At 44.9% G+C, this 287,702-nt stretch overlaps 3 protein-coding genes across 17 annotated transcripts; all 3 read left to right on the plus strand.

Moving 5' to 3' along the window:
- Positions 1 to 33,819: 33,819 nt before the first annotated feature.
- On the plus strand, positions 33,820 to 90,867 carry RFT1 (RFT1 homolog). 9 transcript variants are annotated; one of them, XR_009565764.1, is made up of 15 exons: positions 33,820 to 33,933; positions 37,250 to 37,335; positions 39,226 to 39,342; positions 40,489 to 40,678; positions 41,255 to 41,356; positions 44,981 to 45,118; positions 51,948 to 52,026; positions 56,058 to 56,108; positions 56,827 to 56,957; positions 58,081 to 58,225; positions 63,834 to 63,939; positions 68,851 to 69,100; positions 69,429 to 69,712; positions 78,546 to 87,926; positions 89,935 to 90,867. XR_009565764.1 is itself a non-coding variant. In XM_030867425.2 (13 exons), exons 1-13 carry the CDS (start codon positions 33,871 to 33,873, stop codon positions 69,594 to 69,596), a joined length of 1,626 nt encoding a protein of 541 aa, XP_030723285.2. In that variant the 5' UTR covers positions 33,820 to 33,870; the 3' UTR covers positions 69,597 to 71,185. The 9 variants fall into 9 exon arrangements, 1 of the variants encoding a protein (XP_030723285.2); XR_004041859.3 differs by adding an exon at positions 76,276 to 76,424 and having other exon boundaries at positions 78,546 to 90,865; XR_009565762.2 differs by having other exon boundaries at positions 78,546 to 78,665; positions 79,669 to 90,864.
- Positions 90,868 to 99,570: 8,703 nt separating this feature from the next.
- On the plus strand, positions 99,571 to 232,438 carry SFMBT1 (Scm like with four mbt domains 1). 7 transcript variants are annotated; one of them, XR_009565891.1, is made up of 25 exons: positions 100,124 to 100,355; positions 170,635 to 170,789; positions 176,046 to 176,092; positions 177,299 to 177,359; positions 179,986 to 180,080; positions 190,732 to 190,972; positions 194,564 to 194,704; positions 197,474 to 197,562; positions 200,745 to 200,991; positions 201,694 to 201,788; positions 202,297 to 202,398; positions 204,291 to 204,441; positions 206,850 to 206,932; positions 209,285 to 209,411; positions 210,473 to 210,586; positions 212,575 to 212,617; positions 214,808 to 214,872; positions 217,092 to 217,231; positions 217,982 to 218,091; positions 219,167 to 219,342; positions 223,476 to 223,654; positions 223,835 to 224,080; positions 224,944 to 225,072; positions 226,188 to 226,483; positions 231,825 to 232,438. XR_009565891.1 is itself a non-coding variant. In XM_060308327.1 (24 exons), the coding sequence occupies exons 2-24, from the start codon at positions 170,762 to 170,764 to the stop codon at positions 226,326 to 226,328; spliced, it is 2,850 nt and encodes a 949-aa protein (XP_060164310.1). In that variant the 5' UTR covers positions 99,571 to 99,696; positions 170,635 to 170,761; the 3' UTR covers positions 226,329 to 227,727. The 7 variants fall into 7 exon arrangements, 6 of the variants coding, with proteins under 6 accessions (XP_060164310.1, XP_060164308.1, XP_060164311.1 ...); XM_060308327.1 differs by lacking the exons at positions 100,124 to 100,355; positions 231,825 to 232,438 and adding an exon at positions 99,571 to 99,696 and having other exon boundaries at positions 226,188 to 227,727; XM_060308325.1 differs by lacking the exon at positions 231,825 to 232,438 and having other exon boundaries at positions 226,188 to 227,727.
- A 1,502-nt stretch (positions 232,439 to 233,940) lies between these two features.
- STIMATE (STIM activating enhancer) lies at positions 233,941 to 284,729 on the plus strand. Its single transcript, XM_030867420.3, has 8 exons — positions 233,941 to 234,207; positions 269,876 to 269,924; positions 271,984 to 272,079; positions 275,509 to 275,630; positions 280,696 to 280,808; positions 281,846 to 281,923; positions 282,673 to 282,822; positions 284,590 to 284,729. Exons 1-8 carry the CDS (start codon positions 234,048 to 234,050, stop codon positions 284,704 to 284,706), a joined length of 885 nt encoding a protein of 294 aa, XP_030723280.1. The 5' UTR covers positions 233,941 to 234,047; the 3' UTR covers positions 284,707 to 284,729.
- Positions 284,730 to 287,702: the final 2,973 nt, after the last annotated feature.

The following is a 287,702-nucleotide window of genomic DNA, read 5'->3' on the forward strand; positions in this document are numbered from 1 at the left end:
GGGAGGCTCCTGATCTTCCTTTCCAGACTTAGAACTTGGTTGTCTGACATAACTCATTCATTCATTTCATTCACTGGGTATCCTCTGGGCCTCAAGTCTGGGGAAAGAGTAAGGCGCAAGGAATCCATTCCCTTGCCCCCAAAGATCAGAAAACCAAACCAATGACTCCATACTCCAAAGAAACGTCACTTTTCAGAGGAAAAGAAGAGGGTTCCAGTTCCAGGCCTACCTCCTGGGGGACCACCTAGAGGACAGTCTGCACAGCTCTTCCCAGCTGAGACCTAAGGGATGAAAATGGGAGGCAATCCCTGAGGAAGCCTGACCTGATCAAGGGGCCCACAGCTAACACAGGCCATGGCCAGGACATTAGTCTTCTCAAAGAGCAGGTGGCTGCAGCTGTTAGAGTGGAGTGGGCTTGTGGGGGAAATGCATGGACAGAGTGGCTGCAGGCAAAGAGACGGGCTGGACAGGGGCAGAGGTGCTGCCATGTTGTTCAGGTGGGAGGACCCTAGGTTGGGGAAGATGGGTGGGAAGAAGGGGCCACACCAAGTGGGTTACAGGGCTGTGGGGGTGGGAGGAAGGGGTGTCCAATGAGACCTCCAGGGATGGAGAGCCTGGCAGAGATGTGAATCCTGAAACTGTTTTAAGTGTGTGTCGGTGGGGGTGGCGGGGGTGGTCTGGACTGGAAAGAGAAAAACTACAATGATTCTTCCCACAAATGGGAGGCTGGGGTCGGGGGCGGGCGGCTGCTACTCTACATTCCAGAAGGAGGACCTAGTTTGAAAACTGGTTATTGTCTAGGTTCCCAGCACTGGTGCCTGTCCCCTACCCCACTGGGGGAGGCTCTATCCACCAAACTGAACCTTCAGGTCACACTGGACTATCATTTGGGAAATAGGGCTTATGCCCTACTCCTCACAACTAGTCTTTTGTACACACTGTTCCCTGGGACTGAATGCCATTTCCCACCCATCCCCAAATCTCTACCTCTCTTTGTTGTGTCCATTCAAATGCCACTCCTCTGTGATGCCCAGCTGTGAATCCATGGCACTTCCCTGAGCTAAGGGACTCCATTCATTAGTGTGATTTGTGTCCTCACAAATCACACTACCCCCACCCCATGGCTTCCGTGGGGTTGGGCTGGAGGAAAGGGGAGCAAGGTGAGCTTTAGGTGACTTTTGCTCACCTGGGATCAAGTTTCCCTCCTGGCTCCTCCCTCCAGGTCCACAGAGGCCAACCTAGCCTCTCCCTCAACATCAACAATAGGCCCAGCCTGTGCCAGGGATCACTGGAGGGAGGGCAATGGAGGGCTGCCTCTTGGGGAGCTCCAGGGCCAGCCACCAGACCTTTGCTCCCACACCCCGAGGTTCACCTTGGAAAATGGAAAAGAAGAATAATCTCTATCACTGATGGAGCTTCCCCGGTGCCAGGTCCTGTGCTGGGTACTGGATGTGTGCAATCTGATCAGTCCTCAAGGCACTTTAAGGTGAAGGCCACTATTAGGGCCACTTACGGTGATGAGCAAACTGAGTCTCAAGGAGAGATGAAGCCACTTGCCCAAGGATTCACAGCTAGTAAATGGCAGAGGTGGGATTCAAACCAAGGTCCACCTGGCTCCAAAGTCCAGGGGTTCTCAGTCTCAGCACTACTGACCCTTGGGTCAGATGATCCTTTGTTGTGGGGGCTGTTCTGTGCATTGGAGGATGTTTAGCAGCATCCCTCGCCTCCACCCACTGGATGCCAGTAGCTCCCCTCCCTTAAGTCGTGACAGATAAAAATGTCTCCAAAAAGGGAACCCTCCTACACGGTTGGTGGGAATGTAAATTGGTGCAGCCACTATGGAAAACAGTATGGAGGTTCCTCAAAAAAACTAAAAATAGAGTTGCTATATGAGGCAGCAATCCCATTCCTGGGCATATACCCAGACAAAACTATAAATCGAAAAGATACAAGCACCCCTATGTTCATAGCAGCACTATTCACAATAGCCAAGACATGGAAACAACCTAAATGTCCATCGACAGATGAATGCATAAAGAAGATGTGGTACATATATACAATGAAATACTACTCAGCCATAAAAAAGAATGAAATAATGCCATTTGCAGCAACATGGATGGACGTAGAGATGATCATATTAAGTCAGAAAGAGAAAGACAAGTACCATATCACTTATATGTGGAATCTAAAATGTGGCACAAATGAACCTATCTACAAAAGAGAAACACAGACATAGAGAACAGATTTGTGGTTGCCGAGGGGGAGGGAGGTGGGGGAGGAATGGATTGGGAGTTTGGGATTAGCAGGTACAAACTATTATATATAGGATGGATAAACAACAAGGTCCTACTGTATAGCACAGGAAACCATATTCAATATCCTGTGAAAAACCATAATGGAAACGAATATGATAAAGAATGTATAGGGCTTCCCTGGTGGTGCAGTGGTTGAGAGTCCGCCTGCCGATGCGGGCGACGCGGGTTCATGCCCCGGTCTGGGAGGATCCCACATGCCGCAGAGCGGCTGGGCCCATGAGCCATGGCCACTGAGCCTGTGCGTCTGGAGCCTGTGCTCTGCAACGGGAGAGGCCACAACAGTGAGAGGCCCACGTACCTCAAAAAAAAAAAAAGAATGTATATATATAAATATAAAAATATATGTATAACTGAATCACTTTGCTGTACAGTCAAAATTAACACAACATTGTAAATCAACTATCCTTCAGTAAAATAAATTTTTAAAAAAATGTCTCCAGACACAGTCAAATGCCCCCTAGGGGGCAAAACCACCCCTTGTGAGAGTGAGAACCACTACTTTAGAGCAGGACTGGTGTTGCAGGAACAAGAAGGATTTAAATTAGACACCAGGAAGCACTTTCCTGGCCCTCAGGATTATGCAGACTCATGAACTCAGGGGCTGTGGGCACACACTAGCTTCAGCCAATCTTTCTCCTATGGAGATTCCAAGGGGAGGCGAGATGTCCCCAGAGAAGGGCAAGGGGCTGAGGCTGTGCAGGCCACACTGTGGCCAATGCAGAGAAAGGATGCAGGTGGGCTTCCCTCTAGAGACAGGTCCTGGGACCAGGGGACCCAGGGAGAACAGGCTTGTGTGGGGTCCAGGGAATCCAGGCCAAGCTCGGATGGAGCCACTCTGCATGTCGGAGTTGCCCTTTGGCGCCACACTGGGTGGGCCAGGGCACAGTCCAGGTGAGCTTGCTTCTGTGCCTCCACAACCCGACTGGTACTGACCTTAGAAGGGCCTGCTGAGGCTTGGGAGCAAGTCTTGGCTGTGTCACATGCTAACTGTATGACCCTGGGCGGGTGACCACACCTCTCTGATCCTGAATTCTCACCTGTGAAATGGGCTGATGACAAACCATGTTGGTGGTTACGTGTTGGGTGAGATGATGTGTGTGCAGTTTCAGCCAGGGTGGGCACCTGGTGAGGCTAAGCTCACACTGGCCAGGGGCACAGGTAAGGTCACTTTGCCAAGTCACAGGCTGTCGGCCTCGGAAGAGCCCTTGTTAGCCTTTCACGATATGGGGCATAAATCCCCATGCAGGGCTGGGTCCACAGCAGCCACCTGGAAGTGGTGCTTTCCCTTTTCCCCTATCCAGGTTTGCAGTGAAGGAAACAGGCCCAGCAGAGTTAGCACTGAGCAGTCTCCAGACTCCTACCCCGGGCATCCACCCAGGGCTGTCCCCCTGCAGGCTCCCTGGAGGGTTAGTCCAGAGGATCGCCAGCCTGACCCCTGCAGCTTCCACCCCACCCAGAGGCCATTAACCCTGGGGGCCCTCACACCCCTCCACAGGAAGGCCAGGACTCAGCCAAGCAACCTGGAAAAGGCCTGGACCTCCCTCCATCTCTGGGGCCCACCCACCTGAGGGGGCAGGATGGGGTCCCCCACTTGATCCCTGCCAAGAGTTGGTCCTTGTTCCGGCCTCTCTTCCTATGCTGCCTCTCTGTTTCTGCTTCTCTGTATCACCATCCCTGTCCCTGAAGCTTTGGCTGCCATCACCATCCCCATCACATCCAGAGCACTGGCCTGACCAAGGGAGAGTGGGCTCATGTTTCTGGAGCAGAAGGCCTAGGCCAGCAGGGATGGTGCTCCTGGGCAACTGCTGGGGATGGCAGAGCCTGGATGGGTCCTGTTGGGGGTAGCGCATGCAGGTGAGAAGGGCACTTGGAACATGGTCCAACCTGCGGCCATGCCTCAGGTCACCAAGATGACCATGGGCAGGGATTTCCGCCTCAGGCACTGGGTAAGCAACAAGTAAGGGAAGTGGCCTTGGGGGTAGTACCAAATGGTAGGGAAGTGCCAGGTCAGGGGCCTGAACAGGCCAAGTTTACATCCTGGCTCCACCCTGGACCTGTGTCGTAACTGTGCCTCACCTTCCTCATCTGTGGAATGGAGAAGAGAACAGTAATATTGGCCTGGTGGGTGGTTGAGAGGATGGAAGAGATCAAGATTGTGGGGCACTAGGGGCAGAGCTCAATCCATGCTGGTGTTAACTACCAAAGAGTTGGTGAGGCCGGCTAATGGTCCACAAGTTCTGTCCTCAAAACATCTTTGGGTGAAACTTGAGAAATACTTGTGGTAGACAAGGGGAAGGTGCTTTCTGGGAGTTCAGGGCACAGGGCTTTCCCCGAGCTCTCACAGAGCAGGCAGCCCCTGGACTACCCCAGTCCTGCACTGACCACCGCACAGCCCCTGCTCTTGAGTCCCCTCTTCGGGCTCCTCTACTCCTCTGCCCACCAAAGGGGTGTGGATGGGCATTGGTGTTGTCAGGGGCAGTCACGGACTAGCAGCTATCCCCTGGCACAAAGACCCAGGTGACCCCCCAGCTCTCCAGCATCACCCCTACTCCCCCATCACCCGCACACAGCAGCACGCCCTCTGCTAAGATCTGCCAGGTTTTACACTAGGCTCTGACACCTGCGGAGTCGGAGGGGCTCTGTCACCCACAGGGCGGGGAGGGCCGCCGGCCTCAGCAGCTCCCTCGCCCGCTCACCTGCCTCAGTCTCCCTCCGCAGCGGGCAGCTCACCGTGCCCAGCTTGGCCGGTGGGAAACGGGGGACGGCGGGTAGGGGCGGCCTCGCCCCCCAGCAGCGGCTGCGGCGCATACGCCCCCGCAGGCACGTCTCCCGCGTTCCGGGTCCAGCCTAGCCTACCTAGCCCCGGGGAGACCTTTCCGAACGGCGGGCGGAGGCGTCCGCCTCTCCTCGTGACTCAGGCCCGGCTATAAATGACCCGGCTGTATTCCCGGGTCGCGCCGTCACCTGGAGGCTGGAGTGGCCCCGCCTCCTGGACCCGGGCGCTGGGCGGTGTCTTCTCCTTGCCCTTCGCTGCTGGCTCCGTCCAAGAGTCAGGGAGACTTGAGCACGCCCGTTTCATGGATGGCGCAACCTAGAGCCTGGGCGAGAGTGTCGTCCAAGGCACCAAAGCCTGACCTCTGGGTGGGAGGACTGGGGCTGGGGGGTGGCAGGTGGTGAGAGATGGGGAGGGAGACTCACAGAAACCTAGAAAAGTAATGAAGTAATGACACACATTGGCTGTTCTGATGAAAACCAGAGCAAATAAGGAAAATAATGACAAGTTTACAGAGAAAAGTAGAGATTTCTCATAATTGCACGGGTAATTTCATCTCCTCAGACAGACCTACCCTCCACACTGTTGTTGTATCTTAGAAATTGTCCTACTGGAAGGCACAATCCGGGCAGGCTTTCTGGAGGAGGTGACTGTGAGGAGGTGACAGAGCAGTCTGGGGCTCAGGACCCCTTAATCATTTTACCCTAGGGCCAGGATGAGGGATCCTAGGTTCCTGACCCAGCCTTCACCCAGGGTTTGCCAAAGACTCTTGGCCGGGCTGTGAGCAGGGGCAGTGAGCAGTGCCTGGAGAGAGAAGTGGTTGGGCCAGTTGGACCAGCAAAGCCTGAGCAAGGTACTTGCGCAGCCAGCACCCTCCATCCTGGGTGTGCTCATGCTGTGCTTTGCTCTTGAAGATGCCATTCGATCAAGCTCTTAGCCGTCTAACAAGGCCCCATGCAAAAGGTCCTCCTCTAGGGAGACTTCCAGATTCCTGTCTCTAACTAAAGAGGTCCTCTGCTTCCTATGAGCCCTCCCCTCAGTTCTAACCCACTCCCACCCCCTCTGTCCAGGGCCTCTCCTGAGGCACCAACCACATGGTGCAGACACTCCAGAGTAGAAAGAACTAGCATGCAGCTTCCACACTAACTCACTGTGTGACCTTGAGCAAATGCCAGCCATCTCTGAGCCTCAGTTTCCTCATCTGTAAAATCCCCAGCCCTTGAGGCTGCTCTGAGGATGGATTGAAATGCTGGCTGCAGAGGGCCCAGCCCTATGCCCAGCACTAGAAACAGTCAGCTGGGCTGTTCATGTCCATCTCCCCGAGGCTGCGAGCTCCCTTGGCAGACATACACCTCCTCCTCAGTGCCCAGCAGCCTGTGGTGGGCAGAGACAGAGGTTGCCAGGTGAGGAGCCTCCCCAGGGAGCTGAGTCTCACCCTTAGGCTACTTGCCCACCCCACCACCTTCATGTGCCTGGGCCTTGCCTCTGCCCACAGGATTCTGCAGGAACGGACTGTGGCCATCTTGGCCACAGCAGCTAGGCCTGTGGCCAGGCTGCTGGGCAGGCCTGGGCAGCAGGAATGGTGAGCCCTGGGAGCCAGAAACACAGCCAGTTCACAGGCCAGCCCCTCAGGGCCTGTGCGCACCAGGCAGTCATCCCAGGGCAATAGAGGGAAGAGTGGCAAGGCTGGAATTTCTGGATGGGGGTGGCATTTGGGTCAAAGGCTGGGATATATAATCTAAGTCCTCAGGTGGGGCCCATGTGGGACCCTTTACACCCTCACTCTAGGCCAGTGGGGTGAGAGCTCCAGCTAGCTGCATCCAGCTGTACCAGGTTTCCCCAGGTGGGCACTGGAACTGGGGCCTCCGCTTCAGGCCGCAGGCCTAGGATCACAGGGAGATTTGGGAGCCTTGCAAAGAAGATGAACTAGACTTTCAACTTGGCCTCAGGTTTCACAACCTGGAAGCCTGGGAAGTTCATGCTGATGTCTGCTGTAGCTCTACTGTGTTGCAGAGCAACCATGCTGGTCTGTCCTTTGGGGTGGGAAGGTAGCTTTCTTGTGTGTGGGGCCACTCTTTGCCTCGGGAGCAGCTCTCTGGAGGGAAAGCAGAAAGGATGAGGAGGGAACTTGGGGAAGTGTGAGTGGGTTTTAGTGCTGGGCAATAGGGGTTGTGGTGGGAGTGTTCTGTGAAATCTGGCTTTGGGTTCTTGTGTGTGCACCTAGGTGCCGGCTGGTGTGCACGTGTGGGGGGCTGGGAGGTGGGGATGGAGAGAAGCTGGTGGCAGTGATGCCCAGTGTTCCCTCCTGTTCCTCAAGCCCCCTCCTTCCACACCACCCACATGAAGCCGCCGAAATCTAGAGGAGAAGACTCCAAGGAAGCCTCTGCTGCCCACCAGGCTCTTGGGAAGCCAGGCTGTGGCCAGACCTCAGCCTGTGTGGGGTGGGGGTGGTGCATGGCATAGCTGTGCCACAGGGGACGAGAAATGAACTTTTCTTCCCTCAGGCAGAAGCTTTGCTCCGAGAGGCGGGGAAGGGACAAAGGATTCCCAGCCCCCGAGGTGGATCCAAGTGGGCCTGCGCTGGGCAGCCTCCTGCCCTTTCCCCACCTCTCAACCTCCACCCCCCACAATGTCGCCACCCCAGCCAGGCCCCGGGTCACTATGGAAGTGTGTACAGGTCTTTGTCCCCTTGGTGCCTCAGTACCCCCATTCTTTGTATTTCAGCTGCACTGCACAGCATGTGGGATCTTAGTTCCCTGACCAGGGATCGAACCCACCCTCCCTGCACTGGAAGCACAGAGTCTTAACCACTGGACGGCCAGGGAAGTCCCTCAGTCTCCCCATTCTGACTTCTCCATTCTTTTGCCCCCACTGCCGCCGCCCTGGGCCACCAGTGCCTCTTGTCTGGCCACCTGCAGTCTTCTGTATTCAGGACCCCAGCTCCGCGCCCCCAACAATTCTTTTTTCTCACAGGAGACACACACCCCTCCTGAAGAGTCCAGGACTGCTCAGTCCCAGCCCCGAAGTGACCATGGGTCTCTCGGGATAAAGGACAAAGTCTCGACATGACTGTCAGGCCCAGCCTGGTTCAGCCCTGCCTCCCTGGCCCCTGTCAAGCACCCCAGCTCCTGTGAGAGAAATTTCTTTCAGTTCCTACCAGACAATCTCCTGGAGTTTCTCACCTCCAGGCCTTTGCCCATGCTCTTCCCTTTGCAAGGTGCACCATGCCTAGCTAACTCTTTCTCAGTCTTCATATAGCATCTTGCTTAGTTACCACCTCTTCCAGGAAGCCTCCCCTAGCCCCTGTACCAGGTTAGGCAGAGCTCAGACATCAGGGCAGTGTGCCCTCTCTCCCTGGGGAACACCACCACTGGGGGGTTGGGGGATTGTCCTTCCACCTCCCCACCCAGGCCTGCCCAGCTTCCAAGCCCCAGCGCAATGCTTTACCTCAGCCCCCAGGTGTCTGAAGAAGAGAGAACAGGGTGACCAGCAGGAAGTAAGGGGACAACCGGGGGAGGGGGGGCGGTGGTTCTCAGGATGACTCCTACAGCTCCGGCCCACCTGCCCTACAGGGCCTCCCCTGGGAGTTGGTACCACCAACTGATCCTCCAGATTTGCCCAGGGCTTCCAGGGCTTGGGGGACTTGGTCTCTCAGCTGAGCCCCAGCTCAAAGGGAACCCTAGCAGCTGAGGATGGGCCCGGCATCCTGGGTCATGTCTGATGGGAGGTAGGCATGAAGTGAAGCTTCTGGAGAAGGACAAACCTCTGGGCTGGGGTGGGCCTGAGCACACACAAGTAAGCGAGTTTGTGTCAGGGGTGGGGATTGTAGCAGAATGCAGCTAGAAACAGGCCCCCGATGGGCATGCCTGAAGAGGTGCCTGGCAAGCACTGTGAAGCTGGAGCCTCACCCTGCGGTGCCTCTGACTTGCTTCAGAATCCCAGGAGTCCCCTCTGCCCCTCCAGGCCTTGATAGCTCCAGCTATACAAGAGAGGCGACAGGATGGGACGTATTAAGTTATCACTAGGATGATACTGGCCCCTGCCAAGGACAGGCTGAGCAGTTCAAAACAGCCTCTCGTTTAGTGCTTGGGGCAGCTCCAGTTTACAGGTGAGGAAACTGAGGCTCAGAAGGGTGAGGTCACCACCCAAGGCCACTCGGCAGGTCAGGAAGAGGCGGGCCCCCAGGTCTGTGTGAGGTCGCAGCCTCCAGCCTTTTCACAGGAGGACCTGGTGGCTTCAGAGGCAGAGGCTCCTAGTAGTTAAACTTGGTCTCTGGGTTCCCCTCCCAGCTCAGCCCTCACTGGCTGTGTGACCTCGGGCAGGTAGCTCAGCTTCTCTGAAACACAACGAATGATGATAAGAGCCCTAGCTCTCCGTGGCCACAAGGATTAATTGACCCAGTGAGGGTAAGGAGGAGGCCACTGCCTTCCCTATCCCATCTCTCCCTCCTCCCCAAGTCCGCATGAGGACATGCTGGGAGCACGGACAGGAGTGGGCCACTCTGAGGGTTGCAGGCATCAGGTTCAGCAGTTCCACCCGGATACCTTCTTCTCTTTACCCCTTGGCTAGGAACCTTCCCCAGGCACCATGGCGAGCCCCCCAATTGCCATCTAATTGCCTCCACCTGGGTAGAGCAGGCATTCTGATCCCATCCCACAGAGGAGGAAACTGAGGCTCGGGTAAACCCCCACCCAAGGCCACACAGGTTGTTAGAGGAGAATGAGGCAGGAGCCCAAAGCCTGGCTTGTCCATGTGTCCTGCAGAGAGTCCCTGCCCCTTCCTTAGACAAAGGCAGGATGCTGTGGTGGGGACCGGCTCTGCTGCCCTCCAGTTGGTTCTGACAGGGGCATTGTCAGGACAATTCCTCGGGAAACTGGAACGGAGCAGATGTTCTGCCTGGCTTAGGCCAGGCCCAGATGGCAGCGTGGACTTTGGCCAGTGTCCCCACCAGAGGAGGGGATGGAGTCCAGCATGATTTGGGAGGCCGGGCATCTGTTTTCCTCTGCCTGGCAGGGATGCTGGGCTGGAGCAGCCGCCTGCCTGGGTGACTGCCCTCCAGTGTCCTCTCTTCCCTTCCACGTGCCTGCGGGGTTCCCAGCCCACAGTGTAGCCCAAGCCCCTGAGCCTGAGCCTCCTGAAAAGGGCCTGTCCTTATAGGTTGTGTTGAAGGACAGTGGCCGAGCTCAGGAGGCCCAAGCCTGAGACCAGGAGTCCCCTGGCCATTGGGGGTGGGCTTCTTGCTGCGAGTTCAGCCACTCAGTTGTGTGACCTTGGGCAAGTCACCTCCCCTGTCTGGCTTCAACTCCCTTATCTCTGAATGGGGTTGTTTATAGCCCCTCAGAGGCTCAGGGAATGTAGACAGAAGAGGGTCTAGCCCTGTGTCTAGATCAGAGTGAACTCCCAATAGATTACTGCTATTTTTGTTATATGATTTAATTTTGATATTATCAGGGTGCATTTAAGGATGGGATGGGAAGCTTACATGGCCAGAATCCCTCTGCATAAAACCTAAGGCTCTTAGAAGCTTAATGCAAAACATCTCATCTAACTCCCCATCAAATGGATGGGAGACTAAGGTCCCAAGAGGCAAAGTGACTTGCCCAGGTAACCAGCACAGACTCCAACAGAGCCAAGAATAGAACATAATTCATTGTTCTTTCCCTCCTGCCATCATTTAGCAAACACCAACTGTGTGCCAGACCCTGTATTAGAGCTGAGGAAGCAAGGACAGCTCCACCACAGGGTGCCCCTGGCCTGGGCCAGAAAGACAAGGAGGAATTCCTTCTCGGGCAGTGGTGAGGGGGCAGAGAAATCACTCACAGTCGGAGCAAAGACTACATCCAAGGCCAATCCTAGGAAGAGCGAGGTGAGCCTGTGGGGCTGGAGCATGAGGTGCACAGGGTACCTCAGGGATCAGTGGGGGATTCACATTCTCAGGGGCCTTGGATTCCATGCAAAGGCCTGGGTCTGTGTTTGGGCCTGTGCTGAAGATAATGGGAAATGAAGCCTTGGGAAAGGGGTTTTCCAGGCAGAAACTGGAAGCGATAAGGCTGGGAAGACAGGCATTCTAGGCAGAGGAAAGGGCAAGGGCCTGGAGGCAGGCTCGGCTGCAACAAGCCTCTTTAAATGAGTGGGTAAGTGTGGCATGGCCTTTATCATTCATGCTGCCCGGGTCTGTGCGTCCAATAGGGCAGGGATCAGAGTGCCCTGCCACATGCTACTGATGGCACCTGCAGTGCAGGGGTGGAGACACAGCTGATGCAAAGACCTCCACCCACCCACCCCCATGCCCAGCTCCCCCCACCCCCCCACCCCCCCACCCCACCCCCCAAGGCCAGCAGCGCCTGAAGCTGATTACAGCCTGCTCCCTGAGCACAAGGTTTGCCGACATGAAAGGGCACATATGGGTGTAGGTCCAGGGAGATTTCTCTAATCTTTGCCCTTCTGACCTTTGCTCTGTGAGCTCACAGTGCGCAGCCCTGAAGGATGGGCTGCTGGGTCTCCGACCAACAGACTCATGGGTGAGGGTGTGGCTGTGTGTAGGGGGTTCCTGAGTCACCTCCAACCCCCTTCCTTTCGTTTACTGTTGGTTCTGGAACCTTTACCTATGGGTCTCTGGGCTCCCTGGTGTCATCATTCTACCACGTGACCTTCCTGGTGCCTGTAGGATTGAGCTTTAAACTGTGCATGTCTTTGTTCCTTTGCTAGCTGCAGGGTCACACCCCTTGAGGGCCATGTCCTCTCGTCCAGATCACTCCCCATGCCACCACACACATGGCCGCCACCCTGTGAGGGTCAGGCATACTGTAGGCTGTTAGCAAAGACTGGCTTTCCCGGGGCAGCACCCCATGCCCAAGCAGTGCTCAGCAGCATCCGTTCACTTCACGTTTGTTGGCCCCCTCTGGGCCCTGGGCCTCCACGGGCAAAGGGCCACGGGCAAAGGGCCAAGCTGCTTCCCCATGGAAGTCAGGCTGTCTGGGATTGGCCTGAGCCTCTGGGGCTCCCTGTCCTGTACCCTCCTGCAGCTCTGGCAGGCCCTGCCCTGGAAGCTCCTCTTTGGATCCAGAGACATTCCAGCCCTGCCCTGGGGAGAAAGATGCAGTAGGCGGGGATGTGCCCAGAAGAATTAGGAGCAGCAATGCATGATGAAACAGCTCGGGGCAGACCTGCCTGTGCTGCTGCCCATAGCACTCAGACACAGGATCCTCTCCCTGACCTGGAGGCTGACCCCTTGAGTCCCCACCTCTTGCTGCTTTAAGATGGGGAAGTTTGGGGTGGGAAGTCACCATTACTTCCTCCATCATCACCCTGCAATTGTTGACATGGTTGAGTGTACAAGGACGCGTCTGTGCATAAATTCTTGTGTGTGAGAGGCCTGGAGTGGGGGCAGCAGTGTGGGAGAGCAGGAAGGTGCGAGAGCAGGAAGGTGCAAGTGCACACGGCGGTGAGAGGAAGGCCAGGCTCCAGCCAGCAAGGGTGCATGACCTCCAGAGACGGCTCAGGCTCAGGGTTTGCCCTTGAGGCACCCTCATTCCCAGCCACCTCAATGCCAGCATCTGCCCTCCTAAGACCAAGGCCTGGGCACCTGAGGGGAGGAGGGGAAGGGGACAGTGGGGAGGAGGACGAGGATGGAACGTCCACTGTGGGTCCTCTGGAGCCTCCTCATTCTGGCCTCACACTGTGTCCAAGAGGCCCTGGAGTACTCTCCAATCAGCTCTCCTGGCTGCCAAGGGTCCCCAGAGCAGCCTTTGCCCCCAGGGCCTGGGCAGAGGTGGGTCCGTGGAGACTGTGGGGTCCTGAACTCTTGGATCCTGCACTCAGAGGTCAGCTTCCTTGGAAGGGCCTCCTCCCCAAAGAGCTCAATCTTTATCTGTGTCTGGCAGTGGTCAGCCGGTGTGGGGAAGCCCAAAGGCACTGACTGGGCATCAGAATAAAACTTCACAATTGCTGCCCCCGCCCAGTGCCACAGAGCTCTGCCAGAAGGTAATTATAGGTGGCCTAGGATGGCTGGCTCTGCTCATAGCCCAGAGCGCAGCAGGCCCAGGGGCCTCAGGGCTGCAGGGAACCCCTGCCCACCCCATTTTGCTCTGCCCCAGGCCTTCAGGTTCAAAACATTCCAAGTCCCCAGCTCCAGGGCCCTCCACCAACCTTGATGCCTACCAATCTTGGAAGAGGTCCCCTGGGGGTCCAGGTGGAATCAGGACTCTACAGAGGATGTGGTGAACATGAACTTGGTCTCAGAATCTTAGAATCATAATAAGAACAATAATTCCAGCCCCTGCATATCAAGTACTCACTACCTACCAGGGCCTGAACTAATAACAATGTTTATTAACTCACAATCTTTCCACAAAGCCCTTACGACGTGGGGACCATCATTAGCCTCATTTTACAGGAGAGGAAACTGAGACCCAGGGATGCTAAATGACACGCCGATTCTCACACAGCCAGGACGTGGCCAAACTGAGCCTTACATCCCAGACTGCTCTGAATTCCAGGCCAGAGTTCATAGCCACTAGGCCAGTCTACCCCTAAAGCCACAGAAACAGGGATGGGGGTAGGGGGCACAGTTGGAAACTGGCCTGGGTGGAGTCAGACGAGCGATGGGTGTGGAGGTATTGGCAGCTAGCAGGGGAGGGACAGAGCTCCCCTTTCAGAGGCTTGTTCCCCAGCTGTGAAGGCTTGTGCAGACCTTTCTGTGTGGCCTCACGGGGTGGGTATCCAAGGGGCAGTGAGAGGCTGGGGGAACAAGGGTAGGTGCACACAGTCTGACTGCCCCACTGTCAGCCTTCTCGGTCCTGCCCAGGTTCTCCCAGACGAGAGGGAGCATCCTGCCCGGCCCCACCTGCTCTGGCCCCCACAGTATTCTTCCCTCACGACCTGGGAAGCTATGTGAGGACAGGGGCTCACACAGGAGCTGCACCTGGGACCCCTATGTGCCCCTTGCACTGCCCTGGGCCCAGTGGGGATGCCTGAGTCTGCCGGGCATAGAAGGCTTGGGTCCGGCCTCCTGCAGCACAAGCCTCCACCTCCTGGGTCCTTGCCAAGATTTATCTCTGGAATTTGCCTTGGAAAACTCCTGGTTCCTGCTGACTAGTGAGGGCAGAGCTGTGCCTGGGTTCAGGATCTCAGTCCACACTGTCCAGAAGTTCTCATGGGCATCTAACTTCTCATTTGCTGTCTGTCATTCTTTCCCATTCTCTTCTCCCTTTTTCCTTTCTGGTTCTTGCAGATACAATAGTAAAGAGGCCGTGGGTTCATAGCTCCATCTCCATGAATGACTAACTCCAAATGACTTCTGCGCTGACCTTGTTAGTAATCAACAATGAACCCACAGACTTTTATTGGGTCCCTACTCTGTGCTGAGAGTTGAGGAAAGGTGAAAGGAGGGGCTGACAAATTCTGAAGTAGGCTACTGTGCCCCCCTCTGTGCTGGTGGCCAATATTGCTAATCGATCACAGCACTTCTAACTGAGCCCGGAGGGGTACAACTCAGAATCCTTTTCAACAGAGCTGCAGGGAGCCATTGACAATCAGCCGCAAGTGACACATCAGTTGAAACCCATTTACCCTCCATCTCTTCTGCAGCCCACCTCCTGCCAAGGATTGAGGCCAGGGTCAGGCCAGGGCTTCTTGTGCAAAGCTGTCCTTGTCCTGTCCCACCTCACACTGCCTGTGCCCTGATTTCTTTGTCCTCGTTCTCAGCGCCTGACACAGGATGGGGAGAGGGTAGACAGGATCATCTGTCTTTGTGTCTCAGGTTCCTCTGAGGCTCTGATGGCCTGGTTAGGGACTTGGCCCCAAAGTAATGCAGTGCCTTTGGATGGAAGGCATCTGGGCCACTGCATCCAAGCATCTTTCAAAGCTGTCTCCGTCTGGGACCCAAGACCCTCCCCAGACACATATCTTCTCAGAGATGCTCTGGGGCCTGGGGGTCATAAGTCCCCTCACCTAGTCTCCTGCTCCCGAGGTGCTCACTGTGCATTCCTTCCCAGGTCGGCAACAAGATCCTGACTGCTGCCTTGCCTTTGGTAGGCATTCACACACGTGGATTAGCATCCACTGGGTGCCAGAGCCTATGGCAAGGGTCAAGGACCCCCCAGCAGAAACTGCGGGTCCCTGATTCAAGGAGCTTGAGGTCTGTAGGAGAAAGAGACGTGTTCCTGGATGGGTGATTGAGAAAGCACTAAACTCAGGATCAGACAGGTGAGAAGTCAATCCCAGCACTGCCACTAAGCCTCAGTTTTCTTGCCTGTAAAATAAGGATAATTGTAATAAGAAACACAATAACACCTGCTTCACAGACTTATTTAAAGGTTAAACAAGATAACTTATGCCATCCTGTAACATTATTTGTTGAGCATCTACTATATGCCAAGATTTGCCCTCAGTTCCAGGGATATGATCGCTCTCTTGGAGCTGACAGAGAAAGCAGATAAGTCACTAGGAAATGACCACATCCTGTGAGCAGAGCCCACATGGGGGAAGCCTAGGCACTGTGAGAGCCAGAAGAACTCCTGACTCCACCCATGAAATCAAAGAAGGCTTCCTGGAGGAGGTGACTCCTGAAGGAGGAGGATGAATTAGCCAGGCTTAGGGAGAAAGGTGTTCCAGGCAGAGGGAGCAGCATGAGCAAAGGCTAGGCAGTGAAGATGGTGTATATGAAAGGGCCCAGCACTGGGCCTCAGCACTTGTTTAAAAAATACAAGGCAGGAGAGTGGCCCAGACAGACTGGCCTGGGTGCTGGATGTGGGGCAGATGAACTGGGTCAGGTACGTCCGGGGAGCTGCATTATTTACTGTCCCATCTATAAAATATTTACACAGGCTTCCTGATGATTTATGGTGTTTGTTTTCCTACCTCGGGGCTCCTGGCAGGTAAACCATGTGCCCTGCAGCTCACTCTTGGGAGGAGTCCCGGGGCACCGATGCCAAGCACCTAACTGGGCCAGGAGGAGGGCTCTGGTCCATCAGGCCAGGCCATTCAGCAGCTCTAAGCTCTTCTAATGAGGTGTGAGCCCCGCAGACCTGAAGTCCCCACCCCAGAATCCCCAAGGCAGAGTCAGGAATCCAGGGTGACAAAGGTCCAGGCTATGGGGAGAGGCAGACCCAGACAGTGACCCAGTGCTCCCTGGCTGCATGGTCTTAGACGAGGTGCCAGACCTCTCTCATCTTGTCTTCTCCCCTGTAAAATGGGGTTCATGGTGGTATAGTGTTCTGAGGAGTAGATTGAGATCACATAGCACAGGGTGTCATCTCAGTGACAGGAAGCTTGACACTCTATACATGTTACATTAAATGTCTGCTAAGTGTAATATTAGGACAACCTGTCAACTGGAGCACACCTCATGGAAGAGCACAACTCTTATAAGTGTTTTATGTGGGAAGTGGGTGCCTTTTAATTTGCTTGGGTTGAGAGCCAAGAGCCTGCGGAAACCTTAGAAGGGCTTGACCTCAGCCTCCCACAGAAGGAGACCTGCTGTCCCCTCTGCTCGGCACCTCTCTCAGAGTCTTTTTAGAAATCTTTCTTATAATCTCTCTAAAACGGGCCCAGTTTCCTGTCCATTTCTGGAAAGGAAAAAAGGAGAAACCCCAGATAGAGGGAGGGAGGTGGGGCGGAGGGCTCGAGTGGACCTCTGCCCAGGTCAGGTGGTGTCTCCTGCTGCTCTGAGGGGGAAGAGCCCTCAGCCGGCGAAGGTGGAGCTGGGGTGGGAGGTCCAGACCCATGACTGATGGGCTGGCAGGCTCATGAAGACTGGACTACAGGGAAAAGCGGACACAGGGCTGGGTGCCCCCAGCCTGAGACAGCAGGATGGGCAGGTATGGTGAGGTCAGCAGATTCCTGAAAGGAGCTTCTGGAGAATCATGGCCTGGATGTGGATGAGAAATCGGCCCACATACCCAGGGTCTTCTTCCAGGGCCCACCTGGACCAGCTTGACCAACCTCTCCATTGAGCAGATGGCCACACTAAGGGCAGAGGGAGTAGGGATCCGCAGGCCACGCACGACAGGAATTGCGACCAGAACCCAGGGAAATCCAGCCCTTGCTCTATGAGTCACAGATCCATAGACTTTCAGAGACCAAGTATCCTCAGGCACCATCAAATCCGACCCCTGCCACAGTAGACAGAGGAGAATGTGCCTATCCTGGGCCTACTTACCGCAAATCATTCCTCACCCTTCCCCTGCTCTGATCCTCGTCTATAGCAGAGGGGTCAACCTCTTCAGGGTGCATTCCTCATACTTCTGTGGCTTGGTTTAGCCTGTTGGGGGCACTGGGGGAAAGGTGGAAGGAGACAGGAAGAGAAATGCTTTAGGCAATGTTTCTAGCAGTGCCTGCCTCTCTTCTGCGGCCTCAGATCCCCTGGAGAGGCCCAATGAGGTTCTAGCTTCTTCTGGATACCCAAGTATCAGTCAGTAATACTTTAGTAAGAATCAACTGATGAATTTCCTTAAGTTCACTACATTCCCAGACAGCTCTCCACACAGCAGAAGGAAGCTGGCACAGAGTGAGGGTGAGGAAGGCAGATCTCCAAAGGGAGAGGGGGCTGAGGAAGCAGAGGATGGGTGCCACAGGCAAGCCCTTTGATCCTGGACAAGTGGCCTTACCTCTGTGGACTTCAGGGTCCAACAGGAAAAGAGAAGCCACTTGAGGTGTTTCAAATAGAGGGAACTGAATGTAGGGAATCCATTACACAGGTGATGGAAAAGTAGAGAAGCTATGGGGAAAGGCAAAGCAGCCCAGAGAGTAGCACCAGCAGGAAGCCACCACTGCCTCCAGGCTAAAGGGACAGAGGAGGAGAAAGTGGTGTGCATGTGCCACCCCTGGAGATCCCCTCCCCAGAGCCCAGCAGCCTGGTGGATTTTCCCCACCTTGTTTCTCAACCGGGTGTTTTGGGCAGCAACTTCCCCATTGAGCACATACTTCCTTCCCTCAGCTGCAGCTCTGGGACACAGCCGTCTGGAAAACCTGTGGCCTCCTCTGCCCGGCTCATCTGGGAACTGGAGCGGCTGGGCCTGTGCATCACCCCCACAATTCCCAGAGGGAGAGCCAGGGGCTGCTGCCCAAACCAGGGACTGGGGGAGAGAGCTGAGGACTGAGGCCCTCTAAGCAAGGCTCCAGAAACCCAGGAAGTTGAAATCTCTACCCCACCGTCTAGACTCCAAACAGCACCACCCCCTAAGGGTCTCAAGGCCAGTGCTAACCAAGGGACCCACAAATCTTTACTGTGCACCTACTGTGTGCCAGGCACCATTACATCACCTTGGTTTTACCTGACTCCAGGTATTATCATATAACCCCACTTTATAGATGGGGAAATCAAGGTTCTAAGGGGCTAAGTCATTTGTTCAGGCTCCCTACACTAAGACGCTCTATACCGCAGAGCCCTGAGGTATAGACATGGAGAACCCTTGGCATTCACCTTTTCAACATAGAGGTTTCAAGGGCTTGAGAGTGACCACAAAGGCTGGGGATTTTCTGTCATTGGTAGCATTGCCGAGGCGTGAATTTGAACCCTGCATAGGTAAGGCTGGTGGTGGGAGAGAGTCACTGACTTTGAGGCTTAAACAGAGTAAAGCAGGCTAAGCATTTCACCAGCACCCCGTGTGAAGGCATGGGGGCTATTAGGCTCTGGGGTCAAGTTACCCCCACCTCCATCCCTTTACCTCCTCAGCTGTTAGATGAGATACATAATCCTGACCTTAAAGGGTTCTTGTGAAGACGACAATCACGTATGTAAAGGTTCCAAAGTTTCTGGCACATATAGGGGCTGTTAGGACAAGGACGTTGATCTTGGCCTTTTCAAACGGTGACATAATTTAGGGCTCTGTGGTAGGTTGTGAGGCCTGAATTGGTAGGAGCTCCAAGGGCAGGCAGTGTGATCCTGGGGGGCAGGGTGGCCAGGAAGGTCCAGGTCAGTGAGATGCGAAGGGCAAGCAGGCAGGAGGCACCAGGGTGTGTGCTCAGGGCCTCTGGTCTTTGGGGTCACAGAGGCCTGAGTGCAAATGGCAGCTCTGCCCCTTCCTGGTTGTGTGACCTTGTGCATGTTACTTCAGTGGGGCCTCACTTTCCTCATCTGTAAACTGGGGTGACATCACTGCCCATTTCCTAAGGTGTGTTGAGGAGGTTAAATGCAATAATACACCTGAAGCCCCTGGTATACGCCTGGCACATGCGAAGAGCTTAACAAACGTCAGTAGTTACCGTTAGTTAACATCAGTGGTTACTATTATTTTCATGAGGGTTGGACCAGCATTTCAGGACATGAGTGGAGGTGATGGTTCCTCTATGGCCCCAGCAGTGATTCCTGGGCCCCAGCAGCCTTCGGAACGACTTGCTTCTCATCTCTGGCCTTCTCTGAGGGAGGATTCCTCTAGTCCCCAGGGAGGAGGTTTTTCTCCATCATTTCCCATCAGAATTGGATTAGGGAGAGTTAGACTCTGTGCCTCTCGGGATTTGGGGTCTGACTCATACCCTGACTCTCTTGTTTATCAACTGTAGATGGAGCCTACGCGCCCAAGCAAAGGCTAGACTGGGGAGGGAAATGGACAGTGATTAAAAACTGAGCGAGGTCCTGCCAAGAGGAGTTCACGGTCTAGGGCGCAAGGCAGACCAGACTGGCTGAGGTACAGGCTGTGATACACGTGGCAGTCAATCCTCTTAGATTCACGGTATTTTCTGAGCAGCTGGTGCAGAATTCTCATCCTCCTCAACCAGGTTACCTTCTCTGGCATTCGAACATTGGCAGTACCCTTTCTCTTACCTGTGCTCATGTGCCTGCCGTTCCGGCAGGCCAAGGTGTTTTTCCAGCGTCAAGCCTGGGAAAGGACTGTCACAGGCTTCCAGATGATTAGCCCATCTTTGATCAGCTTCCGGATCGGCTGACGGGATTTGGCATTGGTAATCTCATTAGTCTCATTGGGGTCCAACCAGACCTTCTTTTTGCCACAGTGGAGGACACTGAAGCCAAGCCTTTTCTGAAGCCTGAGCATACTCATGCCTGCGGCCGCAGCAGCAAAAGAGTGACCTGCCATTTTTGATTCCACTTTGCTTTCCCCGAACCATGTCCCAGACACCGAGCCTGCCCAAGGGATGTGTGTGTGTGTGTGTGTGTGTGTGTGTGTGTGTAAATGACCTAAAGTTCCCCACCACACTAGAAAAAAATTAAAATGCTATTTCTCCCTTACTGCCCCCTGCCCCAGAATAGACAGCTCACTTGTCGTGGGACTCAACTTCCTCAGACCTCATCAGAGACACACTCAACTTTACATTTTCAAGGAGATTCTTGACCATTTATCCTCTGATAGACACCCAAAGGTTGAGTCCTCCTTTTCCCATTCCAGGTCCCAGGTTTGTGGGCAGATTGCTCGTGGGCTCCATCCACTTCAGGCTTGAAGTGGCAAAGGGGAAACAATTTCAAGGGCATAAGCCATATTGCCCCCTGCTTCATGACACTGCTCTTCTAACCTATGAACTGAAGTTAGCTGTGAGGACCTGAATTGACCCAGGCTGCTCCAGTGCTCTTCCTGCCTCCGACATCTCTCTTCTGGTTCTGCCTACACCCTTTTCCCAGCAACCTTAGTCAAGGTCTGAGAAAGCCTGGTGTAGTAGAAAGAGCCCTATTGTCTTGAGTTCCAAGCTCTTCTTTGCCATTTAACAGCATGTGATCGTGGGAAAATCATTTACGATAAGCCTCAATTTTCCCTGTCTTTGAAATGGAAATAATAATAGGTGCCATGCCTGAAGGGTTAAGAAACACTCAGGACACCAAGTAAAACAGCCTCTTTCATTAATTGCTAGTGAGTACAAAGTGGGAGCACAAAGTGTTCCTTTTTAAAAAAAAAATTTTAATTTTATTGGCATATAGTTGATTCACAATGTTGTGTACAAAGTGTTCTTTAACAGGTGAATGGTTAAACTGTGGTACATCCATATCATGAAATAAATAAAAGAAACAAACTACTGATACATTCAAAAACTTGGATGGATTTCCAGAGAATTATGCTGAGTGAAAAAATCCAATTCTAAAAAGTTCCATAGTGTCTATGACTCCATTTTTCGAAAGAAAAAATTTTAGAAGTGGAGGATAGATTAGTGGTTGCCAAGGGTTAAGAAGGGGGTGATGTAGGCGTGATTATAAAAGAGCAACATGAAGAGCCCTTGTGGTGTTGGAACTGTTCAGTATCTTGACTGTAGTGGCAGATGTAAGAATTTACACAGGTAACAAAATTGCATAGAACTTAATATACACACATACACGGGTAAAACTGGGGCAATATGACCAAGACTGGTGGATTGAACTAATGTCAATATTCTGGTTGTGATGTCATACTATCGTTTCACAAAATGTTACTACTGGGTAAAAGTGGGCAAAATGTACAAGGGATCTCTCTGTATTATTTCTTACAACTGCATGTGAATCTACAATTACCTCAATTTTTTAAAAAGGATATGATAGATTATTAATGTTTCTGCTGGGTTTAGGAGAAAGAAGGGGCTGCCCTTGTGTTTCCACTGCAGAATTCCAAAGAGGAAGATTGAAAAATATTACTCTCAAAAAAAAAAAAAAAGAATTGGACTAGGGGAGTGGTCGAGGCTTCCTGGACTGTGGCACTTGTGACAGCTCCACCTGCCCCTAGAAGGTCACTTAGAAAATAGGTCTGGAGACCCAGCTGTGAGGAGCTGGCTACCCTACCCTGGTCTCAGCTCCGATGTCACGCTGCAGAGGCCCTCCCTGACCACTCTGTTGAAGTAGGCCTCAGGATCGCATCACCCTACTTTTCTGACTTCAAAGCACTTTTCAGGATGTGGAATTATCTTATCAACTTGGCTATTGGTTTACAGTCTACCTTTCCACCCCTGGAGGAAAGCTTCTTGCAGCAGGGTCCTGGTCTGTATCTTAGAGACCAGTTTGATGTGTAGCTCTCAACAGGTACACAGTAAACATTTGCTGGATGAATGGACCACAGAGGCAGAAGGTGTGTCTTGGTGGAGGCACAAGAAGACCACTGGACAGAGAGGCGAAGGCCTGAGTCACAAGCCCAGCTCTGCCCCCACCAGCTGTGTGGCCCTGGGCTCCAGTCTCCCCATATGTACCATGAAGTCTTTGGGGAGAGGGGCTCCAAGTCCCTTTGGTTTCTGACATTCTGTGCCTCTGTGAGGTCCACAGAGCAGCAACTCTAGGAAGTCCTATTGGCCCCCAGGTAACAGGCAGTCCCCATGACAAATGCAGCCGGGTCTATTCTGAAATATGTTCTTGAACTATCTGTGTCTGGGCTTTGAGTGACTAAGCCCAGAGAATTCTACCTTCCCTTGGGGCCACCACCATTAGTAAGTGACCTGGGGCACCGACCACAAGCATGTGCATATGCACAAACCGGCCTGCAAGGCAGAAATAGAGACACAGATGTAGAGAACAAACGTATGGACACCAAGGGGGGAAAGTGGCGGGGGTGGTGGTGGTGGTGGGATGAACTGGGAGATTTGGATTGACGTGTATATGCTAATATGTATAAAACGGATAACTAATAAAAACCTGCTGTATAAAAAATAAATAAACAAAAACCCCCATACACACAGACACCCTATCACACCTGCTTGTACACACTCACATATACTTGCTCACATGTTCACACCACACGACACAGGTGAACACTCATGCACGTGTACTCACATTTTCTCAGACACACTCACACACACAGATGCTTACACAATCACACATACACTCTGGTATGAACACATACAGGCAGTCACACACATTTGCACTCCTACACGCTCACACTCATTTGTACACTGTCATATGCACTCACTTGTACTCGCTCACACTTGCACGTAGACTCGCAATGCTAACATACTCACGTATGTGCTTGCACGTGCTCACAGACTTCGCCTGACACACAGATGCACTCAGACACTCAACCTGCATCCACACACTCACACACATTCACACATACCCACTCCCATACCCACGTTTACTATCACACATGCTCAGTCACGCTTAAAGTCAGTCACGCACACATGCACACACACACGCACACATACACATGCACACACTCACACACACGCACACACTCACACACACGCACACATACCATTCTGTTGTACAAGCCCAACCCCCACCCGTCTGCAGCTTGCCCCTCCAGAACCGCCCAGGCCTGGCCCCATCTGATGGCTGCTCTTTGCTCTCTTTTCCCTCTTGGTTCGATTTACTTTTCTTAGCCACAATGAGCATATTTGGAGAAGGATCTATTTTCACCCTATCTGGAAACGTACTTCCTTTCAGCCATGAGCTCGGCAGACCAGTGAGAAGGCGCCTGGCTGCCGTGGCACGGGCTGGGAGGGGTGAGGCGAAGCCGGGATGGAGACCAGAAAGTCCCAGAGGCCAGACAGCTTCCTAGGATGGTCTGGCTGCCCCTCCTGGGGCTGCTGCCTCTGAAATTCTTTTTTGGGTACCCCTGAAATCAGGACAGCTCCTTCCCATAGAGGTAGCTGTGACTGGGAGAGTCTGGCCTGCCTCTTTGATCCTTTCATATGATGTGGGGGTTCCACTGGCTCCTTATCACCTCTCTTTTCTAGGAGGGAGTCGAGCATTTGTAGATCATCTCGTCCCTCTCAGTTTTCAGATGACAAAAAAGTAACATGAGTTATATCGCGTGAACATTTCCTCTGTCCCAACCTGTGTAAACCCCTTTGCATGCATCATTTCATTTCAGCTTCAGAAGCACCTCAAGAGATTGTGTTGTTAGTCTCCTATTTCACAGATGAGAAAACTGAGGCTCAGAGACATCAAGGGACATGCCTAAAGCACACAGCCGTGTGGGGCAGAGTAGGCTCCTTCTGTCTTCCTATTGCTCAGGCTCCAGCAGCCTCACTATCCCTACCACTCACCCTGCAGAGCTGCCTGGAGATGACCAGGGATTGTGTGGGGTCCCTGGCTGGGTGGCCATGGGTTTAAATTGGGATTCCCTGAGGGTGCTTACCCAGAGGGTACCTCCTCTGTTGGTGACCTGGGTGGCTGCCACGTATCAGTAACACCGGTGTCAGGTGTGGCAGGGCAGCCTGTGGGCAAGGCAGGCCCCTGGGAGGGTGCATGGCACAGCCTCTGAAACCCGAGGCTCTTGTCCAGTCTGTGCCTCCTCCCCTCTTGGATCAGAGTCCCTTCTATCACACACATGCTCCAGTGTGACAGCCCTGGGAGGCAGAGCAAGGCAAGCCTTCATGCCCCAAGCAGAGTCCATGGCTCTGAGTGCCCCTTCCCATCCCAGTAAGTCAGCACACAGGAGATGCTCAGTAAATGTTAGCTAAAATAAAAAGAATTTTTAAATGGCAAAGGATTTGAAGAGACATGTCTCCAAAAAAGATATACAAATAGCCAATAAGCACATGAAAAGATGCTCAACATCCTTGGTCATTACACAAATGCAAATCAAAACCACAATGAGATATCACTTCACACCCGTGAGGATGGCTGTGATCAAAAACAGGGACAATAATATGTATTGGTGAGGATGTGAAGAAATTGGAACCCTCATACACTGCCAGTGGGAATGTAAAATACTACAGCCACCGTGGAAAACAGGGTTGCCACAAGACCCCAGCAATCCCGCTCCTAGCTACATAACCAAGAGAACTGAAAACATGTCCACACAAATATCTGTACACAAATGTTCATAGCAGCATTACTCATAATAACAAAAAGTGGAAAGAACTCAAATGTTCATCAGCTAATGAATGGATAAACAAAATGTGATATACCCATAAAATGGAATATTATTCAGCCATAAAAAGGAATGAAGCAATGATACCTGCAACAACATGGATGACTCTACAAAACATTAATGCTAAGTGAAAGATTCTGGATGCAAAATACCCCATTCTGTATGATTCCATTTATAGGAAACGTCCAGAATAGGCAAATACAAAGAGACACAAAGTAGATTAGTCATTGCCAGGAGCTGAGGAGAAGGGGAAAAGGGAATGGTCTGCTAATGAGTATGGAGTTTCTTTTGGGAGTGATGAAAATGTTCTGGAATTAGACAGTGGTGATGGTTGGAGAACGCCATCCAAGCGTGAATATGCTAACACCCACTGAACTGTTCACCTTATTTTTTAATTTTTTAATATTATAATGTTTTATTTTATTTTGTTATTATTTTTAAAATTTGTATTGAAATAGAGTTCATTTACAATTAAATTGTACACTTTAAAAGGGGTGAATTTTATGGTACAGAATTATGAAAATAAGTTATATATTTTAAAACATTTAAATGAGCCTGGGACTTCCCTGGCAGTTCAGTGGTCAAGACTCCATGCTTCCACTGAAGGGGGCATGGGTTCAATCCCTGGTTGGGGAACTGAGATCTCACATGCTGTGCGACATGGGCCCCCAAAAAAATTAATTTAAAAAATGAGTGTAAGAAAAAAAGAGTCAAAATAATTTCTATGGGGGTGGAGGATGGAGGTCCAAATATTAAATGGTTTTCCAAGGTCACAGGGAGAAACGATGTCAGCTCTATTGATGCAAATACAATGAAAATAACACTAATAGCTCCTATCTGTTGAGCATGCTCAGTCTATATGCCTGGCAGTATGGAAGCCTCTGCATGCATTATCTCATTTAACTCTCACCATAACCCATGTGGCAGGTATTATTATTATCCCCATTTTACAGATGAGGAAACAGAGGCTTGGAGAAACGAAGTGTGTTACCTAAAAGACATTTGAACTTAGATCAGTCCATCTCCAAATGGTTGAGGAAAATGATTCTGTGAGACCTATTTTTTAAAAAATTGTTATTGCCTGTTTTGGTTTTTACATGACACTTGCGTCCTCAATGCAAGAAAAAACACACAAATGCAAGTTGGTGGTGCTGCTGCCGCTGACAGGCTGTCAGGTCCAGGAAGGGCCTGCCCTGGTACCCGACTCTACTCTGGTCCCCAGGCTCGATCCCCACCTTCTTCAGGAGCAGGTGCTGGCAAGTAGCCTTCGAGAAAACAGGCCCAGGAGAGCCTGGGGGCAACTCTCCATGCTGGACTGTTTTTCCATAGGGCAGCAAACACACCATGTGCTCAGGCTTGTGGCCTCCACTGGCTCTGGCCCAAATTCTTTGGGGTTTTGGATAAACAAAGTCTGCCCCATTTCACCTCTATGTGACCTTTCTATGTGTGTAGCCCTGGGTCCCAAGAGCCAGGCCCCAGGGACAGCCCCTTCCTAGCTAGCATGTGAGAAGAAGCCCTGGGTGTTTATGCCAGGTCCAGGCCAGGGGTGGGAATGTGCCAGGAGCGGGAATGTGCCAGGGGCGTTTCCTCCCTGGGAGTGTTGTGAATTGCTGAGAAGAAGCTTGCAGAAAATGGAAAAGGGGGGCCTTTGAGGTCTGACAGTCTGAGCTCAATCCCAGCTCTGCTACCTATTGGCTGGGTAACCCTGAGCAAGTCACTTTACTTTTCTAAGCTTCAGTTTCTTCATATGTAAAATAGGGATAACAACTCAGATGATTATTATATAACTATTATAAGCCCACCATATAAAATTTTGTTTTAAATAGATTTATTTACTTATTTATTTACTTTTGGTTGCGTTAGGTCTTCATTGCTGCATGCGGGCTTTCTCTAGTTGCGGCGAGTGGGGGCTACTCTCCACTGCAGTGCGTGGTCTTCTCATTGCAGTGGCTTCTCTTGTTGGGGAGCATGGGCTCTAGGCGTGCAGGCTTCAGTAGTTGTGGCACGCGGGCTCTAGAGCACAGGCTCAGTAGTTGTGGCGCACAGGCTTAGCTGCTCCGCGGCATGTGGGATCTCCCCAGACCAGGGCTGGAACCCATGTCCCCTGCATTGGCAGGCAGATTCTTAACCACTGCACCACCAGGGAAGTCCCCTCGCCATGTAAGATTGATGAGAGGGTTAATTGAGGTGATGCATGAAAAGTGGAGGCCTGACTCACAATGTTAACCATTTTTACACTTATGGGGGCCATGGACCCAGAATCAGAAAGTCCAAAGGCTGACTCCCTGAAGTAGCCTACATATGTGTATACCTGCGTGCACACACACCTTCATGTCCCCACACGTTCACTGGCTGCGTGCACTGCACGTGACCTTACATTCACATTTTCACATCCGTGCTCATACATAAACGCACAAGCATGTATGCATTCACGTGCATGCTCACACACTCCCACACACAGACTTTGTCTGTCTGAAGGCAGATCCTCGCAAACAGACTGGCACACACATACAGATGCACGCTCACCTCCCCCCATGCATGTGAACACATGTGCCTGAATTTGTATTCATTCACACATGCATGTCCACATCCATGAACTTGCTGTTCTTCTCAGGGCTGCCAGCCCGGCACTGGCCACAGACCAGTGAGGGAGGACCTCCTGCACTCCAGGGCAGTCAAAGGCACTTCCTGGGTCCTCCAATGGGCTCGGCAAGTTTCCTCCTCTGTGTTCTCTCTGCCCGCATGTTCCTCTGTCTGACCAAGTCCTCTTTCCCTTCAAGGTGCAGCTCAAAAACAGCCCCTGAGGGAAAGCTTCCCTGATGCCCCCGCCAGAGAGCTCTGACCCCAGCCCTGAGCTTCCCTTGCCTGTTTTTTTCCACCTCAGCCTGCCTGGTATCACAGTCGTGTTCTCTTGGAGAGGGACCCTGAGCTCTGAGAGGGCAGCAATTGTGACTCGTTCACCCTTATGTTCCTTCCTAATGCCCAGCACAGGGTGGTGGCTCTGGAATAGACATTGTGTTGATATGAACCAGGCTGATGAGTGGACATTGCAGTTTACTCTCTTATCTCTGCACAAATCAAAGCCCACAGGAGCCAGCAAGGCCAGGGCCCTGTGGCTGCTCACCCCCAACCCCTGGGCAGACCCTGGGACCCAGGGGCTGCACTGTGCACCCTTCCTGATATGAAATTTCCCCAAGGCCCTCCCGCAGGCACCGCCTCCAGTCCCCGCTGCCCTGACCACTGAACTGTAGCCCAATCCTGAGAGCAAGACCCTTTGATGGCTGGATGGGCCTGGGGGCAGATCTCAGGACTCAGTTTGCTTGCTTTAAGCAGACGGAATTTTCCAGCCCACTGAAGGAGGCAGATTTTCCAAGGTGCCTGAAGATCTGCCCTCAGGCTGTGCTTCTCAGAGCTTGGTCCACTGTATCAGAACCACCCAGAGTGCAGGTTAATGCATATTCCTAAGCCCACCCCAGCCTTCCTGAATCAGAACTGCTGAAGTGGAGCCAAAAAATCAGCACTAACAATAAACAACCTGGTTTAGTCCTAGTTAAGGGTCTGAGAGTCACACCGCCCGGTGCAAATTCTGGCACCGTCATTTGCTAGCCCTTAGGCAAGTCCCTTAACCCCACTAAGCCTCAGTCTCCTGGTCTGTAAAATGGGGATAATAATGGTGCCTACGTTGTGGGGCTGCTGTGGGAGATCATGAAAGTGAAGTGTGCAGCATAGTGCCTACACGGGCTCAGCAAATGTGGACTACTAATAGCACAGCCAAATTCTCATGCCCGGGGACTTCTGAGTAAGGGACAGAGTCTTGAGTTTCTCTTGCAGGGAGGGCATTGGTGGAGGTACTCTGGGCACCAGGAAGCCTTGGCAGGGCAGAGCTAGTGGCTGGTGTATAGGACCATGCCCAGTTCTTCTGCCTCCAGCCAGCTGAGGTCTAACGTCTCGCTTCCCATATCTTCCATCCTGCCTCCCCACCCACCAGCCACCTCCCTCCCTGCCCTGATGCCCCAGGAGTCTAACTGTCTTGGCAACAGCCCTGGCACTCCCTCCCGCTTTGTAATAAAATAGCCAGCTCAGGTCAGCTTTCCCTGGCAGGGAGGCTACCTGCCATGGAGAGCAGGGGGCAGAGGGGGGTGAAGCCCAGAGAAGCAGCTCCTTCTGTGACCACCAGTGATAGTCTAGTGTTCTCCCAGGGGTCACTTGCTCTCCAAACCAGGCAACCACCAGGAAAGAACTCTCTTATCATCATTATCATCATTAATCATTTTGTATCTTGCCATGGGCTAATAAAACTCTTCCACCCTTAAAAAATTTTTTAAACTGAACTTAAAATTTCATTTATGTATGCATTCATTCATTCAATATTGAAATGTCCACTGCTTGTCAGGCACCGGGGCTCAATGGTGATCACCAGGATTGGCAAACTTTTTCTTTAAAAGGCCAGACAGTAAATATTTTCAGTTTTCCAGGCTAAACTACTCTGCTATTCTAGTAAGACAGTAGCTATAGACAACAAGTAAACAAATGGATGGATGTGGTTGTGTTCCAATAAAACTTTATTTGTGGGGAGGGGCAAGATAGGGGTAGAGATTAAGAGGTATAAACTACTATGTATAAAATAAATAAGCTACAAGGATATATTAGAAAACAGGGAATATAGCCAATATTTTATAATAATTGTAAGTGGAATATAACTTTTAAAAATTGTGAATCTGGGCTTCCCTGGTGGCACAGTGGTTGTGGGTACGCCTGCTGATGCAGGGGACGCGGATTTGTGACCTGGTCCGGGAGGATCCCACATGCCGCGGAGCGGCTGGGCCCGTGAGCCATGGCCGCTGAGGCTGCGCGTCCGGAGCCTGTGCTCCGCGGCAGGAGAGGCCACGGCAGTGAGAGGCCCGCGTACCGCAAAAAAAAATAATTAAAAAAAAATGGTGAATCACTATGTTGTACACCTGAAACTTAACATAATATTGTACATCAACTGTACTTCAATTTAAAAAAATAATAATTTGAAAATACAGTGGAAATGTACAGTATGATTCCAATTATCTTTTATAAAATCTATTTATTTAATTTATTTATTTTTGGCTGTGTTGGGTCTTTGCTGCGTGCAGGCTTTCTCTAGTTACGGTGAGCGGGGGCTACTCTCCACTGCAGTGCGCGGGCTTCTCAGTGCGGTGGCTTCTCTTGTTGTGGACCGTGGGCTCTAGGCGCGTGGTCCTCCGTAGTTGTGGCATGCGGGCTCAGTAGTTGTGGCTCGCGGGCTCAGTTGCTCCACGACATGTGGGATCTTCCCGGACCAGGGCTCAAACCCATGTCCCCTGTATTGGCAGGTGGATTCTTAATCACTGCATCACCAGGGAAGCCGCGATTCCAATTTTCTAATTAAAAAAAACCTTTACTGTGGACCCTGAAATCTGAATTTCATGTAATTTTCATGTGTCATGAAATAGACTTCTTTTGATTTTTTTCCCAACCTTTTAAAATTATAAAAATTATCCTTAGGGCTTCCCTGGTGGTGCAGTGGTTGAGGGTCCGCCTGCCGATGCGGGGGGCGCGGGTTTGTGCCCGGTCTGGGGGGATCCCGCATGCTGCGGAGCAGCTGGGCCCGTGGGCCATGGCCGCTGGACCTGCATGTCCGGAGCCTGTGCTCCGCAGCGGGAGAGGCCACAGCAGTGAGAGGCCCGCGTACAGCAAAAAAAAAAAAAATTATCCTTAGCTTGCAGGTGGTTTAAAACAGGCAATAGCAAAAAAAAAAAAAAAAAAAAAAAACAGGCAATAGCCAGTGGGTCACAGCTCACCAGCCCTGTGCTTAGCCCTCCACACAGGAGTGTGCCAGGCCCTGTTGGTGTCAATACCTCTAACAGAGGCAAGGCCTTTGGAGAGGCTCAGCACAGAGGCGGGGGACAACTTCAAGCCCACTGCAGCTCAACCTCTGCAGCTCTCCTGGAGTCCTCATCTGTAATACCTACCTCATGAGTTGTTGAGAGGATGAAGAGGTTAGTACATGCATGTGCAGTGCTCACACAAGCACCTAACATGGAGTCAGTGGTCGGTGCTCACTGATTCTCATTACAGTTCCTTCTTTCCCACACACCCCTGCACCCAGCACGGCTCTGGGCACAAAGTGTCTGCTCAATCTCTCCTTGCTAAATCCTACCCTCCAGAATGAGAGAAAAGGGCCCCTGACTCCCTGCCCAGAAGCCCGTTAGGGTCTGTACCCTGGACTCCTGGGAGGCTTTGCACTTTGGACTTAGCTTGGAGCATTTCCCTTTGGCTTCTTTGCCCCCAGTGAAACGATTCCCTAGTCACTCCCAGACCAGTCCACCTGGATGCCTAGGGTTAGAGTATGTTGACGTGAATAGCTCTTGGGGACTTCCCTGGTGGTCCAGTGGTTGAGACCCTGTGATTCCAATGCAGAAGCATGGGTTCAATCCCTGATCAGGAAACTAAGACCCCACATGTCATGCAGAGCGGACAAAAAGAAAAAAAAAGGTTGGTTGCGCTCCAAGCAGTAGCTGTGGAGGAGGCAGCTGCTTGGCTGGGATAAAGGGAGCCAGAGCCCACCTCACCTGCCAGCCCAAGGTCCACGGGGGCAGGCAGGCAGCCCAGGTCAAGGCCTTGGGCATCTCGGCCCACAGGCTGAATACCTCGACCCTCCAGCATTTTGCTCTCCTCTCCAAGTGGTTGCCTAATTTGCTCTGCCTTCCGGAACAGCACCCCTCCCTCCCCATCTAAAAGTCTCTATTACCTTATCTTATTTCATTCTTTCATAGCACTTATCCCTATGTAAAATTTTATTATTTATTTACTAGGGTTTTTTTTTTTTCAATCTTCCTCCCACTAGAATTTAAGCTCCTGAAGGGCCAGACTTTTGTCTACTATATTCCTTACGACTGCCATCACAGGGCAGATAATATCCCCTATTTAATAGCTGAGCGTATAGAGGTCACCTGGTTAGTGAGTAGCAGAATAAGGATTCAGGGCCAGGTCTGTCTGACAGTCAAAAGCTTACATTCTGAGCCCCTGCCATAAGACAGAGCTTGATTAATCTGGCAAGATGGGAGTGGGGGATGTGCATAGGCCTTGAACCCCATAGTCTGTTTTCAGCAGTAATAGCAGCAATAACAAGTCAGGAAGCATTCATGGGTGTCCTGGGGACTTTCTCTGCCACTGCTGCAGGAGGCAAAGCCAATGGACTTCATTCCTGCCTTATCAGAACTCATGGGATGTTTAGACATAGCCTAGTCTCTTCACTGCAAAGCAGACTGTGCTAAGAGCTATAAAGGGTTACAAAGTGCTTTACAGGTGCTGTCTTTTTTTTTTTAAATAAATTTATTTATTTGTTTTTATTTTTGGCTCTGTTGGGTCTTCGTTGCTGTGTGCAGGCTTTCTCCAGTTGCGGCGAGCAGGGGCTACTCTTCACTGCAGTGCGCAGGTCGCTCACTGTCATGGCTTCTCTTGTTGCAGAGCACAGGTTCTAGGCACACGGGCTTCAGTAGTTGTGGCAGGCGGGCTCAGTAGTTGTGGCTTAGTTGCTCCACGGCATGTGAGATCCTCCCAGGCCAGGGATCGAACCCGTGTCCCCTGCATTGGCAGGTGGATTCCTAACCACTGCACCACCAGGGAAGCCCTACAGGTGCTGCCTTAATCTGCTTAGGCTGCTGTAATAGAATACCATACGCTGGGTGGCTTAAACAACAGGAATTTATTTCTTGCAGTCCTGAAGGCTGGGAAGTCCAAGATAAAGTGGCCGATTCAGTTCTTGTTGAGAGCCTTCTTCCTGGTTTGCAGCCAGCTGCCTTCTTACTGTATCCTCACATGGCAGGGAGAGAGTTCATCTCTCTCGTCTCTTCTTGTAAGGTCACTAACCCCATTCTTGAGGGCTCCACTCTCGTGACCTAATTACCTCCCAAAGGTCCCACCTCCAATTACCACCACATTGGAAATTAGGGCTTCAACATATGAATTTGGGGAGGACACGAACGTTCAGTCCATAGCAGGTGCTGTTATACTCACAAGTCAGAACACTGGGGCCTGGGAGGGTAGGCAGTGCCATTTGGAAAGGAAGGCACTTTGGGCAGAGATGGCAGCAGAGCAAAGGCCAATTTGGGCCTGTTTGAGGAAATGTAAGGGATCCAAATGGCGAGAGCCTAGAATGTGCTGTGAAAGGGCAGTGAGAGTGTGAAAGGTGGTTGAAAGGTAGGTTGGGGTCAAATCACCAAGTGCCTAAAAGAGACAGATGGGGCTTCCTATGGCCCGTATAGCAGATGATAGGAGCATGGACAGAACAACAGCTGACTATGTCGGGCACTTTACATTTTATGAAGCTCTTTCCTACCATTCTTCTGCTCTGTCCTCACAATTGGTGGCATGCAGACAAGGGAGGCAAGTTTAGGATCAGGAGCCTGGGGTCCACTCCACCCAGGTACAAGTTATGTATACATGAACAAGTCACTTCACGTCTCCACGTCTCACTTTACTCATCTCTGACAACAGGTCCCAATTTTCAACACTTGAGAAAGGATTACACAAAACCACACATATGAAGATGCTGTATTTAACTTCTGGTCCTCAGTTCTTTCGTTGTAAAATTGGGACAATCCTGCCTAGTCTAATTCTGGGGACCGCGTCCGTGATTTTGTAAGCGAAGGCCAAATGGCAAAAATCTTATTACGGAGGTCAGTGAATAGTTTGTTCCTTTAGACAGATGAGGCCAGGGAAGTGAGTGTTTCTTGGTTGGTGGCCTGGGTGCCTCAGAGAAGGGGCTTTGGCTACTTTAATAGAGCCTCTTAGTATGGTCACAGTATTTAACTCATTTGGAACAGGGAGGCATACGCACACAAACCACACGTTCTCTCAAACGGGAAAGGCGATGCGGCGCAACCACGCTGACTCATCCGAAGCCGGTCCACTTAAAGGGCCAGATCTTCCCGTGTCCCGCCTCCGCCCTACAAAATCGCCAATCAGCGAACGAGCCGCTCCGTGACGCTATCTTCTTGCGACAAAGCCGGCCGTCTGAGGCGTTTACTGGTGACGGATCCCGGGCGCAGAGGCTATGAGCCCCCGGGAGGTGCTGGGCCAGGCGGCTCGGCTGGCCTCCTCTGGTCTCCTCCTGCAGGTACTCTGCCGGGCCGTTCCCCAGCCGGGACTTACGGGGAGGTGGCCCTGGGGCCCTTGAGAGCCCATCCCGGGGCAGACCCAGCCCTGGCGTGGACCCCGCTACTACTGAGGGCTTCCGCGAGAGGCGGTGGCGGCGGCGGCCGAGAGGGGACACCTGGGCCCGGAGCTGGGAGCCTGCGTCCAGAATCCTGGCTGGGAGACTGCAAACAAACCACTTTCCTTTTGAGCTTTATTTATCCCATATGGCAGTAGGGGAAGGTTAGATCAGGTGGCAGGGGTGCCTCTGGTGCTCTAGAATCTCACATATTTTTAAGGCAAGGGTTTATTTTTTCCATGTCCCACTCCTTACCCTCAAACACTTTTTCAAACTCTGACTCGCACTGAGTTCAGAGAGACAATATGGCATGGCGAAGAACAGGGACCTGGGCTCAGACAGGCCTGGACTGGAATCTTGGTTCTACCATGTCCTTGTTGCATGACCCAGGACAAGTGACTTCACCTGCTAAGCCTCAGCTCCTCCTCAGAAAATGGGGGTAGTAAGAGTACCTAGCTCATAAGGTTGCTGTGAAGCTAGGTTGGGGTTATTCGGATAATTGCACTTAACAGTAGTATGCTCTGGCTCTTAGTATGCACTCTTCCTTAAGGCAGTGTGACCTTGGACAAGTCACTTTCCCTTCTTGGCCCAAATTTTCACGTCAGATATGGTGCATGCCAGTTGATCCAAATGGTATTGTAAAGATTCTTTTAACCCTAGAACCTGGTCATTCTAAGTCATGTGGCTCAGTTTCTTTGTGTCCCGCTCTTGACCCGTTCAACCTTTCCTCACAAAAGTCCTGAATCTACCTTTCCCCTTGTTTTAGAGAGGCAGCATTTCACATAGAGGTTAGGAGAAAGCACCAGGCAGACTAGGGCTCAAGTTTAGGCCTTGCCACTTGCTAGATGCCTGCACTTGGGGAAAATCTCTTGACTTCTACAATCATCAGTTTCCTCATCTTAAATGAGAACAATAATGCAATCTCATAATGTCATTAGGGAGATTAGGTGAAATGCCTAAGTGCCTGGCATAAGTACTTAATAAATGTTAGCTAGTTTTATTATGGTAATATGAATTTTGAAAATGGTCACTGTAGGGGTGAAATGAGCCAATCTATGTAAGGCATGTAGAAGAATTCCTTGCACAAGATATGCACTTAATAAACATTAGCTAGTCATCTAACGCTAAATTAGGTGAACCCTAAGTTACTTAATTGTGTTTTTTTTTCTATTTCACAACATTAATAACTGTTTGAATTTAGTGCTTTAGCCACAGTGTTGATTGTTCAACCTTTGATGATACCTTACTACTGAGATTAGCTTCATTAAAAGAAAACAAGTCATAGCAGAAAACACACTAGACTAGGAGTCGGGTGGCCTTACCCATAAGGTCATGCTGGGTCATTTGCTTGCCATGTGGGCAAATCCCTTTGCTCCGAGTTTACTTGCTTCCCATGCATTCACCAGGTTGCTTTTAGGGGTCAGGTAATTAACAGAAGTGAAAGGGCTTTTTTTTTTTTAAACTGTTAAGTCCTTTACAAAGTTAAATGAAGACTGTGTTGCTAATAAGGGCCACTATACGGAGCAAATACTGGGGAGTGTGAGCAACCTCATAGCTTCATTAGCTCAAACCTTTATTCAAACCAATTAGGAGATATGGATATAGCCTAAGACATTAAGTTTCTTATTGATAACTTTGAAGTTAACATAAATGTGTGCATGTGGGTTTTTTTTAAATAGCTATACTCTTTAGGTTTCTTGGAGTGTTTTAATTTGTTTCTTGTGTGCTTTCTCAAATTACAATGCAGACACTTGAGGTAGCTTTGCAATTACATTGTGTTCTGAAAGAATTTAAGAGCTTATTCTCTGTAACTCTGAGCCAGCCATAGTGTATTAATGCCTTTCATTTGTATGCATTTTTCAAAAATGCTTTCACTTCCACGATGTTTTTTGATCCTTGTCATCAACTCTCTGTGATAGGTAGCCTCACTTGACAGGGATGAAAACTGAGGCTTACAGAATTTAGAAGATGATGGGTTTAGCTAAATGGTGAGTTGAGACTCTCAGCTGAGTACTTTTTCCGTTAAGAGCTGCATGAATTGGCTTCAAATCTCTAAAATTGAATACAGAATTTGGTGTCTACGTACCCGCATGTTTCTAAGGAGAGGCTACCAAGCTTTCATCAGACTTTGAAAAGATCACCTTTGACTCCATAAAGGTTAACACTGTGATACCTTGGCTTTGGAGACCTTGCTGCTCTGTGACACTTCAGGGACAGTGTTAGACTGCAATCTCCCTTTTTGGTCATACCTTCCCCCGGAAATTTTCAGACCACTGTGGTCCATTGGCATAGTTTGATTGAATTTTCCAGATTGCAACTGTTCACGTGTAGCTCTGAGAGTGCTTGACACAGAAGTGATCTGTCATTTGCTCTGGAGTGCCCTTGAGTTACATCTGTGTTGCTGCCAGGATGCAGAGGGGGTGTCACTTAGTGAGGCTTGCACCCCAGCCATCATCCCCATTTGGCAGCCTCACTTAATTGCAACCTGTTTTTCTCTGTCTCATGGGAAGAATTCTTTGTTCAGGTGGTTTTCTTGAATTCACAGGCTTGAAAGTCTCAGGATATATCCTTTTCAAAAGGTGATAGCTGGACTCTGTTTTCCTTTCCCCTCTATTTTATAGTATCTTATTGCAGTTGTTTGAAAGGTATTTCAGTTCCTCTCTGGAAAGTGGCAAATATTCAGTAAATAAACATAGCCTTTTCTGTTTTCTAATTGAGAAACCGAAGTTCAAAGAGATTAAATGTCATTGTCGGATCCTTAGATATAACTAGGCAAAGAAGGAGAAGTTAGATTCCGTGATTCCTGGTAAATCTGCTATATTCTGCAGACTCCCACTTGCTAAGTGTGTGCTCTTTCTAAACAGGCTGGAGGGAGGGCCAGTGTGAAGCACTAACTAGAATTCCCTTTCTGCTCCCTAGAATTCCATTTCTGCTTTCTGCCTGACTGAACTTGAAGAAATTCAGTGAATCTGTCAGGGCCTCCCTCTTCTAATCAGTAAATTAGGGAGACTTCCACATGCCTTCTTGGGCTCTTTGACCATTGCATGAGAGTGCCGAGAGACCCCAAGGAATGAGATTTCAGAAGCAGTTAAAGAGAAACTCTCTGGCGAAGCTGCTGTGTGTCGTTACATTAAGAAGAGCAGCCATCTTGTGTTCTTTTCAGCAAAGTAAACCTTCCCAATATAATTTATTCTTATCTATTTTTTTTCTTTTTCTGTAGGTGTTGTTTCGATTGATCACCTTTGTCTTAAATGCATTTATTCTTCGCTTCCTGTCAAAGGAAATCGTTGGCATAGTGAATGTCAGGTAAGAAGGGGTGTACCCTGGCATTGTCCACAACTCACATCCCTAGTCGGGTTTTCTTCAAATTCTGTACCTGTGTGTCACCCTTGGATTTTAGAAGCATGGACCTTTACCAGAAGCAGAGTGTTTCAGCAGTGGGCTGAAGAGAAGCATTAGGCGATGTTGCTTTTAATGGACCCATGGTGTGTTTTCCATTAGCAGCCTCCAAATACACATTTCTCTGCCCGCTGTTCCGCTGTGCCTTAGAACCCAGGAGAGGAGTGGGAGTAATTCACTGCAAACTCCAACTCAGGTATAATCCTGTGTTCTCGTCCTGCTGACAGCAAAGGAAGCAGGAATTCTGCACATCGTGAGGATGTGCTTTGTAATTGCAGGGCTGGAACAGCCCCTTCCTTCCCTCCTCGGTGAATTTTATAATTGGAAAGTGGCAGTGGGATGAGAGCTGTGTCCTTGTCATTAGTTCCTTGGAAGCTCTTAGAAAGCCAACTTGCTTTGTCTTTTAGATTCTGTTTCTTCTACTCTCCTCCTGTCTGTTTAAGGACACCCACACATATTCTGTCTTCACAAATGACACAAAAGTATATGAAGTGATGTGAGTGCTCAGTATAGCTCAGCTTCCCAGGTGTGTCTTCATGTCCTAGTAAACAAAACATTATGTTCCAGACAGCATTTCACATCTAATATTTACCGAACATACGCTCTTGGCTCTGTTCTCAGAGCTTAGAGAAGGGTCTCAAACTTTGATGGGCAAAGGAATCATCTGGAGAGCTTTGCAATTGGTAGGACTGAGGAGGTGCCCGGGAATCTGCACTTTGACAAGTTTTTCAGGTGATTTTGAAATAGGGACCATACTTTAAGAAATGCTCTTTTTGGAACTTCCCTGGTGGCGCAGTGGTTAAGAATTCGCCTGCCAATGCAGGGGACACGGGTTCTATCCCTGGTCTGGGAAGATCCCACGTGCCACGGAGCAACAAAGCCCATGTGCCACAACTACTGAGCCTGCACTCTAGAGCCTGCAAGCCACAAGTACTGAGCCCACGTACCACAACTGCTGAAGCCCACCCGCCCTGGAGCCTGTGCTCCACAGCAAGAGAAGCCCCTGCAATGAGAAGCCCGCGCACCACAACGAAGAGTAGCCCCAGCTGCCACAATTAGAGAAAGCCTACACGCAGCAACGGAGACCCAACACAGCCAAAAATAAATAAATAAATAAATTTATTAAAAAAAAAAAAGAAACGTTCTTGTAAAAGCAGGAAGGAAGAGGGCCAAGGCCTCTCAGGTACTCAGACTTTAAAGCAGTTTGGGCCTCTCCCAGATTTGCAGATCCCTGCATTGACAGCCCTTGTCTGGCCTGTCCACCTGCTTAACATATAGTTCAGTCTCATTGGGACAGAAGCACTGGGTCACAGAATGGTCCCTGGACAACCTCAGGTACCTTAGCCCTGGGCCATCCTCATTCTAGCTATTGATTCTCTACTCAATAGAGCCTCAGCTTCTTTCATAGGGGTCATTAGGTCACCAGTCTCAGGGTGGCCAAGAGGCCCTCTTGCTGTGTGTGGTCATATCTTGTCCTTTTTTCCTCCTTATGGTCAGAGCCACACCTCTGTATAGGTACAAAGGCTGCAGTCTTTGGGGGCCTCTGTGGCAGTTTCTGTCCTAGGCATAACTCTTATAGGCACACACTCATATGTCCCTTGTTTGGTTCCTAACTCTCCTATTGTATGGATCAGATTAGCTGGGGAGGGGGCTTCTGTAAGAAACCATTGCCCCCCACCAATCACCACCAGTGATTTATGACCAAGACTTTTCCTCCTCCCGATTGCTAGCAAAATCCCAGAAGTTGTCTCTGTGAAAAAACTAGACATCATGTTGATTGCTGCTTTTCCTTTACAGGCTAACACTGCTTTACTCTACCACCATCTTCCTGGCCAGAGAGGCCTTCCGCAGAGCATGTCTGAGTGGCAGCACCCAGCGGGACTGGAGCCAGACCCTCAACCTCCTGTGGCTAACGTGAGTTGTGCTTTGGCCAGAGACGGTTTCATGGAGGCAAGCGTGATAAGTGTGAGAAATTAAACAGCAACACTTGCCTAAAGCTGAATAGTTTCCAGCTTGGGTTTTGCAGTGGGCTTCTGGGCCCTTGGCGTGGGACAGGAAGGGGAGAACATCTGTGTGAAGTAGCATCCCTGGCTGTTTTCTCTCCGGATGGCCAGGAGCCAGGAGGAAGCTCCGGGTAGGGGTTTCTGTGCCACGTTTCTAACCCCACTCCTACCCTCTTTGGAGGCTGTTTCTGCTATTTTGATTCCCACTGGGCCTGTGCCATCTTTTTTATTCCTAACCTTTTTCCTTAGAGTGTTTTCTGCGCTTTTAACAGCCACTTATTATTTTTTGAAAGCCTTTTAAGGGTTTCTTTGTATCTCTCCTCAATTTTGTTATGTTGATTTCAGTTCTGAGCCTTTTAGAATATTCTTGAGGACCAAGTACATCAGCTAAAAATTGTAATGGCTTTTCTGCAGTTTGATCCCTGCCAGGAGGGCTAGTGATTAAAATGCTTTCCCAGTCCTGCCCTTGCATAACTCCTTATTACCTCATGGAGATGACTGTCATAAGGACCGGTAGGTGTTTATTTTATTAGAGGAATGACTGTTAGCGACCCAGTCATATTGAAGTGCTCTCTGGTCACACCTAAAGGGATACTGTGCACTGGACTACCAGTTATTTGAGGTACAAGGACCAGCTGTATACCGTCCTTCAGTTATTCTAGTGCAAACAGCAGGCACTTCTGGGAGTTTTACTTACGAGTCATTGTAACACAGTGGATAGGAGTGCAGGCTTTGGAGTTAGATCAGGATTGGGTCCTACTTCTGCCCTGAATAGCTGTCTGTGACCTTGGCCAAATTACCCAATGCTTGTCAGCCTTAGTTTCCTCATCTTTTAAATGGGGGTAATGACAGAGTATCATTGTGAGGAGTCAGTGAGATAAAGGGGGTGAATCATATGCCTGGCATGTAGTAAGTGCCTGAATAAGTGGTAGCTATTTTTTTTTTTTTGGTAGCTATTTTTATTATGACTATATTTCTTTTCTGTTCAATGTTACTATTTTAATATATTTTTATTTTTATATTTAGCATATTAAGAGACATTTTTTCCGTTTTCTAGAGTCCCTTTGGGTGTGTTTTGGTCCGTGTTCCTGGGGTGGGCCTGGCTACAGTTGCTCGCAGTGCCCGATCCTGACGTCATCCCCCACTATGGAACTGGAGTGGTGTTGTTTGGGTTCTCGGCAGTGGTGGAACTTCTGGGAGAGCCCTTCTGGGTCTTGGCACAAGCACATATGTTTGTCAAGCTTAAGGTCAGTGTGCCTTCTGCTGTGAATGAGAAATGAGAAGAATAGGAGAAAGAGTGGTGTTTAAAAAATGCTTTTATAGGAGAGAATGGTCTTTTCAGATTTGCATCTAAAAAAATATTTGGAAAAAGGTAACATCATCAGTTCAGTTCATTCACTTGAGATTTGTCAGATGAGTTTGGTTGAAGTTTACCTCTGCTACACTATTAATGAAGAACAGGTTTTGTTAATAGCGAAGTTATTAGTGTAAATAAGAATTTAAAAGGACGTTTTTCAGATTTTTCTAGTGATTCTATTTAGTTGTATGCGGATATTAGCTTTTCATCTTTTAAAATATATTATTTGATACATACAAAAGAATATAGTGTGTAACATATATGTAAATCTTAAAGCATGATAATATACTGAAGGTCCATGAACCTACCACCCAACCTAAGAAGTAGAATATTATTAATACTGTGTCCAACCATATGCCCCACCCCTACCACCAGGGTAACCACTATCCCAGATTTTCTGGGATTCCTTTGCATCTTTAGTTTTTAATAATGTTCGTAAAGTATACCCTTTACCATGAGTTTGCAGGTGATTGCTGAGAGCCTGTCAGTAATCCTCAAGAGCATCCTGACAGCTTTTCTCGTGGTGTGTTTGCCTCACTGGGGACTGTATATTTTCTCTTTGGCCCAGGTAAGAGTTATGACTTTTAACTTTTGTATAATCTGTTTCTCCATCTGTTTTTTACTTCCTGTTTCTGTTACTCAGTGATTTACATTTACACTATTCATGCATGTGGAGAAGGCTGGAAGCTCTAGAAAGGTGGTCTTGGCACTGCTTCTCCTCTGGCTGCCATGTCCATCCTGCTGCATACACTGACACCACTGGTGTTTGTGGGGACCTGGTGAGGGCCACATCCGGCCTTGTTGTCAGACATAAAAACTCCTTTAGACATTCTGTGGGCAAGCCCAGCCCATATCCAACTGATCTTTGATTGTCTGACAATCCTATGGAGGAGAGAAAAAGCAGTAAGGGGGTGGAGTGGGAATCAAATTACATGTGTGTTATTTTCCCTGGATTTCAATCAATTGTTTTCAGAATAGCAGGAAACTCTGCCAAGCCTGTTTTAAACTTAGATTGAAATCTCTCATAATTCAGAGGGTGTGAATCTAGTCATAGGAGGTACGTTTTCATTTTTAGCAATTTTGGCTTCAATTCCATCTCATTTTCTAGTTCTAGTTCATATTTCTAGTTCTATTAAAAATGTAACTACAGTACTAATGCTAATTTAAAAACTGAAAAAGATCATATAGTTATCAGACCATCTCATAGTACAAACTACTTTGTAATTTTTCTTAATGTATTGGAAGACAAGTTAAAATTCTTAGTAATGTTTTATGTGAAAATGTTTCCCATGTCCTAGGCAAAAAGTACAAATATTTCTGCGAAACATAGAAGAGCTAGATTTAAAATTATAGATTAAGAATGAGGGGCTTCCCTGGTGGCGCAGTGGTTGAGAGTCCGCCTGCCAATGCAGGGGACACGGGTTCATGCCCCGGTCCGGGAAGATCCCACATGCCGTGGAGCGGCTGGGCCCGTGAGCCATGGCCGCTGAGCCCGCATGTCCGGAGCCTGTGCTCCGCAACGGGAGAGGCCACAACAGTGAGAGGCCCGCGTACCGCAAAAAAAAAAAAAAAAGAATGAGAATTGCTTCCTAAAAGTAGCTTGCTACAATTGCATATTTTAGAGACGTTATCTCTGATTATTTTTGCCATGTTTTATTAGATCTAGAACTACAGTTCTCAACATTCATCATTGTTTGTGATGGACTCTCCCTAATAGGATAGGAGGGCAGTAGAGATGCCCAGTTATTGGTTGACTCTTCTTGGGAAAGTTACTTGCATTATGACTTTCTCATTGTCATGGTTCCCACCCAGGATACGTCATAGATCATAGGTCAGCTAGGCCAATTATGAGTTTATTGACATCCTTATTATAAGATTTCTGAGAGCACTTCTCTGGTATGTTCTCTGTCAGTCTCTGTGGGAGAGGTCTAAGAGCCAACAGCACCTCATATCAGCAGGTGAGCCCCACCTATGTTGCTGGGATTCCCCTTTCTCCAACCTGCCTCCAGGTTCCTCCTTGAACTGGCCCCTCTCCCCATGGCATCATAGCTCAAATAAAAGAGTCACTGTAGAATATATAAAGAAATCTTACAACTCAACAACAAAAAGACAAACCATCCCAAAAGTGGGTCAAGGACTTGAATAGACATTTTTCCAAAGAAGATACACAAATAAATAGCCAATAAGCACATGAAAAGATGCTCAACATCATTAGTCATTAGGCAAATGTAAATCAAAACCGCAATGAGATACCACCTTACAGCAGTTAGGATGGCAAGTATCAAAAAGATAGAAAATAACAAACACTGGTGAAGATATGGAGAAATTGGAACACTCATACATTGCTGGTGGGAATGTAATATGGTGCAGCTGCTGTGGAAAACAATTTGGCAGTTCCTCAAAAAGTTAAATGTAGAAGTGCCATATGATCCAGCAATTCCACTCCTAGGTATATACCCAAAAGAACTGAAGATGGGTGTTCAAACAAAATTTTGTACATGGATGTTCATAGTAATACTATTCACAATAGCCAAAAGGTGGAAACAACCCAAATGTTCATCAGTTGATGAATGGATAAACACAATGTGGTATATCTATACAATAGAATATTATTCAGCATAAAAATGAAATACTGATACGTGCTACAACATGGATGAACCTTGAAAACATGATACTAAGTGAAAGAAGCCAGACACAAAAGGCCGCCTATTATATGTTTCCATTAATATGTAATGTCCAGAATAGGTGAGTCTGTAGAGACAGAAAGCAGATTAGTGGTTGCCAGGGGCTGGGGGAATGGAGAGGGACTGCTTAATGGGTCCAGAATTGCCTTTTGGAGTAATGAAAAATGTTCTGGAATTAGATAATGGTGGTTATTGTACAACATTGTGAATGTAGTAAAAGCCACTGCCATTATATGCTTTAAAATGGTTAAAATGGTCAATTTATGTGAATATTTCCTCTATTAGAAAAAGGGGAAGGGATCATGTAGTTAGGATACTCTGTAAAGAGGTTGTTGCTCTTCCCCAGGCTCTGGTCAGCAGGAAGATGGAGAGAGGCAGGGAAGGGGGCTAGAAAAGCGTGCTTGTTACAGAGGATGTTGGCATCAGGTGGTGTGGCTACCCACAGCACTGCTTGTGTCTTAAAGGGTTTGAGGCGTGAAAGAAGGAGAGTAGATGGCGAGTCTGTCCTCAGGCATGGATGGGCATGGAGAGCAGAGGAGCCTACACCTGCTAAACCCAGACTCCTCTTAGTGCGTTTACTAAAGGAGCAGGCTTGGTGTTTCCAGATTGAAAGTGGGGCCTGGAGGTCCCAGTACTTCTTAAGCTAGTGTGCACTGTTCTCAGGGGCAGAGGGGATAAGGGAGCTTACGAAAAGGGGCTCTTTCGTTTTTTTTTTTTTCCCTGCGATGCCACGCAGCTTGTGGCATCTTATTGTAGTTCCCTGACCAGGGGTCGAACCTGGGTGCCCGGCATTGGAAGTGCAGAGTCCTGACCACTGGACTGCTAGGGAATTCCTGAAAAGGGTCTCTTTGGATACTCCTCCCCAACCTGCAGACAAAACCCCAGGCTGCTGCTCATGGCCAGAAGACATCTTTTTGTCCTAGATGGGAAGAGGAAGGGGTGGAGCCTCTTAGCACCCTGTCCCTCCCCATCCTGTAGTAGCTCTTGCCCTACCCATGCACTAGGCAGAAAGGAGAGCCAGCAGCTCAATTCTGCTTTTTAATCATAGTGTCACAGGTTTCTGGGGTTCATGGAAAACCCCCAGCCCTAGATGATGGACAAGTCCCTGGATACTAGCACAGCCGGAACACATGGATTCTCAAGGTGTACTGTCTAGCTGGGAGAGCCATCCCTTTGTCCAAATACGAATCTTCGGAGAACGTATCTGACATTGCTGTGGTGGTTGTCCTAGTGGATGTCTGTCATGGAACTTATGTTCTGCCTGCCTGGAAGAACTTCTGTTCTCCCAGTCAGGTGAAGTGTGACACTTTCCCTAGAGATGCTGCAGTGGAGCTGGGTCATACTCAGTAGTGCTGTTTTCCAGAGGGTGAGACATTGCTCCATAGAAAGTACAGTTAATTAAGACAGTTCTATTTCTTGACTGGCCTTTGAGGTCAGATCTATAGTTGTATCTTAATTATGCTTACATTAAAACAGTGTAATTTAAACCCATTATTTTCTTTTTTCAGCTTTTCTATACTGCAGTTCTGGTGCTCTGCTATGTTATTTATTTCACAAAGTTACTGGGCTCCCCAGAATCAGCCAAGCAACAAGTTCTTCCTGTCTCCAGAATGACAGATCTGTTACCCACTATTACGAGAAGTAGAGTAAGTAATGTATTTTGTCTGTTATCATTTTAATCACAGATGCTAGTTATCCTTGAGGGAAAGAAATGACAACTTTATTGCTTATTGTTAATATAATAAAGATAATTTGATAACTCATGTCTATGGAGTGCTTGTTATGTGCTCAGCCAGGGTTTCTAAATCTTGTCACTATTGACAGTTTGGGCCAGATAATTTTTGTTGTGGGAGCTGTCCTTTGCATTGTAGGATGTTTAGCAGCGTTCTTGATCTTTACCCACTAGATACCAGGAGGTACCACCCCCAAGTTGTAACAACCAAAAATATCTCCAGACACTGTGGAGTGTCCCCTGGGGGACAGAATTGCCCCCAGTTGAAAATCACTCTGCCAGCCCCTGTGCTGGATGATTTACATACCTTATTTAATGCTTATAACAACTCTTTGGGGATGACATTATTACTTCTATTTTAGCGTTGAGGAACTGAGGCTTAGCAACTAAATTACCTGCCCAAGGTGAGGGTCAGAGTGAGGACAGGAGCTGGAGTGGCGTGAATCCCAGCAGAGCACAGGGCTCTCACCACTGTGCTCACTCTCTCTGTTCTGCTGCGTCTCTTGGTTTTTCCCGGGACTGACCTCCAGCACAGATAGTCTGGAGGGTGCTGACAAAGCAGGGAGGGGCCCTGCAGAGTTCCTTCGCCTAGTGTCAGGCTGCTCTCTCAGGTGATCCGCTTCCCCACGTAGACCACTGAGGATTCCAGAGGCTGATGTGTGAGAGCAACTTTCAGTCCATTTGACTTTTATCTCCTGACTCTGGTGGGGTCAGTGCTAGTGTCTCTAGCCCAGGAGCCGTGCATGTGATGTCTTACCACGTCGCCTCTGCACAGATGCTCTGTGACCTGCTCCATCTGGGCTGATGCACTTTCCCTTTTTCTCGTACTTATTTGCTTGCTGGATGTGGTGCACTTAGTTGAGGGAAGGCTTCAGCTGGACTTCTCCTTATAGCTCTTTTGTGATTACTTGAAAATGTAATAAAGTATTTGGGACTTAAGTCTCAGAACTTAAGGAATCTTGTTATGCAGCTTTTCAAGAAAAATGAGAAATTATGTAGCAAAGCCAGATATGTTCTTATTTGTTATATGAGAGTTCTCCATTCTGATCAACTAGATCTTACCTTTAACCTAAATCAACATGACAATTTTTGGATACCATGGTGCCTTATCTGCAGGCTTAACAGATCAGGACTCCAGATCACTTCTCTTGCCTGGAGCTTCTGCTCCCTGCCCACAGAGCGGGTCTGAGAGTGCAGAAAATCCCCCTCCCTGAGCGCTCCCCAGGGCCCACCTGTACCAAGCCTGGCCAGCTTTTCATACTGGACCAGCGCCTGCACCCAGCAGTATTTTGGAAAGGAGCGTTTTTACTGTTAATACAGGCAAAGATAGAGAGGGTAAGGAAAAGAGTCTGACAAGTGTGTACTTAACCCTGTGACGGGCTCAGAACTCCAACCTTCAGTTTCCTTATCTGTCAAATGGGCATAATAAGAATACCTCCCTCCTAAGGTGGTTGTGAGAGCCAGATGAGATGGGGCATATAAGGTGCTTAACACTGTGGCCTGGCATGAGTGCACATCCATAAGTGACAGCGCATACCATCATCAGCATCCCACTGCTGCTCTGAGAGCAGGAGTAGCTCCACTCGAGCATCCTAGCCAGGCAGACGCTGATGACATTGCTGAGAGCTCAGCGGTTTCATCTGGCAATCTGTCCCGAAAGTACCCATGCTCATGTTGTCAGGACAGAAGTCTTGACCTTAAGAAGGTTGGGTGTACCTGTCACACATGATGGTGGCAGCGTTCCTGCTGACAGAACACAGCCCCTGCTGGGTGTTCTCTGGGATACAGACACGTAGGAAGGTGACTTCTTAGCCTCAGGGAGCTTCCTGTGCATTTGGGAGGCAGTAGATACAGATCTGAAGCCTGCAGGACTCTCTCCAGACCTCAGGGTCCTCACTTTTAAGGTGAGATTGTTGGTCTACACAACCTCTGAGGCCCCTCTTAAAGACTTACAGAATTCTGTGAAAGTATTTGAACTTTGACAAAGAGCCGTTATAACTGCCATTGACTGCACACTTACTCTGTGCCCGGCCTTAGGCTAAGTACTGTACTTGGACTTCTGTCCTTAATCCTCTTAGTAATCCTATGAGGTAAATACTATTGTCTCCCATTTTACAGGTGAGAAAACTGAGGTTCAGAGACATTAGGTGATGAACCCCAAATCACACAGCTGGCTTTGGACCCACTTCTCTCTAACTTCTGTCTATGGAAAAACTTTAGTCTGTGTGTTTAAATCTCTATGCTATGAAGTCTTCCAAAAGAAATTGGCTTATTGCCCAAAGTAATTATTTATTTACTTAAAGATTGGGAGATTCCAGGTAGAACAATTCATTATTCAAGTTTACTTTTTTAAAGAGAAAAGAAACGAGACAAATCTGAATGCAGTGGATGACTACACCAGCAACATGCCTAACTTGACTCTCCAGAACAGCTTTCTGCCCTGGGGGCTCCCTTCTACGAAACTGGTCAAAAAATTGCATTCACAATCAACTTGACCAAATTGGGAGATTTCTTGCCTCCTCTTATAGAATTCCATCTTCTTTTTTTTTTAATTAATTAATTTTTGGCTGCATTGGGTCTTTGTTGTTGTGTGTGGGCTTTCTCTAGTTGCGGTTAGCGGGGGCTACTCTTCATTGTGGTGCGGTGGCTTCTCTTGTTGCGGAGCACGGGCTCTAGGCGCACTTGCTTCAGTAGTCGTGGCTCACAGGCTCTAGAGCACAGGCTCAGTAGTTGTGGCACGTGGGCTTAGTTAATCTGCGACATGTGGGATCTTCCCGGACAAGGGCTCAAAACCGCGTCCCCTGCATTGGCAGGTGGATTCTTAACCACTGTGCTACCAGGGAAATCCAGAATTCTATCTTCTTTAATGTTACTTATTTAGTCTTAAAATAATGACATCTCAAATAACGGCTGCCTTTTACATCTTTTCTATTCTTTGACACTTCTGAGGGATTTAATATGAGAGATCAGCTAGCATGCAAGTAAAGCTGAGGAATTTAACATAGCAAGCATGTACTAAGCAGTATCCTGTCTTAAGCACTGTACCAGGTGCCCTGAGTGAGGTCCCTGTGCTCATAACTTGCACTGTGGTGGGGAGATAACATGTGTACTCTGCTAACTACACTGTGTGTCTAGCGTTAACAAGATAGAAGCACAGAGAAAGAACTGATGAATTCCATCTGCAAGCATCAAGGAAGGCTTCATGGAGGAAGCTGCTTTTGAGCCAGGCCTTGACGCCTGAGCGGGCAGAGGTGAATGTGCACCTGTGGTAGAAATGAGCATTCGTGGCTGTAGGAAGGAAGAACATTTGCTCAGGGCCTGTTATGTGCCCATCACCGTGTTGGAATTGGGATTGCAGAGATGACTGGGTCCTTAGGTTGGTTGGACAGCTGGGGAGGGGAGAGGTGAGGAAGCAAAAGGGGGAAGGAGGTGACGGCGTGCTGGTCTAGAGCCAGGTAGTAATGGCCTCAGTGCTGCCAAGTGCAATTCAAGGGCAGTGGAGCCTAATGAAAGGTTTTTGAACAGTACCATGGTCTAATTGCTTGTGTTGAGAAACTTACCATCTGTTACAAATTTATCATGTCTAGTTTTCTCTCATTCAATGCTCATACCAGCTCCAGGAGATAGGACTTCTTATCCCTCTTTGTAGGTGAGAAAACTGAGGCTTAGCAAAGTTAAGTATTTTGCCCATGGCCTTCGTAGTCCGTAAGTCAGGAGCTGTAGGGAATTCCCTGGAGGTCCAGTGGTTAGGACTCTGCGCTTCCACTGCAGGGGGCACGGGTTTGATCCCTGGTTGGGGAACTAAGATCCCACATGCTGCCGTGGCCCAGCCAAAAAGAAAAAAGAAAAAAAAGGGTAAGGAATGGCACTTCCCCAGTCTCACCCCTGGGTCCAGTGGGTGAGACTCCATGCTCCCAATGCAGGGGACCTGGGTTCAATCCCTGGTTGGGGAACTAGATCTCACATGCATGCCGCAACTCAGAAGCAGCCCTCATGCCACAACGAAGATCCCTTGTGCTGCAGCTAAGACCCAGCGCAGCCAAAATAAACAACAACAACAAAAAGTGAGGAGCTGTAGTTTGAGCCCCAGTCTCTGAGCTTGAATCCAAAGCCTGAACCCTACCATGAGGAGAGAAAAGGTTGGAAGAGGCAGTGGCAATCATCTATCACTTTTCAAGTGATGAGGACAGTGGAGGGTGGGTGGAAGTGGGAGCATGGACGAAACCAGGGCAGTCGATAGCCCTGGAGCGAGAGGGAGAGGAAAGAGTGCTGTGTGGGGTGTGGAGGTGATGGAGGGCAGGGAACAGGACCGTGGCCCTGGTGACTCTTGTCAGTGTGGTTAAAGATGCAGCTGGTTGGACCATTCTGAGTCAGAAGAGTTTGGGAAGTGGAAGAGTGACTCAGGTTAAAGCACAATGAGCCCCTGAGTTCTGATTCCAGACCTTCTCCAGAGGTACTGCACATCACCTTTCCCCACCTGTACCTCAGTTTCTCCATCAGTACCGGGAGGCAGTGGAATGGCTTGTTGGTCACGGGATTCTGGAGAAATTCACAGCCTGTAGACCAGCTCAGCAATACCAACCTAGCTCTTGGGGAAGAGGCCTCTTTTGACCTTCCGAAGTGGCAAATCCATTCAGAACAGAATGGTAAAAGCCCGAAGAGTGCTTCTTTTTTCCACCACTTAGCAGGTGCCTCTGAGAAGAAACCCAATCTCTGATCAGACTTCCTGCCTCTGTGTCCTTAATGAGCATTTTGGAGTTAGTAAGCAGTGTGGCTGTTCCTTCCAAACCATGGGTCCATTTAAATTGAAGGCATTAGGAGAAAGGAATGCTCAAGTATAAGCTTGAAGATCAGATGCACTGTCATGATTTCACTCTCCTAAAGAACTTTTTATTTTTATTTTTTAAAGAGCTCAGCCACCTTTCCAAATCAATTCACAGCCTAACAGCAAGTAGGCTTCACAAAAGCCTTGTGGGCCCACTGTAACTGTTCATTTCCTTTGAAAAGAGCACAGTTACTGCTTTGCAGATCACACCCCTCGCTCCCTCCAGAGGACCACCTGGCATGGAGGGGGCAGAGTGTGAGAGAGAGAAGGTGCTGTACCCAGGCTCCCCTGAAGCCAACTATGGGCGGGATCAGTGTACGAGGATGACATGGTCCACAGTGTCCCCTAGTGGTGTAGGGCGGTCTGGCGCTCTTTGTTCTGGGGAAAGGAAATGCCTAGTTTCTTTCTCACTGAGGAAAATTTCCTCCTGGACTAGAGCTACCCCTGGCATTTGGCTCCAGGTCCAATGATGCACTGAAGTCAGTGTGGTTTGGCAGGATTCAGAACTGTCCTCCAAATATGGAAGAAAGGTTCTGAAACCAAAGGGTGAGGAGATTTGAGGACTGGAAATGACTCTTGCTTTCAAAGGGTACTCTAGACTGGCCCTGTCCTAAATGGTAATGTGGACAGGGCAGTGTGGCTACAGAGCGTTTGGAATTGAGATGAGCTGTAAGTGCACTCAATACACACTGGATTTCAAAGAATTAATATAAAAAATATGAAATGCTTCTAGTATTTTCATGTTGCAATGATAATATTTGGGGTCAAATCAAATATATTAAAATGAATTTTACCTGTTTCTTTTCACTATTCACTGTAGGCTGCTAGAAAATTAAAAATCATATATATGGCATGCATTATATTTCTACACAGATGGGCTTTGTGCCAAGAGCAGGGGCCCATGTGACTGGGACAGGTTCTACACCTGCCTTTGGGCCAGCTTCCATAGCTAAAATCGACCTTTTAGAGAGGTGGGGTGGGCTTGGCCTTGAGATTCACCCCTTTCCTCCTAAATAGCCCCCTGAAATCCCACCTTTCAAAAGTCATCAACTGAGTTAATAAGAACTTTCCAAAATGCAGGTACCCTGAGAATAAGGACCTAACACCTAAACTGAATATTCTGGAGTCCCAGGATGCCTTCATGTTTGAGGAGAGGCCCCTAGAAGGAACTGGAAGTAGAAAAAAAGAAGTCATGTCCAGCTAGCTTGCCCCTCTCCTGCATTTTGTGGTCAGCTGTCTGGATTTGAGGCTACCTGTCTCTTACAGGTTGACCTCTGCCCTTCCTAAGCATTTGCTTCCTTCTTACCCTCCTTGTCCCTAGGAAATGGGCAGTTTGTTGCTCCCCCTGAGAGTTTGAGAAGAGCCATATCAGAAGTTTGTTTTTTGTTTTTGTTTTCCTTTTCTCTGTCGTTCCAATTCTATGTGGTTTAACTGACCTGGAAGGCCTTACTTTCTTTTGAAATATACAAGCCAAGCTCATATGCTTTCTGTAAAGAGACCCTGGCTGGCTAAATAAAGCACTAAGACGTACATTGAGCAGAACTTGTCCTGCAGCTTGGCATGCTTCAGACGTCTTTTAAGGGAAGAACTGACTGTGAGCTGTGTGTGTTCCATGTGGTCAGCTTACTCTCTGGGCAGCAGCAAGGGGACAGCACATTTCTTTAGGGGTCTCAGTGAATGAATCTTGGGCAGGGCCCACAGGGAGGCTCTTCCACCCAGAGACTTTGTCTTCACATTTAGGAATGTAAGTTCTTTGCCAGGATTCGTTGGATGTTTTCTGTGTGCTTAGCAGTAAATGAAAAATTAGTGGGGACTATCCAAATTGGTATTTAGAGACCAAACTGAGTTTCAGTAGTATTACTGTATTCTTAGACTTGGAATACCTGGAGTTTTTGTTTTATTTTGTTTTTTCTTCTAGGCTTTTGTAAATTGGGAAGAGGCTAAATTGACTTGGAGTTTCTTCAAACAGTCTTTCTTGAAACAGATTTTGACAGAAGGTAAGTAAAAGGTCTCTCTGAGCAGTCAGGAAACCGAAGTATCAGCCAGGGGATTCCATAGAACTGATGATTGCCTAGATGCAGACCACCTGCTGCCTAGAGCCCCCAGGGCAGAGGACCCTCAGAAATGGGAGTTTTTTAAACAAGGAGAGGGAAACTAACATTTATTTAATTTGATACTTCAGTTGTCTAATTTAAATCTCCCCACAGCCTTGTAAGAAAGATATTGGCCCCATTTATTATGGATGAGGAAACTGAGGGTCAGTGAGGTTACATAACTTCTGCAAGAATGAGGAGCAATTTAATTTGAATCCAAGTCTAACTCCAGAACCCATGTTAACAGCGTTTAAACAAATGTATTATAAAAATATTATATCAATTACAGAAAGTTTGGAAAATACAGAAAACTATCTGTAATCTCATTTTCCTAACTTTTTATACACTTCTTTTTCTGCACTTTTTAAGACCATGTTTTTCTCATTTTATTTTCTTTAACAATAAAATTCACCTGTGGGATAGTTTGGTCAGCCTTCCAACTTCTCGGGACTTTCCAGTTTAACAGTGACAGAGCTCTGAAGCAGAGGGCAAACCAGGAGCTGAAAGTATATGTAATTTTTCTATATATACGTATGGTTTATTTATACCCAGCTTTAGTTCAAAGAATGAGATTGGAGGCGGCTATAAGCTGCTGAAAGTAGTAGTTTCTCTCTATAAATTTCGTGTGTCTGTACATCTATATATCTATTACTGAACGTGTTTCTAAATATTTTCAAAAATTATCTTTTAATTATGAAAATAATATAACCCCATTACAAGAATTTTGGAAAATAGAAAAGTTTCCTATAATTCTAGCATTCTAATACAAACATCATTATTATTATCTTGTTGTTTTTCCTTTTCCACCTTCTTTATTTTATTCATTATGCTTCCAAAGGGAAGTAACCCCCCTAAGCCTCACTTTCCACATCTGTGAGTTAAAGGATAGGACCAGGAGGTGCCTGAGGGCTCCCTGAACTTTGCGAATGGATGTTTCTAGCCTGAGCCCATAATGCTGCCATTACAGAAGTGAAACTGTTCATAGGGCTTCTGGAGGAAGTAAAGGTCAGAAGCCTTCGGAGAGCTGAGTGAAGGTGCCTTAACGCTAAGTTTCTTGAGAGCAGTGAGTGTGCTGTTCACCACTGTCTCCGTGGCACCCTGCCGGGCCTGAAACATAATAGGTATTCAGCAAGTATTTTTTGATAAAGAAAGGTACTGTAGTGAAATTGTATATTGTGATAGTTCCCATTATTGTTAGAACAGGCAAAACAATGGAGGGAGTTTTGGGAAGGGGTGTTGCTTAAATGCACTTTTTTTTCCTCCTGAAGTTTAAAGGACAGTTTGAATGAGTTGAGGAATGGTCCTGAGTTGGTTGCAAGCAGTGGCCCTAAGTTGGTTGTGTGGACTGCAGTGGCTAGATGTGTTTGCAGTGGCAGGTGTCAGCTACACACTCAAGCCTCCCAAGCTGGGCCTGTTCCATGGTTGGGCCGTCCTGACCTGGCTGGCAGAGGGCCCTTAGGGACTTTCCAGGGCCTCCCTCTCTGTGGCTGTGAAGTAAGGAAGGGACTTAACAAGGACACCCAGATTCTTCTTCTCTAAAAACTACAGCTCTAAAAAATTTGAAATCATTTATTGTTATAGCAAAAATGTGTGTGTGTATGTATGAGTATATATAGTATATGTGTATGTGTGTGTGTGTATGTGTGAGTGTATAGTATATGTGTATGTGTGTGTGTGTATACAGTATATGTATGTGTGAGTATATATAGTATATTTGTATGTGTGTGTGTATGTGTGAGTGTATATAGTATATGTGTGTGTGTGTGTGTGAGTGTGTGTATGTGTATATAGTATACGTGTATGTGTGTATGTGTGAGTGTATATAGTATATGTGTATGTGTGTGTGTGTGAGTGTATATAGTATATGTGTATGTGTGTGTATGTGAGTGTATATAGTATATGTGTATGTGTATGTGTGAGTGTATATAGTATGTGTGTGTGTGTATGTATGTGTGAGTGTATATAGTATATGTGTATGTGAGTGAGTGTATATAGTATATATGTGTGTGTGTATGTGTGTGTATATAGTATATGTGTGTGTATAGTATATGTGTATGTGTGTGTATATAAATGCTGTTACTTTCTGCCCCCACATTTCCTAAACACTGTGTGTCAGGTGCTGAGAATACACAGATGAATGAGGAACAGGCCGTGGCCTCAAGGAGCTCATTCTCTCCCCAGAGACTCTCCCCAGGCATTTGTGTCGTTAACTCTGATACAGGGCTGTGAGGGGCTGTACTTGGAAATGGCAGCTCATTCGCCAGACATCTCTTGAGTGCTGTTTCATTTCCTGGAGCTCTGCTAGGCAGCCAGGCACACGGAGATGACTGAGACATGGTTCCTGCCCTCAGGGAGCTCACAGAACGTGGGAGGGAGAGGCCTTTTGTGCCAGAACCCAGGGAAGCCCCTGAAGAAAAGCCATTGCAGGTGGTGAGAATACCAACAGCTGAGGCTGGGAACACCAGCCCAGCCTGACTCAGGGCAGCTGGAGGGGCTAAATCCTCCGTGTAGGGTGTAGCAGAGGATGATGGTGTGATGGTGGGAGGTGGGGGTGAGGTTGGTGAAGGGAGGCCAAAAAGATAGCTCGGGGTAAGTTTATAAAAGGCCTCAAGGGCTTCCCTGGTGGCGCAGTGGTTAAGAATCCGCCTGCTAATGCAGGGGACACAGATTCAAGCCCTGGTCCGGGAAGATCCCACATACCACGGAGCAACTAAGCCCGTGCACCACAACTACTGAGGCTGCGCTCTAGAACCCACGAGCCACAACTGCTGAGCCTGTGAGCCACAACTACTGAAGCCCGCGCGCCTAGAGCCCATGCTCCGCAATAAGAGAAGCCATTGCAATGAGAAGCCCGTGCACTGCAACAGAGTAGCCCCTGCTCGCCGCAACTAGGGAAAGCCCACGCGCAGAAACGAAGACTGAACGCAGCCAAAAATAAATAAATTTCTAAAAAATAATAATAATTAAATAATAAAAGACCTCAAATGCAGAATCAAGGCGCTTGGACTTTTTGCAAACACTACAGAGCCATTTAAAATTGTGAAGACAGGGATTGACTTAAGATCTGTATTTGCAAAAGCTGGAACTGTTAGTGGTGAGGATGGATCAGAACAGAGCAGAGATACAGATGGGAACTAGTGCAGTGCCTGAGGACCTGTGCCTGGGAAGACTTGCAGAGATCCCTGCCACAAATGCAGTGGCTGGAAGATTGTAGGCAGGGAAGGGCTGAAGAGAGACTTGAGATCACATTGCTTCTCATCTCTTAATATTGCTTTCCTCTTTGAGCAAGTTGCTAGGAGGTGAGAGTTGGCCCTTCAGAGCTATGGACACTCTTCAGTGCTCCACCTCCATAGTGGTCAGTGCTTTCCACTCACAGATAATAACATTCATGGAAGTTGAGGGTGGGGAATAGGGCTCTGGGCTGGTGTCTTCACCTTGAAAGCATTAGACTGTCTTGAATTGTGAACTTGGGCTCCAGGGAACTGCCAGCCTCCACAGAGCTTTATCCACCCAAAGAGGAAACTTTTGATGAGTCTGTGCACTTAATCATGGACCTTTCATTTCACAGAATTTACACGCAGATTATCTGACCTCCCTGAAAACTTGAGATAATCATTTTCATCATTAACATTTTAGTAACTCCTCATACTTTTTGAAAAACTTATCAGACTGGTTTTATTGATTTTTTTTTTGTTTTTAATTTAACTGGTTTGGGAATTTGTTGTCAGTAAAGCCCCCTGCACTTTCCAAATTGTTATTATTTTGAGATTATTTGAAATCAACATTAGGACAAGGAACATGTCTTTAACTGATTACTTAATTTTTCTCCTTTGAGAGTATTTACCAACTGGAAGAGATGATAGACGATAAAAGAAAAGGAAAGAAGAAAATACTGTACATTTGAAATGCTAATTATTTTGCTTTTCCATTTACAGGCGAGCGATATGTGATGACATTTTTGAACGTGTTAAATTTTGGGGATCAGGGTAAGATGAAATTCTGTATTGTTTTAATTAAAGATGAACTATTAGTAGATACTTTCTCATATTTTTCTCTGCAGTTTGATACAGTTAATGAAAAAATGAACCTGCAGACTATTTTTTACAAAAAGATTATAAGAAATGAATCCTGAAGATTAAAAATTGTAGGTCTTTATAAATATATATTTGACTATCCCCTCTCATTGACATGGGTGGCAAGTTCTCTTTTGAGATTCTCTGCCCTTACCCTGCTTTCTGCAGAGCTCTGGTGCTCATTTTGGGGGCCAGAATGTGCTAAGGGAAAAGGGAGCTCATTGCAGTCACAAAGATTTGCTCCATGTTTGTGTGGCTATATAGGTCTTAATATTTTTTTCACATTTATTTTTGAATATAATCCCAAAGTAGTGCAAATAAAAATAGAAAAAAAAATCAACTTGGCATTAATGACTTTTATAAAAAAATGCTGGTGATGGAAATGTTCTGTATCTTGACTGTATCCATGTCAGTTGTGATATTGTGCTATAGTTTTGCAAGAATTTACTGTTTGGGGAACTGGGTAAAGGGTACATGGATCTCTCTTTTATTTCTTACAACTCCAAGTGAATCTATAATTATCTCAAAAAGTTTAATTTAAAAAATTAAATTAGAAAAAATTTTAATGGTGCTATAAAAATTCAAATAGAAAAACCAATACGATTGTTATTTCTTCCTTTTTGTTTTGTAGGCGTGTATGATATAGTGAATAATCTTGGCTCCCTTGTGGCCAGATTAATTTTCCAGCCAATAGAAGAGAGTTTTTATATATTCTTTGCTAAGGTGCTGGAGAGAGAAAAGGATGCTACACTTCAGAAGCAGGTAGTCTTGGTTCTTATGTCACCATCTCCCAAGTGATTTCTCTGTCTATGTGCAGGATAAACAGACAGAAACGTGGAGCTATCTGTTCCCCTCTGTTAGCTCTGAAATTTTCTTCTAGTTTTCATTCTTCTATCACATTCTGAATGATGGCAGGACGCTGAGCTCACTTCTTCTTTCACAGCTTCTCCTTTTTCCCCTGACCAGCCCTTCTTTTTCACCCTTTGTCCTTCTTTGTGACCTTATTCTTGTCCCAGCCCTCTCAGAACTCTCTGCGGCTGTCCCCAGCGCAGCGCAGACCTCCTTCCATGGTCTAGTCTTAGGTGTAAGAATGAGGTTGCCCCCCCATCCTCAGATTCTCAGGAACAAAAGATGAACTGAAGGATGCAGAGACGGGGTCAAGGCTAACTGAGGGTGCGGGGAGGAAAGCATGCGGACATTTGGTCTCGCTCACCACACCAGTTGTTTAGCTTCTTAAGGACTGTGACATGCCCAGAGCTCCATTCTGACTCTGAGAATTGATATACTCCAGCCAGTAAAAACAGAAGAGATTTTAATCCAGGAGTATTTGGTTGTAGAAACTTCCCTTTTCCTAGAACCATTGAAAATGTCTGTCTTAGAATTAGAAGCAAGCTAAGTTGGCCTCTTACATCTCTTAGAAGACATTTTGCAAAATACAGTTTATGCACAGTATTTCAAAACGAGCTAATCTGGTTCTCAGACTGATTTAGGAATGTTTTCCTAAGTGTAGATTCCAGGAACATCAGGGTTTGGAGTTGTTTGTCAGGAGAAGCACGGTGACAAAGCTAGCTAACAATGTAAAAACTCATCCATTTAAGAATAAATGTCAGAGGGGGAAGTGAGTGTTTCCTAGGCAACATTTGAGATAGTTTATCCTAAATGAGTTAAAAACTAACCCTCCCCTGCACTGCCTAAGGAGGTACACTTTGTCTTTTTCCCTCCATTTGCTAATTGACATAGAAACAAACCCAGGCTACAGAAAAGCAGTGATGGCCCTCAGCAGTTGAAAGAGTGATCTGTAAAACAGCAAAGGGAGAAAGTCAGATGTGAAGTTTTTCTTTAGCTCATGATTCATCCCACTTCCTTCCCTCTCCCCCGGCCCAAGGAGGATGTTGCTGTGGCCGCCGCGGTTTTGGAGTCCCTGCTAAAGCTGGCCCTGCTCACTGGCCTGACCATCTCTGTTTTCGGCTTTGCCTATTCTCAACTGGCTTTGGACATCTATGGAGGGGCCATGCTTAGCTCAGGATCAGGTATGCACAAGAGGTTTTTCCAGATCTGTTCTAATTTCCAAACTGAAATATTTAGAAGAGTCTTACAAAATTCAAACACACGACTGACATGTGTGTCAGTGTAGGGAAAATTGCCGGTAGCTGGGGCACCTGAGGTCAGACCAGCTCAGGGTGCAATTAGAGCTTTGGCACCAGGTCGATCAGTCCCGCAACCTCACTTGGAGCAGTTGTTATGAATCCTTGGCTTTCGTCTCAGCCCTAAAATGTGTTTTGCCGATTGCTTCCTTCTGGGGTAAGCGAGGAAGGAAGAGAGCAGGCTCTGATGAGTCTCCGCTTGGTACTAAACACATCTGCAGATAGTAAATGCCACATAAATCTCACGGCCTGATGGACAAAAGCCTCCGAAGGATAACCCAGAGCCATTTGCAGAGAATGAAATTGATCTCGGCAAATAAAGTGGTATATTTAGTCCAGTGACTCTTGGGTTTTGAAGGAGAAAAGTATTGAATGTGTCTAACTTTGAAACACTTGGTGCCCAGGCCACTGGGCGTCTCACAGCATCGCTGGGCCCTGGGAACTTCACCAGTTTCAAAATGCGCTGGGTCGTGGGGTGGCAATCCATTTGGAGTGTTTCATCTTGGGTTTAGCAAAGATGTTTTTAATTCCTCAGGTCACTAGACAAGAACCCTGAAGACTTCTTTCTGCTGCCCTATCTCAAATGTAAAGGGCCTTCTCCAGTGCCATTTTACAACGTCACTGGCATGTTTTAGTCTCCACTATAATAGGCCCAAACTTTTAGTATTAGGGGAAGAAGGGCCGAGTTTCTGCTTGACAGCAAAGGTTGTTAAGTTTGGAGAAACACCTGCCATGAAACCAATGACGTGGTTTGTGGCTCCCTGGGTCAGGCAACTGCAGGGAGGCCCGCATTGAGATGCCGTTAGCAAGTCAGTGTGCAGAGATCGAGACAGGCTATTTCACAGCAGCTCTGCACCTTTGGAAAGGTAATCACCAAGGAGCAGCCTTTGTAATGCAACCACAGGACAGTGCCACGAGGAAAGGACCGTCCCATCCATGTAATGTTCACTTGCTGGATTCGTTTATCATAGAAGATATATCAACAAACCATTGTCATTGTGTGGTCCTTTTACTCAAGTGAGATGCTGGTACCAGTCTTGAGAATTTAAAAGGGTCAATGTTAGTTGATTTCTAAGGTAATAAATTCTATCTGTGATGGTTTATGTCAGCGTCATTAATAATTCTATTTATTTTTTATTAATTTATTATTTTTTATTTTTGGCTGCGTTGGGTCTTCGTTGCTGCACGCAGGCTTTCTCTAGTTGCGGTGTGTGGGGGCTACTCTTCATTGCAGTGCACGGGCTTCTCATTGCAGTGGCTTCTCTTGTTGCGGAGCATGGGCTCTAGGCACACGGGCTTCAGTAGTTGTGGCTTGAGGGCTCAGTAGTTGTGGCTCACGGTCTCTGGAGCGCAGACTCAGTAGTTGTGGCACATGGACTTTGTTGCTCTGCAGCACATGGGATCTTCCCGGACCAGGGCTTGAACCCGTGTCCCCTGCATTGGCAGGCGGATTCTCAACCACTGCGCCACCAGGGAAGCCCCAGAGTCGTTAATAATTTTAGACTCAAAAAGATATCCCCTCTGTCTCATCTTCAGAGAGAGAAGAGTCTTGAGAGTGGTCTGGTTTCTCAGTCTCTGAAAAGGATGTGTGGTTTGGTGTAGCTGCTGCAGGATCTTTAGGACCCTTGTCGTCTCTTGCCTGGCCCAGGCCTCCATCAGCATCCCTGTCCTGGCAAGGTCTTCTAGCATTTGTCTCCTCATTGCAACTGCTTCTCATTTTGACCAAACTTCCAGTTCTCTGTGCCTTCTGGGAGGGTCATTTTGTCTCCCCAGGGTGCCTGTCGGCTTTCCTTCCCTTGTCTGCACTCCACCCATCTTCTCCTTGCCCTACTCCTGACTCTTCGGACTAGTGCTGCATATCCGAATGCCTTTCCTGTGCCAGAAAACATTAACACTACTGCTCTCTGCCCCCCTCCGCCCCCCACCATAGTCTTTTTTGTTCCCTTAAAACTACCTCACAAAACTTGACTTTCTCCAGAAAGTCTTACTGAATCAGAAAAGAATGGGAACCACTTAGTTTTGAAAGTGGACCTTGCAATGCTGCTGTCCTCCATTGCCCCAGTTGCATGTTGCTCTTTGTCCTCACCTGTGAAGTGGACTCACCTATGACCTGAAGTGGCCTCTCAAGAGGCCTCTGTGCTGTTGTCTCCAAATGTAGGACTTGGACGCACCACAGGCAGGCGTTCGTGGGGCACTGTGGTTTTGCTTTGCATTACTTGGGCTTAGCCCTGTATATAATTAGGAGCTTTGGAAGTGCTCTGAGACTTTTCTCAGAAGTCTTTCTCATACCTAGCTTTTCCATCCTAAAGAAAAATACATTCAGTGAACTTCCCTGAGATTTCTCACATTTATCTCTTAGGTGCTTCTCTCTTGCCCTTTCTTTTACTTTTTTTTGTCTGGAGAAGGAAGGATTTATTATTTGCAGCAAGTAAGGAGAACACTTGCTTTCCCAAAGCAGTGTCTTCTCTTTTATTTTTTAAAATCTTTTTTTCTTCTCAATCCCCTAATATTAGTTTCCTAGGGCTGCGATAACAATGTATCACAAACTGGGTGGCTTAATTTCAACAGAAATTGATTGTCTCACAGTTCTGGAGGGCAGAAGTCTGAAATCCACGTGTCAGCAGGGCCGTGCTCTCTCTGACATCTCCAGAGTAGGCATCCTTCCTTGCCTCTTCTAGCTAAGGATGTAGGCTGGCAGTCCTAGGCTTGGAAATGCATTAACTCCTCCTATCACGTGGCTGTCTTCTCCGTGTGTGTCTTCACATTGTCTTCCCTCTGTCAGTGTCTGTTTCTGCATCCAAATTTCCCTTTTTTATAAGGACACCAGTCATAATGGATTAGGGCCCACCCTAATGACCTCATTTTAACTTGGTTATCTTTATAAAGACCTATTTCCAAATAGATCATACTCTAATAGATCCAGATCTATTAGACTTCAATTTACTTCAGATTACTTTTGAAGGGGATATATAATTCAAGCCATACTACCACTCACTTCAATCCATAGTTTAAGGTTCCATCCACAAATTCCCCAATTCCAACCTCTTTCCCCAAAATTGACTCAAAGCGCTTCTACTTGAATCACCGTTTCATGCAGGAGTTTTGTGTCCTCCACATTGCAAAGCAGCTCACTATCCACCTTCAGATAGACTCACACATGCCGTCAGCTTTCAGTTACCAAGTGAGAGGTGCAGGTTATGAGAGGAGCCCCACTCCTCTCTGCCAGAGAGAGGAGGATGGAGAGAAGCAGGAAGCACACTGAGCATAGCCTCGAGCCACCACAGGGCAGAACCTGGTCCCTGCGTTCTTTGCTGGAGTCATCCCACAGCTGGAGTGGGGGCCAGGCTACTTTCTGCAGCGACTTGGGGAATGAAATGCAACAGGATATGGTACAATGTGTACCCAAGAGAGGGCCATCAGGGCTGCCTTGTTAGTAGTCCTTTTGTCCTTTTTGATGGCCATAAAACTATTTAGGGTCCCCATGATGCAGGGATGTTTCATATTAAGCAGCTTTCATAAACCCATGAATAAGTTTCAGATTCTGAGACTCTGGAACTCCCCCCGCCTTTCCCTTTTCTTTTAGCAGTTAAGTTTTTTCTTTTTTGAGGTCTAGTTTACATAAATTAAAATGCTATCCTTTTTTTTTTTTTTTTTTTTTTTGCCATACGCGGGCCTCTCACTGTTGTGGCCTCTCCCGTTGCAGAGCACAGGTTCCGGACACGCAGGCTCAGCGGCCACAGGTCCTGGGCCCAGCCGCTCCGCGGCATGTGGGATCTTCCCAGACTGGGACACGAACCCGTGTCCCCTGCATCGGCAGGCGGACTCTCAACCACTGCGCCACCAGGGAAGCCCTAAAATGCTGTCCTCTTAAGAGCACAGTTTGGGGGCTTCCCTGGTGGCGCAGTGGTTAAGAATCCGCCTGCCAATGCAAGGGACATAGGTTCGAGCCCTGGTCCGGGAAGATCCCACATACCGTGGAGCAACTAAGCCCATGTACCACAACTACTGAGCCTGCACTCTAGAACCTGCGCACCACAACTACTGAGCCCACGTGCCACAGCTACTGAAACACGCGTGCCTAGAGCCTGTGCTCTTTAATAAGAGAAGCCACCGCAATGAGAAGCACGTGCACTGCAACGAAGAATAGCCCCCGCTCGCCGCAACTAGAGAAAGCCTACGTGCAGCAAAGAAGACCCAACGCAGGCAAAAATAAATAAATAATTTTAAAATGCTTTAAAAAAAAAAAGAGCACAGTTTGATGAGTTTTGACAAATATCTACACCCATGTAACCAACATCCAGATTAAGATACAGAACATTTCTATTACCCCAGAAAGTTCTCTTAGGACCCTTTCCAGTCAACTGCCCCCCTCCAACTCTGAGACAAGCACTGCTCTGATTTCTGTTACCATAGATTAGTATTGCTTTTAGAAAGAATTTCATATAAATGAAATCATATAGCATGGGCACTTTCATGTTTGGCTTCTTTCCCTCAATATAATGTTTTTGAGATTCATCCATGTTCTTACATGCATCAGTAGTTTTTTTCCTCCTTGATTGCTGAGAAGTATTTCTTTGTGCGGACGGCCCATAGTTTGTTTATCCCTTCTCCTGTCGATGGTCACTTTGGGCTGTTAGGAATAAAACTGCTATGGATGTTTTTGTGAACACATGCATTTGTTTCTGTTGGTTGTACACCTAGGAGTAGAATTGCTGGATCATAGCTTAAGTACATGTTTATTTTATTAGAAACTGCTTGGCTGCCTGTCAGTAATAGCCCTCTTAAAGGAGGGGATCAGGGAATTCCCTCGTGGTCCAGTGGTTAGGACTTGGCACTTTCACTGCTGAGGGCCCAGTTTCAGTCCCTGGTTGGGAACTAATGTCCTGCAAGCTGCGCAGCTTAGCCAGGGGGAAAAAAAAAAAAGAGGGGATCAATTTCGTTTTAAGACTCCTGATTTTTTGTTAGCAGATCTTCCCAAAGCTTGTTAGTTAGCTCTAGAATCACATCACTTTGTTTTAGGAGAAAATAACCTTGCAGGCTCTGATTCTCCCTGAAGAGTTATGGGTGTTCTGTCTCTGTAGTTTCCTGCTGCTCCTGAGCCCTGGGTTTCTTCAGGGCCTCCTCAACTGAGTTTCTCTCAGCATGCAGGGCCACTAGTGTCCCCAAGTGCTCAAACTAGCAGGCTTCTTCATGCTGATTTAAAAAGTGAGATTTGCTTGCTGGCCAGATAAGCTTTTAGTTGTTAGGCAAGAGATCTGTACATTTATTCCTAATTGTCCTTTTGTTTTCAGCTGTTTGTTTTAGTTAGTACTGTAGAATGCTGGGAGTCCTTCCAGATAGTTAAGACCATAGGCTCAAGCATGCGTCTGCCCACTGATGACATCAGCAGGGCTCATGACCCAGCTCTGGTGTTCTCTGACCAACCTGCCTAAGTGAGGGTGCATGTGGGCCTCCCGTTTGGGCTCTGGAGTCTCAGTGGGTTGTTTCCTTACAGGTCCTGTCCTGCTGCGTGCCTATTGCCTTTACGTCCTCCTGCTTGCCATCAATGGAGTGACCGAATGTTTCACATTTGCTGCCATGAGCAAAGAGGAGGTTGACAGGTAGGTAACCTTAAAGATAAACCTCTAATTATGGCCTTCAGCCAAAATGAAGTAACTTCTTTCTTTTCATTCTGAACATGCATTTACAGAAGGCTCTTCTAGAACCAGGAGTGTGGTGCCTTCCTCAGGCACCATTCAGTAAGTCCTCCCCACAGTAGGGCTGGGGGCAGCCACTGCTCCTTGCCTCCCTTTGTGAAGAGAGAAGTCAGGGCCCTGAAGGGTTTTGTTAGTCCAGTTTGGCAGAGGCAGGCACTAGACAAGATCCACTCCTCCACCCACCTCCTTGCCCAGTGCTCCGATGGGTTACCAAGGAGCTTCTACGAGATGCAGATCTATAGAATCTGATTTGTAGGTCTTGCAGAATCTCAGGGATCTGTGACACCTCTCCTCAGAGAAAGGCCCAAGTGCACATACAAGTTTTGCCACATTTTTTCCCATCCATTGACCCCCAGGTCAGGACCTCTGCCCTGGAATTTCAAGCAGTAGTTTTTAACACTGGTTATGAGTCACAGTGCCCCATGGAGCTTGTTAGAAATGCAGATTCCTGTCCACCCTACTCCCACCACTCTCTCTCCTACCACGCCTACAGAATCGGCAGGCCCTGAGCATGTGAATGTTTTTTTAAAACTCCTCAATGATTCTGATGTGAACTCCTGGTAAGAGCCTCTGACCCACACCTAGGATAATTGATCTCTTGTGTCCCAGATGCCAAAATTAGCAAGGTGGTATCTGAAGACATCACTGCAGAGTGCAGTTGAGGAGAAGGATAAAACTGATATGGACAAAGAGAGAGGAAGAAGAAGAGAGAAGGGGTGGGTGTAGGTAATGGGGCAAGTGGCCCTCTTTATCCCTTTGCCCCTTGAGGTCTGGGTCCCTCGGGGGTTTCATGCTGCCTCTGTAGTGCCCTGAGTGCCATTGAAATCCCTCAGAGTCCCAGTGTGGGGGTGGGATAGGAAAAAGGTACTCAGAGAGTTGGCGAACCCTTCCCCTCATTCAGAGCAGCCTCTGTCTGCTTCCCACTGGGGCCTGTCTCACAGCGGCTTGGTGACCTTGTATGCTACACCGTAGTTGAGAACTGGAGTCTAAGGCAGTGGTCCCAGCCCAGATTGCTCAGAAGTTCTGGCCCCCTCCCATACCAGCTGAACTGGAATTTTAGGAACTTAGGCCAAGGAGTCTTTTATTGCTCAGCTCCAGGAGGTTGCTGATGATAGATAGCGAAGGCCTTAGGAACCGCTGGCTCAGACCAGCTTTCAGAGTGAAAACTGCATTGAACACTGTGACCCAGTGCATATTTGGGTGTGACTGAAAGGAAGCTTCCATGAAGCAACAAGTACCCCAGTTACGCACAGGACACACTGATGGTTTTTAATTCTGTTCTATTTCATTCTTTAAACTGCCATGTCATGACCCACTAAATTGATTTCCTAGCCTACTTTTAGGTCACAACCCATAGTTTTCAAATGGTGGTCTAGACATGGTTTTTACTTCAGACAGTTAAATTTATAGCTATAAACTGCTTTGAGTCTATCTTTTTTTTTTTTTTAGTGGATAAAATGTTCTCTAAGTTTAATTTTGAAAGCACTGTGTTTTTACTTGAAAGGTGCTTCTAACATGAAATAATTTAAAAATATAATTTAAAGCGTACTAAATGAGGCACTGAGGTGTAGTGGAAAGAGTTCTGGACTAAGAATCTATCTCTTTGAAGGGAATTTTGTTATAACAATTTCAGCATTAGTGTTGAGGGGGAGAATCAACACTAAGCCTGATTAAAACATTAAAAATATATATCTTGCAACAAATCATGAGGAAATATAGACAGTGGCCGGTTGCTTTGGTTTCTCTTACATTGCATTGACCCAAAGAAAGCAACTTTTTAAGTTATTTGTAGTAATGGGATCAGAACAGTATATTAAAATCTGGAAAATTATTTTCATGGTATTAGTAGTCAACATAGAGAAAAGACAGGGCCTTGTTCTCATCTGAAGTAACTCACTTCCCCTAAGAGTAAAATGTGTGTGCCTTTAAGCATGGTCTCCAGGTTTGTATTAAACATAGCAGCCCCCTTTCTGTCTGGGCCCCTGACCCCAACCCTCAGTCCTGTCTGAACACAGGTAGCACCTGGGCTCATCACAGACCCCAGCAATTTTTCCCTTTCTATGAATTTAGCCAGACATAAAACGATAGTAAGAATTTTTATAGTAGAATTGAGCAGCTTAGTTAAGTGTTATGATTGATTTACCTCCTACATTTCAGATTCTGGATTGAAAAATATATACTGATGAAATCATGGCTTTTAGTTAACTACCTACAGGTTAATCAGTGTTTTTCTAAATAAAAATAGGGGATTTAGTTGGATGTAAAATATTAGAATGTCCATTGAACTGCAAGTGGCTTTTTTGTTAATAACCTCATAATATGTATAGCATAAAATTGATGGCTTTTACATTATGCTCCACTGAAGGATTTTGTTGTGTTTTGTTAAGGATATCTCATTTTCTTTTGTCCATTTGACAAATACTTTTTGGGCATCTACTCTCTAACAGGCATTTCTTTAAGCTCCAGGAATTCAGCAATGAACAAAAGAGAAGAAAGAGATCCCTGCTCTCCTGGAGCTGACAGTAGGGAAGGCAGGTAGCAAACAAGTAAATAAGCAAGAAAGTATTGTGCTTTGCAGAGAACTTAAACAGGGTTATCTAGTGAGAGTTGGGGCCTTTTTAGATTGGGGGGCCCCTCCAAGGAGGTGGCATTTAGGCTGAGGCCTGAATGACCAAGAAGAGTCTGCTATGCAAAGATGGGGCCGAACCTTCCAGGCAGAGGGGACAGTGGTGCAGAGGCCCAAGGCTGACAGCTCCTTTTGCTGACTTGTTGGCCCTTGAGTGCCCAATGTGGAGTGGGACTCCATAACTGTTGAATGCAGGACGAGTGCACACAAGACTGGCACCATACTTTGCATGGTTGCCAAGGCTACAACGTATAGCTGTGCCTTGATGTTTTCAACCAGCACCCACTGGGGAATGCTTCAGTTGCTGCTGCAGTCATCTATCTTTTGATAAGCCTGATTAAATAACTTCCTGTCTGTGTTAACCAAGCCTTAGAAAATAATCATTGTCACTGACTAATTTTCCATTGACTCAAAAAGTGGCATTTTAATTTTATCTTTAAAATTCTCATTTTTTCCTGAAGTGGATAATGTCTTTAAGGCTATAGATTTATGAGTTCTGGAAAGTTCAATAGCTGCAGAGCCCTCTTCTAGTTAAAAACAGTGGACTCCGTCATCATCAGCACCTCCCAAATGGCTACGTTAAAGAAGCCACACCATGGAACTGGTCCCTGCTTGAATTAGCATGAATTGCCTACCAGTTTCATTCATTGTTTCCATTCTACTTGGAGCTGGGTGAGGATGACTTTGAAAGTTTGTGAACCTGTGGCCTAAACTCCAAGCATTGGTCTTAATAAACCTTTCTGAGATCGTTTCTGAAAAAAAACTGAACAGATTACACATCTCTGCTTCTTTTTGGAAAAGAGGTCAGAGTACTGGCCCAGCCTCAGTGGCCTGTCATAAAGTTGGCCATTCTGATCATTGATTAGCAGTTAGTGAAGAAACTTCCCCTTTGAAGATGTGGGCTCTTGTAGTTCCATTACTCATTAAAAGAAACTCTCTCAACTGAGAAGCAAATGAATTCCCTCTCTGGAATTCTGGATGAAAGCATACCTCCCCTGTTGAGTACAGTGTGTGTGTGTGTGTGTGTGCGCGCGCGCACGCGCGTGCGCGCGCGGAGGCTCGCGCGCACGCATGTGTGTTCTTGCTATCCTCTCTGATGAATTATATCTCCCATAGCACCTTGGGAATCTGGGCATTTGGAGGCCACAGTGGCTTTCTTACCACCCCTCCCTTCTGTACAGAACCCGAGTGGTGGCCTCTGAGGTTTCCTAACCCAGCTGACACAGCTTGGGGATCTAAGGAGTTTGGTTCCCTCAACAACTATACACTTAGAATGCCAGCTGTGTGCTAGGCAGAAATGAGATGCTGGAGAATTTTGTTCATGGATGTACCACAAGCCTTTTGGAAGACTGTGGCAGCTATTTTATCTCTGCTGAGACTCAGTTGAGAACTGAAAACTGGAGATAACCAAGTGACATGCTGCTCTGGAATCATAGAAGTGAAAGGAGCAGTATAATCCCTCAAGTCACAGAACCCACAGAGCTCTGGAGATGTAGAGAGCAGAGCAGGGATGTGTAAGAGTCTGGGAAACCCTGAAGGTGGTCCAGGCCTTGCTCCCTGTTTCCATTTCATTATGGAAGCTGGTCACTTGCTTTGAGTGAGATCCACTGGCCAAGGTTATGGGGCTTCCGCATTTTGCAAGGGAAGTGGTATGAGGTGCTAAAGTTTAGGGGCGAGGGGTCAGGTTGGGGTGTAGGCTCATTCCTTAGGCAAATTATTTAGCCTCCCTCTGCCTGGTTTCCTTGTCCATAAAACGGATCCAAGCTCCACAGGGAAAGGGCCGTGTGTTCATCCACCAGTGCATCCCCAGCACCCCTCACAGTACCTGTCAGAGTGCCTGTTCACATGTAATTGTTACCCGTGTCATATTGTTGTGTCTCACATTAAAGACAGGCTGAAAAGGATTTTTATGTGTTTTGATCACAGTGTCACTTAAACTAACCAGTTACTATCCTTAAACACCATAAATATGTTGAGTTGTTCCTTTTCTTACTCTTCTATTCAGGGGTGAAAGGGACAGTGACATTTCCATGTTGTCCACTTAGCATTCGATGTTGTGAAAATCAGCTGGATTGCGGGAACTTGAAGGCGCTTTCTGTGAATTCATGTTCACAGCCACTTTCTTTGCAGCAGCCCTGCCTTGGGACCAGGTACCCACTGCCCTGCATTGCTTGCCTCCCTCTTCCCAGGTACAATTTCACAATGCTGGGCCTCTCATCTTCGTTCCTGCTGTTATCCTATCTCCTGACCCATTGGTGTGGCAGCGTGGGCTTCATCTTGGCCAATTGCTTCAACATGGGCATTCGGATCACACAGAGCCTTTGCTTCATCCACCGCTACTACCGGAAGAGTCCCCACAAGCCCCTGGCCGGCCTGTTCCTGTCACCAGTCCTCCTCGGGGCATTTGCCCTCAGTGGTGGCATTACTGCTGTTTCCGAGGTGAGGCGCCCTGCAGCCTTCACACCACATGATTTTGCAGCATGTCCACTGTCCCTCGTTCCAGGCATCCCGTTCCTGCTCTGCCTGACCCAGCTGGACAAGTACTTGCTTCCTCTTACCCCTTCCCCTAAGCTTCTGGGACAGCATCTTATGATAGAAATGACTGATCAGTGGTACCCGTGGGAACAGAGTAGACCCTAGTACATAGCTGTCATGCCTTTACCTGACTGGAAGCTGGAGCAGTAGGGCCTCCACTCCCCGTGGCTTGCCCCAGAGAAAGGAGGTACAGCTGGGGGCCCGGGGCAGTGACAGTGGTTTCTTTCTGCAGGTGTTCCTCTGCTGTGAGCGGGGCTGGCCAGCCATGCTGGTGCACGTCGCTGTGGGGGCCCTCTGTTTGGGAGTGACTCTTGGGACAGCATTCCTCACAGAGACCAAGCTGATCTACTTTCTTAGGACTCAGTTGGGTGTGTCCAGACTCACTGACAAAACGACGTGACCTCGCAGAAGCCCTGTGGCACCTGGACCAGCTGTGGGGCAGTTTTATGGTGGAACATGTTTTTTATGCAGAAGAGCCCAGTTAGGGGTCTGTAGTGGAGTGAGACCAACACACAGGTGAGTCATTGGAGCGAACCACCAGACCAAACCCTTAGTATCCGTTTGAGATTTCAGACAGGAAGGAGGAGTTCCATTTTTAAGGGAAGACCAAAAAGCTTTTAAAATAGATGCAATTATTTTTTTCACCATTTTGTTATAATCAGCATTTTTCTTTTTGAATAATGTGTTAATTCTTTTTGGTGGTGATTGACCTTCAGAACTACATGTTCCAACAAACTCTATCTTGGATGATAATAGTTAATAATCTTCTGGCCCAGAAGGAGAGATGTAGCCACTTTACCCTCCATAGGAATATTTAACATATTCCATAAAAGCTGGAAGGAGACTTGATGTTATGTGATGTTGTGCACCAAACAAGAACAAGTTGGCCCTGGAGTTGTGGCTTTCCCCACGTCAACACTGTGGCCTGGTTGTTTAGCGAAGGAGAAATATTGCTCAACGAGAAATCTAAGAAATGAAGACACAGTCTTTCAGATCACATTTCCCACAGTTAGCCAGGCAGAGTCATGTCTCTCCCCTTCATGGCTGTCCCCCACTCCCACCCCCACCCCCAGGCCAGCACATGTCTTCCCATAGCAGGGGCAAGCCGGCTCACGACCTCTGGCCTGGCCACTTGAGAGAGGAGGGCTTTGAAGGACACTGTGATCCTTCGTGAGCTACTCTGAAGGGAACACCACTTTGCAGTTGGCTGTAACTTCTCATGAGGAGATTGCACAGATGACAACTAAAGTTGAATAGAGGTGTCTTTTTTTCCATCAGAATGAAATAGGGTAAATTCTATATGGCATGTGTCACTGAATCACACCCTTCTCCCGCTGACCTGTTACTTCCAGCACTGGTCAGTACACTGGAATTCCAGCCCCAGGACAAGACTGACAGGCCTGCGGATCTGGTCCTTCAGGCTACAGTGTGAGCCCAGGCTAAGGCTTGCCTCCCTGCCCTGCACCCAGCAGGTGCTGTTCTCAGGCAGCAAAGCATTCTTCTTCTTTCATTAATGTATTACTATATTAACTGATGTAATGTATTAATTAATTAGATGTGATTGACCTTTGGAGCTACATGCACAGACTATATCTTGGGTGGTAATAGCTAGTGATCATCTAGCCCCGACGTCCCCAAACTTTCTATGTTTACACCCAGAGAGCAGGATAGCTTGTATCAGATGGCAGTTTGGCTGAAATGCACACATTTAAATCCACTGGCCTAGAGCCAAAGCCAAGAGGCCAAGGATAAAGACCCACCCAGTGCACCAAGACTAGGACCCAGTCACCTGGACACCTTTTTATCTATTCAAGGAGAGAATGCTTCGTATTAATTGCAGGGAAAGTAGCTAAATGCAAGGTGTCACTGAACAATCAGAGGCCCTCCAGAATCATGGGCTTGGTCATGTTTTGTAAGGCAGGGTCAGCCTACCTCAGAAGAACTGATTGCCCCGTGGGGTAGGGTGGGTGGCACACACAGAAGGCAGCCCCCCACCCCCAAGTACTTTTTTTTTTTTTTTTAAATAAATTTATTTATTTATTTTTGGCTGAGTTGGGTCTTTGTTGCTGCGCATAGGCTTTCTCTAGTTGTGGCAAACGGGAGCTACTCTTTGTTGCGGTGTGCAGGCTTCTCATTGTGGTGGCTTCTCTTGTTGCGGAGCACGGGCTGTAGGTACACGGGCTTCAGTAGCTGTGGCACGTGGGCTTAGTAGTTGTGGCACACAGGCTCTAGAGTGCATGCTCCGTAGTTGTGGTGCACGGGCTTAGTTGCTCCGCGGCATGTGTGATCTTCCCGGACCAGGGCTCGAACCCATGTCCCCTGCATTGGCAGGCGGATTCTTAACCACTGCGCCACCAGGAAAGGCCCTCCAAGTACTTTTTTTGTCTTTTGAATGCACAGAAATGGGCCTCCAGCCCTCACAAGTTCCTTCTCTGCTGCCGTTGACCACCCCTCTCTCCCCTAGAACCCTGTCACCCAACCCCTGCCCACTTGACCCCAGACTCAAAGTGTGGGCCTCGCACTACCTGCCTCAGAATCACCTGGATTGCAAGTTAGAAATGTAGGTTTCCAGGATCCATTCCAGACCTTTTGCCTCTGCATCTCTGGGGCAGGACTTTGGGACCAGCTTTTTCGGCAAACAGCTTGGCACACCCCATTATCCTCACCAGCGGCAGTGCCTAGGCCCAGTCATGCTCGTGTTCACAGTGTCCATTCCCAGCTCCAGGAAGACAGCTGCCGTTGTCTGAGCAGCAATGCTGACGCCCCACCTCCTCGGGAGCAGGAACACCACGGCTCCCACTCTGTTCTCCAGCTTGGAAAGTCTCTGTGTCTGATAGCAAGGGCTCATGCTCATCTCGTCGCCATGCAGCCGGGCTCTGCTATCAGCACAGGGCTGCCGCAGTCAGGGCCAGCGCCTTTTGAGAGATGGCCAGCTGGGACGGCCACCGGGGGCTGCTTCCTGTGGCCTGCTTCCCCGTTTATAGAAAGAGGAGTCCCCATGGCCCAGGGTTTTGGGAAGCGGGTGTTGTCCCATTACTAACACCTGCTTCCCGGGCTCCAGCACTTGGGCAGCAGGCCCTTTGCAGCCCATGGCTTCTGGCTCTGTCCCCGCTGCTTCCTGGAGCACAGCTGGGCCCAACCACTCGCTCTGGGGCTTTCCCCCGTCTCCCTAGAGCCACACCTGTGCCTCAGGGTGCTTGCATACATGGGTGCTGAGCTGCCCCACGTTACCCAAGAAGGGTTTTTGGGGGGAATCACACTTGAGGCTTTAAGTGCCACTCAAAATATAGTGAGGCTACTTTTCCCATGGAAACAAGTCTCTAAAGCACATCCATTTATGAAACGAAGAAGCTTTTGTTGGTGAGGATAACAGCATTTCTTCTTTCTGTGCTGCTCTGGCCACGTGTGTGTTGGTGTCTTCAGGTTTGGCCTGTCAGGTCCCTCCGTGAGGGGATGCTGCTGTGCTACTTAACGCTTCCTCAGCTGTGACTTCTGGCTCAGGAGATGCTGTATACTCTGCCCCACTCCCTGCCACTTACCACCTAATTCACCAGGGCATCTCCTCCCTCCTGTCTGTTTTTAAAACCATGTATTCATATTGCTAGTTTCATGTCAATTTCCCCATTTTAAAATGAATAAATTATTTTCTTCACATCTCTGTGAAGATGTTTCATACTACTTCTCCTTGCAAAAAAGAAACAAAAACTCTTAAATTTCAAAAGGAAAGTGGGCAAGTACCTTGAGTATGTGAATCGTTTTTATTCCTCATCAGAACAGTTTTTCCCTACGTTGACGTTACTGGACCATGATTCTGACTTTGAAAGAGAGGCTGGATTCCTGGCCCCTGCGATGGAGCTTTCTGTGTCCCAGACTGACAGGCCTGGCAGTTTATTCACTGCCTTTCCCTTCTGCCCAAAGTAGTGCTCCCCATTGTTGATAGCACTTTTCTCTTTCCTATCTTCTCTGTCTGCCCTGTCCTTGTCTTGGTCATGTTTTTTAAATATGCAGCCATTTTTGGCAGGTCAGAACTAATATCAGGGCAGGGTGGACAAGTGTGTGATTTTAGGCCTGTGGTTTTTAGGGAGTCCAGGGTACCCCTTCACCTTTATATCTTCCTCATTCGGTTGCTTGACTCGTGTATTTTATTTGGAAATGAGACTTCTGAGCCAATCACATGCAGGTGGAAAGTGATTTGTTTTACTGCTATTTACCTGAGTGAATGTCCTTAATGTTGTAAATATTTTATTGATATTTGTTAATTTCTTTTTTTTTAAACAGGGTTTTTAATTTTTATTTATTTTTGGCTGCGTTGGGTCGTCGTTGTTGCATGCAGGATTTCTCTAGTTGAGGTGAGCGGGGGCTACTCTTCATTGCGGTGCATGGGATTCTCATTGCGGTGTCTTCTCTTGTTGTGCAGCACAGGCTCTAGGTGCGAGGGCTTCAGTATTTGTGGTGCGCAGGCTCAGTAGTTGTGGCTCACGGCTCTAGAGCGTGGGCTCAGTAGTTGTGGCACATGGGCTTAGTTGCTCCGCGGCATGTGGGATCTTCCCAGGCCAGGGCTTGAACCCGTGTCCCCTGCATTGGCAGGCTGATTCTTAACCAGTGTACCACCAGGGAAGCCCAAATTTCTTTTTTTAAAAAATTCTATTTTATTTTACTTTATTTTATTTATTTATTTTTGGCCATGCTGTACGGCATGTGGGATCATAGTTCCCCAACCAGGGATGAAACCCACGCCCCCTGCAGTGGAAGCACAGAGTCTTAACCACTGGGCCACTGGGGAAGTCCCTAATTAACTTTCAAGGGTAGCAAGAAAGGTGTTTTATTTGAAGAGTCTGGGGGGAAAGGAAGACTCATTGATTTGCATCATCAGTCCGACCCCAATTACTGTGGCAGAATTAGTCCCCCCACTTAGTGTCATTCCTTCTTAACCAGAACCATCTGGGTGTATCAGAGTGAAATAGGGAAAATGGGCTCCTAATGTAGTTAAGCCTCCTTTAGGGGCCTAATGAAGGAAGTCTTATAAATACTTCTTAATTATCCTCCAGATTAATTAGCCGAAGTTGCTAGGTGCCCCTGTCCCAAAGTGCAGTCAACTCTTGGCCTGTCAGCTTCTCCATCCTTCTGGGGTAGTATGGCTTAGACGGCAAGTGCTAGAGGTGAGCTGTAGGGAGTTAGGTCTTTCCCTTCACGAACGGGGTCCTCACCAGAGTAGGTGCACCCAGAACCCTGTCAAGGCTGCAGCACGCTCATGGAAACCCCTCCCCACGGCTTGTCAAAGCTGTTACAGTACACCCTGTCCCACACTGAGCATAACAGGTATGTAAGTATGCAGGAGTTGTGGTTGGCTAACTCTCCTGGTGATATGTGCTATAGACATTTGAACATCAGCTTTGAAGCTTTATGTTTGGATCCAGTAAATTTTTTTCCATCTCAGTCATTTCTGTAGGTTCCTGAAGAGTTGAAGGGCCCTGGATTCTGCGCCTATGAGACTGAATGAACAAAGGGCCCCAGGGGGCTTTAGAAGGAGGAGAGGGGGTGCCTGGACGGCTACCTCACCATGAGGCTAGCAGGTGCTGGGTGCTGGGGCAGCTCCTGGTTTCTGTGCTCCTCCTGGCTTCACACTGGGGTGATACCCACCTGTCCTGGGGCCCAGACGGTGGGCAGTCAGGCTGGTGGGCAATGAGAGGAGGAGTTCCCAGAAATAGGTGCTGCTCTCGGGTAGAGGTCCACGTTCTTCCAATGATGAGACAGTCTCTTTCTTTCTTTTTTTAATATTTATTTATTTATTTGGTTGCACTGGGTCTTAGTTGCGGCTCACAGGCTCCTTAGTTGCGGCTTACTGGCTCCTTAGTTGTGGCATGTGAACTCTTAGTTGGAACATGCATGTGGGATCTAGTTCCCTGACCAGGGATCGAACCCAGGCCCCCTGCATTGGGAGCATGGAGTCTTAACCACTGCGCCACCAGGGAGGTCCTGAGACAGTCTCTTTCACCACCTTTTATCTCTTGCCTGCAGTCTCTCCTCTCGGGTTTAAGCTCTGTTCTGTACACAAAGCCCCTGAGGAGAAATGGAACTGGCCCAGGCTAGCTACTGTGGGCCATGGGTCATAAGGGAGCCAGTGGATGGGCCACCCTCGGGGCAGATGAGTGCCCAGTTCAGTCAGCTCTCACTGGGCAGGGGCTGGGCCAGGTGGCATAGTTCATCCGGAGTTGCCCCTTCAGCCTCAGAGGAGCTGCCCAAGGGCCTGTGATGTAACAACCGACTTGTGAGGGAATGTTCTAGTCCACCATTTACTTGTCTCATTACCTCCCTCCATCCAAAAATGTGTCCCTGTTGGCTCTACTGTCACAGTGCTGCCCTGGTCTGACCAAAGCACTTGGCAGAGGCCACCTGGGTTCAGAGTGCTCAGTGGGAAGGGGACCTGGAAACCTGGCAACTCTCAGTCCTTTAATCTCATCCGCATCACAAACTGGGGCCTTGGAACGGGGCTCTGATGCTGTCAGCGCAGGAAACAGTGACTAATTAAGACACGACTGCATTAGTCACGTTGGAGGTGACAATGAGCAGCATGTTTCTGGTTCGTGTCTGAGAGATCCTGACACACTTTTCAATTATGTGGAACTAATAGTGTGCGGCTTCCATGCAGCCGTGTCAGGCGGGAGAGAAGGGGAGTCTGAAATGAAAGCCTGACTCACTGTGGCTCTTCATTCACTTCTCTGCACTGCTTTTTGAAAATCACAAAAATTGACACCAGGGAGCGTGGCATCAGGGGGACCAGAGGGCATCTTTCAGAAGGAGAGTTATGAGACAGCTCTGGGTGACACAGGAGCCTCGGTCCTTTCGGGAGGTGTGTGTTGTGAACCCCAGCGTTGACTAGCCCCAGCTTCCCCTGGGCTCAGGGCACACTCTCGTCCAGCCCTCATCAGGGACTGGCACGGCCAGGCAGGGAGAACCATGAGGACCCAGGAGAACCAAAACCCTTAGCCGCGAGGGAAACGGGAATGTTTTCCCCCACACGTAATCCCAACCAAACTAGGGAATGTTGCTAAAATAGCTTTCCTTTTTGTTTCCCCCAGGGCATTAACACAACAGTTTTATGAACAAACCAGATTAGCACAGCGCATTTTTATGTTCTTGAGCTAGAGCTGAAGATTCCTTTCTTCCTCATGTGGCTTGTGAAATCCCTAAGTGGCATCTCTCCAATGACAAGAGGATGTTCTTGCAGGTGTGCAGATGTCCAGCTCTGGGGGGCAATAGAAGTGATAGAGCTACTTGCATTTTTTTTCTTTTTTCTTTAGTAAGTGGGAGTGACATCATGCGGGGCTGATGGCAAGATGCCCAAGCGCACTGGCCACTCATCCTCGGCTCTTTTCAACTGTCCCTGCAGCAACCCTACAAACACATGGCTGAGAGCCAGGCTCTGGGGGGAAGAACCCAGAGGTGTCCTGCCCACGGCGTTCCTTCCATGTGCACCACCACCAGGGAAGTCCGCTTGTGTCCATGTCTGCCTTCTGAAGTACACGAACAGAGTTTTGCTTTCTAAGCGGCCCATGGTGTCACATACATGGTTATACCCCAGCCTGGCTGCCCTTTTCTAACTCAATGGGTGACCTTGAACAAGCCTCCCTCACTCTACCAACTGTGGCGCACTGAGCACATGTCAGGTACCATCTACCTTTGGGCTCCGTTCCTCCCTCGGGTTAACAAGGGCTGGATCTGAGCTGTAGGGATAACATTGAGCCTGAGGAGATGGACGGGCCATCCAGCTGCAACTCCAACTGGAGCAGCACCCTTTTTATCTGTTTTGAAAATTAGGGGTTAGTCTAAGAATTTGCTTGAAAAAAAGGTTCTTTTTGTTAAAAACAAAAACAAAAAAAACCAGCAAGTTTGAAATCCACAATTTTGAATGTTTTAAACCTCCTTGCTGACCTTCCATGACTTTTTCTCCCACAATTCCTCTCCCACCTCAGTCTTTATCTCATCTTAAAGAATTTAAGGTAATTGTTTTGCATAGGCATTAGCATGCATAAGAAGTATTTGGGAGGGCTTCCATGGTGGCGCAGTGGTTGAGAGTCCGCCTGCCGATGCAGGGGACTCGGGTTCGTGCCCCGGTCCGGGAGGATCCCACGTGCCGCGGAGCGGCTGGGCCCGTGAACCATGGCCGCTGAGCCTGCGCGTCCGGAGCCTGTGCTCCGCGATGGGAGAGGCCACAACAGTGAGAGGCCCGCTTACCGAAAAAAAAAAAAAAAGTATTTGGGAGAAACAAATCTGGCCACAAATTATGTTGCGTTACAAAGAAAAAGTTGTCTGTATCCCATGGTCCCCTGTCTGTTGTGGCCTTGACCCCAGGTGACACCACCAAGGAGTGGGAAGGCAGCTAACTTTGGCCACTCCATCACTTTGTAATCATAGGCAGGAGGTCTTGCCTCTCTGTGCCTCAGTTTCCTCATCTGTCAGTAGCCCACCTTGCACAGCCCAGGGAGGATGGAAGGAGAACAGAGGTAGGACAGGCAAATGCAGCTCTGAAAGCCTTGGAGAAAATTACCCATAGCAAGACTCCCTACATGTCCTGTGTATGCACCTCCCTGCCCGCTTTTTCTTCTGCTCCTCACCCTCGGCCAGTCCTCTCCTGATGCTGTCCACCCCACCCCCTCCCCAGCCCAAGCTCTGTTCTCCCCACCCTCGCTCCTATTAACCCACTCAAGGCCTGTTTACGGCTGGACCAGCAAAGGAGCGAGAAGTGAGGACACTACAAATACTGGAGATTTAACCACTTTTCTTTAGCCCTGTCACCCCCAGAAGGCACTAAACCCCAGCACCACCTGCTATCCAGCCTCCAACCTCTCACCTCTCCACCCCCTGGGCCCTCGCCCCTGTCAGGTTCAGTTGCTCATGCTCTTGACCCCATCACACTCCTTTCCCTTTCTTCCAACAGCCCTATTTTCCTTCTCCCTTGAGAATTAGGAAGGCAGGTTGTGTGTGGGTTCCAGAGAGGGTCTTGGAGGCAGACCCATCCCCACTTCAACCTTGAGCAAGGTAGTTAATCTCTTTGAGCCTCAGTTTATGCATCTAAAACTGGGCATTAGAGCAATTGCCTCATAGGATGTGGCAAGGATTCCATGAGAGGATGGAGCGGCACTGAGCAGGGGGTGCCCTGCACCAGCCTGTTTGCTCTGTGAGTGGAATTATAAATCTGCTGAACAGAGAGGAACTGTGGACGCTGGGAACATTTGTTTCACGCCTACCTGCTCCCTCCTTCCCACCTAAACCCAGTCCACAGACATGCATGTGGTTGAGTCTTTTTCCCTTCAGTGGCAACATTTCTTTCCCCTTTTCTTGGAGGCAGTGCTGCAGGTGAAGAGGAAACGAAAGATCCTTCTCAGCCCAGCTTGCCCGGAGGAGCTTAGAAAGTGAGGACATGGGTAACGGAGACTGCCGGAGGCCTTCTGACTCTTGGCCAACTCAGGTAGGCAAGCCTGGGGAAGCAAAGCCACAGCTTCCAGGGAGAGCCAGCAAATGACCTCTTTCAGGCTCAGCCTGAGTGGCCCCCCCAGAGCAAGAGGGGATGCTTCCAAAGCTTGTTAAATGATTTTCAGCAATTTCAGAAATTACCTCAACTGGTAGTTTAAATTTCCCTGTAGCCTTAGATTAAAGCAGAAAGAAAAAAGGTGACAGAAGAGAATGTGGCTTTGTCCAAGGAGGGCCAGCTGCTGTCGGCAGCTTCTGAAGAAAATGGAAGGGTCTGCGTTGGTCCCGCCATGTGGGTGGGCAGCCATGGGCACTGGCTCCCCTGACCTCAGCTTTAGGCCTGGGCCATGGTGGCCAGGTGAGGACACTCCCGAAACTCCCCCCGCCGCCAGCCTCGATCTCCAGTTTCCCAGTGTCCTCACCTTGAACCCACTCATCAAAGCTGATCTGAAACTTGTTGAGTTCTTCCTCCTCACCCTAAAAAAGACAACAAAAAACAACCATTGCCTCTGCCATCAGCCTCTCAGACTTAACCTCTATAAACTTCTATTTCGTTTGTTGTTTTTCCTTCTCTGGACTGGGATAAAGGATGCCAGGTTCAGACCAACCAGCTTTCCCCTTCCAGAAGCAGCTGGGAGGAAGAGAAAGGCCAGAACTTAGGGTGCCCAGAGGGCTCTGTCTTGAGTGCTACTATTAAGGTGGGATTTTCCTAAGAAGGGAAACGTGTTCTGCCCACAGTTGGGACTCAAGGAGAGCAGGGAGACACCAGGCACGTCTGGGTCTGGCACCGCTCCTTGGGGGAGGAGTAAGGCTGTTGGCCTTTGGGGTCTGCGTGGTGGGGGTCCGTCAGGCCTGCCTCTTGCTCCTCCTCCTCCTCCTGCTCTCTTCAAAAGCCTGTGACCTGGGTGTGCCACAGAGCCCGGTGCTCCAGGCCTCCCCACTCCCATCAGCTTCTGTGGGCCTCTCCCCCAACTCTGCAAGCTTTCTGGTTGTCTTCGCAGCTTGGGAGATGATGTTTTGGCTCCAGGGACCAGCTGTTGATACAGATAATCAACAGAGCCAGGGAGCCTGAAAATCACGCTCTAATTCCAGGCCTGCCGCTCTCTGTTCATAAGATCCTCTTCTCCATCTACAAAAGGTTCTAATCCCTACTCAACTGTTGCTCTAGGACCATGGTGGGGGCCAAGAAAAAGTCACCATGCAGCACTATTTGGGGCTGAGTGGAGAGTGGGAAAGCAGGTGGGCCTGTGTGCTCCGAGGCTGGAGCCTGGGCCTGCGTTCAGACAGGGGAGCTAGACCAGAGCAGAAATCATCACAGAGTCTAAAATATCTCTGGGTATTGTTCTTCCTGGTAGCAAACGATCTTATCTCTGACAGCATTATGTATTTTAGGTATTTCTTGTATTAACTTATAAGTTGTAAATTATAAAGTATCCTGGGCAGCCAGTGCCCTGTAGACAGTTAGAAACGCCCCATCCTGTCCATGGCCTCTTTTTACTTTGCATGTGGTGCACACATCTTGCCATGTACACACTGCCCTCTACATTGTTCTTTTTTACTATACAGTGTACCAGTTAAGTTGTCCCCAGTTTTCCCTACATTGTAAACCACGTGGTAGAGAATATCTTGACACAGAGACCTGTTCTGCATTTTGCCCACTGATGGAGCCTGAGACCACTCTTGCTGTATCAGAGTAGGGCCCTGCCTCTCGGCCTCAGCTTCACCCCAGAGGAAGCCCCGGGATGGAAGGAAGCCTCTCCAGGTCACACTGTGTTAATGACCAGCCAGCCTGGAGCCCAGTCCCAGGACCTGCTAGCCAGTGGGCCATACCCCTTCTTTCACATGAAAGAGGCTTTGCGCAATGCCAGGCACCCAAGCCATGCTCAGCGGTAACTGTGAGATCATGGCAGCCTGTCACTGGGTCATTCAGCCGACTGTCTTTCCCGCTGCAGAAGCCGGGAAACTCCTGGAGGAGCAGTGGACTTTGGTGCCTCTGGTGAGCACAAGCCAGCAACGAGGACCCGACCCTCCAGGCTCCACTGCCTCCTTGGCTGCAGGTGGAGCGTGTCTGGCACAGGGAACTGCTTCCCAAGGTGTCAGGCAAGTCATTGATACCCCAGGCCTCCCCCCGGAGAATCTAACTAATCAGCCTGGCTGGATGGGGAACTTGGGAACTAAAGTTACCAGTAAACAGAAAGGAAGTGAAACCACCCTCTGCTCCTGCTCCTCCCACGGGGTGACGTGATCTCCTCAGGGAAGTGGCTTTGGGCCTTATTTCCCTGCCCAGAGGCATAGGATGCAGCCGGTTAGGCTCGAGGCCTTATTTGTGCAGCCTTCCTGGGTGCTTGGTGAGCCACCGGCCCATAGGTGGAGTCCATGGTCTTGACAAGGTCACTCCAAGCTCTCAGAGCTGCATGTGGATCCCTGCTAGGCTGTCTCCCAACTCTGCCACCCTGGACGAGTTACTCTACCTCTCCAGCCTCAGCCTGCTTTCTATCTAAACTCTACCTATTTTTATTTTCAGTTTTTCTTTTGATCAAAAAAACACATGTACATAGTTTTAAAAGATAACCCTCAAAGGGCAGGTTCTGCCCCCCTCCAAGCTTCCTTCTCCTTGGCCCATTGTTTTAGTTCTTTGCATCATTCCTTCTTCTGTTTCCCTTCATATTTCTAAGTAATTTGCTTATAATGCTATTTCTTGATTGTTTCTGCTTTAGAATATTGACCTCCTCGTATGGAAAAATGAGCTCTGATGGCCACCTCCCTGCACACTTACCTTCCCATCCTCCCAGTGTTATGATTTGGGGTAAATTGATATTCATGTTCACATGGTTAAAACTATAGAAACATTGTTCTCTGCTAAACCAAGTAGTATCCTATTTCCTTTCTACTACAATCCTCAAGCTATTAATGGTCTCGTTATTTCATTTGCTTTTTTAAAAATACTTTATACTGTCCCCTACAAAATTATAAAACTCTGAGCAAACACTATAAAGCTCTTGGCAACATGACTAACCTCAGCAAGTATCACGGAGTCTGTGTTTTCCCTGGAGACTTTGCTCAGGGAGCCCCTCACCCCCCCCCCACTCTCACGGTCCCATCTGTGGGCCCCTCCCTTCCCCAGAGGGAAAAGGCTCAGAGAAGTTAAGGAACTTTGCCCAACATCACAGCAGTAGTAAATGGGGGCAGAGATGTGGACCTAGCCCAGGAGATAGAGTTACGGTCAAGAGCCACCACCCCCTCATCGGAGGATGCTGCAGCCCTGTGGGGTGGCGACCATGTAAACAGGACCACGTGGTGGGTTTAACCTGCAGCAAGATTGCACGTGTGGGAATTCCCTGGCAGTCCAGTGGTTAGGACGCTCATGGCACTTTCACTTCCATTGGCCCTGGTTCAATCCCTGGTCGGGGAACTAAGATCACACAACCTGAGCAGTGCAGCAAAAAAAAGGAAAAAAAGGATTGAACGTGGGGCAGAGGCCTCAGCCCTGACTGCAGAGGGCAGAGGCAGGTCTCCCTGCTCATCTTGAGTGACCCTTCCTGATAAGTTCCCCCGCATCCACGTCCATCCCTGTCCCAGGCAGATTTGAGAACAGGCTGAGCCACAAGTCTGCCTGACAGCCAGGTCCACACGTTTCTCTGACTGCCCATGGCTACCTCCCATTGAACAGGCTGAGCCAGCCCTCACGCAACTGCCAGGCTGACACGTGCCTTCCAGTGCCACTGGCAACCCCCTTATTACAGGCCACCCCAGGTCTCCTTCACTAGGGGACTGAGCTCTGACCCCAGCCACCATGCTCTGCACTGGAGGCGGCTCCTTTCCTTTGCTGGTCACAGTCAGCTAAGGTGAGCTCCTGGGAAAGCGTGGTTCCGAGGGCCCCAGGGGGCCTGGTCATCCAGTTGTTCACACACAGGCAATTCCCAGCCAAGGCCACCGAGCCCCTAAAGGCAGCGCACACCCCTGAAGGGGACAAAGAGCCTTCTGAGTCCAGAGCTCTTGCTGGAAAGCCCTGTGCCTCACACGGAAGAGGACTGTGCATGGTCTGGGGCCTCTGATGACCACCATCCACCCGCCCCTGAAGCTGCACACCAGAGTGTTGTCAGACGGAGGCCAGACCGGCAGGGGATGCTGCCACTGGGCCAGGACTGCCCCTGGGACACAGGAGCTGGTACAGGACATGTCTCGCTGGCCTCAGCCATCAGGAAGCAAGGAGTGGGCATCAGAGATACTTGGGAAATGGAAGATGCATAGATGTCTCCAAGCAGCCACATGCCTTCTAAACAGACAACTCACCACGATTTAATTGGCAGCTCAAATTCAGTCTGCTAAGTAGGGAAGAAGAAAGTGTGTGGTTGTCATGGCAACACCAAATTGCCCAGGACTGTTGGTCTCCCAGGTAGGAAAGGGAGGGGAGCAGAGCCCAGCCTCTGTTTCCCTGATGGGGATGTTCTGGGGAACAGGGGCCAGGCTGGACACACCTGCTTTCTTCCCACCACCCCAGCTTGCGGCTGAGGGCCTGAGCCGTGTGGTGTGGTGTAAAGGGGGCTGGCTGGCTCAGGGCCCTCACCCTGGGGTCTGGGGCCCAGGTTGTTCAGCCATGCGTGTTCCAGCCCCACCTTAGAGCAACTGGGACTTGGACCCCCCTTTTCCTCTTACCCCCCAAATCCTATGACTTCCTAGCGGTGCTGTGCCCGTAGGCTTGGTCATGGGCATGTGCACAGCTGGCCTTGCTGGCCTATCCTCTGAGTCCAGTCTGAATGACCAAGGGAACAACAGCCTCACCCAGAGAGTGCCAACCGGAGCCACACGAAGGAGGGTGTGGGGCTGATCCTTCCACTCACAAGCACACCGCACTGCCAGCCTGGCCTCCTTCTCTCCATAAGGAATGGGAAGAAGCCATCTGATGGTTGCCCCCTGTAATCTATGCCAAGCTGGGCCCAGGCCTGGGTGGGGGTGAGTGGTAGAGGAAGGGGCTGCTCAAGTGGGGGAGTTAAGCACTAGGAGCTTCGCCTGCCCTCATACCCACCTGCACGGCCCTGCTGATCAGCTTCATGTCTATCTCTGTGGTCCCAGGGCCCGGTCCTAGGAGGTCCATGGACACTTAATGCATGAATGAATGAGTGAATAAATGAATGAATGAGTGGATGACGTATGGAGTGAGGACTGGGAGCAGAGGAACTTGAGAGGCCAAGTTGGGATGAGGAGCTTGGGGGAAGGCCTCAAAGGAGGTGTTTGTCAGGCTCCCCATCCTCCAGTCTGCCCCAGCCCTGGGGCAGCTCCCATCTTCCAGAGGGACCACTGAGGTCCCTGGCAGATGTGACCCTGTCACTTGATCCCCCTTCAGAGAAGCAGGGACCCCAGGGCCCTTCCCCCAAGGCCCTTCTCACCTGGTGCCTGATGGGGACTGCCTCCCTGGGACCCCACAGACCTGACTGCTTTTGCTACATGGTCTGTGGGTTCTCCTGCTGTCTAATTAGTGCTAATTGGGAGCAGGAAGTGTGTGCATGAGTGGGGATTCGTGGGGGTGTGTGTGCCTGGAGCTCGTATGTCCTTGTCAGAACATAGAGGCTTCTTGGGATGGGCCCTTGCCCAGAGCCACGGGGTCTCTGTGGGGCCTGGGTGGGACTGACTGGGCATCGTGTGCGCTGAGTGCTTCTCTGCAGAGGCCTGTGCTGTCACTGGCCACCTCCTACCCTAGGTGCCAGCTGCCCCAGGGCCAGGCAGGCCCACTTTGTTCATGTGAATCTTCAGCGCCTGGCACAGAGCCACAACTCTTTGCATTTCAGACTCCAGGAATGAAGGGAAGAGGCCTCCAGGGCTGGCAGGAGAGACATGGAGGGCCTGGGGGAATGACCCGGTCCCAGGCTCAGCTCATGGTTCAGTAAAGGCAAGGAAAGACTTGTTTATCTGATGGGTTCACACTTGTGCCTCCCTTGAGGGAGAGAGGATGCAGAGGCCCTCCCTAGAGAGGCGTGACTTCCCCTTAGTTTTCCCTCCTTCCCCAGGTCCCCGCCTCCTTTCACTTGGGGCACAGACGGGGGTGTCCAGAAGCAAAGCAGCTTTTGTGTCAAGCCCTAGGCTAAGTTCTCAACTCCTGTGGTGCTCCCCCCATCCATAGGCACTGGTCATAGCCTGATGATAGGCTGCAATGGGGGAAGCAGGGGTGCGGGCGTGTGGGGAACCTGGGCAGAAGCATGTGCCCCATTCCAGAGCTAAGGCTCTCCCTGCTTCCTGTATTGCTTGTGTTGACCATGGTCCGTGAGTACCCTCATCCTGGGCACAGTCAGGCCTCCCTCTTAGTGGACACAGACCCTGTGACCCTAGGACCACCAAGAGCCCGGAAGCAGGGCCCTCAGGGCTCAAAGGTGCTCAGAGATTAAGACAGCTGAGCCGGCTGCTAGGACCAGCCTCAGTTTTAGCCACTGTAAAACAGACTTGTTATTGTGAAGCCGGCACTGGAAAAGGTAGAGTGGGCAGTGGGTTCCTCTGAGGCTTGGGATCCAAAAGGAGAGGTCTGACCGCCGGTGGCCACTAGAGGGCAGGACCCTCCCGTGTGTTTCTTCCAAAGGGCTGGCGAGCAGGGTGGTGGGAGACAATGGCAAGGCAGGCCCTGGACACAGTTGCCAAATGCTGAATGGCTGCTAGTCAGGTCCAGCAGAGGCTGGGGCACTGACCAGAAGTCCACCTGGGCCCTACACCCCACAAACCCTCGTTGAGCCTTTAGGCTTTCCCCTCCTGAGCCTGCTCAGCACCTCGCCTCCCTTCTTAGAATATCAGCGGCAGAGGAGCAATTAGCACTGGCTCTTCAGCCTCCTCTGGGGACACTGAGGCAGGCAGGAACTCAGCTGGCCACACCCCATGCGTTGGCTTGGAGTAGACCAAGGGCTGACCGTGACCCAGGCACTCACAAAGACTCCGTGGGGTCAGAGTTGTTGGGATCATGCTGCTTTGGCAGTTGAGGAAACTGAGGCCCAGAGGGGCTTTTGTCTGCCCGAGGTACACCAGCAATGGTGGTACAGGGATTCCAGCCCGGGCAGAGGGACGGCAGAGCCTGTGTTTGAGCTACCACGCAGCGTTGCCATCACACATGCAGAGACACCCTCCCATGACCCTCCCAGACATGAATGCGTGTGTGCCCACAGGGCCCTGGTAGCTAGCTGCAGCAAGCACAGGGTGTCTCTGCACCCTGCCTCTCCCAGCCAGAGGCTTCTGCCTCATCCGGGCCTGGCCGGTAGTGAGGCCCAGGAGTACTGCCTCCCGGGTACAGGCTCCTTGAGGATGCCCACCCCACCCCTGGGCAGGAGGAGCTGTGTGAGAAGCTGTCCATGCTGTGACCACGCCTCCTTCATGGCCCCTTGGCGCTAGTGGGGAAGTGGGTGCCAATTAAGGGAGCAGATGGTGGCCCTGTCCACCTCATGAGGCTGTGCTTACAGCCACAGGAGTCAAGGACCTGCGTTTAAGCCCTTGTTTGGCCTTGTTCCTCCAACCAGGCTTGGAGCTCTTTGCCCAGGGCGGGGAGTGGGGAGTTCCTGACCCAGGCTGCCCTACTTCTGCCCTTTCCCAGAGAGGGCGAAGGCCATGGAGCTACTGGGCATCATATTTCCGGTGAGGGCCTGAGCAGTTAGAGGCTGAGTCCAGCTGTCCCAATACTGCCTTGGAGCAGTAGAGAATGAGGGTGTCTTTGGGGCCTGTTTCTGGAGCTCTGGTCTGAACTGAGCTATAGCTCATACAGCTGATTTGCATGGAGATCCCCCAGTGGGCTGCTGGGCTGAAGTAGTGGGCCCTGTTAAGGGCTGGGGTCTGGTTGGGGAGGTAGCCCTGTTGCCAGATCTTTCTCTATGGCCCAGTTGGCCTCCTGGTGTGTTGAGACCTGTGAGCATCAGGCACGCCTGGGAGGGCAGCTCCACAGGCCAGCCTGAACAGGGTACTTGGGGGAGCCCTGTCTTCCAGCCAAGTATCTGGGGAACAAACCCCACAGACTTCAGAGTGCACCTCCAATAGTGCTAGGGTCCTCTCAACAGCTCCAGTGACCATAGGATTCAGTGCACCCATTTTACAGATGGGGACCCCCAGACTCCGGCCACACCACCCCTTCACCAATAGCTTCTTCACTGATCTCCTTGACTTCAGTTCTCTCTCTTCCTTCCTTGTTCTCAATTAAAACAATTTTTTTAACTTTTAAAATTAGTTTTTATTACATAAGAAGTACATGAAAACATCCTCTTTTTTTTTTTGCAGTACGCGGGCCTATCACTGTTGTGGCCTCTCCTGTTGTGGAGCACAGGCTCCGGACGCGCAGGCTCAGGGACCATGGCTCACGGGCCCAGCTGCTCCGCGGCATGTGGGATCTTCCCGGACCGGGGCACAAACCCGCGTCCCCTGCAACAGCAAGCAGACTCTCAACCACTGCGCCACAAGGGAAGCCCAAAAAACATCCTCATTTTTAAAATATAATACAGTAAGATTAAATTGAAAGGCTCCCTTGGCCTTGTTCTTCACAAGCTCAGGGTTCACAAGGGTTAGGAGTTTGATATTTCTCTATAAAATGAGAATAATTATACTTGTGCTACCCAAGCAACAGATTTATTGTATATAAAAAAAAAGAAAGTGCTTTAGGAGAATGTGTGTTTAACACATATAGATGATTTATCCAATGTCCTGTGAATGTGAAATGCTTGTGTCCCAGTGGTGGTGCTCAGCTGTGCTAATGCCCTGGCCCTGCAGGCAGCCCATCCCATGATGACACTGCCACCAACGCCCTGACTTCCTATCTCTGTCCCCTTATTTTGGCTTCAAGACTCAATCATTTTCTTTTAAAAGCTCACATCTCAAACTATTTTCAGAGTTTATTTTCTTTTTTCTCCCAACCCCCCACAATAAGATTTGGGGTGGGATGGGGACAGGTAGGGACGTGAGGGAAGCCAAGCAGGGCAGGAAATGTCTAGCAGAACACCCCTCCCAGACTGTAGACCCAGGTGCTCCTGCACAGCCTGTGCGTCTGGCAAAGCCTGTGCTCCTGTGGACACGCAGCACCCCCAAACCAGCCATGTCCCCCTCCCCCTCCTCAGTCATTGTAATTGCAGCAGAGGACATGCACTATATGGATATCCCATGGGCTTATCTGTTCCTCTGTTCCTGGATGTCTAGGCTGTTTCCAGTGGGGTGCTATTCCAGACTGCCACAACGGACACCCCTGTGCACATCTCCTCTGCGGTCTTTCAGAGATGCTGAGAACTGAACTCGCTGAGCTGAGACGCAGGTGCTAAATCACCCTCCAGGGATTTCCCTGGCGGTCCAGTGGTTAAGATTCCGCACTCCCAATGCAGGAGGCACGGGTTCGATCCCTGGTTGGGGTACAAAGATTCAGCATGCCACACAGTGCAGCCTAAAAAAAAAGAAAAAAAAAAAAATCACCCTCCAAACTCTTGAGCTCACACCCAGGATCAGAAGACTTTGTTGCACTAACAACACTTTGTTGCACTAACACTTTGCCAAAACATCTCCTTTCAATGTGAATTTCTTTCATTACTCATCTTATATGTTACTTATTAATTAATTAATTAATTTATATTGTATATATTTGAGATGTATAACTTTACATCTTAAAGGCAGGATCTGTCTGGTGAGGCCTCTCCTGAAGTAGAGCCCTGACCTCAGCTCCTTCTCCAAGGCCGGGAGACTTGGAGATTGAGGTCAGCGGCCTGCTGGGCCCTCTCCTCCAGGCTGGATCTGAACTACACCCTGGCCCCAGGTTTCTTCCTGACATCTGACAGCAGGGCTGGCTGGAGGTGTAGCTGACATGGTCCCTGCTCAGGCTCAATCTAACTAGGGGGAAACTGCCCCAAAGCAACTCACTTGGAAAAGATTGACCTTTCCTGGACTTCTCACTCTGAATTAACAAATCCCAATCTGTCTCGGCCTTCACTTTCTGCTTCTAGAAAATGGGGCGAAGGAGGACCCAGAATAGGAGATTAAGAAGCAACAGACAGGCAGGTGCTTTGGGCAGTGGGAAGATAGGGTTCGGGTCCTGGGAGCTCAGTGTGGATTCTAGCATCCACCAGGCCAGGTGCTGGGAGAGGTTGAAGTGTCAAGTTTGGGGCTCTCCTGGGCCTGTCTCAGATGTTTTTCCCAGCCCTCCCTGAGCTCACCGTGCCTTTTCTATGCCCACTCCCCCCCCCCGCCCCCGCATCCCACCAAACAGCATTGAGGATCTGCTGGCCAGTAGCCACCAAGAGCTCCAGGGAAATAGAGAGCAAGCCCATTTGATGATGGAAATGGGCTTTCAAAAAAGCCCATTCTTGGGATGCCGTGGGCTTGCTTCCCTCTGACCAAAGGAGACCCCACCTTGGAGAGGGTAAGGAGAGGGTAGGGAGAGAGGAAGTGCAGGGGGCAGGGGCCGGACTGGGCTTTCTGCCTGGCTGCAGTGCTTTGGGGTTATGTTGAGTGTCTGGGTGGATGATCACAGGCAGGTGACTTTTCTCTGAGCTCCTGTGTCATCATCTTTAAAGTAGGCAGAATACTACCTGCCACACAGTGTTGTGGTGAGAATTGAATGAATCCACACATGGACAGACCATCTAGCCAAGGGCTGCACACATGTGAAGTGGACCACAAGCAATCGCTGATCAGACATTGCCCAGTGTTTAGTGGACACCCAATAAATGGTGACTGTTATCACGGCGGCAATAGTTTATGTGCCCATGGCCGTAGGCACCTGTGGACGTCTATAAATCCACTCCTGTTGCCGGGGATCCTCCCGGGATGTGTGTGAATGAGTGTGTGTGTGGTATGTGTTTCCACATGTGGACAACCATGTCTTGCCACAGGTGTGGGTGTGGACCTCCTGGGGTCATTTCTTCTGCAGAACCAGTGCTCAGAAGGTAACAAGTAGGGGGCAGTCTGAGGAAGGGCTGGTGCTTGGATGGAAAAAGGAGTGGACAGGCTGAGCGTGGGCAGAAGACAGGGCAGGAAAAAACAAAGATGAGATTAGTCTATATTGGGTGCAGTGGCTAAGGTCTGTTAAGGTCAATCCCTACCCCTTAGGAGAGGCTTGGGCTGGGCCCCTTCTTCCCAGCAAGGTTGGCTATAGCTAACCTTATGCCTTGCCCCAGCCAGGCAGTCCTGGGGCCTCAGAAAAGCCCAGAGTCTAGTGGTGACAGGTGGCCCAGCTGACTTGAGGGCATGATGTGGCCTGTCCGATTGTGATCTTCCTCCAAGCCCTCCATGCTGTAAACTGCCACTTACATGTGTATGATCTCATTCACCAGCCAGTGCACTCGACATTCGGTTGAGACAAGAACCAGGAAGATCAATTCCCAGCCAGGCTCCTGAAGGATGGGTTGGATGAAGGGAGCGCTAGTGCGCACACACAGGGCCTCTGCCTGCTTCTCTGCAGCACCCCTCCCCCAGAGGCTCCTCATTTCGGAGTGCATCCTGGAGGCTTATTTTTCCTGTCGAGGAATAAGTTACAGTCAGTAAAAAGCACTAATCAGGACTGTACAACCCGATGACTCTCATGCAGATGGACACCCATGTAACCATGACCAGAGCAAGGTTCATCACCTCAGAAAATTTCCTGTGTGCCATCCCAGTCTCTAGCACCCACTCAAGAAGTAATTGCTACTCTGACCTCCATCATCAGAAATTAGTTTTGCTGTCCTAGAACATCAAGTAAATGTAGTCATACAGCATGTTCTTTTTTACGTCCAGTTTCTTTTGGTCAGAATGATTTATTTTAGATTTGCCCATGTTGCTGTGTCTAACATTTGTTCATTCATTTTTATCACTGAGTAGTATTCCATTGTATAAATATACCACAATTTACCTATTCTTCTGTTGACGGGCCTCTGGGTTGTTTCCAGTTTTCAGCTATTATGAATAAAGCTGCTCTGAATATCTTGTGCAAGTCTCTGTGTGTGGGTGTGTTTTTACTTCTCTTGGGTAAATTTAACTGAAGAGTGGAGAAACTGGATCACAGGGTAAGTGTGTGTTTAATTTTATAGGAAACTGACAATAGCAATGAATGTGAATTCCAATTGTTCTTCATCCTTGGAAGTCCCTCTTTTCCAGACCCTTGGTTGCCTCAAAGAGCCCACCCCATTTCTCATCTAGAAGTGAGCCTGGCTGCTAGAGGGGGCAGGCATCCTCCAGGAACCCAGAGTCCTGCTACAATGGAGGATCTGGCTGATGTGGGAGACTACAAGTTGGGCACCACAGAAGACCTTTACTTGCATGCTTTTACTTAATCCTCTGGTTGCTGGGGTCCCACCAAGAACAGTGCACAAGACGTTTGCTGTCTGCAGAGAGCCTGCCCCCACCTGCCAAGGCTGCTTCTCCCCAGCAGTGCCTCCTGGCTGCCATAGTAAATCTATCAGAGGACCCAGCACAAAGGTGCTGGGAGGGTCTATAGAGCCTCTCCTCCTTCCCCACCTGCACAGAGGAAAAGCCAGGCCCTGGGAGAGAAGGGACAAGCAGACTCAGGTTTTCTGCTCCCAGCTCAGGAGAAGAAATCAGGCCTCCTTCCTTGGAGAGAGGCCCTTTCTAGGACCCCCTTTCTTTGAACCAACCCTCGGGAGGACTTTATTCAGCTGGGAGCACTTCTGGGTTGGCCATTTAATAGATCTGTCTGTGCACCTCAGTCCCACCTGTGCAGGCACACAGCTGGCATCAATGAGAGGAAGCATGCATGAATGATTTAGTCTGGCTCTGCTGCTTGGAAAACTCCTTATCTGAAATATTCACAATCGTGTTCACAGCCCAATCCCAAATCTTTGAGCTGAAAGAACCTCTAGACATCTTTGAGTGCACTGCTCTGCTTTCAACAGCCCAAATGTTACTAGCCAGATTATAAGGATAAAATAATTGATATCAGGAAGTTAAAAGTGACTGTCTCAGGTTTTGTGCTCCAGAACTGACTGAAGACGGTGGAGAACGGAAATTTGAGGATTTAGGAGCAAGACCCAACAGGAATGAAGATCACACATCTCAGGAATTATAAAGTAAGTAACGAGAAAATTAGAATTCAAATGGCTACACTTCATTTTGTACAAAGCTACCGGGTAAAGCAAGGTCCATTGGCATTATCTCTGATTTTGTCTGTATTATGCAGAAATCTCTTTCCTCCCAAATCCACCCAGCACTGACAAGCAGGGAAACAAGTTGGGGGCCTAGAAGTGGTACCACACATTTGGCTGGAAGCCCCGCCAGGTAACTGTGAGGCTCTTGTTTATCAGGGAGATTAAGCTTCCCTGTTGCTATAACAGGCATCAAACAAACATAATGAATGTCCGTGTTAACATGTTATAAATTCATACCAATATCCTAATAGTTATTAAATGTAAGCTATACCTTAATAAAAAAGGAAAAATGGTAGCATGGGAAGAGGCAGGGAGTGCAATGGAGGGCATGGGACAGGCGGGGACTGTGGTCTCCAGTCATGGCAAGCAGGCAGGGGATGGAGAAAGGACTCCGAGCATCAAAGGGATGCAGGCTGCGCTTGCCCAAGCCCAGCAGGTGGCTTTGGGGAGAGGCTGGGAGGGTCCACTGTCATGTCGCCCTTTACTCTTTCCTCTCCTGGTGGGCTTACCCTGCTAACTCCCTTCCAAGGGCCCAATGGCCAGCTCTCTTCATGAACCTCCCACCTCTGACCCTTTAGGAGGCCATGACAGGCTTGGAGAATGTTCTGTGCCTGAGTTGGCCCTACTCTCTACTCCCTCCTGGGTGGCAAGTAGCCAAATACAGGAGCCCTTGGCCAGCATAGTGAGCCTTGGTGTCCTGATTCCAAATGCCAGCTCCTCAGCCCCAACTTGACCTCCAGGTCTTGGAAGTGACCTCTCTGGGGTCAAACCTGAGTGACTGCTTCTTTTTAATGTGGTTTTCAGAACAGGTGGGTAGAGGACCACAGGGAATGAGGACTAAATGTCCCATCAAAGACATACACATCAGATAAAAGTGTGTATGTGTATTTAGGTATTTACATATATATGTATGTGTGTGATATATATATACTTTTTAATGTGTATGACTGTTGACGGGACATTTATTATATATATTCAAAATATTTAATACATGTTATATTAATTACATTTTATTATATACTATAAATTATATTTTCATTTACATATTACACATTTCATATCACACATACATCTCTCTATAGATTTAGTATTTCATATTGTTTTATTATATATTTTCATAGATCATATGTTATATTACTAATTAATAATTAGGAATATTTCTAGTACATTATATTTAATATATTACGTAATATATATGCTGTTAACAAAGAGGAATGAAAACACACATCCACAGAAAGACTTACATATGAATGTTCATAACAGCGTTATTCATAATAGCTCTAAATTGGAAAGAACCCAAACGCCCATCAACAAGGGAACGGATACACAAATAGTGATATACCCATACAATGGAATACTATTCAGTAAGAAAAAGGAATGAGCTACTGTTACATGCAACAGCATGGAGGGATCTCAAAATCATTAAGTTGTATGAAAGGAGACAGGCAAAAAAAGAGTACTGACTAATTCCCTTTATATAAAATTCTAGAAAATGCAATCTAAACTGTAGTGAACAAGCACATCAGTGGCTGCCTGGGGATGTTCGCAGAGAGAGGGATGAATTGCAAAGAAATGTGAAGAAACTTTTGTGGGTGATGAAAATATTTGTTTTCTTTATTGTCATGATGCTTTCATGGGTATATTCATATGTCAGAACGAATCGGATTATAAAATTAAATATGTGTAGTTTATTGTACTTCAATTATACTTCAGCAGTGTAAAAAAAGAAGCATTTTTAATCCCATTCCTTTTTTAACAATATTATTTTTCATGTATATTTTTTAATATTGTTAAAAATAATCATTTAATATAATAATTTGTGAGGGCCAAAATGATTATACTCCTTTGATAAATAAAATGGAAATTATATTAAAGTAGTATTTATCTTACCTTTACTTCTTCCTTTTAAAATTTCTATATATTGCGTATGTTTTATAATGCATGTAATATTTTACTAGAGATAATAGTATGTGTGTATAAAATAATGATTTAAACATAAGTAAACATACCAGAGGGTATATGCTCAAAAATTCACTGATACGGGTACAATATTTTGAAGACCAGTAGAAAAGAGAGGTGCTGAATCTTCATTCCTTGGGCATTCTGTGTGATTAAAATAATATTATTTAACCTGAAATAAAGGAGTGGTTGAACATCAGAGGAAAAGGGAATAATCTTCTGATACATGTAACAATGTGGATGAATCCCAAAAACAGACACAAAAAGGTATTACTCTATGATGAATTTTTTAAAAACAGACAACACTAACTATGGAGACAATTAAGACCCGATGCAGCCAAATAAATTAAAAAAAAAAAAAAGAAAGAAAAGAAGTCAGATCAGTGGTTGCCTGTGGGCAGGGGAGTCACTGAAAGGGGTTGGAAGGAACTTTCTGGGTGATGGAACGCTCTGTATCTTGATTGTGGTCGTGGTTACCTCTGTCAATACTCAGAGACTGCACACTTATAAAATGGGTGCATTTTACTCTATGCAAATTACCCCTCCCCCCAAAAAAGAGTATTGTAAACAAACCTCACTGTGCAGGTCAAGTAAAGTACCACCTGGGGCCACATTTGATCCAAGGGCTACAGGCCTGTGTCCTCGGAACCAGTCACTGCAGACTTCTCTCATACAACTTTTAAATGGAGATATTACTCATATACCATAAAATTCACCCTTTGAAAGTGTACAGTTCTGCAGTTTTTAGTATATCATGAAGTTGTGCAACCATCACCATATCTAATTTTTGAACATTTCATCACCCCAAAGATAAATGCCAGCCTTGTTTTCCCTGCATTGCTGAGTATTCTTGGTCACCAGTTCTGTGCCCTTAAACTCTTGTTAGCAGATAAGATGTTGAAGGGGCAAAAAGTCTTAGGAAAATTGCATGGCCCAATAATATAAAATCGAGAACATTGTGCCCATTAATTTTGTTTTCCTCCATGAATTGGGAAAAGAGAGCTGTGGAGGTAGAGAGGGATCCCTGGGAATGAATTGTGCATAGCCCTGGGCTTGTGATACTCAAGGATGGAAATGGGGTCTGGTGAGCCTGTGCTTTTCCCAAGGTAGGTGACTGGGGAAAAGCAAGCTAAGTGCCCTACGTAGACAGAGAAGGAAGTGGAGAGATCTTGGGAGGCCTCCTGCAGGAAGTGGCTTTGGACCAGGCCAATTATTATAATTCTGTTGTGCTTCGTAGTTTGCAAAGAGTGTTTATGAACATTACCGCCTTGGATTCTCAGGACCCAGCAAGATAGGTGGCTTTATCCCCATTTTTATAGAGATGAGGAAACTGAGGCCCAGAGAGATGAAGTGTCCCATAAAGGAGGTCTTATTGGGGAATTCCCTTGCGGTACAGTGGTTAGGACTCCGTGCTTCCACTGCTAGGGACCCGGGTTCGATCGCTAGTCGGGGAACTAGAATCCTGCAAGCCACGCGGTGTGGCCAAAAATGAATAAATAAATAAAAATAAATACATTAAATTAAAATTTTAAAAAAGGAGGTCTCATAAATAAACAGTGACTAAATCTGGACTTGACCCCTAAGCTGTGTGCCTCCAAGCACACTGCTCTTTCCCTTACAACACGATATAGGAGAGAGGGATGCCTGGCGGGGTGAAATTGCAGGAGCCAAGATGTGGAGGTGGAGCCAGGCAGGTGTTGAAGGGACACGTGACAGTGGCCTGTGCCCCTAGGGAAGCAGGGCCAGCATAGTGAACTGGGCTTCAATGGAGAGTGGCATGGTGTAAGCAGGGACTCTTCGGTGGTGGTCTACTTGATCCTTTGCATGATTAGCCACAGGGCATCATCATGTGACTTGCTTCCCTTGGGCTGATTGAAGGGTGCTGGCTGGTCAGTGGCAATGGAGGGCTGCTGACAGCAGGGCCTGGGAGGCTGCAGACCTTTAAGTTCTTCTTGGGTGGAAAATGGGCCCACGTCCTGGCTGAGGGCTCTGTGGGTCCCCAGAGTCCAGGCCTGGCCCTAATGCTCTCATTCAGAACAAGGCCCTGAGTTGACACCCACCTGCAGAGAGTAGGACTGCTTGGAAGTAGCAGGGGACGGGGGTTCATACGGAATGATCACACGTGAGGGCAGGAGGTCATAGCCTCCACCCCCAGAACCAGTAGGAAGTGGAGACTGAGTTGGGAATAGTCAGGGTACGTCATGGGTGTGCCAACCTCTGGTCTCGGATGTTGCCAGCTGACCCACTAGCCACCCTCTCATCAACCTGCTGCTTCTCAGGGAAAGGACCAGCTTCATAGTGAATGAAACAGGCACATCTCTGCCCTCAGGGGGACTGATGTCTGTGGGGTTATTAGACAAGGGTGACAGACCCCACAAAATGACAAAAATACAGATATAAATTATAGGTACCAATTGTGGGGAGAGAGAGAACCTGTTAGGTGGAGTGGGCAGGGAAGACTTGTCTAAGGAGACCACCTTCTTATTTAGTTATTTATTTAATTTGTTAATTTTTGGCTGTGTTGGGTCTTTGTTGCTGTGCATGGGCTTTCTCTAGTTGCGGTGAGCGGGGGCTACTCTTCGTTGTGGTGCGTGGGCTTCTCATTGCGGTGGCTCCTCTTGTTGCAGAGCACAGGCTCTAGGTGTGCAGACCCTAGAGCACGCGGGCTTCCGTAGTTGCCGTGTGTGGGCTCAGTAGTTGCCACGCGTGGGCTCTAGGGCTTGCGGGCCTCAGTAGTTGTGGCACACGGGCTCAGGAGTTGTGGTGCCCGGGCTTAGTTGTGCTGTGGCATGTCAAAACTTCTCGGACCAGGGATCGAATCTGTGTCCCCTGCATTAACAGGCAGATTCTTAACAACTTAACAACAGGAGGAAGTCCAGGAGACTACCTTCTTAAACAGATACTGGGACAATGAGATGGTACTAACTATGTGAAGGTGGGTGCATGAGGTGGGATGGAGGGTGTCCCAGGCAGTGGGAACAGAGTGTGCAAGGGTCCTGAGGCGGGAAGGGGCTTGTCATACTTATGGGATGGAAAGGATGTAGGTACAGGTGAACTGCAGCAAGCAAGACTGGTGAGTGGTGCCTGGTGAGTTTGTAGGATGGCCAGGGCCAGTCTCAGAGGCCAAAGTAAGTCTTTTGGCTTTTTCAAAGTGCAACGGGAAGCCCTGGGAGGCTTTTGAGCAGGGGTGTGCCATGATCAGAAGTCAGTTTCCTCCATGCTCCTCTGGCATTGCCTCCTCTGTGAATAACTACTATACGAAATTCCAAGTGGCAGAGGGGTTGAGGGGCTGGTCCGCCAGGTTTGTGGTCTAGCTCTGGCTCTCACTGAGTGACCTGGAAACTCCCAGTTTGCTCTTTGTCCATAGAGAATGCCATGACCTGCCCTGGGGGGTGTTGCAAAGGGTAAAGAAGATTTCCTGCATGTGCATACATGTCCATACCTACACGGGGCCCTGCACAAGCCAGACTCTTAAATGGTAGTTCCTTGTGGCTTTCTGCTCTTCCTCTTCCTCAGGGGTCGTGAAGGTGAGCAACAGAGAGAGGCTGGAGTCAATGAGGGACCTCGCTTCTGTCTGAGTTGTAACATATTTGGAGGAAAGATAGCACATGTCCTGGTTGGGAAAATGAAATATTATAGAGTATTTGATCTGTTTAAATGAATTCATAGGTTTAACGTAACTCCATGCAAAATCCCTTTTTTTGGGAAAAATATCAATAACAATGCTGATATTTACTGAGTATATATATATATATATATACACTATATGACGGGCATTGAGCTTGTGAGGCAGGTGTCACTTTTATCCCCGTTTTACAGACCAAGACCATAAGGCCTAGAGGTGATAAGCAACTTGCCAAGGTCACAGGGCTGGTGAGTGTTGAACCTGGATGATCCCATCTCCAAAGCCAGCACTCTTAAGCCCTGTATGATTATCCTAAAATGTGTACGGACTTAAACCAGTCTGGATATCAAGTGATATTCTGAATAAAAGAAGACCCCATGAGGAGGATTCTAGCCCTGCCAGATGTGAGAACCTATTTTAAAGAACCAATATTTAGATCCACATGTTATTTGCTTAAACCAAAGTCTGTGAAAGGAAATGGACAATTCAGAAATGGACCAACCAAAATCAAAAGCCTAGTATAAAAGTAGATTTTACTAAGCAAAGGATAAGGGAAGAATTATTTAATTAATGGTGACTGCATAAAAACTGGTGATGGTGCTGGTTAATTAAATCTATATTTTACCCCACACAGCAAAATGAACTTGCCATGGATAATCACCAAAGAACTAGATGTAAAATGAAGTTTTAGAAAACTAGCAGAAAATAAGACTATCAGATGGGTCGAAGAAAGGTTTGTCTGCATTGAAATAATTTTAAAAAATCACAAAGGACCAGAATGACAGATTGAATAAAACAAAAAAGAACAATGGACTGGGAAATATTTGGATCACTTATGACAGAAGAGCAATATCTATAACATAAAAAAATGCTTATTCAATGTTAGAAGAGGTTCAAGTCCCCAAAAGATGAATGGATGTGAACAGATCATTTACAGAAAGGGAAATACAGAATAGTAAATGCATGGAAAAAACATTTCTTTTTAAAGTCATCTAAGAAATACTGAAGTAACCTTGAAATACCAATAGACACTGTTAAATTGGGGAGAAAAAATGATGGTACCCAACGCTTAGAAATGTGTATTGAACTCTTTTACACTTGTTCCTGGGAGGTGCAGAGTAAGTGGGGCAGCTCTTTGGGAAGCCCTATGGCACTGTGGGGCAAGAACACCTTGCTGTTCCTTAACCTTCCACCTGGTTATTCGACTGTCAGGAATTTGTTCCAAGTGCAGAACTAAGATACACATTAGCAAACAATTACAAGGAACCAAAATAGGCAATATTAAGAGACTGAGTGAATGGATGAGGATACCTGCACACATTAAAAATGAATTGTGTGAACAGAAGAAAAATGTTAGCGATGGTAGCAAACACAAAAGAGAATGTGTGGTTGCAACTATGTAAAGACGTGCATATAAGCGGAAGGTTTCATGTGTAAAAAGTTGCATTTTGTAGTAGTAGTATGGATACTTTATTCTTTTTTCATGTTTCTTTCTCCCTGGTTTTCTTATTCTTTTCAGTGGCAGTTAAAACAAAAACAAACAAACAAAAAAACTGGATTCAAATCTAGCCAGCAGCGTGACTTTGAGCAACTCTTGTCTGTAAAGTGGGGTAATATTTTCCAGCGCGATGGTTGAGGTCAGTAGGAAATGATTTGAGCCGCATTTGGCACCCCAGACCTCCTTCTTGCGGTGGGGGCGCCTCCTCCTCCCCGAAAGGCAGGAGCCGTCAAAGCCCTCTTGGAGACCTCCTCCCTGGGCCCGGGAGTCCAGGCACTCCTGGGTCTCCACGGCACAGGGACTCCTTCCTGCATGGAACTCTCCAGAGCAGGTGGGGATAGGGGTGTCCCACTGGCACCTGCCCTCGCTGGGGAAGGGGCAAGCTCGGGGAACATAACGCCCGTGGGCACCTCGGGTTGCGGGGCTGGCTTGTAGCCACCTTCGAGCTTCTGTCCCGACCCCGGGCCCCCTGCACTCCCGGCGGAATTCGGCAGCCGTCTTGTGCCCCCTCGCCGGGGCCCCGAGCGGCAGGAAAACTCGGATTTACAGGGCACCTCCTGCGGAAGCCTAGAGACACCGGGTGTGCCGGGGGTCCGGGTCTGACTTCGCAGACAGGGGGCACTTGGGTGCCTTCTCAGATCTCAAGGGTCGCGCCACGTCTCCGACGTGGGCCAGGCGGGAGGACGCAGCCCTCTCCCACGGCGACACGCGCCGATCTGGTATCCAGCTGTCGCTCGGTCCGTTCCTCCGCTAATGCCATCTTGCCGGAGGCTGTCACGTGCGGACGACAGCATCGCGCTTCCGCCGGCTCGGACACCAAAATCTACACAGGGACGCCACCCGGTTTCCTGGGCTCTGTCCACAACCCGAGGTGAGGCGCGGGGGCCCTTCCCTCGTGGGTTGGAGCAGGGACACGGTGGGCGCTGGGTCCCTGGGGGCGCGTCTCCCTGTCGGGGCCAGGCAGCGCGGGGTCGCAGCGCCGTCGGGGGCCGGAGGCGCCGCCGCTTGCCTTGCGCCACGGCCTCGGGGGTGTCCGCTGCAAGTTGTGGGCTGCGGGCACGTGGGGCTGGGGCGGCTGGCGGCGCTGGACCCCCCAGGACCCCAGTCCGCGGCCGCCTCGCCTCCCGCAACCGCCCAGCGATGCGGGAAGACAAGCGGGCGAGTTCTGGGAGGCCAGGCCGGGGGGCGCCACGCGTGCGGCGCGAGGGGCGCGGGCTGCCGGGAGGAGCGCGGATGGTGGGGGGGCGCGGGCGCATGCGCCCTGCGCCCGTGCCATATTGGAATGAGTCGGAGCGCTGAGCGCCGCCGCCGCCGCCTCCGCCGGAGCGCGGGTGGAGGGGGGCGGGGAGAGCTGCCGGCCGCCCCGCTCCGCGGAGCCCAGCAGGAAGAAGGGCGCGAGCGGGCGAGTGCAGGCGGCGCGAGCGGAAAAAGCGCCCGCACGGGGGAACGAAAAGAAGAAAAGAAAGAAAACGAGCGCGAGAAGGGAAAAGCGACCGATCGAGCGAGTGCGCGCGCGAAAACTCCCGACAGGTAAAAAAGCGGGGCCGCCGACTGGGCCTTCCCGCGCGGCGGCCTGAAGGGGCGGCGGCGGCGCCGGGGCGGTGGACCGCGCGGCGTCCCCCTCGAGGCGGCCACGCAACTTTGGCAACGAAAATCCGCCGGGAGCCGAAGGGCGGCGGGCGCGCGGTCTGAGGCGCCAACGGGCGGCGGCAGCACGTTGGGGGCGGGGGCGGGGCGGGTGTGTGTGTGTGGGGGGGAAACGCAGCGCCCGCGCGCGGCCTGGCGCGTCCCCGCGCGCCGGCCTGCCGGGCAGCAGGAGCGCGCCTGGGCGCCTCGCCGCGGCGGCGGCGGCCGGCCGTCCCGGGCGGACAGCGCGCCGAGCGGCAGCCTTGGGGCGTGAAAGGAAAGTGGCCGGGCGGCGGCAACGCCGGCGCCCAAGTTCCCCGGCGCGCTGGGCCCGCCGCGCGCCCCTCCCCGCGCGTCCCGCGCTCCCGCCCGCCGAGCCCCCGCGGACCCGCCCCCCGGGCTCGCTCCGGGCCGGGGCGCGAACCCGCAGCAGGACCCGGGGGCGCGCCGGCCGCGCGGAGGTCCGAACTTCGCAGGGCCGAGGCGGCCGCTGAGCGTCTAGCGGCCGCCGCAACCGGTTGCTTCGGGCCAGCGTGGTGGAGTGCGCTGGGCCTTCCTAGCGCCGCGCGAGCGGGCCGAGGGCTCGCGGGGAGCCCGCTGCTCGACCCCAGCCGGGCTTGCCGCTCGGGAGGTCCGTGACCGTTTCGATTTCTGTTCTTAAAGTCTCGTTTTGGATCTTGAAAAGAGGCTATGGAGAGGCGAGCAGAGTGTCCTGAGAAGGCAGGCCTGCCCTGTGGGGAGCAGAAACGCCTTGTGAGAACAGAGATAAATTCCCGCGGAAAGGATGTATGTTAAGTTTTTCACAAGATGTCAGCTGCTCACTGGGTTCTAAAACTGAGCCGTAAAGGACAGGTCACCTGCACGTTTTGTTATGCGCCAGGATTGGGGTAGGACACCCTTGCCAGGGCCAGGCGTTTTATTTAGTGGGCGTTATTCCCAGCGGTTCTCTCAAAGCCATGCGGATGGACGGCCCTGAGCGAGGTTTCGTGAGCCCTACTTAGCAGTGATATAGTCTTGAGAACCAAGAAACCATCAGAGAGATTTGAAAGGAAATAAAATGGATTTTGTCAATCGCTGCATATGCCTTCTCCTCTGGAACCACATTTTTCAGATGTCACACTTTATTGCATCGCAAGCAAAATGCCTGAAAATGTAATTGTTCATTTGTCAACTGTCTTGACAGGAGGAAGGAAGATGAGTGTTTTCTTGCATACACTTTGGGGCCTGTTGGCCTCGTGTTTTGAGGGATATGTTGAATCTTTCTAGGCCACAGGTAGATTCAGAGTTGAGATTTGTTTATAATGTCAGAAAAGTAACTGCTTGGTGGAAACGGGAGTGGCCCAAGATCAGGAAACAGTTACATTACTGCTGTTGTCATTGACTAGCTGTCTTATCTTGGGTATGTTTCTTACCCGTTACAGATTTGGTTTTCCTTCTTTGCAGAGTTAGAGGATGAGTGGATCATTATTCTGCTGCTTTCAGTTCTAAAATTCGGTGACTTTTTAAAGTGAACGATTAAAAAAATCTCGGTCTGTACTTTGAAAGGTTCTACATAAAAGTGCTCACAATGTGCATCTTTATTAAAATACATTTAGAGAAAATATCTTGGGAGCTCTGGATGATTTCATGTAATTATCTGGAAAGATAGTTACACATGTATTTTAATATGTTTTTGAAATTATATATATATATTTATTCATTTATTTATTGAGGCCTAACTTACAGTAAAATCTTAAGTACATAGAGTTCAATGACTTTTTACGTATGTATACGCTTTGGTAGCTACACTCAGATTAAGATACAGAGTATTTTCAGCCTCCCGAAGGGCTCTCTTTACATTCTTTCCGTTCAGTAAACACCTTCCCCCTCCCAAGGTGATCACTATACTGACTTCCATCACCACTGGTAAGTTTTGCTTTGCAGCAGAACTCTTTTGAGGGTGAAAGGGGGCAGTATTAATAAACTGAAGGACAACATGTGTGTAAACCTGGAGTTATGGTCATGGTCGTTTTCGCCCTAATCCTGATGCTTTTATAACAATTCTTACTTTTTTTAATATCTAAAATAACTAAAAATTCTGACCTGGGAGACTTCTTAGTCAGAAGATCACTTTTTAGCTGAGGCAGTACTGTGCAGGTTTGGATCTGTGGTTTTTGGGAGTCCTTGTGGACACGGGGCCTGTATTAATCTGTTATTTCTCGTTTTTGGAATACAGGTATATTTGCAGACATTAGGTTTGAAGGATGAATCATAAACTTTCCCAACAAGTCAGATTTAAGTTGTCAGTAGATGAGTCAGTTCCTTAAAGCCTAGAATTTGCTGAGAAAATTAAATGAAAATGGATTTTTTAAAGTTCAGTGAATTAAAGAATGTGGGCATAGAGCTTTAACAACCTTTTAAATGACGGCAATTAACTTGATTTATATATGCAGGATATTTGCCTGGTTTATCAAATCATTAAAACTCTAGCGATGAAAGCAAAAACAAAAAGTAACTAAAAGTTGTATCAGGTGTGTTTTTTTCTTTTTAATTTCAACATGATTAAGATACCTTTTTGTGTTAGACCTAGGAAGTTGGGTTTTTTACATTCCCCCCCTGAAGCAAGTACTTCAGCAATTTGCTTATCCTACCCAAATGCCTTTTAGTATATTCTTGTACCCTTTCTTGTTTCTAATGCTAAAGCAGAGGAGTTAGAGGTTGTAAGTGAATTCTTGTTAGTTCTCACAAAGGTCTGTGTTTTTCTACTGCATGGCCATCTGTGTGATACAAAGTTGGGAACTGTCTGAGGCCTGTGTTAGGGATGTATGGGGCGTAGTCCACAAAGTTCAAAGATTTTCTTTTGTGAAATGATTCTGCTGAATAATTGTGTTTTTCTGTGACTAAGTCAGACAGTTAGCCAAAAACTAAGCTGAATTTGGTCACTCTACCCCAAGATTCATAGCATCATTAGGAAAGTAATTCATCACTTAGTTGTTATTGATCCACCAGTTTTTATCTCTCCTTCCTTCCTTCCTCCCTCCCTCCCTTCCTTCCTCCTTTCCTTTTTTGGTGGCTCTTTTTAGATTTCTTAGCTTTGGCATTATCAGATATTTAACTTAAAATTTGTTAAATTTTTGAGAGATGCAACTGAAGAGATGCAAAATGAGAAGCACATATGAAAGGGAATTCCGTCTTTTGTTTTTTTGTAAACTATGATTTTTCTCTTTAAAAATGCTTTTCTTATTCATAATCTTGCTGCTTCTGTAGGGTACTTTTGCTTTCACAGTGGTGACTAGACTGGGCTTAGCTGTAGAATGATGATGTAGAAGCTGATATCTTTTGACTCTGAAGTCTATAGAAAAGCTGAACTGTCCAAACTTCATTGGCCTTTTTATTATGACTTCATGTCATGTTCACATTAAAGAAATGAATACAATCCAGAAAGCAGAAGACCATAAGGCAGGTATTTTGAATGCTAAATATTTTTTATTAAATCTTTTCTATCTTATAATTTCCTGAAACTTTTCTTTCTGGATTTATTTGGCTGTTAACCAGTATTTCAGAATAATTTAAATGAGAATGAAAGAACATTTAATCAGTAAATGGTATGGTTTTGTTATGGCAGGGTATTTTTATCTCTGTAAATAGAATTTGTTTTCTAACTGGAATGTTTTGTAATTGAAAAAAAAATTTCTTCTTGTACATAGTTGTTAAATTGGCTGAAAGTCTCTGGGGATTTTGGTTACCTGGGAGATTTTGAACCATTAGACTTCAGGGAGTGGGATTTTGATATGACTGTATACTTCTTCAAGTGGAACTGGCCCCATTGGAAAATGTTTACAATAGAAAGGATGTGGTCAGGTTGTTACAAGTTCATTTTTAAGCTTTACAAAAGTGGGAGAGAGGATAAGAAGACGGGTTATTAAAAGAAAAATTATGACTTTACTGTAGACGTTTTAACAAGTTTGATTGTAAATCTTTGCCTGTTGCTGAAAGGCACCTAAAGATTTGTAGTTATTTTTTAGTCTCTTTTATTCAAGAGGATGTTTATAAATTTATTCAGCTCTTTTTGACTTTAGATCATCACTCAAGGACATAATTAAAAAGAAATGTTGTCTATATATTGTGCTAAAGGTATTAGGTCTCTGCTGAACTTTGTGGTTTGATAGTTGAGTAACTGCAGAGCCAAGCACTGGGCTGTGTGGGTAAAGGCTATACAGTGGCATTTCTAACATGGTGTACAGTGCTGCATGCAGGTGTGTTTGCTTAGTCTAGAGAAAGGTTAATCACTAGACTGATTTGGGGTGGATAGGGCAGTTGAGAGTACCTGCTTGGTTTGGGAAAGTTGGTTTTGGGCTGAGATGACATTTGGAGAGGGTCTTAGATGAGAGATGGAGGGAGGTTTGTTGGCAGCTGCAAGTGCAGGACAGTCGTATTTGGAATGACAACATGAGATGGACTGAGAAATTTATCAGTCATTAAAATACCTCAAGAGTTTTTCCTGCTGAAATTCAGTTTAAAGTGTTAACCAACAAGTACTTCGATTTAATTCCAAAATATTATATATATTTTTTTACCCAGAATAGTTTTAAAATTTATTTTATTTATTCTTGGCTGCGTTGGGTCTTTGGTGCTGCGCACGGGCTTTCTCTAGTTGCGGTGAGCGGGGGCTACTCTTCCTTGCGGTGCATGGGCTTCTCATTGCGGTGGCTTCTCTTGTTATAGAGCACGGGCTCTAGGCGTGCGGGCTTCAGTAGTTGTGCCTCACGGGCTCTAGAGCGCAGGCTCAGTAGTTGTGGCGCACAGGCTTAGCTGCTCTGCGGCATGTGGAATCTTCCCGGATCAGGGATCGAACACTTGTCCCCTGCATTAGCAGGTGGATCCTTAACTACTGTGCCACCAGGGATGTCCAGGTTTCATTTTTATTATTGAGCAAAATGGGCAGGGGTAGGTGATCTAGTAGCTAAAGCTAGAAATATGAAAAACTTTGGGTATTTGATTGTTATTATGGTCATTTATGATATCTGAACCCCTTGACCTCTTAATATAGTTGATGCTTATTATTTTCATTTGTTTCCCTTTTGAAGTTGATTTTAGTCCTCAATCATGGTTTGTATTTGCATTTAAAATATACGTAAGTTTTTATTATTGTTAATATTGATACAAGTAACACTGTACACAAATTGGGAAACAGACTTAATCTGCTCTTAGGCATTATCTGTGCCTGGCTTTCCTTAAGGGCTCCTGGGTGAACTGAGAGAAATTTTAAATGGCTCTGTTGCCAGTAGTAGTTGTGACACGGGAAGCAGTGGGCTGGGTGGGCTCTTCTGGCTTTGCCTTCTAGGGTGGCTTTCCTTCTCTGCTGTGAGTGCTTGAGGAGGGCTCCACGACTCCTACAGCCAGATCCAGAGCTTTAAGGCACAACAGGGTTCTGAAAACCGTTTCTCCTCCCAGCCCACCCCTTGACCTTTACCCTGATTTTGGCTTTCTATTAACTTTGAGAGGAGCTCTTTCCAAAGCAGCTATACTACTGAAACCTCAGGTTCTGGTGTGGTATTCTTTTTCCGCCACCTCCTTGAGAGGCTTCCCTACTCTTCCTGTGTCATCTTTGACCTCATTGTTAACCTCCTTTTCCTCTCAAAGAGTTCCAGCCCCTTTAAGCCTGGACCCATTGTCCAGTCTTTTGCTTCCTGGCCAGTACCCTTTACTCTGGTCCCTTTGCCCTTCTGCAGCTTCTGCTCTGTTGAGTACCACCCCTGCCAGTCCAGCCTGTGCCTGCTCTTCGGTGGACAGACTGCCCACTTCAGACCCTGAAGGAGACTTCAGGGTCTCCTCCTGAAGTGGCCCTATGTGCCACTAGCTCCACACAATCTTAGCTCGAGGCAGACCCTTTTCTTTTTGCCTTCTGTGACCTTTTCAGACCCTCCCTTGGTGGATTCCCCCACATTTAGACTTCATCTAGCTCTTATGCCCCCCTAAACCTTTCTGCTGAGCTTCAGATCCATATATCCTCTGTTCTCTGGGCCTGTCCAGTTTGGATGCTCTGCTGGCCTCTCAAAATCTACAGGTCCTGAACAGAATCCCTCAGTCTACCTTAAAGCTACTCCTCTAGCCGGCCCATCTGCCTAGGTCTCTTTTTTGACCTTCCTTCTTAGTGATGGCTTCCATTTTTTCCCCCAACAGCTTTCCCGTGGAACTGAGTTTTATTCTTGAATTACCAACCCTTTACTTAAGAATGTGCAGTTCTGACTCCTTGGCTTTCAAACATTTTTAGAAGCTATGGGACCCTTTGTTAAGTGAAATCTTTCTAGGAAACCCAATATGTAAAATAAGTAAAACTAGAGTTCTGGTGGAAGGGGAGTGAAGAGTCAGCATCCTGTCCTGCCACTTAGGCCTTCTAGTGCTGCCCTCTTCCTCTTCCAAGGCAGAGCTGGTATCTGGTCCTTGGACTCTGTAAGTGGAACTTTCTGGAGTTGCTCAGTACTGCCTGAGGGCACTCTGCTTGTCGGAAAATCACTTGATCTGTTCTGCACCCCACCTCTTTCCCATTGGTTTTATTTTAATTGTGACTGGTAAATATAAAATTAACGCTGTGATGAATCTTGCCAAGGAAAAGGAAAGCCACTTTGGAAAGTGAAACTAGGTTTTAAAAAGAGCCAACTCCTTTAAATGCTGAAACCTTCAAAAGTGCCCAAGGGTTTCTTTCAAGTTTTATGGAAGTCTCTACTAACTTATCTTATTCTCTTAAAAGCTGCTTTTCTACACCATGAACATGCAAGTAAACTTAGTTTAGTTTTACTGTTTTTGTTTTGTTCCTTTACCAGTATAGCAGGTTTGTTCAGCCCATAATATAACTAAAATGTTAAATATTTGCAGTTAAAAATATGTTCTGTTGCCTCCAAATGGTTGTCCATACCCTCCATCCTCTGCCCCTCCTTCTCCAATCCATCTGACACACTGTGGCCAGATAGCTCTTTCTAAACAAACTTGATTTTATCACATAAACTTATTCTGCTGCCAGCAGGGGAAAGTCCAGGCTCCTCAGGAATGTGCACAGAATCCTTGAGGAGCTTGTCCCCTCACCTGCCCAGCTTAGCCCCCTCTCACACACGCCCATCCCTCCAGCCACGCCTACACCCTGGTCCTCTGCACATACTCTCCTCTGCATGTCCAGTGTGTCCTCCACTAACACAAGGCTCCCCAAATATCAGTCTCGCACGTACCAATCTCATGCTTTTGGCCATATTTGATTACCATAATTATTCTTTCAATATTTAAAAAATTTACTTTAAATTTTTGACTATTTTATTTTTAAAAATATTTATTTATTTATTTGGTTGCGCCAGATCTTAGTTGCGGCATGCAGGATCTTTAGTTGTGGCATGCGGACTCTTAGTTGTGGCATGCATGCGGGATCTAGTTCCACGACCAGGGATTGAACCCAGGCCCGCTGCACAGGGAGCATGGATTCTTACCCACCGGACCACCAGGGAAGTTCCTAAAATTTTGACTTTTTAACTTAAATTTTATAAAACATTATTACATTTTAAAAATAAAAATAATGAAATACAAGTAATAGTAAGTCTAATCGTTTTATCCAAATATATTCCTTCAGTAAGTTTCTTATTTATTTATTTATGGCCGTACCATGTGGCTTGCGGGATCTCAATTCCCTGACCAGGGATTGAACCCAGGCCCTGGCAGTGAAATCCTGGAACCCTAACCGCTAGGCAGCCAGGGAACTCCCAAGGTTCTCAACAAAGCCTTTGTACTTAAAATTTTTACAAACTATGTACCTCATAACAGGAGATATTAAGAATTTTTTTTTTTAAGTGTGATAATGGTGTTGTGACTATATATGAGAATGCCCTTATTCTTGGGAGAAGCAAGCTGAAGAGTTTAGAGCTGAGGTATCATGATGTCTCATGATGTCTTCAACACTTTCAAATGGCTCATAAAGTATACATATATGCACATATGTATAGAAAAATAAAACAAATCAGGAAAATTTTCATAACTTTTGAGTCTTAAGTGGAGAGTATTTGGAATTTTTTCAAAATCTGTTTGAAAATTTTGATTAAATGTTGTCTTGGCTTAAGTATAAAAATGGCTGCAAAAAATGTTGGTATTAAAAAAAGTTTTTAACCCCAGTACACAATGGTTAACATACATACATACACACACACATACACATACATATACAGAGAGCACAGACCCACTTGTTGAAGTGATATTTAGACTACCCACATATTCAGTGTTGTGGGAAAACCAAATGCTAGTCAAATTTTTTTTTAAAAATTTAATTTTTAAATTGAGGTATAATTGACATACAACATTATATTAGTTTCAGGTGTAAAACTAATGATTTGATAATTGTATATATTGGGAAATGATCACCACAATAAGTCTAGTTAACATCTGTCACCATACCTAGTTACAAAATTTTTTTCTTATGATGAGAACTTTTAAGATTTACTCTCTTAGATACTTTCAAATGTGTAATACAATATTATTAACTATAGTCGCCATGCTGTACATTACATCTCCATGACTTATTTTATAACTAGAAGTTTGTACCTTTGAAGTTCTTAATAAATCCTGTTTAAGCAATACCTGTGAAGTTGCAGTTTCATGTTTTATATGTTAACTCTTTTTCCCATTCCACCTTAATGATGCTATGTAAATACTTGAAAAGAAAGTCTTCAGCAGCCCCTAAATTTTCTCATGTTCCACCAGTGGTTTGGGTGTTGTGCTTAGGGGACTACACTAAGGAGATTCTTGCTTGTCCTGTAAGACTCAGGTCTCCTGTAGAGTTTTCCTCCCTGGACTTCTCCAGGCCGGATTAACTACCCTTTGCCCTGGGTACTCACAGTATTCTACATATTCTCCTCTTGTGAATATTACAATTGTAATTATTTGTTCAGTGTCTATACCAGATTGAGAGCTCATGGTGAGAGACCCTGTTTTATTCTTTATCGGTACCTTGCATACAACGTAGCAGAGAGTAGACAGTAGATGAATTATAGCTGAACGAAAACATAGAAGCAATACTGCAGCACCATCATTTATAACATTATTTCTACTCTAAAATGTATTATTTGCTAAACAAGAAACTATGATGTTTAATCAGATCCTGTCTTGTCACTCCTAGGCTTAGAGCCTGCTAGTGGCTTTCCATAGTAATTACAATAAAATCCAAACTCCTTTTGTGGTCTGTAATGCCCTTTGTGATTTGTTCCCTGCCCACCTCTGCCACTTTTCCGCCTGCTTTCCCACAATCCAGCCACATGTCTTTTCTGTCCCTCCAAGTACACTGAGTTTGTTACATTTAGTTCCTTTTCATCAGAGGGGTCAGCTCAGTAATGAAACCTTTCCTAAACATCCTTACCTCCGCTCCCCTGGCTTTTCATGTGTCATTACTGTTTGGTTTTCTTCATGGCACTTATCACTATGTGAAATTATCTTATTTTTAGCTCATTCTAATATTTAAATTTAAAAGTTTAATTTATTATAAAGTGTTTTAGAACCCCAGTGTAGAGAATATTAAAACCTACTCCAGGAATGTTTTCCCTTATTGTTCCTTGTGGGAAAACTAGACAGTGCACTAATGCATTGTTCTTCTGTTTGCTGTTGTAAACTCCATGAAGATAGGAACCAGGTCTGTCCTTTAATCAGCATGGCATCCCTGTACTGAGAATGGGGCGTAGCAAGTACATATATGTTATGTGGAGGTATGAATAAAAAACCAACTTGTAGATGATCTAAGAAAAAAATTTTTTTAAACTCTGGAGATTTGGGGGCAGTATTATAGTTTAGTTTTGAATCTTCAGAAATTTTTTTTATGAGAAGTCAATGTTTTGTCATATTTTGCAGCTTGGAGTGTCTGTTTATTGTTTTAGGTGAGCCACATTCCTTTCCTCAACTTCATTTTCTTTATAACCTATAACATCACTTTTTCGAGGATAACTGCCCATCTTCAGATCTTTGACACAAATGGATTTCCATTAGTAAAAAAATTAGTAAAAATTAGTAAAAATCAAATTGAAGGGCATTAGCTCCAGTCATTTGCTTTACTTTTCATGATAGTAGTTACAGAGAGGCAATCACCAGTCTGGTTCTATATGAGCGTAGGATGGGGCAATTCTGTTGATACTTCCTTTGCCCTCATGTAACTAATGAGAGCCTGTTATTTGCAGGTGCATGAGCCCCAGGTTGAGCTTCAGAATAAAATCCAGTGGATCCATTGTCCTTCCACCATTGTTAATTGAACTGATGCTCTTACTGTGGTGGGAGTGCTGATGATGTTGTATCTGTATGAGGACTGGGGGTACCTGAGAACAGGGGAGGCACTACAGAAGTGAAAGAGGGTTGACCAGACTTAGACTTTGCCTATAATCCTTCCCACCCCCTCCTCAGTCCTGCCTGGAAATGGAGAAGTTTTGGAAATTGTGACGCTATGGGGGAAAAAACCCTCTATTTTTTAATGAAAAAAAAATTTTTTTTTTTTGGTTTGATATATTTTGTTCTGCTTCCATGCACAAAGGAAAAATGAGTCAATACTCTAGTTTTTTACTTAACTGATTTTTGGCTGGAGAGACTTTAGAAAATTTGGACTCTTCAGTAATTCTGAAGTTCTTTGTTTAGAAACAAAAAGATATTATGTAAAACTGTTTACTCATAGTATGTGATATTAACATGTAAAATGTAATTGAACTTTAGTTGCAAATCTATTAATATATTTGAATCATTTAAACTTTGATTACAGTGGAGCCAAACATTTAAGGGATTTTTGCATCTTGGTTTGAGGAGGAAGTATACATTTTTTTTTTTATCACGGTTGGCAAAAAGTTGAAAGTTACTGTGGGTAGAATGAACCTCTTCCTATACCACCCCTCCACCCACCCGTTTTACTGAATTCAAATGTTGCCACAAAGAATTTAGAGATAATAAATTCTTTTAGTAGGCATCACTTTTTCTTGCATTGCTTTGTTTTTATCATAATCACAGACTTAAGTACTTAATCTTTTTGTTTGTTTGCTTGTTTTTCAGCCACTCCATGGCCGTGCATCATGTAGAATCTTAGTTCCCTGACCAGGGATCAAATCTGTGCTCCCTGCAGTGGAAGCTAGAGTCCTAGCCACTGGACCTCCAAGGAATTCCCTTAATCTTTTTTTTTAAACAGAGATACATGGTACGTAGTAAAATATTTTTTGAATAGTGAAAAAGAGTGTACAGTACTCCTTTACTGATATCCCTAGTCCTTCAGTCCGTTCTGTACAATTTTTTTTTTTGGCCACACCACACGGCATCGATCTTTGTTCCCCAACCAGGGATCGAACCCGTACTCCCTGCCTTGGAAGCTTGGAGTCTTAACCACTGGACTGCTAGGGAAGTCCCCTCAGTCCCTTCTGTAGGCCACTGTTATCCCTAGTTTTTTTTTGTTTTCTTCCAGAAAAATTCTATTTGTATAATGATATATATTTCTCCACCCACTTCAAAAAACTCAATTGGTAGTGCTCTTTTCATTTAAAATGTCTTGGATATATCCAAGTTCACAGAGATCTGCCCTGGTTTTTTTTTTTTTGGTTTTTTTTTTTTGCGGTACGCGGGCCTCTCACTGTTGTGCCCTCTCCCGTTGCGGAGCACAGGCTCCGGACGCGCAGGCTCAGAGGCCATGGCCCTCGGGCCCAGCCGCTCCGCAGCATGTGGGATCTTCCCGGACCGGGGCACGAACCCATGTCCCCTGCATCAGCAGGCGGACTCTCAACCACTGCGCCACCTGGGAAGCCCTGCCTTGTTCTTTTAATGATTGCCTAGTAGTCTGTTAATGGCTGCTCCATAATTTATTCAGTCAGTATTTCCAGTTTTTTATGCTATAAACAGTGTCATGGACTAATAATGATAACTGCATTTGCTTGGATTAAGACAAACTTTCTAATACTGAATGTGTTTTTTCTGAGTTAATGTGTTTGTATAAGTAGACTGTTCTTCAGCACTGGGTGCAGTAGAATAAGGGGAGCAGGAGGTAAAGTCTCTGCCACTCCTTCCCCTTCCTGTGGGGCAGGAGGGGTAGAGGGGGCAGAGTTCCCAGCCGAGTCTTGGGAGGCTGAGATGTCTGAAGATGTCCACAGACTGTGAGGTGTTAACCATGCCTTTAAAGCCCAAGACCTGTGTGTGTGCTGCTTGTTATCAATTTAGTTTATTTGTGTTTGTGTTTTGGTTTTGAGAAAATCACAGCAGCATGGATTGGCTAACAAATTATTTTCTGGAAATTTTTTTGTATTCATTGGCAGTAATACAGCTAATTTTTTTAAGTTGCTTTTTATCTGAGCTACTTGATAAGGAATTTTAAACAGAATGCTATGGTTCCAGTATCGTAACTTCTGAAGAAACTGAATTTGGAATCTTGATGCATTATGTAGCTGAATCTTAAAGTGTTATTATATTTCAGTAATCTGCGTTCTTACTTCTTACCCTTTATTGGAAGAACTTGAGAACACTCCCTCAGAGCTTACATTCATACCCCCATCAGTATCTCCTCTGTGTACAGCCATTGCCTCTAAAATACTGTCATCAAAAAATGGGTAACAATTCATGGTAGTATATTCCTAACCCAGGGCTGTCATCGCATGTGCAGAGGGTGCACACACTGGGCCAGCAACGGGCGGGCACTGCTGGTCCACAAGTGCTAGTGCCCTTCCCTGCAGGGGCTTGCAGCCGCTGAGTGCACTATGGGCTTTCCGGAGTCAAGTGTGTTTGCTTTGCTGTGGCATTCTTTCTGCCATTTATTTTGTATTCTGGTGAGTAGTTTTGACCCATGAAGGCAGACAGAAGGATGCGACTTGTAGACTTGGACTTGTGGCAAAGAGACAGCATAACATAGTATGGCAAAAAGCAAGTTCTTATGGGTTGATAAGGTGCCTTCAGAAAGTGATCTCAGGACTTTCCTGGTGGTGCAGTGGTTAAGTATCCGCCTGCCAATGCAGGGGATGCGGGTTCAATCCCTGGTCCGGGAAGATCCCACATGCTGCGGAGCAACTAAGCCTGAGAGCCATAGCTACTGATCCCATGCGCCACAACTACTGAAGCCTGTGCACCTAGAGCCCCTGCTCCACCACAAGAGAAGCCGCTGCAATGAGGAGCCTGCGCACCACAACAAAGAGTAGCCCCCGCTCGCCACAACTAGAGAAAGCCCACATGCAGCAATGAAGACCCAGTCCAGCCAAAAAAAAAAATAAATAAATAAATAAATAAATAAATAAGTGATCTCAGGAAAAAGAAGTATAGAAATCGGCAATTAGATTTAGTCAAGTTCCTTATATTGTGAAAAGCCTTGTAAGCAACAGGGTAGCCTGGCAAGTTGGACCGTTCAATGTTTAAAGAACAGGTGGAAGAAACAATGGTTTGAAGGCTTGTTTTAACGTCAGAGGATTTGAAGAGGACTGTAGAGCAAGCAAATTACCTGTGGATAATGCCTAATAAATTTACACAGGAACTCTGCTTTAACGCCCTCTCAGGTGAAAAAGGCACTCCCGATTGGTCAGTGTGCACACCAGGACTGTCAGCAGTGCTGACCTTGAGGCACCTCGAGGTAGTGGACACTGAATTTCCTTCTCTTGTGAGAATGACATTACCCCTCCCTGGAGGCAGGAACGTTATTGCTGCATTAGAAAGTTGTGGGTTTTTCCTCTCTACTGAATTGGAGGTACCATGATCTGTTGACATAGAAATTTATTCAGAAAACTTCATAAAGTGGTGGTGCCAGGAGTTTAGGGAATACAAAGTTGAGTAAATTCCCTGCCCTTGAGAAGCTTATAGTACCAGGATAAGATATGATACAAAATAGCTAGTGTTTAAGTGCTGTCAGAAAGGTACAAAGTGCCTCCTATGGAAGATAGTTTGACAGGGCTGGGAGGAGGGGCTAATATTTTTGTAGGGTGTTATTTTGAGAAATGGTTTTTGTGGAATAATGTTTGTGGGAGTAAAGGTCAGGGAGTGAGTAATCTTTGAATACTTATATATTATTAGTGTAAGATTTTCTCAGACTTAAGACATTTCAGTTTTTGTTTTTTTTTAAACAGTGTTTATTAACTTGGACTTTGAATTTAACTTACAGCATGTGGCACTTGTGATTTTTTTATTTATTTATTTTTGGCTGTGTTGGGTCTTCGTTTCTGTGCAAGGGCTTTCTCTAGTTGTGGCAAGCGGGGGCCGCTCTTCATCATGGTGCGCGGGCCTCTCACTATCGCGGCCTCTTTTGTTGCGGAGCACAGGCTCCAGACGCGCAGGCTCAGTAGTTGTGGCTCACGGGCCTAGTTGCTTCGCGGCATGTGGGATCCTCCCAGACCAGGGCTAGAACCCATGTCCCCTGCATTAGCAGGCAGAGTCTCAACCACTGCACCACCAGGGAAGCCCCGACATTTCAGTTTTTAATGGAGACAAGGTCCAGTATAAAATAAGAAAATAATCCTGAACTTTTCCTTTTCAAATCCCTTTCCAAGCCTTTATCTTTAGTGCTGCTTCCTCCTAAAGCTGTTTAACTTTGGTGAGGTTCCCACCAACTTTCCCTCTTTGAGAGTACCAGAAGAAGCAAACAACTAGCTACAGTGATCTTGGGCTATTATATCTGAAACTGAAGGCAGGCTCATTGGGACCTGCCTGGAACTGGAGTGAGCAGCAGTCAGAACACGGGGATAGAGGGGAAACTCTGTTAACTTGTGTCCATAAGCATGCAGCTTGGCAAGATTACAGTATATCCTAAATGGGCCCCAAACTTTTTACTTTGTTATCTGTTGAGTTCCCCTAATTTGCTGTTTCATTGCTGAGGGAGGTTATTATGCTGAGTGCTTATATGTGAGTCATTTGCTGTTTTGATTTATTAAAATTTTTATAACCCTGGCATGTTATGTATTAATTTTTCTGTATATTGAATATTATAGGAAGTTAATTTGCAATTATTACATTTTCTTTGGCTAATTATATTCTCACCTGGTAGGAGTCAGATAGAAATTTTTTTTTTTATAACGTAGGAGGGTACAGTTGCCTGCATCATCAATTTTATTTATATTTAATTAATTAATTAATTAATTTTTGGTTGCGTTGGGTCTTCGTTGCTGCGCGTGGGCTTGCTCTAGTTGCTGGGGGGGGCTACTCTTCATTGTGGTGCATGGGCTTCTCATTGCGGTGGCTTCTCTTGTTGCGGAGAACGGGCTCTAAGCACGTGGGCTTCAGTAGTTGTGGCACGCGGGCTTAGTTGCTCTGCAGCATGTGGGATCTTCCTGGACCAAGGCTCGAACCAGTGTCCCCTGCATTGGCACGCAGACTCTCAACCACCGCGCCACCAAGGAAGCCCTAGAAATTTCTATTGTTGTGGATTTCAGCAAATTTCAGGGACCAGCCCGTGACTTTTTAATGATCACATAGGAGTTCAAGATACGTTCAGAATTTGCTCAGCATCCTCACTGTCATTACTTTCATCTTAGCTATCATCCAGTCTCATTTGGATTATTACAGTAGCCTCCTAACTGATTCCCCTCCTTCTGCCCTTGCTTCCTCCAGGCTACCCTTGACACAGTGAGATTCTGTTAACAGGTAAGTCAGATGATGTCACTCCTCTGCTCAGAATTTCCTGCTTTCACTCAAGTCTTTGTCATATCCCACAAGGCTCCACGGCTTAGCCTTCCCACCTCTCAGACTTCCTCCCCACTATCTGCTCTCCAATAATCCCAGGGGCCTCCCACCTGAGGGCCTTTGCACGTGTTGTTTCCTCTGCCATGAATGCCTTCCTGGAGATATGTGCATGACTAGCTGTCTTGCTTCCTTGGGGTCTTTCCCCCAAAATCACCTCAGTGACCTGTGTGATTAAAATTTCAACCCTCCTGTTATTACGCTCCGTGAAGTAAAGTCAGTCAGAGAAAGACAAATACTGTATGATATCACTTATATGTGGAATGTAAAAAATAAAACGAACTAGTGACTGTAACAAAAAAGAAACAGACTTGCAGATATAGAGAACAAACTAGTGGTTACCAGTAGGAAGTGGGGCAAGATAGGGGTAGGGGATTAAGAGAGGTACAAACTACCATGTATAAAATAAATAAGCTACGAGGATATATTGTCCAGCGCAGGGAATATAGCCAGTATTTTAATAACTATAAATGGAGTATAACCTTTAAAAATTGTGAATCACCATGTTGTACACCTGTAACTTATTACCTATTTTTTTTTTGTAAATTTATTTTATTTAGTTATTTATTTTTGGCTGCATTGGGTCTTCGTTGTTGTGCGTGTGTTTTCTCTAGTAGCAGCGAGCGGGGGCTGCTCTTCCTTGCAGTGCAAGAGCTTCTCATTGCGGTGGCTACTCTTGTTGCGGAGCACGAGCTCTAGGCGTGTGGGCTTCAGTAGTTGTAGCTCGCGGGCTGTAGAGCATAAGTGCAGTAGTTGGTGCATGGGCTTAGTTGCTCCGTGGCATGTGGGATCTTCCCGGATCAGGGATTGAACCCGTGTCCCCTGCATTGGCAGGTGGATTTTTTTTTTTTTTTTTTGTGGTACGCGGGCCTCTCACTGTTGTGGCCTCTCCCGTTGCGGAGCACAGGCTCCGGACGCGCAGGCTCAGCGGCCAAGGCTCACGGGCCCAGCCGCTCCGCGGCATGTGGGATCTTCCCGGACCGGGGCACGAACCCGCGTCTCCTGCATCGGCAGGCGGACTCTCAACCACTGCGCCACCAGGGAAGCCCTGGCAGGTGGATTCTTAACCACTGCGCCACCAGGAAAGCCCCTTAGTACCTAATTTTGTAAATCAACTATACCTCAATTAAAAGAAAAAGAAAATTTCGGTCTTCCCTGGTGGCGCAGTGGTTGAGAGTCCGCCTGCCGATGCAGGGGACGCGGGTTCGTGCCCTGGTTCGGGAAGATCCCACATGCCATGGAGCGGCTGGGCCCGTGAGCCATGGCCGCTGAGCCTGCGCGTCCGGAGCCTGTGCTCCGCAACGGGAGAGGCCACAACAGTGAGCGGTCCGTGTACCGCAAAAAAAAAAAAAAAAAAAAAAAAATTCAACCTCCTGCAAAATTTCATATCCTTGTCCCTGATTATTTTTTTTCTCCTTAGCATTTATTATCTAACACTGTGTATTTTACTTCTCTAGCCTGTGTATTATCTCTCTCCTGCACTTGAATGTTAGCTCTTTGATGACAGGGATTTTTGTCTATGTTGTATCTCTAGCACCTAGAACAGGGTCTTGCCTACAGTAGGTGCTCAGTAAGAAGTTGTTGACTGAATGGATGAATGAATATTTTATAGCATAGCTTCCCACCCTGGGTTGTGAATTATATAAATTCTGAATTTGGTAGGCTATCAGACAATGTCTAGTCAGGAAACCACTCCTAGGTGCTTCAATCAAAAGGGGATACAATTCTATGTGTATAACTGAGTCTCTTTGCTGTACTGCAGAGATTGGTACAACATTGTAAATCAGCTATATGTCAATTAAAAAAAGGGGGGGTATGATTCTAGGAATTGGATACAAAAGGAAGGGCTGGAGGAGCAAAGAGGAAGGTGGTATTGCGTAGAGCCCACACACCACCATTTTTCACCTATACTGCTGGAGTTCACTAACTGCCAAGCAGGAACGCCTGCCAGGGCTGCTGCCAGAGTGGAGTGAGAGCACAACTGACAAGGGGGGCTGGCGATGCAGATTCACACCTGATGATTCAGGGAGAGTCTAGAATGTTAAACATGGGGCTGAGTACCAACATAAACTATCCAGCACAGGTGGTATTTATTTAATTCATATGTAGAGATAAATAAACTTAGATGTAGGACAAACTAAATTAATAGCAAGGGTAAGATCTGAGATCATGAGTGCAACCTTAAAAGCTAAGAATTAAATTCCAACTTAGCCTAGTCACATCCATGTGTTGAACCACAAAACTGAACTCAGCCTCTCGAAATGGAACACGACAGGAAACATATCTTCACTGTGGCCGTGATCTCTTAGTGTGATTAAGTGCTCATTTCCGTGAGTTCAGAAAATCTGTGTTTAGGCCCAGTTGTGTCCCAGATTAGATCTCTGTCACTTACAAGATCATACTGGCCTCTCCTAATCTGATTATAGTCCTTACTCAGAGCCCTGATATTAGTTCTTGGTCTAAGATGTGACAGGCTTGTATTTACGGTACCTCTGATTGAGTGCTCCTCCCTTTGCTGCTCAGATCATTCTTACCGCCCCCACACCCCCCAAGACACATTGCCAGCATCTTGTTGCTCCTTTTCTCGCTTATGAACAAGGATACCAAGGTCTAAATATACTTGATTGCAAACTATATTCATGTTCAGTGCTCGTCAGTATTTATGACATGAATCTATTACTGATAAGCTTATTTTTGATTAGGGATGGCAACATTTAAATCTCTCAAGATGTGGAGGGAGATCATAGTGGAAATGGTAGGAATTAGTGGGACTTATGTTGCCTATTTCCCTGCTTCTCTAGGCCCCAATTAAAATTGGCCTAGGGTTTTAGGTTGAATGTCTGTTTCTTGGATGTGAGGTCTGTCACTGATAGATCAAAAAATACTTCTTCCACCTACCCCCCAAAAAAGAAAGACAAAATGAAATCCTATGCAGTGATTACATTTACAGATTTAGAATTCTACTGTAATTTATTTATGAAATTCACATCTTTGCTTTTTTCCTTAAATCTGAAATTCTAAGGGCTTTTAATGTTAAAAGTTATCTTCAGGGAATAATTTATCATGTTTTTGGTGAATTAAATAATTTATGTTCAAGTACTAGCTTATTTCATTCATCAGGTTATTTTGGATTTCTGTAATGCTAATTATTTTTCTTAAACGATGATCCTTTTCTACTTGTAAACTAAATAAATGGATCTTTCATGTGCCAGTTTGGATCCATCTCATTATGTTCATGGATTCACTTGTAAGGATAAAATCAGTCTTAAAATTGTGACTAGCTGCAGTCCCTTACTTTCCTAATAGGATTATTTTCTTCAGTCTAAACAAACTGAAAAACTTTTGTGATTTTTGTTTTCCCATAGAGCAGAGTATTTCTGTAGCAAAAAAATTAACTACTGTCAGAGCAGCTTACATTCTTCTGTTCTCTGTGCCACCTAATAAATGAGGCCTTCACATCAGCATCTCTACCACTGACAGCAGCAACATTTTGAAATGTTGGAGTCATGGAGGAGGAGGGCCATTTTGGCTGGGGATGCTGGCCTCTGGTGGATTTGCATTTAGTCTTCTGTAAGTCCCTTTCAGCATCTGAAGTGCGCTTTATTTATTTATTAATTTTTTTTTTTTGCGGTGCGCGGGCCTCTCACTGTTGTGGCCTCTCCCCTCTCCCGTTGCGGAGCACAGGCTCCGGATGCGCAGGCCCAGCGGCCATGGCTCATGGGCCCAGCCGCTCCGCAGCACGTGGGATCCTCCCAGACCAGGGCACGAACCCGTGTCCCCTGCATCGGCAGGCGGACTCTCAACCACTGAGCCACCAGGGAAGCCCTGAAGTGTGCTTTAGACAGAAATATTGCCTTATCAGAATTCTAGGAAAAAAATGTTCTGTTTAAGTTTAAGCAAAAATCATTTATTTTCCCTTTCTGCATGCTTCCACTACTTCCTCCTTTTAAACGATTTTATTCCTCCCCTAAAGTTGCTCTGTTTTTGAGCTGTGGTTGTTGCAGACTGTCATAGAAAGGAGGCTGGGCTGGAAGTCAGTGACACTGAGCCAGTGGGAGGGCCCGCAGACACTCCCAAGGAGCCCATGTCTTAAGAAAACACCTTTAGAAACTGTTATCAGTTCATTTAAATTAAGTCTCCAGAGGGCAACAGAGCTCACTTGAGCTAGGAAAATAGCTTTGACCCAGAGATACTTACTTTTTTTTTTTTTTGCAGTACGCGGGCCTCTCACTGTTGTGGCCTCTCCTGTTGCGGAGCAACAGGCTCCGGATGCGCAGGCTCAGCGGCCATGGCTCACAGGCCCAGCCGCTCCGCGGCATGTGGGATCTTCCCGGACTGGGGCACGAACCCGTGTCCCCTGCATCGACAAGCGGACTCTCAACCACTGCGCCACCAGGGAAGCCCGAGATACTTTTGACTTCTTAGAGGCATTTACTCTTATTTAACTTTTTATTATGGGAAATTTTAAACATACACAAACGAAGAGGTTATAACAGTGTATCCCGTTTACCGATCACCCCTCATTAACATTTTGCTCTTTTAGAGGGATTTTTTCTAATGCATTTAGGCATAAAGCGCTTGCATTTTATAATTATCTTTTTCTCCTCTTGGCATTATGTTTTAAGCAAAATTTTCTCCTCATTTACATTGGCAAATTTAAGTGTGTACTAGTAACTCCTGAGACTAGTTGTAGAGAAGCAATAATTTGATCTTTCAATAGAAATGCACTGAGTATAAAATAAACAGATTGCTGCTAGAGCTGTACTTTACAAATAGGTTATATATAGAATATTACTGTTAGGCTCAACTTAGCCGACAGCGAACCTCTACTTTCACTTACAGTATGGAAAAATCTGTATTATAAAACTCTGGTGGAAACCTGGCTATAGATAGGAAATGTTTTCTTTTCTTCCCTTCTTTTCTCTCCTTCCTATGTCCTTGAATTATTTCTTCTTTCTGCCACTCATTCTACAAATATTTATTGGCACTGCATGTACAACCCAAACAGGGAAGCTTGTATTTTGGGAAAGTAGGGAGATAATAAACTAGTAAGGGAATAAATAGAAGCTAGTATTTGTGATAAGTACTTGGCTGGTAGGCTGAGTGATGTTAGAGAATAAGATGAGGACATGCTTGATAGGGTGATGAGAAAAAATCTTCCTGTGCTGGTGACTTTTAGACTTACGATGTGAAGGGTGAGAAGCAGCTGTGTGAGGAGCACTTTGGGCAAGGGGATAGTACTTAGGAAAGAGTCTGAGATGAGTTAGGAACCAACAGAGGGAGTATGATTGGAAGGAAGATGGAGTGTTAAGTAGGGACCAGACCTTCCAGGGCCTTGTAGATCCTGGTAAGGAGTTTGGAGTTTATTACTTAGGAAGTTACTGAAAGGCTTGAAGTACGATCGTGACAGGATCTATTTTGCCTTTTTTTTTTTTCTAGCTGTGCCGCATGGCTTGCGGGATCTTAGTTCCCAACCAGGGATTGAACCCGTGCCCTCTGCAGTGGAGGCGCGGAGTCCTAACCACTGGACCACCAGGGAATTCCCTCTGCTTTGCCTTTAAAAAGATTTCTATCTGCTGTGTAGAGAACAGACTTCCAAGTGTGAAAGGAGAGGCGGTTTGGAGGCTACTGCAATAGTCCAGGTGGCTTGGATTAGGATGATGGTGAAAATGGAGAGAAGTGGTTAATTTCAAGATATATGGTCACAGTAGACTCAGTAGGATTTGCTAATGGACGGAGTGAGGGTGATTGGGCCATTGACCATGGTTTCTAAGTTTTTGGCTTGGTTGGTTATCACTGAGATGGGGAAGCCTGGAGAGGGTTGGGTTTAGAAGCAAATTAGAGTTCTGTTTTGCTTGCCTGTGCAACATTGAAATGGAGATTCCAAATGAGTAGTTGGACATATGTGTCTGGAGCTCAGGGAGCAAGTGCCATGAATTTGCATGATATCGCCCAGGAAGAGAATGTTGGATGTATACGGGAAAAAGAGAACTCAGCACGTAGCTCTGAGGAATTCCAAGATTTAGGGTTTGTGTGATTCTGGAGGAGCCAGCAAAAGAGAGTGAGATGGATTGGACAGAGAGGAAGAAGGAAAACCAGGACAGTAGTGTCACAGTAGCTGAGAGGAGAAAATGCTTTGAGTAGTTTACTTTATAGATGGGGGGCCTGGTGAGACCAGAGAGGAAACCATTGGATTTGGTGATTGAAAGGTCATTGGTGATCTGGCCAAGAGTAATGTCAGTGTGTTAGGATAGACTAGCCAGACTGGGGAGGAAGTGAGGAAATGGCACATGTAGACAAGCTTCTGAGATGAGATTTCTTACTGTGAAGGGAAAGCAGAGAAATGGAGTTCTTAGAGGGCATGACGGGGTCAGGAGAGGTTTTCTTTGATTATTGAGATGGCAGCATTAGAGTGTTTGTATGTTCCTCTGATGTGACTAATCCTGTGGCAATGTAGTACAGAAGGAATAACTGATGGTGTTATATTATTAAGTGGGTGAAAGGGGTGGAATTTAGAGCCTCTGGAAAGGGCGTTTCCTTTGTCTGAAAGATGGAAACAGATGCAAGCAGGTGATGGGAAAATAAAGGTAGTACTTGGCCTCTCGCATTGCTCTGAATAGTTACCTCTTTTTCTCTCCTAGTTCTTTATTTTAAATTTTTTTTTATTTTTGGCCACACCACACGGCATGTGGGATCTTAGGTTCCCTGACCAGGGATCGAACCCATGCCCCATGAAGTGGAAGCGTGGAGTCTTAACCACTGGACCGCCAGGGAAGTTTCTCTCCTAGTTCTTGAATTCTTCTATTTTCTGAATATGCATAGACATCCCATTTGTAGTAAAGAAATGAAGCAGAAGTTTATTACTGCTTATTGTACATAGAAATGCATCTTTTTAAAGAGGGAAAGAAAAGGGTTAAGAAATAGCACAAGATGTATGCTCATTTTGCTTACAAGAAGTCATGCTCATTTTTTTAAGGTAATTTGGAAATATTGCTAATGTTTTTTGAAAAGTGAAAGTATAAGCTACAGGAGAAGGGAAGAGGCATGGCAATGCTTTCTTTCATGGCGTTCTGTCAGTGTGAAATGGTGAAATTTCTTCAAGTTGCTATTTAAGTTCAGCCTTAAACTTGACAGTGCAACATGTTGCAGTCCTATTGCTCTGCTTTTGAGGAAGTATTTTTTTTTTTTTTTTTTTGCGGTACGCGGGCCCCTCACTGTTGTGGCCTCTCCTGTTGCGGAGCACAGGCTCCGGACGCGCAGGCCCAGCGGCCATGGCTTACGGGCCTAGCCGCTCCGCGGCATGTGGGATCTTCCCGAACCGGGCCACGAACCCGTGTCCGTGCATTGGCAGGCGGACTCTCAACCACTGTGCCACCAGGGAAGCCTGAAGAAGTGTTTCTTTAATAAGTGTGTAAGACTGGGTCATGCAGAAGGGACATGGGAGACTACTTATGAGCAGGTTAGACGTAAGCCCTCAAGAGGATAGGGACTTTGTTTTGTTTATCACTTGATCCCCAGAGTAGGGAACAATACCTGGCAGGTAATAGGCACTCAATAAATATCTGTTCCCTGACTATTAAAATAAAGTAAGCATCATTTTATTAGCGGACCTGGAGAGTAAAGTGACTACTGCATCCTCAAATGAAAACGTTTCCTCTTTTATCCAGAGATCAAATTCTTAACCTAAAACAGTGTGGTATGGTAGAAAGAACACGGGCATTAGATGAGACAGATGTGGATCCCATCTTTATCTTTTAACACCTTGGACTTGTTTCTTAGCTTCAGTTTTTTCATCTGTAAGATGGGAATAGTAACAGTGTACTTCGCAGAATTATTGCATATTTGTATAAGGTATGTAAAATACTCCTAGCTGGCATAGTAGGTCCTCAACAAAAGAAGAATCTCGTTAGTTTCCTGTTTTGCTCAGTGGTTGAGTCTAGTTACTGGGGTCAGATCTAGTTCCCAATAATCAGTTTTACATGTAGTGGAAAAAAATGAAATTGAATCTTTCCCTTGTAGCTGATGGATTAAGGAACTGAATGTAGAGGCATAATTTTTAAAATTTTAGGTAATAATAATAAGAGAAGATCATTGTGACTTCAGGGTGGGGAAGAATTTTTTAAAACAGGTGCAGAAAGCACTAACTGGGGACTTCCCTGATGGCGCAGTGGTTAAGAATCTGCCTGCCAATGCAGGGGACACAGGTTTGATCCCTGGTCCAGGAAGATCCCACATGCCATGGAGCAACTAAGCCCATACACCACAACTACCGAGCCTGTACTCTAGAGCCCAGGAGCCACAACTACTGAAGCCCGTGTGCCACAACTACTGAAGCCCTCATGCCTAAACCCTGTGCCCTGCAACAAGGGAAGCCACCGCAATGAGAAGCCCACGCACCGCAACCAAGAGTAGCTCCAGATTCTGCAACTAGAAGAAATCCAGTGTGCATCAACGAAGACCCAATGCAGCCAAAAATAAAATAAACCTTATTTCCTGGCCTTTAGAATGGGACTATTTCTTTTTTCTTTTTTTACTTTTTTATTATTTTTTTACCATATATTAAATTTTTTATTTTTATTGAAGTATAGTTGATTTACAGTGTTGTGCCAGTGTCTGCTATACAGCAAAGTGACTCAGTTGTACACATATATACATTCTTTTTTTATATTGTTGTCCATTATGATTTATCACAGAATATTCAATATAGTTCCTTGTGCTATACATTAGGACCTTGTTGTTTAGAACGGGACTGTTTCAGAGGGTGGTGGAATGGATGAGGTATTATATCGCACAATGCCTGGCACAACAAGTCAGCTGTCTTCCTCCCTGATCTCAAGACTGTTTTTAAAGGAAACGACGCTGCATAAATAAGCTATGTTCTTTCTTAAAGCAATTGAAGCTATCAATTAACTGATTATTATCTAATAGTAATGAAAGTGTGAGAGCATTTTGGCAAAAGAAAAAACAAGAGCTAACACAGTAATATATGCAGTTGTAATCATTTCGTAGAATGTAACAAAATTGATGCAATTTTATTTTTTATTTTATTTTTTTCTGCACACGTGGCATGTGGGATCCTAGCTCCCTGACCAGGGATCGAACCCATGCACCCTGCAGTGGAAGCGCATAGTCTTAACCACTGGACCACCAGGGAAATCCCGATGCAATTTTATTTTGTAAATTAAAAAAAATTTTTTTTTTAAATTTTATTTTTGGCTGTGTTGGGTCTTCATTGCTACACGCGGGCTTTCTCTAGTCACGGTGAGTGGGGGCTACTCTTCGTTGCAGTACAAGGGCTTCTCACCGCAGTGGCTTCTCTTGTTGTGGAGCACGGGCTCTAGGCATGTGGGCTTCTGTAGTTGCGGCAGACAGGGTCAGTAGTTGTGGCTCACGGGCTCTAGAGCGCAGACTCAGTAGTCGTGGCGCACGGGCTTAGTTGCTCCATAGCACGTGGGATTTTCCCGGACCAGGGCTCAAACCCGTGTCCCCTGCATTGGCAGGCAGATTCTTAAGCACTGCAGCATCAGAGAAGTCCCCCTGATGCAATTTTAAATCACTCTTAATTCTTAGGAGTTACCTTTTTTTTTTCTTGTCAATTCTAGATTTTTCTGCTATTTCAAGTTATAAGTAAAAATTCTTCACAGGAGAAGATTTTTAGAGGTCATGATTATATTCTAAAACAAAATGTACTTCTTTTTGCAATAGTAACTTGGAGGAATGTTTCTGATATAAGGCACAGGGAAATGCTCATAAATGCAATGTTTTATTTTCCATCATTTTCTTGAAAATCATTAGTATGTCCTTGATGGAGAAAACTGCTCTTTTTTTCTATATGGTAAGATGGTGTTACATGCTTTGTAACAAGTGAGGTTTGCATCTTGAGTTAATGACTCTGTAAGTATAATACTGTTACATTTTGAACAAATTTAAGAATCTCTAAGGAACTTGTCCAGAATTTTTTTATCTGGTGGCATAGTTCTTGCATTGCTTTCAGTATTATGAAATTCTAAAACAGTGGATTTTTAGCAGAACACTGCGTCTGGTCAGCTTCTGGTCAGCTTTGAACTCATCCATATATACCACTAAGAGTTGTATTCATGATGACATATTCTGCCCATTCTAAATTTATCTGTTACTTACAGTCCCCCGTGTAGAAGAGTTTATTCTTCAGATAAAAGATTGAAGAATGAGTACTTTTATTATTTTGAGTACAAACTAATGCATAAGTTGTAACTTAGCAAGTTTTATGATTGGCTGGGACTATCTCTGTTTAAGGCTCAACACTGGAAACATGGAAAAAATTTTCCATTGAACCAGTGAGTGTTTTTGCAAATCAAATTCTATAGCACTACAATTCCTATAGCAAGTTTCTAGATGATTGTGATTGGTCTTTCAAATGTTTTATTTATAAAAACATGGTTTAGGATTTCAAAAAGTTAGTGTGAAATATTTGTAATTTTTTTTATAGCTTAACAAGCTCTTTGTGTCTTTGTTATTGGTCTCTCAGCACTCACAACCTTTCAACTGTAAAGAAGACAGAATATGTTCCAATCAGTGTATGTTAATTTGTTATATTTATAGCTGAACTCTGTTCGTTATGGAATTGAGCTCGCAAAGACTAAAATGTGCCTGTCATTTTCCTTTAATTCTAGCACCTTCAATAAAGAGAAGTATGGGCGCTAACCTTTGACTTTTGGATTTGTTGGTCAGTGTTTTCCTAATTACTTTGGTGAACAAAGGATTGTGAGAACTGTTCGACATTGCTGCCCTTTTTAAGAGGCCATTAAACCTTGTCCATTTGCTGCTTGTTCGTTTTATACCTAAATATATGGTTGCTTCTTATTCACTGCATTCACTTTGTATCCCCGCCTTCTCCTCTCAGCCACCCACGTTGCAGCCTCTGCTCCTGCCACACAACTGGAAAGCTCTCTCAGCCGCTGCCGGTGATCTTTGCATTGGCATGTCCAGTGCCCTTTTCTCAGTCTTCATTATCCATTGAACTTCCTTTCATAATTGTCTTTGTTGATGGTGCACTCTTTGCGAGAGGGCATTTTCTTGACTTACTGCATTTATATTTCTTCTCTATTTAATGTATGTGAAGTGACTTTGATAGTGGCCAGCAGAAAGTGCTACCTCCTTTCCCCTTTTTGTTACCTCCTTTTCTTCCTCTTGGGTTTTTCTGAGAAGTAACTGCCTGCACTTGCCAGGTGACTCATAATCTACAGCCCAGCCTGTCTTACTCTGTCATCTCTTAGCAGCCTGATTTTCACCTGCCTTTGGGACTTCACCTGGATGGCCTACTCTTAACCCAGGAGTCCGTATCAGTCATAAAGGATGCACCAGTCTTTGACATGTCCCCCACCCCAAAACCTCAGTTCTGTGTCACTACTATTTGGCCTTTCACATGACAGAATTTGGAGTCATCTCTGATTTTTCTGTTATTTCCTACTTTGAAATATCTCTTAGGTTTAGTGTTTCCTCACCATTCTGATGGCTGCTTCTCTGCCCCAAGCCCTCAGCCTTTCATCTCTGGGCTGTTTTCTGCTGGTCTGCCTCTAGTCCTAATTTTCCTTTAACTGTGTATGTCAGCTGACAGATAAACTTTAAAATGTAGTACTCCTCGAGTCTTTCCTATTTGGTGCCTTTTGTGTAATATGTAACTTTCTACTGTGTACACCCCTCTGTGTGGCCTTATGCTATACACCAGCAGACTGATCTGTCCTTCCACCTTACGTGCAAGCACACTCCCCCCACCCATACACACAGCTGATGCCAGTCTCATGCCTGCCTTGCTGCCTTTTGCATCCTGCTTGCCCTGCTAGGAATGTCTTCTACTCTTTCCTCTACCTTTCCAAGGTTCTGTCCATTCTTCTTCAAGATGAAGTTTCTTTACTTTTACATGCAGCTGTTATTTTTTTTTTTGGCAGCTATCTTGACTCACGGTTAACTTTTCCTTCTCTGTGCAGCTGGTTTTCTAATGTCTTGCATTTCAGAAATTCCCCCCGGTGGCCCTGTCCCTAACTGTAAAATCCTTTAGGGCAAGACTGACCTTTGTATCATGATCTTCCATCCCTAGTGTAGTGCTGGGAACGAAAGAGGTGCTCAGTAGTAGGTGGAGGTCAGTTGCGAGAAGGGTTGAGAAAACATTGTAAACATGTGGGTTTCTAATTGCATTGGTAAATATTGGAAGACAGTTCTAAAGATAAAGATATAAAACAGATGTTCATAAGGTTGGTGGTATTCCCCTGGGATGGTTTTATCTTTTACCTGGTGCCGTTTTGTTGATATGGTATAACAAATATTGTGGAATTAAAATTCAGTGGGGGAAACTGTGAGCAAATTAATTAAACATCATGTTTTATAAGTTAAGTTCTATATATAGAGAGAGACTCATTTGCCACTTTCTCAGTCAGCTACTGTAAATACTATGTTATAAATAAAATATCATTAGTCAGACATACTGTATTTTTGTTTGTTTGTTTGTTTTGTGGTACGCGGGCCTCTCACTATTGTGGCCTCTCCCGTTGCGGAGCACAGGCTCCGGATGCGCAGGCCCAGCGGCCATGGCTCACGGGCCCAGCCGCTCCGCAGCATGTGGGATCTTCGCGGATCGGGGCACGAACCCGTGCCCCTGCATCAGCAGGCGGACTCTCAACCACTGCGCCACCAGGGAAGCCCCAGACATACTGTATTTTGATTGTACAGATTAAGTGAATGTCATCTTATTTTGAAACATGGCTCCACTTTACCCCCTTGTACGTTTTCCCATCTACATTATGTAAAGAAAGTGAAGAAAATTTCGTGTTTAATTTTCCCAGAGCATCTGTGGAATAGAAAGGGCCTACCAGCTCTACGGAGAGTTAAATCAGGATCCATGAGCTACTTGCCCTGGCTGGGCAGCCGTGTCCAGTCACTGCCCAACTGTTCTCTCTCTCTCTCTTTTTTTTTTCAAATTATTTTGGCTGCGCTGGCTCTCAGCTGCGGCACGTGGGATCTTCGTTGCGGCATGTTTAGTTGGCAGCATGCGGACTTCTCAGTTGCGGCATGCATGCGGGATCTAGTTCACTGACCAGGGATCTAACCCGGGCCCCCTGCATTGGGAGCGTGGAATCTTACCCACTGGACCACCAGGGAAGTCCTGCTGTTCCCTCTTGATAGCTGTCTCCCTTTGCCTTCTCCTGGGCTAAGGATGGGCTGCCAGAAGCCCCCTGCACTCCAGGCTGTAGGAGCAACTGAGAGCTAGAAGAGCTTTCTGATTCTTCTCCCTTTACTCAAATTGTGCCTTGTTTGTTTAGTGAGAAAACAGAAAACCTCTTCTTTGAGTTCAAAGGTTTCTTTTGCCCTTTTCCTCTAGGCCTTAAGACATTCTAACCTTGTTACTTGCTTTTGTCTCCTTTCCCACTAGTTTGAGGCAAAGGGGCAATGTTTTATCTTTATAGCTGCTTCACAGTACAGCACAGAACAAGAACCAAGTAAATATTTGTTGAATGAATAAGTGGTTCATGTGTTTAACAGCCAAACTTTTTTCCCCTTTATTCTCTCAAATTCTCAGCAGATTAACAGCTTTGTGTTTCAAAACCAGGGGTTCTTAAGCTTTTTGATATGCATGTATCCCTTTGGTAAACTAGTGAGGCCTGTAGACCATTCTCAGATTGCTGGTTTTAAATAAATAAAATACATAGGATTAAAAAGGAAATCTTTATGTATATCTGCATCATCTGTAATGTGATATGAAGATATGTGTTCTTTCTGTGGTGACAAAGTTACTGTTAATATTGCTGTGTCGCCTACACTCATATTTCAAGGAAATCTTAAATTTCAATTTGAGATTAGTTAAAACAGATGTAACAGCTTTCTCTCATTCACATTCATGCGCCCCTGAATTCTCTTCATGGATCCTAGCACTTCAGGTGAAGAACCTTGCTCTAAACAGTAGGAATAAGAAACTGTTTAAGGTAGGAAGACATTTTAAGAAATTTGACACTGTTGCTGATTTTTAGTAAACAAGTCTGTGATAGGGGGAGTTGACAAGATTATTGTAAATTGCTGAGGATGTTGATGGACGAAGACTTGGGGGTTAAATAATTTCTGTTTTACAGTGATAACAGGGAACTGTGGGGGTAAGGGAGTAATTTCCTGAGTGCATAGTGTACAGAAAACCCTTTTAAACATACATATGTGGTGTCTTTCTTAATCACATTTGGAAATAATAGAGTTAGCATTTAGTGGGAAATTCATGAATGTTGGAGTCAGAGAGACCTGAATTCTGAGTCAGTTTCTTAATCTTGCTTGAACCTTGGTTTTCTTACCTGCAAAATCATTATAATGCTTGCTTCCAAGTTCTGTGAAGATGAAACGAGAGCGTGTCACAGTGCTTGGAGCTCCCAACCAGTGCTGGTGTCTCTGTGATGGGAGTGGTTTGCCTTTGCCTTGCGTAAGTCCAGGGTCTCATTTCCTTCTCTGTAAAGCAGGGGTATTGGAGTAAAGGATCCTTAATATCCCTTTAACCTGAAATGTTGTTTGATATTAGGAAGCGTACTCCTTAGGCTTACTAAGATGTAAACTTACTAACTAGATGCAAGCTGTAAAGAGATTGTTTAGAAGTGGGAGAGAATTAGTCTTGAGTATCTATAATCTGGAAGGCATTCTCAGAGAAACCAGTTTATTTCATCCTCAGAGACACTCTGTAAAAAAGGTGGTATTCCCACTTTATAGATTAGGGTATTGAGACTCAGAAGGGTAAAAAATCTTCCAAGGCCATGAATTCATTTGTGATGAACTGGAGTTTGAAGTCAAGGTTACAATGTGGAAAACCTGTTTTGGCCTTTCGTTTTTTGTTATACAACACTGTTTCGCTCTACTTTCCTAGAGATCAAATGCCAGACTCAGTTTAGTACTCGTCTTATAAAGAGAACACTCTTGTTGGAAAGAATACATGTGTATGTGTTAAGATTATATTTATTACTTTCATTTTGGAGAGATAACCAATCATTTAAAAATATTTTTAAAATTTTGAAACAGCCAAAAACAGGGAAAACTTATAAGTACAATAGGGAAAGTGTTTTCCCACCCCCAGAGTCCTTGGCAGTAAGTTGTGCATCTGATGCTCCGTCACTCCAGAATACCCTGCTGTGTTACTTCTGCAGTAAGGACATTCTCCTACATACGTACAATATAACTCTCAAAATCTGGAAATTAACACTGACACATTACCATCAAATACACCTCAGACCCCATTCAGGTTTGACTAATTGCCCCAATAAAGTCTCCCACCTCCCCACTGCCCCCTTTTTTTGGTAAAAGCAAAGTGATCCAGTTGAGAATCATGCTTCGTATTTAGATGTCAAGTTGTCTTCAGCCTTTCTTTTGATTTTCATGATCTTGATGTGTTTGGAGATTATAGGCCTGATATATTTTAGAATGACCCTCTATTTGGGTTTATCTGATGTTTTCTCAAGATTAAACTCGGGTTATAGGTCTTCAGCAGGAACATCACAGAAATGATGCTGTGTCTTATGTACCCTGAAAGGAGGTACAGATTTCAGTTTGTCCTACTTCTGATGATCATCTGTTTATGGTGGTATGTGCCAGGCTTTCCACTGATAAATTACCCTCTTTCCATTTGTAATTAATTAGTATTTTGTGACTAAGTACTTTGAAACTATGTAACTATCCCATTCTTTGTCAAACTTTTAAATTTATTGATTTATTAATTTATATAAGTATGGACTCATGGTTTTCTGTTTTATTCAGTGAGCTATAGTCTTGTTACTTGTTATTTTTATTTCTGTGTAAGTTGTCCTAGATTTGGCCAATGGGAGCCCCGTTAAGCTGGCTTCTTTGTCTTTTTGACCTGTGTCCATCATTCTTTGGAGCATTTTCTCAGTTCTTGGCATCAAGTGTTCTAGGCCAGGATTTCTCACCTTTGGCACTGTAAGTGCTCATATGCATGCCTATTAATCTTAGTATCCATTCCATTCTGCAAAAAAATAGAACATTTTTGAAAAAAATAACTACCAATTGTCAACCTTTTTGTATCCTTAGTAATATATCACTTAGCGTGACTTTCTGATACTACTGTGAAGGTGACAGAGAACCTGATATTCCCTTTTGTGCATTTTTCTTCTCTCCTACCTAGGGGAAAAAAGAGGTCTTCTTGTCTAGGAACTGCCAAAAAAAAAAGGTAGTGTAATTGTCAAAGCTTTTCCATTGTCAGAACAAACATTAAACAAAGCAAAACAAAATAAACATTTCAGTGTCATTGGCACAAGAGTGGAAGAGGAAATGTGTTCTTCAGTTATTTGCTTGCTCATGTATCATGTATTAAATGAATATCTTCTGGTATCAGGTACTGAGCAGGGCTCTTTGCAATGCAGCTGAGATTCCAGGGCAAACAAATCAATGGTTCCTGCATACCCTCAAGGAGCTTACAGTCTAGTGGTTAAGAGATGAGTAATCGTGAAAAGAAACATGGACCGACAGATAGTCATAGAAGGAAATGCCCTGAGCAGCAGTTCCTGACTTATGAAATGTGACAGATGTTCTACTTTACAAATTGTTCTGCGGGTAAAATGAGCTCATTAAAGGAAAAGTCTTTTGGAAACTGCAGACATCTTATATAAATGAAGTGTTTCTTTCCTGTCACTCTATCTTCTGGTGTCTCTGGTCTTCTTTTTAGAATTACTAAAGTAAGCATCCCCTGATCTAGCTTCCAGGCTCTTCTTCCTCCCCACTCTAATCCTGAGCATTACTGCCCATCTTTCTATATGTACACTACCATTCACTTTCATGGCACTTAACTCTGTTCGAGTGTTCCCATATTTCCTTCAGGTTGAAGTCCAAACCTGTGGTAAATAAGGCCTCCAGGTTAGTGTCAACCTAGCTTTCCAGTCTTGTCTTGTCACTTGTATTGAAGCTCTCAACCCAAACCAGATTGGTCTAGTTGCTGTGTCTGAAATACACATTGCACTTTTCCAACTCTGTACCTTTGCTCTTATCCTTTTGCCTGGAATTATCTTCATTTTCTCCATTTTTCACAGTTACATCCTCATTCTGGACCTGGCTCAAACCAAGGCCTTCCTTTGCTTTGCTCCCATTGTGTGTGGTCTGTCCAGAGCACTTGGTAGTCATCATTGGCCTCTTAGGTCACTGTTAGGTTTGCCCAGCTGGCATTACGTGCTTTCAATGTATAGGGACCATATTTAACATGTGTTTTATATTTCCCATATTTATGTAGCGTTCAATGAATTTTTTCTAATTGATAAGAAAAGTGATTAATTCAACCCAACTCCGAAGAATTTAAAAACAAAAACAAAGGGCTTCCCTGGTGGCGTAGAGGTTAAGAATCTGCGTGCCAATGTAGGGGACACGGGTTCAATCCCTGGTCCAGGAAGATCCCACATGCCACGGAGCAACTATGCCCGTGCGCCACAACTACTGAGCCTGTGATCTAGAGCCCATGCCCCACAACTACTGAAGCCTGTGTGCCTAGAGCCCGTGCTGCGCAACAAGAGAAGCCATTGCAATGAGAAGCCTGCGCACCGCAACGAAGAGTAGCCCCTGCTCGCTGCAACTAGAGAAAGACCGCGCACAGCAACGAAGATCCAACACAGCCAAAATTAAGTAAATTTTAAAAAAAATCCATTATCTAAAAAACATAACAAAACAAAAACAAAGCCTAACTTTTCAAAAACACAAACTGAGTTTGCACTGCAAAAAATTGTTGCTCTGTACCAATTTTGAATTTCGTTAAAAGTTACAGGGGCGCAAAAAAAAAAAAAAAAAAAAAGTTACAGGGACTTCCCTGGCAGTCCAGGCAAAGTTAAGACTTTGCCTTCCAGTGCAGGAGGTGTAGGTTCAATCCCTGGTCAGGGGGCTAAGATCCCACATGCCTGGTGGCCAAAAAACCAAAAAACATAACACAGAAGCAATATTGTAACAAATTCAATAAAGACTTCAAAAAAATGGTCCACATCAAAAAAAAAAATCTTAAAAAAAAAGTTACAGCACATCTGACTTAAACTTGTCCCTTGCCTCCGCAAAAGATGAACACTTTTGCACTGTGAGTACACTGTTGTCAAGAAGGAGGCTTCAAACTGAGACAGTTGCAACCCCTTTGTCCCTCTCTTTTGACCCATTTTGGTACCAGGGATGGACTGCTTCAGCTTAGCAGTTGGATGTATTAGCTGGGGTCAAATGGGGTGCCGAAGATGATATAAGTGGATGCTGGAGGTGCTGAAAGGGGCTCAAGACAAGACCCAGTATTTCCCTTTTGTACATGAATGATAAAGAAGTTGTGTCTCAGAATCTGAGGAATCTGCCACTTGATTATCTACCATAATTAAAAATGAAGATCAGAGTAAAACTGAAGTCATTAAAAGCAATCCATTCTACTAAAAAGAAAAAAAAAAAAAGAAATGCCCTTGTGTACTATGGGCAAAATGGGAAAAATGTCCCATGCTGTGAGAATAGAAAATAGGAGGAACCATGAGTTTAGGTTTCAGTAACCAAATGTGATCTAATAATTGGTGTTATTGCATCCTTTTGAGTTGAAATTCCGTATTATATCTAGATGGATTTTCAATGATAGACTGTTTTTTTCCCTTACTGCTCTAACTTCAACATTCACTGTTGAAAGAATGGGTTGTTGAAGAAAAGAATGGTCAGAAGTTGGAAATACTCAGATAACAATGATGATCTTTTAGTCAACACATACTTGTTAAATATCATTGATTTTCCAGAAAGATCTCTAAATACAAAATACATTTTGGATGTAATGTGTTTTGGACGTGATGTCCAAAATATAATTTGGGATATTAGTCGTGGGAGTCGCCTCACGCTGCTGAGAATGCAGCAGGTTTTTTCAGAGTAGTAGCATCCATGAATATCAGGATGTCATTTACCATGCACACTCTTTATTTCTGTGTTTACAGCAATTAATGCTGCTGCTGCTTCTTTGTTGTAGCCTCTAAGAAGACTGATTTATCACTAATTTTTTTATGGTCTGCTTTTCATTATAACAGTATTCAAACGTACATAGAAACAGAAAGCCCTGCTACTTGGTTTCTGCAATTATCAACACGTGGCTGGCTTATTTTATCTGTATTCTTTTTCTCTGACACACATAATTTTGCCTCCCTCACTGTATTGTTATACAGCAAAACTAGAGTTATCACTTCATAAATAATTCAGTGTTTATCTCTAAAATGATGACTTTTTAAACCATACATGTTTATCACATGTAAAAATCAGTTAATTCCTTAATACTATTAAATATCCAGTTGGAAATATCACATGATATCGCTTATATGTGGAATCTAAAAAAATGGTACAAATGAACTTATTTTCAAAACAGAAATAGAGTCACAGATGTAGAAAACAAACTTAACGGTTTCTGGGGGAAAGGGGGGGAGGAAGCATAAATTGGGAGATTGGGATTGACATATACACACTGCTATATATAAAATAGATAACTAATAAGGACCTACTGTATAGCACAGGGAACTCTACTCAGTAGTCTGTAATGGCCTATATAGGAAAAGAATCTAAAAAAGAGTGGATATATGTATATGTATACCTGATTCACTTTGCTGTACACCTGAAACTAACACAGCATTGTAAATCAGCTATACTCCAATTAAAAAAAAAATCCAGTTGGTATCATCACTATTTTTTTTTTTGCGGTATGCGGGCCTCTCACTGTTGTGGCCTCTCCAGTTGCGGAGCACAGGCTCCGGACGTGCAGGCCCAGCGGCCATGGCTCACAGGCCCAGCCGCTCCGTGGCATGTGGGATCTTCGCGGACCGGGGCACGAACCCGTGTCCCCTGCATCGGCAGGTGGACTCTCAACCACTGAGCCACCAGGGAAGCCCTATTTTTTTTTTTAAGATTTAATTTTATTTATTTTTGGCTGCGTTGGATCTTCGTTGCTGTGCGCGGGCTTTCTTTAGTGGTGAGTGGGGTCTACTCTTCGTTGCGGTGCGCAGGCTTCTTGCGGTGGCTTCTCTTGTTGCAGAGCACGGGCTCCAGGCAGGCGGGCTTCAGTAGTTGTGGTGCGCAGGCTTAGTAGTTGTGGCACATAGGCTTAGTTGCTCCGCGGCATGTGGGATCTTCCCGGACCAGGGATCGAACCCGTGTCCCCTGTGTTGGCAGGCAGATTCTTATCCACTGTGCCACCAGGGAAGTCCCATCATCACTATTTTGAATTCTCTTCCACGTGAAGATTAGAATTTGACTTGTGGTATTATTGGCTGTTATGCAGAACCTGTAGAAGTTTTTTTCTTTTGAAATTAAGATCTAAAAAGAATAGCTCTGTTTCTGGAATGAAAATCTAAATACCATAATTTTGTAAAATATTTCGGGCTAAGACCAAAAAAAACAACAACCAACCACTGAAAATCTAGGTATAACAACCTTGATTAAATTAACTTGAATGATTGTGTTTTTCCCATTGCTTCAGTACTTCATGAATACCATACTACTTGTTGGAAAAAAGAGGAGGCTGTTTTGCAAATTTGTGCTTCAGGTTTAGCAAGCTGGTGCTGACTAGGTGATGAGTTTGTGTATGGCTCTGGGTGGCAGTCACTGGTCTTGGACTATGGGATTTAGGATGCTCGGGACAGGCATCAGTTATTCAGTACAGTTCATTTTAGCAGGTGCTTAAATGAGCACTTACTCTGTGCAAATTAAACTGAGGAGAATATCTCCTGACTGCTGAATGTTGAGTTAATTTGAAATGCTAATTCTCTTATTTCTGTTGTAATTCAGAAATATCACAATACATAGTGCAAATCGTGTTTGAACTTTTAAAAGTACAAACTGGACCATTCCATAGAAAACACATTTTAAAATAGGTTATGGGTACTTCCCTGGTGGTGCAGTGGTTAAGAATCCGCCTGCCAATGCTGGGGACATGGGTTCGAGCCCTGGTTCGGGAAAATCCCACATGCCGCGGAGCAACTAAGCCGGTGCAGCACAACTACTGAGCCTGCGCTCTAGAGCCTGTGAGCGCCAACTGCTGAGCCCACAAGCCACAACTACTGAAGCCCATGTGCTCTAGGGCCCGTGCTCTGCAGCAAGAGAAACCACCACAACGAGAAGCCTGCGCACCGCAACAAAGAGTAGCCCCCGCTCACTGCAACTAAAGAAAGCCCACACAGCAACGAAGACCCAACACAGCCATAAATAAATAAATAAACAAGTAAATAAATCCCTTTTCTCCATGCCCTCTCCACCATTTATTCTTTAAAAAAAAAAATTATTTATTTTATTTATTTGGTTGCACTGGTCTTAGTTGTGGCTCTTGGTCTCCTTAATTGCTGCTTGCTGGCTCCTTAATTGCGGCTTGTGGGCTCCTTAGTTGTGGCATGTGAACTCTTAGTTGTGGCATGCATGTGGGATCTAGTTCCTGGACCAGGGATCGAACCCGGGCCGCCTGCATTGGGAGCGTGGAGTCTCATCCACTGTGCCACCAGGGAATTCCCACACATGCTGTTACTTTTTAAAAATGTGTTGCACAACAATATGAATGTACTTGATGCCACAGAACTATACACTTAACAGTGATTAAAATGGTAAATTTTATGTTATGCATATTTTACCACAATAATTAAATTTTAAAATATTGTTTACAGGATCCAAAAGGCCATTGCATTGCATTTGGTCTCTTAATTCTCTTTTTTTTTTAAATTGCTTTATTGAGGCATATTTTACACCTTAAGTGAACAGCTTCATAAGTTTTAGTAAGATTATACAGTTGTACAACCATCATCGAAATTTAGTTTTAGAACACTTCCATCACCCCCAAAATGATCTTGTGACCATTTACTCAGCCTGCCTCTTCCTGGCCCCAGGCAACCACTGATCTGCTTTTCTCTCTACATTTCTGCCTTTTCCACACATTTCATGTAAATAGAATCATTCAGTATGTAGCCTTTTGTGTCTGGCATATTTCATTCAGTGTGTTATTTCTGAGGTCCATCCCTATCATTGCATGTTTTGGTAGTTTGTTCCTTTGTATTTTGCTGAGAAGTATTCCATTGTGTAGATATACCATATTTTGTTTATCCATTCACTACCTGATGGACATTTGGGTGGTTCCAGTTCATAGCAGTGAACACTTGTGTAAATGTCTTTGTATGGATATATTTTCATTTCTCTTTGGTAGATGCCCAGGAGTGGAATTGCTGGGTCTAAATTTTTTTTTTTTTTTTTTTTTTTTTGCGGTACACGGGCCTCTCACCGCTGCGGCCTCTCCCGCTGCGGAGCACAGGCTCTGGACGCACAGGCTCAGCGGCCATGGCTCGCTCACGGGCCCAGCCGCTCCGCGGCATGTGGGATCTTCCCGAACTGAGGCACGAACCCGCGTCCCCTGCATCGGCAGGTGGACTCCCAACCACTGCACCACCAGGGAAGCCCCTGGGTCTAAATTTTTAAGAAGCCGCCAGACTGTTTTCAAAGTGGCTGTACCATTTTACATTCTTTTACATTCATTCCAGTATTGTGTGAGAGCTGCGGTTTCTCCACATCCTTCCTAACGCTTGGTATTGTTAGTCTTTCACTTTAATCATCTTCATTGGTGTGTAATGATACTTCGTTGAGGTTTTAATTAGCATTTCCCTAATGACTAATGAAGTCGAGCATCTTTTCATGTGCTCATTTGCCATTCATATATCTTTGTTGAAGAGTCTCTTCACATCTTTTGCCTATTTAAAAAAATTGGATTGTTTATTGAATTGTAAGAATTTTTATATACAAATCCTTTATTGGACATATATTTTGCAATTATTTTTCCCCCAGTTTGTGGCTTTTCTTTTTCTTAATGGAATCTTTGAAGAGAAAACACTTTTAAACTTTGATACAGTCACAATTTATTGATTTTTTCTTTTGTCGTTTGTGCTTTTTGGGGGGTCATATCTAAAAAATCTTTGCCAACCTAGGTCAAAAACATTTTCTCCTTTTTTTCTTACGTTTTGAAATTTTAGCTCTTATATTTAGCTTAATGATTCCTTTTGAGCTTTTATGTATGGTGTAAGGTAAAAGTCGAGGTCGATGTTTACCATGTTCCTCTGACTTCTCTATTGGATCTAGAAGCTCAATCTGATTCAGGTTTGATTTTTTGTGTGTTCATAGTTGGTGTTCTGTTCTTCCATCATTAGGCAAGTAACCTTTCAGCTTGTTTTTTGTTTTGTGATTGGTGTAAACTGTTTGTTGATGGTCAGCACTCAGATGCATTAACTGTATCAGAGATCCTGTCATTCCTTCATCATGTGTTAGCTGGATTACTTTCACTAAAAGAACTCCTTATCTTCTATTTCGTTATCCAGTGGTATAGTTGTGTATGATCTCTTTAGTTACAAATGCAGTGACTCTTATTATTAACAAGTCGTTTGGGTTATTTTTCCTAATGCACCATTTCCCAGATGACTTGGCAGACAAAGTTTCAGCTAATTAGCAAGTTGAGTTTTTTTTTTTTTTTTCCTTCCTCTGTCTCTGCATTAATGGCTTATGAACAAATCCTTCTGTTGGAAACTCTGTAAAGTGTTCTCCTTGGCTTCTTTGTAGGCAAAGATTGTATGTATCCTGAATTATTGCTTTATAAGAGCACATTGCAAGCTTGACCTTATCTTTTCCCAGCATAGTATTTTATAGTGAATATATAGTAATTGCTTGCTTTTCTGTTTTTAGAGCTCTGATTTATGATGCTGCTGTCTCTTATGATGCTTTATTGTTATGAAAAGGTTTTCTGTTCTTTTCTTGATCTTAACTGTAAATAAGAAAAGTTATAAAGTTGACGTACATTCTACTGAGTTTTTACTATTTCTTTTTCATTTTTTGTACCTTAGTTATTAACCCTGTTTTCAGAATTCTCCCTAAATGGGATGATTTCTTTTTCTTTTTTTTTGGCTGTCAGTGTATCTGTTTTAAATACTAATGTCACAGTAACTCTGTAGTGTTTTGTAAGTAGATGTACCTCTTAATTGGAGCTGTAGGTAGCAGGTGCTTAGAGTGGTCAGAACTAAGTGGATGGATGGGGCCAGGGGTGGGGAAAGTTTCTATACTAATTGATCAGCCTAGATTTAGTGACTTTGTTTCCTTTGGATAATACCCAGAAGTGGAATTGCTGGATTGTATGATAGTTCTATTTTTAGTTTTTTGAGGAATCTCCATGCTGTTTTCTATAGTGGCTGCACAATTTACATTTTCACCAACAGTGCACAAGGATTCCCTTTTCTCCACATTCTCACCAGCACTTGTTCTCTCTTATCTTTTTGATAATAGCCACCCCAGCAGGTGTGAGGTGATATCTCATTGTGGTTTTGATTTTCATTTTCGTGCTGATTAGTGATGTTGAGCATCTTTTCATGTATCTGTTGGCCATCAGTATATCTTTGGAATAAAGGTCTATTTAGTTCTATGATTGGTTAAATTTAAAGAAACATAATGAGAAAGGAACAGTTCTTTGGTCCATCAAGACTGATTACCAAGATCTCAGTATCGAAGTCTAATTAACTGAGCAAACTTAGTTTTGAAATATTTTGCCTGGTCACATAAGTAGTGGACTGTGTAAAGTGAAATCAAAATCATTTTAAGGTTTTATTTTATTCTTTTGTATTCTGTTGGGATACAGACACTGAAATGTGTTTCAGAGGAAGACTAGGATTGGTCTAGGGAGACTAGGGAGAACTGTTCTTTCAGCTATGGGAAAGAAAGAAACTGTTCTTTCAGCTATGGGAAGACAAGGAAGACTAGGGAGAACTGTTCTTTCAGCTATGGGAAGGGCTCTTGTATGTGTGAAGGTGCAAACTCATTCTGAATGGGCAATGGATATGGGTAGAATCCATTGGAAGTTGGGGGCAGTTCAAAGACAGACTATGTGGTGCAGCTGCTCAGAAGTAGAACAGATTGTCACAGAAGGTATACATGGGAGTTTTCTGTACTGTATCATTGATGGTGTTGGAACACAGAACGGACAACTTACTCAGGGATGGGCGGGGAGAGACTTGTTAGAGAAGCACCATAGGTTAACGGAGAGATGTTATTTGTGGAAATATTAAGGCATGAGAATGGCATATAATCACAAAACTATGAGAGTCATTGGACTAGATGTGACCTATTGAAGTTTTTTCTAACTTTCAGATTCACCAATATCAGTTATTTAGTGAGACAAAGAAAGATTTAAAAACAATCATCCAGGCAGTTGACTTAATGTATTGTAAACATATAGTGCTAGGTATAGTTCCTGATGGCACTAAGCAAATGTTTGAAAATGAGACAGTGATGTGAGCATAAAGTATTTAATTGTTTGGGGGGAAAAACGAGTAAAGGGAAAAAGGTTTATATGTTGAACTTCATTACTCATTTGAGTAAGGTGGAAAAAGTATTTTATTCTCTTCATACTTCACCCCACTCCATCAGTATCCCTCCAAAATTGCAAGGTTGACCGGGTAACCCCACAGTAGTGATTTTTATTTATTGGGTTTCTTCACATGTTTTACAACGTGTGCTGATGTCTAAATTCCCAAGGCCAAAATTCCATGATGTTTAGTTCTCATTAGAGGATTTGTTAAAATGGGAGAAACTTTCCCTCCCTCTCTTTCTTGACAAGACTTTTTCATTAAGGTGGCTCTTTGAAGTCTAACTGGCAGTCTGAATTTGTTTGACATTTTGTTAAAGATTCAAGCAAGAGCAGTACTCTGTGTTTGAATAGCTTATTGATTTTTTTTCTTAAAAGATTGCTTTGAGAGGAATTTGAAGTGAGCTTATGACTTTTTGGTAGTTAGATTTGATATTAAGCCTCTTCCAGCATTGGATTTTGGTTTCCAAGTCAGCAAGGACTGACTGAGTGTCCTATTTGTCTGTCATCTGACTGGTGGGCATGAAATTCCAACTTGATATATCTAAGCCTGGGATAATCTTCAAATTATCATTTTGGAGGAATTGAATGTGAGTTTAAACAACTGAGTTGAGTTCTCTTTTCTACTTTAATAGAAAATAATACTGTATTTATAATCTCATATCCTATAAGAAAATACTGAAGAAAACATGTTAATGATTTATAGGGTGTACTTTGAGTTGTTATTATCTTTATGATGATGTTTTTCCTGAGTGAGTGGCTGTGTTTTGACCAACTAGTTCATTTATTTATTTTCTGAACAGTTTAAATACAATTAAAGTAATAACCATGTCTCCCTCCCACCCCTCATCATAAAAAACAACCAGCCTTTGGAATGTAAGTCAGAACAGTTTTCATAGATGGTGCTGGAAATTTTTTCCCTCTGAAAGAGACATTAATCACCAGTTATTTACCTCAAGCCTACCTTTTGTTAACTTGCAGATAGCAAAGTTTTGATTTCTTTTCAGCTTGTTTTGATGACTTCAGGCACCTGTCTCTGTTTCAAACTGAAAGAAGTTTTATACTTTGTAAGAACTATTTTTTTCTTATAAAATATGAAAATTAGCGCAGCATAGTCAGTGTTGTTAAGGATTGAATATTATGTAGATAATTTTGTACTACACGCTAAAAAGTGGAATTGGTAAGTGCTAATCTTAGAAAACTGGTAACCTTTGTAGTACCGTATTTAAGTTTACTTAAATAGTAATTTAATGGCAGGAAAAATAACTCATTTTTAGGGAAAGAATAGAGAAGTGGGGGAGGAGTCATTGTTTTTGTTTAAAAAGTATGGAGATTTAACCAAAAATCTTTCTATATTTAGCATAGGCACTTCTAGTTTTTAGAGGATGTTCACTGTATATATTAATATATGTGGGTATTGAAATCGACAAAAGCAAATAACAAGCTGCAACTAAGTTAGGGTTTTGGTTTTACATCTTGAATATGAATTTATTTATTTATCTATTACATCTTGCATATGAATTTATTTATCTATCTATTTATCTTATTCATTCATTCATTCATGGCTGTGTTGGGTCTTCATTGCTGCGCATAGGCTTTTCTCTAGTTGTGGCGAGCAGGGGCTACTCTTCATTGTGGTGTGCAGGCTTCGTATTGTGGAGGCTTCTCTTGTTGTGGAGCATGGGCCCTAGAGCGTGTGGGCTTCAGTGGTTGCGGCTCGTGGGCTCAGTAGTTGTGGCTCGTGGGCTCAGTAGTTGTGGCTCGCGGGCTCTAGAGTGCAGGGTCAGTAGTTGTGATGTATGGGCTTAGTTGCTCCGTGGCATGTGAAATCTTCCTGGACCAGGGATCGAACCCATATCCCCTGCATTGGTAGGCAGATTCGTAACCACTGCGCCACCAGGAAAGTCCCTTGCGTATGAATTTAACTGGATTCCTAATTAGTTAGCATAATTTAGACTTTGTTTTTCTCATGCTTATTTAATACTTTGCACTGAATTATTTTATAGGTCTAACGCATTTGCAGCATATCTCCAGTAGTGACCAGAGGTTTACTCCTTTTTTGGAAGCACTTATTTAATTTATTTATTTGTTTTTGGCTGTGTCGGGTCTTCATTGCTGCGTGCGGGCGTTTCTCTAGTTGCAGCGAGCGGGGGCTACTCTTCGTTGTGGTACGCAGGCTTCTCATTGCCGTGGCTTCTCTTTGTTGCGGAGCACGGGCTCTAGGTGCCTGGGCTTCAGCAGTGGCTCGCGGGCTCTAGAGTGCAGGCTCAGTAGTTGTGGCTCGTGGGCTCTAGAGCGCAGGCTCAGTAGTTGTGGCACACAGGCTTAGTTGCTCCACAGCATGTGCGATCTTCCCAGATCAGGGCTCCAACCCGTGTCCCCTGCATTGGCAGGCATATTCTTAACCACTGCGCCACCAGGGAAGTCCCGGAAGCACTTACTTTAAAAGCTACTGAAGAGTTATTTTGTTTTCGGAATAATGTATGCTTTTTCTAAATAACTTATACTTGTTCCTTGTATCATCATTATTAAACGTTCAGCATGCTTCTTAGGTTTGTGGACCACAACATAATGGCCCAGTGTTTTGCAATAGACAGTCGCCATCATGCTATTTTCCAGGGATGCCTCAGGGGGCAGCAGCATTGCCCTGGAGTTGGGAGGTGTTGAGGGACTGGTTTTGTCTGCTCATGCAGTATGGATACATATAGTGATTTTGAGTGGTTATAGCCTATCCAAAGTTACTTGGCATTTATAGCTGATAATCTTTTAGGGCCTTAAATTCTTTTAAAAAATTTCAATGAATTAATCGTACTGCACACGTGATTATAGTCCAGGAGTCTGTGAAGTCTGACATAAAGCTATTTAAAAATACCTGTGCGCTTAATGTAACAAAACAAAGCAGCAAACTCCCCAAAGCATTCTGCCTTATAATCACGCCCTCCGTTGAAAGCTTTGAGGAGAAAGAGTGGGAGTTCAAGTTTGGTGAATGATTGGATAAAAGTGAAGCCTCCCAGAGGTCTGAAGACATCAATCACTGCAAATTGCCCTTGGTTCTCTTCTCGAGGCCTCTGGGGTAGGCAGAAGCCTCTTTACTCCCTTGGGGCAAAGGCTTTGTTTTTGTGCTTTCCTACTGATTCTAAGGTTTTCGGTGATGGCTGTTGATCACTGATTCTTTTTTTAGCCTTTTGACTGTTTTCTAAACTAACTCAATGTCATTTCATTACACCAAAGAAGAATTAATAAAGAAATGTACTTTAATTTTTTTAAAAAATGTGTACTGTATAACTTTGCTAGGAGGAGTTAGGAGGATATTTGGTAAGAAAAATAAAGAAATAAAGAGGGTGTTCCGGGGGCTTCCCTGGTGGCGCAGTGGTTAAGAACCCGCCTGCCAGTGCAGGGGACACGGGTTTGAGCCCTGGTCCGGGAGGATCCCACATGCCGCGGAGCAACTAAGCCTGTGAGCCACAGCTACTGAGCCCGCGTGCCTAGAGCCCGTGAGCCACAACTGCTGAGCCCGTGCACCTAGAGCCCGTGCTCCGCAACAACAGAAGCCACCACAATGAGAATCCCGAGCACTGCAACGAAGAGTAGCCCCTGCCGCAAGTAGAGAGAAAAGCACGTACGAAGACCCAATGTAGCCAAAAATAAATAGATAAATAAATAAATAAATAAATAAGAGGGTGTTTCAACTATGTGTGGTCTGGGAATCATTTTAGAAACAAAAGGTATTTTCATTCTAATAAGAGCCTTGTTAAAGCAATAATAGCTAATATTCTTTGAGGGCTTAGTGTGCTGTAAACTTTTACGTGCATTAATTAATTGAATAATCAAAGTAGCTGTATGGGATAGGTACTATTGTTAACATCTCCATTTTACAGAAGAGCCTACTGAGGCATAAATTGATTCTGTAACTTGCCCAAGGCCACACAGCAAGCAGGCTGTGCACCTGTCAAGCCTTAGCAGTCTGGCTTTTGAGGCCACATGCTTCCTTACCAGAACTGTCCAGTTACTTTTGATATGGTGTTGATCATTCATATACCTTGATTTCCTCCCTTTTAGAGACCTAAATTAACCACTTAAAATATTTTATTAAACTTCCTGAACTTTTGAAAGTTGTAATGTAGGTTCAGTAGCCTCTAAAATTTATGATCCCTAATAACTTCCTTAGCTGGGAAGACATGGTTGTATGGAAACATGAGGGTTTAAACATATCTCTAATATTCTGATGGATAGGATTTATTAGGTACCTGCTGTAAGTGTAAATTATCATTTACTCTTCACAACAGCTCTTTACCATATTCCCTATTTAACAGATAAGGAAACTGAGCTAGTAAGTGGTGGTGGCCGGGGGATTTAAGCTGGGTCTCATTTTTATAGTTAGTCTGGTCCATTATTTCACTATCTGCCATTCCCCGGCATGTGAATTTTGTTGTTCACTATTTAGAGAAACATTTGCCCAACTGATGAAGACAAAGGCACAAAGTCAAAGAAGAGTTCTCTTCTAGGCACCTGTATTGGCTTTACCGAGTGATCTTTTTTTCAAGATACTTACTGTGCTGAACTTTGGGTAGAACAAATTTAGTTATACTCATTATTCAGCTTCAGTTGATTTTTCATTCTCTTGAAGAGAATAGTCGGCTTTTCAGATTCATTAAGAAAAAGAGGGAAGGGCTTCCCTGGTGGCGCAGTGGTTGAGGGTCCGCCTGCTGATGCAGGGGACATGGGTTCGTGCCCCGGTCCGGGAAGATTCCCACATGCCGCAGACCTGCTGGGCCCGTGAGCCATGGCCGCTGAGCCTGCGCGTCCGGAGCCTGTGCTCCGCAACGGGAGAGGCCACAACAGTGAGAGGCCCGTGTACCACAAAAAAAAAAAAAACACAAGAAACTAAAACTAGAATTACCATATGACCCAGCAATTGCACTACTGGGCATATACCCAGAGAAAGCCATAATTTAAAAAGACACATGCACCCCCATGTTCGTTGCAGCACTACTTACAATAGGCAGGTCATGGAAGCAACCTAAATGTCCATCAACAGATGAATGGATAAAGAAGATGTGGTACATATATACAGTGGAATATTACTCAGCCATAAAAAGGAATGAAATTCGGTCATTTGTAGAGATGTGGAATGGCCTAGAGACTGTCATACAGAGTGAAGTCGGTCAGAAAGAGAAAAACAAATATTGTATCTTAACGCATTTATGTGGAATCTAGAAAAATGGTACAGATGAACCGGTTTGCAGGGCAGAACTAGCAACACAGATGTAGAGAACAAATGTATGGACACCAAGGAGGGAAAGCGGGGTGGGGGTGGGGATGGGATGAACTGGGAGAATGGGATTGACATGTATACACTAATATGTATAAAACAGATAACTAATGAGAACCTGCTGTATAGCACAGGGAACTCTACTTCACTGTACAGTAGAAACTAACACAACGTTGTAAAACAACTATACCCCCAAAAAAACTTAAAAAAGAAACAAAAAACAAAATATGATACAGGGACACAACTGAATATTCACATGCAAAAAAATTAAGTTGCACCCTTATTTTACACCACACACACACACACACACACACACACACACACAGAATAGTCGGCTTTTAATGAACTATAATTGGCTTTTATGTTACTTCAAACAATTCATAAGTCAGAGAATTTGCAAATACAGTATTACATCTAAGGCAACTAGGAATTTAGAGGGAGAAAAAAAGTGTGGACTGTCAGATGGTGGTTTGTTTTGGTCTGGTCTGATGCCCCCTTTTTTCCTGGCATGTGTATGTGCACTTAGTATCTCATTTAATTGACCTGCTTCTCTTATTTCTAATGTAGTTATCAAGGAGCTTTCAGACTTTTCCTCTGCTCCCAGTGGTCTTCCTTTTGAGGGTGCTGCCTATAATGAGATGAGCACATTGGTAGCTATTTGGGAGGTAAAGACAATTAAGTAACTTTCTAGGCTTGATTTGAACTTCTGGGTCCTTTTGGTTTGTGGTCAGTTCCTTAACCTTGTGCTAACTAAGAATCTCAAAAACATTTGGAGTCCTTTCTTTCAGGTTTCTGCTTTATTTTGTCTGAGCTGAGCTCTTACAGTTAAACTATTAGTGTCTCTGGTCTCTCGATGATCCCTTTTAAGTATTAATCTTTCCTCTTGCCAGACTCCCTTGTTTCTTTTCTTTTTTTTTTTTAGGCTGCATTGCGTCTTCATTGCTGTGAGTGGGCTTTTCTCTAGTTGCGGCGGGTGGGGGCTACTCTTCATTGCAGTGCGCAGGCTTCTCATTGCAGTGGCTTCTCTTGTTGCAGAGCATGGGCTCTAGGTGCAGGGGCTTCGGTAGTTGTGGCGTGCAGGCTAAGTAGTTGTGGCTTGTGGGCTCTAGAGTGCAGGCTCAGTAGTTGTGGCTTGTGGGCTCTAGAGCGCAGGCTCAGTAGTTGTGGGGCACGGGCTTAGTTGCTCTGTGGCATATGGGATCTTCCTGGACCAGGGATCGAACCTGTGTCTCCTGCATTGGCAGGCGGACTCTCAACCACTGCGCCACCAGGGAAGCCCAGGTCTGCATCTTTATTCCCGTCTTGCCCTTAGGTTCTTCTGACCATTTTCTTTCTTTTTCTTTTTTTGTTTTAGATTCCATATGTATGTGTTAGCATACGGTATTTGTCTTTCTCCTTCTGACTTACTTCACTCTGCATGACAGTCTCTGGGTCCATCCACCTCACTACAAATAACTCAATTTCGTTTCTTTTATGGCAGAGTAATATTCCATTGTATATATGTGCCACATCTTCTTTATCCATTCATCTGTTGATGGACACTTAGGTTGCTTCCATGTCCTGGCTATTGTAAGTAGAGCTGCAGTGAACATTTTGGTACGTGACTCTTTTTGAATTATGGTTTTCTCAGGGTATATGCCCAGTAGTGGGATTGCTGGGTCATATGGTAGTTCTATTTGTAGTTTTTTAAGGAACCTCCATACTGTTCTCCATAGTGGCTGTACCAATTCACATTCCCACCAGCAGTGCAAGAGTGTTCCCTTTTCTCCACACCCTCTCCAGCATTTATTGTTTCTAGATTTTTTGATGATGGCCATTCTGACTGGTGTGGGATGATATCTCATTGTAGTTTTGATTTGCATTTCTCTAACGATTAATGATGTTGAGCATTCTTTCATGTGTTTGTTGGCAATCTGTGTATCTTCTTTGGAGAAATGTCTGTATAGGTCTTCTGCCCGTTTTTGGATTGGGTTGTTTGGTTTTTTGTTACTGAGCTGTGTGAGTTGCTTGTATGTTTTGGAGATTAATCCTTTGTCAGTTGCTTCATTTGCAAATATTTTCTCCCATTCTGAGAGTTGTCTTTTCGTCTTGTTCATGGTTTCCTTTGCTGTGCAAAAGCTTTTGAGTTTCATTAGGTCCCATTTGTTTATTTTTGTTTTTATTTCCATTTCTCTAGGAGGTGGGTCAAAAAGGATCTTGCTGTGATTTATGTCATAGAGTGTTCTGCCTATGTTTTCCTCTAAGAGTTTGATGGTGTCTGGCCTTACATTTAGGTCTTTAATCCATTTTGAGTTTATTTTTGTGTATGGTGTTAGGGAGTGTTCTAATTTCATTCTTTTACATGTTGCTGTCCAGTTTTCCCAGCACCACTTATTGAAGAGTCTGTCTTTTCTCCACTGTATATTCTTGCCTCCTTTATCAAAGATAAGGTGACCATATGTGCGTGGGTTTATCTCTGGGCTTTCTATCCTGTTCCATTGATCTGTATTTCTGTTTTTGTGCCAGTACCATATTGTCTTGATTACTGTAGCTTTGTCGTATAGTCTGAAGTCAGGGACCCTGATTCCTCCAGCTCCGTTTTTCTTCTCAAGATTGCTTTGGCTATTCGGGGTCTTTTGTGTTTACATACAAATTGTGAAATTTTTCGTTCTAGTTCTGTGAAAAATGCCAGTGGTAATTTGATAGGGAGTGCATTGAATCTGTAGATTGCTTTGGGTAGTAGAGTCATTTTCACAATGTTGATTCTTCCAATCCAAGAACATGGTGTATCTCTCCATCTATTTGTATCATCTTTAATTTCTTTCATCAGTGTCTTATAATTTTCTGCATACAGATCTTTTGTCTCCTTAGGTAGGTTTATTCCTAGATATTTTATTCTTTTTGTTGCAATGGTAAATGGGAGTGTTTTCTTAATTTCACTTTCAGATTTTTCATCATTAGTGTATAGGAATGCAAGTGATTTCTGTGCATTAATTTTGTATCCTGCTACTTTACCAAATTCATTGATTAGCTCTAGTAGTTTTCTGGTAGAATCTTTAGGATTCTCTATATATAGTATCATGTCATCTGCAAACAGTGACAGTTTTACTTCTTCTTTTCTGATTTGGATTTCTTTTATTTCTTTTTCTTCTCTGATTGCTGTGGCTAAAACTTCCATAACTATGTTGAATAAGAGTGGTGAGAGTGGGCAACCTTGTCTTGTTCCTGATCTTAGTGGAAATGCTTTCAGTTTTTCACCATTGAGGACAATGTTGGCTGTGGGTTTTTTATATATGGCCTTTATTATATTGAGGAAAGTTCCCTCTCTGCCTACTTTTTGGAGGGTTTTTTTTTTTTATCATAAATGGGCGTTGAATTCTGTTGAAAGCTTCCTCTGCATCTATTGAGATGACCATATGGTTTTTCTCCTTCAATTTGTTAATATGGTGTATCATGTTGATTGATTTGCATATATTGAAGAATCCTTGCATTCCTGGGATAAACCCCACTTGATCATAGTGTATGATCCTTTTAATGTGCTGTTGGATTCTGTTTGCTAGTACTTTGTTGAGGATTTTTGCATCTATGTTCATCAGCGATATTGGCCTCTAGTTTTCTCTCGGTTTTGGCATCAGAGTGATGGTGGCCTTGTTGAATGAGTTTGGGAGTGTTCCTCCCTCTTTTATATTTTGGAAGAGTTTGAGAAGGATGAGTGTTAGCTCTTTTCTAAATGTTTGATACAATTCGCCTGTGAAGCCATCTGGTCCTGGACTTTTGTTTGTTGGAAGATTTTTAATCACAGTTTAAATTTCAGTGCTTGTGACTGGTCTGTTCATATTTTCTATTTCTTCCTGTTTTAGTCTCAGAACGTTGTGCATTTCTAAGAATTTGTCCATTTCTTCCAGGTTGTCCATTTTATTGACCTATAGTTGTTGGTAGTAATCTCTCGGGATCCTTTGTATTTCTGCAGTGCCAGTTGTTACTTCTCCTTTTTCATTTCTAATTCTATTGATTTGAGTCTTCTCCCTTTTTTTCTTGATAAGTCTGGCTAATGGTTTATCAGTTTTGTTTATCTTCTCAAAGAACCAGCTTTTAGTATTATTGATCATTGCTATCATCTCCTTCATTTCTTTCTCATTTATTTCTGATCTGATCTTTATGATTTATTTCCTTCTGCTAACTTTGGGTTTTTTTCCTTCTTCTTTCTCTAATTGCTTTAGGTGTAAGGTTAGGTTGTTTATTCTATTATTATTTTTTTTTGCGGTACGTGGGCCCCTCACTGTTGTGGCCTCTCCCGTTGCGGAGCACAGGCTCTGGATGCGCAGGCTCAGCGGCCATGGCTCACGGGCCCAGCCGCTCCGTGGCGTGTGGGATCTTCCTGGACCGGGGCACGAACCCATGTCCCCTGCATCGGCAGGCGGATTCTCAACCACTGTGCCACCACAGAAGCCCTAGGTTGTTTATTTGAGATGTTTCTTGTTTCTTAAGGTAGGCTTGTATAGCTATAAACTTCCCTCTTAGAACTGCTTCTGCTGCATCCTATAGGTTTTGGGTCATTGTGTTTTCATTGTCATTTGTTTCTAGGTATTTTTTGATTTCCTCTTTGATTTCTTCAGTGATCTCTTGGTTATTAAGTAGTGTGTTGTTTAACCTCCATGTGTTTCTATTTCTTACACATTTTTTCCTGTAATTAATATCTGGTCTCATAGCATTGTGGTCAGAAGAGGTACTTGATACAATTTCAATTTTCTTAAATTTACCAAGGCTTGATTTGTGACCCAAAATATGATCTATCCTGGAGAATGTTCCATGATCACTTGAGAAAAATGTGTATTCTGTTGTTTTTGGATGGAATGTCCTATAAATATCAATTAAGTCCATCTTGTTTAATGTATCATTTAAAGCTTGTGTTTCCTTATTTATTTTCATTTTGGATGATCTGTCCATTGGTGAAAGTGGGGTGTTAAAGTCCCCTACTATGAATGTGTTACTGTCGATTTCCCCTTTTATGGCTGTTAGTATTTGCCTTATGTATTGAGGTGCTCCTGTGTTGGGTGCATAAATATTTACAATTATTATATCTTCTTCTTGGATTGATCCCTTGATCATTATGTAGTGTCCTTCTTTGTCTCTTGTAATAGTCTCTGTTTTAAAGTCTATTTTGTCTGATATGAGAATTGCTATTCCAGCTTTCTTTTGATTTCCATTTGCATGGAATATCTTTTTCCATCCCCTCACTTTCAGTCTGTATGTGTCCCTAGGTCTGAAATGGGTCTCTTGTAGACAGCATATATATGGGCCTTGTTTTTGTATCCACTCAGCCAGTCTGTATCTTTTGGTGGGAGCATTTAATCCATTTACATTTAAGGTAGTTATTGGTATGTATGTTCCTATTACCATTTTCTTAATTGTTTTGGGTTTATTATTGTAGGTCTTTTTCTTCTCTTGTGTTTCCTGCCTAGAGAAGTTCCTTTAGCATTTGTTGTAAAGCTGGTTTGGTGGTGCTGAATTTTCTTAGCTTTTGCTTGCCTATAAAGCTTTTAATTTCTCCATCAAATCTGAATGAGATCCTTGCTGGGTAGAGTAATCTTGGTTGTAGGTTTTTCTCCTTCATCACTTTAAATATGTCCTGCCACTCCCTTCTGGCTTGCAGAGTTTCTGCTGAAAGATCAGCTGTTAACCTTATGGGGATTCCCTTGTGTGTTACTTGTTGTTTTTCCTTTGCTGCTTTTAATATTTTCTCTTTATATTTAATGTTTGATAGTTTGATTAATATGTGTGTTGGCATGTTTCTCCTTGGATTTGTCCTGTTTTGGACTCTCTGTGCTTCCTGGAGTTGATTAACTATTTCCTTTCCCATATTAGGGAAATTTTCAACTATAATCTCTTCAAATATTTTCTCAGTCCCTTTCTTTTTCTCTTCTACTTCTGGGACCCGTATAATTCGAATGTTGGTGTGTTTAATGTTGTCCCAGAGTTCTCTGAGCTTGTCCTCAATTCTTTTCATTCTTTTTTCCTTATTCTGCTCTGCAGTAGTTATTTCCACTATTTTATCTTCCAGGTCACTTATCCATTCTTCTTTCTCAGTTATTCTGCTATTGACCCCTTCTAGAGAATTTTTAATTTCATTTACTGTGTTGTTCATCTCTTTTTTTGTTTGTTTGTTTTTGTTTTAAATTTATTTTATTAATTAATTTATTTTTGGCTGCGTTGGGTCTTTGTTGCCGCACGTGGGTTTTCTCTGGTTGCAGCAAGCAGGGGCTACTCTTTTTTTCTTTTTTTCTTTGGTTGCATTGGGTCTTCATTGCTGTGTGCAGGCTTTCTCTAGTTGCGGCGAGCGGGGGCTACTCTTTATTGTGGTGTGCGGGCTTCTCGTTGTGGTGGCTTCTCTTGTTGCGGAGCACAGGCTCTAGGTGTGCGGGCTTCTGTAGTTGTGGCATGTGGGCTTCAGTAGTTGTGGCTCACTGGTTCTAGAGCACAGGCTCAGTAGTTGTGGCACATGGGCTTAGTTGTTCCACGGCATGTGGGATCTTCCCAGGCCACGGATCAAACACGTATCCCCTGCATTGGCAGGTGGATTCTTAATCACTGTGCCACCAGGGAAACCCCATTTCTGTTTGTTCTTCTAGGTCCTTGTTAAACATTTCTGGTATTTTCTCCATTCTATTTCCAAGATTTTGGATCATCTTTACTATCATCATTCTGAATTCTTTTTCAGGTAGCCTGCCTATTTCCTCTTCATTGGTTAGGTCTGGTGGGTTTTTGCCTTGCTCCTTCATCTGCTGTGTGCTTCTCTATCTTCTCATTTTGCTTAACTTACTGTGTTTGGGGGTCTCCTTTTCACAGGCTGCAGGTTCGTAGTTTCTGTTGTTTTTGGTGTCTGTCCCCAGTGGCTAAGGTTGGTTCAGTGGGTTGTGTAGGCTTCCTGGTGGAGGGGACTAGTGCCTGTGTTCTGGCGGATGAGGCTGGATCTTGTCTTTCTGGTGGGCAGGTCCATGTCTGGTGGTGTGTTTTGGGGTTTCTGTGACCTTATTATGATTTTAGGCTGCCTCTCTGCTAATGGATGGGGTTGTGTTCCTGTTGTTTGGCATAGGGTGTCCTGCACTGTAGCTTGCTGGTTGTTGAGTGGAGCTGGGTCTTGGCATTGAGATGGAGATCTCTGGGAGATTTTCGCCATTTGATATTACGTGGAGCTGGGAGGTCTCTTGTGGACCAGTGTCCTGAACTTGGCTCTCCCACCTCAGTGGCACAGCCCTGATGCCTGTCTGGAGCACCAAGAGCCTGTCCTCCACACGGTCAGAATAAAAGGGAGAAAAAAAAGAAAGAAAGAAAGAAGAAGATAAAATAAAATATTAAAGTTATTAAAATAAAAAATATTAAGAAAAAAAATTTTTTAATAAAGAAAAAAACGGACAGACAGAACCCTAGGACAATTGGTAAAAGCAAAACTATACAGATAAAATCACACACAGAAGCATACACATACATACTCACAAAAAGAGAAAAAGGGAAAAAAATATATATATATCATTGCTCCCAAAGTCCACCTCCTCAATTTGGGATGATTCGTTGTCTATTCAGGTATTGCACGGATACAGGGTACATCAAGTTGATTGTGGAGATTTAATCTGCTGCTCCTGAGGCTGCTGGGAAAAATTTCCCTTTCTCTTCTTTGTTCTCACAGCTCCCGGGGTTCAGCTTTGGATTTGGACCCACCTCTGCGTGTAGGTCGGCTGAGGGCGTATGTTCTTCGCTCACATAGGACGGGGTTAAAGGAACAGCTGGTTCAGGGGTTCTGGCTCACTCAGGCCGGGGGGAGGGAGGGTTACGGATGTGGGAAGAGCCTCCAGCGGCAGAGGCTGGCGTGACGTTGCACCAGCCTGAGGCGCACCGTGCGTTCTCCAGGGGAGGTTGTCCCTGGATCATGGGACCCTGGCAGTGGCAGGCAGCACAGGCTCCCGGGAGGGGAGGTGTGGATAGTGACCTGTGCTCGCACACAGGCTTCTTGGTGGCTGGCTGCAGCAGCAGCCTTAGCGTCCCATGCCCGTCTGTGGGGTCCGCGCTGATAGCCTTGGCTCGCGCCCATCTCTGGAGCTCCTTTAAGCGGTGCTTTCTTTTTTTTTTTTGCGGTACGCTGGCCTCTCACTGTTGCGGCACGCTGGCCTCTCACTGTTGCGGCCTCTCCCGCTGCGGCGCACAGGCTCCAGACGCGCAGGCTCAGCGGCCATGGCTCACGGGCCCAGCTGCTCCAAGGCATGTGGGATCTTCCCGGACCGGGGCACGGACTCGTGTCCCCTGCATCGGCAGGCGGACTCTCAACCACTGCGCCACCTGGGAAGCCCTAAGCGGTGCCTTTAATCCCCTCTCCTCGCGCTCCAGGAAACAAAGAGTCAAGAAAAAGTCTCTTGTCTCTTTGGCAGCTCCAGACTTTTTCCTGGACTCCCTCCCAGCTAGCTAATGGCGCACTAGCCCCCTTCAGGCTGTGTTCACGCAGCCAACCCCAGTCCTCTCCATGGGATCCGACCGAAGCCTGAACCTCACCTCCCAGCCCCAGTCTGTCCCGGCGGGTGAGCAGACAAGCCTCTCGGGCTGTTGAGTGCTGGTCGGCACCGATCCTCTGTGCGGGAATCTCCGCTTTGCCCTCCGCACCCCGTTGCTGCGCTCTCCTCTGCAGCCCCGAAGCTTCCCCCCTTCCGCCATCAGGAGTCTCCACCCGGGAAGGGGCTTCCTAGTATGTGGAAATCTTTCCTCCTTCACAGCTCCCTCCCACTGGTGCAGGTCCCGTCCCTATTCTTTTGTCTCTGTTTTTTCTTTTGCCATACCCAGGTACATGGGGGAATTTCTTGCCTTTGGGGTGGTCTGAGGTCTTCTCCCAGCGTTCAATAGGTGTTCTATAGGAGTTGTTCCACATGTAGATGTAATGTATTTTTTGATGTATTTATGGGGAGGAAGGTGATCTCCGCGTCTTACTCTTCCGCCATCTTGAAGCTCCTCCTCTCCCAGTAGTTTTTGTTTGTTTTTTGTTTTGGGGGGGCCAGAAATCAGATTTTGAATTTTGATTTAAATCTTCATTGACTGCTTCTCTGTATTTAGTGTACTCTTTAAACATATTCCTTAGAGTTATAGCGAAATTAATACTGAAGGAACACTTTCTCTTTCAGTTTACGCACACATACTATTTGTGAGAAATTGGAAATTCTCCAGTTTGCTTATAATAAGTATAAATGCCCACCAATACTTACTACACTGAATATTCTCTGGTATTTAAATATATATATATATATTTTTTAGTTGTATAACAAAAACTGGTCAAAAGGGGGCTTCCCTGGTGGTGCAGTGGTTGAGAGTCCGCCTGCCGATGCAGGGGACACGGGTTCATGCCGTGGAGCGGCTGGGCCCGTGAGCCATGGCCGCTGAGCCTGCGCGTCCGGAGCCTGTGCTCCGCAACGGGAGAGACCACAACAGTGAGAGGCCCGCGTACCGCAAAACTGGTCTAAAGGTACAATATATAAAAATTATCTGAATATTAGTTTCAGTTAAACTTTTACTATTTTACAGCTTAAAAATAATTTATTCTTTAAAAAAAACCCAAACCAATTTATTCTACCAAAGTTTTAGTTCAGTAATTAATCATTTGAATTTGCAGTTCGTTAATTCAACAAGTATTATTTGAGTACCAACTGTGTCTTAGGAGCCAGGATTTTAATGTCTCATTTGTTCATGACTCTACCCTGGTGCCCAGCACAAAGCCTGGCATGTACTAGGCATTTAGTAAATATTAGTTGAATGAAACAATGCATGGTCTTGTGGAGTTTACTTTCTAGTGTATGTCCATATCTAGCATTGCAGAGGCCCTAAAAGAAGTAGAATACATAGTCTGTATACATTGTAATGGGACGTGTTTGCTAACCCTGGCTGTGCCAGTTACCACTGCAAGGTGAACACTGGGTGATATTAAAGATTCTACACATTTTGAAACTATCTTGCCTTTCTTATTAGGAATGAAAGTATACTTCCCAGAAGCTCCCCAGTAAGTTTTCTCTTATTTTTGAGCCAGGACTGGGTCACATAGCCATAAGGAAGACTCAGAACACAATTATCTGACAGAGGGGAATGAGACTGCCTGAGCATGATCCATTATGTGGAACATGGGACTTTGCCATCATGATCAAATGTGGACTTTGCCGTCATGATCAAATGTGGAGTTTGGTGGCAATGAGGAAGAGATGGAGGGAAAGACATTAGGCTGTGCTAGTAGTGACCATTACAGAGTTGGAGAGAGTTGAACTGGACTGGGCTTAACTTTGTACAGTGCTATGAAAAAAGTAGTTTCTAGGTGTATAAAGGAGTATGGTGGGAATTTAAACGTACTTGAGAAAAAACTTAAATCTTAACACTTTAAGCAAAAGTCTCATAAATCCTCTTCTTTGGAGATAAGTTTATCATTCACTTAAAGAATAAGAAAATTATATTTCTTTTTTCAAGTGTTCATTAATTCAGAGTTTTTAGGCTTTTATTCTTTCATATGAATTAACCTAGTTAAGGACCTAGTAGAATAACATTTTGGGAGAAATTCGTTGATGGCAACACCTATCTAGGTACCATTCAGACTCCTGGTTACTTACCCTTGTAGTAGAACAGTGTAGAACCTTGAAGTTAAATAAATGAATAAACAGAAGAACTAGAGTGTAAATCATTTAGGGCCATCACTTTGTGGTACAGGAGATAGACACTTCACAGTCATCCTGAGCTGCAGGAAAACTAGAGGAGTTTAGACTCAGGAATCAGGCTAGGGTTCAAATGCTGCCTCTGGTGTTTCCTAGCTGTATAAACCGACAGGTTATTTAACTTCTCCGAACCGCAGTCTCCTCATCTGTAAAATGGGGTTATCATGTATGTGATAAGTAAATGGTTGGTTAGGATTAAATAAGATATAATTTTAAAATAGTTAACACTTATATTATGCTTACCATGTACTGTTGGGCAGTGTTTTATTTACCGTATAACACACAAAAAAAGTGCCAGGCACATACATAGCAGATACTCAAATATTACTTTTTCCTTTTTTCTTTTTTAAGGTAAATGGCTAACAAGCATTTGTTGCATTGGAATGAAGTTTCTCATCTGTCATTTGACATGAGAAGGCTGAGAAACAGCAACCATGGAATTAGAGAATAGTTTCCTGGCTTTTTGTAACCAGACATGGTCTCTTCCTGTAATCCTTTTATAAAATTATTAAAAGTGGTACATTTTGACAGCGTTTGTGTTGGTGAATCAAATACCTCTTTATTTAATCAGATTAAAGACATATTGACTCTTTTAACATGTACTAGTGCTACTGGCTCCTGTAAATAAAGCCTGTAATCAATGAGAAATGTGATAATATTTGAGCTCTAGAAGATCTGCTATTTCTGCAGCCTACAAGATAATGTGAGGATAAAGAAATGCTTTTTAAATGCTTATGTCATATTTTGGTACAGTGAAAGATAATTTCAAAACCATGATTTAGTAGTCTTCGTATCTGGCATAGTGTAGGTGCTTAGTACCCTGGTACTAATTAACAATTGCTGAGGAAACAGGACTGCAGAATGGCCATACTTACAACTGTGAACCAGGAATTTATAAATTGGTTGGCATAAAATTTCCAACCTCATTATAGTATGATTCAGTTTTCAAAATTGTCTGAAATTTTTGTTAGATGTGTATTAAAGAAGGCTTAGAAAAATGGACATTTAAGTGCTTTTAATGCAAAATTTGTGGGTATTGAATTTGGGGTTTTAAAATAAGACAATAAGACAGCATAAATTACTAAACTGGTATGAGGAAGTGCCTTCATGGATGATTAGTAAACCTAGAAAAAAAAGGTGAAGTGTAAGAGAGGGATTGAAGATGACAAAAAGGTTCCCAAGGTGTAAGATAAGGATTGAACCCATCTAACTGTTGTAAAGAGTTGTTATTTTGCTCAGATGAAGTATAGCAGATAAAGAAAATAGCTTATAAATTGGAAACACTTTACATAGTAATAATTCTGTTGATTGAAAAAGAATTTCCCTGAACACTCAAAGAGCAAACCCTTAATAATGAAGAAGGCAATCGTATTGCCCTATTTTGCATTGAAGCCCTCAGTTTGTTTTCCTCAAACCACTCCTCCTTTAGACTTTGCTTTTCCCCAAGTGGCAACTACATCCTTTCTATTGCATAGACAAAAAACTTAGAGTCAGCCCAGGTAACGCTCTTTTCTCACACCCCACATCCAGTTTCTCATTTACTATTCTCAGTGTTTTTACTGCTTCTAACCTGGAGTTAGCCACCAACACCTCTCACCTGGATTATTCCAGCGTCTTTTAAATTGGTCTTCCTGCTTCTACTCTTGCCCATTTACAGTCTTTTCTCAACATAGCTGCAGGATAACCTTTATAAAAAATAGGTCAAACTGTGTCTCTCTTCTGCTCCAAATCTTCCAGTGGCTTCCCCAAAACTAAAATCTTCACAGCAGCCTACAGGTGTACATGTAATCTGACTCCCTGGTACCTTTCTAAACTCACCTCCTAGATCCCAGCCTTGATCATTCTGCTACAACAGCAGTGACCTCAGATATCCTGCACAAGCTCTCAGTTGAGGGTCTTTGCACTTCTCCTTTTCCTGCCTGGAATGTTCTTCCCTCAGGTGTGGGCTCATGTCACCTTATCACTAAGACCTTAATCACCTTTTTGAAAGTAGTACTTCTGTCCTCCTTCCTTGCTTCATTTTCCTCCTAACATTTATTTTTGTTCAATATGCTATATACACTTTGTTTTTCTGTCTCCCCGTGCTGGATTGTGAGATCCGTGAGGGCAAGGTTTCCCCCCCTCTATTTGTTTACCTAAAACAATATGTGGCAGATAGTATGTACTCAGTAAATATTTATTGATTAGTTGAGAAAGCAATTCCATGGCAGTTTGTTGTATCACTACTGTTGATCCGTAGAGGCTTCTTTAAATAAAATAACTAATATTAGCTGTTGATATGAATTCTAGAATATGGCAATGCTAATTCTAAACACTCATATTTACTAATGTCGGGAAGTACTGCATTAGAGTTCTCGGCTTCCCTTAGAGCAGATGGGTCACATGACTAAGTTTTAACTAGCAGACCGTGGGTAGAAGGGAGGTGCCGCTTGCAGGCCTGGCCCAGGAGAACCTCCCGTGAGTGATCCCCCTATATTCGAAGATTTGAGAACCCTTTGTTGAAGATGGAGGAGGTGTGAGGTAGAAGGCACTTGACTCCATGAATTACCACGTGGAGGGGAGTTGCCCCACTCATTAAGAACATCTGTTTGGACTTTATGTGTGTGAGAAATAAATATCTGTTGGATTAAACAACAGAAATTTGGAATTTATCTTTTAAAGCATTGACTTAACTAATACACAACAGTGACAGCTAAATTATCTTTCCTTGTTCTGTTGCATATCCTAATGGTGACCCAGACTCCTTGTCTCTTTTTGTCATTGGCTTCTGTATTTGAAAATGGGAATAATGTTATTTTAAAAGCACAGTTGTGTCCTTAATATTTTTTTACCTTTTTTTTTTTTACAGCTTTATCAAGATATTTTTCCATACCATAAAGTTCACTTATTTAAAGTGTACAGTTCAGTGGTTTTTATTCAGAGTGGTACAGCTATCTCAACCACCTAATTTTACAATGTTTCAACACCCCCGCAAGAAACCCTGTACATGTTAGTCACTCCCCATTAGCCTCTCCCCCAGCCTGGGCAACCACACTAATCTGCCTTCTGTCTCTGTGGATTTGCTTCTTCAGTACATTTCATATAAATGGAAGCATATAATATGTGGCCTTTTGTGTTTGACCTCTTTCACTTGGCACAGTATTTTCAAGGTTATCTATGTTGTAGCGTGTATCAGTACTTTGTTCCTTTTTATGGCCAAATAATATTCCGTTGTGTTAGATATCCCATATTTTATTTTTCTTTTATTTTTTAGTTTTTGGTTGTGTTGGGTCTTTGTTGCTGCGCATGGGCTTTCTCCAGTTGGGGTGAGCGGGGGCTACTCTTGGTTGTGGTGCGCGGGCTTCTCATCACGGTGGCTTCTCTTGTTGCGGAGCACAGGCTCTAGGCGTGCGAGCTTAAGTAGTTGTGGCACGCGGGCTCAGTTGCTCCATGGCATTTGGGATCTTCCTGGACCAGGAATTGAACCCGTGTTCCCTGCATTGGCAAGTGGATTCTTAACCGTTGCGCCACCAGGGAAGTCCCCCATATTTTATTTATCCATTAATGGGTGGGTGGACATTTGGGTTGTTTCTACCTTTTGACATTACAAATAATGCTGCTGTGTACATTCATGTACAAGTTTTGGTGTAGACATATGTTTTCAGTCATCTTGGGTATACACCAAGAAGTGAAATTGCTAGGTCACATGGTAAATCTATGTTTAACATTTTCAGGAACTGCCAGACTGTTTTCTAAAGGGATTGCACCATTGTACATTCCCACCAGCCTTGCCTTTATGTTTTATCACCCCCAGAGGAGCAGGGTCCTGGTAAATATCATAGTTCCCTAAGGACTGTAGGTGGGAGACAGTCACAAAGGAGACTGGGAGTGTGGCAAACAGTGTGAGGTTGACAGCTGTCTTGCCTCTCCTCTCGCTTGCTTATTTATGTAGCCTGTACTACCCTGGCTTCCTTGCTAGTCTTAGAACACACCTCACATGTCCTCATTCTAGGGCCTTTGTTCTGGGTTTTCCCTATGGCTGGCAGGCTTTTTCCTTCTGTTTGTCCTTCAAGTCTTTGTCCAAATGTTACCTTTTCAGTGACGCTCCCCCCCTCCCCTCGTCCCGGTCCCCGCCCCACCCCCCCATCGCAACCTCCGCATTCAACTTTCAGCCTATGCGTCTCCCCTGCCCAGCTCTATCACTTACCATATTTCGAAAAGTACTTTTTCTCCTTCCCACTAAAACATAAGCTTCATGAGGGCAGGGATTTTGGTGAGTATTCTTCACTGATAACATCCCTAATATTTTGATAGGGCTTATTAACACAGAGTAGGTTTCTGGTAAATATTTGTTGAAAGAATGAATAAATAACTTTCCATGTCAGTAAATGCATTTTTTTCTTAAAATAAAAATTTAAGTCATAGAAGTACACATATGCATACATTCTGATCATAAAATGTTTATTCAAAGCAGATAAAGCACAAATTCCCTTTTACCCTATTGCTGAATCTCACTCTCCTAGAAGTAACCACTGGTAGTGATTTGGATGCATTCTTCCAGATCATTTTAAAAGTATCTGTAGATATATAAAGAAATGTATATACTATAGAAATATGTAGTTTTGTGTATGTTTGAGTATGTTTTATAAGCATGCACACACACACAAACCACTGTCTATACCCAAAACCTTTTCATCACTCCCAACATAAACTCTGTACCCATTAAACTATCTCATTCTTTTTAACTCTCATCTTAACGAATGTGCCCTAATTTACTGATTGATACTGAGGTTTCCAGTTTTTCCCTAGCCACAGACATTGCTCAAGCATACATTTAGGCTTTTGCACTTTGTACGTGTGGGAGTGTCTTCTCTGTGTATGCCCTGGAAGTGAGAACAATTTAATCTCTTTCTTTGAAATCGTTATGCTGCTTATTTATTTTTTGGATAGTTTTCTGAAATAGATATTAGAAATTGAATTGCTCGGTTGTAGAGAATACAGGTTAAAATTTTTGATGAAATAAAATTTCTTTCTAAAAGCGTCGCATCCATTTGTGCTCTTCAACCGGTGATAGCAGCATTCATATCTCCATATCTTTACCCATATTGGGTGTTATTAATCTTTTATTTTTGCCAATCTGTGAGTGAAAAATAACTTGTTTTAGCTGTTGATGTTAAACATATTTTCATATGCTTTTAAGTCATTTGCATTTCTTCTGTAATATTCCTGTTTATATCTGACTGTTTTGCCCCTATAAGGTTTGGTCATTTTTCATTGATTTATAGGTGCTTTCTGTAATTATGGCTGTTAATTCTTTGTCTATTATATTGATATATGCTGGCAGTATTTTTTTCTAGTCTATTAACTTGGCTTTGAAAGTTGTTTATGGTGTCTTTTTGCTAATCAGAAGTTTTAAATGTTTATGTAGTCAAATGTATCCATTTTATAGCTTCCTTGCTTAAGGAAGTCTATACTATACCAAGGTTATAACCATATTCTCTTGTGTTTTTCTTTTAATTTGTTTAGAGTCTTAATTTTCATGTTTTGCTCTTTTAATTCACCTGGGATTTATTTATGTTGCAACATGAAGTAAGGATCTAATTTTTTTCCTCCCAAAATGGATAGCCAATTCTTTATTATTAGTTTGTTCATCCTTTCACAATTGATATGGGATGCCATTGTATCACAAACTGTACTCTCATATAAATGCATCTATTTCTCAATCTCATTCTATTTTATGGGTGTATTTGTCTTTTCTTGCACTAATACTACACTATTTTAATATTTTGATAGAAGGAACTAGCTTCATCATATATCATCTTTTACAAATATGTAGCTAGATTGTACATTTTCTCTTTTAGATGCATTTAAAAATTAGCTCATCAAGGTGAATAAAATACCCTATTGGGATTTTGATTGGGAAGGAAAACATTTCTCTAACACAGTTTTATTGGCCATGTAGTAATACAGTGTATGCTTGTACCATATTTTACTTAAAAATTTCTCATTGTTAGTCCAAAATAACCCTTTTAAAATATTGCCTCATAATTTGGCTTTTTAAAAGATTGAGATATAATTGACATATAACATTGTATTAGTCCAAGTTGTACAACACTGTGATTTGATATATATATATATATATTGCAAAATGATTCGATTATGTGTGTATATATGTGTACACAGCATCTTCTTTATCCATCCATCCATGGACAGTTAGGTTGCTTCCATGTCTTGGCTATTGTAAATAATGCTGCAATGAACATGGGGGTGTAGGTATCTTTTTGAGCTAGTGTTTTCATTTCCTTTCATTTCACATACCCAGAAGTGGAACTGCTGGATCATATGGTAGTTCTGTTTTTAATTTTTTGAAGAATCTACATAGCGTTTTCACACAGTGCCTACACCAATTTATATTCCCACCAGTGGTGCACAGGGATTTCCTCCACATCCTTGCCAACACTTGTTATTTCTTGTCTTTCTGATAATAGCCATTCTGACAGGTGTGAGATGGTATCTCACTGTGGTTTTGATTTCCATTTCCCTGATGATGTGATGTTGAGCACGTTTTTAAAAAATTAGGGTATTCTTGAGTTGTGGGTTTTATTTAAAGCTTTTACTGGTTTTGTAAATTAATAAGTACTGATTTGTAAAGCTGAGATAGATGTGCCCTGTGTTGCATTTACATAATCATGAAAAAGTTAAGTTAGGGTCAGATTTAACTTAGATGATTTGAGTGGCTAAGATGTGTCAACTTAACAGACTTATTTTTTATCTCCCTAGTTAAACATGTAGCAGTGGGTTAAAAACAATAACAACAAACAACTTAATGAAACAATAGAAAATTTCTACCCATGATAATCAAGTTACATTGACATTTGACAGATGGAAGCATAAGATTTAATTTAGATAGCCTGTCAAATAAGATGTGCACAAGGTCAGGGAGTGATGATTAACCCTTGTGGAGAGTGAAAGGCCAACTGAAATCAACACCTGTTGGGGAACAAAAAATACAGTGACTCTACCACTAGCATTTACCGTCAAGGGCAGGGTTAACTTCGCAAATCTGCCCAAAATGGAGCATCTGATTTGCTGAATTGTTTGCACTTACCATATTTACAACATACTTGATATTATTACTGACCTTCCATTTGTTCGGTTGAGGGAGAGGAGTGCAAATTCAAGCATGTTAGTTAGTGGGAATTTTCCTTTTAACTGTCTGGTAAATATTTACTGAATTAAAGCATTTTCTTGCAACCACCATACATACTAGGTCATATCTTTATAGTCACACTGAGTTTCTGTCCTTCTTCCTAAGTGCTTTAAAAATTATATCCAACATGTTAAATCATTTGGCTGAGGACGACTCATGCTACAGAAATCTCTCTTGCATTATTGTAACTTTTCTACATTATAAATACTCTTACTCAGTGTTTAATCTTAGCCTTGAAAATCAAGAGCATTAACGTGCAGCTGAGTAGTATAAGCTTAGAGTGTGGACTGCATGGGTAAACTGAAATAGCATGGGAGGGGAAGCATCATGTAGCTGTTTGTTGTTCAGATGACTTTTAGATCTTTTTAAAAATCTATTAAAGTATAAGTATTCCATGGTGGTTTTATTTTATATTGATATATCACTAAAAATGAAGTAGCGAATTCAGTTCAGTTTTATTCTACCTGGGTTTTGTTTCTGTTTTCTTTGTGTGCGTGTGTGTGTGTGTGTGTGTGTGTGTTTGACATCAAAGCTGGTTTTGTACAATTAGCTTTGCTTTTTTAAATTGTTATTTATGTTTCTTAGAAGTGTTTCCTATTTTAAAATACTGGCTTTAGTCTCTTTTATTAGAACCTCCTGTAAATATCTAGGCTGCTGTTTAGTTCACTGAAAGAATTCTTAAATAAGATGAACAAGGTCCAGATTAGTTAGTTCATGAGAACTTATTTAAATAAATAATTCTGATGTATTCTAGTCACCACAAGAGGAGTTATAATACCAAAATCAGTGATAAATAAAGACAGTAAAACAGTTTAACATGAATAGGAAATAAATGAAAAGTGAATTAAATTTTTATATTTTAAGCTCCTCGATATTTTATTGTTTTTTTCTCACTGCATAAAAAGAGAGCAGACTAGCAATAAAGAGAAAGATCTGACAGATGTTCTACAGCAAAAGGCTTCATCAGTTTATTTCTCATGATACTATTAAGACAATGAACTGATTATTTATTAAAATCTAAGTGATGCTGTAAGATCAAAAAAATGTCACAGCCCTTTTTAACAACTTTGTATGTTGACAGATGGTAAATGGTCTTCTTGCAGTGATGTATAAAAATACTGGGGGCTTCCCTGGTGGCACAGTGGTTAATAATCCACCTACCAATGCAGGAGAGACAGGTTCGAGCCCTGGTCCGGGAAGATTCCACATACCGCGGAGCAACTAAGCCCATGCGCCACAACTACTGAGCCTGCGCTCTAGAGCCTGTGAGCCACAACTACTGAAGCCCATGTGCCTAGAGCCCCTGCTCCACAACAAGAGAAGCCATTGCAATGAGAAGCTCGCGCACCGCAACGAAGAGTAGCCCCCACTCACTGCAACTAGAGGAAGCCCGCTCGCAGCAACGAAGATGCAATGCAGCCAAAAATAAATAAAGAAAACTTTAAAAAAAAATACCGAATCACTACACCTGAAACTTATGTAATAATGTGTGTTAATTATAACTTAATTTTTTAAAAGTTACATTCTTAGTTTCAGCTACATAAGACTTGGCATTTCCCCCAGCTCATGTCTTTTTGGCTTTGAAGATTTATTAATAATAATAATTATTATTATTGCACTATGTGGCTCGCTGCACAAAATATGCTGACGTATTTCAAGAGTTTATGAGTGTAAGCAGTGGATGACATCTTCACAACCTAGTAAACCAACAGATAATTTTGTTACATCAGACCCATGATGAAGTTTCAAGACTATATGTAGAAATGACCCTAAGTTAGTGCCATAGGAACTTGAATCTGTCAATATTGCATAACAGTTAACATTAACTCAGCATTTACTATGTAGCTCTATGCTACGTGCACTTCATTGTTTATCCTACTTATCCTGTCAGTCCGGTGAGGTAGGTACAGTACTGTTACACTCCATTTTATTAGTGATGTCATTGGCACCAATAAGGTGATTGTTGAAAGTCACATAGCCAAGTAAACAATGGACACAGGATTTTGAAAAGTTAATATAAATAATAATTGTCCTTCACTTGCTTTTTTCATTGAGAATATAGATGACATTCCCATATGCTTTTATGGATCTACTTGAATTCTTCTAATGATTACAAATTATTTCCTAGTGTAGGTGTATCATAATGTCTGTAGCCATCTCATTCACATTTGATGGACATATAGGCTGTTTCTGGTTTCTCACTGTTACAGATAATACAGCAGCAAACATCATTGGCTATGTAGCCTTCCACACATTTGTGTTGTGTGAAAGGTTATTTTGTTGTTGTTCAAGAGTGCTTTTTTTAAATTTATTTTTTATTGAAGTATAGTTGATTTACAATGTTGTGTTAGTTTCACGTGTAAAGCAAGGTGATTAAGTTATACATACATATATATATATCTATTCTTTTTCAGATTTTTTCCATTATAGATTATTACAAGATATTGAATATAGTTCCCTGTGCTCTACAGTAGGTCCTTGCTGTTTATCTATTTTATATATAGTGTGTATCTGTTATTCCCAAACTGCTAATTTATCCCTCCCCTGCCATTACCCTTTGGTAACCATAAGTTTGTTTTCTGTGTCTGTTTCTGTTTTGTAAATAAGTTCATTTGTATCACTTCTTTAGATTCCACATATTGTGTTGTGTGAAAGGTTCTTAACAGTAGAATTATTGCTCAAAGAGTTTGTCTTTTAAATCTTTATATGTTAAATTATTTATCATTAAATTCCTCTCCAAAAAGGTAGTACCAATATATACTCTCTCCCTTTGTGTGTCTTCCTTGCCAACTCTGGAGATTTTCAGTTTTAAAAATTTTACCAGTTGGAAAGGTGAAAAAAATAGTATTTGATTAAAAAGTCTCATTATTTCACTACTAATGAGATTGAGCATATTTTTGTAAGTATTAACTCTCATTTTTAGTGTGGATTAATTACATATTTTACCGATTTTTCTTTTTTTCTTTTTGAATTATGGGCGCTTGTATTTGGAAATTAATCCATTATCTTACATGTTGTTAATATTTTCACCCATCTCAACTGTCTTATTTATTTATTTTTATTGAAGTAAAATTGACATATAACATTATATTAGTTTAAGGCATACAGCATAATGATTTGATATCTGTATACATTGTGAAGATTACTGCAATAAATCTAGTTAACATCTGTCACCATACATAGTTAGAAAAATTTTTTTGTGTGTGATGAGAACTTTTAAGACCTACTCTGTTATCTTTGAATTTTATTTCCGGTGTCTTTTGCCATGTAGAAATTTTATACTTTTATGTTTTTTTGTCACTCCTTTATGGTTTCTCTGATTGGGTCCAGAGTAATTTTTTTTTTTTTCCCAGAGTGATGTTTTTAAAAACACAGATTTGATCCTTTCTCTGCTTAAGAAAACCCTCGGTTGCTTCCCATTGAGAGGCACTATAATACAGCGTTTGAGGACCTATAATGTGGATGTTTTGCTAGGTTTGAGACCTGGTTTTCCTACTTAAGTAGCTGTGGGACACTGGCAGGTAGTACCTGTTTTGTGCCTGTTTCCTCATGATAGTGATGTCACCTTGTCCAGTTGTTGAGAGTATTAAATGGGTTAATATGTTTAAGTGCTTTGGACAGTACCCAGCTTATGGTAAATCCCCAGTTTGTATCAACTGCGTTATTCCTACTCTTCCTGTCCAGTTTCATTGTGTGCCACTTACCCGGTTGGTTCCCATGCTCCAGCCACAGTGGCCTGCTCTCAGTTCCTCCCCACCTTAGAGCCTTTGTATGTGCTGCTCCCTGTTCCTGGACTATTCTTTCCTTTCTGCCCTTTTTGCCTAACTGCTGTTTCCCCTTTAGTGTCAGCTTAAATACCTTTTCCCGCCCCAGGGACGCTGTCAGTGACCTCTTAGTTTAGGTTAGGTCTGCCATTATGTTCTATCTTAGCACCTACTGCTGCTTTTCCTTCATAGCACTTTAAATAATTGTTTTAAATTGTTGGCTTAAATTGTCTTACACCAGTTGAAAATAAGCATCATGAGTGCGGGAACCAAGTCTCTCTTGATTGCTTTACCCTTATTTCCTAGAATAGTGGATGGTAATGAGCTAGTGTTTAATAAATATGGGGAGTGAATGAATTGGCAGGTGGAATGGTACAGTTTGAATGTTTTGGGCTTGGGGTAGGAAAGTAAACTGAGAGAAGAAAGCTTATTTAGAGGCTTTAAATCTCACTACCAGGTTTCTATTCAGTTGTTCCTATCTGCGAAAGTGTGAGTTTCAGTGCTTATGTTGTTGTATGAAAAGATTTTGGATAACTGGCAGTTACCTCAAATGGGATATCCATAATTTTAACTGTTATTAAGATTTTCTCTATGCTCAATATGAAATTTAGTTTTAAAATCTGAAAATGTTACACTCATTTTACAGATTTTAAAAATGGACATAATAGGGCTTCCCTGGTGGCGCAGTGGTTGAGAATCTGCCTGCCGATGCAGGGGACACGGGTTCTTGCCCCGGTCCGGGAAGATCCCACATGCCGTGGAGCGGCTAGGCCCGTGAGCCGTGGCCACTGAGCCTGCACGTCTGGAGCCTGTGCTCCGCAACGGGAGAGACCACAACAGTGAGAGGCCTCCGTACCGCAAAAAAAAAAAAAAAAAAAAAAAAAAAAAAAATGACATAATATAGTCCGTATAAGATTGCATATTTAGTTACGGGTAGAGCTGGGACTAGAATCTGGGTATCCCTATCACCCAGCTCACACTGTTGTACTTGAGGTAGCTTGTACCTTTTCAAAGAGTATGTTAAAATTTAAACTAATTTTTTCTTAGTGTTTAAAAGATTTTTATGATAATCTTTTACTGGGGATCTAATACAGAATCAGAATCTTTTTGAGAGGTTCAGAGTTGTTTGCTCTTGTAGGTATCACCCAGGCAGCTGTGGCTGTTGAGTTGCTATTCCACCTTTATAGTTTTCTGCATTGTTGCCCTTGAGGTTAGTTCACATCACGCCTTCCTGCAGCAGCTCCTTTTCCCCCTTGCATTTACTCTTTCTAATCTGTTAGGCATATATAAAGGCAGTATCTTAGATTGTTCTACATGTATGTAAAGCAAGAAGAAATAGATTCATCCATGCTGCAGCATGGATGGGCCTCAAAAACATGCTGAGTGAAAGAAGTCCACAAAAGACCACATGTTGTATGATTTCATTTGTGTGAAATGTCCAGAAGAGGCAAAATCTCTAGAGACAAAAGCAGATTAGTGGTTGCCTGAGGCTAGGGATGGAATGGAGAAGAACTGCAAATGGGGAATGAAGTTTCTTTCCAGGGTGATGGAAATATTCTAAAATTGGATTATAGTGATGGTTATACAACTATAAATTTACTGAAAATTATTGAATTGTACACTTAAAATGGGAGATTTTGGCATGTGAATTATATCCCAATAAAGCCTTTTTAAAAAAGAATAAATGGTTTCAGAGGTTATTTTGGAGGGATTGAGCTCTCTTTATAAGTGTAATTGTAGACAAATATAGTTGATACTTTTTGGTTCTGCATAATATTCTAGGTAAATGAAATGGAAAACTAGATAAAATAATATGTCGTATCCTGAATCTTATTTACTGGTTAAGACAGGGCATTGAAAGCTAACTTTTCCCCCCAGGATTTCATTAGGAATTAGAGTTTTTGTGGATAGTGGTGCTCAGTATTATAATCTAAGTTGAAGGGGTAGTGATTCATATATATGTTGATTTTTTGTGATTTTTAGATATCAAGGTCTTGATAGCTCTTTCTCTCTCTCTCTCTCCACACACACACACACACACACACACACACACACACACACACACACAGTCTTCAAAATTAGAAAAGGTGTCAAATTTTTTTTCTCTAGTTCCATCTATTCTGCCAGTGTATTTTTGTTTTATCTGCCCTTTCAACCCACCAGAGTATCATGTCTTATGACTGAATAAACACTGGGCTGCAGCCTGTTAATGTGTTCTTTTTGATTTTTCAGCACTTTCATTTGGACGCTTGGATGCCCATTGAACAGATGCTTGAGAACTGCAAGTAATCTTCAGACTGTAGCATAACTATAAGGCCTGTCCTCTGTGTGGGGAGGAGATCACCCATGTGCTGTGGAAATGAACGGGGAGCAGCAGATTGATGCAGGTATTGGTTTTGCTGAGCAAAATCCATTCTTCAGAGTGCAGAATTCCATTACTTACCTGTGTTATGTTGTATGGCTTATCTTTCTACCACTAAATGGGAAGCTCTTTGAAGACATGAGTTGTCTTTCTTTGTACCTGGCAGAGAACCTGGCACTGAGGGGTGGGGGTGGGCGTGTACTCAGCATGTTTGTTGAAAAAGTAAATAACTTTTATGAGCAGACTTCGTTAAAAAAAAAAAACACAAAGTTTCTTTTGAGGTAATTATTAATTCATAGGAGCTTGCAAAAATACTGACAGTTCTCATGTACCATTCACTCAGTTTCTACTCTAAGTTACATCTCATTTAAGTATAGTACAGTATAAAAGCTATGTATAAAATGTATGTAGTTCTGTCATTTTATCACGTGTAGATTCCTGTAAGCACCACCTCAGTCAAGATACAGAACTATTCCATCACCACACAGAGCTCCTTTGTACTGCCCCTTCATAGTTACACCTACTCCTCTTCCCCAATATTCCCTAACCCCAGGTAACCATTAATCGGTTCTTCATCTCTATAATTTTGTCATTTCCAGAATGTTACATAAATAGAACCACACAGTATGTGACTTTTTGAGATGGACTTTTTCACTCAAAATAATGCCCCTGAGATCCATCCAAATTCTTGAATGTATCAGTAGTCTGTTCCCTTTTATTGCTTGCTAGTATTCCGTGGATATACTGCAGTTTGGTTAACCGTTCATCTGTTGCAGTACATTTTGGTTGCTTCCAGTTTTTGGTTTTTATGAATAAAGATGCTATAAACAATCATATACATAAAATTTCATTTTTCTGGGATAAATGCCGAGGAGCACAGCTACTTTCCAGAGTGGCTGTACCATTATGCATTCTTAGCAGCAGTATATGAGATCTGATTTCTTCACATCCTCACAGCCATTTGGTATTGTCACTATTTTTATTTAAGTCATGCTGATAGATGTGTAATGATAGCTCATCCTGGTCTTAATTTTCTTTCCCCTATTGGCTGAATGCAAATGATGTTGAACAGGTGCTTACTTGCTATCCCTGTATCCCCTTCAGTACCATGTCTTCGTATTTTTGGCTCACTTATTAATCATATGGTTTGTTTGCTTTTTAATTAATAATTTTTTTAACTATTGAGGTTTCCTAAAAACATCTTTATTGAAATATTTTTTAAAGATATAATTCACATACTATAAAATTTACACTTTGAGAGTATACAGTTCAGTAGTTTTTAGTATATTCAGAAAGTTGTGTGACCAACACTACTACCTAATTCCAGAACATTTTCATCACTCCTCAGAAGAAACCATCAGCAGTCATTTCTTGCTTAATCTACCCTCTGGCAACCGTGTCTACTTTCTGTCTCTACAGATTTACCTATTCCTACTTTCTTTTTATTAATGTTTGCATGGTATATCCTTTTCATCCTTTCACTTTCTTTTTTTTTTTAATTTTATTTATTTTTGTCTGCACTGGGTCTTTGTTGCGCACGGGCTTTCTCTAGTTGTGGCAAGCAGGGGCTACTCTTTGTTGCGGTGCGTGGGCTTCTCATTGCTGTGACTTCTGTTGTTGAGAAGCACAGGCTCTAGTCACATGGGCTTCAGTAGTTGCAGCTCGCAGCTCGGTAGTTGCGACATGCAGGCCCTAGAGGGCGCAGACTGGCTTTAGTAGTTTCGGTGTGTGGGCTCGGTAGTTGTGGTGCATGGGCTCTAGAGCGCAGGCTCAGTAGTTGTGGCCCACGGGCTTAGTTGCTCCGCGGCATGTGGGGTCTTCCTGGCCCAGGGATCGAACCCGTGTTCCCTGCATTGGCAGGCGGATTCTTAACCGCTGCACCACCAGGGAAGTCTCTCATCCTTTCACTTTCAACCTGTGTAAATTGTTATATTTTGAGTAAGTTTCTTGTAACAGCATGTAGTCATTAAAATTTTTTTTTTCAGTCTTGTAATTGGTGTAGATCATTTACACTTAATGTAATTATTGATATGTTAGGGCTCACGTCTGCCTTTTTTTTTTTTTTTTTTTTTTTTCCCGGTACGCGGGCCTCTCACTGCTGTGGCGTCTCCCATTGCGGAGCACAGGCTCCGGACGCGCAGGCTCAGCGGCCATGGCTCACGGGCACAGCCGCTCCGCGGCATGTGGGATCTTCCCGGACCGGGGCACGAACCCGTGTCCCCCGCATCGGCAGGCGGACTCTCAACCGCTGCGCCACCAGGGAAGCCCCGTCTGCCATTTTTGTCCGTTTGTTTTCTCTGTTTTTTTAATACATTTATTTATTTATTTATTTACTTTTAGCACGTTGGTGCGCACAGGCTTTCTCTAGTTGTGGCAAGCAGGGGCTACTCTTTGTTGCGGTGCGTGGGCTTCTCATTGCTGTGGCTTCTGTTGTTGCGGAGCACAGGCTCTAGTCACACGGGCTTCAGTAATTGTGGCTTGCGGGTTCAGTAGTTGTGGCTTGCGAGCTCTAGACCACAGGCTCAGCAGTTGTGGCGCACGGGCTTAGTTGCTCCACGGCATGTGGGATCTTCCCGGACCAGGGCTTGAACCTGCTTCCCTTGCATTAGCAGGCAGATTCTTAACCACTGCGTCACCAGGGAAGCCCTGTTTTCTCTGTTTTTTTGTTCCTATCTTTTCCTGCCTTCCTGTGGGTTACCTGAACATTTTTTTAGAATTTCATTTTGTTTTGTCTATACAGTGTTCTTGAGTGTATCTCTTTATATAGCTTTTTAGTGGTTGCTCTAGGTATTACATTATATATATTTAACTTACCACACTCTGCTGGTTTTATCATTTTGTTTTTGAGTGAAGTGTAAAAATTTTACCTATTTTTATGTCTCTTTTCCTACTCTTATTTATAATAAACTTGTCTTAAATATTCTTCTACATGTTTTGAGAACCACATCAGATATTGTTAAAAGTTTTGCTTCAACTGTCAAATATAATTTAGAAAATTCAAGAGGAGAAGGAAAATGTAGTATGTTTTCCAGTATTTTTACTCTTTTCATTGTTCTTTATTCCTTCCTGATTTTCCAAGATTCCTTCTCTGTCATTTCATTTCTGTTTATAGAACTTCCTTTAGCCATTTTATTAGGGTAGGTCTCTTGGTGATAGAATTCATTAGTTTCCCTTCATCTGAGAATATCCTTTAATTTTGCCACTTATTATTAAAGGATATTTTTGCTAAATATAGAATTCTGAGTTGAAAGTTCTTTTCTTCATCTCCTGAAAAATATTGTGCCTTCTGGCCTCCCTTTCTGATGAAAATTTGCTGTCATTGGAATTCTGTCTCCCGCCACTCCCCTTAAAAGAGGTATTGTTTCTCTTGCTGCTTTGAGGATTTTTTGTCTCTAGTTTTCAGCAGTTTGACTCTGTGTATCTGTGCACAGATTTCCTTGGGTTTATCTTGTTGGGAGTTTTCTCACCTTCTTAAAAGTATAGGCTTATGTCTTTTGACAAATTTGGAACCTTTTCAGCCATTATTTCTTCTAGAACTTCTTCTGCTCTGTTCTCTTTGTCTTCTTTTGGGACTCTGAAGACACTTTTGTTAGGTCTGTTGCTATTGTGGCATAGCTCTGTGAGGCGCTTTTCATTTTTTTTTCTCTCCATTGTTGAAATTGGGTGTTTTCTATTGCTCTTTAATTTTGGTGTTTCTTTCCCTGTCCTCCTCATTCTGCTGTAGAGCTTATCTGTAGAGGAGTTTGTTTTGTTTTGTTTTTTGGTTATTGTATTTTCAGTTCTAAAATTTGTTTTGAGCTGGGGAGGAATGAAAGATGGGAATAGCTCCAACTTAAAGAGCCACAATCCCACTATTCTAACAGAGGTTCTGTAACTTGTCTTGATAGATGCTTTTCAGTTTGTTCTGTGCCTTCAGTTAATTTCAGAACTTTGAAATGGTCAATTTTCATTGTTTAGCCAGTATTTTTGCTGCTTTTCTGGAAGAGTGGGTTCACTGAGGTACTCACTCCGCTATTTAGGAAGTTGATTTGTTTTCTTTCAAGTGTTATTATTAACTCATATCGTATATACATTACATATATATTTTATATATGAATTTGAATCTATTGCTGTCATCATTCATTTGATGATCAAATTGCCTCATTCTAGACCAATGAGAGTTCTTTCAGATTGGGTCCTGTGTTCTTTGGATGTGATGTCATATATCTTTGATAGTTCTAGTCCTTGCTTTCTGGTATAATAAGATTCCAAGGTACCTCTTGCACATTTCCTGCCCCAAGCTTGCAATTTGCCATTTCTCTGAGGAGCTCTCTTTTTTTAAGTGGATATGATATTTACAGTCTACAATCCAGGTGCTGGGGTGCTCATTGATAGCAGATTGCCATTTCTTCTAGGTCTTATCCATAGCGATAGCTAGGAAATACACGTCTTTTGAAGAGAAAAGAAAATCAGATGGCTTCATCTGATATTTACAATTTTAATTTAAAATTACAGGGTTTTTATTTCTTTGATTTTATATTCATGTCTCTTTTAGAAATGTGTTGTTTTGTAATGTCTTTAGTATCATCACTTATTTGTTTTTATCCTATAATATTCATATAATTTTTTCACAATAACAATACCAACCTTCCAAATATCAGTAGGATAATAGTGTATAGTTTAAGATTTCTTTATGTTTTTGCCTTTAGATATATTCCACTTGGGTTTGTAGTCAAAATTTTGTATTTTATTAATGACTTAAAGGGATCCTGTTTTCTTTGCGGTTTTGACACCAACAGTTAGGCATATTTAAGTTCATTTTTAGAATTTTTAATTTAAATGTTTCTGAATTGTGTAAAGTATATACATAGTTACAAAGTCAAAATTATATAACAACATTCCCACTTTCAGCCTGATAGTATTCATCCTTTTTATTCTTCTCCATATATACAACAAGTTTTATTACTTTTTATTCTATTTTTCATGTTTTAAAATGTAAAAAGATATGTGTGAGCATTTACATATATATTCATCTCTCTCTCACCTTATACAAAAACTAGAGCTACAATAAAAACTGCTGTGTGTTTTGCTGTTTCACTTAGTGTATACTGAAGATTATTCCACATCAGTATATGGAAATCATTCTCATTCTTTTTTACAGATGTATAGTACTGGATGTATATACCGTATTTTATTCACCCTGTTCCTTATTGATGGACATTTGGGTTGTTTCCAGTCTCGGTATTACATATAGTACCGCAATCAGTAGCTTTGTACATATGTCTTTTTGTATTTTTGCCAGCATATCTTTGGGATAGATTCCTAGAAGTGGGATTGCTGGATCAAAAGGTAAATACATATGTAATTTTGCTAGATATTGCCAAGTTCTTTCACCGGGGTTGTGTCGTTATGCTTTACCTGCTTAATTACCTGCCTCACCATGGAGTGTGTTGTCAGACTTTGGAATTTTTTCCATCTGATATCTCAGTGTAGTTTCCATTTGCATTTTTTTAAAATGAATAAATTTGCACACGTTTCCATATGTTTAAGGACTATTTGCATTTTTAAAAAATAAATTCTCGGGACTTCCCTGGTGGCGCAGTGGTTAAGAACCCGCCTGCCAATGCAGGGGACACGGGTTCAGGCCCTGGTCCGGGAAGATCCCATATGCCACGGAGCAACTAAGCCCATGTGCCACAACTACTGCACCTGCGCTCTAGAGCCCACGCCACAGCTACTGAGCCTGCGTGCCGCAACTACTGAAGCCTGCACACCTAGAGCCCGTGCTCTGCAACAAGAGAAGCCACCACAATGAGAAGCCCATGCACTGCAACGAAGAGTAGCCCCTGCTTGCTGAAACTAGAGAAAGCCCATGCACAGCAACGAAGACCCGACGCAGCCAAAAATAAATAAAATAAATTTATTAAAATTAAAATAAATAAATTCTCTTTTCATGTGTTTTGCTGACTTTTCTATCAGATCATTAGTCTAGTTTCTTCTCAGTTTTTAGGTAGTTTTTGATGAATGAGAGATTTTAGTCCTTTCATTCACTGCTTTTATTGTTGTTATTGTTTATTTTTAAATCAGCATGCTATTTGAGGGACTAGGGTTCTTGCCAAGGACCATGAATATGAATGTCCAGCCTTGTTGTGTTTTAGTGATGGAAGTTGAATTTCTACTGGCTCATACTTCCAGGATGCTCCCAATAAAGTCTTTGTTGGTTTGTTGTATTTCTAGGGAAAATTTTCAAATACATAGTAATGAAAACAATATAGGAAACACCCACATACCTACAATGCAGAATTTAAAAATTAATAAATAATAAATTAACATTGTCCAATATTTGTTTTCATTTTCAAAATTGCGGTAAAGTATCCATAACATAAAATTGACCATTTCAACCATTTTTAAGTGTACTGTTCAGTGGCATTACATTACATACATTCACATCATTGTGCAGCTATTACCACCGTCCATCTCCAAAACTTTTTCATCTTCCCATACTGAAACTCTGTACCCATTAAACACTAACTCCCCATTCCCCTCTCCCCCCAGTCCTTGGAAACTACCATTCTTCTTTCTGTCTCTATGAATTTGACCACTCTAACTACCTCAAGTAAGTGGAATCATAGAATATTTGATCTTTTGTGGCTGGCTTGTTTCATTTAGTGTAATGTTCTCATGGTTCATCCACATTGTAGCCTGTAGCCTGTGTCAGAATTTCCTTCCTTTTTTTTCAGAGATGTGGTGCTTTTTATATATATATATATATATATATATATATATATATATATATATATATATAAATTTATTTATTTATTTTTGGCTGCATTGGGTCTTCATTGCTGCATGAAGGCTTTCTTTAGTTGTGGCGAGCAAGGGCTACTCTTCGCTGCGGTGCACGTGCTTCTCATTGCGGTGGCTTCTCTTGTTGCAGAGCACGGGCTCTAGGCATGCAGGCTTCAGTAGTTGTGGCACGTGGGCTCAGTCGTAGTGGCTCATGGGCTCTAGAGCTCAGGCTCAGTAGTTGTGGCGTACGGGCTTAGTTGCTCTGCGGCATGTGGGATCTTCCCAGACCAGGACTCGAACCCGTGTCCCCTGCATTGGCAGGCGGATTCTTAACCACTGTGCCACCAGGGAAGCCCCTCCTTCCTTATTATGACTAAATAATATTTCATTGCATGCATATAGCACATTTTGTTTATCCATTCATCTGTTGATGGACACTTGAGTCAGTTACTTCCGCCTTTTGGCTATTGTGAATATTGCTGCTATAAACATTCATGTATAGATATCTGTTTGAGTCCCTGCTATCAGTTCTTTTGGGTATATACCCAGAAGTGGAATTGCTGGATCATATGGTAATTATATTTTTAATTTTTTGAGAAACCACCAAAAATTTTTCCACAGTGGCTGTACCATTTTATATTCCGAGACCAGCAGTGCACAAAGATTCCAGTTTCTCACAGCCTTGCCTACACTTATTTTCTGCTTTTTTGATAATAGCCATCCTAATGACTGCGAGGTGGTATCTCACTGTGGTTTTGATATGCATTTCCCTAATGATGTTGAACATGTTTTCATGTGTTTTTTCATTTCTTAAATAAAACATAATACAGTTTAAGGCTCTTTTGTACTTTCCTTCTAATCTTCTTTGCTTCCCTCCCTCCCCAAAGGTAGCACTGTTAATGTATAGTCTTCCCATCCTTTTTTAATACTGTTATTGATTTGTATTTATAAACATTATATTGCAGTTTTGTTTTGAAGCCTAAATTGTATCTTGTGCTTTTCATTCTGCACCTGCTGTTTTTACTTGATGTGATTTTTTTGAGATTTATATATGTCAATATAGTTCATTTATTTCAGCTGCTATATGTAGTAGTACTCCGTTGTAGGATTGCCATAATTTATCTATTCTTCTACTGATTGCTTCTGTCTGTTGCTGTTAGAAACAGTGCTGTGGTGAGCATCCTTGTATTTGCCTCCTTGTGTTTGTGTGAAGCACAGGCTCCCCAAGGGTATACTCATTCAGCAGCTGTTTATCACAGACTTCCTAGTGACAGGCATTGTTTTGGGCGGTGGGGATAGTTAGTGAACAAAACCCTGCTCTTAGGGAGTTTATGTGAATTGGGATTATTGGATTCCAATGGAGTGTTTGAATCTTTGCTCACTCATCAAAAATGTATTGAGTCTCTGCTGTGACAGAGATGTAGGAGTGACCAAAACAAACCTCCTGTCTTCACAGGGTTTATTGTCTAATGGGGAAGATAAAAAGACATGGTATGCTTGTAGATAGGAATGAATGCTGTGAAGATAATGAAAGCAGAGGCTGGAGGTTTCTACTTTAGATGCACACTGATGGAAGGCCTTTCTGGTGGAAGGCTTTTCTGGAGAGGTGTTGAGTAGAGGCTTGAATGACGTAAAGCTGTCAATGACAGGGGAATGAGTCTAAGCGGAGGAAATAACAAACGCAGAGACTTTGAGGAAAGAACATGGTTAGAGAGGAGTGGCAAGAAACTCAGTGTCCCTCGAGTGCAGTGAGCAAACAAGAGGCTGGTTGGGGATGCAGAGTCAGGGTCGGGAACTAGGGGTCAGATCATATAGGGCCTTTGCAGTCTCCCAAATTTTAGATTTTATTGTGTGATTAAAAGGTGAAAGATATTGTAATTAGACCTTGCACTTAGAGAGAGAGCAGTAGAAATGGTGGAAGGTGATTAGATTTGGGATATTTTTAAAGGTAGTACCCAGAATTTTCTGATGGATTGGATGTGAGATGTGAAAGAAAGGGAAGAAAGTAAGGATAACTCCACAGTTTTTGGATTGAGTCAAAATATCAACCATTGGTAACTTTTACTCAGTTGGAGAGTACTAAGGAAGAACAGATTGAAAATTTAAGTTTGAAATGCCTATTAAGGATCTCAGATATTTGGCATTAGATACTAAATTACAGTACAAAGCGTTTATAGTAGTTACACTCTCACCAGCTTTATGTGATCTATTTAGGTGAATCCCAGATAGATCCCAGCAGGAGACAGCATGTCACACTCTATGGTGTTGAGATTCATTGACAATCAGTGCACTAAGGGAACCTGCTATTTAAAAAGAACACTTAGTTATTTTGTGTGAAAAGTCAATTAACTTGTGAAGTAAATTGTAAGTTAGGTTTACTAAGTTTATGTTTTTATAGCTTAAGTTTTTTTTAAATTGAGTCTTACCTGTTTTTGTGTTGTTTTTAATTCCAGATGCTGGATCTGGAGTGGAAGAAGTGGAATTAAGCTGGGAAGACTATCTAGAAGAGACAGGATCCACAGCAGTTCCCTACGGGTCTTTTAAACATGTGAGCGGTGACTATATTGCTTGACTTACTATATTTCTTTTCTTTGACTCACTGCACCATCAGTAGAGAGTTTAGAGTTATTTTAAGGTAGAATTCTCTCAAGTGAGAGAATTTGAGTGTTTTTTCTTTTTCCCCCCTGTTGTCACTTTTATTAAGAAAACTTGACATATTCTAAAACCCTTTTGGTTTTGTGTATTTTTTCCCACTCGATGCCAACCTGTCTTTTTTGACCAGTCATGAATATTCCTTTATTTTTATTTTTGTCAAGAAAACCCCCAAAAACCTCTTCAGTTGAAGAAAATGATTTATAGTCTGGTACAGGCAGACCTTGGAGCTGTTGCGGGTTCAGTTCCAGACCACCACAGTAAGGCAAGTGTTGCAATAAAGTGCAAGTCACACGAATTTTTTGGTTTCCCAGTACATATAAAAGTATGTTTAAACTATACTATAGTCTGTTAAGTGTGCAATAGCATTATGTCTAAAAAAAAGTACATACCTTAATTTAAAAATACATTATTGCTTAAGAGTGCTAGTCATCATCTGAGCCTTTAGTGAGTAGTCTTTGTGCTGGTGGAGGGTGTTACCTAAATGTTAATGCTGCTGACTGGTCAGGGTGGTGGTGGCTGAAGGGTTGGGGTGGCCGTGGCAGTTTCTTGAAAAAAGACAACAGTGAAGTTTGCCCCATGGATTGACTCTTCCTTTTACGAATGATTCCTCTGTAGGTACAATGCTATTTGATAGAATTTTACCCATAGTAGAAGTTCTTTCAAAATTGGAGTCAATTCTCAAGCCCTGCCACTGCTTTATCAACTAAGTTTATGTAATATTCTAAATCCTTTGTTGTCATTTCAACAATCTTCACAGCATCTTCACCAGGAGTAGATTCCATCTCAAGAAAGCTCATCCATGAGAAGAAACTCCTGGGACTTCCCTGGTGGTCCAGTGGTTAGGATTCCACAGTGCCAATGCAGGGGGAATGGGTTCGATCCCTGGTCGGGGAACTAAGATCCCACATGCTATACGACGTGGCCAAAAGATTAAAAAAAAAAAAAGAGGAAGAAGAAGAAGAAACTCCTCGTTTGTTCAGGTTTTATCATGAGATTGCACCAATTCAGTCACATTTTCAGGCATCACTTCTAGTTTTCTTGCTGTTCCACCCCATTGGCAGTTACTTTCTCCACTGAAGTCCTGAACCCCTCAAAGTCATCCGTGAGGGTTGGAATCAGCTTCTTCCAAACACCTGTTAATGTTCATTTTGACATCTTCCCATGGTTCACAAATGTAATTAAAGGCATCTAGAATGATGAATCCTTTCCAGGAGGCTTTCAGTTGTTAGATTCATCAGAGGAATCACTATAGCAGCTACGGCTTCATGAAATGTATTTTTTAAGTAGTCAGACTTGAAAGTTGAAATGACTTCTTGATCCATAGGCTGCAGAACGGATGTTGTGTTTGCAGGCATGAAAACGTTATTAATCTTGTACATTTCCATCAGAACTCTTGGGTAACCAGATGCATTGTCAGTGAGCAGTACTATTTTGAAAGGAATCTTTTTCTGAGCAGTAGGTCTCAACAGTGGGCTTAAAATATGCAGTAAACCATGTTGAAAACAGATGTGCGGTCATCCAGGCTTTGTTTTCCCATTTATAGAGCACAGGCAGGTTAGATTTAGTATAATTCTTAAAGGCCCTAGGAGTTTTTCATGGTAAATGAGCGCTGGCTTCAGCTTAAGCTCACCATCTGCATTAGCCCCTAACAAGAGAGTCAGCTTGTCCTTTGAAGCTTTGAAGCCAGGCTTTGACTTCTCTGGCTATGGAAGTCCTAGATGGCATTTTCTTCCATCTTCTTCCAAGATAAGGCTGTTTCATCTACACTGAAAATCTGTTATTTAGGGTAGCTACCTCCATCCATTATCTTAGCTAGATCTTCTGGATAACTTGCTGCAGCTTCTACATCAGCACTCGCTGCTCCACCTTGCACTTTTATGTTATAGAAATGTCCTTTTTCCTTCAACCTCATGAACCAGCCTCTGCTAGCTTCACACTTTTCTTCTGCAGCTTCCTCTCTGAGCCTTAATAAAATTGAAGAGAGTTAGGGCTTTGCTCTGGATTAGGACTTGGCCTAACCATAAACCTGAATCAGTATATGGTGAAGGGCTGCCAAATATAGTAAAAATCAAGCATGGGTATAGGAAGATGTTGAGAAGGGATGGCTATGACTAGCAGATCATGGGCAAAACTGGTAGAACTCAGAACTCTAGAGCAATGGTAATGTATGTCCAAGCCACCAGCAAGAGTTTTACATAACCAAGTTTGGCATGAAGGAAGGAGGGAAGACAGGGCTGAAGAAGGAATTAGAGATAAACCACATTTGCAAAGAGGAAGAGTGTAAGATAGTGAAAAAGCCTTCCTCATGGTGCATGTCTGTTGGAGAGAAGAACCCCCACTGTGGGAAAGGTACTAAGCTTTACCTGGGTCTTCAAGAGCAAAAGCATCAAACTGATTGGGGAAGGGATGTAGGTAGGAGAGGGGTAGGAATACATGCTGGAGCATCAGAAGTCCCCTACAGTTGGGGGAAGGTTAGGATCACTGAGAAGTTTCCACCCCCAAGACCAAGGGACACAGAATCTCACAAGACTGAGGCTGAATCTCAGAGAATGCTTGTCCCCCACTACCAAGTTAGAAAATTGTGGGCAGTAGAGGTCTCTTTGTGGGGGAGAGGCAAGAGTGTGGAGAGAGAGAGACAGTCACAAAGAGAAGTGTAGTTACAACAGAGGTGTAGTCACAAAGAGAAGATCTAAATGTGAGGGTGGAGCAGCTAATGTTGAGGGAAAAAACCGTATAGCAAATGAGCCTACAGCATAAATACCAGACAGTGCTAGTGGAATCTGAAGCCTATGGTACACTGTGAATAACTGTTAGCAACAATAAAACCCAAACCCAGCTCTACTCCTAACTAGGTTGACTTAACCTTCTCTCTTGAACTTAAGACCTAAGAAGAAACATGCTCATTTCCGGGAGTAAATACTATGTGTCTCAGTCTTGACTGTTCTACCCAGGATGTCTAGCTTTCAACGAAAAAATCATGAGAGACACACAGAAGGAAGAGAAAAACAGCAAAGTGTCAAGAGGCAAAGCATTCAATAGAACCAGACTTGTATGACCCAGATGTTTAAACTGTCAGAGAATTTTAAATAACTGTGATTAATACGTTAGAGGCTCTAGCAGAATAGGTGGACAACATGCATGAACAGAAGAGGAATTTCAGCAGAGATGGAAACTATTAGAAAGAATCTAATAGAAATGAAAAACATGGTAACAGATGAGTGCCTTTGACAGGCTCATCAGTTGACTTGACACAGATGAGGAAGAAATCAGTATACTTGAAGGTAAGTCAGTAGAAATTGCCCAGACTGAAATATAAAGAGAAAAAAGTGGGGAAAAAACAGACTAGAACACCCAACAGCTGTGGACAGTATTAAAAAAAAGAGTGTAATTTGTGTGTAATTGGAATCTCAGAAGGAGAAAAGAGCAGAGGTGAGGAAGAGATGTTTGAAGGGCTAACGGCAGACAATTTTCCAAAGGAAAACAAAGATACTACACCACAGATCAGAGAAGCTCACGCAATGCAAAACAGGATAATTAATAACAATAAAATGCATCCAGACACATCATATTCAGACTGCTGAAATCCAAAGGGAAAGAGAAAATCTTGAAGGCAGCCAGAGGAAAAAAAGACACATTACATATAGAGGAACAAATATAAGAATTATAGTGAAATTTTTTGGGGAAACTATCCAAACCAGAGCACAGTGGAGTAAGATCTTTAAAGCGTTGAAAGAAATGAACCTATCAACCCAGAATTCTTCCCTCAGCAGAAATTTTTTCGAGAAGTGGAGGAGAAATATAGACCTTTTCAGGAAAACAAAAATTAAGAGGTTTCATTATCTACAAAAAAGTATTAGGAAGTTCTTAAGGCAGAAGGAATTTGAAATAAGACAGAAATTTAGATCTACAGAAAGAAATAGCAATAGAAATGGCATGGATGTAGCTAGATATAAAGTTCATTGTTTTCCTTATTTTTAGTGTCTCTAAAAGATACCAGTTTGAAACAAACAAAAAAATGGTAGCAGTATATTGTGTGTTTATAGCATATGTAACTATAGTAGCACAAAGGGTGAGAGGGAGGATTTGGGAGTATATGGTTGTAAGATCTTTGTGCAGCACATGAAGTGGTATGGTATTATTTGTAAGTAGACTGCAATTAATTAAAAGATGCATATTGAAAATACTTCAGTGTTAAAGGTTTTTAAAAAATTAACTTCTTCCTCAGTGTTGTACAACCACTAACATTCTCCATTTCCAGAACTTTTTCATCATCTCCAACAGAAACCCTGTATTCAGGGTTTCTCCCCTGGGTGGCTCCTCCCACTCTCCTCCCCCAGCCCTTAGTAACGTCTATTATACTTTCTGTCTCTCTGAATTTGCCTATTGCACAAAAGGACATATTTGTCCTTTTATGTTGGCTTATTTCACTTAGCACATCATTATACTTTTAGAAACTTTTTTAGTGGTTGCCCTTGTTTTTGCAATATACATTTACAGCTAACCCAAGTTCTCTTTCAAGTAACACTATACCATTTCATGGATAGTGCCAGTAGCTAATATCAGAGTATTCCCAATTACTCCCTCCCAGGCCTTATAACATTGTTATCATTCGTTTCACTTACGCATAAGCTATAATCACCAAATAAATGGTTGCTGTTATTAGTTTGAACAGTTATCTGTTAGATATATTAAGAATAAGAAAAATTAGATTTTATCTACGTTGATTCTTTTATATGTTTATTATATATTTATTCATTTATTCTATTGCTCTTCCTTTATGTAGATCTAGTTTCTGACATATATCATTTTCCTTCTCTCTGAGGAATGAATGAATGAAGTTTCCCAGCCACGCTGTGTGGCTTGTGGGATCTTAGCTCCCTGACCAGGGATTGAACCTGGGCCCTCGGCAGTGAAAGCGTGGAGTCCTAACCACTGGACTGCCAGGGAATTCTCTGAAGAATTTATTTTAATATTTCTTGCAAGAAATATTACTGGCAACAAAGTTCCTCAATTTTTGTTTGAGAAAAGTCTTTTATTTTGCTGAGTGCAGAATTCTAAGTTGGTGTCTTTTTTCTTTACGTAATTTAAATATTTCACTCCACTATTTTCTTACTTGAGTGTTTTCTTAAGAGGAGTCTGATGTAATTTTTATCCTTGCTTCTCTATAGGTAAGGTATTTTTTCCTCCTCTGTCGTCTTTCAAGAGTTTTTTCTTTGTCTTTGTTTTTCTGCAGTTTGAGTATCTTATGCCTAGGTATAGATTTTTTTGTGTTATTTATACTGCTTGGTATTCTCTGGGCTTCTTGGATCTGTGGTTTGGTATCATTAATTTTGGGAAATTCTCAATCATTATTGCTTCAAATATTTCTTCTATTCTTTCTCTCTTTTCCTTCCAATATTTATAGTACACTTATGTCACACTTTTTATAATTGTCCCACAGTTCTTTGGTATTCTTTTCCAACTTTCTCATTCTTTTTTCTCTTTGCTTTTCAGTTTTGAAAGTTTCTATTGACATTTTTTCTAGCTCACAGATTCTTTCCCTGGCTGACCCCAGTCTTGTGGTTGAGCCCATCAAGGAATGCTTCATTTTTGTTAGAGTGTTTTTGGTGTCTGTCATTTCATTTTGATTTTTCCTTGGAGTTTCTCTCTTCTTGCATCATCCATCTGTCTACTCTTTTCATTTAGAGCCCTTATCATATTAATCACTTGTTTTAAATTCCTGGTATGTTACATCTCTGCCATATCTCAGCCTGGTTCTAATGTCTGCTCTGTTTCTTCAAACTGTGTTTTTTGTCTTTTAGTAGCTCTGTAAGTTTTTGTTGAAAGCTGGACATAATATACTGAGGAAAAGGAATAGAAATAAATAGGTCTTTAGTGTTTTATGTTTACCTGGATAGAAGTTAGGTTGATTTTACCGTTTGTTGTAGCTACAGGTGTCAGAGGCTAAAATTTACTTTGGTGTCATTTATTTTTCTCCTCTGTTTTACAGGAGCCCTCTTGATGTGGTGGTAAGGTGTGAGGAGAGCAAAAGCATTCTCTAGCCCTGTGAACTGGTCTCAGTGTTTTAGTGAACCTGAGTTGTGCATATCCTTTCCCCTATTTTGGAGGCTAGAGGGGGCTGGAGTTGGGTATTTCCCTTACCTTAGATCAGGAAAACTCTGGTAAAGGTTTTGGTAAAACTAGTTGATTAGGACCTAGTAAAATAGTTTTTCTTGAGGGTTAGTCTTGTTAAGAGCAGAATGCTTTGGATGTATTTCACAATGCTACTTTATTCTTCCCTCTGCCAGAAGTACTAGGAGATTTTTCTCTGATCTTTATTGTGAAAACCTGATAGGACTCCTGGGGGGGGGGGGCGGTAAACTCAGAGAAGTCCGTGGGCCGCCCTGAGACTGGGCCCCCGTGGAGTTTTTACTCAATCTTGTCCATACTGAGCCTCTAGCAATTCATTAATTACAGTTTGAGGTTTCCTACCCTGGTTTTAGTCCTGCAGAGGTTTCTGCTCTGTCTAGTATGTTGTAATTCTCTGTATCTGTCTGTCTGTCTCCAATTTTGAGCACAGCAGTTTTGCCCTATGACCTCAGTTCTCTGCTGGATCTAAGAAGAGTTGTTGATTTTTAGTTTGTTGAGGTTTTTTTTCTTCTTAGGACAGGAGTTCCAACATCCAAAAATCCTTACATGTCAAATTGAAACCCAGAAGTCCTGTATTGTTTTTCTGTTCTCTGTTTTATTTATCACTACTCTAATCTTTATTATTTCCTTCCTTATGCTAGCTTTGGGTTTAATTTGCTCTTCTTTTTCTAGTTTCTTCAGAAGTAAAGTTAGGGTGTTGATTGAGATCTTCCTTCTTTTTTAGTGCAGTCACATACAGCCACACATTTCCTGCTTAATGCTGCTTTTGCTGCCTCATAAATTTTGATGTATTTTTGTTATAATTTGTCTCAAAGTATTTTCTGATTTCCCTTGTAATTTCTTCTTTGATCTATTGGCTATTTAAGAGTGTGTTTCATATCCACGTATTTGTGAATTTTCTAGTTTTCCTTCTGTTATTGAGTTCCAGTTTTATTTCATGGTGATTAGAAAAGATAACTTTGTATGATTTGGTTTTTGGCCTAAAATTATGGTCTGTCCTGGAGAATGTTCCATGTACATTTGAGAGGAATGTGTATTGTTGTTGAGTGGAGTGTTCTCTATATGTCTGTTAGTTCTAGTTGGTTTATACTCTTGTTCAAGTCTTCTGTTTCCTTTCTGTCTGATCATTCTATCCCATATTGATTGTAGGGTACCAATTTGTTTAGAGATCAGCACAACCTTGATACCAAATCTAATAATATTTCAGGAAAGGAAAATTACAGAGACATGTCACTCATGACGACTAATGCATAAATAGCATAAAAAATAATACCAAACTAAATGTCGCTATATTTAAAAAGGATAGTACATTAATAAGTCGATTTTTTCCAGGAATACAAGATGGCCTAAGTGGCTTATTAACATTTGAAAATCAATGAGCATAATTCACCATAGTAGTAGAGTAAAGGAGAAAAATCACATTATCATCTCAATATATAAAGAAAATTATTGATAAAATTCCACATCCACTTATGATAAAACTCTTAGCAAACTACAGATGGGAATTTCCTTAATTTGATGAAGTGTATCTATAAAAAAATCTACAGCAAACTTTATTAATGGTAATATGATACATCTTTCTTTTTAATATGGAACAAGACAAAAATCATGCTGGTTAACATGATTTCTGTTTGATATTGTTTCGGAGGATCTAGCCAATATAATGTAAGAAAAACAATTAAAATGTATAAGAATTAGGAAGGAAGGGAAAAAGTCATTGTTTGCAGATGAATAAAATAATTTACAGCTCTATTATTAGAATTAAGGAGTAATTTTAGCAAGATTTTTAGATACAAGGTCTATATAAAAAGCCTTTTATTTCTATATACTAGCCACAAACAGAAATGGAAACTGAAAGATGTGATTTACAATAACATAAAAAATATCAAATAGCTAAGAATAAAATGTAAGAAATATTTGCAAAGAAACTTCAAATATTTATATAAGTTAAAATGAAGGAATATACCTGTTCATCTATTGCAAGACTCACTATTGTAAAGATGTCAGTTCTCCCCAAATAGATCTGTAGATTGACTGCAACCCAAGTCAAACAGCAAAAAAAAATTTAAGTAGAAATTGACAAACGGATTCCAACATGTAAAACCTGACCCCTACCTAATACCACACACAGAGATTAACTCAAGGTGGATATTAGTTCTCAATATAAAAGGCTTCTAGAAAATAATATAATAGTATATCTTATGACCTCTACGGATAGGGAAAAGTTTGTTTAAAAATATAGAAAAACCATTAACTTTTTAAAGGAAAAATATTGATGAATCAGAGTATATTAAAATTAATAACTTCTGTTTATCAAACAACACCATCAAGAAAGTGATATTTGTAATACAAGTAATTGACAAACTGTATCCAGAATATTGACTCAATTAAAAATTGGCAAGAAATTTAGGCATTCCCCAGAAGAAGAAATCTAAATGGCTAATAAATAAAAAGGTTCTCAACTCTATTAATAATCAGAAAATGCAAATTAAAATTACAGTGAGATAATATAATACATGTTTCAAAATGGTTAAAATGAAAAAGGTAGAAAATACAGTAATGTTGGTTAGAATGTTAAGGCAGAAGGATTTCTTGTATACTACTGGCAGAGTACATTGGTATAGCCACTTTGGAAAATATTTGTCTTTTTATTATAGGAATCCATGTAGGTATGCATCAAATGACATAAAAACTATTCATATAATTATGAGGATATTATCAGTAGTCTTCCAAAACTGTGACCTACCCAGAGTGCCTACTATGAGGAGCATTAGAATGGATAAATTATGGCATATTTGTATAATGGAATACTATACAGGAAGGGGAAGACATAAAGTACTGTTACATGCAACAGCACAAATGAATCTCATAAGCAATGTTGGACAAGAGAAGCGCCACACAGAAAAACATTCATACTGCATAATTTTGCTAACATAGTCCTGTAACACAGGCAGTGTTAAACTGTAGTGTTATAATTCAGGATAGTGATTACCTTTCAGGAGTACAGCAGGTTAGTGATTAGAATGGGGAGGAATTTTACACAGAATGCGGACTTTCCCTCTCTGGCCTCTCCTTTCCAGGAGCCCCCTCATTTTCTAGTGGTTATCATGGCCACATTGCGCTTAGTTGTCCTGTCTCCATCGTCTCCTCCAGCGTGGGACAGTTCCTCATTCTCTCTCTGTCTTTCATGGCCTGGATACTTTTGAAGCGCATATCATATACCAGTTACTTTGTAGAATGTTTCTCAATTTGCGTTTGGGTTTTCTCATGATTAGCTTGAGTTTATGCATTTGGCAAGAATGTCATAGAAATGATGATGTGCTTTTCTGGTATGATATCAAGGGTATATGATATTGATGTTTTAGGACTGGTGATGTTAACTTTGATCCGGTAGTTAAGGTGGCGTCTGCCAGATTTCTTCACCGTCATGTTACTGTTTTCCCTTTTGCGACTAAGAAGAATTTTGTGGAGAGAACCTTTGAGGTTATGCAGATATCATAGTCGTCATAGTCATTTTGGCATCCAGACCTCTGATTTCAGATCAACACCACAAGATTCTTTCTGGTTTTACCTTCTTCTTTTTAAAATTTTATTCTATTTTATTATTATTATTATTTTTGGCTGTGCCGTACGGCATGCAGGATCTTAGTTCCTTCACCAGGGATTGAACCCATGTCCCCTGCAGTGGAAGCGTGGAATCTTAACCACTGGACTGCCAGGGAAGTCCCATTCCCCTCTTCTTATTTTTACTTCTTTCTCCCACAGTGAGAAACCTGGCTCTCATTATCCATAATATATTTATTTAATTTTAGTATACACATACAGGAATTCCAGAATTGCAGACCCCTAACTTTGTGACCATATAATTTATCATCTAAATTAGGACACTTTTGAGAGAGTTAAGAGGCATTATTATTATTCAAGAAAAACGGGTGTAAACACAGACTGTTTTAGGGAAACTGGGAAATATGGCTCCTTTTGTATGATACATATTATACTAATTTATTATCGGTATAACTTATTTTTGTCCTTTACCTTTTCTAGCTTCATAAATTTTCTTTTGAATGATCGAGAAATCACTCTTGAAAACTTAATGTGTTGAAGGTTGTTAAAATGGTGAACATTCAGTGATTTGTATACTTAATAGAAAGCATATTCTATAATCATAATAGACTGCTTTGGTGGAATATTGAGTTCTCTTAAAGCTCCTTCAGAGTCAGATGGAACAGAGCAGCATTGCTAGCCCCTGTTTTGTTTGGATCACTCCTGTGAGTTAGAATTGGAATGTCTCAGGTTTCCCTTGAGAAGATTTTATTGCATTTAGTGCTTCAGAATTGTAAGTCTTAAAGAATGTTGGCCAAAGAAGTATTCATTTGAGATGTTTTTCTGGTGGTTAATAACATTTCCCTGTTCAGGTGGACACACGTTTGCAGAATGGATTTGCTCCTGGGATGAAACTGGAGGTGGTTGTGAAAACCGATCCTGAAACCTACTGGGTTGCCACCATCATTACCACCTGTGAGCAGTTGCTCCTCCTCCGCTACGATGGCTACGGGGAGGACCGGAGAGCAGACTTCTGGTGTGACATCAGGAAGGCTGACCTCTACCCCATTGGGTGGTGTGAGCAGAATAAGAAGACCCTCGAAGCCCCGGAAGGTAATGCGATACTTCGTATCAAGGCATGATGTGGTATTGATGTAGGAAAATTTGGGCTGTCCACAGTCTTAAGGTTTTCAGTTTCCCAAGCACATAGGTCTACCTAACTTCTTTGGGTTAGCATTTTGAATGACAGTATTTATAAGGAATAATTTACATTTCCCTTTAAAAAAAATTATATTCTGTGCTCACTAAGCTTCAGGCTTTTATGACATTCATAGGAAGCATCTGTTGCTTATAATCGTGTAGGTCTGTGAGGCTCTCTTAAGTTTGAGACTTGTAGGTCTGGTTGTCTTTGAATACGTTGGGCCAGATTGATTCTCTTTCTGATTTTATCGTCCTCCCTCTTATGACCTACAAGCAATCTGGGACCTGTGGACCCTTAGAATAAACCAGCTGAAGCTCGCTTTCAGGAAAGAGCCCTACTGGGAGTAGAATCCAAATTAAGTAAGACAGAGACAATAGGACAAAAGAAAGAGAAGGGTCATATAAATGTGCAGAAAGGAAAGACAGACCTTAAGAAAATTCCAGACCTTATATGCTTTACTTTCAACTTCTTATTTTTTTTATAATTTCAGATTTACAGAAATACTTGAGATTTGCAAAAATATTATAGAAAATTCTTGGGGACTTACTGCCAACTTTCCCCAAATGTTGGCATTTTACCACATTTACTTTGTCCTCTCTCTCTCTCTCTCTCTCACACACACACACACACACACACACACACACACAGGCTTTTTTAATGAACCATGAGAGTCAGTTGTACATGTGATTTCCTTTTACCCTTTACTTCTAAAAACAAGGACATTCATGAACACAATAAAATAAAATCAGGAAATTAACTTTGATACAATACTGTTATTTAATCTATAGACCTTGTTCAGTTTTTATCAATAATGCTTTTATAGTAAAATGTTTCTACAGTAAAAGAAAATCCTGGATCATGTGTTAACATTCATTTGTCGTGTCTCCTAAGATTCCTTTAATCTGGGACAGTTCCTCATGCTTTCTTTGACTTTCATGACTTTGACATCTTTGAAAGGTACAGGCCGATTTTCGCAGGAACGTTCATTATGTCCTGGGTTGAGTACTGTTCATTATTCCTCATGTCTTTTCCTCGTCCAGGATTCAGTGTATTTAGCTGTCATATCTTTTTAGTTTCCTTAACCTTTCTTTGTCCTTCTTGGCGTTGACGTTTTTGAAGAGTACAGGCCGGCTATTTTTTAGAATGTCTCACAGTTTGGGTTTGTCTGATGTTTACTTAGATTCAGATTGTGCACTTTTTTTTTTTTTTTTTTTTGCGGTACACGGGCCTCTCACTGTTGTGGCCTCTCCCGTTGCGGAGCATGGCTCCGGAGGCACAGGCTCAGCAGCCATGGCTCACGGGCCCAGCCGCTCCACGGCATGTGGGATCTTCCCGGACTGGGGCACGAACCCGTGTCCCCTGCATCGGCAGGCAGACTCTCAACCACAAGGGAAGCCCAATTGTGCACTTTTGGTAGGAGAAATGCAGAAGTGATGTTGTGTCCTTCTGGTGCATCATATCAGGAGACACATGCTATTGGTTTGTCCTGTAACTAACTTGTGATATTAACTTTCATCACTTGATTAAATTGGTATATGCCAAGTTTTTCCACTTGTAAAATTTTCCACAGTAAAATTGCTTTTATTGTTTTTACTTAGTAAGTATCTTGTGGGAAGATACCTTGAGATTATGTAACTATCTCATTACTCTTCAAACTTCACCCACTATTTTTGGCATCCATTGATAATTTTTATCTGAAACAGTTATTACTCTAATGATTACCAAATGGCATTTTCTAATTCCTTCTTCATTTCATAATTGGCTTTCTACTATAGAAAGAGCTTTCTCTTTTCTACCATTTACACACAGGTATTAATGTATGCATGTGTGTATTTATGTATCTATGTCAGTATAGACTTATGAGTATTATTTTATTCAATGGATTATAATCCTTACTATCATTATTTATTTTGATGCTCAGACTGTCCTAGATTTGGCCAGTGGACACCCCTTCAAGCTGGCAAATGTGTCCTTTGCTATGTTCCCATTATTCTTTGAGTAGTTTCTTGTTCAGGAAACTTTTCCCTGCCTCAGCCCTGAAATCAGCCATTTCTCCAGGGAGCCCTAGGTTTTTTTGTTTTGTTTCATTTTGTTTTTTGAAGGATGGTATTTAGAAATGTAGAGTCCTGGGTTATCGGTGGGCTTCTAGCTTGCCCTTAACATTCTGTGAAAAAACAATGTAAGAGGAAGCTCTAGAGGCGTGAAGCTACCTGGCCCACTATCACATCTTAAGAGTATAGGAAAATTCACCTCATTTAAACATGAACAAGAGAAAATGATTTCAGTTGAGTCTCATACAAGGTCAAGTTAGGATAATTTAAAAAAGAGGAAAAAAGGGTAGAATAAAATCCTTCCAGAGCAGGCTTCCCTGGTGGTGCAGTGGTTGAGAGTCCGCCTGCCGATGCAGGGGACACGGGTTCATGTCCCGGTCCAGGAAGATCCCACACGTCGCGGAGCGGCTAGGCCTGTGAGCCATGGCCGCTGAGCCTGCGCGTCTGGAGCCTGTGCTCCGCAACGGGAGAGGCCACAGCAGTGAGAGGTCTGTGTACTGCAAAAATAAATTAATTAATTAATTAATTAATGTTTTTAAAAGAAAAGAAAAACAAATGAAGAAACATTAGCTTGAGAATTGTTAGTGAAACACTAAATGTATATATGACTGTAGAACTTCAAGCTAAATGATTGTTGTAAGAGAGACAGTATAGTATATTAAGGCTACATGCTCTGACAACATAAATACAGTATAACTATAAAAAATATGCGACCACAGTGGGGCGAGCAAGTGAATACAGTGGTATAAGCTTACTCATCCCTCCTCCCCTTTTAAAACAGGTTTATTGCCTAGTAATTTAACTAATTGCCTTTTAAGTGTTAACTGGGAGTAAAAGGCTACTGAAATGAGATGCTGAAAGAGAGGAGAAGAAAGACATTATAGCTAACTTTAGTATTGTTTATTAAAAAAAAAAAAAATGAAATAGAAAATAGTCCGAAAATAGAGAGGACTAACATTGTTATATAAAGATATTAGTAGGGGCTTCCGGGGTGGCACAGTGGTTGAGAGTCCGCCTGCCGATACAGGGGACACGGGTTCGTGCCCCAGTCCGGGAAGATCCCACATGCCGCGGAGCGCCTGGGCCCGTTAGCCATGGCCGGTGAGCCTGCGCGTCCGGAGCCTGTGCTCCGCAACGGGAGAGGCCACAACAGTGAGAGGCCCGTGTACCGCAAAAAAAAAAAAAAAAGTAAACAGAAGAAATAAAAACACAAACCTTTCTAAATGCCAAAAGGTAGATTTTAAAAAGAAAAAGTATATATTTAAATAAAATAGATCACATAGTGAAAGACTGTACACATACACAAGCAATTTATGTAATACTTAACAATAGGACAGAATTGAGGTTGTATCTTTTGGTAATATAAATAAATGTTAATGGGCTTACTCTTCTATTAAAAGTAAACAATTCAGGTTGGCTCACAAAATAAAACCCACTTCTGTGCTATTACAGGAGACATACCTAAATGGAGATATTCTGAAAGAATAAACATAAAAGGATGGACAAAGATACATAGACAAATGCAAATAGAAAAGAAAGCAGGAGTCTCAGTCTTGATATCTGACAAAGGTGGAATTCAGATCAGAAAGCACTGTAAGAAACGAAGGGTACTTTTTTATTATTTTTTAATTGAAGTATAGTTGATTTACAATGTTACATTGGTGTCAGGTGTACAGCAGAGTGATAATCTCTTGGTTCATCCATGTTGCTGCAAATGGCATTATTTCATTCTTTTTATAGCTAAGTAATATTCCTTTGTGTGTGTGTGTATGTGTGTGTGTGTGTGTGTGTGTGTGTGTATCAATATATATCACCTTTCCAAAGAAGAGTACTTCATAATAAAAGGTGCAATCAGTCATTAAAAAAAGAAACAGGGTGAGTCCATGTACATATATCCAAGGAATGGTCTCCAGATATCTTGTTATATGAATAAAGAAAAATATGTATTGAATGAGGGAGGAGGAAGATGTATGAATGCGTGTGTATGTGTGTGTTAACTTCGTTTTTTAAAACTAAAGGAATCTTTTTTTTTAATTGAACTATAGTTGATTAACAATAAGGAATACACCATTTTAAAAAGTTGCCTGTGGGTAAAGAAGGGAATAGGATGAAGGGGACAAGGTTAAAAGGTGGATTTTCTGAATGTACCTTATTTTGTAGATTTGAATTTTGAACCATGTAAATATTTTATATAACTTATAAAGCAAAATTAAATTTTAAAAAGCAATTTGTGGGGCTTGCCTGGTGGCACAGTGGTTGAGAGTCCGCCTGCCGATGCAGGGGACACAGGTTCGTGCCCCAGTCCGGGAAGATCCCACACACCACGGAGCTGCTGGGCCGTGAGCCATGGCCGCTGAACCTGCGCGTCCAGAGCCTGTGCTCTGCAACCGGAGAGACCACAACAGTGAGAGGCCCGCGTACCGCAAAAAAAAAAAAAAAAAAAAAAAATGCAGAAGCAAGTAAAGAAACCTGTGTATGGAGCTTGTGAAGTAACTACCCAGAGAACAACTATTTCAGTGACTTTCAAATACAGTAGTTTAAATATATGTCCCTAGTAAGGCTATGCCAAAAGGAACCAAAAAAATTGCCGAAGTAGCAACAACAACTCAAGCTGTTTTTAGTAATCATATTGTTGGTGGTAGAGTTGATGTTATTTTGAAATCATTATTTGTGTATTGTGGGATAAAGCTGGACTGGGGCAGGAAATGTATAAGAGGAGCACAGAACATCTTTTTATACCAAAAGTGAAAAAGAGATCAATAACTATTTACTACGGTAAGTCAAAGGACTCAGGAGCCAACCTGAAGAGACCCCCTCTTCTTAAAGATGAGGCACTTTGAGCATCAATAGGACAGTAGCTGCAGTGGCCTGAAACATATATGTGATTTAATCTGTAACTTCATGGTGAATCTTTTAAACAAAACCCTCATTGGTCGCTTTGGGATGATGCTGGAGAACCAAATGATAATTTTGAAGGCTGGTAAATACAGAGAAAGAATAAAGAGAATCAAGCATATATCCTGCCTTCTTTGTGTGATCAAATAGTAGAAGAAGAGAAATTTTTCTTTATAGAAGTATTTTGGTTAGTAAATGAAGAAGGGGTGATAGAATATCACCATTTTTAGCCCCTAATGAATCAGTATATCTATGTAGTGACCATTAAAAGCTGCCAGCATCACAGAAGGAGAGACAACCAGAATGAATGTGCCTCTTGATGGAAAGATACAACTCCACTTATGAAGTAATCTTACCCCCCACCCCAGAGAGTCAAATCTGAATTTGATCAGGCCTCTAGATCTAAATACTGATTTATAGAAAATGAAAAGGACAGTAGAGCAACTAGTTACCACAAGGAGGCAACCAGTAAAACCAGACTCTGAAAAACTCTATATAGGACAAAATGTTGAGTCTTAACAAATATGCTGCAAGAAGAAGAGGGAGTGTGGGGTATACGTACACATTAAAAGAGATTTAGTTGATATATTAACCATTTGCAATGTATGGCTCTCATTTGTATCATGATTTGACCAAACAAATTGAAAAAATCATTTTTGAGACATTTTGGAAAGTTGAACATGGACTAGGTATTTGATATGAAGGAATTATTATAATTTTTAAAGGTGTGATGTTATTGTGGTTATACAAAAAGTTATTTTCTTTTAGAAATTTATACTGAGATTACATTAGATGAAATTACATGATATCAGGAATTGGTTTCTGAATAATCCACGGTTGGGTCACAGGGGGCGGGGGGAGTATGTGAGGATGTAGATCAGGGTTGACAAAGTAGCTGTAAAGGACCAGATAGTAAAATATTTTAGGCTTTTCAGGCCCTGTGGTCTCTGTCACAGCTGCTCAACTCTACCTTTGTAATGTGAAAGCAGTACTTAAAAAATGATGTTGGCTGTGTTCCAATAAAACTTTATTTACAGTAAAGACAACAGGCCAGATTTAGCCCACAGTTTGTCGTTTGCTAACAGCTCCTGGTCTAGATATAAAGGTTGACCATGAAGTGACAGTTTTTGAAGCTGGGGATTCATTATACTGTTTTCTCTATTTTTCTATATATTTGAAAATTTCCATAATAAAAAATAAAGTAGTTCATTTTTGGGTAAAATTATACTAACAGGGAGTTGGGCCTACTCTCTTTTTTCTGGATACAACTCTTATTAAACTAACCAGGAAGTAGCTCTGTCTAGAGGAGGATTATTTTTAAGCTGTCAAAGAAGCAATATTTTGGGCTGTTAAACATTAAAATGACACATGCACCTCTAAACCATTTTCACTCGTTTAGTTTCTCTGTATTCTGCTTAGTTTAATTTCTGTGTGTTTTGTGGCTGACAGTATGATTCCTTCATCTAGGCATCAGAGATAAAGTGTCTGATCTGGATGAGTTTCTGCGGCAGACCCTGATGGGAGCATGTAGTCCTCCTGTTCCGCTGCTAGAGGGCGTGAGTATTATTGCTTCCAGAATCAGTGTGGAAAACCCTTCCAATCTTCCTGTCCAAGGAATCTTAAAATTGCATGCTCATTTACCACTCCAAGACAGATCAGCATTATTAGTACAGACATAGGCATAGGTATTGGGGGATGTAAACTTACCTTCAGAGGTTGCAAACTGGTGGCTTACTCAGTGCATAAAAGGTTTTTGAATTAGTTGCAAACACATGAAAATCTAGTTTTCCAGATTCTTTCACTCAGTTGGAAAATGTGGCCATTTTGAGCTCTCACTTGGAACTGAGCAAGGGCTGACTCTACTTCAGCATGGACATTTGTAACTCCCACACCAGGTGACTTGAGACCCCTTTTCTTTTGCTCGGAAGACACTGGACCACCACCTACCTGCTTTCAGCAGTTCTTTTAAATTAGTATAGCTTTTGAGCTTGTTGGTGAAAATAGATTTCTTGTTTTTGTGAAATAAATTTATTGATTATGACGTTTCTAAGTTATATTTTGTCACTATCTGTCGTACCAGCAACATTCTTTGTATCATACGTGAAATGCAGTTTATGAAGGTTCCAATTTCTTTACATCCTTGCCAACACCCGTTATTCTCTTTTTGGTTGTAGCTATCCTAGTGGGTGTGAAGTAATATCTCACTTCGATTTGCATTTCCCTAATGACTAATGATACTGAGCATATTTCTATGTGCTTTTTTGGAGAAATATTTGCCCATTTTTAAATTGGGTTATTTATCTTTTTATTATTGGGTTGTAAGAGTTCCTTATAAATTCTGATTACAAGTCTAGATCAAGATATATGATTTTTAAATATTTTCTCCAATTCTGTAGATTGTCTTTTCACTTTCTTGATGGTATTGTTTGTAGAAAAAAAGTTTTTTATTTAGATGTCATCCAATTTATCTATCTTTTTCTTTTGTTGCTTGTACTTTTGGAGTCTTATCTAAGAAGGCTTTGCTTAACCCAAGGTCATATAGATTTACTCCTATATTTTCTTCTAAATGTTTTATAGTGTTAACTGTTATATTTAATTCCGTGATCCATTCACAATTCCTCTTTAAACTTGATTGGCGAACACTCTGTTTCTAGGTGATCTTTATATTTTATATAGGCATACCTCATTTGATTGTGCTTCACTTTATTGTGCTTTTCAGACACCGCATTTTTTACAAATTGAAGCATTGTGGCAACCCTGCTTTGAGCAAGTCTGTCGGCGCTATTTTTCCAACAGTATTTGCTCACTTTGTGTTTCTGTGTTACATTTTGGTAATTCTCACAATATTTCAAACTTTTCATTATTATTATATTTGTATGGTGATCTCTGATCAGTGATCTTTGATGTTATTATTGTAATTGGTTTTTGTTTTGTATTTTTAAATTAAGATATGTGCTTTTTTTTTTTTTAGACAATGCTGTTGCACACTTAATAGACTACAATATAGTGTAAACTTTATTTTTATTTTATTTTTTTTGCGGTACGCGGGCCTCTCACTGCTGTGGCCTCCCTGTTGCAGAGCACAGCCTCCAGACGCGCAGGCCCAGCAGCCATAGCTCACGGGCCCAGCCGCTCCGCGGCATGTGGGATCTTCCCAGACCGGGGCACGAACCCGTGTCCCCTGCATCAGCAGGCAGACTCCTAACCACTGCGCCACCAGGGAAGCCCTAAACTTTATTTTTATATGCACTGGGAAACCAAAAAATTAGTATGGTTCACTTTACTGCAATATTTACGTTATTATAGTGCTCTGGAACTGAACCTGCAATATCTCAGATGTATGCCTGTACTCTGACTCATTTAATTACGTTTAGTCTGGGCCCGGCTAAACACTCAGTAACATTTGAATGAATGAATGAAATCATGAACAAATGAATTAATAAGTATCCTGCAGTACATTGACCTTGATTTTGCTGTTCTTATCTTTAGCTGTGAATGTGTTCCTTCATTTGTTCATGTGTTCTTTTGCATGTATATGAATATGTAAGTGTCATAGAGCAGTTCTTTTTTTTTTTTTTTATAAATTTATTTATTAATTTATTTTTGGCTGCATTGGGTCTTTGTTGCTGCCCAGGGGCAACTCTTGGTTGCGGTGTGCAGGCTTCTCATTGCAGTGGCTTCTCTTGTTGCAGAGCACAGGCTATAGGCATGCGGGCTTCAGTAGTTGTGGCACACGAGTTCAGTAGTTGTGGCTCGCGGGCTCTAGAGCACAGTCTCAGTAGTTGTGGTGCACGGGCTTAGTTACTCGGTAGCATGTGGGATCTTCCCAGACCAGGGCTTGAACCCGTGTCCCCTGCATTGGCAGGCAGATTCTTAACCACTGTGCCACCAGGGAAGTCCGAGCAGTTCTTATTAGGAAAAAAATGTAAGTTTGAACATTAAGAAATGGTTAAGTGATGATATTGGAATCAGCCTTTGTTTTTATTCTTTTTTCTAGCTTTTAGTATGTATCTAGAGAGTGAGAATTAAACTCTTCCTTTCCCTCAGTGTAATCAGAACACTCATTGCATTCATAAGAACATCGTTGTGAAATGAGTAAAAAAATCAGAACTGAAATGCCATCAGCAGATAAGTGGATAAATTACTGCCCATATAATACATAATACATGACATATAATACATAATGTCAATAAAACAGATTAAAAGAATGAGGGAGATTTATATGTGTTATAATAGAAAGATAGCTATGAAATATTAAGTGACAAACACACATTGAAAAACAATATACATTTTTCAAAAAATACAAAAGAGAAAAAGATAGACACGGGTGGATGTTGACTTGTGTGTAGAAAACCCATTCTCAGAGAGTATATGCCAAAGCGTTTATCATGGTTCTTTCCTGGAGGTAGGATTGTGGGGGATTTTGACTTTTGTCATATTTGATTTTTTTTTAAATGATGATCATATTTGCTTTTACAGAGACTAAGTAATGATATTTTAAAAATTCTTTCTAGATGAAACTGTAATATAGTCCTAGAGACAGAAATCTTTCTTTAAGATAAATATTTTCATATCACCAGAAATAATACTATAGAGACTTGTATGATATTAGGCAGTTCAGTGTCACTAGCTTTGAATGGGTAAAAATATAAAGGTTAATTTGAGTTCATTTAAAACTTGATTTTAAAAATATTATGTTACCTCTCTTATATAATCATTTTGCTTTTTTTACCTACAGCTCCGTAATGGGAGGAATCCTTTAGATCTCATTGCTCCAGGTTCCAGGCTGGAATGTCAAGCTTTCCAGGAATCTTTAAGTACTTGGATTGTTACTGTAGTAGACAACATTGGAGGAAGGCTGAAGCTGCGTTACGAAGGACTTGAGAGTTCTGATAATTTTGAACATTGGTTGTATTACTTGGATCCATTTCTTCATCATGTTGGTTGGGCTGCTCAACAGGGATATGAGCTTCAGCCCCCATCAGGTGAGGAGCAATATAACATTATTCTTTTAATATTACATTATTGTTTATTATATTTTTATTAATATCTATGAGACTGAAAAATACATTATTCTGCATATTATGGAAGCCTTTGTTAGTTTACATAATAGAGATATTGAAAAAATGTATATGGAGTAGTTAAATGCCTTTTTTTTTTTTTGGCTTTATTGCCTTAGTAATTTGCCACACATATTGATATACCTTCTGCTCCAACTTTTACTAACTTCTGCCCCAACTCATACTGATCCGTTACCAAAACTGAAGAAAAATTCTCTAGGTAGCATGTACATAGTTACAGGAGTAGGACAGGTCTTGAGTTCAAAGCAAATTGTTGATTAAAAGATATCCCAATAATATTAAAACAGGAGTTAATGTTTGAATCAATTTACAATCATTATTATGTGTCCCAATTTGGATGCTATATTATATTATTTTGTGGACAACAGCAATCCTTATGATCTTACTGTAGGTATTTTCACCAAACCACTACCCAGGTTCTGAACAGAGGAGACGAGGTACTGAAGTTAAAGTTATAAGTTCTCTGAGTAAAGCTGGTATAAGTGGGCTTGAACCCCTTCCTTTTCCCAGTGGAAAGTGACTTTTTTATGTGAATGGTTTCAGAGCAGTTATAAAATGTGTCAGTTCTCACATCACTTAAAGCATCCTGTCTTGTTTTAACTAAAGCCATCAGACATCTGAAAACTGAAGTTGAGTGGCAAGAGATCTTGGCCAAAGTGAAAGAGGAGGAGGAAGAGCCATTACCATCTTACTTATTTAAGGTAAAAACAAAAATGTTGTAGATAGGTACTTATCTTCTCACAGTAGAGAAAAGCAATATGGGGGAGCTGCAAAGCATAAAATAATCCCTGGCGTCAGTGAGGGTGCTGTGATGCCTGAAGGAGGGAAGAGGTGTGAAGGCTAGCGAGAGTGATGATCATCCTTTTTTCCTAAAAGTAGTCCAGGTTTTTTCCTGAAGCGCTCTTAAAGCATTTTGAGTCTTTTCTTTTCTACTCTTAACTACATAGCCTTGACTTGTTGTAAAATAAACTTGTTTTTTCTCTGTATGACCCTCGTGTTATGAATGTAGAGAGTAGGAGTGCTTCCTTTGGGGGTTTTTTTTTTCCTAAATAATTTTTTCCAGGCTGGGAAGACAATTATAGGATTAGATTATTTACCAGAAGCTGGACAGTTCCGTTATTTTAATTAAGAGTAGTATTCAGCTATATATGAGTATAAAATTAATGTGCAGATACTATATTTTATTCCCTCTTGGCATTTGCATTTCAGGATAAACAAGTGATTGGCGCTCATTCATTCTCTGTAAATATGAAATTGGAAGCTGTGGATCCCTGGTCTCCTTTTGGGATCTCTCCTGCTACAATTGTTAAGGTAAAATGGAGGCAACTCTCTTGGTAAGAATTCTTACAGGGTGACTGGTTTAGGAGATTGGTAGTGTTTTAATCTTCAAACTCCACTAATCCAACCCATTGTTTCTCCTAAGCTGTGAGGCTAGAATTAGTTCTGTGCACATTTTACATTTGTAATGTCTGGTTCTTTGTGGTCCATTCCTTTGTCAGAGCTTGGCTGCCCCAGCTAACCAAAGCCTGGGCACCAGAGTAGTGGGCTGCACATTCTTTGGGGCAGGCCTGGCTGTACATAACTATAGAGGAGATTTAAGCAGCAGGTGGCCCACGGTATCTGAAAAGTTTGGAGGCAGGCAGTGTCATCAGTGTCCAGCTAGGTGCAGGGCTCGTTGGGTGAGCAGATGTGTGGGGAACGGTTGATTAGTGTCACAAGATCTGCTAGTAGGATTGCTCCAGCCATGGATTCCAGATCCAGACTTTAATCTTTTGGAAGGCTGACAAAAGCGAGGTTCTTGTTAGAAGTAACCACAAGAACCGGGCAGGTTGTCAAGGCCCAGTTACTCAGTAACTAGAACTGAGGCATAAGGTAGAGGATTTCGTTTTAAGAGTAGAGCAGAAGCCCACTTACTGAAAGTAGAACCAAAAGTCAAGTGTGACAAGAGGAATAGTTATGTGGACACTAAATCGTCTGACCTGTTGAGATTTAAATTTTCCTTACCTTAGAAGAAGATTATTCTTAGAACAAGAAGGGGGCTTCCCTGCTGGCACAGTGGTTAAGAATCTGCCTGCCAAGGCAGGGGACACGGGTTTAAACCCTGGTCCGGGAAGATCCCACATGCCGCGGAGCAACTAAGCCCGTGTGCCACAACTACTGAGCCTGTGCTCTGGAGCCCATGAGCCACAACTACTGAAGCCCATGCGCCTAGAGCCCATGCTCTGCAACAAGAGAAGCCACCCCAGTGAGAGGCCTATGCACCGCAACAAAGAGTAGCCCCCGCTTGCTGCAACTAGAGAAAGCCTGCATGCAGCAACAAAGACCCAACACAGCCAAAAATAAATAAAACAAAATAAATAAATTTATTTTTTTTTTTAAAAAAAAGAGTAACTTCACAAAAGGAGGGGGAAAAAAAGAACAAGAAGGGATTCTGAACTTGCAGTGGAATCAGAAGGTCCTTCCTGAAGTTGAAGGGTAGGTGGTAAGGAGCCAGGGGAGTTTCGTAAAACCTTCTCTGGCATTTGAAACTAGGCTAGGATCTGATCTAATAAACTGGTGTAGTTGACCCCTCACTGAGCCTGAACTAAGCTTTGTTTGGAGCTCAACAACTTGGATTTAAATCTAGGTTCTGTTTCTTCCTGTCAGTGTAACATGGAGCAGGTTATTTAACTGCTTTTTAAACTCAGTTTCCTTTTCTGCAAAATGGGGTTGATAATGGTACCTCGTTAGAGTGTTAGGAAGATTAAAGCTGAATTAATACAAAAAAAGCATTTAAAGAGTGCCTGACACAGAGATAACATTTACTGAGTGCTTAGTAGTAGTATTAAAAAACACTTAATGTTACTATTAATGTGGCTATTAACTTTTGTAACACGTTCAGCTATGCCAAGGAAATGACGTGTGTGTGTGTGTGCGCACGCATGCGTAAACATACACGTATTGGGATTGACATATATACACTACCATGTGTAAAACAGCTAGTGGGAACCTTCTGTATAGCTTAGGGAGCTCAGCTTGGTGCTCTGTGGTGACCTAGATGGGTGGGATGGGTGGGAGGGAGGTCCCAGAGGGAGCGGGTATAGGTACACATATAGCTGATTGACTTCGTTGTACAGCAGGAACTAGCACAACATTGTAAAGCAACTATACCCCAATTAAAAAATCAAAATTTGTCTATTTTGTGTGTTAAATCATACATACAGGTTTTTGATGAGAAGTATTTTCTGGTGGAAATGGATGATTTGCGACCAGAGAATCGTGCACAGCGATCCTTCGTGTGTCATGCTGACAGTCCTGGTATTTTCCCTGTGCAGTGGGGTCTGAAGAATGGTTTACACATCAGTCCCCCTCCTGGTGTGTATTCATTCTTTTCTGATTTGTTTGCTTCAAAATGAGATTTATCAGATGGCTTTACCTGATCTTTTGTCCACCTCTCTCCTCACACCCAATCCTGTCCTTAATGTTTTGGGGGCCCAAGACAAGAGTAAACAAAGACCTATATTCCAGTATCTACATATTTAAAAGTTATAAATTAAGCTTAAAAACTAGTAAATAGGGACTTCCCTGGTGGCACAGTGATTAGGACTCTGCGCTCCCAATGCAGGGGGCCCGGGTTCAATCCCTGGTCAGAAAACTAGATTGCACATGCATGCCACAACTAAGGAGCTGGCGAGCCACAACTGAGGAGCCCGCCTGCCACAACTAAGACAGGTGCAACCAAATAAATATTTTTTAAAAAAACAAAAAACTAGGGCTTCCCTGGTGGCGCAGTGGTTGAGAGTCTGCCTGCCGATGCAGGCACACGGGTTTGTGCCCCGGTTTGGGAAGATCCCACGTACCACGGAGCGGCTAGGCCCATGAGCCATGGCCGCTGAGCCTGCGTGTCCGGAGCCTATGCTCCGCAACGGGAGAGGCCACAACAGTGAGAGGCCCGCATAGTGAAAAAAAAAAAAAAAAAAAGAAACCTAGTAAATAAAGTATGTCCTACTACCTTGATAAATATCTTCATAACATCCTGGGGTTCCATGCAGCTTCCTTAGTTCATTCCATCTGTGTGCTGGGAGGCAACAGGGGTGAGGGTAGGATGCAATGAGTGTTGGGAGCTGATTTATGAGAAGAGGCCTTAGAGCCAGAGTTAGGAGGTAGATTAGTGATTTTTAGGTTTCTGGGCCTCCTCTTAGAGGGAGACTCTTTGGACCTCAGAGGGAGATTTATGGTCAAAAGTAGAACTCAGGCTGTAAGTAGGAAGGTAGCAACTCATTTTCCTCATGTTTGCAACTTTGCAAAATTTAATCTTTGACCCTTTAATCAAGGTTACTAAATATGACTTATTTGAGCTGAAATTTTAGGTATTTTTTTAACTTAAGAGTATCTGGAAGTGTAAGGTGTTTATCTGATTTTTATGTCAGCAAATCAGATTATTTGACTGGCCATGTATATACTTTATTGGTAAGCTCTTAGTAAAACATAGCTTCACTTTCTAAATGGTGATTGCTGGAACACTGGGCTGGAAGTGCTCTTTTCTGTTAATAAGAGTCACAGACTCTGAACCTTTGTCTTCCGTTCAGCCTTCATTCATCCATCAAACATTTTGTGGAATGTTTGCTTTGAGCCAGGCATTGGACTAGTCACGGGGGAAACAAAAGTGAGAATGGCAGTTCCTTCAATGAGTAAATAGGGGAAAACCGTAACAACCCCCCAGGTTCTCCCTCATCAGTGAACAGACAGTGGGAGTGCCTGCCTGGTGGTGTTGATTGGGGGGACATACCTACAGGAGCAAGTTCTTGCTTTGCAGGAATGCTCTGAACATCCCAAGTTCCTTATCCTGCCCACTGCCATTACATGAGAAGAAAAAAAAATTAAAAGATATCACCTCTCTCCGCATTGTTGTAGACAACTCAGCTGTCTTTGTAAATATCAGTAGAAGGAAAGTAGTAGATTATGTAATTAAAAATGGTAGTTAATTTACTGTCAGGAATTGAGGGGGAGGCAGAGAGAACATGGTGCCACTCTGAGGTGGGCAGAGGAGGTGACTGCAGGGGCTGTTTGGCTGTAGGCTGGTGTGCTCTTGAGTAGCTTGCTCTGTGCCTGTGGGTAATTGAGCTCTGGGGAGCGGAGGTGAGCTCAGACACGGCGGGGCAGCCAGACTCAGTCCAGCTCCTTGCACAGAGCCGGTGCCATCAGGGTGTCAGGTTAGAGGGACTTCTGCCAAGAACCTGTAGACTTAAGCGGGGAATTAAGCTCAGCTTTTTTCCTGAAATGAATTCATGATTCAGCTTATAGAGCACTGAGATTTTATAGAACACGAATCTGAAACCTGTGCTGGGAATATTAGTAGTTGCTAAGACATGTTTAAGGGAATAGCTTTACGAAAGAAAAAAGTCTTCACCGATTAGATAGTGCTGTAGGTTGCTCTTTTCCTTTAGACCCTGGGTCTCTCTCCTTTAGAGGTGGGATTTATTAGCACAAATCAAATTCAGTCATAACTGTCTTAAATTCTTTTGGTAAATTGTCAGCAACTAATCATATAAAGTATTGTTCAAATAAATGCCTAATTTGAAGTGTGAGTTTAAAAATTTATCCAGAGTTGCTCTATTTTATAAAATTAATACTTTGGATTTAATAGGGTGTTATTTCCCCTCTCTAAAATGATCAAAGTCCTCAAATTAGCAAAATTAGAAGTTGTGGGTGGACACCTGGCAGAGTGGCAAAGCCAGGCAGGCATGTGAGGTGTGAATCATTGCTCTTTTGTCCCTACCTAGGCTACCCAGGCCAGGACTTTGATTGGGCCGACTACCTCAAACAGTGTGGTGCTGAAGCTGCTCCCCAGAGGTGCTTCCCTCCGGTGAGAATCCTGTCCCCTCAGGGCCACTGCTTCGGGGCTGCTGGGGACTGCTGTGCTTCCCTTGCTGTAATGATGTTTACTGTGAAGCCAGTTCTCTCATGCAACCCCAAAACGCCTCTCGTTGATTGTAATAAAATGGTCCAAGGAAAATTTCATTTGCTGCGGAAGTTAATTTGTTAATTTAATTAGCTTAACAGTTTATCAATTTGGTTTTTTTATTAGCTGAAATCATGTGAATTTAAAATTTTAGTTTATGATTTGTTTTGATGGTCCATTAATATGAAAAAATGATGAAATATTAAGGAGAGAAAATTAGTAAACTTATTTATGGTTTACAGAGCCAAACAGCAGTAAAAAGCTTAGAACATAAAACAACAGTTTCCTGCTCTGTCCCTTTCCATGGCTTCCCTTCCCAGAAGTATTCACTTCCTATTCTTCTCACTGTTTGTTATTCTCATATTTATACTTCCTCACTTATAATTCGCTGCTATCTTTTGAGTTAATTTTAGATGTGTCTCTCAATTCTGTATTACAGTAAGTGAGTAATCTAGCTATTTTACCTTACCTTTCTCCTCTGTCTTACCTATCTGCTCTTCCTATTAGAGTGATATTACAATTCTCGGTTAAGTCTGAATTTGAGTATTTACATTATCATGGGCATTTAGGTGTTACTCACAGATTAGCAGTGTAGTATTTTACGATTATTTTCTTCTTTTATTTGTCCTCAAGTTAATAATTGCCTTGTTTTTCATAGCCTAGTTTTCTTTGCTTATAATACTAGTTCTTCCCACACCTTCCATTAGATTCTCAAAACTATTAGCGTATCAGGAAATCTGTCATGTCTAATATATATTTTTTAGAGACACCCCTCTTAGCAACCTCTTTTTAGACAGGTTACTGTCTTGGCTTGCCATGTAGTTTTAATTCTGAAAACTGCTCTGCTGTGTCACCAAGGAATTGCCTCTCCTTCTTCTTAGGACTTGGGATTCCTGTTTTATATATCTCATGGCCTCTTCTTTTTTGGTTTACTCCCTTGTTTTGATGGAGCCTGTCTCTCAGTAGCTTCCTGAAATGGGATGCAAGAGATGTAAGTGTTAGTAGACTTTTGGTGTTTGAAAATATGTTCACTCTACTAACTTGACTGATCGTTTGGCTCAACGTGGAATTTTAGAATGCAAGTTATTTCACTTTAGAATTTTGAAAACCTCAGTTGTTTTCTACTTATAGTGTTGGTATTGAGAAGTTGAAAGCCATTCTTATTCTTGATCTTTCATATATGACCTGCCCTTTTCTCTATCCCTGGAAAGTTATAGAATCTCTTTTGTCACTCCCTTTCAGTGTCAAGCTATGGCTTGGCCTGTCTTCACCCATGTGCTGGGGCATGGAGAGCACATTCTCTCTGGAAACTTGCGCCTCTCTGTGCTGGGAAGTTCCCTTGGATCTCTTCTTTGATTTTCTTTTCTTTTTCTCTCTTCTCCTTCTGGAATTCTCATTTTGGTGGCCCTCTGGACCAGGCCTCCAATTTTGCCGCACCCTCCCCACCCCCACCGCTTTTCCTGTTTCTTAGGGGTTTTTTTTTGCTTTGCTTGCTGGAAGATTTCCTAAACTTTATCTTTCAACCCTTATTTTGAGTTTTTAATTTTTGATATCACATTTTTACTTTTTAAAAACTATTTCTGAATATTTTTAATAACATACTGTTCTTATTTTAAAGATGCAATAGTTTTTCTCATCTTTCAGCGGATGTTAATTACCCCCACCTTTTGTGAGTTTTCTTCTTACATAATCTGTTTTCTCCAAGTTGCTTGTTTTGTCTGTTTTGGTCTCTAGTTTTCATATGTTTAGATATCTGGTAATTCCTTGGTGGAATTTGCTTGCTTATATTTAAGAAATGGGAGACTAAAAGAAAAAGCTGATTGGAAGCTCTGAGCATGTGGGTGGGGCTTGTCAACCTTGAACTTCCCTATTGGGTAAGATCTGTCTGGCCATTTGTTGGGGAAACCTAAATCCATGTCTTTATGTGTTCCTTCTTGTGCTTCATATTGCCACAAGAAGTCTCTTCCATTTGCTCACATGGAGGGTAGTAGCAGGGACTGGGCCTCAGCATTCCACATGCTAATCTCTGTTCTGGACAGCATGCATGCCCTCAATAGTTCCTGTGTCCTCCTGCCCAGGGATCTGTTGTTTTACCCTCTGGAGGATAAATCTTATCTTCTGTAGGGAGGGAAAGGGACAGTTACCCTGGGGTGTGGAATGGAGGAGTTGCTCTAGGATTAACTGTTACTTGGAAAGTTCTCTCAGATGAGCACGTGAGTTAATACTGAGTATGTATTTGATTAATTTATCTTCTAGTCAATTTCTGAGCATGAATTTAAGGAGAACATGAAGCTTGAGGCAGTGAACCCTCTTCTCCCTGAAGAAGTGTGCGTTGCCACCATTACTGCAGTGAGAGGCTCCTACCTGTGGCTCCAGTTGGAGGGTAAGCGTCAACACCCCTGAGAAGCCTTCGTCTGACCACTCTTCTTTGCCTTCCTGTTTACCCCTGTAATGTGGCTTGTTAAACTTAATTGATTAGCTAAATAGGGGTCTTGTTCAGAGACTTCTAATTTGTAATGTAAGACTCTGAGCTAAAAATTCATCCTCCTGTCCTTGACCTTCAAATTTTAGGAAATGAATATGAATAAAAGCCTTCACTTATATGGCCCCCTGTTTTCTTGAACGGGAAAATACAAGTTAAATAGCATATATTTTGATGTGACCAAAATACTTGAGCATGAGCATTAGTAACTAGCTTATTCAAGAGATTATATTTTGGTTGCCCCCAACCAGTAGAACCAAAAAGTATGTAAAATTGAAAAGATATATTATGCTAAAAGTAATATTCAGTGATGGGACAGGTTTGTGGACAGAAAGTAGTATGCGAGTACTCAGCACTACAGCTAACTATGCCTGGGTTTCTTTTTTTTCACTGCTGAGTAGTCAGACTCGGTCCTTACTGTTGTTCCCGGTTTGTAGAATCGGCCTTTAACATAGGTGTCAAGGACAGTATTGGATGTACATGTTTATGCAACCCCTGCTGAGCAACTTTGTTTACATCACTTTCTGACTTGAGCCCACCAGTCGAACTTCTGGCTTGTTTCTGAGTACCAGAAGTAATGTTTTTATTGAGTAGAACTATAACGTTTGCCTTTTATTTTCCAGTTATTTCGTGGAATTGACGACCATATTTGTCAACCATCTGAATGATATTACTGGTAGTTCTAGGTGCTTATTTGCTGTTCCCTAACTAGGGGTCACCCTGTACATTGACTACCTGTTTTGGTCTTTATACAGTTACGCTTGGGGGACAGTTTGCTTTTTCTCTTAATGTTTGTCACACATGAAAAAGTGTGACTTCTGTGTAAAGGGAACTTGCTTAAGAGACTTTGTGTCTGTATTATTGCAACAGTAGAACACTGTCTACTAGAACATTGTCTAGAAAGTAGTTTATGAAGAAAGCTATTTAATAGTCTTTAAAAAATTTTTTTTAAATCTAAACAGGTTCTAAGAAACCCATACCTGAATTTATTGTGAATGTGGAATCCATGGATATATTTCCTTTGGGCTGGTGTGAAACCAATGGCCATCCCCTCAGCACTCCTCGCCGAGCACGAGGTAGCTGTCTATTTCTGGGTCAAAGGATTGATTGTTAAATAATTTGCTGTGTGGCTGTTACCAAGTAGGATGAATCTGGACATTTCAGAGAAAAATAAAATGATATTCTGGTTATCCGTTTCTGCATAGGAAATCATTCATTGCAACAAAACATTTATTATCTCACATTTTCTGTAGGTCAGGAATCTGACTCAACTTAGCTGGGACCTCTGGATCCGAGTCTCTGGTGAGGCTGCATTCAGGGCCTCAGCAGGGCTCTTGTCATCTCAAGGCCCAACGGGGGGAGGATCTGCTCCCAAGTTTACTCAGATGGCTGTGGGCAGGAATTCATTTCCTTGTGGGCTGTTGGACTGAGGGCCTCAGTTCCTTGTTGACTGTCAGTTGGAGGCTTCCCTCAGTTTCTTGTCATGTGGGCCACTTTGTGGGGGAGCTCACAGCACAGGAGTTGGCTTCCATCAGAGCCAGCAAGCCAAGAGAGTGAGAGATTGAGCAAGACACAAGTTCCCATGTTTTGTGACCTAATCTTAAAGTGACACCCCCCAACTTTAAAAACAGCTTTATGGAGAGATATTTATATACCATAAAATTTGCTCCTTTAAAGTACAGTTGACCCTTGAACAATGTGGGTTTGAACTGTGTGGGTCTACTTGTATGTGGATTTGTTTCAATAAATATGTACTACAGTACTACATGACCCCTGGATGGTTGAATCCGCGGATGCAGAACTGCACATACGGAGGGTGGAATGTAAAGTTATACATGGATCTTTGATTGCTTGGGGGTTGGCACTCCAACTCCTGCATTGTTCAAGGGTCACCTATATTTAAAACCTAGTTCTGAGGGCTTCCCTGGTGGTGCAGTGGTTGAGAGTCCGCCTGCCGATGCAGGGGACGTGGGTTCGTGCCCTGGTCCGGGAAGATCCCACATGCCACGGAGCGGCTGGGCCCGTGAGCCATGGCCGCTGAGCCGGCGCGTCCAGAGCCTGTGCTCCGCAACGGGAGAGGCCACAGCAGTGAGAGGCCCGCGTACAGAAAAAAAAGAAAAAAAACCCCAAAAACCTAGTTCTGTGTTTTTTTAACTAGCAAGTACTATAAGTATTGCTATGTCTTTATACAGAAACCAAAAATAATATTTTTAAGCCTCCCTGGGACAGCCAACTTCTATGAATATTTTCTGGGGGGAAATAAAATGGTGTAGCTGCTTTGGAAAACAATCTGGCAGTTCCTCAAAGTGTTAAATATAGAGCTATATACTCATGAGAAATGAAAACACATATCCACATAAAAATTTATACACAAATGTACATAGTGGAACCAATCCGAATGTCCATCAACTGATGCATAGATAAACAAATGTGGTATCTCCACACCATGGAATAGTATTCAGAAATATAAAGGAATGAGGTGTTAGCACACACCACAACTTGCATGAACTCTGAGAACGTTATGCTAAGTAAAAGAAGCCAGTCACAAATCATACATGTTGTATGATTCCATTTATGATTTAACAAGCAAATCTAGAGAGTGGAAAAGTAGATTAGTAGTTACCTAGGGCTCGGGGGTGGTTAAGTGGAGAGGTGATTGCTAAGGAGTACCGAGTCTCTTTTTGAGATGATAAAAATATTCTCAAATTGACTGTGGTAATAATTGCCCAACTATGTGAATACACTAAAGACCAGTGAACTGCGTATGGTTGGTTGTCCCTCCACATATGTGGGGGATTGGTTCTGGGACCTGCCATGGATACCAACATCTGCAAATGCACAGGTCCCATAGTTGGCCCTCTGTCTCTGCGGTTTTGTATCTGAGGAATCAACTAACTGCAGACTGTGTAGTACTACAGTATTTACTGTTGAAAAAAATCCACATATACTCAGACCCATGTTGTTCAAAGGCCAGCTGTAAGCTAAAGTTAGCTTAATGCATATGTAACTTTTCCTTTGTCTTTTAATTTTTCTTGACATTTATATATTTTTTTTCTTTGTACAGTACACAAACAGAGGAAAGTTGCAGTGGTTCAACCAGAAAAACAGTAAGTGATAGTATGTTTGAATAGTTGACATTTGAAAGTTAAATATCTAGAAGAAGAAATAACTATTTCAGAGAATATATCTCCTCATATATTGTTTTCTCAGATGGAAGCATAATCCTGTAATTCAGCTTTTGATAGTTTATATACTTCTCCTTACAATATGAGCATTTCCTAAAGTGGCATTATATATAAAAGGGTACAATGCATTCTCAAGATGTTCCCCAAATTGAATTTTCTTTGGCTTTTAGACCCTGAAGACATTTGAATAAGAGAGGAAATAGAGTCTCTATGCTGGTATTTGTTAAGGAAAACACAAAATTTTAAATCAGGTTATGATTTCTCACAGTGAAAAGAACTTGAGGAAGAAAACAACAACTCTACAAGAAAAGTCACACTCAGAGGAGTGCTTCTGTCTCCCATTAAGAAGCCCTTTGGGACTTCTCTGGTGGTCCAGGGGTTAAGACTCTGCACTCCCAATGCAAGGGACCCGGTTTCGATCCCTAGTCAGGGAACTAGATCCCACATGCCACAACAAAGATCCCGCACGTGGCAACGAAGATCCCACGTGCTGCAACTAAGACCCGGTGCAGCCAAGTAAATAAACAAATAAATATTAAAAAAAAAAAAAAGCCCTTTGTAGCATTCCTTCATACACACTGTTGAAAAGCAAAGAATTAGTGGTGCCTTTAAAATACAAGGGATTCTGTGTGCATGTGTATTTTTAAAAATTGGGTTTTCAATTCTGTCTTAGCTCAGGCTGCCAGAACAAAATAACAGAGACTGGTGGCTTAAACAACAGAAATGTATTTCTCACAGTTCTGGAGGCTGGAAGTCTAAGATCAGGTACCAGCCTGATTTGGTTCCTGGTCAAGGCTCTCTTCCTAGCTTGCAGATAGCCATCTTCACGCTGTGTCCTCACATGGCAGGAGCAAGGAGGAAGGGAGTTCTTTCTTTCTTGTTCTTCTTATGAGGCCACTGATCCTATTGGGTTAGAGCCCCACCCTTATTTACTGCCTAAAAGGCCTATGTCCAAACACACTCACATGGGGTGGGGATGGAATTAGGGCTTCAACATATGAATTTAAGAGAACACAGTTCAGTCAGTCTGTAGCAAATTCTGTATAATTTATAGCTGCTTTCATGGCTATGTGAGTAATAAAACAATTTCTCTCCAATTGTGGTGGAGAGAAAGGCTGCAGCATTCTAACCCAGCTAGAGGACTGAGAAAGCAATGACAAAAAAACTGGCTTTGGATTTTTCCTTGACTTAGTCATCAAGACTGATCCAAAGGTTTAGTGAGGAAGTATTCTGAAAAGATAAATTAGCCTTTTTCAGTGATTGCTGCATATGGTGTAATTCTGTTTTTGTAATTTGTCTTTAATTTTGAAACTGATAGAAGGAAACAGACCCTATATAAAAATGCTTCTGTTCTTCATCTATTAAAAAAACAAGTACAGATCTTCCTCGATTTATAATGGGATTATGTCCCAATAAACCCACCTTAAGTTGAAAATATCATAAGTTGAAAGTGCATTTAACACACCTAGCCTACCAAACATCGTAGCTTAGCCTACCTTAAATGTGCTCAGGACACTTATACATTAACCTTCAGCTGGGCAAAATCATCTACCACAGAGAATACTCACGTGATTTATTGACTACTGTATTGAAAGCAGAAAACAGAAAGGTTGTAAGTGTATTGATTGTTTACCCTGTGATCTCCTGCCCGACTGGGTTGCTGCCCAGGAACATGGATTGTACCACATATCACTAGCCAGGGAAAAGATCAAAATTCAAAGTATGGTCTCTGCTGAATGCATATTGCTCCTGCACCATCGTTAAGTGGAAATATCGTTAAGTAGAACCACTGTAAATTGGGGACCATCTGTAGTTTACTTGCAGTTTAAGAATCCAACAAGGAATTCTGTAATTTGTTGCTCACATGAATGCAAGTTCATTGGAACATGCAGTATCACAGTACTGTCTACAGACTGTTGTCCCCTTAGAACATGTCCATGGTTTTTAAAACAATTGCTGTTTCTAAAAAAAGTACAATTGAGGAAGCACCTTTTGTTACCAATTTTGCAATCTGCCACATTTGTTTTCTTCTTAGATTGGAAGGAAACTAATCCTTACATTTTACTGACCTTAGGAATTATCTCATTATTTTGTTGTGTTTTCTTGATGCAGAATACCATCCTCAAGGACTGTCCATGAGGGTCTGAAGAATCAGGAGCTGAGCTCCACAGACTCAGGTATAAGTGCATGCAATCTTAGGGAAAAGACAACCTTTAGCTTCTTTTAATGGACGATATCTAAAAATAACTTATTAAACAATACCTTTGATTTATGGGATGTAGCTTTATAGAGGGGTCTCTTAATTGTGATTTTAAAGAGTTATAATTGTCTAAGATATATTTAGTTTAATAATTATCTTTAGGCTGGTATTTCTGTCCATTATAAATGGACATTATAATATTTTAGCCATTATTTACTGATCACTTGTCAGTGTTAAAGGCTCTGGAGGTCAATATATCATCCCTGAGTTTAAATAAAGAAACTTAGGCTTTTCAGATCGTGCTCTTTTTTTAAACTGGGTGGTTGAGAGATAGATATTTTTTCTTCTTTAAAACCTTTTTATGATATACACACTTTGTATATATATTTTGCAATTTAAAAAAAAGAAAAAAACAAACACTGAAAAACAGATTGTTCCAGAGGCAATGCCTGATAAATTAGACAAGGATCCTTGCTGGAGGCCCAAGCCTTTTGACCAGGGCTCCTTGGAACTACTCTTGACACCACTTTGCTGGTTGTATAATGCTTAGCATCTTGGCTCTGTGTGTTTTAGCACAGATTAGGCATTTGGGTGGTATTTAGTAAATGCCTAGAAAAGAAAGGAAACCAAAGCTCAAAGAGGTCACACAGCTTACAGTAGAAGGGTCAGAAATGGAACTCAAATTGTTCTCAAGTTCAAAACCTGTACTTTTGTCTCTTCTACCCACTGCCTTTTCATAACATCATTTATACATAGAGGATCAGGGCTGCATGACTCCTTATTTTTGACATGTTACTGACCGTTCTAATGCCTACTAAAACTAAAGAATTAAGACATTAATATCTCATGTGACCACAGCCAAAATGTGTTTGCTTTGGGTTTTGTCATATGTCAAGTTACCTTGGAAACAGAGCCTGAGACTCTGATATTTGCATGCAGGAGTTTCATTGGGGAGTGCTTTTTGAAACACTCCTGGGAAGGGTAAAAGATGCAGGACTGGGCAGAGGGAGAAGTTGAGTCACAGTGCAGTTGTAACAGAAGTCTCTTCCAGTCCCGCAGGGAGCCTTGGAGCTGGTATAGCCACTGAGTGTCCCTCAGTGGTGTGTCCCTAGAGGTGTGGTGGCCACACCCTTGTACTCCCTCCTTGGTCAGTTATTGGAAGTGAGCTGCTTCTCCCTCCCCACCTCACAAAGGGTGGGACCTTGGGCAAGGTAGCTCTCTCCTACTGAGGGACAGTTCTGGACTGAGAGATATTCCAGGATAGACTCACAACTAAGAGCTGTAAACTCCCAACATTCCCAGCAGCAGGGAGCATCCCCTGAGGGGATCTGGGTGACAGAGTTCAAATGGAGAAGTGGGCACCGACATGCTGACCACTGTGCTAAGACTGGGTTCTTAATTAGAGAATGAACACTATGTACTTCAGGGTGCTATCAACACTGGGCAGTGTACACGCTCGTTTCCTTTTGATTAACAGGGCAGTGTCCATCAGAAGAGCTTTCTTTGCTTTATATGAAAATGGAAAATGTTTTAGTGTCCTTGAATTTTTTTACATTTAGTAGCTGAATTGCCAACTACTCATATGAGGGAATTAAAAAAACCTTATATTGGAGTACAGTATTCATACAGAAAAATAGTTGAAGAGAAGGGTCTCTAGGCCTAGTTATACCCCGTAATACCTAAAGAATTTAGAGATGTGGTCACAGAATGCTTTTATCCCTCTGAGGAATCGCAGTGATGGGTGGGGTCCCACATCACCAAACGCTACCAGCATACTAGTTTGGTAGTTTTAAGGGGACAAACTGTAGTTCTGGGTAATATTCACCATCACTGTCTAGAAATATTCTAGAATCGATTATTGAGTCGTTGATCTTCAGGAATCATCATGAGTTCTTGAAGTAAATCCTCCACTTCCTGTAGTGATAGAAGCGTGGGGCTCTGGAACAATGTTGCATTAACCAGGAGTTAATCTGCAGTAAGGATGTTGTTGATCTCAGCAGAGTGATAGCTCTATAATAGACTTGTTGTAAGTATAAGGTATTTCACACTCAGACAGTATGTTAAACTCCAAAATAAGTTAAGTCCTGACTTTATGTAATGGTGGATATGCTGGGTTTTTCCTTCAGTAATTCAGCTTTGGAAACATAGGGTAGAAAACTATTCTGTTCTGAATATTTGTTTCTCTTCATTTCTCAGTTATGATTAATGGAAAATATTGCTGTCCAAAGATATACTTCAACCACCGTTGCTTCTCAGGGCCATATCTTAACAAAGGAAGGATCGCTGAGCTGCCTCAATGTGTGGGACCCGGGAATTGTGTCCTGGTCCTCAGAGAGGTAAGGTTCCCGCCTGGAGTAGAAGAATTTAAGAAATTTTACAGCAGTCTGGTAGACTCATTCAGACAAGGATCAGCGTGCCGTAGGTGTGACAACTCTAGGTTTTATCAAAAGTGACTCACTTTTCTCATGTATTGGACAGTGAACTAGGCACATAATTATTTTTGCTCCATAGGAAACATTCACCTAAGCAGTTCTTCACGTGGCAGGTTCACCTCTGTCAGTGTAGAAAGGTCTTCTGTCAGAGGCCACGTGAGGACCATGCAGGAGTGAACATGAGAGTAGTCTAAGCCTGAGAGGCTGTGTGGTATTAACCTGGGACCGTGATAGAACTACATACACATCTGCTGGACTTGAGCTTCCCAGGCAGGGTGCTGCACTGTGGGTAAGAGATGTGAGGGTTCCAAACCTATCAGCCCTTAGGGTGGTGAGGCTGTGCCTGGGGAGGCCGGAGCTTCTGTGTGTACCATGACTAGGAAAGGATTTGGAAGCAAATGCTAGAGTAATTTTAAATTTGTGGTGCCTGTTTCTTCCTGACCATAATGTTTAGAATATTTAAGAGGGCCTCATTACTGTCTTATTTGCAACTTTGGTCAACTGTCATATCTTCAGTATTATTATTTTGTTAACGTTTGTCAATTAATATGACTAGAATTAATCACCTAGGTGACATGCTAGGGAATAGCAAGGTTCTAATCATCTGCTTTTCTCCTCCCCAACCCATATTTCTGCTTTAAAAATGGAGCACAGGTCCTCACTTTACTGATCAATGCAGCCTATAAACCCAGTCGTGTCCTTCGGGAGCTGCAGCTGGACAAAGACTCTGTGTGGCATGGATGTGGGGAAGTCCTGAAGGCCAAGTGAGTAGGCTCCCCTGCCCTTTATTCTTTTTTTTTTTTTTTTTTTTTGGCTGCCTTAGGGGTCTTCGTTGCTGCATGCGGGCTTTCTCTAGTTGGGGCTAGCAGGAGCTACTTTTTGTTGCGGTGCGAGGGCTTTGCATCGTGGTGGCTTCTCTTGTTGCAGAGCACAGGCTCTAGGCGCACAGGCTTCAGTAGTTGTGGCTTGTGGGCTCAGTAGTTGTGGCTCGCGGGCTCCAGAGCGCAGGCTCAGTAGTTGTGTGCACAGGCTTAGTTGCTCCGAGGCCTATGGGATCTTCCTGGACCAGGGCTTGAATCTGTGTCCCCTGCATTGGCAGGCGGATTCTTAACCACTGTGCCACCAGGGAACCCCCCCCTGCCCTTTATTCTTAATCATGCTTAACAGGACACAGAATTGATTCTTCCATGGATAATATTAGGGTACTTACATTCCCTTGGGCAGGGCTTCTTCAACTATTTGTGGTAAAGGACCAGGTTTGTTTTCTTTTTTAAGTTGCTATCCTATTATACTTTTATAAAATATGGTAAAAATGAGTTACAAAAATATGGAATTCAAAAGACATACAATGCAGGAACAGCTTTTTTGTTACTAGATTTAAGAGCCATAAAATTACTTCTGCAAGTTACTGTGAAAGTTTATAAAACATTTGCTCTTGTTTTCTGACCTCATCTTGTCATGGATGGGTAACAGTTGGCAGGTTATATTGGTCCGTGGACCATACTCGTGGAACCACTACCGTAGGGTCAAGGAAGACTTAATGAAAGTCACTGTTTTTTTAGTGGTTAGTGTAGAAGTTGTTTGAAAACCTTAAACATAGGAACAGAAAGCGGGGACCTTACTTTGCTAATTTAAAAAGTCAGCTTTTAGTTGTCATAGCTTACTAGATTATAAATTTAAGTACAATATAAATTCCTCATTGTTTTCAGAGTCCTCAAACTGTAAAGGACATAGAATATTCTAAGAAGCAAAAATATTTTTCAGGTCTGTTAATATACTTGATTTTTCTCTGTAATCACTAGCCCAATAAACTTGGTATCTGATGTCTTCCAATGGCAGATACAAAGGAAAGAGTTACCGAGCTACTGTCGAGATAGTGAAAACAGCAGATCGGGTGACTGAATTCTGCCGGCAAACCTGTATCAAACTGGAGTGCTGTCCTAATCTCTTTGGTCCACGGATGGTTCTGGATAAGTGTTCAGAGAACTGCTCTGTACTTACAAAGACTAAATATAGTGAGTCAAGTTTTTTAAATTTGTTAACTGTAGCAGCTGACCATATCTCATATCCTAGAAGGTTTTTATTTTGCAGACATTCAGATATAGCAGAGGTATGCAAACTTTTTCTATAAAGGGCCAGATAATAATATTTTAGGCTACGGGTCATAGGATCTCTTTTGCATATTCTTTTTGTTTTGTTTTAATTTTTTTAAAGAACACTTTTAAAAATGTATATACTATTTTTAGCTTGTGGGCCATACCAAAACAGGCCATGGGTCACATTTGGCCTACAGGCCCTAGTTTGCCAACCTTTATGTACAGAGTGTATATAAATTAACTGTTGCATCTAATAGGATATGGAATCTGTTTATACAGTCTGCATGTATTTATTACGGGTCCACTGTGTGCTGCCACTGTTCTAGCACTGGGATACAAATGTAAAGTAAAAAATTCCTTTCCTCACTGAGTTTACATCTTAATGTGGGAGATAGATAATAAACAAGTGAACAAATAGAGGGAAGTACTATGGAGAAAAATGAAGCAAAATAAGCAAAGTAGGAGAGTGAGGAAGGCTAGCAGGTGGGGTGCTGTTCATACAGATGGCCAAGGAAGTGAAGGAATTAGGAGAGCTAGCTGTGCAGACATTGGGGTGAGAGTGCTGGGCAGGAGGCAGGAGTATGTCGTAACAACACCTGCTGCCTCTCATTGCTTGTCTTCTCTTTTGTGAAACGGCAAAAAAAAAAGGCATTCAGAATGAAATGTTTAATTTGGAGTCTTGTCAAGGCATTGTTACCCAAACACAAAATTCTGATCCTACTTTTCCTTAAATCCTTAAATCCCACAAGCCCTGATGTCACTTAGGAGAATTAATACAGAGGTGGATTTTACCTTGTTAAACTTGAAGATTTCTTTTAGGGGGTCTCTAATTTTGGGCCTCTTAAACTTTATCATGTGTGCAAATTCTGAGGATCTTGTTGAAATAGAGGTTCTGGTTCATCATGCCATGGGTATCTGGGGCCTAAGTGTCTGCATTTCCAACAAGTTCCCAGATGCTGGTGATGCTGCTGATCCAAGGTCCATATTTAGCGTGACAAGTTTTCTAATTAGTATATGAATCACAAAATCATATGAGAGTATCTAACCTAGTTTCTACTTATATTTATTGGATTATAAACTCCTTAAGAGCAGAGTTTGTCTAACTTATTATTATTGTGTCAGATTCAGCACTTAGTTTAGTAAATTGCAGTGGTTATTAGTGGCCAAGTGAAATGTACTGTTCATATAAGCACATGTATAAGTACACCAATTTGAGCCTTTGGATGTATGTGGATTATGTTATGCTTTTTGTCTTGAATTTATTTTTCACAATGATACAATTGAAATTAGCCTAGATTTTAGGACTCTTTATAATTTTTCCCAATTAGTAATTTGAATGATATCAAATGGATTTATATCCTTTAGTATTCATTTTTTGCAAAAAATTACATTATATTTTGATATTACTTTAATATGTAACTCAGAGCTAAACTACGTATATTTCATTTTTGGAATTGTCTCTGTATTCTAAAATTTATATGAAAATACAAAGGACGTAAAATAGTCAAAACAATCCTGAAAAAGAAGAGTAAAGTTGGAGGGCTTGCTCTATCTGACTTCAAGTCTTACCATAAACTATAGTAATCAAAAGTGGGGTATTGATGAAAGAATAGTCAAATAGAGTGATGGGACAGAATAGAGGGTCCAGAAATAGAGACAAACTTATGTAGTTAAAGAATTTTCAACAAAAATGATAAATTTAATGGGAAAGGAATTTCTTTCAACAAATGGCACTGGTACAATTGGATATCCAGATCGAAAATGCAAAAACAGAGCTCCTTGGCTCCACCTCACTATATACAAAACTTTATTCAAGGTAATTAATCATAGACCTAATGTAAAAGCTAAACTATAAAGCTTCTAGAAGAAAACAAAAGAGGTATCCTGAAGATCTTGAGCTAGGCAAAGGTTGCTTAGAGAGGACACAGAATTCACTAACCTGAAGGAAAAACTAATACATTAAACATTACCAAAATTAAAACTTTTGCTCTCTTAATAATACTATTTATAAAAAGGAAAAGACATTCCACAGTCTGGAGAAAATATCCTGTTTATTTGTTTGTTTTGGCATCCCTGAGGGCGCACAGGTGAGGAGATATTCTTAATCCATATATCCAACAAAGAACTTGTCTCCAGAATATATTAAAAACTCTCACAACTCAATAAAAAGAGGAGTTTTGAAACTAGAGAAAGCTGGTAGTTGTACAACATTGTGACTACACTAATACCACTAAATTGTACATTTTTATATGTTTAGTTGTTTGTTATGTGACTTTTACCTCAATTTAAAAATAAGTAAATAAAAAGAGAAACAAAATGATCTGGTATTCGATAGTGGTGATGGCTGCACAACAGTGTATTCATTCATAGTCTGTGTCTAAAGACTGCTGAATATGTACAAATGACGGATTTTATGTTATGTGAATTATATCTCAGTAAAAAATTAAATAAACAGAGAAAACCATTTTAAAAAGTGAATAAAAGACTTGAATAAACGCTTCACCAAAAAAAGATGCGCACATGGCCAATAAGTAAATGAAAATGTGCTCAGTAGCATTAGTTGTCAGGGAAGTGCAGATTTAAACTACGATAAGAAATTACTGTATATCCACTAGGTTGGCTAAAATGAAAATTACTGACAATCCCACATGTTGGCAGAGGTGTACAGAGCAGCTACATCTCTCGTACATTGCTGGTGGAGTGTAAAATTATATAACCCTTTTGGAAAACTGTTAGCAGTCTCTTTAAAGGTAATCATATGTCTACCATATGATCCAACAATTCCATTCCTAGGTATTTACCCAAGGAAGATGAAAACATTGCCCACTAAAAGCCTTGTACAAGAATGTTCACTACAACTTAATAATTGCCAAAATCTGGAAACAACCAGGGGCCCATCAGCAGGAGAATAGATAAACCGGTATATTCATACAATGGAATGCTCTTCATCAATATGAAGAAATGAACTACTCATACACACAACATAGATGAAACCCAAAAACATTATGCTGGGACTTCCCTGGTGGTGCAGTGGTTAAGAAGCCAATCCGCCTGCCAGTGCAGGGGATGCGGTTTGATCCCTGATCTGGGAGGATCCCACATGCCGCAGAGCAACTAAGCCCATGCGCCACAACTACTGACCCTGCGCTCTAGAGCCCGCATGCCACAACTACTGAGCCTGCATGCCCTAGGGCCCGCGCGCCGCAACTACTGAAGCCCGCGTGCTCTAGGGCCCATGTGCCATAACTACTGAGCCCACGTGCTGCAACTACTGAAGCCTGTGCACCTAGAGCCCGTGCTCCACAGCAAGAGAAGCCACCGCAATGAGAAGCCCGTGCAACTAAGAGTAATCCCCGCTCACCACAACTAGAGAAAGTCCACATGCAGCAACAAAGACCCAATGCAGCCAAAGATAAAAAAAAAAAGGGCTTCCCTGGTGATGCAGTGGTTGAGAGTCCGCCTGCCAATGCAGGGGACACGGGTTCCTGCCCCGGTCCGGGAGGGTCCTGCGTGCCGTGGAGCGGCTGGGCCCATGAGCCATGGCTGCTGAGCCTGCGCGTCCGGAGCCTGTGCTCCGCAACGGGAGAGGCCACAGCAGTGAGAGGCCCACGTACCGCAGAAAAAAAAAAAGTTAAAATTAAATAAAAAAGAAACACTTAAAAAAAATTATACTGAGTGAAAGAAGCCTTGTTGGAAAAAGTATTTACTGAATGATTCCTTAGATGAGGCAAAACTAGTCTATAGTGATGAAAATTAGAATAGTGATTACTTCTGGTGAGGGGGACTAACTAGGAAGTGACCCTGGAAACTTTCTAGGTTAATGTAGATATTCTGTATCTTGTTAGGGGGAGGATTATTCAGGTTTATGCATTTGTCAGTTACTAATCAAACTGTATATTCAGAATCTATAGTCAAGATTATTCCATTGTATGGAATTTAACCTTAATCAAATACACTGTACCCATGTTGTGCTATGCTAGTGGAATCTCTTGTGGTTTGAGGTACACAAAAATAATGAAGCTACTTCATTTTTCTTTGTCATTCACATTTAGCACACTACTATGGAAAGAAGAAAAATAAAAGAATTGGGAGGCCACCTGGTGGGCATAGTAACTTAGCATGTGCCCTGAAAAAAGCGAGTAAGAGGAGAAAGAGGCGAAAAAATGTTTTTGTTCATAAGAAGAAACGCTCCTCTGCATCTGTTGATAATACCCCAGCGGGCTCTCCCCAGGTACGAGATCTATGATGTACCTGTAATGTCTAGAAGCCAAGAGATCCCTGGTTTACAATACAGACAGAAGGAATACCTGCAGGTCTTTCTATTTGGATCTCCGGCCAATGGAAGATGGTCTCGTGGTCCAGGAACTGATTTGTCCTGAATTTCAATGAGACTTCTCTCCTTGTCCTCTAGGGAAGTGGAGGTGAAGATGAGGATGACCCAGATGAAGGGGATGATGATTCCCTAAGTGAGGGCAGTACATCTGAGCAACAGGATGAGCTACAGGAAGAGTCAGAAATGTCAGAAAAAAAATCATGCTCCTCCTCTCCCACCCAAAGTGAGATATCCACATCACTGCCTCCAGACAGACAGAGAAGAAAAAGAGAGCTTCGCACTTTTTCATTTTCTGATGATGAGAATAAACCTCCTTCACCAAAGGTACCCGTTTTAAAACTACAGTCTTTTTTTCTCTCTTGACAATTTCCCTCTAGAATCTAACCGTTAATGATGTTGGTGTTACACTTATTTCACTATGGCTTCAGTTGAATTTCCTGGGTCTTTTTTAAAAACATCCCAAATTCAGTGATTTACTTGCATTTCAAGGATTATTTGGAGATCAACTACTTATCAGGAGGAAAGTCTCTCTCAGAATGGCTGCTTGTTTTAAGTAAAAAAAAGTTTCATTGGTAGTTTATTAGTAACTTGTCATTTAGTTTAGGGAAAGCTGCCTTTTGATATTTTTCATAATATATATGGTTTTGTAGTAATAAGTTATCTTTTTGGTTCTGATTAAACCATTTTGTTTGGTAGATTCATACATGCGTATTAACACATACATGCATTATAAGAATGGCAGTTAAGTTAGTGTTTTAAAACTGGATTGCTTTTTAAATATAGTCTGTGAACAGAAGTGGTTAAAAACGATTTCTCCTGATAATTTAGTTAAGCCTTCTCTTATTGGAAATACCAGCCCATCTACTTCTGCACCCTGCCAGAGAGTGACCTGAAATAAACCAAGGAACAAGTGGAAGATTTTAAAACTATTCTTCTCTGTTAAATTGTCCAAATTATTTGTGCTGAAACTTTGAGATGAATTCTTGTCTGTTAATATTTCTTATTATAAAAGACAAACATTTCCTGATTAGCTAGTGTGTATGGACCTTTGCCATCCTTGCTGGGAGAAATCATGTCCTAAAACCACTTTAAATCCTGCCTTAAAGGGTTATGACTTTATGTAGAGACTTTCTTAGAATGAAATAGTTCTAACACCATTTGGTTTGCTTTTGTTGTGGGGAATGAAGGAAATAAGGATTGAAGTTTCTGAAAGGCTTCACCTGGACAGTAACCCCCTGAAGTGGAGTGTGGCGGATGTTGTGCGGTTCATCAGATCCACCGACTGTGCTCCGCTAGCAAGAATATTCCTAGACCAGGTAATCACAAAGACCTTGAGGTTTTAGTAATGTATCTCTTTAGCAGAGGTCTGTGGAGGTAATAGCAATTTATTTACAAGTCTAAGGAAAAATATTTCTATCCAAAACAAAACAAAAAAAATTATTTCCCTTCTCCGGAGTAGAACTATGATAAAAAGTTACTTATCTAACTGCCTCCATAGTTGAAGCAGATTATTATTGCATTCTCATTTTTCCTAAGAGTTTGTTTCCATCCCCTATTAAATAGCTTAAAATTACGCATGCTATACTTAATTATCCTCCTCTTTTCCAAAATAACGATCTGCTTGTTTTAAAAAATAATTAACATCTATAATGTGTTAGGCTCTAACAGAAATAGTCTGTGGCCTTAAATATTGAAATAAATTTTGTTTTGATAATTGAGGAGATTCAAAACTGAACATCTTTTGAAAAGCTGGTCAGGCTTTTATGAATGTTACAGAGTAGGAAAACATTGCAGTTTATAGGTAATATTTTCTTTCAGATTTAGAAAGAGTCCTCTAAAAAGATATTTCTTCTGGCACATTTAGTTGCCGGTTACTGTTAGGCTAGTTAATTTACTGGATTTCTGCAGAGCAGAATGGATTCTTACCCTTGGTAAAACTTTTATTACACATTCTGTTTTTTTTAAATTTATTTGGCTGTGTTGGGTCTTAGTTGTGGCATGCAGGCTTCTGTCTAGTTGCAGCACACGGGCTCTCTAGTTGTGACAGACAGGCTCAGTAGTTGTGGCACACGGGCTGCAGAGCGTGTGGGCTCAGTAGTTGCAGTGCCTAGGCTTAGTTGCCCCACAGCATGTGAGATCTTAGTTCCCCAACCAGGGATTGAACCCACATCCCCTTCATTGGAAGGCAGATTCTTAACCACTGGACTACCAGGGAAGTCCCCTTTATTACTAATTCTGAAGATTGATTAGTATGGAGGACTATGAGAGGCATTTAAAAGGAAGTGTGTGATACTTATTTAAAGGGAAAAAGTGATGAAAAGAAAAGCACAGGGACTTTTGATTTTGACAAAGCGAAGTGAACCAGGGCTGTAATGGTCGAGCTGCCACTCATATGCACATCACAGATGATTTGTATTTTATGCTTTAACAGGAAATTGATGGGCAGGCCCTGTTGCTCCTTACCCTTCCCACCGTTCAAGAGTGCATGGACTTAAAACTGGGCCCTGCCATCAAACTTTGCCATCACATAGAGAGGATCAAGTTTGCTTTTTATGAACAGTTTGCCAACTGAGAAGGACAACCAAAGTGAGCTGTATCTTTGAAGCACAAATGCAGCAAATCCTTCGCCCTGCTCTACAAGTGGAGCTGAAATAGTCCTGGGGCTCTGGGCCCTGCAGGTGTCGGCTTGCTCTCTTTGCACTTTCAGGGAAGGAGGACCCACACTGAGTAAGCAAAAACTGCACAGAAGTGGCTCTCCTGCCAGTGAAAATGTGGGCATCTCTTGTTCAGCAGATTGCAGTTTAAAAAAAATAAAGGTTGTGAAGAAAAGACTCCTATAGAAGAATAAGCATTTCCACTGGTGTGGCCTGAAAACGAAGAATAATCTAGGTTGCTGGAAAGCACCCTTTTGGTTTTCTTTTTGTTCTTTCTGTTCCTTCCCATTGTAGATTGAACTTTGTTCTCTGCTTTCTCTTTCTTGGAAAGAGAGAACATAGCTTTAAGTCAGCACTGATTTGGGACTGTGCCTAAGGCACATCAGTGCTTCATTGTCATTGTGTTTTTTAAGCTTTTTTAAATTAAAACAGTTCATTTTGGGGATGATTATGTGGCTCTAGGGTTTTGAATGTACAGTCACACTTTGATCCATTTTAAAATCTATTCTTAGGAGTTCCTTTGTTTACTACCTCTGTTGATAATTGAGCTTATAGCCATGTATGAGGTTGTTTTAATGATACCATTTTTAAGCTACATGAACACTAAAACTATGACAGAGTTGGAGGGAAAAAAAACACTGTTTGCTTTCTTAAAAATAATATGTGGCACTTAACACCAATTCCTTAACTGACTGATCTAAGAATTCTACTGTCATTGTTTTGCATCTTGACCCAGGTTGGGCTGCCTGTTTCAAGTAGTTCAAAGATTGTTGCTATTTCAGTTGAATTGCTTTCTCCCTGTTAGTTCTCAGAGGGATTTCAGAGGCTTTTATTTTGTGTTTACTTTTCTCTATAGTTGTTTGTCTTTCATTTTGAGAGTCCTTACTTTGGGTAAAAATCAGTAGGTGTTCCCTGGACCCACAGTAAAGCCCATTTCCCCATCTTTCTCGGTGTCTCCAGGCAGATAGTGTAGAAGCACAACAGAGAAAATAAGTTTTAGGAGGGGTGATGCAGAGCATGGCATTTCCGTCACAGTATGTCCTCAGTGGCTGGATAAAGATTGAGAGATGGTTAAGGATTCTAGAAACGTCTTTGCCTAGTCACGTTTACTCTTTCTTTGGTTAAACCTTTAAATTGAATGTATTCTACGGTCAATTCCCACTCAACAACTCAAGTTTCCTTTTAGGTGTTTCTTTTGACCCAGCTCAAGTTGGTATTAAACAGGCAAATTTTTACTTATGATTGCACTGTTAGCTATTATAGAATAATAGCATTTGCTGTACTGTTCCAACCATGTGGAATGAGGAAAGATACATAGGTTGCTTCCTTTAAATGGTTTGCTTTGCTGAGTGTGTGTGTGTGTGTGTGTGTGTGTGTGTGTGTGTGTGTGTGTTTTAAATATCCTAGTTACCTGCAAATATATAACCTAATCATTCCTCTTCAAGATTTGAAAATGTTTTAAAACTACAAACTGGGTAAATTCTAAACAGCTATACAAATATAAGGTAATTTTATTACAAATTTAAACTGATTGTGATTTTTTCCTTTTCTTCCCCCGCTGCCCCACGTGTTTTTATGGACCTTGGCAAACATTTGTAATCTGAATCTTCTCTTCATTGGATAATTTATGAACCACCTTAACTCAGGCCCTCCAACCAAACCATATATTAAAGCATCAACTCTTTGCTTAGGCTACTACCAGATACACCTGGAAAGACGCTTCATTTAAGTAGAAGTTAATATGTTTGAACTTATCGGAGATATAGTTTTTAAAGTTTTGATTCATTCTATGCCCCTGGAAGAGAAGCATATATATGATGCTTGGGAACAGTTAGCATTAAGTAGATAGAGTTTCGGCGGGAGGGGGGTGGGGTGGGGGTGGGGGAGGCGGGTATCTTGCATAATAAAATTTCCTGAGAGCTCAGCAGTCAAGGCACTAAGGCAAAGAGTTCCTTGAAGAAGATCAATGAAACAAAAAAAGTCTGGAACTAATTAACATTGTTGTCTTATTTAGGAAAATGAGATTTTCTATAAGAGAGAATTTACCAAATGCAACAGTGAATATGTTATATTGTCTCTCTCTTGACTTCTTCAGAAACCATAGAATTTAAAACACCTCCCTTCACAGGTGAGGGGGCAAAGCCCCTGCAAGATGAAACACACGGCCCTAAGTAGTAGTCTCTGATCAGGTAGAGTCAGGCCCCAGCCAGCTTGTCTATTTATGCCATGATTATTCAAGCTCAGCTTTCTCCCAGAGAGAAGCTGACTCTAAATTAGACAAGTAAGTAGGGTTTCCTACTTACTATTCCTACCTACTTCCTATTTTTTGCATTCTCATACCAAGATAATAGTTTATCAGGCAACTACATTAAAGAAGTATTATATACCCCCCGTCCCTATCCCTGGCTGTCACAGGAGAGAGGATAATTGTTTGGGAATTTGGCACGGGGCTTTTTTTTTTTATTTTTTAAGTATAAAATTTAGACTCCATTTGCCTCATAATGTGGCTGGGGCTGGACTGGCCAGCAGTGACAGTCTGATTGTCGTGATTCTAAAACATATATTAAGCCTGATAACAGCTCACCATGTTGGGGTAAAATGTTTGTTATGTTGCAATAGGTATATGAACTTTGGTTTTTAAAGATACCAACCTCTTAAATCTGTGCGAGGTACATTATGAGGGACTGCATTTGTCTAAATTTCACCTTCAGCTGGCTCCATAGCCTCCCTAAGGTCAGAAAGTTTTCCAGGATCCATTTTTGATCCTGAATTGACAAGCTTGGAAACAGGTGAATGGATTGTATCATGCTCCTGGACCTTGAAGTTGACTGACCAATATAAGGCTATTATTGTAGTGTTGGTGTGTTAGGGAAACCTTTTACTGCATGCGAAGATTTGCTGTGACATTTTGACTATATTTTGTGGGCTTCTGGGGACTGTGCTGTTTTCATTTGTAAACCACCTCCATTCCTCTCCGTTGAAGCAGAACTGTGGTGGCTAATGCAGGAAATGCATTAATGGGAGCTTTCGTCCTATCTGCCTTTCTTTAGCGTTGTAGGTGGCTCCCAGCATCTACATTATAGATATAAGAGGTCAGGGAAGGATAGTTACCAACCTCTGGAAGGGATGGGCTTCTTCGGTAAATATTTATTGAATTACGATAGAGGCAGTCATAGAAAACCAGTTCAGAACTTGACCTTTATATGCTCCTTCTCCTGGAAGTAAAATTTTTCTCACTGTGAGAGAGAGGGCATTGGACCAAAGCTTCCTGAGGACTTGAATACATTTTACTTGTTCTCTTGTACAAATTCAGTCACTAATACCATAACTGAATACAGAGTAAAAGCTTTAGGAGGCCTCAGGTTGGATAGTACTCAGAACCATCCCCTCCCCCAAGCCAGAAAGTATTTCTGGGGCACACACAGAACATCAGGGAACTGTAGGTAAGATTTAACTAAATGGGGACATTGGGAAAACTATCATAGGCACTTCTGTTTACTTGGTGCCTATCACCAAAGACATTTATTTAAGACACCATGTGCTGGTTTGATTGATGCCCACAGATACTCTGAGAGAGCTGTTAGGAGCATAGCCTCGGCAGTGGAAACACACACTAAGTTTGAACTTTGGTCCTGTATATTGGAGATGTTTTTTGTGTGTGTGTGTGTGTGTGTGTGTGTGTGTGTGTGTGTGTGTGTGTGTGTGTGTGTGTGTGTGTGTGTGTGTGTGTGTGTGTGTGTGTGTGTGTGTGTAAGTAAGTTCAAAAGTGTTCCGTGTTATCAGTTGGCCTTTTGAAGATGAAGGAGAAGGGAGCACTAGCAAATGGAGTATAAGTCTCAGTAGGGACTGGGTACCCCCTTTAAAAATTTGAATGTCTTTGGTCTTGGGTCCACCCAAAGTAACCATGTGTCATGGTCATGGTGCTGGCTCGGAAACCCTGTAGGACAGAGCCTCCTGCAAAACCAAAAAGAAATCAATCACTTTCATGCACGTATAACTCTTCCTTGATTTTATTCACTTTACAATGTTTTGCTAGTGAATTTTGATGATTCCCTCCCATTGTGTCAGGATGTATATGCTTTGGAAATTTGAATTTATCTAAATAAGTCACCTATGGACTTGGAGTTTTGGCAGGAGAGTTCTAAACTCCAAGCCCAGTCCAAATGGATCTGGTTCCAAGCCTGCTCACCTGGGATCTCCTCTGTACTTGTACCAGATTTGACAGGTAGTTCTGTTTCTGAGGGCAGCCTTAGGGGTGAAGGTGGTGGGCCATAAGTGCACTGGAGATCGATTTTCTTCATTCTAGGGTTTCAGAAGTCTTAGATTTTTGCAAGAACCAGCAGAACCAGGAGTGGGGGTTGGAGGAATGGAGAAGTAGGCCTAAAACTCCATTCCTTTATGTCTTTTCTGACCTGACACACCATTTGGGTCTGTTCTGGTGCCGTGGCCTATCGCAAAGGACTGTCTTAAAGGGAAACAAGCCACAGCCTTGCCGGACATGTCTTTAACTCCAGCAGTAATGGAGTTAAAGCTGTGGGAGGCAAGGGTCTCCGACTATTTCTGGAGGCAAAGGATGACACTGGCTAGTGACATGAAGCTACCATTGCTAATAGGTGTGCCTGTTCTCAGGATGCATGGGAACTCAGTCCTGTGGGTTTCTACGTGTTTTCGTTTATCTAACTGCATGCCTAACTTGGCAGAGTGGATGTGAGCGTGAGCAAATAGTGTTGAACGGATGAAGGTAGGCTCTTGGGGCAAATCAAGTCACAAAGCAGATGACTGAGGGAGGTTACAAAGTTTAGACAAAATTAAAACTTATCTCCTTTTGCAAGAAGTCTCTAGGGAAGTGTACTTTGAATGTTTCTCTTGAGATTTTTAAGTGCTCATTTTTTTTCTCTTCCGGTTTTTTTTTTTTTTTTTTTTTTTTTTTTTTTGCTGTTGACTCTTCTCTGAAGACAATCAGAGGCCTGCCAGTGTGGGACTCCTGGCTGGTTCCAGCACTGTCCTTAGGCCCTTTTCTAATACTAACTCATTGGAACTGATGCACTTTAATGTATGTTGTCCTTTTTTTTTTTTTTTTAAGCTGCTTGTTTGGAACAAAATGAAATGCATATTGCGTTGTATCCTTCCTGCTTACTGTTTTTCTCTTAATTTTAAAAGTTATGCATTGAGGATAAAGTATACTTAAGGAGAAATATGCACAAGAATACCTATTAAAATAACTCCCATCAAGTTTGATGGTATAACTTCAAGGGATTAAAAAATAACTATTTTGGATGAATATTTTGCGTGGGTTTTTTTTTTTTTGGTTTGTAAATAAGAGTGTATATAAACGTGTGGTATGTTATGACAGTTTTAAGTGGTCGTGAGAAAATTAAAACAGGTCTTAAGGTATATTTAACTTCCTTTGACAGCAAAGAAGGCATCTTGACCAGAGTAAATCCTTCAAAACTGTTTCCAGTGGGACCTCAGAGAATCATCTCTGAATGGAGGAGAAAGTTCCTTCCTGCTTCAATAAAATTAACCTTTCCAGAATTCTCCCCCCATCCTTCTGTCTGATCCTTTCCCCTCTGGATCTGGGTACTTTTTAATTGCCGTTCAGAAAAGGTAGGAAGAGCAGAACTTCCCATAGTGAGCTTGCTCCCGGCACCGAGGACTCTGCCCCGATCGCTGAAGACTGCTTCTTGTTCTTTACATTTGCCTTGGCACAGCAGCGACAGGCCTTAGGGTTCCTCCACATCTGGATGTGCAGAGCACTGCTTTGTCAAAAAAATTCATTTTTCAGCTCTGTGTGCAATTTTCCTTGAGCTGTGTCTTCAAGCAATTAATAATCTCCTTATGCCCAACTACAATCTCTTCGGCTTTAAGGACACATCCTATTGTTTGGTTCTCTCTAAACGTGGACTGTAACTGTTGAGCATACATACCCATAAGGGACCTTCTTAGACTTAAGACGGTAATGCAATTTTTCCTTACCTGTTTATTTTCTTAACCTGATTTTCTGTATTTTCCCATGGTCAATACTTGTGGAGAGTTTTTAATTTTATAAATTAAAAATCAATTTAATTTAAAAAGCATTTTGTTGCATGCTCTCTGTGCCAGGCACTATGTTGGATTCAAGGCTGAGAGAAAATCAGTTCCTGCCCTCAGGAGGCTTACACTCAGCTGGGAGAGAGAGGTGTGTACAGCCGTCTAATTTAGCAGTCTGAAAAGTTCTAGTGGAGCAGCACACACAAGGTAATGTGGATGCACAGTGGGGACAGGGGTGTCAGGCAGGCCTTCAAGCATGAGTAGCAGTTCATGGAGCAGGGAAAAGGGAACAGTATTCCATGCAGCTAGAATGCCATGTAAAGGCACAGAGGTGTGGAAGTGCATTGTAAGAGAAGGGATGGAGAATTGGCTCTAGGGAGCCAGTAGCATTTGTGTTCCCCAGATAATCAAGTTAATATTCCTGTTAACCAAGAAAGCTTTTGGATATCATTGAACCTTTTATGTAATTGGAATTTCTTGACAGCTATCTTTAGGGGAACTTTCCCTAGGTTTGGTATTTATTGTTCAACAAGTGTACCCCAGTGTCTACTAGAATAATACTGTGTGTACACTGGCATTAAGTGGATGCAGTCCTGGTCAGGGACCTGAGAGCACCAACAAGAGGTGTCGGGAGAAAAGCCAGAGGCAGCTCAGAGGGTAGGTGACAGAATGGGGACTAAAGGCCCTAGTAGAGGAAGGGAGCAGGTTCTGAGGAGTCAGAAAGGGTTGAGTGGGAATAAATGTGAGTGTGTGTGGAGGGAGGCCCTGGAGACTGACAAATACCAACAACCTGATTTTCTTTTATGAATCACATTCAGAATGAACAAGATGGGGTTACATCCACGTGTTTACAGCATATACCCTGTATATTTTTAAATGAAGGCAGTTGGATTGAAATGACCATTTAAATTACGTTTATGGGAGGAAAAGTCGATTTGGGGCCTGAATGATGAATCTAAGACAAGCCTTTGGCCAGGATACTGGTACTAACAAGGAAAGTACAAGGACACCGAAGGTCTGGGTTGGAAAGAATATGCTTGTTTGCGGAGTCAGATTGTTTTCCTCCACGACCTGCCTCAGAATAATCCAGCCTGCTTGCCGAAAATGCAGATTGTTGGCCACCGTCTCAGAACAACTGAATCGGAATCTGGGGGTGGAATCCAGAAGTATTTTTTCATAAATTCTTCAGGGGTTTATCTTAGAGGGAAAAAAAAAATTTCGTCACAGATCTTCCCTGCTCCTGCCCTCCCGACCTGGAGCTCGGAGTCCGGGCTTGGGCTCTCAATCCGTTTTGCGCAGCCCAGCTCACCTGGCCTGTCCTACCTGTGGTCAGGATCCAGAACACCGCTCCCTCTCCGGCCGGAGCCCCGCCCCTGGTGGGGGGGGAGAGTAGGAGCGGCCAAGGCCCGCCCCCACGCCGCGCCTGGCCAATCAGGCGCTGCGGTCTCAGACGTCGCGTTACGCGCGGCGCCGAGTCGGCCGCGGGGCGGAGATAGCGGCGCCCGTCTCGGACTCCGGGCTCTGGGCTCGGTGGCGAGGGCCCCGCGGGTAGCGAGGCCGGGCGGGCGGCCGGGCGGCGGCGCCCAGCGCCCCTCGCCAGGCCCGCCATGCAGGGTCCTGCCGGGAACTCGAGCCATTCACTGCCGGGTGGGCCGCCTTCCACCGTAGCGTCCGGCGCGGGCCGCTGCGAGAGCGGTGCGCTCATGCACAGTTTCGGCATCTTCCTGCAGGGGCTGCTCGGCGTCGTGGCCTTCAGCACGTTGATGCGTGAGTCCGGGACCCCCGCCTTCCTGAAGCCCTGCGCCGCGAGCCTCGGGCCCACCGGCCTCGGGGACCCTCCTGCCTGAGGAGTTCAGGCCTTGGGGACACGGGCCCTTTGGCGAAGGTGTCTTCCTCCCGCGAGCCCAGGCTGGGCATTCCCAGACGAGGGGGAGCTTTGGCCCCGACCCAGGGTCCTGGGTCCCTCGCCTTATCGCGGCAGCTTCTTGTCAGGGGTCACCCCTAGTACTCTTCTCCCACCCGCGCACACCTCTCTTCTGAGATGCCCCCCTGCAACCGTGTCATCGCAAATTAAAGCTACCCTACTTAACAGCCTACGGCCATGACCCCCGGAAGGCATATTCTTTTCTGCCCCCTTTTAAAGGCTCTTCTTAGCCTCCCCTTCGCCCCCAGTCTGATACTGAGCTTTTTTCTTCACCTTCACTTCAGGATTTACTATATCCCGTTCGCATATAAATTCTGCCACCTTGCAATACCTGGCTTATTAGGCCGTGCATTCCGTTCCCAGGACTACTTCCCCCGGCCCCGGCCCTTCACCCTCAGCTTAATTTTCTGTTTTGGTTGGAGCCGGACCCACCCAGAGTGCCTTCTTCCCCGCATCTCCTTTTTCCTCTCCTTTTCCTGAACAGGCTCACCTGTTCCATCTCTGCCCCAACCGTTCCTAATTAAGTTGCATCTCAAGTCTCCCCTGGCTGTTCCCTTTCCCAGCCCACTTTTGTTTATATTTCAGGTATCCTTCCTTTCCATGAGACTTGGGCAACTTAGGAGCTTAGTGGAGAAGCAGACTCAGAGGGTCTGAGGAGGTCTTAGAATTCCTGTGCTAAGTCATCAGGGGCCCTTCCTTGAGAGCTTCATAATGGGGAAGAAAGCCCCAGATAGCCCTTCTGGAAAACCAGAAGTTCCAACGTGTTGTCATGTGTGCCACGTGTTGAGGGGTTATGTTTTCTTAGTGTACATCCTTCCTTTTATTAAAGTGACAAGAGACCTAGTAGCTCTGTGATTGCGTTTCGGGGAAAGGAAGAGTTATAACTATTTTGACAGAGGTGTTATTTCCAAAATGACTTGTTCTCAAAATTTCCCCACTGTGCTCACGTGGGCAGAATGGGAAGTTCCTGCAGAAGGTATGCTCCTTGGCATCTGGGAAGGATCCTGCAGCTGTGTGTGTGCGTCTTGTAGGGTCCAGTTACTGGAGTTGCAGCTTTGCTTGTTTATGATGTGTGGCTTATTTGGGTGAATTCTCCCAGGCTTTAGGGAACCTTGAAGAGGCTATTCTTGGACACCACTTTTTTACTGGTTGCCTGGCCTTCGTAAGTCTTGCAACAAGTCCCAGACTGTATATGTTTGCTACTTTTTCTCTCCTTTTTAGTCTCTACTTGCCTTGCTGTTTTCCCTGCTGAACAAATACCCACTTGTTCCCACAGTAATAATTTGTGATGACTTAGCGAAAATCAGCTTCTGACTTGGGTGCATGAACTGTATGTCTGTATGTTCGAGACATTGTGCGTGGGTCTGCACTCCCCTCCCCACGTTTCTCTCCTCCAGCTGGCCTTCCTTTCTCCCTAAAGGAACTCCAGGCTTAGGTTTTATGTTGTTCCCTGACCTAAGATTTCTTAGCATAGCCCTGGCTATTTTCATGGGTTTGATTGGTGCTGATGGCCCCACTAATTCCCTGGGGTTTGATACTTGTGATTCAGAGAGGGAAATGTGATTATGACAGGCGGAGTTGCTCACAGCTAAGAAGTGTGCTGGGTTGAATGTGTTCAGAGTGATGGTGCTGGCCCTGCGAGTCTTCAGGGACACAGTCACTTCTTAATCTTCACTGTGAGCACAAGTGCAAATCCCGCCGTGGTTGGTATATTCCGTATGCAAAGGTGGAACTAGGAAGTGGTTTCTTGCTCAGTGTAAGGCTAGATGTGGAGGGAGCTTGTGGCATTGGGTAGTAGGTCCTGGGACAGTGATGAGTAGGGGTGATGGGGGGAAGAGTTGGAAAGGCTAGAGCCGTGTCTGCCCTGAATACAGGCATGGACATGGATCGAGAGCCCTATTCTCCCACCTAGAAGCAGACACCAGCCCAAGGGGAGTCCCACTGATCGAGACCCAGTCAGGGAAGTACCTTTCTTCTCTTTAACTTCTTGGTTCTATTAAAATAGAACTGTGGGGCTTTTCCATTTTGCAGGCCTGGGAAGAGGAGGAAATCTCTTAGGAACTGCTTTACATTTTGAAATGGACTTTATTGGGGAAAACGAAAGGGAGTGGAGGTGGTCTCAAGGAATTGCTCCTGCAAGCTGCTTGGCTGTCTTCCTGGTCACAGTGCCTGTTCCTCAGTCTGGCAGAGCTGCTGTCAGGAGTGCCAGGCTCCCATGAAAAGACTGCTCACCTTGCAGCCCTTGAGGGAGGTCTGGGTTCGTTAAGATGAGGCCACTCCATCCTTTGTCAATTCCATCATTGGTTTCTTCAAGCATATTTTTTCTCTCTCCCTCTCTTTTTTTTTTTTAATTGACTATGCTGCGTGGCATGCGGGATCTTAGTTCCCTGACCAGGGGTCGAACCCGTGCCCCCCTGCAGTGGAAGCACGGAGTCTCATCCACTGGACCACCAGGGAAGTTCCCAAGCACATTTTAAATACCAGTCATCTCTCCTGAGCAGTTGAAACTAACAGTCCCTCTCCTCTTTGGAGTCACAGTCTTTTCCGTTCCAGTGCTTTCCTCCTCCAGGGCAATGGGCTCGGACACTTCTGACAACTCCTCGGTTCTTGGGGCAGGCACTATTCCGTTTTCCTTTTGGACCAGCTCTGTTGTATAGGATGGACCCATTTCTCTGCCAGACAGGCTGTGTGGTATTTTTCATCACTTCACATCCTGATTTCAGTGAATCCTCAGACCACTGTTTTTATGTTTCTTTTTCTACCCAGAAAATTACTTTTTCTCCATTTACAGGTTGCTGTGTTTTTTACCTAGAAGTAAGGGTTACCTGGAGGAAGACCCTCTTATATCTCAGGAGAGGATTTTGATTCTCACAGGGATTTCTCATCCTGGTGCTCGACTCACTGTGTGCGGATTTCCAGACGTCTCTGGCCAGGCAGTTGAGAGTTGGTGTGCCAGTTGATCTATATAGCTGATTCTTTAAGCTGCATAAACATACAAGCCGCCATCTGCTGGCATGTCCCAGTGTCAGCATCGCCTTGTTCAGGGGGTGAACTTTCCGGAGGCTTCGGCTAAGGTACCCTGTGTGTCCAAGGAAAGCCAAACAAACTCAGAGGCAAGCTTTTAAAGGGCCTTCCCCCTCTAGGTTTCCTGGAGTGTCACTGAAAGTCGTCGGGGGTCTGAGTAGAAGGAAATGCTTTAAACGAGGGACCTTTGTCATGCTCTTCCTGCCGAGCAGCTTGTTTTGGTGGCTTTATCTGTAGTGTGTGACTCAGTGAAGTCACAGCACAGCAGAGCTGAGCAGTCCTGGAGCTGCCCTGTGTGTTCCAGTACAGGGCAGTGGCCCAGCCATCAGCAAAAGGTCAGCATTGGCCAGTGTGTGTGTTGGCATTAGGGGTATATTTACTCTCAGGACCTGTAAATGCAAAGCAGACTCAAGCCTCCTTCACCATGCACCATCAGAGTCCTGGGCTGAAGTGTAGACAGGATTGGCTTTTTAACAAAACAAGCATTTTGAGAGCTTGGATAAATCTACCTGCCTATTTTCATGTTACAGATTTGGGGACTATCCAACTGAGAGAAGGTGTCATTGTTTTATGAGGACACTGATGGTGCTGAGAAATGATAGCATTTTTCCTGAGGCCCAAAGTAACATCACAGACTAGTCTACCCAGCTTTGAAATCTTTTTTTTTTTTTTTTTTTTTTTTTGCGGTATGCGGGCCTCTCACTGTTGTAACCTCTCCCGTTGCAGAGCACAGGCTCCAGACACGCAGGCTCAGCGGCCATGGCTCACGGGCCCAGCCTCTCCGCGGCATGTGGGATCTTCCCAGACCAGGGCACGAACCCGTGTCCCCTGCATCGGCAGGCGGACTCTCAACCACTGCGCCACCAGGGAAGCCCCCCAGCTTTGAAATCTTAATCTCAAATGAGTCCCTGCTGTTCTGGCGCGTGGTGAACTGGCCTCCCTTTGTGTTCTGTACAGACATAGGCATGTTGGGACAACCTTTCCTGGGATCACCTGTCCCCACGCCATCCTAATTTTTATCTTAAAAAATGTCAAGTATACAGAAAAGATGAAAATAATACAATGAATGCCTATCTGCCCTCCACCTCGATTCAGAAATTGTTCACCTTTTGCCACATTTACTTTATCTCTTTATACTTTTTTATTTTGGCTGACCCATTTGAAGGTAAGTTGCAACCAGCATCACACTTTATACCTAAAAACTTCAGTTGAGTCTCCTAAGGATAAGAATAGTTGTCTACATAACCACAGTTTCTTTTTTTTTTTTTTAATGAATTTATTTTTTATTTGTTATTTTTTGGCTGTGTTGGGTCTTCGTTGCTGCGCGCGGGCTTTCTCTAGTTGTAGCGAGCGGGGGCTACTCCTCCTTGCGGTGCTCAGGCTTCTTGTTGCAGTGACTTCTCTTGTTGTGGAGCACGGGCTCTAGACATGCGGGCTTCAGTAGTTGTGGCTCGCGGGGTCTAGACGCGCAGGTTCAGTAGTTTTGGCACGTGGGCTTAGTTGTTCTGCGGCATGTGGGATCTTCCCGGACTAGGGCTGGAACCCGTGTCCCCTGCATTGGCAGGTGGACTGTTAACCATTGCACAACCAAGGAAGTCCCCATAACCACAGTTTCATGATCACACCTAAGAAAATGTATAACCCTGCAATATCACTTAATATCTAATATTCACACTTCCCCTAACATCACAGGTCTCTTATAGCTGGAGTTTTTTAAAAACTATGATCTAATCAAGGTCCACACTTTGCACCTGGTTATGTTTTTAAGTCACTTTCACCCTAAAAGAATCTCCCCTGCGCGCGCGCGCGCGCGCACACACACACACACACACACACACACGAGTTTTTTTTGTTTTTTGTTGTTGTTTACTGACATTGCCTTTGGAAGAGTCCTGGCCAGTTGTTGTGGACGGTGCCCCACCTTCTGGAGTTGTCTGGGTGTTACCTTGTTGCGGTTTTGGGGCGTTTCATGGACCCCTATGTTTCCTGAGTTGGTCTGGAGGAGCCATTAGATTGCGATAACCTTTTTTACAGCGAGAACACTGCGTGAGCAGTGTTGCGTGCTTCATGTTACACAGCACCAGGTGGCACGTGACATCAGTCCCACTGTTAGTGATAAGGTCAGTTACTGGGCAGAGAGGGCACGTCTCCAGCTCTCTCCCTTATAGGGTACATTTTCCCCTTTGCAGTTAATACATTATCTCTCTGGTGGTAATACTTTGAGATCTTGTGAATATCCTGTTTCCCGGTAACTTTTCACTTCTGGTAAAATAACGAAACTCAGTGATGGCTGAAATGGAGCTGGAGCTCATATGTGAAGGTGCCATCTCTGGGCCTGGCACCCATCACACGGTCAATAATGTCGCCTTCCTTTCCTACCCCACCCCGGAGTGCCAGCCAAGGCCCAGGAAGAGCATTCTGTCCCAGGCTGCTTTTGTGCCCACAGGGGAAAGGAGTGCAGCCAACATTAGCATGGAGGCCCGTTAGGGGGTCTTTATTTTCAGAAAGTTTTCGGTTTTCTAAATGCTGATTCATCTGGTAGCATTTATCCATAATGGTGATGGCCTTTATTTATAATAAAACTTCACTAATTTGGAATAAAATCAGGGCAGGAGGGAGTTATCTGAATTAGGGGACAATCTGAGTTGTAATGCATTTTTTGCCTTTTAAATACCTTTGTTTTTCAAGTGTTGCTCTATTGGAACCTATCAACCCCTTTACTGCTTTAATGAGCTGTTTAAAATCCTCTGCAGTTAGTATAGTGTTTGCATGAAGATGAAGTCTCCTCCTGTTGAAGGAGTTTTACAAATGGTTAAAAATAGCAGAATCCCTGGCTCTGGAACCCATCTGACCTGGGTTTCATTTCTGCTTCTGCCACATACTGCCCTTGAGCAACCCACGTATTTCTCGAAGCTTTGGTTTCCTCCCCAGCAAGATGGGAGTGATGATTTTTCTGGAACTCAGGATTAGAAGGGTGTGTGTAAGGAAGCTGGGTTAGTGTCAGGCACATGTTGGGCCCTCCATAGTAGGAGGGGGGATGTCATCCTCATTGTCATTACAGTATTCACATTCAGAACTCAGTTGAAGAACATCTCACAGGTGCTTGAGTAACTTGTTTTCTGAATTAGGTTAAACATTTCCCTTTCTGTCTTGTTTACTCAACATGTTTACCTTTAGCCCTCTTCTCTTAGACTGCATAATAGTAAAAAAAAACTGTAACCCAGACAGTATAGCGATTGCCAATTCCAAGTTAGCAGACACTCAAACCAGGTGGCTTTGGTGTAAGTAATAATCTCCTTCCTTCACCTGACCCTTTCTTGTGTTTTCGCCTACGGAGTCTCATGTGGGCCCTGAGCGGGCAGTGGGTGGACTGGGGCAACCCATTTACAGGTGACGAACCTGCATCCAAGTCCCTGGCTTCAACATACCCAGGTCCTGTGGTAGCAGGTGGTAACACTGGCTGCTGGAGCCCACTTTCCTGCAACTGGCTTTTTACTCAGTCCCTAGTATGCCGGCTCTTGTGCTCAGCACTTGACAGTGCTTCACAGGAACCTGGAAGGGAGGCGTTGTTTTCATTCTGCAAACAAGGACAGTGGGCAGGTGAAGTGTGTAGCACAAGGTGCCGGTTGGTAGGTGCAGAGCTGAGATGTAAGCCGGGTCCCTCAGGCCCCAGTCTCTCTCAGCCACTTCCCCTGATGCCTTTTTTCGCCTCTTTCCACAGGTGCACTTATTACTCTCTATCCCTGGCTACTTCACTCCCCCCTTTTTTTTTCCTATTTGTATAATTCCGAGTTTCTTTCTTAATGATTCTTCTTTATGTCCAGAGTATTATCTGGAACTTCAGATTATTTTGTGGCTATTGATAACGTTAAACGTATCAATTTGAAAAGACCTACCAGTCCTTTCGTGCATGTTTGAATTCCATCTTAGGTTCGCTTTTCTGGCCTTGGCCTTTGTGAAGGTTTGCCCTGGCTATGTGAGGATGGCGAGCCCACCCTGGGACTGAGGTCCAGCCTCTGAGGTGGAGCCTCCCGGAGCTGCAGGGAGGCGTACATGAGTCCATTCTGTAACTCGTGAGGAGGGATTTCCAGGGCCCTTGGTATTTCAGGTTACCTGCAAGTTTTCACAGAATTTGTTTCCCTGGTGCTATATGATTATAAGGAGCGCAGTAATAATCTTAAGAGTCAGGGATGGCCCCTAAGAGTTATCCTTTTCTTCTTGTGTACATAGAAGTGGTCCGTGCATCTCTTTTAGATCACTCCACTGCTAGGAAGTTATCCATCTAACCCAGGGTTTTTCAACTTGGCACCATTGACATCTTGGGCCAGATAATTCTTTGTTTTGGGGGGCTGTCCTGCGCATTGTAGGATGTTTAGCAGCATCCCTGGCCTCTACCCACTGGATGCCAGTAGCTCCCCCACCCCTTTTGTGACAACCCAAAGTATCTCCAGACATTGCCCAGTGTCCCTTGGGGGGAAAATCACCCCTGTTAAGAACTACATTTGTTCAGTTTGTAGACTCAGTCACATGCAGACTCTGATGTGAGCTCTAGCAGAATGGATCTGTTAAGGACCTGGGTGCCAAGTGTGGCCTTGACAAAGAAGAGCTGAGACCCAGTCCCCTGTCCCTGAGGGACTCACAGCTGGAGTGGGCTGCGTGCATGCTGGCAGATCATTCCATTGCAGTGTGAAGAGGGCTGTAGATGTTTGAACAGACTTGAGAGGAGTGATGAGGGATTCTGCCAGGAGACCTTGGGAACCATCTCTGAGGAAGCCCTGCTTGGTCACAATACTGGAGGTGAAGGAGATGTGAGGGGCTCTCGAAACAGAGGGAGTAGTGAGGGCAAAGGTCCAGGTAGGAGATCATAAGCGTGGCCATCCGTTCTGGGGGCTGGAGATAGTGGGGACAGAGGCTCCCAGAAAAAGAGACAGTGTGCTTGGAGGGATTCCAGAGAGCCGCCTTTTTTCAATTTCAGGCCTATTTTCTACAACTTAAAAAGGATGGTGAATTAAGTCAGGTTCTGTGTTTACCTCAGGCTCCTTTTGTTTGTTTGTTTTGTTTTTTGGCCGGGCCACGCAGCATGTGGGATCTTAGTTCCCTGACCAGGGATTGAACACTCGCCCCCTGCAGTGAAAGTGCGGAGTCTTAACCACTGGACCGCCAGGGAAGTCCCTACCTCAGGCTCCTTTTGCATTGTTTCTTTGAGAACCTTTGTTTTAAAGCAGTTTCATCACATTCCTTTTAGACCTCATGGGGTCTCCCAGGGAAGGTCTACTGTTTGTATCTTTGGGGCTGCAGGAAAAGAAAGGGGAACCCAGTGACCTTCTCCCAGCCCCCTAGCCTATTGGCAGTGTGCCTCCTGAGATAGGTGGTGTGATGATGTGGGCAGACCTGCTGGGCCTGCTCAGTGCCAGGCATCGTGTATTAGCCCAGTTAGTCCTCGCAGCCACCCTGAGAGGTGGGTGCTAATATTGTCTCCCTCTCATACATAAGGAAACTGAGTCACAGGGAGGTTAAGTAACCTGCCCAAGGTCACACAGCCAGGAAGTGGTAGAGCCAGGCCGTGTGGCTCTGGAGACATTGCTTTTTGCTTTTAGCTAATAAGGGAAGCAGCTCCTTATTTGTAACCGGCTTCTGTTGGCTGTCCACCACACTCCACACAGGTGTAGACAAAGTGGAGATGCTTCCATCCCTGGATTTTTGGTTCAGCCTTGGTTGTGGACAGCTGTTGGGTGTGGTCACAGAGAATAAGCCTGGAAACCTCTAGCCCCTTTGGGGCCCCAGGCTGTGGTGGGGTTGGGCTTTGCTAAAGAACCTCTCCCGTGAGAACTCCAGTCCTCAGCAAGTTCTAGAACTCCTGCACTAGTACCGCGGGGTTGCCAGCCCCTGAAATCGCATGTTTGCCTGTGAGAAAAGGACTTCTCATTTGAGTTACTGCAGCCCCAGCTTATCCGACATGACCCCCCCCCACACCGTGTTCCCTTTGATTTAGAGCATGCTTTGCATTCTCAAGGGCATCTTGCGCTGTGGTCAGGTTCCACTTGAGCCACTTTGCTAGAGGAGGAAGCAGGAGCTGGCGAGGCTCAGCCTCCCCTAGGGAGAGGGGGGAGGAAGGGTTAGGCTGGGGCGCTCAACCAGTGTTTTCCTTGGCTCTAAAATTTCTTCTAAAGACTTGGTTTCGAGGATTTGTGGCTTTTCCTATCACCAATGAGTGATAGGTGTCAAGAGCTTCATGTTTTTTCTCTGTTCTCTCTCATGGACCAAGTTGTGTGCACAGTAGTTTGGGACACATGCGTTTTTTACACATTTACCTTTCTCAAAAGGCTTTATTTCCCCCCAGCTTGTGTTCTAGTCCGTGGGCTTTTCCAGCCTCTTAAGCTCATCAGTGTTCTTCATGGGCTTTTCCGTTTTCTTTGAAGACATTTTCGCTTAATAACGTGAAAAATGATGCAGAAAGATGACGCAGTGACGACTCCTGGGTTAAATGACACAAGCCGGGCCACGGTCCTGAGGAAAGAGAGAACAGTGGGAGCGCACACGAGCCTCTTGCCAGCCCCGCGTACGCTGTGTCTTGGCCCCGGCAGCATCAAAGCATGAGAGCAGGTTTTTCTATCTGGGTAGTGAGTTTGGAGCTAAAATATTTGCAGGTGGTTCCATCTAGGCCGTGCATGGAGCGGAGACTCACTCAGCACTCCCTTGAACGGCACGCTGCACACATGCGCTGACCTTCCGGCTGGGATTTTGCTCTTGGGGTTTCCAGACAGCAGGCTTGAGGACTGCAGGTCTGCTGTTTCCACCGCTGCCCCACCCTCAGGCTGATGACGAGGGCCGGGTGTTGGGGTCCCACAGACACAGTGTAGGGAGACTTAAATGAATGTGTTTATTCTGGCAAGAGCCCTGCTTGTATAATTCTGTCCCCAAATTCTCTGTGAGAAATCTCATCAGTTACTGGCAAAAAAAAAAAAAATCATCCAGTTCTGTTACATGAAATTAGAGTAAACAGGAATGTTAAACTGCGTCTCAGTCTGCTTAGCAGATTACATATTGATTTGTTTTTCTCAACATGTGTTAAACTAAATAATTTACTAATACACCAAATAGGTAAAAATCTCCGGGGAAACATCCAACAAGCACTGTAGTCTTGCTAAGGACCTGCCTGAGTTCAAGGACCACTGCTGCGGGTGGGACAGCATCCTGGGTGCAGCCGTTATACAGTGATCTTGTTCTCCCAGCAGTGGAGGTTCTCGGGCCGGGCCAGCGTGGACAAGGATCAGGCTGAATTTTGCTCAGCAGTGATGTGAGGTGTGAGGGCAAGGAGAGCTCGGGCCGGGGGGCGTTGTCTGACGCTGTTCAGAGCAGGTGGACCGCTGAACCATACCAGGAGCTCCTGGGTCCTTGCTCCCACTGGCCATGGCTGCCAGTGGTGTTATGCAATGGGTCCTTCTTTGCCTGGGACTAAGATGGCATCCTGGCATCTTGAAGGACAGCCGGGCTCCTGGACCTGGTGCCCCCATCTTCGTTTCTGAGCTCTTTCTTTGCTACAGACATTCCAGCCACCACAGTCTGCACTGTAGCCCAGGCCAAGGAGAACAGCCATGATACCAGACAGTGGGTTGCAGCAAGATGCCACCTGCTGCTCTTCTTTCAGCCCCAGCACCTGCCAGACCCGTTCCTCCTCCCCTTACCCACAGTCCTCTTTCCCCTAAGTGCTTTTCTCCTCCCACCCCACCTCGCCATATCCTCCGCATCTTCCAAGAAGCACGCTCCCTAACGACCTTAGCCATTACTACTCTCCTTTGAAGTTGAAGGACATACAGTCTGTACTGTACAGGTTAGGCCTCTGCATGGCTCTGCCTCTCGCTGGGCTGGGCTGGGCTGGCTTGGCTGCCACGCTGGTGCTGGCGCCCTGGCTTGGTGCTCAAGGCCAAGGCAGAAGCTTGCTCCCTACTGGGAAGCTGCTCAGAGGGAGAGCAACGGGGCTTAGGAGGTGGGGGAACTGAGATCTTTCTCTTCTCTAATCACTACACTCTAATCACTACATAGTTCAGAATTCATTTTCTAAGAACACAGGTGTTCTCTTTTAGAACCATGGTACAATTATTAATGCTCAGGAAGTTTAACATTAACATGTTATTGTCAATCCGCAGTCCATATTCAGATTTCATCAATTGCCTGAGTACTGTCTTCATAGCTATTTTCTCCCGGTCCAGGGTCATACTTTGGATTCAGTTGTCACATCTCTTTAGTCTATAACAGTTCCTCAGCCTTTCATTGTCGTCTTAGCTTTGATGCTTTTGAAGAGTACAGGCCAGTGACTTTGTAGAATGTCCTAGATTGGGTTTGTCTGATGTTTTCTCATGATTACACCCAGGCTGTGTGTTTTTGGTGGGGATGCTGCGTAAGTGATGCTGTGCCCTCTTCAGTGTGTCAGACCCTCAGGCACCTGATGTTGGTTTATCCCAGTATTGGTGACGTTCTCTGACATCTTGGGTAAGGTGGTTCCTCTGAGTGTCTCCAATGTGAAGGTAACATTTCCCCCTAGTACTTAATAAGTAAATTGTGGGGAGGCATTTTGAGACCATTTAAATGTAGGATCTATTTTCAGTCTTCCTTGTAAAGCCTCTTCTGGGTGGGAGGGCAGAACCACAGGCTCTGAAGGTGCTTTGGCCAGTTTTGGGTCTGGTGACAATACTAGCACTCACATTTGTAGAGTGTTCATTATGTGCCAAGCCCTGTACATGCCTTACCATTTACTTCTAACATTAGCCACGTGAGGTGGGTACTCGTATTACCCTATTTTATACCTGGAGAAACGGAGGCACAGAGAGGTTAATTGAATTGTCTAAGGTTGTGGCAGCCAATAAGTGGGATACTGGAATTCAAACCCGGTGGGTCTCACTCCAGTGCTGGGGCTTTTCACTGCTGTGTGTGCAGTGTTCACATGCAATTCGTGGTGCAGGGACGCTGCTTCTCTAACCTCTGGGTTTCCATGTCCTCTGTGTGTGGAGTTCTTCAACACCATTTGGTTCTCATTGTCCCTCATCGGCTTGGTTTTTCGCTGAGAGCATCAATGCAGTTATTCTTCTAGGCATGATAGGTGGACTAGGAAAAGCCAAAGGCTTTTCATTTTGAGATTGGAATCCAGTAGGGCATGTCGCTGAAGCTGGAGGAATCTTTCCTATGTGGGTAAATTTAACACTTGAGCCCATGCAAACGTAGATGAAGAGGCTTTTGCCAGAGAAGGGGCCACTGGTATACAACTCACCCTCCTTCTATAAGCAGTCAGAAAAGGGGCCAAAATATTATGAAACAACCGTTTGCAGAAATTGGACAACAGGCAGCTCAGGATCCCTGAGGGAAAAGAAAATAATGAACTGAGCCCTCTGGTCTTCCCCTCAGCTTTCTGCTGGAGGTAGTTTCCAGATCTCAGAGTAGTGAGGCGCAACCCGGAGTCCAGCAGCCTTGCTGAGTTGAGAAGACAAAGTTGAGGAAGCCAGAACAATTGGAAATTTCAGGGACAATATGGAGAAAAAAGGGCTACATAGAGGAAAAGCTCAAGACATTTGTTCAGAGGTCTCAACTCCTTTTCTGGATATTAATCTGTGTGTGCATAGGTGAAACTCAAAAGACAGAGCAAGGGGGAAGCTGTTGTTACCAAAAGCTCTGCCTCTCTGTGCACCAGTGCCAAACTGAATCTTGGAGACAGAGTTTTAGGTGAAGTAGAAGAGAATAGCTTTATTACTTTGCCCGGCACAGGGGGCCACAGCAGGCTCCTGCCTCAAAAAACTGTGTGTCCCAACCCCAGATGATTTGATGAGGGTTTTACAACCGTGGTTCAAGGATGGGGTCTCTGACAAGATCTGGGTGTGTATAGGGTCTGCACTCCTTTAGTCTCGTCTCAGGTGGTCTCCTGATCTTGATGAGCTTCTCTGGTCCCTTTAATCTTGCCTCAAGTGGTTTCTTGACTGCTCCTCCCTTGATTAGCAACTGTTCGAATCTGCCCTTTGGAACTTAGAATAAGGTCATGGAGGCTGGATTCTTGCCTACAAGAAACGGGGGACAAAAAAGACCTCCGTGCCTGGGGGCCCCACAGGGCCCTGCTCAGTTTCACTATGAGCTGGACTATTTAGGACGGGAAGAGGTTTTTCTTTCCAGTTAACGTGAGAGACGTTGAACACTGGGGGCATTCACTAGACACCTCAAAAGAACCATGCCTTATCTAGCCCTAGAAAAAAAGAGTACATGGCTTAAAAACAAGCCTTGATACCATACACAAAAATTGAGTAAAGGGTTTCCCTGGTGGCACAGTGGTTGAGAATCTGCCTGCTAATGCAGGGGACACGGGTTCAAGCCCTGGTCTGGGAAGATCCCACATGCCGCAGAGCAACTAGGCCCGTGAGCCAGAACTACTGAGCCTGCGCGTCTGGAGCCTGTGCTCTGCAACGAGAGGCCGTGATAGTGAGAGGCCCGCGCACCGCGACGAAGAGTGGCCCCCACTTGCCACAACTAGAGAAAGCCGTCACACAGAAACGAAGACCCAACACAGCCAAAAATAAATAAATTTTTTAAAAAATTGAGTGAAAATACATCACAGCTCTAGATGTAAACGTGAAAACTGTAACACTTCTAGAAGAAAACGTAAGAGAAAATCTTTGTGACCCTGGGAAAGGCAAAGGTTTCTTAGGATACAAAAAGCTTGAACCATTAAAAAAAATAATAAATTGGATTTCATCTAAATTAAGTATCTCTGTCCTTCAAAACATACTGTAATGAAAATGAAAAGGTAAGCCACAGACTGGGGAAAAATATTTGCAATATGAATATCTGACAAAGCATTTGCATTCAGAATATGTAAACAATTCTTACAATTCAGTAAAAAGACAATGCAATTTTAAAATAGGCAAAGGATAGACATTAAGATATACAAATGGCCAGTAAGCACATGAAAAGATGTTCAATATCATTAATCATCAGGGAAATACAAATTAAACAGTGATGAGATACCACAGTACACCGACAAGAATGGCTAAAATTAAAAAGATTGATGATACCAAGAGTTGAAGAGACTGTGAGCTTTGGAACTCTTATAGTACTGCTGGCAGAAATATAAAATGGTACAACTACTTTGGAAAACTGTTGGAAAGTTTCTTATAAAGAAAATTACACCTGCCATACCACCTAGCAATTTTACCCCTAGATATTTATTTACCTAAGAGAAAAGAAAACATTATGTCCATGAAAGCACTTTCATAGCAACTTTATTCATAATTGCCCCAAATTGGAAACAATCCAAATGTCCATCAGCACATGAGCAGATAAACAAATTGTGGTATATTCCTACAATGGAATCCATGTCAGCAGCTAAAAGGAATGAGCCACTGATAAAACAACATGGTTGAGTACACTGAGCAAAAGTACGCAGATAAAAATAATATATACAGACTTCCCTGGTGGCGCAGTGGTTAAGAATCTCCTTGCCAGTGCAGGGCACATGGGTTCAAGCCCTGGTCCAGGAAGATCCCACATGCTGCGGAGCAACTAAGCCCATGCACCACAACTACTGAGCCTGCGCTCTAGAGCCCACAAGCCACAACTACTGAAGCCCACGCTCCTAGAGCCCGTGTTCCACAACAAGAGAAGCCACTGCAATAAGAAGCCCGCGCACCACAACTAAGAGTAGCTCCCACTCGCCACAACTAGAGAAAAGCCTGCATGCAGCAATGAAGACCCAATGCAGCCAAAAATAAATTAATTAAATCTAAAAAATAATAATGAGCACAGTGGAAGATAGAACAGTGAACCAAGTGGAATGTCTGGAACTGAAAATATAATTTCTGGAAATTTTACTGGATGGACTTAACAGAAAATTAGACTCTGAGGAGTAATAGATTAGTGAATTGAAAATACAACCACAGAAGCTTTACAAGTTGAAGCACAGAGAGAAAAAAGACCAAAAAAAATGAACAGAGGGCTTCCCTGGTGGCGCGGTGGTTGCGAGTCCGCCTGTCAGTGCAGGGGACATGGGTTCGTGCCCCGGTCTGGGAGGATCCCACATGCCACGGAGTGGCTGGGCCCATGAGCTATGGCCGCTGAGCCTGCGCGTCCGGAGCCTGTACTCCACAACGGTAGAGGCTGCGGCAGTGAGAGGCCCACGTACCACAAAAAAAAAAAAAAAAAAAATGAACAGAGCCTCATGGGACAATATCAAAGGTCCAACATGTAATTGGATTTCTAGAAGAGGTGGGAGAAAAAGGGCAGAAAAAATATTTTAAGAGTAATGGCTGAGGGACTTCCCTGGTGACGCAGTGGTTAAGAATCCGCCTGCCAATGCAAGGGACACAGGTTCGAGTCCTGGTCCGGGAAGATCCCACATGCCGTGGAGCAACTTAAGCCTGTGCACCACAACTACTGAGCCTGCGCTCTAGAGCCCGCGAGCCACAACTACTGAGCCCACGTGCCACAACTACTGAAGCCTGCACACCTAGAGCCCGAGCTCCACAGCGAGAGCAGCCACCGCAATGAGAAGCCCGTGTACCTCAACGAAGAATAGACCCCACTCACTGCAACTAGAGAAAAGCCCGTGCGCAGCAACCAAGACCCAACACAGGCAAAAATAATAAATAAATAAAATTTAATTTAATTAAAAAAAAAGAGTAATGGCCGAATATTTTCCAAAGCTGATGAAAACTAAACTCACATAGGAATTCCGTGGCAGTGCATTGGTTAAGACTGGGTGCTTTCACTGCTCTGGGCCCAGTTTCGATCCCTGGTCAGGGAACTAAGATCCCACAAGCCACAAGGCACTGCCAAAAAAAAAACCAAAATGTAAACTCAGATCCAGGAAGCTTAACAAACCCCAAGTAGGATAGACACAAAGTAAATCACACTAAGCCACATCATAATCAAATTGTTGAAAAACAATAATAAAAAGAAAATTGTAAAAAGCAATGAGAGGAAAAAAGACATTATGTAGAGGGAAATAAACATAAGAACTAATACAGACTTTTCATACAATTATTCAAGCCAGAAGACAATGGAACGTCTTTTTTGTAAATTATTTATTTTTGGCTGCGTTGGGTCTTCGTTGCTGCGCGCAGACTTTCTCTAGCTGCGGCAAGCGGGGGCTACTCTTTGTTGCGGTGAATGGGCTTCTCATTGCGGTGGCTTGTCTTTGTTGCGGAGCACGGGCTCCAGGCTTCAGTAGTTGTGGCTCATGGGCTCTAGAGCTCAGGCTCAGTAGTTGTGGCACACGGGCTTAGTTGCTCTGCGACATGCAGGATCTTCCCAGACCAGGGCTCGAACCCGTGTCCCCTTCATTGGCAGGCAGATTCTTAACCACTGCGCCACCGGGGAAGTCCTGGAACAACATATTTAAATGCTGAAAGTAAAAACCTGTAAACCTAGGATTCTATATCCGGTGAGAAGTATCTTTCATAAATGAAGGCAGGAAAAAGAAAAAACAAGGATGATCCTTTTTTACCCAAAGCAAGTGCCTCCAGTCCTTATATGCTGCCATATCAACTCAGCTCCTGGAAGCTTTTACAAGTTTTGTCATCTTTAGTTATAATCTCAAGAGTTAAGTCTGATGGTAGCAAATTACAAAATTGGGGAGAAATTGAGTTGTTTTCCTAACTTTAAGAATAACTTTCACCACATTAACCAATAGCAGTGCAGCAGTGTGGCTTTGAGCTCTTAGAGGGCATGCTGGGAAATCGTGATCCCAGTGCCTCCTCTGTATTTTCAGCTCCTCCACCCTTCCCGGCTCTGCCGAGGCGTGCTATAAATACCAGGCCCTAAGTCCTTCTTGATACCCCTCCAGGGCATCATTTGGGTCCATGCTGCCCTTGTCAGTAGACTTCATGGCACTGATAGGATGTCCCCTTGTCTGGGTGAGTGAGAACCTGAATTGAGCTTACAGTACCTTTTTGGTTGTTGCAGTAGAATAGGGGAAGGGAAAGCTCTTGTAGGGATGGACAGAAACACTGGTGACAGCATCTAGTGCCTTGTTCTTTTTTCTTGCCTTGGAGGGCTGTTGGCCACCTAAGTCAGCAGAGAGCGTGAGCGTGTCAGCTAAGATTGAGTTGAAAAGTAAAGCAACAGCTTCAAGTTTCCCCTTGAAAGTTTCACCCATTCCACGTTCAAAAATAAATAAATTTTTTTCAATTTAAAAAAAGCAATGTACACACCTTAATTAAAACATACTTTAGGGCTTCCCTGGTGGCGCCGTGGTTGGGAGTCCACCTGCCAATGCAGGGGACACAGGTTCATGCCCCAGTCCAGGAAGATCCCACATGCCGCGGAGCGGCTGGGCCCGTGAGCCATGGCCACTGAGCCTGCGCGTCCGGAGCCTGTGCTCCGCAACGGGAGAGGCCACAGCAGTGAGAGGCCCACGTACCGCAAAAAAAAAAAAACAACTTTATTGCTGAAAAATGCTAGTCATCATCTGAGCCTTTAGCGAGGAGTAGTCCTTGTGCTGGTGGAAGGTCTTGCCTTGATGTTGATGCTGCTGACTGGTCGGGGTAGTGGTTGCTGAAGGCTGGGGTGGCCGTGGCAGTTTCCTAAAACAAGACAGCAGTGACGTTTGCTGCATTGACTGACTCTTCCTTTCACTTGAACACTTAGAGGCCACTGCAGGGTTATTAATTGGCCCAACTTCAATATTGTTGTGTTTCAGGGAACAGGGAGGCCTGAAGAGAGGGAGAGTGACAGGGGAACGACTGGTGGAGCAGTTAGAACATACGGTATTTATGGCTTAAGTTCGATCTTATATGCACGCTGCTTGTGGCAACCCAAAACAGTTACAATAGTAAAATCAAAGGTCACTGATCACAGGTCACCATAACAAATATAGTAATTTTAAAGTCTAAAATATTGAGAGAATTACCAAAATGTGACACCGAAACACAAAGTGAGTAAATGTTGTTGGGAAAATGGCACCGATAGATTTGTTCGACGCAGGGTTGCCACAAACCTTCAATCTGTAAAGAACATAGTTATCTGCGAAGCACGGTAGAATGAGGTCCGCCTGTATTCTTATTATTTACCTCGTCTTTAGCAAGCCAGCCTGTTGGCTCACTGCTTGTATTATAACCGGTAGGAAATCAGAGTTTCTACATTCCACACTGGATTGTTGATACAAGATAAATTTCAGACTAATTTGCTGTATAATGAGCTTTGAGTTGTGTGTGGGAGTCAAATAGGGGCTAATCTTTGAAGTGGAGCCTGCTCATTCTGTGCAGGTGATTTTTTACACATTTTCAGTCTTCTCAAGTTGCTTTTTTGTAAGGAGGCAATTGATCTTCCTTCTCCTCCCTCTTTGAAAGGGGGGGCTCATATCTCAATGCTAAGGGAGAGGAAGTGCTCAAGTTCTAGCTTGTATACAGTATAGAGCTTTGTTCTACAGAGTTGTATAGAATTTTTGTTCAGTGCCCTGAGCTCTCAGTAAGTCTCTCCAGAGCCACCTGCTCTTCCCTTGCCCCTAGAATGTACTTAGGCACAGTCAGCACTATCCTGATTCTTGTGTCAGATTGTTTGGTCATTTCCTGAGTAAATGAGTGAGCTCTGTCCTTGCCCAGCCACATCAGGGGTTCAGCCTCAGGCTCTGCTTGCACAGTGTCAGGTGTGGTAAGATGCTCATTAGCTAAGTCTCCCGCGGGTAGCTTGGTTGAGGAGCAAGCCCAAAGGAAGCATATTCCCAGCACTGTTGCTGGGTTGGAGAGTCTGAGGACAGGTAGGCAGGCCTGACCTGGGCCCTATGCCTCCTTTTTTCCTGAGGTCTCGTGAATTGTGCCAGGACTTTCTGATCAGGAGTTGGCATTGGCAGGCCTGTTTCAAGTGAGAAATAGCAGGACCAAGGCATGCTGGTTCTCTGGGGTTCATTTATGTTCATTCTAGACTTCTAGGAAGGCTGGAACAAAGGCGGACACTATTGTGAAACAATCCCGGATCACCCAGCAAGTGCTTCTCCAAAACCCAGCACACTCAGGTGGCTTCTCCTCACCGACTGTAGGTGTGGTTCGTAGCCCTCAAGGAAAGAGATGGAGGCTGACTTCCTTTCCACTGGCTCTTCAGCCAAGCTGTCAGCCTAGCCTAGCGGCATCCCTGAGGCCACTCATGCACATCCTGCATGATAGGACAAGGGATGCAGAACAACTTGATGGTGCCTCTCATGACCACCACGCCATGTGGTGGGAGTTTTTCCAGCGCTCTCATGGAAGGTAAATTGGAGGGATCCCCGCAGACAGACGAACAGAGAGAGCACTGGAAGTACAGGAATCCCAATTTGACCCAGACCCGCCTTTCCTAGGACAGCCTGGGGCCCAGTCCTGGGGGTTGTGGTTTATTATGTTGTCTCTCCCCCTGTACTGACGTACACACTTCTCGTTTATCACTCCTTCCTCTCACCCAGGCCACTTGTTCTTCCTAAGTGGAGAAGAGGTGAAAATAGCTGTGAGAGGAACCCAAGGTGCCTGAAGCATCTGACAGACTACTCTAGATGGGATTCCCACTGCCAGCCAAGGAGGACTTACAGATATTTTAGTTCATAGGGGACTGATGATTTCTTCACTTAAGGTCCCAAGGCTCCCTGGAGTCAGGATATTATTGTAAAGCTAAGGTTTCCTCAGCTGCTCTCTGCTGCCCTGACACCTGATTCCCAGGCTTTGGGACTGAGGAAATGAACTCTGTTGCTTGTCTTCTGCTCAGATTCTGGTTGGTTACACAACGTATATTGTTGAAAAAGAGAAGACTCTGGGTGCCAGCTGCCCTGAGTTGAGAAGCTAGGGAAAAGGTCTTAAATGTAGTTTTATAACTGTGGTATCAAGAGAAGAGCTGCTCTTCTATTAATTCCTCTGCTAAGGGTGCTTATCAGCTCATTTCAGTTAGAAGGTGAAGCCCCAGTACATTCCCAGAGGAAGAGTCTTCTGCTGGGTGAATGTGTGGTATTCTCACAAAGCGGTGCCCCTCACTTGCATGGGCGGTGGGAGCCTCTCTGGTCTGTGAGCAGACCTTCCTAACTGTGGCACTTGGTCCTGACAGCCCAGGAGCACAGAGCCTGGAGCAGCAGCCAGTGGGAGGGGGCATAGGGCTGTGGGGATGGTGGAGGGGTATTGCAGACGCTGGGAGACCTGGGGCTTTCCCCCTCCCCGCTCCAGCTGCTTGGGCTGCCCAAGAGCCTGGGCTGTGTGTGGGAGGCCGAGTGGTGGCAGGAGCAACCAACCTTGGGCAGCGCTTGTCAGAGACCTGTTGTAGCCTCAGCCGGTGTGGCCTCTGCCTGTACCAACGAACTTCAACGGCAAACAGTTTCAGTTTCCACCTGCATTAAGACTTGAATTGACTTTTTAACTGCAAGCCTTGAAATTTTGGATGATGCATGTATTGTGGATATATATGCTGTAGCTACCGTCAGTACAGAACAAAGTTTTTGAACTATTTTTCTATCTATACTTAAATTTTCTGAGTGACTTCTCTTCGGGAGGCTGTTCTTGACTTTTGTTAATGCTGTCTGGATTGCACATAGAGGTTTGCATTTCAGAAACTTTGCAGTTTATACCGAGGGGCCAAGCCCAGGCAGTCCTGATGCTGAGACTTGTTTTGTGGGGAGTGAGGGTCAGCAGTGGCCTGGGTTCTGGTCCTGACGACCGCTTGCCACCTGTGAGACTTCAGCAAGTTCCTTAACTGCACTGAGATTCAGTTTCTTCATCTAGAACTTGGGATGATACTATCCTCCCAGGGTGGATGTGAGGAGTGATTGAGTTGGCATAGCTCGAGACTTCAGTATTCTGATGATGACGATGATACTGTACGTGATGAGGCTTTCTCAGAAACCCTCCTAGAAACTCAGGTGAATTAGCCATGCATGTTGGGTTTAGGTAGGAGACAAGGTTGTTTTTCTTCGAAGGTGAGGCAGGGTTTGGTTGGAGACCCTGTTGGGTGTGAACCTGTCCTCGGCCAGTTGCCCTCATACAGCTTCCAAAGTGTTCACAATGGCTACTGGATGAGGGAGATGAGGGGCCGGGGGACCCCTTCACCACTGCCAGGGAGTGGCATTGAGAGTATATGACCTGCAGAAGGTCAGAGGGCAAGTGGAGTCATCTTTATGAATGAAACAGTACACTGGGGTTTTCCTCCTAGTAAGATTCTTGGAGCTGAGTGAGCCAGGTAGTGAGTGGCAGCGTTGTGTCCAGTCCTCAGCTTCTGTTTAACTCTTGGTGGGTGAATGTACAGCTGGACCTCCAGCCTCTCCTTCCAGGCTCAAGGTGTGAATGTGACGTCCCTATACCCATTGTATATGTTCTGTTCTCTGCTGAGTCTGGACCACCCTGAGCAGCTGGAATCATTTCAGAGCCTTGGGTTACAAGGATGAAAACCCACCCTGTAGTCTGCAGCTCATCACTGAGCAGTGGGGCGAGTGGGTGTTTCCTCTGCCTGTCGGAAGCAGCAGTGAGACAAGCTTCTGCACTGCCTGAGCCGACGATCATCTTCCATGGTGGCACTGGGCCCAGGCTGCAGGTGTGAGCTCTGAGAAACAGACTCTGGGGCCACTCCTTTTTCTGTTTGATTAGCCTTGAGGTTGCAGTGAAGGGCTGTGTAAAGAAATTTTGTAGTCAGAGGCCTCTTACCCAGCACAATCAGGATTGATTATTGGTTGGTTAATTTTGAAAAGGCAGGGAATCTGGGGAATCCTGTAAAATATAAACATATACGATAAACATTTTATTTGAACCTGTGCCTGTGAGCATCAGGTGTGAGGGGAGCCCCTGACCTGACTGACAGGAGCATGGTGGAACATCTTGTCCATCAGGGATGACAAATGGTGCAGTAATGATCCTTGCCCCTGCTTGACGTGGACTAAATGGGCTGAAGTGACATATTTCCTATCTCTAGTGAGTCCTGCCTGCTGGAAGCTTTTCTGGCAGAAAGAAATTTTATGAAGGAGTTAGGTTTGAGGAAGGCTCTAAATTAACCTAATGTGCAAAATTGTATTATTGTCATTTTTAAATTATTGTTTTTGGCAACAGAAGCTTTTTTCTCAGTTAATTGTTTTTAGCCCTTTTTTTTTTTCCTACCACAAAGTAATACATGCTCTTTGTAAACAACTAAAGAAAACATTATGGAAATACATAGCATAAAAAGCAGAAGTTCCTTATAATTCCATGCTCTAGAGAGCTACCCACGGTTAACATTTTATTGTGTGTGCCTTCAAATTTCTGCATATATATATCATTTTAAAATAGAAATAGGCTAAAATGACACATTACTGTTTTGGTGACTTGCTTTTTTCCATGAGCGAGCCAGGTAGTGAGTGCTTTTTTTTTTCGGTGACATGGCATTTTTCCATGTCAGTGCAGATAGATTTACCTCACTTTTTAGAAAACTTTACTGAGGTGTAATTTATATAGCATAAAATTCAGCCACTGCAAGTGTACCATTTCTTCCTCACTTTTTAACAGTTGAATTCCACTGTATGATAACTTACATTTAACCCCTCCCTTATTGATAGACACTTAGGTGGTTTTTAAGTCTTCCACTCTTACAGACAAAGCTGCAATACACTCTTACACAGACTTTTGGGTATTTGTGTGAGTGTAACAATAAAAGAAAATACTAGAAGTGGATTTTCTGGGCCGCAGTGTGTAAATATTTAAAATCAAAACAGACATTACCAAAATATCTGCTGCAACTTTTTAAGTGATCTGTGGATTGATAGGGAGGAAACCATGCATGTCTCCATCCACTAGGAGATCAAATGAAGTTCGTAAATGTATTTGGCCAAGGAATCCAGTTAGCAGTGTGGTGGTGACGCAGCAAGAGCAGATGCAGCAAATCTCTGTGAGTTCCCTAGGTCTAGAGGGTCCCCAGTTGCCCAGGGACACTGGCTCTCAGGGCAGAGTCCTTCTAGGATGGCCCATTCCTGAACGCTTGCGGCTTCCGTCAGTGTTCAAGGAGAATTTTACACTACCCATGAAGCCTTCATTAGGAATATTTATAGGTCTGTAGCTCCTCCTGCTTCTGAAAGTCACACTGCATCCTGGAGGCCTCTTCATCCACCTCCAGCAGCATCTCTAACATCTCTGCCTACAGCATCCCTGGTCCCAGGAGGCTCCATTCACTGTGACCATCCTGATGTCAATTTAATGATCCTGGGGACCAGGATCACAGATCCACTTCCACACATTTCCCTAGTGGTTGTACCATTTACTTTTCTACCTGCAGTTAAAGAGTGCCTGTTTCCTAATAGCTTCACCAGATGTTTTAATCTTTGCTAATCTGGGCAAGAATAATTATTAATTTGCATTTTAAAAATTGACCTTATTGAGGTTGCGTATCTTCTTGTGTGCTTATCAGCCATCATTTCTTTCCATCCAAGAGTTCCCCATGGACCACTCCCACCCTTGCTGAGGTCATCAGCTGTAGCAAATGGCACCGCCACCCTGCTCCCAGGGAAGCTGTGCTTCTAAGGAGGCCCCGTGTTTAGAAGGCTAAGCATATTTATTTGCCAGACAGTTTAGCTTTTTCTCTCGCTTCTCTCTCAGCCTTTGGCCCACCCACGCATGGGAGGATTAAAGCTGGCTGACTTAGAACCTTGGCTTCATCTGTCCAGAAAGAGTCCTTAACAGAAAATATTCATGAGCACTTAAACTGATTACAGAGTGTCCGGTTCTTGCATCTAAGGCCAGATATGGGGAGGGAGGCCTTGACAGGACGGTTGACCCTGCCTTGTGGTTAGTTAGGAGGAGGAAAGGTCTGGGGTAGTGTCCTCTGGCAGTCTTGCTGGCAGATTACTTTGGCGCCAAAGAGAAAGCTAAGCAATTTTAGTCCTGTTGCAGGACTAATGGTTTGCAAACCAAACTTCTGGGAGAACTCACTGTGCAAATTCATGGAACTTATTGAATTAAAAATAGATACCTGGACGGTACTCAATAACTATGTCTTAAGTGACAGACTGAAGGAATTCCTTTGTTCAGCAAATATTGTGTAGCACCCTTTTAAGAGCCAGGCACCCTCTAGCTGCTAGGAATGTGGGGTAAGCAGAGCAGAAGTCCCTGGTCTTACAGAGCTTCCTTTCTAGTGGGGAGAAAAAAGACAGTGGTCAGGAAAACACAAAAGAATTTCTGAGGTGAGAGGCATTAGTGCTGTGAAGAAAACGAGATAGGGAAGTGAGATTGAGGGATGGGGGCAAGGCAGGACGCGCACACCTGGAGCTGAGGTGGTTGGGAGAGGCTTCCAAGGAGGTGTCCCAGAAACTGGGACAAGAGTGAGAAGAGGGGCCCACCACTTGGCAAACTGGGAGAAGAGTGTCCCAGACAGAAAGTGCAGCTGCGGCAGGATGGAGCCAGGTGAGTGTGGTGCATAGAGAGAAGGCCGGAGGGGATGAGGGGATGAAGTCAGAGAAGCAGAGAGAACCCAAAGTGACGCAATACCTTGGCCATGAGAAGGAGCCTGCGTTTTATTCTAACTGCTGTAGAAAGGCATGGGAGGGCTTTGTGTTTGTTTTTAAAATTTTTATGGGGGTGTCATTTACATAAAGTGCACAGCTCTGAAGTATAAAGTTTGCCTTTTGACAGATTTGTGGCCATGGGAGTTTTAAGTGGAGTGGAGGGACACCCTCAGCTGAACTCTGACCCCAGTCTCCCCCCGCAACCTCCACTGCAGGCACCTGCTCAGCCAGCTTGTGGGACAGCAGCACCAACCTGCTCTTCCCCCTGGATCGGAGTGTGATGACAGGGTCTCATTCCATGGTTTCTTGAATCGGTGACGTGTCGGTTCAAATTTTTTCCTCACTCTTTGATTGTAGAAGAAATTCTGCAGCGGCCCCGAGTTGATTTCATGGTGCATCTCCCATCTTCAGCTAAGAGCAGCGTGAGGTGTCTTGACAAGAACCAGCCCTTTTCCCCAGTGACCTTCTGAGCCTTCCGAGTTGGTCTTGAGCCCTCTGTCCTGTCAGTCCCTCGGTGTTGCCTGAGCATGTCCCGTGTTCGCTGCCTGCTGTGGTGAGGCGGGAGGCCCAGCCGTGCCAGCCTGAGCTGTGCCCTGCCGCTCTGCCCAGGGTGTCCCTGTCACCACTCTTCAGTGCTCACCTTTCAGAGCACCAGCATCTGGAGAGTTCTTCCAGTGGCCAACCCTTGGGGCTGATGGAGGCTGATGGACCAGGGAACAGAGAGCACAGCCTGCTATAGCTTCGTTCTGGTCCCACATGGGAAGTGCAGGCCAGAAGGAGATTTGGAACGAGAAGTACAGTGATATAACAACTAATGATCTTGGTTGTATTCAGATGGTGACATTTTAGAAAATTTCACTTTCTCTGGTTTCCAAACTTACCACAATGATTTATAATCTATAAGAAAAAAGATTTTAGGGAGGCTCTGGATCCACAAATTATAATCAGATGAGTGCTTTCTTGCTGTCTGCAGCTGGGCTTTGCACCTGAGGATGCACTGTTCCTCTAACAGTAGCACCTCTACTCCTTCTTGCTGTGCTGTGCACAGTACTTGCTAAGTATAAAGCACAGTTTTAAATACTCTATGAATATATTGTCTTGCTAATGCTGCGGTGAGACGGGTGCTGTAATTTCTTCCACTTTATAGAGAGGCAGATAGAGGCCCAGAAAGGTTAACAACATTCCCTGGCCCCACGTAAGTTGCTGACGTGAGGTTTTGAGCCCAGAGCTTTGCACACTGAGTGCTAAGGTGTCACCTCCTCTGGCCTGTGGCGAAGCCCAGTGTGCTCTGCTCCATTTGTTCAGTCAGTGCCTGCTTCCTTCTAAAAGGTGCTGAGCTGAGTGCGGAGGGTGTAAACACGAATAAGTTGAGGAGGCGTGTGCCTCCTTAACTAATTGTCTGGCGGGAGAGACAGATCCTTAGTATTGCACGTGAAGTGTTAATCCAGGGGTGTGCATAGGAGACCTTGAGGAGCCAGAGGGAGGCAGGAGGCTTAGCCCCGTTGCAAAGGAGGCATGTCTTAGAGTTGTCTGAACTTAATCTAACAGTTTTCCAGGAGAAGAAATGTGGAGGCCCTCCCAAGCCAAAGGGACAATGTGAGTGACAACTAAGTTGGGAGATGCCAGGCCACGGGTACCTTGTTTGCCAACTTGAAAAGTCAAACTTGTGTTCCCTGAGGGATGGGAGGTGGGGTAGACTCTGGAAGCTTCTGAGCAAGGCGTGGCATCTCAGCTCACTCCAGCTGCTGTGTGGAGGTGTTTAAGGGAAGAGAACCAGAGTCGTGAGGACATGTTGCGGGGAGGAGGTGGGCCCTGACCTCAGGGAGCCTCCTGGGCTCTCTCTGCCCTTGCGGTCCAGCCCTACAAGAACCAGCGTTGTCTTGGATTAGGCTTCCTCGGGTTGGCTGGTGGGAGTGGGGTGGGGGGAGGATGTGGGTGCTGGAATCAGGTAGACGTAGATGCACATGTTGGTTGTACCACTTTTGGCCTTTGGCAGATCCTCTGACCTTATGTGTAAAACAAGGATGATACCTTTCACGGTTGCTGTGAAGATGAGAAGTAATGATGTAAAATCCTGGACTGAATGCCTGACGAAGGGTGGTGGTGAGGCAGTCACACCACTCACCTGCTACAGCTGCTTTTGTCCCAACATTGACCCTATGACGTAGACAGCTGAGGACACTTAGACCCGGAAGAGTTAAGTGACTGGCTTAAAATAATAAAACTTTTGATAAAGCAGGGACTAGATTTCAAACTACCCCCAGCTGGACTGCCTTTAGTCCCTTGTCGTAAGAATCACGTGGCTCTTCACTTCTTGAAAAGCAGCCCAGTCTGGGTGTACAGCTGTCCTAGGCTAGAACTTGGTCACACAGCCGCACCCAGCTGCAGGGGAGGCTGAGGACACAGTCTGCAAGCTACCGAAGGGGCTTCCTTAGTGAGAAAAAGAGGGGTCGGTGGGTTTGGGGGGCAACCAGCAGGCTACCTCAGTGTCTTCCTGGAACTTTCTCCCTGCTCTGAAGACACTGAGGACCTCTGGGGTTTTCACACCACTAGGGAGCATTAAGGAGGCTTGGATATTGGGATGATCATTTATAATTTAGGGAAAGTGCAGAAACACTTCTGGGTTCTTCCTAGATTGCTGCTTCCATCGGGGAGGGTGGATTTACTCACCCCCAGGAGTTTGTGTCCTTTGGGATTGGGGTCCTGGGAACACAGAGCCAGCAAGCTGTGGTTTGAGGTCACTGGCCCAGCCAGTACCAGTTACAGAAGGAGGCCTGTCTCAGGTGGCTCGGATTTCACCCCAGCTCCACTACTAAGTACCTGGTGCTCCTGGACAAATCAGCTCTTTCCTCCCACTTTCCTCACCCTTTACACCGAGGAGGTTGGCCCCTCAAGGACCCTTCCGGCTCTGACTCAGATTCCAAACTGCCTAGTTTATGAACTGATCCCCAGCTGGCACAGGTGGGGGCTGCTTGCCATTTGCCCTGGTAAACAGTCTGTTACCCTCGACAGGAAGCCTCTGTTGCGTGAGCCACTGAACCGTGGTGCAGCTTGAGAAATGAGGCCATCAGAGTGTCGTCCTGGTCAGCAGCCTGTCACTGGGCAGAAGGCTCTAAAACTCTGGGTTTTTTTCTGGCTGCAGGTCATTGGAAGGAGAGGGTTTGCCCCCTGGGATGAACAAGAAAGCATGAGCTCATAGTCTCTGGAGCCTCCCCCACCCCAGGGGGTGGAAACCTGCTCACATCCCGAGGCCCGAGATCTCACACAGGGACTGGTGAAGAGCCTGTAACTCATTTCCGTAGCCTATGACGTGGCACCATCCAGGGTGTCTTCTGTTGTATCACTTTGTGAAATGCCAGATGCTAAAGTGGCTGCTGTGTGGTCTGTGATCACCTTCTAGCTTCAAGATTACACTTTAGCAGTAAGAATGTGAATGTCCCACACGTTTTATGTTGTAATTGAATTGCCTTGGTGGATTTTCACGGCAAAGAGAAGCTCTCTGCCAAGAAGCCTGCCGGGTTCACAAGCCTCTTCCTGTACTGTATCCGCAGGAGGGGTGATTTTACACCCTCATCATGCTGGTTTGGGAAGTGCCGTCAGATAAAGAGGGGCTCAAGGGACTGCTACCTCCTGGTAATCACATCTTCTGAAGCCCAGTTTACCCTGTTGTCATTCAGTTGAGCCCTGCTTTCTCTTCACCAGTCAGGAGCCTCTTACTGCCCCTTATACGCGTCTAACTCTAATTCTCTCAGGGTGCGCCCGGCACGGACATGGCTCTCTTAAGTTGTGTGGTTTAATTTCTAAACAGTTGTGCTTTTTATGACTCGGTTTCTAAGTAGGACTGCAGCTGCTTTGAGGAAATTATTTCCCTTCCAGTTCCTGTGATTTGACTTGCAGTGCCACCTCTTAGGTCTTCTTCCTTGTGATATAAAAGGAAACACCCCTGTATAAAATCCCATCTCTCTTCCTCCACTCAGCAAGTCCCTGGGGCATCAACTGGCGAGGCTCCGAGGAGGACAGGGAAGTGGATTGCCAGGTACCTGCCCTCTAGGTGCTGACTCAGAGAGGTGTGTGCAAAACCAAGTGACGAGGTTGCCGGTGTGAAACAGGTAGAATCTGATCACCCATACTGCCTTCCTGTTGTGTGGCACCAAAAACACAAAACTTCTGGAAGAGTGAGCACTATGCCCTGGTACCCTCAGGGGAGGGTGTGAGCCGAGGCCCAGAACAGGTGGGCAGAGAGGAAGGCAGGTGGGAGTCTTGCCAACCTCACTTGAGCTGCTTCCTGGGCGCCCACGTGCCTTGAAGAGTGCACTCTACAGCCATGCTGAGGCTGCCTTTCAGTGATCACATTGTCAAAGCAAAAAGTTTCATTAAGGGCTTCCCTGGTGGCGCAGTGGTTGAGAGTCCACCTGCCGATGCAGGGGACACAGGTTCGTGCCCCAGTCCGGGAAGATCCCACATGCCGCGGAGCAGCTAGGCCCGTGAGCCACAACTACTGAGCCTGCACTCTACAGCCTGCGTGCCACAGCTACTGAGCCTACGTGCCGCAACTACTGAAGCCCAGGTGCCTAGAGCCCGTGCTCTGCAACAAGAGAAGCCACCACAATGAGAAGCCTGTGCACCACAACGAAGAGTAGCCCCCGCTCACCGCAACTGCAGAAAGCTCTTGCACAGCAACCAAGACCCAACACAGCCAAAAATAAATTAATTAAATTAAATTAATTTAAAAAGAAAAAGAAAAGGAAAGGGAATTCCCTGGTGGTCTAGTGGTTAGGGCTCTGTGCTTTCACTGCCGAGGGCCCGGGGTTCAATCCCTGGTCAGGGAGATTCCGTAAGCAATCCGGGTGTGGCCAAGAAAACAAAAACAAAAAGTAAAAGTAAAAAAAATTGCCTGATTAGTTTTTTAGGGATGCCATAACAAATAATCACAAACTTCTTGGCTTAACAAAACAAATTTATCCTCTTACAGTCCTGGAAGCGCGAAGTCCAGAATCCAGGTGTCAGCGGGGCCATACCCCCTCCACTGGCTCTAGGGGGGAGAATCCTTGCCTCTTCTACTTCTGGTGGCTTCAGAGGTTCCTAGGCTCCTGTCTTCACAAGGCCTTCTTCTTCTCCGCTCTTCTCTCTCATAAGGGTACTTGTAATTCGATTTAGGGACCCCCCACACCTCCCGTTAATTGAGGATTATCTCTTCTCAAGACCTTTAACTCAATTACATCTGCAAAGACCCTTTTTCCAAGTAAGGTCACATTCACAGGTATTGAGGGTGAAGATTTGGACATACCTTTTTGAGGACCACTCTTCAGTTGCCAGCCACATTTGGAGTGGGGGGAACTCAGCTATATGTTGCTTACAGTAGACCCATGTTAAATATAAAGTTGAAAGAAAGGAGATTGAAAAAGATGTACCCTACAAGTTCTAACCAAAAGAATGTACTCTGGATTTTATACACTTTACCTCTTCCAAAAGATGTATTTTAATTCAAAAATGAGTAAGATTGGAAAAGAAGGGAGCTGTGTTTCAGGCAAGTTAAATGATGTGCAGTGTAATTACACTGAAAGTTCCTTGAGGGCAGGGACTGTGTTTGTGTTATGCGTTTTAGTATCCCCAGCACAGAGTACCTGCTGGCTGTGGGTGGGATGGGGAGAGGAATGGGTGGGCAGGTGGGTGGGTAAGGCGACTGGGAAGCCTGGGAAGAGGCAGTCTCACTGGCATGGGAAAGCAGTCATGAGGACCTGGACTAGTTCAGTGGTAGAAACGGGGAAAGGGACACATCCAGATGACTCCTCAATTGCAGAGTTGGTGGGAGAGATTGACAGAGTCAGGGGAGGAGACTATGGAGGCCCCAGGGGTGAGGAGACTTCCATTCTATGCAGAAACGGGGAAGCCAGGCAGGACTGGCAGGGTGGGCAGGAGACACGACTCTGCGGGACCAGGCTGCACTTGGAGGGTCACTGGGGGCCAGGGCTGGGGGAGGAGGCTGATGAACCCTTGGCATAGAAACCCTGAGAGGGGGGGCTTCTCCCCAAGGGTCAAGCAGAGGAAGGAGAGCCTGTGGAGGGAGGAGAGAGCCACTGGGAGGTAGAAAGGAGCCACAGAGGAACACTCAGAACATTGGGGGGATTCCTAGAACCCTGAGCTGCCTGCAGGCACAAGAGGGAGGCTGGTGTGGAGAGGTCAGGTTGTGGCTGGCAGACCCTAGGTCACACACTTCTCAGAGACCAGGACCAGGATGGGGTGGCTGGGCCCCAGGTCTGGGAAGAGTGGACACAGAGGGGAGGAGAGGGAAGACGTCTTGGTCCAGGACAGGGCCTGCAGGGTGTGGTTTGCTTTCCTGAGCACGTGTTCTGTGCCAGCTGCTTCCACCTGTTTTCTCTTATTTAATTTTGAGGTCAACCTGCTAGATCATAGAGGCCCCCCTCCTTTTTTTCTTTTTACATAAAGTCACATAGTAGCAGAGGACTCACAGCACGTCTCTCTGGCTATTGGCCACTACTGCTTTTCTGGCGATGGGGCCCCACACCTGTCTCTGGGACGTGTGTGCATGAAGGCAGACAGCCTGCTGGGAGCCCTCCGAGGGCTGCGCGCCCCAACGGCCCCCTTGTCTGTCCCCCACTCTCAACACCCCCCCACCCCCCCTTCTTTGTCTCACGAGGGCCTCTCTTGGGCGCTGCTCCGTCAACCTTGGGTTCCAGCTCCAGTGTCGCAGAGTGTCAGGGGCCTGACCTACCTTTGAGGTGTGCCTGCTTCCCCTCCACTAGCCCTCCGGCCTCGGGACGGTGGTGGATACGTTAGAAAGGATGTATTGCCCTTTGCTTTGCCCTCTTGCACCGTCTGAGTTCTCTCCATCCTGTGGAAGCACCAGGAATTGAGAAAAGATCGGTTGTCCGAGGGCTGAGCCTGAATCACTCTCTGGAGCTTCTGAGGGAGCAGCTGCCGCAGCCCCGTGGGGAACAGGCCTGTTTGGGAACGGTTACCTGGCTCGTCGTCCATCAGGGACCTGGAGGCAGCTCCTCATCTCTTACCTGCAGAGAAGTCTTGTGTCCCCTCAGTTTCCCACCTTTCACCACCACCAAACCAGAACCAGAAGTGCAGTGGAACAGTGTAAGTTCCCAGCTCTGGAGTTGTCCTGGACTGTTCTCTTCCTCACACCCCCCCATCCACCCTGTCGGCAAGTTCTGTCGGCTTAGTGTTGAAGATACAGCCAGGATCCCACCTCCTGTCGTCCTCTCCTGCTGCTAGCTGGCTAAGCCACCGCGGCCTCGCCGTGGGTTCTCATACTGGTCTCCCTGAAGGCTGCTCAGCACAGCAGCAGGGGTGAGCCTATTCGACTGTAGGTCACAGCGTCCTGCCCTGCAGCTGCCCCCTCGTCACTGCAGGCAAAGGGGAGCCTTTGCTCCCTGGGCCACAGGCCTGGGAGGCCTGACTTCGTGTCCCGTACTCCCGCCTATCCCTGGCCTCTGCCTGACGGCTATTCCGCAGACACGGGTGATTCTCACTGACTGATGCTCACCTTCCGGGCCTCCTCATCTGTCCCTGCAAACCCACTTCCCAGGCCCCTTCACTCCTTTCCTGCTTTCCTATCCCTTGTTGCTGCCTGACATGCTCTGTGTTTACTCCTCTCTCCCCCCTTGAAAGTAAGGAAGGTGGGGGGTTTTGTCTATTTCGTCACCTGCTGAACTGGCCCCATAGCACAGCAGGCCCCTCAATAACACATGGCTGGGTGAACGGGATCTTCTGTTCTTTTCCAAAATAGATCTAGAGTAGCTCTCTTAATGCTTCTTCTTCCTTTAATTTAAAAAAAAAAAAAGATTTTAGACTCATATATTCTAGGGAAAGGGGGTAGGACATGGAGAGGGAGAAGGCAGGAGCCACACGTCTGCTCTTCAGAAGAATCTGAATCCACTCTGAGTCCCGTGTAGGGCGCTCCCGCACACGGACAGCCTGCACACACCCTTCCTCTCCCTTTCTTGAACCAGAGCCCAGCTGTGAGTCACATCACTTCTCCCATGTCCCACTTTGCTGCATTAATACAAGTCTCTGACACAGACTTGTCTTTTTTTTTTTTTTTGAAATAAAAACAATATGAACATGGAAGAATGTTTAAACCATTCAGAATGATATAAAAAGTCTGTGGGTCCCCTGACCCATAATTCCTTTCATCAAAGGAAGCCTTTGTTAACAGTCACTTACATATCCTAGGGAAAAAACCCCTGCGTAATACCAGCAGAAATATATATTCTTTAAAAATGGGTCTGAACAGAATCATGGTAGGCATATTACTCTGCAGTTTGTTAATACAATTTGGAAGTCTTTCCATATTAATCCATGCAGATCTACCTTGTTTCTAGTAACTGCATGGTGTTGCCTCGTACCGTGATGTATATACCCGCCCCCACACTGATGGCTTCTTCCTGGGTTTTTGTTTTGACAGTGAAGACCTATATACATCTTGGCGTGTGCTGCAGTAAGACCTGTGCAACACGTACCTGTCAGTGCACTGCAGGTTAAGGGGTGTGGGTATTAACAGTTTTGATCGATATTGCCAGATGAATGCTTCGACTGGTTCATTCTTCTAGAGTGTGTTTTCTTCCCAGCTTTTTATTTCAAAAAATGTTAGACCTAAAAAAAAAGTCTAAATAAATTTAATGAATACACAAATGTCCTTCATCTAGGTTTATCAATTACTGTGTTGCCACATGTATTGGTGTGCTAAGGCTGCCATAACAAAGTATAGAATGGGTGTATTAAACAACAGAAACTTATTTCCTCACGGTTCTGGAGTCTGCAAGTCCCAGGTCAAGGTGTCAGCAGGTTTGGTTTCTCCTGAGGCCTCTCTCCTTGGCTTGCAGGTGGCTGTCTTCTCACTGTGTCCTCACATGGTCACCCCTCAGTCTGTGTGTGTGTCCTAATCTCCTTATAAGGACACCAGCCATGGTGGATTAGGGCCCACCCATGGACCTTGTTTTACTTTTATTACCTCTTTTAAGACCCTGTCTGCAAGTAATCACATTCTGTGGTCCTGGGGGTAGGACTTCTTCATGTGAATTAGGGGGGTGGGAGGAGGAATACAATTTGGCGCATAACACCATATTTGCTTCTCTTTACTTATTGTATATTATATTAATATAATTATAAATATTATATAATTACTTTGTATTTATTTATAATTATAGTGTAATTATAATTACAAGTTATACCATTTATAATATATTTATTATATATAATTATCATAAATAATGTATAATTTTCCACCTAAACCACTTGAAAGTAAATTGTACCCATTCTGGTACTTTAGCATGTATCTCCTAAGAATGAGGACATTCTTCCTGGGTTATGTTTTGATGTCCTTTATTTTATGCTGATGGGGACAGACTCCCCTGAGGAGAAGAACACATGAGCAGGAGGCGCTCTGGCCCTGCCTGTGGGCTTTCCTTCCAGATGGCTTGTCCTGGCCCAGCTCCCTCCGCATCTCCTTCCTGAGCCCCCAGCCCCTCAGCCCAGAGGATGCTTGCAGAACCTCTGGGCCTCCCTCAGCTCCTCCCTCAAGACTCTTCGGCCTTGTTGATGTTTTGGATCTGTCATGTGTCAACGGGATGAGAGCCCTCCTCACAATTTCACCTGCTTTTTGGTCTCTCTATCAAAATGTCTCTAAACACCAGACATTTCATTTCTGTGCATAGACAGTCCTTGCTTTGCAACCCAGAGGCTGCCTGTATTTATTTAGAGAAGTAGGGCTTATTGATTGGCCACCCGTTTCTCTCTCCCTGCCTTCCTCTTCCTGCATCCTCATTGCAGCTTGGGGCTCTGCCAGAAGTCTGTTCTTGCCTGCTACCATCGTGTCTGTTTCTTCCTCGGTACTTCTGTGTGGGAGAACATCACACATGCGGCACTTGCATTGTTTGTTTTAGTAGATAGAGTCGTTGTAGAAATAAGTCTGCCTAGGGCTTCAGTGGAGGACAAGACACTTAGAACTTTTTTGTTTCCTTCAGTGTAAACGGTTATGTCTCAGACCCACCTGAGGTGAAGATGTCAGTCTGGGGAGCCCTTTGCCATTCGACGTGGTCAGGCTGTTGCTGAATGAGTGTCCCGCCTCCACTGTCCTGTGCTGGGAGTGCCACTGCCTGGTGCTGGGACACAATCAGCATCCTTGCTCAGTCCTCTCCACCTCCAGAAACCCACCATCTACACAATTCAGAGCCGCTTTTCCGCCATTTCCACCGTGTCTTTGCCTCTGCTTAGGTCTCTTCCCTGGCTTTTCCTTCCCAGCAGGATTCATTCCAGGCTCCTTGGCCTGGCACTCAGGACGCTGCTCAACCTGTCTCCCTTGTTACCTGCTATATTAAAGCCAAATCAAATTATGCCACACACACTCTGTCACGTCATGTCCCTGTGCCTGTCAGCTCATGGTGTGTGCTCTGTCCAGAACGGCTGTTCTCTCCCCTCCCTGGTCCGTTTGCTAGCCTCGTCCCCGGTCCCCAGGACTGGGCTTGGCCACCTTCCTGACTGGTGCCTTTCCTCCAGGCAGGCAGGCGGGCTCCTGCCTTCACTCTGCCTCAGACTTATCTGTTCTTAAGCGCTCGCCACCCTTGCGGGTACGTGTCTGCCCTCCCTTTGTCCACAGCTGCCTCTGCCTTTGTCTCCACAGCGCCTGGCTTGGAGCAGGCACTCTGTGAACGTTTGGGTGGGTGGGCGGATGGATGGGTTTGTCGTTGGATCCTGAACTTAGAAGTAGCTACATTCCCCTTTGCGGTTTCCAGTCCCTGTCTGAGAGACCCTTGTCACAAAGAAGAAAATACAATTTTCCACATGCTGTGAGGAGCCACTCTTCCTAAGTAGCCAGTTCGGAAGAGTCCCCTGGTCGGTAGCAACAGGGCCTCTGAGACCTTCACGGCTTCTTGCACATCATCCATCCCATGTTAAAGAGCAAGTACCCTGACTCAGTGGTTTTAAACACTGAGTGTGCCGAGAACCCCCAGCTTGTTAGATGCACTTTGCTTCCTTATCACTGTAGAAAGGTACTGAATATCTATCTTTTCTTTCAGTCAAACGCTTCAGAGAACCAAAGCATGAAAGACGTCCTTGGAGGATATGGTGCGTATTTAAATATTAACTCATTCCTAGAATGCTTTTGACTATTTGGGGGGGTTTTTTTGGGGGGGGCATGGCATGTGAGCAATTATACATAACATAAAGTGTTGAAATCCGTTAGTCCAGTTAATCATCAGGAACTGTGTATATTATGAAAGCACTTCTGTTTCTCCAGATAACTGTTGAGCCCACTATAGGGCTAGTGACAGCCATATGGTGGCGATTCTGTCATAACTCTGCTGTCTAGTTTTAGGAGGTGGAAGATGATACAGATGTATCAGTCCATGCTGCAGGCTTTGTTAGTTATGTCTGCCTCTTGTTGGACTATGTTAAATCTTTGGACTCTCTATGCATAAGCAAAAAAATCATCTAAATTTGGAGATAAGTGAAATGTACCATGTAGATGCCCCTCTCCCCAAAACTAGTCTTTCTTAGTCCCAGGATGACCTTGTGGCAACAGTTTTTCCTTCATAGAAATGGTGATTAAAGCTTCAGACATAGCTTCCAAAGACAAAACTCCAAAAAAATAAATCACTTAGAAGGAGACAGCCAGCTCCTCGGGACAACTAATGCCCTCAAGAAGCCATCTTTCTTGCACCTGTCCTAACAATAGCTACTTTCCCTCCAGAGTAAACTTCCGATAAATCTCTGTGATAAAGGCCCCTTAATAAAATTATAAGCATATTCTTGATTGATCTTCAGTGCATTATTTCTCAATGTTGATAATTCGTTTTTATTTTCCACCAGTCGGTTTCTCTCAAGTCTGGGTATCTAGCTTAGGTGGGGGGCCTGGGGGAATGTGGAGTTGGGTTTTACACACAATCCCCTTTGGCAGCTCCTACTTTGCCGTGATTTTAGGAAATGATTTTCAGGCCTCAGTTGCAGGGTTGGTCTGGATAATCTCTAAGGTCTGTTCCAGCCCTGAGACCCATGCCTGTGTGCCCCCTTTATCACCCCTGTCAGTGGCCTGGCCCAATTCTGAATGCCCAGCCTGGGAGGCCAAGAGAGGTGACCACAATCCAAAGGTTCCTCGACCGCAGACTGTGAGTGGTCCCCAGGTGTTCATGGCCGAGGAGAAACTGAGGGCCCACGTTATCTCCACAGTGCTCCTGCCACCTGTCCCAGAGACTACCAACTTTGCTTTTTCTTGTCTGAAACTCCTGTCCTCTAGTCCAAGGGCTGGCAAGCTGCAGCCCGCAGGCCCAATCTGACTGCTGTCTGTCTCCATAAATAAAGTGTCAGTGGGCTGCTAGTGACTGGCCGCTCTTACAGTGCAGCAGCAGAGTGCGTAGTTGCTGCAGAGGACGATGGCCTGCAGCCTAAAATATCTACTCTCAGACCCTTTACTGAAAAGTTTGTCTGCCCCAAACGAGCCAGTTGTTTAAGCGGCAGCAGCTGAAGGTTGTTTAGGGTTCCAGAGGCAGTGCTGGATGAGTGCAAGTCTCGTTAAGCTTGCACATCATTCAGCTTGTGTGTGAAGTCGGTTGGGAGCTCTTTAAAGTAGAGGCACCTCAGACCCCATCCAAAGCTGTGTTCAAGCATTTTGTTTTGAAGTAACAAAAATGAAAAAGTGAGGGCTTCCCTGGTGGCACAGTGGTTGAGAGTCCGCCTGCCGATGCAGGGGACACGGGTTCATGCCCCGGTCCGGGAAGATCCCACATGCCGCGGAGCGGCTGGGCCTGTGAGCCATGGCCGCTGGGCCTGCACGTCCGGAGCCTGTGCTCCACAACGGGAGAGGCCACAACAGTGAGAGGCCCACGTACCGCAAAACAAAGAAAGAAAAAGTGAAAACACACATTTTAAACGTGTTTCGTGTGTTTAAATCTGTGTTATTAATCAGTGGCCTTTCAGGGATGCAGTGTTACGGTTTTGAAAGGGGGCTGAAACGCCAAGCCTGAGTTAGTCCCAACGTCCCAGGAAGAGGTGACTCGTAACTGGAAGTTTGGGGTCTCCCCAGTGGCTTTTTTCTTTTTTTTTTCATGTTTCAGACTTATCGTTTTCCCCAAATTGGTTATTACCCTCCTGTCAGAGTGATAGTAAGTGCTGATTCTATTTTGTACAGGTTTTTAGACACTTCCAAACAAGCCATAGGAATGCTGTTCATCCACTTTGCAAATGTATACCTAGCAGATCTCACTGAAGAGGACCCTTGTTCACTGTAAGTGGCCCATAGTTGAGTGCAAACATCACCTGCCCCTCCATGCCTTGCTTTCTGCTGCCAGTCATGTTCCCTCTAGCTTGGGGAGGGGGCAACTCCCCTTCGTCTCTGTGCTCATCTGAGAGATTGTTGTGTGCGTGCTGGGTGTTAAGGTTTTGCCCAGTGACAGTTGCCCTGTGCTCTGGCTTTCTGCTAATCAACCTAAGTTCTGTCCCTTGGCCTTCTAGTGCCCTTATGTCTCCCAGTTTCCAAGCAGCCCCTGGCAAAGCAGCATAATGCCTCAAAGGAGTGTCTGTGCTGGAGCAGTACACATAGGGGCTTCTCTGTGGTGTCAGCCATTCAGGGTCAAAGCCATTGTTGACCATTTATTGACCAACGTTGACCTCTTTGACCTGAAGACCACGGGTGGTTCTGCCTTGTCAGTGCAGTCAGTGTGCCTTCCACACAGCCCCCAAAGCTGTCTGCCTAAAACCCCAGTTGGGCCATGATACCTGTCCTCCTTGCGGACAGCACCCGAACAGTGCCACTCTTAGCAGATGGAGTAGAAGAGGATGCTCCCTTTCCCTATCCTGGCTCCATCTGCTGCCTTCCTCGCTCAAACTTAGTGCCCCAGCCATGCTGGGCTGCTCCTGGTGGCCCTCAACCCCACCAGCTGTCTCCTGCTTCTCTGCCTTTGCTCGCACTGCTCTCTGCCTGGAATGCCCCCCAGCCCTGCTGTGCCTCTGAGGGAGAGTGGGGTGGAGGGCTGGTGAGTCCCTTGCCAAGAGGTTCAGTGTATATTTAAGACCATTTGAACTGGAAGGTTCCTTTAAGCTTCTCTTGTTTGGTGACAGTGTGTAATTTTGAGATTTAGTTCAGGTCCCGATTCAGAAGGAGGTTGTAAAGTCTTCCCTCCCCAGGGTTTTTTACCTTAAGACCTGGATAGTTGTAATCTGTTAGGGTGTAGTCCCACAGCATGGGGCCGGAAGGGCGATCCTCCCATAGGGCAGTTGGTTAGGAAAGGGCCTTGTTCTTCTAACCCTTGAGCCCAGCAGCAAGCTTGTGTCATCCTCTGGTGGATTTTCTTGGTTGGCCAGGATATGCTGAGAGCCAGCTGCTCACCCTGGAGGCACTGGGGTGAGGAACCCTGTCTCCTGGTGCCGCCTTGGTCACTGGTGGACTTTGACAAACTGAATCACAGCTGGGATGGAGAGGGGACTGCTGACAGATCTCGAGTGCTTAGCCAAAGGAGAAAAGGCCCAAAATGGAGTTAGGTGTGGTGAAAAGAGCCCTTGAATGGGAGGCCAATCAGCGGAAAGGCAGCTCAACTTCCCTGAGCCTCTGTTTCCTCGTCCAGATCCCCAGGATCACCACGAAGGTTTCATGAGATGATGAGTACATGCAACGTTGGAAGTCATAGAGGCCCTTGCCAATGAAGATGTTAATAGCTCAATCAGAGGATATTGTCGTTAAAACATAGGAAAGACAGGTGAGCTCCAGCAGTCGGTTGAAGAGCTGTTGGAGGGAGACTAGGCAGGCAGAGCAGGCCTTGCCCCACAGAGTGGAGAGGTCCTGGCCTGTGGAAGAGCAAGTGCTGCAGCAGGATTCATTGCAACCCCATCATCCGTGAATAGCCCTGTGACTTTTTACAAGTGGGGGAAGGGTTGGGCTGGACCTGGGGCATCTTGGTACTCTACAGACCTAGAAGGGAAGCCAGTCAATTCAGGGAGAGGAGAAGTGTACAAACAGAGGAGGGTGAACAACTTCCTGTGGCTGCAGGGGTGCCCCGTGCTGGGGATACTGCTCTGGGTGGCAGTTTGGCTTTTGTGACATCCGAGGGGCTATGATTCTAACAGCACATTTGTGTAGCACTTGATACGTGGCAGGCACTGTTCACGTATGTTGACTCGTTTGATCCTCATAACAGCCCTGCAATATAGATACTTGGATTATCCTCATTTACAGTTAGAGAACTGAGGCACAGAGAGATTTATATAACTTAACTGAGTTCACACAGCTCAAGAGTGACGGAGCGGGGATTTGATCCCAGCCAGTCTGGCTCCGGGACCCACAGGATACCCTGTTGGCTGCCAGTGTCACCTGTGTTGAGTATAGAGTCTAGAGCTTTCTGTCTTTATTCCTAAGGCCTGGCACACAGTAGACTCGAATCAGTGTTTGGTGAGGGATGAATGAACTAATGCATGCATGTGTATCAGGTTCTCTTGATATTTTCAGGATGGGTCCCAGATGTCAGAACCACTTGAAACCAATGCAGTTTAAGCATCTGAGAGCAGCTTTAGCCTAGGGCCAGAGCTCAGCTGTGGACTTGGAGAAACTGCCTGGGAAGCAGTCGCTATGCCTTCTCTGGTCTGTGGTCTGAGAGTGACCCCTTGTGATTTTAAAGAGGAAGGGCAGGCAGGAAGAAAAGGCCGTCCCCTCCCTCTGGTCTTCTCGCCACTCCAGGGCCCTGGCAGCCGCCCCCTTCCCCCCTCAGCACATGCTCCCTCAGGTTTCAGAGTGCTGTGCTTGTCACTGAGGCCGCTGAGGCTGGGCCTTGGGGTTGGGGCCATGGGCCTGCATAAAATGTCTCAAGCCTGAGCAGCTCAGCAGTGCCGCAGTTGGTCTGTGTTATCCAGAGCTTCCCTAGGGGGGTTTCCTAGCCATGTGGCATCTAGAGGGCTAGCACCTGACCCCGTGACTGCTTGTCTCCTGCTTTGTGTGGAGAGCTGCAGCCTGTGTTTAGGGCCCTCGGGGGAAGGCCAGTGAGCCAGGGGCCTTTCCTTGGTGAGGGAAGGAGTGTGTGTCGGACAGATGAAAACAGACCCCACAAGAACGAGAGGTCAGGGTGGGCATGCTCTTCTGACCCTCCTCTCCTTCCTCCATCATCTTGTCTTTTCCATGGGGGGTTAAGCTCTCTCTTTAGAAATATTTACTTGTGCTTGCTTCCATGGCAGGCTCTGAAGCACAGGGATGAGCAGGGGCCACAGGGCCCTGCCCTCTTTGGTCTAGGAAACCCCGGTGGCCATTTCCTGAACTGCTCTGCTGCAGCAGCACTGTCTCGGGGCCTTGGGAGGGCTGGGCCTCCAGGGAGTGAACAGTTATGGCACAAATTATTTTTATCGATTAAGTTCTGTTTTGCTGCCGGCCTCCTTGGCTGCTTCCAGGCACTCTGTCCCAGTCTTCGTTTGGCAGGAACACTTGAGGGCTTTTGAGTTTCTTGGTCGCTCCTCCATCCACTTTGAGCAGTGCACTGTCCCGGGGCGTGAGGCCTTCCTGGGCTCCCGGAGGTGAGCCCTGCAGCCTCTTGCACAGGCACACTGGAGGCTCCCACCTCCCAGAACAGGACCAAACAGTGCTGGGTCCCCAGCCTTGACCTTGGCCCTGGAAGCACGTGGGCCCAGCTCCCTGGGTGGTGTTTCCTGATGGTGCCACTGTGCCCTCTCCTCACAGGTACCTCATCAACTTCCTCCTGGACGCCACCGTGGGCATGCTGCTCATCTACATGGGCGTGCGCGCCGTCAGCGTCTTGGTGGAGTGGCAGCAGTGGGAGTCCCTGCGTTTTGGCGAATATGGTAACGTACCACGGACACTAGACAGGGCTGTGGAGGGGGCTTCCTGGAGGGGGCTCTGCTCCTTGCCCCGTACAGCCCTCCAGGCCATTGGGTTCGGAGAAGGTCCAAGAGCTGGTGGCTGTGTCCTCTGTGTGGTGGGGAGGCTTGTTCTGGAGCCTGAGCTCCAACCTCCTGCCACATGCCCGAGGCAGGTGGGTGCCTGCTTCGCTGCCTAGGCTCCTAGGAGACAGGAGACACCCTAGAGGCAGGGAGGGGCACAGCCCTCACCTGCAGGGCTGTAAGGCCACCTCACTCTGCCACAGTTCCCACCAGGCTCATACCACCTGCCCACCTCACTAGAGAGATGGGAGGCGGCTCTCAGTTTGGGAGTTGCCCCTCTTTTTGCTGCATGTCTGTGCTTGTCCTGTCACTGGGCCATTCCACTACTGGGGTTCACAAGGTCAGGACTGGAGTGTCCATCCCCCCACCCTGGGGCCAAGTCACCTTGCTGACCGTGGGCTGCCCCCACCCCAGCATCCGGCATGTACGGTCACCAGGGACACCAGGTGAATCCTCAACTCACAGAGACACAGCTTGAAACAGGTGACCTGGGGATGCTGGCCCAGCTTTGACCCACTCCATCTTGCCATACCCCATGGGATATAGCCTGGGTAGGAAGCTGCCTTCATGCTGGCTCCGGGCACAAATGCAGTGCCTTTTACTTGGTACCCCCAGAGAAACAGCTCGATGTGCCCTCAGAGGGGCTGCTGGTGAGAGGGGCTTCTTTTGGCCTTGCCCCGCTCTGGGGATTTAGCTGTCTCCCACCTTCACAACAGGCCTTGCTGTCTGGAGCCAGGAGCTCCCGTTCATGGGAACAACATCAGTGGAGCCTTTGCCATGAGAGGGGCACGTGGGACAAGAAGGAGGGATTCTGTGATGGAACGACCGTGGGATTCTGGATCCCACTCTCCTTTCCTGGTCACACCTCCTGAAGAGCTCATGGCTCTGGGCCCAATGGCCGCTCACTCCTACATGGCTGAGGACTCACAAGGGACTGACATTTGAAAGGGGAGCCGGTTCGTGGAGCTGGCTGTGAGTGCCTTGGGTATTTCTAGAAATCTTAAGTAATTGTTTGTCTCCATTGACGGGAGATGAGCTCAGGGAAGGGCTTTTCTTAGCCTTGTTACTTGATGCCTGATGAGTCACTGACTTAAGATAGTGTCCGACACACAGCGTGCGCCCCTGTGTCTCCAGGGAGGGCTGCAGAGAAGCTCCAAGTCACTGACTCCTCAACTTGGAGGATGGAAATGGACCACAGCGCACATGGACCAAAGCAACATCATCCTCATTTATAGGATAGGCATCCACAGGGGTTGAGTGACACAGGAAGCTCACCCAGACAGTGCACAGCTTGGAGGGCCTCTTGGCTGCTACACTGAGATATGCAATCCTTCCACCATCTCCAAGAGCAGTGCTCATAGCTTCTTCTTGCTGTTAAGATCCCTTCCGGAAGGCAGGGCTCTCGACTTAACTGTAGCTGAGCAGTGCTACGAGAGAGCCACTCATAGCCAATCATGCCGCTCAGTGACCTGGGAGTGGAGGCCAAGTCTGGTCCTGATACGCTGGACATTATGGTACCACCTATTCCCAGTGTGTTTTGTTTGCATCCTTAAGAGAGATTGAAAGGAAGAAGGCAGTGGTTGTTTAAACCTCTTGTTTCCATGCCACCCTCCTCCACCCACTTAGCCTGCCTCAGCCCCTGCCCTTGCGTCATCCCACCCCTGCCTTTGGGAACCAGAGTCTTCAAGCCAGGGTGTTTCCACGTGAAGCTGCCCTTTATCGAGGACCGTCCGGGTCCTCCCTCCCCAGGCTGAGGAAGGATGGTGGATGTCAGTTACCTGGTTTCTATTTTTGTCAATTTCTATTATTTTTTCTTGCGGCTAAAACAAATTACCACAAAACTAGTGCCTTAAAACAACACAAATTTATTATCTTACTGTCTGTAGTTCAGAAGTCCAACATGGGTCTCATGGACTAAAACCAGGGTGTCAGCAGGACTGGTTCCTTCTGGCGTCTCTAAGGGGAGAATCGGTTTCCTTGCCTTTTCCACATTCTGGAGGCTACCTACATTCCTTGGCGCGTGGCCCCTTCCTCCATTTTCAGGGCCAGCAGATGCAGGTTGACTTCCTCTCATATCATATGCTCTGACCTTCCCCCACCTCCTTCCACTCTAAAGTGCCCTTGTGATTACATTGGGCCCACCTGGATAGGCCAGGCTGCTCTCTCTTAGTCAGCTGATCAGCAGCCTTAATCCACTTGCAGCCTTGAGTCTCTGCCACAGTAGCTCCATAGTCACGGGTTCTGGGGATTAGGTTGTGGACATTATTCTACCTATTGCACCTGTTAACCAGCCCATCCACTTGAGGCAGTAGTTCCAGGTAGGCCACAGAGCTCTCTTCTCAGGTGAGAGAAGAAAAGGGGCTTGTTTTCTAGGTGTTTCCATGGTCCCTAGAAGAGAAGGTGAACTTGCTAACAAGAACATGGGCCGTGGGGAATAGACCACACAGCCCTGAGGGGCGAGACAGGGTCCAGGGAGTACGTGGTGTCTGCAGTCTGAAGACCAGGCTGCTCTTCCTTAGGCAGAAGCCCTGAAAACGAGGTCTCTGTCCTTTGGGCACCAGTGGTGTGTGGGCTTTGCTGCCCACCGCTGTCCCTGTGCTCCCTCCAGAGGCCTCTCTACAGACGTGTTCCATCCTTTTGGTCCCATCCATCCCTGTGATTTATCCTGAGGAAATATTCCAACAAAAACAAACGCCCACGTACCTCAGTGTGTCCAGTGTGGTAAAAAGCAGAGCACGCGAGAATGCCTGGCTTGTCTGTCCTTAAAAGACGAGGCTGTGGATAGACTCTCAAATGAAACAAACCAGAAAAACCAGCTCATGTGCGCTCACTCCAGCTGTGGCTACGAGGGCTGGTTGCTTGGAGGAAACGGTGTGTGAGAGTGGGGTCACATGTGACTTTTTACTTTTTTTTCCACCATGTATTTATTTATGTTTGTTTGTTTATTTATTTATTTATTTTTGACTGCCTTGGGTCTTCGTTGCTGTGCATGGGCTTTCTCTAGTTGCGGCAAGTGGGGGCTACTCTTTGTTGTGGTGCACGGGCTTCTCGTTGTGGAGGCTTCTCTTGTTGCGGAGCATGGGTTCTAGGCACGTGGGCTTCAGTAGTTGTGGCACACAGGCTCAGTAGTTGTGGTGCACGGGCTTAGTTGCTCCGTGGCTTGTGGGATGTTCCTGGACCAGGGCTCGAATCCGTGTCCCCTGCGTTGGCAGGCAGATTCTTAACCACTGTGCCACCAGGGAAGTCCTCACCGTGTTTTTAGACTTTCTTACTCAAGCATCTACATGAAAAACAGAGGCAGCTGCCTCTTAAGTTGTGGCTCTGAAACTCAGAGCAGTGGAATTCAGGGGGCAGTGTGAGGCCCCCTGAGAAGGAAAAGCATCTTCTTTTTCTGTCGGCCACTTAAAACTTGGGGCAAATGAAGTGAGCATGCTCTGAGCAAGTATATTTTCTTTTGATATTAAATGTTAACTCGTTGTGTTGACTTTTAAACACACTAGTCCCAATTCAGACTAGATTGGGATTCAGTCCCAATCCTACCAAGTGCTTCTGTCTGACTGTCCCCTGTTTCACTTAACAGTTTTTAACAAGTATTTTCAGCTGCTGTTCTTGAGGATTTTCCTCAATAACATCAGGTAGTTTACCGAAAGGATTACAAAACTCCATTAAAAATCTAGTTAGGAGAGATTGCACTTCTGAAATGGCTTTTTGGCTCAAATGTGAAAGTAAATAGGACACCGCAGAAGAGGCAGTGACGTCTTTCTGCATGTTTTCTGTGCACTTCTCCAGAGCTTTTCCAGAAAAGGGAATGGCCTGGGGTTGTGTCCATTACGGCTGCTGGAAGGTGTCCACTGGGTTTCCACCACATACAGCTGGCAAGGCTGCGGGCCTCCGGCACCCATGCTGGACAGGGATTGCTGCAGAAACTGCAGAATCAAATGAGAAGCCGGATGTTCCTCTGGAGGCCAGATTCTCCTCACAGCCTGGATTGGGGCCTTTGTCTCCCCTGCAGCGTTACTCTCTAGCCCTCTCCGGGCCAACGTGGTCACACAGCTCCGGCAGGGCTTCCAGAGTGGCCCCTGGCGGCGTCCCCCCACCCCCCCACTCTCCCCGGGGTCTCTCGCTCTGGAGGCGTTTGTGGCTCCCAGGGACTCACCCATCCCTTGGGTTCTGCCTGTCACTGAGGATGTAGGATGTTCCCTGGAGGGGTCCTCCACCCTTCATCAAGTCCCTTTTGAAACTTTCTGGAGGCACTGATGAGTGTCCCCCAGTACGGACTGTTGGATTCCTGTGATTCCTGTGCTGTTTCTCAAGCACAGTGACCAATGGGATCACAGACGGACCTTTGTCACAGCACCTCCTCACCTTGGCTCCTCTCTTTTCTTCCATGTCCCCAGCCCAAGGTGTTTTGGGGTGCCCCCCTAGACAGAATCTGAATTTCCCCAGAGTCAGGTTTCTGCTTTCAGGGCTGAGGGCAGCAGGAATGGCCGGGAGAGTGGGTCAGGGGTAGGAGGCAAACAGAGAGGTCATTTGCTGCCTTCATGATTCAAACCCTCAGCCCGCTCATGGACAAGGGAAAGGATGGGTAGCACTACAGCCACTGGAAAAATCAACAACGGATAATAATAGCAGTCTTGCTTAACACAGCCTCTGCTGCCAGTGGACAAAAAGAGCCAGCTTTTCTGAGCTCCAGCAATGGGCACTTACTAACTTTAGTGCTTTGTAATTATATCTTGGGCTGTCTTGGAAGAAAGGCCACTTTGGTGTCTCCAAATTAGGAATTCTCTGATTTTGTTTAAAACACCCACACTTGTTTGTTCGGCCGAGCTGATTCTTGGTGCTCTGGAGGGCTCATTCAGGAGCTCTGGGGTGGGGTGGGGTGTGAGGGCTCACGGGAGCTGTGGGCAGTGGGGGGGCGGGGCATTGGTGTCTGCGCCCCGCGTGACCAAGCCCGCTCTCCCTGCAGGAGACCCTCTGCAGTGCGGAGCCTGGGTTGGACAGTGTGCCCTTTACATCGTGATCATGATTTTTGAAAAATCTGTCGTCTTCATTGTCCTCCTCATACTTCAGTGGAAGAAGGTTTGCCTCCTGTTCCCTTCTTTACCAGCTCCTCGAGACGCTAAGCAGGACAGTACTCCCCGACCCCAGCCCTATTGGGAAACCAAATTGGTGGTGGTTGTTGTTTTTAACTCCATGAATACACCTGGATTGGTTCTGATGGGGCAGCTCCTGGCTACCTATCAAGAGCAGTAACTTGTCAGTTTTTTACGTAGCATCCTTCCACTTCGGCCATACACGTCTGCTCTAGATTAAGCCTTGGAATATATAAAGCCCATGAAAATACAGTCCCCACCCTGGGCTTGCTTACGGTGGTCGGTTAACTGTAAGTGTTGTCAGTGGGTGTTCTCTCCGTTTGCAGGTGCTTCCTCATACACCTCTCTTGGCCAGTGGTTTAACCGAGCCTTTTGGTGCCACAGGCAGTGTGGCTGGTCGCAGGTTCCCATGGTTCCTAACCCTGCCCTCTGGCCCCAGGGCTGTGCAGTTAAGCTTCCACTGCCCACAGGAAACCAGCCAAAGAGACTCTGGGGACAAGTAACTCACATCTTGGCCTGCTTTCGTTTTATTTGTGGCTGAGATTTATTTTTTTAAGAAAATAAACCAAGGCTTTTGGGAGCTGTTGCCCTTGAGGAGGCGGTTGGAGTGCAGGGTTTCTGCTAGAAAGTGGTCGGCACCTCATTGCTAGTAGCTGTGATGAGCGCCCACCAACCTCTTCCTCTCCTCACACTCTCCAACCCCACCCCGTGCCTGCTTCGTAAAGTGCTTCCCGCCCCACCCCTGTCCCCCATCCCCGCGTCGCTTCGCTTCTCAAGCACTAACCGCTCCCAGTAGTCTCCAAGGGCGTCAGTCCCTTGTTAGCTGTCAGGTCTGGGGGCTGTGCGGCCCTGGGTGTGAGGTGCTGTTCTCATCAGGGCTCTGGGGGGAGTGTCTAAGCTAAGCCCCCTCGCAAGGCCTCGTGGGTGATTTCCAGTGCCGCATCAACCCCCCACTCCCCCACCCCTGCCCCAAACTTTCTCTGGGGTCTCCTCCACCCTCACTGAGTCTGCTTCTCTTTACAGGTGGCCCTGTTGAATCCCATTGAAAACCCAGACCTGAAGCTGGCCATCGTCATGCTGATTGTCCCCTTCTTTGTCAATGTCAGTGCCTTGTTGCATTTTTTACCCTGTTTGCCCCCTGCATTCCCGCGTCTGTCAGAATTCTGAGTCTGATGGAGAAAACCCCTTATAGCCCTCGGGTCCCTCCATGCAAGCATTTGCCACCTCCTATCCCCACCCCGGACCTGGAAATAGCAGGATTGCTTCCTCAACATGCACATCCCTGCTCCGGGGCCTCTGTGCAAAATGAAGGGTTCTGGGATCTTTGTCTTGCCCTCCCTGCTCTGTGTGTAACAGCAGCTTCTAGATTAAGATTAAGATCGTCAGGAATTCACCCCCGTCGTTTATTCCTGACCGCAGGGCTCCAAGAGGAACTCATGAGCACTCTGGCTAGAAATTAAGAAATAAGAAAAGAAAACGGTAAAGGAACCTGGGGATGACAGATGTGGCAGGTGTGCCGGCCACCTGCTCGGCCCAGGGGAGGAGCCCCCACTAGGAGTCCGGAGACCTTGGTTCAGGCCCCGCTCTGCCAACTGCTGCGGCACCCAGAGCAGGCTGTCCCCATCAGTCACCACCACAGAACCCCTTGGGGTGAAACAGAAGAAGGGACATAGAGATTGGGAATCTCTTCGTAGACTGCTGAGAGAGAGAGCAGGGGGCCTGGAGGTTTTCCTTTCCCTGGTTCTCGATGCTGTGATCTGGAGCAGGGGTGAGAAGGATGGGTGTGGGGCTGCTCAGCTTGGTTTCACAAATGGCTTATCCCGGAGTAACCTGCACTTTCCTTCCCCCAGGCTCTGATGTTTTGGGTAGTGGACAATTTCCTCATGAGAAAGGGAAGGACGAAAGCTAAACTAGAAGAAAGGGGAGCCAACCAGGACTCGAGGAACGGCAGCAAGGTCCGCTACCGAAGGGCCGCGTCCCACGAGGAGTCGGAGTCTGAGGTAGGGCCGAGCCCTCGTGCCGCTGACCCAGGAGGGGTCTGGTCTCGTGTTTGCATCTGTCCTTCTCTTGAGTGCTGAGTCACAGCGCCAGCCAGCGGGAGGGAGAGGAGGCTGGCAGCTCCCATCCAGCCTGGACCCACTCCTGCTGTCCCGTGGGCCTTCCTAGGGCTGGGAGCTGGAGCAACTGTTGGGGGTGGCTCGCCTCCAGTAGCCCCTCTGTCAGTGGAGGAAGACAGGAAAGGGAGGAGCTGCCTTGTTTCAGGGAAGCCGTCACGGATGTGTGGGCCTGGTCGTCGACCTTTAAGCATCAAGGTGTTTGAATCCCTGCCTGTCCAAAGAGCAAGGGAAGTGTTGGCTAAGCCACCAGGAAACTTCTGTAGGAGTAGCCAGACCTCCCAGGGAGAACCTTATCTCCCCGTATTTTCAAGTTTCCTGAGTTCAAATATTTGGACTTCAGGGAGATTGGTGGTCATAAATAGGAGCCTGGAGGCGAGGTTGTGTGTCCTAGGCAGCCCACAGCACTCACTTTGCACCTGCACTGCGCTGTGGGATGGGGGCTACAGAAATGGCTGAGGCCTTCAGACTTTTGGACAAGGAAAATGACCGCCTGCACAGCCCATCGTAGCACTCTGTGATAAGTTCGGAGGTTGAGGCGTTGACAAAGCCCTGTGAGGACTTGGAACAGTTGGTTTAGCTCTTGGGGGCGTCCTGGAGGGAGCTTTGAAAGCTGACTAGATGGCAGACAGAGGGGAAGCCCGTCTCTTCTCTAGGTGTCCCTAGAATCTGGCACGAGGCCTGTCGGGTTGTAACAGCGCAGTGAACATTAGGTGAATGACAAACAGTGTTTCAGGCAGAAGCAGCTGCTCCTGAGCGGTTGTGGTCATGTGGTTTGGCATTTGGGTACTAATGTGAAATTCACTGTGGCCAGAGTAGCATATATTCCGGAGGGTAGGACGGAATGACAAGAAGTAGGTACAGGCAGAGGATTGAGCTAGCTGGGCAAGGTGCTTTGTGATCCAGGGTGAGGAATGGGAATGTGCTTGTGCAGCAGATAGGGAGCCAGAGTGTTTGATCAGGGGACCAAGACTGGAGGCAGGAAGCCCTGCAGGGAGGGGTGGTGAGACCGCCCTGCCGGGGAGGAGAATGAGCTCCCCTTGCATAGGTGCGCTTCAGGCCTCTCCATCCTGACCTGGGCTGTGCCAGTCCTTCCCTGGTGCTCTGAGGTCTGTGGAGCCAGGCAGGTGGGCGGTGAACGAGTGTCTGCCCTGGATGCCCTAGCTGCGTGGCTGCATCGTTCTGGGGGCTCAGAAGAGCGGAGGGCTTCTCTTTGTCTTCAGAAGTTTACCAGGTGTTTTCCTTTCAGAATGGGGCTTTTCAGTCTGCTTTTGCTGTATTTGAACCAATTTCAAGGACCTAGGACTCCATGTGTGAAGACTGGGCTTTTTTGCCAGGATGACCGTAGGCTAAGTTTGCTCTGACGTGGGTTCGGTCACAGCCGGAGGCTGGATGGAGAAGCGGGAGCAGAGGGGAGGCGTATCGACTCAGCACTGGTATCAGTAGCCCGTGGATGCACGTGGTGTAAAAAAATGTCTGGGGTGGGCCACCTTGTCTCACTCTGTAAAGAGGGCCTCCTCATCACCGTCTCCTAAAGAAACCCGACACTTGAGGCCTCCTAGACAGGCTGGCATTCTGTGCTGGGGTCCAGGGTGGGTAGGTGAAGAGGGCACTGCAGGCAGTGACTCAGGGCCACGCCTCTCCACCACTCAGATCCTGATCTCGGCTGATGACGAGATGGAGGAGTCCGATGTGGAGGAGGACCTCCGGAGACTGACCCCCCTGAAGTCCACGAAGAAAAAGAAGCACCGCTTCGGGCTGCCTGTATGACGCATCCTCAAGCTGGGGTCGGGTCGGGGCCCGGCCAGCCGCCAGTTGGCCAAGGGTCACTCCGCTGCGTCTTCCCTCCCCTCCTCTCTCTGCCCCTCTTCTACCTCCACTCCTCCCACGGTCTCTGCCCACTCCTAGACTACTGTGACCCGAGGGAGGGAGGCCGCTGTCCCGGCGTGGCAGCTGGAGGTCCCCACTCAGTTGCACTACAAACACTGACCAAATATGCAAGCGAGGCATTTTGTTTGTGTGTTGTCGTCCCAAGCAGTGTTGTGAGGGACCCGGAAGCCCTGTCCTGCGTCTGGCCGGGTGGCCTCGAGGATGAGAACTCACGTGCACACAGACTGTGGGTGGAGCCTTTCGCCAAGGCTCGGGGGAATGTGAAGACGTAACACGTTTTGGGGCTAAAAGTTACACATTGACCAGGTTGGAACCGCAACGCTTTCTTACTCGAAATGGCTTTTGTAACTATTGATTTCTATAGCTGGTTTTATGAGCTGTCACAGTGTTAATGTTTTTTGAGTATATGTTTATTTCCTATGGGACTCATGGGCAAAACATAGATTTTTAAGTCTTCCGTATACTGTTAACTTTTATATTTTTAAGTTATATTTTCATACTATTGTATTTAAAAACTCTTTTTAATCCCCAAAGAAATGGGTTTGTTTGCCTTTCGTGGGTTGTGAACTGGTGGGTGGAAAAGTCGGGAATTTTTTATTTGGAATATTGTTAGGTAATCTACGATCAGATGAGGTAAATGATTCTGGTAGGAAGGGAGGTGGGCCCTCATCTGAAATCAACAAACCCGGTGGTTCTGCAAAGGTCAGGCCTGAGCAGGAGGTGGCCAGTCCAAATGTGGATCCAGGGCCCTGTGAGGGTGGAATAGGAAGGGCTCTGCCCAGGGCCCACCAGCTCCTTGGCACTTCTGCCGGCAGGTTAGAGGTCTTACTGAAACATGCTGGAAAAAGAAGCGTAAGTAAGAGGATTTTGTGTCCAGAGAAATTGAGACTCTGAGGCCACTCCTGTTTGTTCCCTGCCTCTCTTCAGAGCCTCCAGATCTGAAGTTTAAAACACAGTCTTGGCCTCCGCGCCTCCCAGGGTGCAGCCTTCAGAACCAGGCTCTGGACCCAGCTCTGGGGACTTCCTCTCAGGCTACGCCTGTCAGCTTAGTGTTGTCGACTCGTCTTCTAGAGAACGCCTGTCTGACCAAGTGATCCTGTTTTTCACATCCTCCAGAGCAGCGGGTGGAGGTGAGCGAGCTTGCTCTCTGCGTCCACAGGCAGGACGAGGTGTTTCAAAGCTTGGAGCCCCCACTCCCCAGCATGGGCCTAGGCCCCGTGTCTTTGGGAGTCTGCTGCCCAGCAGTGGAATGGGCAGACCCAGGCACTTGCCCTGCTGTGGGAGCAGCAGCCCAGTGTTTTGTCCCAGCCCAGAGGCAGTCATGGAAGTTTAGGAATAGAGAACCGCATGGCTAAGGTGCGAGCTGGAAGTGAGATCAGTGCAGGGAGGCCACACCACCCAGAACCTTCTTTTTAGGTTCCTACCTAAAAACCTACATAAAAACGTGTCACTCAAACAGATTGTGTCTGAATTGTGGCGTGTGAGCCACGCTGTTAAACCAGGCATCCTGGGCCTGTCCTCTGCCTCCCACGGTCTCACCTGTGTGGGTCATGGAGGGACAAGCCTTGCGGAGGCCTTCTCAGCCTGTCGTCCTGTAGGAGTCCAGAGGGCCAGAGGAGCTGGGACCTGAATTGCAGTGGGCGGCGACTCTGTTACGCTGGGCACCTGCAGCTGGAGAGGAGAGCAGGGTGAGATCGGAGCCCATCTCCACTCTCCCTTAGCTTTGCTCTCATTTTATGCTCCTCCCCCTTCCCACCCTCCGCTCTGTTAGTGGGGGGCTCCCCACTGGGAAGACCAGGACTGACATCGGTCCTGGTAGGTGGCAGGCATCGCTGACTTGCCTTACTCTGTCCTCCTGTTTTGTCTTGGTTTGAATAACCTTTGGGCCACAGCTGTTTTCTGCACCTCCCTGAGCCCAGAATCTGAGCTTCACTTTCAGTCTTGAGCTCCTCATGTTTCCAAACCAGGGACGAGGGTGGGGAAGCCACAGGTGTGAAGGACGGAAACTGGGTTATACAGACCCCAGATGATCTGCTCATCTCAAGGCTCATCCCAGCGCCTGCTGGGCAGTGGGTTTGGGGGACAAAGAGGTAGCGAGCGAGCAGTGGTTTCTCCCTGTATCCTGGTTTTGAAAGGGCTTTAGTCTCTGAGCGTCAGTTGTATAGCTGGCTAACTAGGACATGGACGTCTAACAGGGAGTCTGATCGTACAGGGCCTTGTCAGCGTGCGGGCCTAAACGGCGTGGCCTGATGTGTTTGGCCTTATCCCTAGGGTAAGCTTCCTCACCACCTGCTCCAAGGTGCCTTATGAGGTGCAGCTCTTCACCTGCCACATGGCAAGCATCATTGTGCTTGAGAAACCACGGAACACCAACTGTGTATTGTGCGCCATCCGTCTGATTTGTCCAAATCTGGACCTCAGCCAAGCCACCCATAATGGAAACTTGTAAGTCAAGGCCATGAACAAGTTTCTTGTAACTGAGAGAAATAACCCGATGAGGTAGAACTGTCATATCCGAATGGAAGAGATCGTTCTTGCCCATTTTTCCTTTCACTGACAGTGGGTTGTTGACAATGGCAAGGAGGGATGTTGGTGAGATCCCAGGCAGTGGCTTCTTGGTCTGCTCAGCCCAAAGACCTGCCACGTGAAGGCCTGTCAATTAGCCTTCGGGCACACTGGTGGCCTCCTGCCTCAAGCTTTAACCTGTGCCTCTTCCTGACAACAAGGAGTCATGGGTTAGGTTGACCTGTCATGCCTTTAAAGGGGAAATATATAAAGGCTCAAATTCAGGTTATTTCTTCCCCTCTTCAGTGTGGGCCTGGAGGCTGTAGCCCAGAGTCCCCATCTGAAGGCTGCCCCAGGAGCCTGGAAGGAGC

The sequence above is a fragment of the Globicephala melas genome, chromosome 11, assembly GCF_963455315.2.
Source record: "Globicephala melas chromosome 11, mGloMel1.2, whole genome shotgun sequence".
In the NCBI taxonomy this organism is placed as follows: Eukaryota; Metazoa; Chordata; class Mammalia; order Artiodactyla; family Delphinidae; genus Globicephala; species Globicephala melas.

Coding starts and splice junctions, on each gene's coding strand:
- RFT1 (XM_030867425.2), top strand. CDS start 33,871: ATGAGCCCCCGGGAGGTGCTGGGCCAGGCGGCTCGGCTGGCCTCCTCT. Junction 58,226..63,833: donor CATGCTTAGCTCAGGATCAG/GTATGCACAAGA, acceptor GTTTCCTTACAG/GTCCTGTCCTGCTGCGTGCC. Junction 63,940..68,850: donor AGCAAAGAGGAGGTTGACAG/GTAGGTAACCTT, acceptor CCCTCTTCCCAG/GTACAATTTCACAATGCTGG.
- SFMBT1 (XM_060308327.1), top strand. CDS start 170,762: ATGAACGGGGAGCAGCAGATTGATGCAG. Junction 176,093..177,298: donor TGGGATTGCTGGATCAAAAG/GTAAATACATAT, acceptor CTCTCCCCCCAG/TCCTTGGAAACTACCATTCT. Junction 224,081..224,943: donor ATAAACCTCCTTCACCAAAG/GTACCCGTTTTA, acceptor TGGGGAATGAAG/GAAATAAGGATTGAAGTTTC.
- STIMATE (XM_030867420.3), top strand. CDS start 234,048: ATGCAGGGTCCTGCCGGGAACTCGAGCCATTCACTGCCGGGTGGGCCG. Junction 234,208..269,875: donor GGCCTTCAGCACGTTGATGC/GTGAGTCCGGGA, acceptor CTTTTCTTTCAG/TCAAACGCTTCAGAGAACCA. Junction 280,809..281,845: donor TCATACTTCAGTGGAAGAAG/GTTTGCCTCCTG, acceptor TTCTCTTTACAG/GTGGCCCTGTTGAATCCCAT.